Genomic DNA, 209,899 nt, shown 5'->3' with positions numbered 1-209,899 from the left:
ATATATATATATATATATATATATATATATATATATATATATATATATATATATAAATAGTGTCCACAAGTGGAGGTCATGGGTTAAAATCTTTATCATTTTTCTTGATTTACCTTCAAAATTGTATTTTAAATGTTGTTATTAGTAAAAATCATCCTTACTATTCTATAGTTTAATCATTTTTGTGCTCAATAGTATTATTGATGAATGTGAAATGGACAAACTATAAGATCATCTAGATGTAAATTTTTACGCGGGGAATAAAGTTTAGAAAACAAACATACGAAGGATTAGTTTAAAAATAATTAAATTGTAATTTTTATACTCATTTTATAGTTAGTTAATTTGTCAATTTAAAATGAATTTTTTATCAGTGATTTTAAAATACATTTTGATATACTTAAAGAATAAATTTTTATAATCAGGGTTCGTAATTTGAACTTAAAAATGTAAAAGAAAAAAGTTTTATCTTATACACTTGAAGATTTATTATTTATAAATAAAAATCAACCTAATTTCTTGTTGTGACAAGATTTACATATTTTTTTCTAATCATTTCAGAAGAATCGTTGAGAATTTTATGTATTTGGTAAATGCAAAGTTTGGAAATAAATAATATATTTAAAACACGCAGGATAGCTACAAAATTCCAAATAACAAAGCTTCTGATCTCAAGTATTACAAGCGTGCAAGTACTGGAAATATAAATTATGATTGAGCATGAGAGGCAGACAAATTGTTCTAATATTCTGTTCCTTGCTATCTCTCTCCTTCTAGAACACACAGCACAGCACTTTTAGAGAATCAAAGCTCTTATCCTGTCTGGGAAGAAGAAGAAAAAGAGAGGATGGGTTTTGAAAAAGAAAACTCTGTTCTTATCAAGGAGTGGTGGGTCTAGACTGGAATCGCATGATGGTCAAGATAAAAATTCAGGCTGGTGTCGCTGTGTTTATCATTCAACATGCCCAAGTCTTATCCCGAATCATACTCCATATATTCTTTTCTGGTCCAAAAATAGACGTTTCACCTAAGATAAGCAAGACCCATTAGCCCATAATCATGGATGTTTAATCCAGTTTAGGGTTTGATTAAAAAAAGAAGAAGAAAAAGCAAGGGTTATTTATTGTCATCATGGAGTCAACTTGAATCAATTACTTCTATTAAAATGTCACCAATCACATCTCTTAAGGAGATGAAGGTAAGTATAAAAAAATCTTTTTTTTAAAAAAAAAAACCTACCATGTGGTTTAAGTGAGGGTATTTTAAAAGCCTACCATATATAGATATCACATAGATTATCATTGATGCTGATTATAAAAACACCATCCATATACTATTATAAAAGCCCCTCTCTTGAAGGGCTATGATGATGACACTAATTTTATATTAAAAAAGAAATGAAAGTGTGCTTGTAAGTTTACAAAACACCTCTCTTCTTCTTAAAAGATGTCTTTTAAAGGAATAAAATTTACCATGTGATTCTGGTGGGATAATATCTTTTAGAGGATCCATCATGTATATATTACTAAAAACAATATTATTTCATTTTTTTAATTTCTTGATATTGATGTGGTTAGATTTGAGTTGAGTTTTGATGGGTCAACTATATAATTAAAAACCTAACCACAACAATTAAATTTCATGGAGTTAAATTTTTTTAATTTCACTTAAAACCTGTCTTGAATTAGTTTTGAATTATAAGTTTATCAAATCAACCATATGATAGATTTAAGGACTATGCCTTCGATCATGTAGTGTTTTATGCCAACAACAATGCATCTAAGATTGCATGTCTCTCAAGGTTTGTATGGTCGTTAACTTCAGGGCTCGTAGGATTAGTCGAGGTGCGCGTAAACTGTCTCGGACACTTATATTAATAAAAAAGAAAAAAGAAAAAAGAAAAAGAAAAAAAAGACTGCATGTTCCTCTCTAGACTGCAACTTCAAAGCTTATATTGCAGGTTTTTTCTACCTGATTCTTTCTTTTTTAAGACCTCGTGGAATCTGTCAATGGATCACGTGTTGTGTGGATAATGCTTCTCATGTTTTCTAGCTTCTAACAAAACATTTTCTTTCAAGGATAATAATGTTAAAGAAGAGGAGTCGTGCCCATTAAGCATTTGTTTAATTAGTGCATTAATTGTGCTTTAAAAGCAATAATATTTGGATTAGTTATAAGAAATAATTAGCTGTGTTCTTAAAATGCATTAAAAAAAAAGACACCACTCCTCGTTTACTTCTGTTTTCGATTTTATGACTAATAATATTTTTAATTTAGTTTTTAAATACTAATACAAAATATATTCTGAAATCTTACCTAATAGTTTAAATTTTTGGATTGAGATGATTTTTTAACATAGTATCAGAGCCTTGATAATCAAGCGATCATAAATTTAAATCTCACTATTCTTATTTATTTGATAAAAAATTAAGCACAAGGTAATGCGGATTTATACAAGTTTGAAGTCTAAAAAACTTTAATTGAGAGAGTATATTAAAAAATAATATAAATCTTATTCTAAGACCTTACTTAACCATCTAAATTTTTAAGTTAAATTTTAAAAATATAATTTATATTATTTTCTAATATATTGTATCTTTTAATTCGTAGTTTCACTGGAATCGGAATTGTTAGCACTGTGATCAACATTTAAGCTTTGGCAGAATAAAATCTCAACCAGTTCTGTGAGTATTCTGATCCATCTGCTGTGATATATCAACTTCTTGGGTTGCAAAAGCAATGTAATATTCTGTTTTACTTGTACTGTTTTCCATATTGTCAGGCTGTGGAAATTAATATCCAAAACTATTTTCATTTAGTTAGTGTCCCGTAAATTATTATGGGGTTTTTTTAGAAAGAATTTGTCTTTTCAAAAAAGAAAAGACAGGGGACATGTTCTTTCTATGTTCATTATCTTCGTCTCTTCTAATCTCGAGACAACAACCAAATGCCAACACTTGTACCAAAACCCTTCGGATAAAATGGAATTCGGTAGATACTACTGTATAGATTGGTGCACATAAGATTCGATAAGAACATCATGTCCCTCTGTGTTTTTTGAATTAGAATATGTTATCTGCTTTCCTTTGTTAGTTATAGTAATCAAGCTTTCTTATGTGTTCAATTCTTACAGTTTAGCTCTCAGCTCTCAAAAAGCAGAATAAAGGCTATAATGACACTCATAAAATTGAGAGAAGGGATAGAGAAGAGAAGCTCTTTGATGCTGTTGTGATGGCTATAGTGTCACAGACTGTTAAAGAGGAAAACATTCAGCAACAGATAGCAGACATGCTGGGCTTGATGATGATGGTCAAAAACGATTATGAAATAAAAAATACTTTATATTAAATAATAATGAAAAATTAAGTATGTATACAATTATCTAAGTTTGTAGTCCACAGAGATTTTGGACTGCTAATTAGATGGTACAGATATAAAATCTTGAGCATTTAATAGCATGATATAAGTATCAGCTTGCCGCTTCTGACCTCATATCATATAATATAATAAACGAACTACATCCTCACAAAATATTAATGAACTAGCTGGCTGATACCAAACGGATAAGCATCAGAAGGGTCAGGAGCATGGAACGCCCTTGCTGCTGTAAGTTTATTCAAAGCCTCTGTAGGATGGAAACCATCCCAGAATATGAACTCGTTTCTATTAGGACATGCAGTTGAGCTTGGACTACAGAGACCAACATTGTTAACTTGACAGCAGCTGGATTTGAAGACCTTGAAACCTGCGAGTCACACAGAGCACAGGAATCAATGGCTAACAGTAAGAAAAGCAACAAGATTGGAGATTCTCAACCACGTACCAAGCTTAGTAGGATCTCTTCCTAACGTTCCAGCTGAATTGATATAAATAACTTTCGAATCGGTTAATTCTTTATTGAGTTGATCAACAAGAGATTTTAGCCTGACATTAAAAAGCTGAACTGCACCAGTAATGCTCTCTGAACATGTACCATTCTTGCCAAATAAAACAATTGAATTTGGAGTGCAGCTGATTGCTCCTAAACCAAACAAGGCAATCTTTCTTGCTCCAGCATCGTGCAACGTCTAGAGAAACAGTAAAGATACGGGTGTCAAATTTGACGATGCATCAGAATGCTGTCAAAAAAGAAATAAATATAGAAAAGCTCACCCTGATTTGCTTAGAATATTGATCGATAAGAACACCTGCAAACTGAGCAGGAGTATACCGAGTACTCGTTGCGGAGCCAGGCAGAAAGTAGTCGTTTATATAATCATTGCTGCCCATTCCAACAGTATACAGGCATTGATTAAGGTGAGCTGCAGTTGAATCTTTTAGAGTTTTAGTCAATCTTGATATTGTAATCTGGTGGTTGTTTAATTGCTGATTGAAGCCAACATGAGTACCCTGCAAAGATAATGTATCATATGTTCATCGATTAGTACATATATATAACCCTTCTCCAATAAGAAAAAATGTTTATTACCAAATTACGTCCAGCCTCATCACGAATTCCTGAGGAGCCAGATGCATAATTCACTCCATTGATCATTTCTGATTCTGTAGCTGTGGCAAATGGTTGAATATAATCTTTCAAACCCAAAAGCTCGGCTGTACATTATTTACAGGAAAAAAACATAGAAAAATATTAGCGCCATATACCTATAAACCATATATATATATATATATATATATATATATATGCAAAATGGCAACAGAAACAGGCAAAGCATACTGATTATATCTGCTACGGTTTTTCCATTAGTGAACCTTCCTGTAGGGCCAGCAGGAAAATCAATCCCGTAAGGTGGATAATTGACTTTTGCACTTGTAGACAGTCCATTATTATTGCCACTATCAACCAAGGAATCGCCAAATATGAAATAACAAGGAACTGATGCAGCTACGAGGATATAAGGTTGCATGCTTGATGCTACAGTTAGTAAAATAAAGATCAAACATGATGGTTTTAGCAAAAGAGCAGGCGCCATTGATACAGAAAAGAAACAAAATCTCCAAAAAAGTTGACAGAGAAGGATGGTAATTATTTCTAGATGAGAAGAGAGGAAGGATTTACGGGTTATATAGAGAGAGCAGGAAGAATTAAATTAGGAAATAAGAAAAATCCAATAATTTAGTCTTTCTATTGTAATAGCAATGCATGTAATTCTGCGAATCTCTCTCCATAGATTGCTCCAGCTTATCTTTCGGGTTTTTCGTATTGTGTGGATGATGATGCTTCTCATGTTTTCTTCTAGCTTCTAACAAAACATTTTCTTTCTGAAAACTCAGATTAGGATAATAATGCTAAAGAAGAGGAGTTTTGCCCATTAAGCATTTGTTTAATTAGTGCCTTAACTGTGCTCCCTATTAAAAAAATAATTATACTCCAACGTCTTCGGAGCCAGATGTAATCACAAGGCCAGCAGCCCATAAGCCCATAATCTTACTCCAAAGTCTTCGGAGCCAGATGAAATCACAATGCCTGAAGCCCATAAGCCCATGATCTTACTCCAACGTCTTCGGAGCCAGATGTAATCATAAGCCCATAAGCCCATAATCATACTCCAAAGTCTTCGGAGCCAGATGTAATCATAAGCCCATACGCCCATAATCATACTCCAACGTCTTAGGAGCCAGATGTAATCATAAGCCCGTAATCATACTCCAACGTCTTCAGAGCCAGATGTAATCATCTCTCACAAAGCATCACAGCGATTTGGTACTACCTGCTGTCATAATATCACCCAATGGCCACACTTCTTTCACCACGTCGTTTCACCCCCTCCCTCCGTCACCTCACACCTTCAAGATCCAAAATTAGGGCTCGTGACCTCTCCTTCCCCTTCTGCGTCACAACTCGGTCACTGACCCAACTCGCGTCGAGCTCCATGAGTCAGTCCACCACAGATTTAGAACCCAATCCACAAAACGAAGAAAAGAAAGCAGGGAACTCAGATGAGGTGTTGGTGCAGTATGTGGTGTTAAGGAGAGACCTAATAGACACGTGGCCGATGGGGAGTGTGGTGACACAGGGATGCCATGCCTCGGTTTCCGCCATTTGGTCACACAAGGAGGATCCTCGTACTCTTCAGTATTGTAGCCCTGAAAATATCGATTCTATGCATAAGGTAATTTCTTTTTCAATTTTCCTTCATGGGTTTTTTTTTCCTTTTAGATTTTTCATAAATTTCTCAACTTGGAAAGGGTAGAAAAAGATGAATGCCATGAAGGGTTATTGGCGTATTATTCAGTCTTAGTAGATAAATTGGATATTTTGGTGACAACATTATCAAATTAGAGGAGATTTATGGCTTATGTAGTGGAAATACCCAGCAAGGAAGGTGGTCAAAATGTTCGGATTAAGATAAAATATAAGGTATAAAAGTTATTGAATCGTACACGAGTAGACACATGAAATAAATGATTTAGAATGCCTCCTCTTGCCATTGAGGCTGTTCGTGTAAAATTCTATGTTTTATTTATGAAGCATTATTCGAAGTGTTTTTGTTGATTCTTGTATTTAGCATTTGATATTGTTGTCTCATTTCCTCGTTTGCATCAACAAGGCCTATGTCTCAGGTTGGCTGCCTCCTAATAACTTGCATTGCATTTGAGTACGTGTTTTAGCTGGATATGTATGCCTTGATTTGTATTGCTGGAGATTGTATGATGCCAGTTTGCATTGTGCCTTGGATTTGTTCTCATTGAGAAATGGAGATGTTTAAAGGGTATCAATGAGAAATGGTGACATCAATAATTGATACATAAACCTCTCAACTTTGAAAGTTTATGAGGATTATCAGTTATGGACCTAGGATCTGCCTTGCTTTTTTTATGCCAGGTTACTCTGGAGGTGAAAGGAGAAACTCAAATCTTGAACTTGTCAGAGAAGCTCAAAGCTGGAGGTATTGCTCATAAACTCTGGATTGAACAGCCAGAAAACATTCCTACTTGTCTTGCCACGAAGCCTTATCCTAAATCTGTGGTAGCTTTGTTTTTTAAAAAGTTAAAACTTTGCAAGTGATGTATTTTGGATTTTACTGATTCATAAACAATTTTGCATTTTCTTTCCTGCTTGCTACCAATTATGAATTAGCTGCAAAAGCGTGAAGGGTCTATGATATATTATGTTTTAAGATTTGGGATGTGTTTCATGACTGGCTCGGATGAGTGATGGCTGGACTTGAAAATATGGCCGATGGTGTGGATTCCCATCCGACCTCCTGAAGCAGGTGTCTAGTTGTGATCTACACCATCGGACAGCGAGTCAAGTCCAACATCCGAGACAGTCCCGAAATAGGGGGTGATATGCGATTTTGCAAGGGAATGTCTGGTGGTGGAAGTCTCTACAGCATGCGGAGTTCCGGTTCAGGATCATCCACCAAAAAATCGTTACTTAAAGAAAATTTCAGTTACCCTGATTGTCATGCCACTTCATAAATCCCCTCTTCAGTTCGTCCTCATGTAAAAAATTTAAGTACAGAATTTAATTTTCTAACATTTCCATTAATTATTGGAAAAAGTTATATAATTACTTGTTTACTAAGTGACGGATAGGCACTATATTTTTTCGGTGGCGTAAGATACATATTTTGTCGGTAATTAATTTACTAACAAAATTTCCGATAGAAATGCTCTGTCGGTGAATCTTTTATCGGTAATTTTTTTATCCATTGGTAAATCTGCTATTAATAAAAAAAATATTATTATTGATGGATTTACTGATGAAACAGACATGTAAAAAAAAAAAAAAAATAACCATTTCATTCCGTCGGTATATCCCTTGAAAAATACTATCGGTAATTATTTAAAATATATTTTTTAAAAAAATTCATTTTATTAAATTATAAAATAATTAAATTAACATAAATCAAAACTCTATAATATATGCTCAAAATGCTTGGAAAAAAAAATGAACTCAAACAAATTTGCAACAAATAAATAAAATGAAAAAATAAATTCAACTAAAAAAATTCATATGAAAAAAATGAAATTGCAATTGCTAAAAATTTAAAAATCCTATAAATAAATCAACTAAAAATTGATCTTATATGAAAAAAAAATAATCTCATAACAACATTTATACAATTATTAAGAAAAAAACAATTAAAAATAAAATAAAAAACAAATATAATGAAAAAAATCATGAAAAAAAAAAAAAAAATATTATCTTAATGTAGTTGCAAGTGAAGCTAAGGAGAAAGAATGTTTTTGTAAAGCATATTAATTAAAAAAAAAGTAGGAGGATAAAAGAAGAAAGAAGAAGAAAACATACCCGAATATGGAGGAGAAGAGAAGGAGATGAGGATATATAGAAGAGAAGAGAAGAGAAAGAAATAGATATTGATGTTTTTTACATATAGTGAAGAAGAAGAAGAATAAGAAATGAGTCAGTCTCTTGTTAAATAAGATGATTCAGACTTTTTATTGGAGGGCATTAGTGATGGAATTACCGACGGATAATGAAATATTGATATTTTTTAATTATTTCATCAGTAATTCTGTTTGTAATATTTAATTTAAATTGTCAATTTCATAAAAAGTTTTCAGAAACTGCCACCAATCACCAATAATTTTTCAATCCGTCAATGATTCCGTCGATAATATTTAAATAAAAATTTTAAATTAATTGAATTCTTTCAGAAAACCATCAAATAACACCGACGACTTTTCAATTTGTCGGTGATTTTGTCCGTAAAGAACAATAATTAACAGTGCAATTCGAAAGTGAATAATTCTAGAGCTCTCTGGAAAATACTAACGGAAAATTCCATTGGTGATTCATTTTGTAATTGACATGATAAACAGTGTTCACAGTTTACCAACGAATTTATTGACGAAATAAATTCTATCGGTAATTCCGTTGATAAAAATAACACATCATCATTTTTTTTTGCTTTGTTTTAAAATTTTTTTTCATTGTAATTCCCTCGGTATGTACCGAGAAAATATTTCCGTCGGTGAAATCCCTCAAAAATTTACCGACAGAAATATTCCCTTGATATTTCCGTTTATATTTATTGATTTTCTGGTAGTAAGAGAACGTTGTTGAAATTTTATTTTTTAAAAAATTTATTTATTTATTTTTGTATTGTTTTGATACGTTGATGTGAAAAATAATTTTTTTAAAATAAAAAAATTATTTTGATATATTTTCAAATAAAAAACACTTTGAAAAACAACTATTACTATACTTTCCAACACCCTCTCAAAATAAAATAAAAGCAGCCCTTGTGATGAAGCTCCAATGCTTGCAATGGAGCTCATGGTATACAAAGGAGTGCTTTTTATGATATGATATTCAAGGACAAGAACCCATTTTCGATCTTGAGCTATGGACAATGAAGAATGAGAGTTGGACAAAGCTATTCATATATCGATCCCTTCCCAGAACTGGGATTTACCCTTGGGAATTTAACCAAACGCAATTTTGCATATCAAAAGCCAATTTCCCTTTCTTTCTTTCTTTTTTTTACTTTAACAAGTATTTGTTTTCTTATGAAGGCTACATGCTCATAATTCTGTTATATATTTAATTAAATTGTGGTAATAATATGAAGGATATTCTTTTTTTTTTTTGTCAAATACAAACTTTATAATAGCATAATAATATTACGTTCAACCTATATCGATTTGTATCATATTGAGATACCTTAATTTGATAGGTAGGTGAATGAGTTTATTTTAAAATAATTTTCCTTTTTTAATTTGACACGGAGAATATTTATTTTCCTCAATTCTCAGTAAATAAAAAGAGAAAGAAAAAACCCTAAAAACAGCCTTAACACAAAATAGCAGCTGCATAGTTTCCTTCTTCAAGAGACCCTTCTCTCTTTCTTTAATCAGTTTTCCAAAACATAAAGAGAAATCAGGAGTTAGGCTACACCAGCAAGCATGGCTGCCGGATCCTGTCTACCTGAAGATATGATTAGAGAAACTCTGTTAAGATTGCCAGTGCAATCCTTGCTTCGATTCCAGGTTGTATGTAAACGCTGGCTGGCTCTGATTACAAGCTCCGACTTTATTCTCACACACTGCAAACACCGTCCAAAACACTCAATCATGCTTACAAACACTTGGTTTGGAGAAAATTATGGCATATCAGTGCTTCAAGCTGATGCAAAAGGTAAACCTGAGCATCGAAACCTACCATCGTCGCTGATGAATAATGTTGTCAAGTGTCGCAGCATTGGTTCTAGTAATGGTTTATTATGTGTTTATGTCAAAAACACACATAATGTTGATTATTTTTTATGGAATCCAGCAACAAGAAAACATCGGCTTCTGCTCTTTCCCCCAACACTAGGTCATTACACTCCTCGTACTTTTGGGTTTGGTTTTGTTCCTGAAACAAGTGATTACAAATTGCTTATAGTTGATGATGCATCGTTCGAGGGTAATCTCAATCTCAAAGCTTTGGTTTACACATTGAGCACAGATTCTTGGAAAGAAGTCGAGGGAGTTACTGCCAGCCGAAGTTATCTCAGTCCTAAGATTTCTGTGGTGGTTCAGGGAATGTGGTATGATTTGATTTACCGAGAGGAGGAGAACATTGTTCAAGGCACATTAAGGGAACCTCGGAAGGTACCATCTATTATCAAATTCAATATGGCTAATGATGTCTTCTCAAAGATTGAAGATGGTCTACCTTATGATAATGCTTGTGGCAGAAACATGAACCTTATGGAGTACAAAGAATTACTTGCTATGGGCATTTACAGGGATGAAGAAACAACTTTCGAGCTAGAGATATGGACATTGATGAAGAATGAGTACTGCTGGACAAAACTATTCGTGTGTAGACCTTTGCCCAAAATTATGACTATGATACCTCTGGGGTTTCGGAATGATAAAGAAATCATATTAAGTGATTATTCTACCGAATTATTTTATGACATTTTGCAATTGTACGATCCCTCGACCCAAGAATCAAGTGTGGTTTCGACATATGAAGATTTTATATACTTCGACGCTCATAATTACGTGGAAAGCCTAGTTTCAGTGGATGCCTGGTCATCAAGTTGTGTGCAGATGTTTTCTTAACATGGAAAGGACCAAGCCATCGATCAGCAGGGGGCAACAGAAAGCGGAAGAGAACAGGTTGGAATTGATGCATTCAAGTAGGTTATAACAATTAAGAGGTTTATGTGCTTTTGATTAATTAAATGGTACGGAATGATTCTCTTGTTTGAAATTTTTGTTATTTAACAATTAGCTTCTGATGACTATATCAATCCAAAATCTTAATAAAGATTTAGATGAAAGAACGTGTGTTTTTTTTTTTTTTGCTTTCATAATTCTGTACAGAACATACAGCAATACATGCAGGTTTATTAGGACTAATTTAAGGTCTAGATCCTTAACTTTTAGCTAACATAATATTCATACTAATTACAAAGTCAACACCAGTAATTAAGGAGATTGTTTTCTATTTGTAGAATTCTTGTCAACACCAGAAATTACAGAGATTGTTTCCTATTTGTAGGATTCTGGTCAACACCAGTATTCCAAGAATCCAGGGATTATGTTTTCCAACCTTCAAACTATTAAAAAATACTTCAAAACTTTGATTATCCTATTCATAAACTCAAAAGCGTGAGTTAAGAGGTAATTCTAATGACTTTGTTAATAATTCATGAATTTGATTCAATCCAGTCAAAACAAGTTCAAAACTTGAAGAAAAAAGGTTGTTCGAGATTTAGTAAGAAAGAGATGGATTGTTTTGTTGTATATGGAGTTCTGAACACGAGACAGCTTCACAATAAGAATTCGAAGAGAGCACTGTGACTAAATCTCCACGTTGATTCAGAGAGAGATAACAAGAACAATTAACGTCTGATTTTATTATGAAGAGGACATGCACAAGGGGTGGAGAAACATATTAAAAGGTTAATGAGCGGAGTCAAATGCCTATATTACTGACAGCATGCATGATAGATCGTGTTCTTCTCGATCCAGACGCATTAGGACTTTGTCAATTACTTGATTACATGTTGTCATCCCTCCCACCATGGCACCTATAAATTGTTTCGCAACCTCTACGGTACCCATTTGCAGGTGCCTTCACACATGGATGTCTTGGGCCACACAAGGGTTCGTGATCACCTTTAACGACAGTTCCATAATTAACAGATCTAGTCGCCTCTGCATTTCCTGCAAAAAGAGAGCATACCATCAGCAAGCAAAGCCCCAAAGCCATCAACTTGTTTGAGGGAGACATTGTTAACAAGGGCAATGGTCTTGTATGCTAATGTGTTGAAGGAAGGAAGGAAGGGAGGGATGGAACCAGAGAGCCGAGGAGGCTATTAATTTGAATGCTAGTTGAAACCCTTGGGATTTATACATGCATGGATTTGCCTATTATAAGGCATATTAGCTGGCCTTTACAAATCATCCTGTTACCTCCATCCTACGCTGTGGATGATAAAAATACTTGTGGTCTGCGTCATTTGGCAAGGGAATTATCAAGAAAACAAGTGAAGAAATTATGAGGGAAAGAGAGGGAGAGGACGTCTACATGCAAGAGGGGAGGAGTTAAAAATCTCATCCAATTTAGAATTGAAATCTAAATTTCCTCCTGGGAAGGAGCCTTAAACGTAATTGTGAAAATCAATTTAAGTTCGATTAGGAATTGTGCACCAATTTTGAAATTTAAAAAATAGGGTTCTTGAGTAAAATTTGGGAGAATTGTAGAAATTGTTGAAATTGAGTTAATTGAAGTAACAAGTTAACTTAAATATGAAATCATGTAAAAATATCAAAGAAAAATCAATGGCCAAAAGAACAAGAGTGGCTAGCCATTTCGGGGATGAATGTGAGGAAAAGAAATTTTGATTTGCTTCATGAAATCTTTGTAATATGTTGTTATAATGTGAACAACGATTAAATGAGATAAATAATTGCATGAGAAAGAGAAGGAAACCCTTGATTTCCTTAGGCCAAGTTTCGGCCAAGTATAAATTGAGGAGGGGGAGGGGGAGTTTTGAGATTTCATTTGTTAATAATAAATGAATTATAAGTGTAGGAAGTTTACTAATAGGAAAAGTATGATAACTTTGTAAAAATTTGGGAGGAAAAAAAAAGAAATGTGTAGTGATTCCCAAAGGCATAAATCTAGAAGCATTAAAAGGAGATTAGATGAAGAATTGTAAAGAATTATGATAGTATATAGCATTGAATATATATATATATGGTTTGATTGTTTTTATGCTAATATTGCTTTTATTTTAAATATTTTCAAATATTATGTTGTTGCAGTCCATCATATTCATTATATGAGTAATATTCTAGATTCTTTATCTTTTGTGTTATTTAGAACTAAATAAATGTTGATGTATTTTGTATATCAAAAAACTATTACGACTTGAATTATAGTAGCATCTTTTAAATGGAATGTTTGAACATAAAACTATAGTATCATGTACTTGATCTTCATGTATGTTTATTTCTTTTATTTAAGTACTAAATCATGTCTGTCTTTAAAACATAGATGTTTGAGAAATTATGGCTCTACCAGTGAATATTGAAAAAGATTGAAATTTAAGACGATGGAGTTGTGAATTGTGATTAAATAATGATTAATAGAAATATGCATGTTGTTTTTCGATAATTTAGGATCTCCCAATAGTGGCTGTCTACTAATAACTCGACCCTTCAACTCATCAAAGTCAATATTTAAACCTGGCTTGCTCTATGATTCTGAGAGCTCCGTAGCTAGATCTATATGGCAATATTGGAGAAATAAGGCCATGCATTGTTTTTTTAGAGTGGAGGACGTTAATGCAACATCGTGGTTGCGATTTCTAGGAAGTAATCAAACCTAGTGTTGTGTAGCATATCGATCTAGTGATGACCCTCTAAGAGCTGTAGCTAGTAGATGTGAGCAAATTCAACGTTTACGGGCTTTGCCTCTTATTTCTCCTCATGGCTATGCTAATTTCTCTGCTCACTTGAAGAGAAAAGGTTGTTCGAGATTTTAGTAAGAAAGAGATGGATTGTTTTGCTGTTCATGGAGTTCTTAACACGAGACAGCTTCACAATAAGAATTCAAAGAGAGCACTGTGACTGAATCTCCATGTTGATTCAGAGAGAGATAACAAGAACAATTAACGTCCGATTTTATTATGAAGAGGACATACACATGGGGTGGAGTCTGGAGATACATATTAAAAGGTTAATGAGCGGAGTCAAAAGCATATATTACTGACAGCATGCATGATAGATCATGTTCTTCTCGATCCAGACGCATTAGGACTTTGTCAATTACTTGATTATATGTTGTCATCCCTCCCACCACGGCACTTATTAATTGTTTCGCAACCTCTATGGTACCCATTCGAGGGTGCCTTCACACATGGATGTCTTGGGCCACACAGGGGTTCGTGATCACCTTTAACGATAGCTCCATAATTAACAGATCTAGTCGCCTCTGCATTTCCTGCAAACAGAGTGCATACCATCAGCAAGCAAAGCCCCAAAGCCATCAACTTGTTTGAGGGAGACATTGTTAACAAGGGCAATGGTCTTGTAGGCAAATGCTGAAGGAAGGAAGGAAGGAAGGGATGGAAGCAGAGAGCTGAGGAGGTTATTAATTTGAAAGCTAGTTGAAACCCATGGGATTTATACATGCATGGATTTCCTATAATAAGGCATATTAGTTGGCCTTTACAACTTATCCTGTTACCTCTATCCTACGCTGTGGATGATAAAAATACTTGTGCTCTGCGTCATTCCAAACTGCTATGGAGCTGGTCTAGTTTTCTGTTAACAAAAAACTGTGTAATTATCGGCTGGATAAGACACCGAGAAGCAAACATTTGGATGAGACATCCCTGAATTGTTAGAGGATGAATGCAGATGCTATTTCTGGCAATTAAGGTCAGCTTGAGGCTCAAGGGCTAATTAACTTCTGGAAGATGCAGAAGAGAAGGAAGGAAGTTAAGTATGAAAGAAACAAGAAGATTCAAACGATGATGAGGCGAGGATATAGACAACTGGCACATAATATTTGGCCAGGTATTACTTTCCAAGAGGCCCTGAGTTTTTGAAAATCTTGCTGTTGAGTTTTTTTTTTTTTGGGTACTAAATAGACTCTAAGATCTAATAAAGAAACTTGACACACCAAATGCTTGACAAGAAACCATATTCAGAACTCGAAGTATCCACACCACACTATATCAAGCACACCGTAGCTGCAGAATGAACAAGGCAGATAGCATTCTGCAGCGTTTCCATTTCTGGTGTCACATTCTCATCATGTCACCCTGATAATCTGAACTAAAATCCACAGGTCTCTTGCAGCCACTATTTCCATTTTTCTTCAACTCCATCAAGCGGAAAAATTGCTTTGAAATTCTAGAATTGGGAATCCTGCAGACAGAATTGCTTGACAAGTGAAAGGAAGGGAGAAGCTTCTTTTTATTTGGATATTTGAGTGTTATCGATTGGTAGGAAAACTGTTTCAAGATAACTGAAAAGGTACGAAAGATGGATATGACTGCTCCTGAATCTTGCTCTGCTTTGTTGCCTTGTATGCTCTTACTGCTTCAGCACAGGATGGGCAACAGTCATCAACAGATATATGTGTGTCAGTGTGTGTCTATATATATATATATATATGGATGCAAGAGAATAGTAGCAGAGCATCCTGAGCTTTCAATTTGAAGACCTTAAGGTGTGCTAAGAGTCTTGGGCAAATCACTAATAACTGACACAATGAAACCTGGCAAATACAATAGAAAAAATCATGTGTACCGAAAGAAATTATCTGGCCAAGAACATGAACATTTTTTGGGATTTTTAACATCGTTTCTGGTTGACACGAAAGATAGAACATTAGTTCACAATACCAATAGCTTGATTGCCATAGAAAATGAGGAACATGTCAATAGTTAGCGGGTTCATGAAGATTCTCTGAGAAAAAGATTCGAAAGATCATATAAAAATGAAATCGTCAAATGCTGTCAATAATCTAATAAGACAGTGCATTCCAAAAGCTCGGATCTTTGAACTTTTGATAATCTAAGCAAATATCGAAGAGCTGCATTGTTAAGACTCAGATATATATTCCAGCATGTCTTATATTTCATCAGGTTGCTTTGTAGTGAGAATTCATTTACTGTGCTGTATATCAGACCACCATCATCGGTGATTTGATTGATTCCCTGAAATTCCCATGTGGATGCATGGAAGAGATGGGGAGAGAGCAGGGAGGAAATTACTTGATTTTCTACACGGGAAGTTTCCAGATATTGGCAACCATGAGCATCCCTCTTTTCCTGTTGCTTTCTCTTGCGGCCATTTGCTCAGCAACCAAACTGCAAGTAGAAAATCTGAAATTCCTAAACTTGATTTATGCTGCAATGTCACTGCAGCAAAGATGGTTATTATTATTTTAATTTTTTAAAATTTTAAATTTATTAAATTTCATCTTTATTATTTTAATTATTATTTATTTTATTTAAAATAATTAATAAAATTATATGTTTTTTTCAATTTCATTCTCATTCAATTTTTTTAATTTGTAAGATTTGTTTTTTATTATTTTAATAAACTTAAAAAAAATAAAACATTAATAAATTATTTTCCAACTTATTATCCATGACATAACCAAACTCTAAAAAGTATTTTTCATTACACTACCGAATATCAAAAAATAATTTATTTTTAAAAAAAAAATTACTTTCCAGTAAACAAACAAATTAAACTATAATTTTTTTAAAACCATTGAAATGATGTTTCAGGTTTTTTTAAAAAACAAAAATGAAAATGATGTTTTGGTAAAACAAAATGGGCATTATTTCTTGAAATATAATTTGCATGCACACATTCAAAAGACGAATAACAATTCCTGCTACCAGGGCGGCCATTGGGATAAGGTGATGGACATAATAAATCTCTTTAGATTTCTCAAATAATAATAGCAAAACAAAAAAAAAATCTCCCCGGAATGGGCATTATGTACCCTCTCATCACATAGTTCCACCAAATCGATGATTACATTACCAATTTCTTGAAGGAAGAAAAAAATACATAACCAAAACAAAAAAGTTGACCAGTATTTGAGTGTTGCTGCTCCTCTACAACTCAAATATAAAATGCGCCAAGTGAAATATGGCTTTTTTTAAAAAAAATGGCTACAGGTCTGAACAGAAACAGAGTGCCCGTGCTCTGCATCAACTGCCTCCCTTCTGCTTGAGAGTGATCTTATCCCCTAAGCTGAGGGCTATTCCCTGGGTCTTGCTCCTTATACGGATGTACCCACTAAGCTTCCCATCCAATTGCTTCTCGATGCTCACGTTAACAAGAGCGTCCTCACCAAAAACACTCTTGGCGTACAAATTTGCAGCCAGGAAACCGCAGTCACCATCCAGTGCGGACCTGAAATTCAACCACCCAAAAGAGCACTTCGTCAAATACCAGCGGAAGGACATCAGATCGGTCAAAGAGTCTGTTATCTATATACGGAGCACATAGACCGAAATAACTTACGGTGCGGTGAGACACTTCATATTGGTTGACTTGATGATGTGGTCCAGAAAATCCTTCTCGCTTTGGATTATTGTGTTCACAGCGACCTGGAACAAGTTATAAGCAAAAACATGATTAGAAATTATTATACATCAAGCACTGGTCCTAATGGATGTAGAAGAAAAGATTGCAGAGATCAATGTCAGAATAAGAAGACAATTTAACGGCAGAGTACAAGGAGGAAATGGAGATCAAATCAAGAAACAACCAGTATAAAGACAAGCACATAACCAGAATTCAGGCAAATAACAATATCAAAGACAACATCAAATAAAAGGATACTCCCACCAACAGAAATTGCATAAGAGGATCGTTTAGATTGAAGCAAGCCAAGAAACAATTTTCTCGACTGAAAAACAGAGGAAAAAAAAAGAGGAAAATCATACACCAAAATAGCTAAGCCTCTGCATTGCTGCAAATAACAATGACGGCTTCACATCAAGCCACAGTTCAAGTGGCATTCACTATATAAACTGAATGATACAGTTCAGAAATTGAAATTTTCACCCCAGTCACGTCCCAGTAACTAAAACTAGGCTTATATCCTTGCACAATGATGCCAGTGAAATTTGAAAAGTCTTGTATCATTGCAGGTGGCATGTAACACAAATCAGTGTAATAAATATGTAAAAGAGAATGCCAGGGGTACCTTGTTTTCCCATTCAAACTCCGCCCACATTGACCTGAAAGCTGCATCCGTGCAAACCGCAGGAGAGATGTAATCCATGATATCAATATGGATGTCATTAAGTACAACAACTGTACGCTCAAGTACGTTGGAGGCCTCATACACAATATTGCCAAAAATCACTCCTGTCTCTGTTGAGGACACCTTGATGTTGGCCTTTATCTGCCTACTAGACTCGGGAGCTAGGGTGTAGTTCTGGGGCCGCTCCACCAGTTTCAGATCACCCATTGTGGCAAGTTCCAAGCACAAATTCTGGAGAGTTTCTGTTGTCCTGTTGATCACTGTGACATCAAGCACAATGTCATAGTGATGAACTGTCACATAAGCTTCAGCATAAACAGGGTCACTAAATCCTGTGAGCTGAAGGATGCGATTAAGCTTATTTGCATCATCCCCATCATTGATGAACTCCCCAGTTGCTCGCTTCAAATCATCTTGAACTTCATCTTCCAACTCCAGCTGACTCATACCCTGAAATTTTGATGATATCACAAACACTTAATGTGAATATTTTACTACAGAACTGAAACTGCTTTGATATCAATTAACAGCATCTGATATCAAGCAATGTTTAGACAATCAACTAATGAACTTAAGAGACCTGATCATTGAAACATGAGGAGAATATCAACTTGACATGGAAAACATCATAGCAGGGAATATTCACCAGCATCAAATCTTTACTGGAAAAAAATAAATTGTAAAGCCTAAAACTGAATCAATCTAAAACCAAATGACCCTTTCAGATTATATCAAGCAGATCCAACTCTCAAGGAATGAAACGAGTAAACAAGTAACTTTTAAAACGACAGTTCACAAAATCAGAAAAGTTATGTAAGATATGCAGATGCTGAGTTACCGGGCGCGGGGGGGATGCAGCATAGCTCAAAAACAAATATTAAAGTCATCTTTTCATAAGCAACTATCAGTGAATGTATCAATGATAGTGACAAATACTAATAACCAAAATTAGCAGTGGGTCCTAGCAAACTCCTAGTCAAAAACTAAATTTCAAATCTTTCTTACCTTTCTGCTCTTCAAATGGTAGAAATCAATGAGGTCATCTGGCTGTGCATAAGAAACCTGAGCCTTTGCCTTTAGTTCCTCAGTTTCCCTCAACTGTTTCTCTGAAAGCATTTTGACAAAACTCTGACGGCAAGACTGCAGCCATATCTTCCTGACCTCGTCACCTGTACTGCATAGTAATCTTATGCAAAGGACAATCCTATCATAAGAGTCACAGTCAATTGGGTGTGACAGGACTGGTGATTGCCCAAGTTGTATCATAGAGACCATGATCAACAATGCCTGTGTGGATACTTTGTTTACTTCAACCCTAGAAGGCTGCACCTCTTCCAATCTCAGAACAAGCTTTGTCAAAGTGCATGCCACAACTGCTCCGAGGAAAAAATCACCAGTCAGAAGAAGGGATCTCAAGTTCCCAGCAGCCAATGAACCCTGAACAATGCTTGGAGGCGAAAAGGCAGTTTCAGAAGCAGCACTCTGTGTTGCATAAGTCCCATCAGAAAGAATGGCAGGTCTTCTAGAAGAAACGGTAACAGAACTTGGTTGTTGAGAGTTCTTAGAAGCATCAGTGGGTGCTTCCCCTTCTTCTGAAACTGAATAAAATGGTAGCTCTCCCAGGCATTGCTTGATGGTTGCAATACCACTTTCAACTTCAGAAAGGGACAGGCAATACTCGCCAATAATCCAGAGAGCACAGCAGCAAACCCTTGCAGCTCGTATCTGGTAGAAAGTGTCCAACAGTCTTGTTATAATTGAAACCCTCAGTTTCGGATTGGTCTCAATTATCTCCCGGACAAATATTGCCACATCAATAGCTGAAGCAACATTATTGTCACCCAGGAAATCCATCAACAGGTGAACCACTGTGCTTGCCACCTCTGGGAACTTGATGGCACAAGAATGGATGGCTTGGATGAGCATCTGCCTGTACTCGCCATTCTTCTCAAGCTCTCCATTTTGAGTCTTCATAACTTCCTTCTTCAACATGAGAACAACCTCGTTGATGTTCCTCGGGGTGATCAACTCAAGGACAATATCTAGAGTCTTTCTCTGAATGTCAAGATTTGGGCTGGATAGTACCCTAAGCACATCCATTATTCTGTCAACCATGATCTCTCTATGAGAAGACTTGAGCTCATTCAGACGATCAAGAACAATAAGCTTCACGTTGTTGTCACTCTGAGAGAGAAGAAGCTGGCAATAGGTGTTAGCAGCAGCTCTAATAGCAGTAGGTGCAGATGACAGAGAAACAAGTGTCCCAGCACACTCGTAAATAACTGCATTAGAAGGGGCATTCAGCAATGAAATAATGATCTTAATGTATTTTCCCTTCTCTCCCCGATTTGTTCTGCACACCTTCCGAATCAACTCCAGGACAACCATCTGCAGCAGTTCACCCCATTCAGAGACCTTATCAACATTGGTCAAGAGGTAATTAATGGCCCGATCTTGATCACAAGTAAATAGCATGAGAAAAGCATTCCTCTTTGCTGATTGATCCTGCTCTGTTGACAGAACCTTCTCAATCATTTCAGGAGCATCAACCAAAAGCTGCTCACCCTGAGGAAGCTTATAAATGGACATCACAGCTAAGATAGCATTCCTCCTAATGAACGGATGCCGGTGTTCAAGATTCTGGAGGACTGAGGGGATAAGCGGTTCAATTATTTCTGTCTCATTCAATCGACAGAGAAACCTCAGTGTCACTCCTCGAATGTATTCATTGGGGTGCTGCAGATTGTTCCTCAGGTTTTGGCAAATGAGAATCATCTCTGGTAACACCCTACCCTTCTGGTCCTTCTTGTCAATAATCTCCAGATACAAAAGCAAAAGTTTCTGGACCGTGTGGTCTTCTGATGGCAGGACATATCTGACTATGGTGATAAAAAGCTGTGGTAAGGTTTCCCCATTCAATAGAAGACTAATTGCCTTCTTCATGGCATCAATCTTTGCTGACGCATCACTGCCTTCAAGTGCTTCTTTGATCTCCGTAGCTATAGCTGGGGTTCCTTTATCAAAATGCACAAGAAGAGTGCAAGACTTCTCCATCTCTTTTTTTATTTCCTGGTAATACACCAAAATCATTTTAATTGAATTCAATATAAGATAAACAGGCAAGAAAAAGAAAAGGAAAAAAAGAGAGAGAATACCGACTGTTAAAAACAAAACGGTGCACAGACAGTGAAAAATAAAATGTAAGGAGCTTCACTGTTCCCTGTGACTGGCTTTGTCTATTTAGAAAAATGCAACATACCATAAAAATCATGATACATGCATTTAGTTTCTCTATTTCATATTCTTAAGCCAACAGACCACCAATTTTTAACAACATCCTACCATTTCCACCTACTCTATAGATCATGACCAATACTTTCTGATAGCAATAACACACTGACCAAATTTTTCTACCTACATCACAGATCCCACAATAATTTATAGTTTTCATTAACACGGTAATTTCAATCAGCAGGAAACCTAATTTGTAATTAGCAGGAAAATCAAATCATAACTAAACATTAAAATTTAACAACATTCTCATTGTAACTTCTTCGAATCTCAAACACTACACAATGAGATCACTAATTGAACAAAACAAAAGTTCTAAGACAGAATTCTTAATTGCTCCCTACTATTTTCACTAGTGGTCCCAAATCACCAAATTTACCTCCATTATAGATCTGGCACGATTAACACGAAATTGTAACTAAATCTCTGATTAGCATAAAAATCATTTTGTTCAACTAACTAACTACATTACTCAAAAATCAAAATTAGATCTAATAATTAATTAAAAAAACACATTGCAGATCTGCTTAGTCTGAATTCAGATCAGAAACCTATATGCAAAGCCATAATCAGACGATACGTCGTCGTGTTCTATTGTGAGCCAATGAATAATCTATTCAGATCAGAAACCTAAATGCAAAGTCAGAATCAGACGATGCATCGTTGCATTCAATAGTCTATTCAGATCAGGAAAAAAAATAGAAACCTAAAGATGAGCCAATTCGAGGAGGCATAAACGATAGTAGTAATCATTAAAAACGGCAATCTGTTTGGGCTCTGACAATTTCATTTTCTCGATAGAGGATTAGAGAGTAAGAGAGAACGAACCGTGTGACGATGAGATCCAACGAAGTGAGAGATTTGCGTGAAATTGAAACAGCAAACTGAGTCGAAACTAGCTAGAAGGGGAGAGAGATCATTTGAAACTGAGTCGGATCAGATCCAGCCCATGTGTTCTTTATTCATAATAAGCCAAGGAAGGGAAGTGCAGGACTTGGAGTGTAATTTTTTAAGTTTGTTATGGTTTTCTTGGTAACTGCGTCTGTGTTTTTTTTTTCTTTTATATTATGTATATTAATTATAATTATTTGTGAAAAATTTGTTAATCCTTAGGTTTAAATTCATTTAATCAATTTTATACTTGTTTTTGATAAATAAATGGAATAAAAGAGGGCTTGGTAAGGTAAGAAGATCTAGTTAGCAAAGGAAGGTATTTTAAGAAAAAAAATTATTAAATTGAGAATAGTTGGTGTTATTTTATAAATTATCTGATTATTTTTACAATTTATTATATAGTTTTAATAAATTATAGAGACTAAGTTATAATTAATTTTATCATTTAATGATTTTATATAGTAATATGTATGTACAATTTTTTCATTGGATTGGTTAGACATAACTTGAAAAATAATGAATTTAAATGAATTATCCATTATTAAATTAAAAATTACTTGAATATTAATAAATTGCTAAATTAAATCATTAAAGTTTATAATTATTTTTTAGCATGATTTAAATTAATAGCATTAGCTTGGTAATGAATTTTGATAAGATGTCGCTCGTAGTTACTTTTTAAATTAATAGCATTATGATTTAAATAATATATTTTTTATTTATTAAAAAAATACTTTTAAACATTAAAATAATCTAAACATATAAAAAAAAATTATTAATTTAAAATTAAAAAAATACAAAAACATGCATCTCATTACAACGGTGAGAGGATCCTCACACCTCAAATTAGGAAGACTTAAAACAACGGATTTCGATTTCCTTGTTCTACAAATTGATTGAATATTTTTCAAGGTCTAATCCAGTATGTTATCAAGCTCTGATAAGAACCTCAAAATCATGGCTACAAAATCTTTTCTTGAACAAAACTATGGCTGCATGTATCAATTATCAGAGAAATCGTGTCTCAGCTGCCAAGCTTTTAATCACAGAACAAAAAATATTGAAAAAACTTTCAAGTATTATGTACATCATAATAAGAACAAAAGGTAGCTGCTACATCTGGGTCTATGTTTGATCAAGAAGATCATTATTTGGGTAATTACAAGCTCTTAAGTTTTACTACTGGACAGCTAATTTTCTAGCACACAGAGAGCAATAATATCTCTTCTTGGTCTTGAAATATAGAGGCAAGAAGCAAAACCTCCACTGGGTCTCTACATCCATGGCTTGAACCATCCCTCCACAGTATGGACATGCCCCGGGTGCTGGTTGCCTTGCTACCACCCTCTCATCCTCATCACACACAAATACCAAGCACATCTTTCCCTTTCTTGATTCGAACTTCCTTCTTAATTTCCTCTTCTTGATCGATGATTCCTGTCAGAGTACTGTGGATTTTCTTGACAGGGGTTAGGGTATTTTATAGAGACAACTTGGAGCAAGATGCTTGAGATGTCTGGAAAGATGTAGAAAGCATAACAGGAAGGGAAGGGAAGGGGAAGGAGGAGGAGGAGAGAAGTTTTGTGCTAACCGTGTGAGTCTAGAAGATTCTGACCGACTCAGTTGATTTCCTGTTTATTTCTTAAGATAAGAATCTTTATGTCATGTCGCGTAAACTCGTTCAATAATTCATTAGAACAGTAAAACGCGTTTTGCAGGATATTTTTTAAAATATATTTTATTTAAAAATATATATTAAAATAATATTTCTTTTATTTTTTAAAATTAAATTTTGATAGTTAAAATTATCTAAAAATATAAAAATACTAATTTATAATAAAAAAAATAAAAAATTTTAATTTTTTTAAAAAATACTTATACATGCAATAATAGATTGACTTGACTTGTATTGATATAGGTAATATTTGAGATTATAATATATGATATTTTTTAAATATTTTTAGTTGGTAAAATAATATTTTTATTATTTTTAATATTATTACATTAAAAAAATATTAAAAAAAAAAACGATTTTTTCATTGACTCAACTTTGAGTTTACCTATTAAGACATGTCTTATAAAATGTTTTTTTACGGTAGCTTATTGGGCTATTTTTAAAGTCCAGTGATTTTCTATCAATTTGTAGCTCCATTTAGACTGAGATTTCTTTTATTAAAATAAATATATAAAAAGAAGAACGTTATATTTCAACATCAGAATTAGGAACCGGCCTCAAATATATAACCTCGATCAGATATAGCCTTCCAATGAATATTATGCTTCTGCTTATAAGCTCTGGGAATTTGCATTATATTTCTTTTTTTTTTATTTTAGCGGTGTTCCTAGCTTGAAGGTTTTTTGACTGCCAAGACAAGGAGGATAGGGTTTGTGTGTTGAAAACATAACGTTTTCATTTGTTTCTTTGTTTTTTAAGAAAAATGAAAATAAAAGTTATTTAATTATAATACTTGGTGTTCTCGTCTGCAGGTTACACTAATACCTGAAAGTATTACAATCTTCAGAAATGTTGCAAAGTTAAATTTAATTTTTCAATAAAATTCGAAATAGTGATGATTGCTATTCTTGAAGCCTCTTCCTTTTCCTTTCTGCAAAAGCATACCTTAGACTTTGATGGAATGGTTCTGCTAGACGATCTGGAATATAATATCTGGTATAAAAGCCAATTCAGAATTTATAGAATAACCTGTCACAGGAATAATCTAAAGTTTATTCTAAAAAGTCCAGTAAAATATTGGAGTTCGAAAAAAGAAAAAAGAAAAAGAAAAAGAGCATATTATGATGTTCTAACTTTATCGTGATTTGAAGTGGTTACCTTCTCGAGATAAAAAAATAGGAAGATATTAGAGATGGAGAGGACATGTTCCCTGTCTTTTTTGTTTTGAAATGACAGAAAATTTTATTTTATTTATTTTATGTTTTTCTCTCTATTCTTTTTCAATGAAACTCGTTTATATCCTTTATGTAAATGTCTTTTCTGCTATGAAACACTAACCAAATGCAACATAAAATGAGTCCAAAGTTGGAATCGGTTCTTCTCGTCCTCCTCGTCTTGTGCCTGTTCTTTGATACGGACAAATCCCTCCTTGAAAACTTTAAGTTCGAAGATGTTGCTGGGATATGGAGGAGGCTACGCCTCAAAGTTCTCTAGACTGGATTCTCTTGGACTATGGTTATTTCTGTAACATGCTGCAGTTCATCTTTTGCTGGCCCTTATGAACACCTGGGCTTTGGTTATTTCTGTGAGTAATGAAGATGCTTTTTCAGAAGTAACACGCTGATGTTCATTTTTGGACACCAGAGGAAACATTTTCATTGATGAAAAAGGAAGGACAAACCTGCTTAACCAAATAAGTAAAATTGACAGCAGAAACGCACTGGAAATTGCATGACTGTATAATACAAATTGAATGTCCTAATTTCCACAGCCTCAGTACCAAGGAGCAGCTGATGGATCCCTACAATGTTGTTCGAAATTTCAGTAGAAGCGCAGCATAACTCTATAATCTGGAACTCTAGCGTGTTTTGAGGCTAAACTACACCAGACAGGCTTCTTTCTTGTCAACAATGCAACAGCCAGCTAAGTTATTAAAAGAGGGCTCAACTTCAGCAGCCAGGGTATGTCATTAAAAATCATTTCCCTTCTGGTTTCCTGTCAGAAATCTTTGATGGTCATATTTTAGAATGCAATGCAGATGTAGCAAGAACTTTCAAACTCTGTCACAAAACCGAAATCTGAACAGAAGATCTGTTCTAGACAGGGGTTAGTGAAGATGTTTAAAATTTATGTATAATTTGATGTTTAGTACCACAAGAATTGAAACTGATGAGATGTAGCCTTCCAGAGAAATTATGTTTTGGTTCACTGGCTCTCCTAAATCGTCTAATCGTAGCCTGTTGTGCAGGGATAACGAAGCTTTCTAATGCAGATCTCTTGAATTTTGCATTTGGTAGTGGTCAAGATGCATGTTGTCTTTGATTTCAGTTCAGTTCCTAAGTTGAAGAGATTTGTCATTGGCGCAAGAGAAAGACAGCTGCACTATGTTTTCACTCGGTTGTCAAGACATGTTCCCAGGATGAGGAGTTTGACTGTCAAGACCAGGTATGCAACAACTAGTTCAATGGCAGTTAAAGGTTCTTCAGAATAGAGTGCATGAATGATCAGGAGATTCCAGGCTCATCGCCTCCTGTGTTGGGATACAGAAAATTGAGCTGTTTCAGATTAATTCTGTATAACACATCTAATCAGAGCTAATCCAGTCAATTTGTCCCCTGGCAAAGGACTTGAGATCTGCACAGCAGGTCTTGAGTTCGAGTCAGGACGTGCACTTCTTGTAAGAGTCTGGGACAGCTGGGGTTTTATTTGTTTATCTAGGCCCACAAAATACGCTTTCCGGAGTTTCCTCGAATCCAAAAAAAAAAAAAAAAGTGTAATGTAAAACTAGGTTAAGAACAAACTAATTAATACCGCCCATGAGAATCACGTAACAATACTGTATAAAAAAAGATTTCAACAAGAAAAATCTTTTAGATTTTGAACAAAGTCTCCCTTTTCTAGCATGTTTTGTCGCGTTTATCCATGTAATCAATCGCCCTTCACGGCAGAGAAAACGTAAAAAAAATAATGATAATGTTTTATAGCTTTGGGACTATAATAGCAATTAATTTTTAAAATATTTTTTTTTATTTTTAAAAATTTATTTTTGATATTTTAGTATATAAAAGCATAAAAATAATAATTTAAAGCAGATAAAAAATAATATTTATTTCGAAAAAGCCTCTCAAGTACATATCTTCATGCTTTTGAACGCATGGTTTTCTCTTTTCAACCATATCTGAACGCTTTTACACAACTTTTTCCATCTGTTCTTGAGTCTCTGGGTCAGCATTCCATTCCCAGGAAAAGCATGCGAGGCTCCACTTTGAAGATAGCATCAAAGTGTGGGGCAAAGCTGCTCTGGCAACGTCCATGAATGTCTTTTCGGAGAAGAATAGGTTCCCTCTTCTTGCACACACGTGTCGATCAATCCAAAGAAGCTGCTAAAAGCATAAAAAGACCACTCTGGTTCCTTCCACACCCTCGCAAGTCCACATCGTACGGCAACACGATATTATTTTAGAAATTGTTTTATAATGCTTTTTTTTTTATTAAAATAATATTTTTAATCCTAACCCATCAAAACAATTTAAAAATATAAAAACATATTCTTTTACTCTTGCTAATAATTCTTTTTATGAAGCATAGTATGATACAAAATCAACGATATTTCTCATGGCTAGTTAACATCTCTATCTCTATCAACAGTCAAATCAAAAAAATATGGGATGGTTTTCGGCGCCGTGTGAAGGAGATTTACCTCAGCAGAAGCATTACTGTCTGGAGATGAATGCCCAAGCTTCACCTAATATATAATATATGATCAAGTGTTATTATTATATTAATAATGTCCTTGTTAATTCGATGTTTTGATTGCTTTAGTTAATTATGCATGACGCAAATGCATGATTAAAGCAATGTATTTTCTTTTTCAACTATAGTTTAAATATACACTCCTAGTCATTCTTAGTACATGTATTTAATTTTAAAATTATGTATCCAATAATTTTTTTAATTAATTAATATTTAAATATTTTTTTTTAAAAAAAAACATTTTTATAATGTGTATGAGTGTATACTCGCGCTCTCCTATGATGGTAGGATGGACACCTTAATGTTCATTTATATTTGGGAATAATTTTAAAAATTCTTGCAGAATTATCAATTATTTTAAATATATTAATTGTTGTTTCGGACCTCTGATTCAATAATTAACAAGAAATAATTGAGTTATAATGCAGGTCAAATAATTACAAGATCCTATTGTTCTGTAAGATTATTCAATAATTAAAAGAAGAATTTGAGAAATTTTGTTTAGAGAAAATGGCACTCTAATCTAGATCTTTCTACTAATAAAAGAAAAGGGGAATTACAACTTCTACATCTCAAGTTAATCCAATAATACATTAATATTTGTAATTAATTAGCATGATCAATATGCTATAGAAAAGTGAAATTAAATTTCAACGAAGTTGTTGAACCTAACTTTAACTGTAGCAATAGTCATAAAATCTAATATGTAGATTATCCCAAGACAACTTTAAAGAAAATATCTTTTTAAAAAGTAGTAAATTGAAAATTAGATTTAGACTAAGTTTGGCTAGATTTGAATCAATTTTTCACTTGGTCAGCAGAGGGTTTTTTTTAAACCCAAATTGATTTAGGTTCTAAATAAACTTGTCAAGTTGGTTTGAGTTTTACAATTATATTTATAGCTGGAGTTATGAATTGGACAAATTAACTAGGATTAATTAAAATAATGTTATTTCAATCTAAAAAAAAAAAAGAGTTAAAACAACATCATTTTTTTATAAAAAAAATTTCAAACTAGGATTTGATTAAATTACAGGTTGATCCGCTAAGTCATTTAAGTTTAATCGAGTCAACAATAATCTAATTTTTTTAAACCTAAACTAGGCCAGTTTCGAGTCTACCGGCAATTCGGACTAGATTTAGATGATGTTTAAGAGTATAATAACAATTATTTTTTAAAGTGTTTTTTCATCTAGAAATGAATAAATTAATGTTTTTTTATTATTTAAAAATTATTTTTAACATTATTTTATTAAAATAATCTAAAAATTTAAAATTATATAAAACATGATTTGCATCTTGTTTCCAAACTGTGCTATCACATTATTTGTATCATTTTTGTTTTGGAGAGATGGTTGCATCATTTTTGCTTTGGCTTGAAGAAAGAAGATGAGCTGTTGTCTACAAGTCATACCTAACAAATCAAGCAACAATGAATGTGTGGATGGTCTACGTAGCCCGCTTCACAAATCATTATCCAACTTCTGATAGAGACGTACTTCAATTTTGAAATGTTCATCACAGTTTCGACTCTGATCATTTCAGCCAGAAAAATAAAATAAAATAAAATCACACCCAATATTGTTTCAATTATTCTAATAGAATAGAATCCAATGCCCTCGTTCGTTGATTATAATTCAAACCAAACGTTGAGGGAAAAAGGAGGAAAAGGACCGGTGGGTGGCCTCTTTTATGACAAAAAAGCAGGTACCTTGCATAATAATTGTTCGTTAAAAACTTCAAGAAAAATCTATGAAATTGTATCAAACCAAATTCTCTTCACACTTAAAATGGGAACAAATTAACTTCATAGAAGGTGGAGAGAAAAAACGTCTGCTGCCTTTGGAACAGGGCACAATGAGAATTTTCATACTACTTAGAGTAAGATTTTTTTAGTGAAAAAAAAAAAAAAAAAACTTCAAAGGGTTGAAGGCAACGTGTAGAGAATATTATTAAGAAAAATTTAATGTAATACAGAGAAAGGATGCGCTTGAGATTTAGTGTGTTTTTTTTTTTCAGTCCAAACAAAACATTTAGTTCAAACAAAAACTGGTAAAAAAAATAAAATCATTCTTTGTTATTGTTAGATAATAATATAAATTATTTCTTAAAACCTCACCTAACAGCTTAAGTTATTGAATTGAGATGGTTCTCTGATATGGTATCAGAGCCTTGATAATCAAGCGGTCACGAGTTCGAATCTCAACATCCTTATTTATTTGATAAAAATTAAGCACAAGATAATATGGGTCTATGCAAGTTTCAAACCCAAAAGACTTTTACTTGAGGGGATGTGTTAAAGAATAATATAAATAATTGTGGTTGTGATTATAGAGAATATTATTAAAAAAATATTATTGTAATACAGGGAACAAATGTTGCGCTCAAGATTTAATCTGGATTGATATTTAAGTTAATTAAATAATAATTTTTTATTGTTAAAAAATAATTAAAATTTTCTATCAAATTTTATATTCAAAATTAGATTAATCTCAAATAAATTTACTTGATACATGAAACAAGATTAGTTTAGTAATTACTTATTGATTACATAAATCTTTTTGGAGTACTTTCCTTGTCACCTACTACCGATTAGAATGTCTATACATGAAAGAGAGAGGGAAGAGGAAACCTCAAATTATCACGTAACCTTTTACCCGATCCTCAATTTTGTTCCAAGACCAAAAGTTTAGTGGTTAGGTCTCTATCGTCTTAAATTATTATTATTTTTTTAATTGAGTCCTACCATGCTTATCCATACTAATACTAGTATATATTTTTCTTCCCTTTTCTCCAATTTTCTTCAAGAAAAAAGTCATTCTGTTACATAAATAATTATAAAAAACAAGGGCTAAGAAAACTTTTTATAATATTCAAACTGTAATTAGTGCTATTTTATAAATTAATGTTTAAGGTATTAATTAATATTTGTTGACATCGGCTATAACTTGAATACCATAAAATTTATCGGGAATAGGAATCCAGACAAGAAATGTTTGAAACATCAGTGACCCAATCGATGAAATAACTTGTTTTGGGCTGAAACTTGAGAAATGATAATATATTAGGGACAAAATTTGAGATTTTCTCAAAATAAAGATAGAGAAATCCAAGTGGGTAGTCACATATCATATCAAGCAAATAAATGAGATCTCATCCAAAACAGCGCCATGAGAGCTGGGCCACCCACACTAATTATTAAAGCTAAAAAAAAAAAACCAACCCCACTCTCGGTGGTTGCATCTCATAGTTGGCCAGAGGAAACCAAACCATTAATCCCACAAAAACCTTCTCCTGTCCAAATTTCCCATCTCCCTAACCTCGCTAGCTAGAAAGCTATCTAGCCATGCTTAGCCACAGCAGCAAGATTATCAAAAGAATTAGACTTCCTCCCCCCACCGGGAAGGCTTCCAATTACATCACCGCCACATGATTTCAGTGAATTCTTGGGATTTCTTCAGGTTTTATGGTAAAGTGATTTCATGATTTGCAGGAATTATGGTACGTCACTGGATAGCTTCTGTTTTGTAAGTTACTACAAATTCCTTCCCCTTATTCCGGTTTCTAGAAAAACAAAAACACCGTCCTAAAAATAACATTAAACTACTCAAGAATTATTCACTTTTTTGACAAGCCAACTATCTTGCCCTGTAAAGTACCCATCTTACCTTGTCATCATACACCACCTCCCCTTTTCCCATCCCTTCTTCTTCAATCTCTCCTATGCTATAAATTTGGTGGCACCCCATTCCGTTCCGGTGCCAAGAAATGGCAGATTTGAGTGAAAATCAAGAAAAAACCGAAGAGAAACACGTTGAGCCTCTGATTCCAGGGTTGCCCGATGAGGTAGCAGAGTTATGTCTTCTCTACCTTCCATATCCTTACCAAGCTTTGGTACGTTCAGTCTCTTCATCATGGAACAGGGCAATAACAGACCCTGCTTTTCTTGTCTCCAAGAAATCTCTGTCCCTCTCCTTGCCGCATGTCTTCGTGCTGGCATTTCATAAATCAACGGCCAGGATCCAGTGGCAGGCTTTGGACCCTCGATCTGGCCGTTGGTTTGTCCTACCCCCCATGCCTTGCCCGAAGACTGTTTGCCCACCAGCGTTTGCATGCACCTCATTGCCACGTCAAGGGAAACTATTGGTTTTGGGTGGGATGCGGTCGGATACAGAGACTTCAATGGACAGCACCTTTATCTACCGTTCATCTACGAATCAATGGTCCATAGGGTCCCCGATGTTGACCCCGCGATCGTTCTTCGCCACCGGGAATGTTAAGGGCAAGATCATAGCCGTTGGTGGTAGTGCGTCCGGGATAAGCGACTCAATCACAGCCGTTGAGTGTTACAACTCAGAGAATGGGAAGTGGGGCCCAGCTGCTAAAATGCGCATGGGGCTAGCTAGGTACGATTCAGCTGTGGTAGGCAACAGAATGTACGTGACGGAAGGGTGGACGTGGCCCTTCATGTTCTCACCAAGAGCAGGGATCTACGACGCCGACAAGGACACGTGGCAAGAGATGAGTAATGGGATGAGGGAGGGGTGGACGGGACTGAGCGTGGTGCTCGGCGATAGGTTGTTTGTGATATCAGAGCACGGTGACTGCCCGATGAAGGTGTACGTCCCTGATCTCGACACGTGGCAGTACGTGGGCGGGGACAGGTTCCCCAGAGAGGCAATGCAGAGGCCCTTCGCCGTGAACGGAGTGGAAGGGAAAGTGTATGTGGTGTCCTGTGGGCTGAACGTGGCAGTAGGAAGTGTGTACGAGGCAGACAAAGGAGAGTTTTGTGTGAAATGGCAAGTCTTGGTCGCCCCAAGAGCTTTTCATGACTTTGCTCCTTCGAATTGTCAGGTGCTTTATGCCTAAAATCTTTGATTATTAGGATTTAATTGTTAGCTAGTGATCTATTATTGTATGGCCAAGGTGGAGATCTCTTGTTCATGTGGTTAAGTTTTGTTTTGTTAGGCAATTTTATATGCCACTATACTAGTAGTTTGGTAGTGCTTTTTGGGAGTTGTTTCTTCTCGCTAATATAAAATTTAGGCATGTTCCCCTGTATTTGATCATTGATTGCATACATTTCTTGAGGTGTTTTGAAATTGCTATTTTTAACCATATAAAAAACATCATATCATAACGATTTAAAAATATAAAAATATTAAATTTCTAGCAAATATAGATTTAACTGGATTCCAAACAGTATATTAGTCTTTTTGAGTATTTTGAAATGAAAAATATAGTTTTAACTGGATTCTCAAACATAATGGTTTTATCTTTCCTTTGGCATGGATGTTAATGGTGAGCATTTTTTATTCGATTTGAATTTTACTTGAAAAAATAACCAACTTGAATTTCTATTTTTCTTAGATTTAAAACTGAAATCAAACAATATTTTTAATTTGGTTTGATATGGATATTTAAGGCTCAAAACTAGAAAAAATCGATAAATGAAGGTTCTTCTATATAAATAATAATAAAAAAAGACAAAGGGGTTCAGCCATGAGGATAGCTTTACCGGCCTTTATTTCTCTTCCAAATAATATAGCAAAACAAATAATTTTTTTTTTTTAAAAAAACAATGGTCACTCAACTATTCAAGTTTTTATGATGAAGAATGGTAACTCATGCCACTTGAGCACTCCCTGCATAAACTTGAGACCCAGAGAATGAGAGATTGAGAGAACTAGAAAGCTTTTCAATTATTCTAAGACTCTATCTATTTAAACTTATCCTGTATGTTTTAATTCAATATGTATATTATTTTATATTAAATAATAAATATTACTCGGATAATGATATGGAATATGGGTACAATACAAGAAATAACTTGGTAAGAATATGGTCCGTGAGTCACCATTACCATCCACACATAAATATATACTCAAATATTGCTTGATGACATCTTAAACTACTCATGAAAAGCATGTGTGAATTCCACCTTTACGTGAAATAGAAGCATAATTTCATTTATGTATTGAGTAATTGCACCTTATAAATGGATAGTCATAATTTATTGAGTTATTGGGCTGCTTCGTTGAGAAAATAGAATAACAAAGACTATATTAAAAATAACTACAATTTAATCTTTAAATAATATTTTTATCTGGTCGCAATTTAAGTTAAAATAATATCTCGATTAATTAATAAAATTTTCGAGACATTTTAAGCAGAAAGGGTCAAAAGAATTAACCATGTCTCACAATGCTACTTGTATTTTATGAATTATGAAAACGGCCCCTGATAAACCAATAATATTTTATTAATTAATACTGGTGATTTTGACTTCCAACGAGCTGTCTGTTGGTAATCACAAGCATATGCATGGTTGTTAGACTGTTTTAATAAAAGAAAAAACTCGAATTAACCCCTAAAGTATTGCCGAATTCTTAATTTTATCACAAAGAAAGATATTCTTCTCAATTGGATCCCTAGTTATTCAAATGTTGTTTAACTAGGTTCTTGTGTCCATGCCTGTCTGCATGTTTCATTTACATTTATTCAAAATGGTATAATTTTATTTCATAAAATATGTACATTAAATGAAAAATACAATCACACAAGGAAAAATAGGACCCAAAAAACATTAGGGACCTAATTTATAAACTCCTTTTGGGACTAAATTGACGACTGTCTTAAAGATTAGGGACAAAACTCAGGGTTCCCCTTTAATTAACTAGCTGCTGAACAGAATGCTTCAGTTCTGATGAAGTGAAATGCTTGCCTTCTGACAGAGGAAATTATGTCCAAACTTATCTGATTCAGAAGGGCTTTTGGCCTATGACATTGCCATGAGGATCGTAGTTACATGTGATGAATGTATCTCCACTTCTGCAAGCAACTCTTGCACAACCAACCTTCAAGCTTTGCCTCCAAACTATCTGGGTGTAATGGAGGCAATCCTTGTTGTGAGCACATCTATTTGTCTTGTAGGTGTAGTCACCTTTCTCTTCAGCCCAAGTAGCAACAGCATCCCCAGGTTTCCAGTCCTTGCCACTGCCCCAAAACAAATTCTCGCCGTAATCGCTATTCGAATGAATCAACGCACAATCTTCTCGTCGCCGATGAGCCCAGGATGAAGCAAAATTTGCAAGCTTCTTGCTCCATCTAAGAGGAGGGAGTCCTAGCTTTGCTCTCTCAAGGTTGTGGGGTACTAAATATTGTTTCACTATGTTACGAGGCGTTGTGGTTAATAAACGTCTTGAAAGAAGTTTAGGGGAGTTTTCATGAGTTGAGTCTGACACAGAGAGCAAAGGGAAAGAACAGAAGAAGAGGAGGAAGGTTCCTAATGCCCTACATGAAAACAAGGCTCTAACTTCCATTTGGTAGAGTTTAGAGGTTGAGTGTGAGGAAATTCTATTGGTGATTTGTAGCTGATGTATGACATCTGTATATATATGTGTGTGTGTGAGAGAGAGAGTGTGTGATTTTGTGCACAAACAAGTTGCAATTTCCATGTTGAAAAAGAATCATTTCATGTGCGCAGGCTGATTTGAAGGAGATTTGAGGTGGAAAACACGTTAGACAATGTGAAGCATATGGTCTCTACAGTTGATCTTTAACTAACAAAACTGCCTCCAATCATTGACCAACCTCAAGTGTTCTTGTTTTATTTGCCATTTTCAGAATCAAGATAGACTCATGGAGAATAAGCTTTAGATTGTGCCTGTGACAGGTTAATCATACTAAATCCTGAAGTGGTTTTTATTCCATAAAATTTCATGTCAGGTCATCTTGCAAAACCATTCCATCATCGTCAGCTCCATCGTCAACAGGGAGAAGGATTAGCTCATTAAATATCTCGATTCGCGGTGTTGAGTCAGCAACTGCATAATAAACAGGAACTTGTTTTCTGAAATTGAATGCGATAAGAATTAGTGCCCAAATGATTATCTATTCAACTTCTGCTCTTTGTTGGAATGACGATTTATGAATTCTATATCCTATGACCAAATCACATGAGTCCATGTGAAATTATGAATCCCAACTTGGCAATTAAGAATCGCAGCCAGGACTGAAACAACCATAGATTCCCAGCGACATGGTACAGCCTAGCCTAGTCACAGTTAACCCAGAATAGAGTCGTGGAATAGTCTCAAACAGCCCTCTCAATTTAAACGGATAAGTTATTAAGTGAGATTTTAAAATATAATTAATATTATACTCAATTAAAAGTTCTTATATACTACTCCAACAGACTTGTCTATTTACTCTATACAATGACTTTCACAAGTTTCACAAAAATCAGAATTTACAGCATCCTGAAGCATGTTGAACCAATCAAATTTGAGGGCTTTCAGGTAACAGCAGACATCCTTTCATCTGTCACAAAAACGATGATCTTCACTGTGATGCTGCAGCAGGTATATGTCAATGGTCCTTTATCCCTGTTCTTAAGATGGCAAGAACATAACTCAAACTTGAAATATGGTCTCTTGTCTGGTCACTGTTGTTCTTTCTTTCTTTCTTTTGGTAAATGGCCATCCTAGTTAAGGTTCCAAACATGTTTGTGCTGGTGATATCAACTTCCGGTGCAGCCTGGTAGCTTCTCATCCTCTTTGTTGAAGAGGTGTCGGATTTTTAATGACAAATTATTCTTCTGTATCCCTTTTCTATCCACCATTTCCACAGTTTGAATATTATTTCACACTGCTGCTACCACCACAGCTTCACTTTCTAAAATCATATCATAATTATCATATCCGCCCCAACTCAGCGAGTTAAACTGAAAAATTCGGAGGAATTTGTTTCGAGTTGGGTTTTGTGACGTGGCACAAAAAATTAAAGATAAATAAAGTTAAGAATAAGAAGAAAATGAGTTAGAGAAGAGAAAAAAAGGAGTTAGAAAGACAGGAAGATTGGAGATTGAAAAAAGCAAAAGTCTCAAACTTTTATCCAATCACCATAATCTTTCTAATATTTTAAAAAATAACATAGATTTTATCTTAAATCTAACTATAACAAACACAATTATGTTTATAACACATTAAATAGAATATTAAACACTAACTCAAGCTCAACTAATAAATCCAAATAAAATTTGAACAGTTGATGATTAGATATGTAAATCTTTAGTGTTCCGTCAATTTAATTTAAATAAAAAAAAAATCAGGTTAAACTCGTGTAAACACTAAAAAAATATCAATCAAATAATAAAAAATGTTATACAAATAACAGTTTATTACAGAAAATAAATTTATAACAAAATTATTTCCATGATTTTTTTTCATAATTATTTTTCCAAATAAATCTATTTTCTTGCAAATAATTGCAGCCTTAACAGATAGTAATAAAAAATACATTATTAAAAAATACAATAAAGGAAATAAGCATACTAATTTTACCAAAATATTTTCCCATCGGTGCAGCATGCTATTCAACTGATGAAACTCTTTAAAATTCTGACTTTGGAAAGAATTTTCATTAAAATTATTTGGGAAAAAAAAAAAACAAATGAAACCTTAAATTAATTTTAACTAATCAAGTACAATTAACCTTCCCTAAGAAAATCACAAGCCCAGGCCCACAACCAGTCAAATGGGTAGGGTCATCTAACGGGTCTCTAGCACACTGCAAGTCGTTTTCGCTTTTCTGCCATCCATTTCTCAATCCAAAAACCCTCTGATTTTCGAAAAACCCTCAATCGAGTTTGATAATGGCTTTTAGAGGGAAGGAAATGATGAAGAAAATAATGTCAAAAATAGGAGGAGAGAAGAACTTGGCTCCTGGCGTTAAACAAGCTCTCAAAAAAGCAATTCCTAATAGCAAAGTTGTCATGAATCGAGCCAAACGTGGCCTTTTTGCTGGTCGTCATATCCAGTTCGGTAATCAAATTAGTGAAGATGGAGGTAACAAGTAAGCTCCTCTTCACTCTCAATCTCTTCTAATGGCTAATGGGTTTCTGATTTCTTCTGGGTTTTGACTGATATTTGGTTCGATGCTTGTTTTTGTTGTTGATATGATGCTTTGGGCTGAGGAATGTTGTGGGGTTGTTGGTAGTGTGTTGTTCTGTGTGTAACGAGGAAAAAGGTGTGAGTTTGTTTTGGAAAATGGGCATTGATTTTAGACTGATAGTTTTTGAACTGTGGATTTTGTTGCTGTTGTGGTAAATTTAGATTTGTAGAAATAATCTGGTTGTTGATGTGTAATTGTTGATGATGGAAGCTAAATTGCTGCATTTATGAGTCAAGAAGCTAATATGGCGACTCAGATGTTGATTGGAAATGTTAATGTATCATTGCCAGAGAAGGGGAAGAACTTCTGTGATTGAATAGTTTTAAGTAGTTTACTTGTAGGTAAGGAGTGTTTTACCATTAAGGTGTTGATTTCGTTTATCTTGATTCGTTATTGATTTTTGAATGTGCCGACTTTGTATATTTTTTAGATTCAGTGAGGAGCTTCTGTTCCCAAAGAAGTAGTCTTTTGGGTAATTTGATACTGGTCAGAACTTGCTCAGTTGTGAGTAATGTTTTTATGTCGTCTGATTAGTGTGAATGTGTCTGATGAGGATTGTGCCTGTTTGATTGTTGTACCTTTTTATTTTTTCTGCTGCATGAAAGACTTGTAGCTTTCCTGTTTTTGGTGTAATGAATGTGTATTATGTGCTATATATTGGGAAGGAAGAGTGATTTATTCTGTTGAAGTGCTTGTGTGTTGGTGATTATAGGAGTAGGAGAAGTTGGAAGCCAAATGTTCAGGATAAGAGACTGTTTAGTTACATCCTAGACCGCCATGTTCGAGTCAAAGTCACAACTCATGCTATCCGTTGCATAGACAAGGCAGGAGGGATTGATGAGTACCTGCTCAAGACTCCTTATCACAAAATGGACACAGAAATGGGCATCTTGTGGAAAGCCAAGATTGAGAAGCTATATGAAGAGCTTGGGAACATGGAGGTGGTTTTCTTTACACCTGAAGCTGAAGCCGAGTTGGATCAGGACTTCAAAGATATGAGGCTAGAGCAGCGGGAGGCTCGCAAGCAATTAAGAAGGCAGATATATGGTTGGTCAGACAAACGGAAGCAGATTGAAGAACAACAGAAAGAAGATCTGGACAAACAGAAGCAGATTGAAGAACAACAGGAAGATCTGAACCCTAACAGTTGGGGAGGAAATTCACATGATATTTTCAACAGTCGGGGATCTAGTTATTATTAATCTGGGTTGCTGTTCACATTTTTTGTTAGCTACTTTTGTTCCTTTATTATGTTATATTGTTAGACTCAATTGGTTGCTGGCCTAAAGGCCAAAAAACTTTTGTATGCTTTAGTCTGATAACAGAAGAAATTTCTCTGCAATTTATTTGGTTATATACACAACTTGGCATCAAATAAACATTTCATTTTCCTGTCTACAATGGCCAATGAGGTCCTGTAATCTGGTCGAGAGCTGTCATCTAGTTGAAGGTTATGAACATGATTAAGGTTTTAACAGGCAGTCAAAGCTCTAGATTGGAGGGCTTGAAGGAGGGGGACAATTTGTGTGTGAAATTGGGAAAGTCCCTGAGACCATGTCAAATTTCTTTCCATTTCCTACAGCAAACAAGAGGAAGGATGTTTGCAGTCAACTACTCTTATGTTATACTATCAAATTCTGTTAGGTGATGATGATGGAAGTATAATTGAACATGCTTCTCATTCTCTTCAATGTATTAGTTCTGTTTTTTCCTTCGTATTTCCTTTTAGCTTGCGACCCAAAAAGGTCAGCTTCCTCTCCTTGAACAGGTCTCCTATATTCTATATAGAGAAATCATTACACTACTAATGTACTGGGTAACCTTTCCTTTTAAAGGTTTAAACTGAGCTAGACTTTATAGTAAGATGCTCCAGCACTTTACATGTTATTTCTAGCTTGTTTAGAATTTTGATAGGTTTTTTATTTAAAAATATATTTAAATAATTTTAAAAAAATTATTTTTTTGATATCAACATAAAAAAATTTAATTTAAAGCAAATAAAAATAAAAATAATTAAAATTTTTAAAATGCAAAAATAAACAAGACTTTTCAAGTTTACTAAAACTCATTGATTTTTAAATTTTTTTAGAGTCTGTTTAGTATTGTAGTAGTAACTGTTTTTTAAAGTGTTTTTTATTTTATTTAGAATTGCATTGAAATAATTTTTTTTAAAAATTTATTTTTGATATCAGAATATTAAAACGATTTAGAAATATAAAATAATTAATTTGAAACAAATAAAAAAATATTTAATTTTTTTTAAAAAATATTTTTAAAACACAAAAACAAATAAACTCTGATTTTTTTTTTATATCTTCATTGTACTAATATCGATCCCTTACTTTCAAAATCGTTCTTTTAGTCCTTATTTATCTAAAATTCAGGTTATTCTTAAATCAAATTACATCCTATTATATCACAACACATATACGATATGTTACAGTGAAAATGTTATCTGATATTGATATAGTGAAATGCAATTTGTTGCTTTAAGAATAACCCGAGCTTCTGATAGGATAAAATCTAAACAAAAAAATATCCTGAAAGTAGAGGGTTGATAGTAGTACAAATAAAAATAGATGGGATAAATTAGTATAAAATTAAAAGTAAAAGGACTAATATAAACTCTTAACACATAACTTAGTCAGCAAGAATAAGATAACAGATGCTATCAACGAAAAGTAACTGACCGTTAGGCACGCGGTTGCAGCCCATCTTAACAGCACTGCCACAGTCCAAAATGACAATCCAATGAGAAAAAGAACATGACCAGGTCAAACGGCGCAAATAGTACATCTGTGATTTATCAAAATCTAAGCGCACTGTCACCCAAGTCATCAAATCGACATCTGTACACCTTAAACAAAAGCCTTGATAATATCTGACGTCCACGCTTCCTTGTAAGAACAGAGAATCTTACTTCACAATCTTCTTCTCCCTCCTATAAATGTTCTCTCACCTCTCGAATTCTCAGCAGCAAGAAAACAGAACTCAAAATGGGGAAGCAGAAGTGGTCAGTTCTAGGCCCTTTGAAGAGGGCTGTCAAGAAAATAAACTTTCTACTTAACTACAGAAAATGGAGATTGGCTTCATCAATTCTTTGGAATGCTTCTTCTTCTTCTTCCTCTGGAACGATGAGAAGGTTGAGCTTTAATGATCGAATTGGCTTACATGGGGTAATTGAAGATGTTCAATCGGATCATCAAAGCAAGCCGGTTCGAGCTCTTGAAAGGGCAAGAAGTCATGGGTCATCATCAGATGACGATGTTGACAAGAGGGCTGAGATTTTTATTACTAATTTTCGACGGCAGCTGTTGATGGAAAGGCAGGTTTCTTTGCAGCTGAGGTACTATAGAGGGAATAGTTTTGGAAGGGATTATTGAATAGAATAGAATAGAATAGAATGTGATCACTGAATGTCAATAAATTAAAAAAAAATAAAATTGTGATAATAAGGTTATTTCTAGCTTCCATTTGTTGGGAAAACTTGAATTGAAATTTTTTTCAATGATATAAAATTCAAGTGTTTGTATTGTTTGTTTGTTTGTTTTATCATTACAATTTATATTGCATGTTGAAGTAAAATATTGCAGTTTTATTCAGGGAAATATTAACCAGATTTACAGTCCATGGCAAGCCTCAAATGCCGGCCCCCAGTGCTTTCACCTTGTTCTTTCTCTCCCCAGGCAGAAATGAAACATAATCTGGATTATAAATTATTCAGACTAAACTACGTCTAAAATTAGAGAGAAACAAATATCTGAAGAAATTTCTGGTGAGACTACAAGAAAAGGAAAATAACTGGCAACTACATTCATCATACGATGAGTCTTATAAACTATTCTAGTCTAGTGAAATTCATGATAGTCTAGTGAAATTCATGAACACTATGTTAGAGAATAATATAAATTATATCTTGAAATATCATTTAATAGTTTAAGTTATTGATTGAGATGATTCTTTGACATGATATCAAAACTTTGATGACTAAGCGATCACGAGTTTAAATCTCATCATTCCTTATTTATTTAATAAAAATTAAATACCTTTCCAAAGGATTTTCATTTAAAAAAAATATATTAGAGAATAATATAAATTATATTCTGAAATCTCGCCTAACAGTTTAAGTTATTAGTTAAGATGATTCTTTGACACACCATAGCCATCATACAATGAGTTGCGTGAGCCTTTATGGCCCAGGTGACGTTTCTGCACATCCATAGACATCAACATGCTGCATTATTCTGAGGTTCATCAATACAGAACTGTCAGTATTTGTCTTCAATTGATCTAATAGACTTCTCGGAATAGACAATGGAGTGCATATAAATGAAGGAATTATGCTATCGTCTCCACGAGAAGTTTCAGCTGGGAATGTTCATCCCTTTTCCTTGTCCCCGGCTAAGATGACACTGATTAAAGAAAAACAATAACATATCATTTGGAATTTTGTTAACAACACATCAACATGTCACGAGATTCTATGTATAATTTAGCAACACACATTAAGGTTCTTGCACTTTGATGTTGTTGAGATTCAGACAGAAGGAACAGAGAAGAATCAGCAACAGCATTCATCACAAAATGAGCTGCCAAACTAATTCTAGCCTGGGTGGCATCCCAATACCATGAACTTCATCAGTTTGCTTGGTAGTGAAACTCATCAATTGTAGACTATATCAGACCTTCATCTTCAAGTGATCTAATAGATTCCCTGGAGGACACAAAAAAAAGTCAAGAAAAGGAATTGCTTTACTTGATACTGTAGGGTGAGGAAGACGAGATATAGAGAGATTACTTGATCTTCTACATGGTAAGTTTCAGCTGTTGGCAAAGTTCATCCATCTGCATCCCCTTTTCCTGTCCACTGCGGTAAAGAACCAGTTCTCAAAATTCATAAAGATATCACCAACAAATTGGTTAAGAATGGCTGGACAAGATGAAAAGAAAATCACTAGACTATTAATTAAACTCAAGTTCGATAAAAGTAGCAGATTAAAATTTAATAGCGGACAGAATAGTGTTTGCAAAACATGGATAGTCTACAGTTGGGGTAACAGAGAGCGAAAACCGTACACAACTTGCTATGTTAAATCAAAAACAAACTGTCGAAGTTCAGTGAGAAGGCATTGATTTTTTTGGAATAAGTCGATATATTGAAAGGGCTAACCAGAAGGTAGCCAGTGAGAAGGCATTGATTGACAACATGAAATTAACTCAATCACAAAGTACTAGGGTAGCAGTTCTACTCAATGCTGCTTCCTAAGAAATTAAAGTTAAGGCAACAATAGACAACATGAAATTTCGAGGAGAAAGAAGCTGCATGGAGTAAAGATTTTAGTTGTTCAACTCACGTGCTTGAAGACTGTTGCAGACAGTCAAGGACCACTTGATCAAAATCCTTAGGTCCGTCAACATTAAATTGCTTGGACATGTGGGGAAAAGAAACTATAATGTTATGACAAACGCATATAGCAATAAGGACTTTGAATAAAATTTTACTTGAAGCAGACCCATACGAGGTTTGACGTGGATGTCTGATGTCCATTTGATCCACTCCACAGAGGAGTGTTCATTGATGATTCTACCATCTGAGGCTGAGTTGAAGTGCTACCGTGCAGCTCCAGTTGAAACAAAGTCGCAGAGTCAGCCAACAGCAAACACAATACCTGCAATTATAGTGCATACTTCATCTGCTCTAAGATCAATACCTGCAATTTCAATGCATTTCTAAGATAAAAAATACTTTAAACTGCATCTCTGAAAAAATCTACTTACGTTTCACTCTAATTTATTGGCTAAAATTAGCTTCTAATATTTCATATCTCCTAATTTCCTCTTAGACAAAATATGTTATGATTTTAACCCTTGATATTTCAAACACTTCTCGAATTGGATCGATCCCCGTATCAATGTCCATTAATTTGTCTCATTTAATTTTCATATTAAGGAAAGGCAATGTTAGAAGGGCATATACTTGACAAAAAACTTGATAAACATGGATAGATGATAGTTTCGTTTAATTAATTAGTATCACATTATTGATGAAATATTTTTGTTTTGGAATGAAAATAACATACTAGGGACCAATTTTAGGTTTCCGAAAAATCTATCTCAAAATCTACCTTCTCTTTCAACTCAAAATCCCATCTCCTGCTCTCCATTCTCACTCCAAGTAAGCAACTCCCGATCATCTCCGCTTCGTGCTGCTGCTTCTTCTTCCACTGTCGTCGACACCACTACTAACGCCCCCGTATCATCGACAAACAGCAACGTAAACAACTAACAAAGCAGCAAATCAAGCAGCAGCAGCATGAGAAGCGCCATGGACAACTTGACATTGAACGCGGCGTAAATGTTTTGATAGGTTGCTTTCAATGTTATAGAAGAGGAGTTGAGGCAATCACTTGAAGCTGTATTCAGTAAAATCTGGTCTCAGACAATAGCAGCTGCGAGTTTGGGATAAGTTTACCGAGCTACCTTGAGGGCAGCTGGGGAGGATGCTGCGATTAAGGTTGTGTGTGGTTCATCTACTAGCACATTTCACTTGTGTATTTATTGCAAACAATGATATAAAGTCGTTTATTTTCTGGTGCAAAGACCTGAAATAGAGCCTATAATTATCTATCGGGATCTCTTTCTCTTCAGAACTCTTGTCTCATTCCAAAATGGAATTAGTTTACAGAAATTGGGATGCTTCTGAGTTGATGGTAGATGGATTTGGTGAGAAGCTTCTGGAGGAGCTTGATTACACCTTGCTTCTTATCTTTCAAAACACTCTTCTGCTTTGCATAACAGTCTTGTTGCATGCTCTTAGAGATAGACAAGAAGGTATCTTGGTCTATGTCGTCTGCCGGCCTGTCAGCTGAGTGATATCCATGTCCATGCCAACCAAATCGATAGAATTTGCCCCAGAAATACTTGTTTCTGACAGATTACGTTTTATATGTGTACTGATTTTTTTAACGGTGAAAGAAATAATGTACAGAGATAAATATGTTTGAGAAATAATTTTGTAATAAATTTTTATTTTTTCAAAATAGAAAGAACAAGGGATATGTCTTCTTTATCTCAGTTATCTTCATCTTTTTTATCTCAAGATATATTCTATTGAATTGGCTGGGAAGGGGATGCCTCACAAAGCATATTTATACAGATTAGTCTAGTAGATAGAATGCAAAACTGTAATATGGTTAATTTGATCTGCACAGTGTGCCTTCATTTTGTTACCTTTCCTGATAATTTGTGCTCAATATTTCAGCGAATTAAGCAGATATTGATCGATGCTGCTGTACATGCTGTGAACGAGGACTGTTCTGAGATGGCAAATGACTTCACCAGACTTGGATTCCTAGCTAGTGGCACTGATGTTGCTCCTATCATTCCAGCTTTGGAAGCTACTTGGCAGAATTCATTTGGGAACTAACTTTCTGGTTTTAATTTCAGAACTGTTACAGGTAAATTGTATGCCCCACAATCCATGTTCCTTGTTTTTCTCTAGTTCAATTTCTTGAATATTTAAGCACATTGCTTAATCTAAAACTTATTCGTTTTGTTTTCATTTGCATGGTTTAATTTGCAATGCCAACCTTGCTGTCAGCAAGGTCAGGGTCACTTAGTTGACAGCATTGTCATTGTGGGTTTGTGGGGCAGATGTAGGGGAAACAATTTATATAGCAGGTTTGATTTTATTTGTCAATTCCTAGGTTCACTGGTTTGTTGCAAATGATTGTCTTATTGTATTCTTGAATATTTGGCTATGTCCAAGTTGCATCAACTATATAGTTTCTCATAATACAATCCCTCTTGAGGATCTACTTCTCTGTGTTAGGATCCGTTTAACGATGGTGTTTTCCGGTGGTAACCGCTCGAAAAACCTCATTGTTCTTGCATATAGTGGGTTTGATTTTATTTGTTAATTCCTAGGTTCACTGGTGTATTATAGAAGATTTTCTCATTGTGTTCTTGAATATTTGGCCATGTCCAAGTTGCATCAACTATATACTTTCTCAGAATACAATCCCTCTTGAGGATCTGCTTCTCTGTGTTAGGATCCGTTTAACGATGGTGTTTTCCGGTGATAACCGCTCGAAAACTTCATTGTTCTTGCATATAGTGGGTTTGATTTTATTTGTTAATTCCTAGGTTCACTGGTGTGTTGTAGAAGATTTTCTCATTGTGTTCTTGAATATTTGGCCATGTCCAAGTTGCATCAACTATATACTTTCTTAGAATACAATCCCTCTTGAGGATCTGCTTCTCTGTGTTAGGATCTGTTTAACGATGGTGTTTTCCGGTGATAACCGCTCGAAAACTTCATTGTTCTTGCATATAGTGGGTTTGATTTTATTTGTTAATTCCTAGGTTCACTGGTGTGTTGTAGAAGATTTTCTCATTGTGTTCTTGAATATTTGGCCATGTCCAAGTTGCATCAACTATATACTTTCTCAGAATACAATTCCTCGTCAAGGATCTGCTTTACCGTGTCAGGTTCCGTTTAACGATGGTGTTTTCCAGTGGTAACCGCTCGAAAACTTCATTGTTCTTGCATATAGTGGATTTGATTTTATTTGTTAATTCCTAGGTTCATTGATGTGTTGCAGAAGATTTTCTCATTGTATTCTTAAATATTTGGCCATGTCCAAGTTGTATCAACTATATAATTTCTCATAATACAATTCCTCGTCAAGGATCTACTTTACTGTGTCAGGTTCCGTTTAATGATGGTGTTTTCCGGTGGTAACCACCCAAAAACCTCATTGTTCTTGCATAGGAAAATATAGCCGAGATGAGCAGCAACCCTGCCTTGCAAGTAAAAGAAATGTCTGTATCTTTATAATTTATGTGTGAGAAGAACTCAAACATTTCTTCAATTTTCGAAAGCAGTAATACATGGAAAATAATTTATGTTAGCTCTTTCTTCCTTTGATTTGCTAGGGGAAAAAAATAAGAACTCAATGAGGTTTTTGTATTGAATTTGGATTTTATTTTTTTCAGTAAATAGAACTTGGATATTCAATAAGGATTTTTTAATTTTCCATCATATTATATATATCATAAAATGTTTATGTTACCTATTTTATTAGAAAAATTAAAGGATTAAAAAAAAATTAAAAATACAAAATGAATGTTTATTTTAAGTAGTTTTGATATTATAGAGTAATTATGTATAAAAGTGTTTTTTATTTAAAAATATAATAAAATTAATTTTTTTTTATTTTTAATATTTTAAAAATACCAAAAAAAAATAAATATTATCTTACTTTGTGAGTTTTGATATTTAAAAAAAAAATCACAATTTTTTTATTAAATAATTTTTTTATATCAGTTTTATTTTTAAATTTTTAAGTAAGAATTTTTTTATATTTTTAATAAATTATATATTTAAAAAAAAAATTATAATTTTTTTTTTATGTTTTTTATTAAATAATCCTAACATAAATTATAATTGAAAAAAATAAAATAGTTTGAAAATAAAATTAATTTAAATGTAAAATTAGTTCCTTCTTAACAGTGTGGGGCCTGCTTGCTTTACCCTGCGATTTAACACTAGTGACAGTCCAGTGACCCTAAAAAATCTCCCACTGCAATTCTCTTTATCCCAAAATCCTAGGTGACCTCATTACTTTTCTTCTTTAGATCGAAATCAAAGCTCGCTTGGAATACTGAGTTAAAATTACTATCCTTACCATTAAAACCACTTCAAGGTAATTTTAATTAAATTTCTTAAAATGCCTCGTAAGGTGAATTACGGAGTAGATTGTGACGATGGAGATTATGATGATTACGACGATGATTATGATGCAGAAGATGATGGTTAGTAGAAATAATTACTTCTTATATACATATAATGCTACAAATTTGCTTTATTTGATGTGGTAATTACTTATTAATTGCGTACCAGTGGAAGCAGCTGAGCCTAAGCACGAAACGGCCAAGTACAATGATAAGGTTAGACTATGGCGTTGCGCAATTTGCAATTATGATAATGATGAGAGCATGACTGCTTGTGATATTTGCGAGGTTATTCGGAATCCTGTCCCTGGCAGTATCAAGAGAGCTGGAGGAGGAGGTATGGAGAAGTTTCTGCTTTCAATTTGAACAACTTAGCAACTGTATGTATGCTTGATCGTTTTTCTTCTTTGTAGTTAGGAAAATATTTTGTTCTTTTCTTATTATGTTTTGCTTCTTCAACAACTTGGTTGTGAATTATGTAGTGTTATTTTTTTAGCTCATTGTGTTTTGTCTTCGTTTACTTCCTGGATGATGGAAGCCACTAACATAGGAGGCATCATTTTGGTGGTGGCGCTGCTTTGGTTTGATATGACAATGCAGACAGCTTGTATCTTTGTTGTTTGTTATTGAGGTTTCATTTCAAGTTGGTTCTCCTTTTATAGAATAGATTTCTATGATGCAGCGGGTAGTATGTGCAAAGAGTCTGGAGCATCCATGATGAACAAGTCTCTTTTCTGTATTATTGCCACATTGGACTCCACAGATGGCTGTAGTAGGTCAACAGTGGAATGATGATTTTGTGACAGAAGAGGGCAATAACTTCCACAAGTGTGAAAGTTTCCAAGGAAACTCTGATGATATTAGTTCCTGTTTTGATGTGGGTCTGAGCATGTTCTAGAACAGGATGAATTGATGAAAAACAGTAGATATTAGAGACCCATTTTCTTTAATTTGAGAATCCTTTGGATGAAGCTGGTGTATATATTCTCCAGCTGACGGCTGTTTTTTGGAGTCATTTTGCAATCTTGCTTCTTAAAACTGTCGTTAGATCTGTGGCTTCTATGTATGTACTAACATTACATATATTACTTATACAGCTCCTTTTAAGCTTAATATTCCATCTCCAGATGATTTGGTTTCTGATGGATTACATCCCTCCCATATTGGTTCTAAAGGTATCCTTTTATAGCTTCAAATTTGAGAGGTCACTTTGTGTACGGTGCCAAAAACTTTATTTGCTTGATTTTTATGACAGTTAACCTTAGGAGGATTGAGAAAAGTATCAGCTTGTTTGTATAGCGGCCATTGATTCATACAATGGTATAAGCGTCTCCAAATTCTCCCTTCCAGGAATCTAGTTTGGAGTACAGCAGTTGAGTACTGGTATTCATTCGAAGTATCCTACCCCATAAGGCTGTGCTCCACAGGAAATAACTTGCACTATTATAGCTCAACTGTCTATTGTAATCTGCTCCTATCAGGATGATATAGTCTGCCATGTAAACTTAATCAAGTGGAGGTTGAGTCTGGATAAAAAAATATTGTGCCGCAAGTTACAAAATTAAGGCTTTAAGTTTGTTATATAATGGAACAATGTCCTGCTACAACATGAAATGATAGAATACGCTACCTGCCTTTTAATTGCTCACAGTGTACAACTTAGTGACATTGTATTCACTTATGTTGGTTTGCATCCACAAACAAGCTATATTTTTCTTAAATGCATGTCTGTGTTATATATTTATACAAATCATATTATCCATTGTTAGCTGAAACAGCAACGTAGTTAAAATAGCTTAATTTCAAGAGTTCTCTCAGTTCCTTTTTGAATATAATTTTGCTTCATCTTGTTTCTGTACTGCCTTTTCTTGCAGCCGAACTTTTCAACTCCAGATATCCAAACGTAACTGCTGGCGTTACTGAGATTGTTAAAAGTTCAGATAAATCATCTGCATCGATGCCAAAAGGCAAACAAGGACAACAAATTTCTGATGGCTCTTCTGCTTCTATTTCAAAAGGCAGGCCTGGAGTGGATGATGGCAATCAAAAGAAGAATGGTATAGTTGGCACTCAATCAAGTGATGAAACTTCAGATAGCACTTCATCAGCGCCAAAAGGCAAAGATAAACGGGTTGATTATAGCAGTTCTTCAACAAAAAGGGGCGAGTCTCTTGGTCTTACAGGTAATTTGAATGAAATGTCCCTGTCTGATAAATCTGGAAAGTCGTATAAGGCTAGTGCTAAGAGGCACAAGTCATCTGCACAGTATCAACCAGATAAATGGATGCTCCCCGGCAAATCAGAAAATGCATTGACACAACTGAATCTTGCAATTGTAAGTGGGACCTTGGATTTTAGTCATATACTCTAGGAATTGGATGCTAATATCTTCAATAAGGATATGTTAATAATTGTTTTATTGATAAACTAACTATAAACGATTATAGGTTGGCCATGTTGATTCTGGGAAATCAACACTCTCAGGTAGACTACTACATCTTTTGGGACGCATAACCCAAAAGGAAATGCTCAAATATGAAAAGGAGGCCAAGTTACAGGTGATGTCAATAAGGTTTTGCTTGTTTGGATGCATTTGCTGTTTAAGAAAACAACAATACTTGATTTTGGTTTTTTAATAATTCAAACAGGGCAAGGGGTCATTTGCTTATGCTTGGGCATTGGATGAGAGTCCTGAGGAGAGGGAAAGGGGAATAACTATGACAGTCGCTGTTGCTTATTTTGATTCCAAAAAATATCATGTTGTTGTGATTGATTCCCCAGGCCATAAAGACTTTGTCCCAAACATGATATCTGGGTCAACACAAGCTGATGCTGCCATCCTTGTAATAGATGCCTCTGTTGGGGGTTTTGAAGCTGGGATGGACAACAAGGGGCAAACTAGGGAACATGCACTTCTTATTAGAAGTTTTGGTGTTGACCAGATTATAGTCGCAGTCAACAAAATGGACTCAGTGGAGTACTCCAAGGATCGATTTGATTTGATTAGAACACAACTTGGAACATTCCTTCGTTCTTGTGGATTCAAGGATTCCTTGGTGTTATGGATTCCATTGAGCGCAGTGGAAAATCAAAATTTAGTTGCAGCTCCTTCTGATATTCGTTTGTCATCATGGTGAGTTCACTTTCAATTTTTTTTTCAAGAAATATTTTCCATTTCAGGAGCTATAAAAGAGGTCTCAGTGGAATCTTATAATTATCTCTAGGGAGTTGAAAATCAAGCAAAGTAACTGAATTGCAGGTACCGTGGACCTTATCTGTTGGATGCAATTGATTCTCTTCAGCCACCAACAAGAGATTTCTCAAAACCTCTTCTCATGCCCATATGTGATGTAGTGATATCATCTTCACAAGGGCAGGTGTCAGCCTGTGGTAAATTGGAGGCTGGTGCTCTTCGAAGTGGATTGAAGGTACTGCATTAAGGTTGCCTCTTGCTATTGTAAAACTAACTTTAGATTTTCTGAAAAACAAGTGATATGGCTCATCATTGAGAAATCCATTGGATGGATGATTTGCATTTTCTCAAATGCAACCCATCTTATCAGTGCTTCTTAGCATGAGCTGGTGAATTTTCCTTGCATGGATCTTAGGCTTCATTAATGCACTAATAAATATTCATTTATAGAAGCAAAATGTTATGGTGGTCTTCACTTGAATGTTTCTGACCTCTCTCCATTTCCCTGGAAGGACTTGATTAAGGTTGAAGATATTTGTAGATATGCTACAAATTTTCTCCTTGAGAGTTGAGAGTGGTCATGCTTGTACTAAGATAGAATTCTTCGTTAGTGTGTGTACACGTGTGTTTGTATATGTTCAGCTTTGCATAATAAGGGATGAATTTCTTGAGACATTCATGTGCCAATCATAGGCTGCCTTCAGGTAATTAATGACCCAGAATTTGACCAACTTTGCACATTGACTGTTCTTACCCATGTGTTTTTGAGTGCCGCTGTAACTTGCCAGTGATTCTTTGTCTCTTCAACTGCTCCTGGACAAGAGTAGTGCACTGGTGTGATAATAGAGTTTTTGGGTTATTGAAAGTAAATTATAAAGTGCATATATTGATTGTGCTTTAAATTTATACTGTTGTTTGAATTTGTGCTGCTGATAATACCTATCCGGTTGAGGTAAGGAAATGTATATTTTGTTGCAGCCAATATCACTCTGTGCTCTTACTATAACCATGTATGTAATTCGTGGAATGTAGGTTTTAGTTATGCCATCAGGAGATGTGGGGACAGTTCGCTCCCTAGAAAGAGACTCTAAGCCTTGTGATGTCGCCAGAGCAGGAGATAACGTGACTGTCAGTCTCCTAGGCATTGATGGAAGTAATGTGATGACTGGAGGTGTTCTATGTCATCCAGACTTTCCTGTTGCAGTAGCGCGACATTTTGAGCTGAAGGTGCTCGTGTTAGATTTGGAAATTCCACTTGTGATTGGTTCTCAAGTAAGCTCCCCTCTACAAATTTCATTTTGTTCCATATTGTTCTCTATTAGTTTGCAGTTGGATTCTGATCATTCGAGTCGAATTTGCAGTTGGAATTCCACGGACACCACGCAAAGGAGGCTGCAAGAGTTGTTAAAATAATATCAGTGCTTGATCCAAAGACGGGCAAGGTGACAAAGAAGGCGCCTCGCCGTCTTATCTCAAAGCAGAGTGCAGTGATTGAGGTGAATTAAAACGAATGATCATTTCTTCCATCAACATTTACACTGAAACAGCAGTGAACTCGATCTCACATTTCTTTGCCCTCTCTCTCACTTCAGGTGTTTTTGGACGGACCGGTTTGCATGGAAGAGTTCACAAATTGCAGAGCTCTTGGAAGAGTGTTTCTGAGAACATCAGGGAAAACCATTGCCCTAGGAATCATAACCCGGATAATAGAGGATCAGGAATAGTTAACATGAGAGGTAGATGCCTCAGCATTTGAGATGTAAACGGGTCCCATCGCTACAATTTGCCAAATTTATGTTGTTAACAACAGAGAGGAGGGGCATATCCTTTCTGAGTTTTGATGGACCATTTTGCATGGGTTGCATCAATTTACACATCAGTAAAATCGGCAGTCCCCTATGTTGTCATGTAATTTTTTTTTAATTCTTTCACTATGCGTCTTTCATCCATAGTTGTGACGTAGCCGATCCGAGTTGAAGGGGAAAAAAAAGCTGTTCCAGTTAAAATTTAGGCTGATCTGTTTATATGTTCATGCTCGGAACTTTTATATGTTCATGCTCGGAACTTTTAGTTGATTTTTTTTTTATGTCAAAATAATATTATTTTAATTTTTTTATATAAAAAAATTAGATTCTTCTTCCCTTATAACTTAAGATGTTGTCTTGGTTTTCTAGCGGGTTTTATAATTATGCTATCATCAATATAGATTAAAATTAATCACCTTCTCTGTTTTTTATTTTTATTTTTATTTAAGTTGTTATTAAATCTGGTCATAGTTATAATTATAGATTGTATGAGTTAATATAAGTTGACTGAGATTAATCTAAAAACTTTTAATAACTAATTGTAATTTTTTTATTTTCTTCAAACAAAAACAAACAAGTTATCATTTATTTTGTGATTTTGCAAACAGAATTAAAAGAAAAAAAAATGATGTCAAAACGATGTTTAAGTAGATAAACAATTCACGCTCATTTCTTTCCCACAATTACCTCTTTCTCATTGCAAAGTATTAAATAATAACTTGTCATTAAGGAAATCTCATGACAATTAAGAATGTGTTTACGGATGATTTTGCTTCTAAGATGAAAGAATAAAAAGATGATGCATTACTTATGCAAGAGTAAGGTCACTGCATGGAAAAGGGTAATTACGTAAATGGATTTTCTTGACCTTCTAAGCAATTTCTTTTTAGTTTAAAAACAGAAAGACTGGAAATAAAAAATAAAAAAGGCAAGTACATGAATTGAAAAAAAAATTAAAAAAAAGGGCTTTCCCCTTCATTCACACGGAGAGGCAGACACAAGTGAAGAAAGAAGAGGAGAGAGGACCTACGTGCTTCGAAAACTGACTTCTCTAATCTCTTTGGTCTTTCTCGCATCTGGGTTTTTCATTTCAGTCCCAAAGTTTCTGTCTTTAAGGTCTGAATACTTCAAATTTTCTTGTTCTTTTTGATCACTTATTTTCCTGTCTTTTTCTTTTTTTGGGTTTTAGTGGTTTTAAGTTTTGGTTGAACAGCTGGGTTTTTTATATATTTTAAAGGGGGGTGGGGGTGGGGGTGGGGGGGGGGGGTGCATGGTTCTGGATTTTGTGGTTTTTTTTTCCTTTTCTTTTGCTTTATTATTGATGATTTTGATGAATATTAGTTGAATGTTTTTTTGTTATTATTTTTCTGTTGACCCTTGATTTTGAATTGATTAATTTGCTTCTCTATTTGTTAATATTCATTTTTTGTTGAGCAAAATTAGGGTGAATGATCTGATTGATTTTGGGGGTTTTGATTGCTAGTTGAATAGTAAGGATTGTTTGATTGATTGATCAGCTTTGATGGTTATTTAAGTTAGATTCTAGTACATGCTCTTGCTACTAAGTATTAATTGTTTGATTCAATGGAATTTTCCTAGAGAGTTTTGAGACATTTACAGCGAATGAAGATTCCGATCGTTTCTCATGTGTGATAGATAGATCAATTTGTTTTAATGATAACAATAGAGGTGTATTCACCCGTGTGGTTTCTTGAATTTTAGTTTCTTGTCTAAAGGGTATACTGCAGGATGGAATTAAGTTGACTTGGTTCAATTGGTACTTATAAAATATTTAGAAAATATAAGGCTGAAGTGGGAATCTGTTGCTGGAAATGGAAGGGTAAGTGATGGAGGTGACAACTCATTTGCCTAATTTGCATACAATAATATTGTCATCAAAGGTTCAAAGCAACTTGTGACTTTCAGGTTTTCCTTGATATGTCTCTGCTTAACTCCATCGACTGTTTATTCTTCAATGTGCAGCTTTCTGCATTTTCATGCTGTACTAGATTAGGGTTTTTCCATCTGTTTTTTTTTCTGTTGGAGCTTAGCTAGCCCTATACTTGGTAGTTGCTATATTCTCCTTTTTTCAGTTTGTTTGCTGTCTATGTTTCTGAGTTTTCTTAATGTCCTTGTAGATTTTCGTTTGGAGGTGTTGATCATGGCCTTTAAGCCTTATTTTCAAAGAGGTCACCGTGCCAATAGTATCAACATCGAAGATATTCAGTTGAATACAAATTGGGAAGATGTGATTTGTCCAATATGCTTGGATTTCCCCCACAATTGTGTTCTCCTCCAATGCTCATCTTATCATAAAGGGTGCCGACCATTTGTGTGTGATACTGACCACTTGCATTCAAATTGTTTGGATCGTTTTAAAAATGCCAGTGGTATGCCATCCCTTTCAACATCTGATTCAACTCCTTTGACAAATACTCAGCCAACAGTAGCGGATAACAATTGCAAACTAGCTTGTCCGTTGTGTAGAGGTGAAGTTACGGGGTGGGTTGTTGTTGATAGGGCTCGTTTAGATTTGGATGAGAAAAAGCGATGTTGTGCAGAAGAACAATGTACATTCACAGGAACATATTTTGAACTACATGAACATGCTCAAGTAGAACACCCACATGCTCGCCCATCAAAAATTGACCCTGCTCGGCAGCTTGATTGGGAAAATTTTCAGCAGTCATCTGAGATAATAGATGTTTTGAGCACCATACATTCAGAAGTGCCACGTGGAGTTGTTCTAGGAGACTATGTGATTGAGTATGGGGATGATGATACTGGAGATGAGTTTGAGGACTTCCCTAGGGTCAAGGGCAACTGGTGGACTTCTTGTATCTTGTATAAGGTTTTTGATAACTTCAGAAACTCGAGAAATAGAAGAAGGGCAAGAGTAGTTGATACAAGGAGAGGAAGTCGCCGCTCAAGTTATGATACTTCGAATTCTGATGAGGGCTCTGTGGCATCTGTCGACTTTGCAGAATACAGATTAGATGAGACTGATGATGAGTTTGCAAGTTCAAGCGTCCCCGCTAGGGGTAGTTCTGGTCATCGCAGGTCAATAAAGCTACCTTTTCTCTTACATTTTGGCACCTTTTTTATGTTTGATTGAACTTGGAGTAAAAGTTTTTTCTTTATAATTATCTGCACTGTTTTCTTGGTGGGCATTGGGCACCAAAAATTTTCGCATAGTTGTTACCATACAGGGACTGGCATACAAATGCACAAGCAACAGATAAGTGGAAATTCTGGTTACCTTTGATTTTTCAGGATGTGCATTTACTGATCTGCATGCACATCTGACGGTCACCGAGTACAAATAATTTGAGAGCAGAATAAATGCACTCTTCAACCATTTTTGATACATTAATCCACCTTTTTTTTAATATGATAGAACTGGTTTCTGCTGTCATGGGTAGTTCTCTTCCTGTGTGCACCAGAAGATTTTGAACAAGGTTATGATAGGTTTGAGGTGTATCTGTGTTAGATGCCATGCATGTAAAACTAGCTTATATAAATTGGGCTGTTAGAAATTGCAGGTTCTGTTAACTTTACATCCTTCCCATAATTTATGCTTGCTGTTCCTATATCTCACAGATTTCGAAGACACCACTCCCGCTTCTTTGACAGTTAGGTATGGACTTGCTCATGGATCAAGCTTTGACAATCAAGTAGGTTTATTTTGCTGTAGAAAGGTCCAGCTTTTCCAATTTAATAGTGCACAATTATATTTATAGTGTTATATCCCCGGTCTCATCTCATTGGTATATTTAGTAATATGCTTACTAGTTCCCTTGTATTGTGGGTAGCAGTGGCCTTAGTGCAAGTGAAGCAAAGGATCGAAAGCAAAATGCTAGTGATTCTGCAGATAATTTTGGTTTCATCCGAAGCTCATCTTGTTGTATATGTAATTAGATTTGCTCGATGGACATGAATTTTTGTATTTGCCATTTCCAGGTATGGTGACTCCATTTTTTCTTTTTAATTTGAGATTGATTATTAATTTGCTTTAATAGGACTTTGGGTGTCTTAACTGTATATTATTTTCTGATATTGCTACCTTACAAACGCTTTGATCGTCTCAACTTCTGACCAACATAAATACGAAGCATATTTTCTGGCAGTTTATCTTGGCTGTATTTATTAGAGATCCATTAGTTATCTGTGCATCTCAAATGCATTTATGTTATTAGTTATATGCATGGAATTGTGTGCTGGTTACATGGATATTTTTATTTTGTTGGTTTGATGGTGAGTTTATGTGTCAACTAAACTAAAAGCTCGTTTGACATTGCTGTTTGTATCAAATAGCATCATTTTTTTATTTATTATGTTTTTCATACAAAAAGCAGTTTGAAACGCCACTGAAACGGGCACACTACAGATCATCTACAAGCAATCTTAACAGTGCTCTCTTCACATCAGCTTTAGGGTACTCTGGTACTGGAATTATCTCGGGTTCTGGCTTGGCTCAATGTTCGAACTTAGAAAGTTAAAGGATCAGACCTTCTTGACCACTGTCTGTCCTTTGGTTAAATAAATGAGTTCATATATCAGAATCTAACTCGATTCAGATGGATTTGGATATTTAACCTTTCTCAATGAGTAATTGATGATTCAACTAATAGATTATTGTTAAACCTGATCTAGTTATATACACCTGAAATATATGTATTATTTTTATATTTTATGTTAAATAATAAGTAAATAATGGATGTCTAAAATCCAATACATATGACAAGATATCTAAATTCCTCACCTAATATAAATATAATAAAATCTCAATCCATAAATGATCATTGCCATCCTTACTTTGCAAGCTCTAAAACGATGCTCAATTCCTCCAGCTTTCATGTCAAATGCAGCTTGTATTGTGAACTGGAGAACTATCCACGTAGCTAACACTAAAACCAGTGGGTAGCAAATTCCCAACATTTGCTACAACAAGAAGAAGATGAGGACATGCCATGAACTAATACAGGACGTTCTTGGGCAGGTTCCAAATAACGTTATTCTTCATGCTAATCTTGGTGCGCATGGTCTCAGCTGATCGATTCACTTGCTTCATGACTTTCATCCTCACCATTTGCTCTCTTGACTGCACAGTTGCCAGCCCCATGCTCCGGTACCTGAAAATCGGATCAAAAGTCAGACAAAATACCACCGCTTCTCAATTTATTTGATTCCTAGAATTACTTGGGTAAAAGGGGAAGAGAGCAATTTCATTTCATTCCAAACTGTCTCCTCTTATTATCTCAAATCATATTTTCTGAAAAACATGGATTGAAAGAATACCTAGAGGCAAGTGCAGCAGTTATGACCATATCATTTGCCGGTGATGGACGTGGCTTCTGGCGGTAGTACCGCAAATATTCTCGAGAACCAAGAGTTTTGGATGATACTTTATTAGCAGATCTTGTGGTTATAATCAGCTCTGAATCACCACTACCAAGTGCTGCGATGTTGGCAGTGTCGCCCAAAGCAACAAGTTGTTTACCATCCTCATCCACGTAGCTGCAACCAGGGAAACAAAATCAAAGGGGCGAATTGAACGGATAAACAATATGGAACATAATTAAAGATGGCAAATCCAAAGAAAAATAGCTAGAAGTCAAGTATTGAAGGAGGTAACTCTCCTGTGATTGGAGCATCATAAAAGAAGAGATTTCATAAGAAATTAGCTGGCATTCAATAATGAGCATTTTACAAACCTGCTACTATAGTCATAGAAGTCTTCTAATTCAGCTTCCTCATCCTCATCGCCGTCACCGTAATGTACTTTGCAGTGACTTTTAGCTTCCATATGCTTCCTAACAGCTTCCAAGCTGTTGAAAGATTGACGCTTGTCATTGCAGTACATACACATGAAATCCCTCTTCACCTGGAGAGGAAAAAAGAGCATAAAAGTAAATACAGACTTCAAGTATAAAATAATATAAAAATACATTACACAAATAGAGAACATGGTACGTAATCCAGTACCTTGAGGCCAATATAAGTAAGAAGACCCTTTGGATCCTTCAAATACTCGATATCAGGAATAAAGAACCCATGCTGCTTATGCATGTGAGCCATGCAACTTTCTATGTTATCATGCTCTTGATCGCACATGAAGCAACAGGATGGATCCAGCAACTCATCATCTTCTTCATCCTCAACTATATAAACAAGAGAGGCCATCTCATTTACATTCAAACCAGTCAAAGACTTAGTGGCCCCAGCAACCAGCTCTTCATCTGAACCAACTTCTTCCCACTCATCCTCACTCTCTTCACTTTCTCCAGCATCTGCCACCCATTGCACTGCACGCTTATTCACCTCACGACGACGAAGCTGTTTAATCACAGTATTCTCCTCTTCTTGGTTTGTTCCTTGAGAAGCTTGCAGTATATGGCTCCTTGATTTAAGGTGCTGATCATGAGCTTTGGAACTTTGATATCCCTTGTTGCATAGAACACAACTATAAAGCAAAGGGATTTCATTCTTCTCTTTCTCTTTAGCAATTGCAAACTGTCTAGCCACAAACAATGCTTCAGTCACTCCCGGAACACCAGCAACCTGAATTTTAACAACAGACCCAGAAACATTAAAAAGTTAAGAACTTGTCGTGAATTATTGAGGCTAAACAACACAATTTTGGCTCATATTGATATGCTGAGCACTTGCAGAACACCAACAAACTCAATTTCAACAAAATTCCAAAAAATAGTAAAACGTTAAGACCCTGTAATGAATTTTTAAAACCAAACCATATCATTAATCCTGTTACTGATATCATCAAAGAACAATAGCTAAAATCCGTAATTTGATATCCAACTGCGTAATAAATGTTGATTCTTTTGCCAGAGCAATTTATAGCGGCTTTCATATGTATTGTTATTCCTAAAACAAAGCCCACTTTCTACACTTCCAAATTATTTCTTAATATCAAAACTTGGCTAGTTTAATCTCAATTAACCCACAAAATCATGCCACTATAGAGCTTAAAGTCATCATCATTGTCAATGGTAATAATGAACACAAAACCAAATCATTCACTCAATTACAATTAACTGAAAAAACACAACACAGCAATTGTCATTACAGAGAACCTCAAATTCTCCAACTTTAAAAACATTGTCTCCTAAAAAAAAAAAAAAACAGTGATGCAATACTCTCCAACTAGCCTCTAAACCAAGCAAAGAAAACAACAAAAAGAACATACCTTGCGTTTAAGATTGTAACGGTGCCATTCAGACTTGTAATGGAGTTTTTGTTCAGCGTCATCATTGAATTCCTTATTACAAGCGTTACAAGTTAGCCCTGGCATTTTCCTTCCTGTTTTCTACGATATATCTGGTTCGATTCTTTGTTTCGCTCTCGTTTTTTATAATAGAAAGTTTGAGTCAGCGAGGCGGTGGGGTTCTTGCACGACACGGGTCGTTAATTGCGTAAGCGCCTGCGTCTTTGGAAGGTTATTGGAATTTCATATGGGTCGGCGACCCAACCCGTTTAGTTGCATGGTTTCTTGACCATGTGCTTCCGACATATTTATTTATTTATTTATTATACTCTATACTATCGCATGGTGAATGTCTTGATTTTACCTTTGGAGGCCAGACTTGGGTTTAGGGGTGGAAGGTTTTTTTAATGGGAATTATTAATAATTGCATTAAAGAAGAGTGTAAATTGGCATTCTTATATTTTTGTCTACAACATAATTACTAAATGACCATTAGAAGAAGAAAAAATATTCTTAAAAAAATAAAAAATCTTAAAACTAAAAAGGAATAGTTCATGTATACTATTGAAAAAAAATTATAAGTTCTCATTATACAAACTATGCAAAACCTTGTTCTTTTAAATGATAGACTCATAGTTCATTAATATTTACACATAAATATACCTATGGTGTTTTTAAATTTTAAAAAATTAATTCAGTAATAAAAAAATTATTTTATTTTTTTAATTTTTCAAGTTCAAACCCGTCTAAATCAATGATAAGTACTCTTTATATAAAATCACAAAAAATTCATTTTCTAATTTTATTTACTTGGCACAATTATTTATTAAACTTACAAAATCACTACTTATAATCTAAAAGAATACAAAAAAAAGATAAAGAAAAATTCATTTTCCAATCAATTATAGAATTTTTATTATATTTATGTTTTCTTAAAAATACCATTTAGATTTCGTTAAAAAAAAAAAAAAAAACCCTTAACCAATCCACTTCTTACACTTGTAATTAATTCCCTCCCCTCTTCTCTCCCTTCCTCTCCTTTCTCTCTTTTACGAGAGATCCATCCCGAGTAGCATCTCCCTCCCTCTCTCCCTGTCTCAGTTTTTTTTTTTTTTCATTTTCAAATACCGAGTCACGATGTCCGCCGTTTCCCGGCCTCCGAACCGACTCACTGAGTTCAAATCGGGCGGAAAAATTGTTCGACCCAGGCGAGCCACTACTCCTCGTCCCACTCCATACGACCGCCCAACCCCTCGCCTTTCCCCTAATTCCACCCCTCAAAACCCTAATTGGCTTTCTCGTCTCATTTTTTCTCCTTCTCGCTTGCTCGCCAACGGTGCCGGTAAAGTTTTCTCCTCCGTCTTCGGCTCCGAATCCTCCGATTCCTCCTCCGGCGACGAAGACGACGACGAAGACGAAGACAGCGATGCCGTTTCCACTTCTGGTATTGCAAATTTGATTCGATTTTCAATGAATTAGGTTAAAATTACTATTTTAAAATCATGAAAATTCTGGCTCGTGCTCTTTTTTTAGAGGGTGAAATGGAAGATACCATTGAAGATGGCGATGAAGGCAGTGCTTCTTCTCTAAGCGGTGAAAAGGTGGTTTTGAACCGCCGCCTTTTATCTTGAATGTGGGAATTTGGATACATTTTAGATTTTTATTATTTGATTCACGAGTGCTTTTTTATTTTAATATAAGTGCATTTTTTGGGGGCAATTTGAGTGCTTAATAATGGTCCCGTTAGGTTTTTATGGCATGATTGATTAAGATATGTTGATTGCTTGTGATTGCCGTTTGATTTTTTTTATTCTTTTTTGGTGGGGAAATTAGAAGAATCAAACAACTGAAATTGTTCATTACTCAAAAAAAGATCTCCCGGCTGTAGAGTGGAGGACTGGAACAATGCGTTTAATTGCACAGCTTCTAACGCAGGAAACGTTCACGAGGTAATTGGGAATTACTTGCTTTCTTTCTTTAGAAATTTATTTTGCATGCATATTTACGTTGTTTTGTGAGTTCTCGTTATCAGGAGGCGAAGCTAGGATTTGAGGTATCGGGATGCCAGTATAAAACACAGCAGGGTACATTGGTAAATAAAATAAACAAATGATAGTTATAGAACACTAATGTTTTTTTATCCAGGGGGAGGGGCAATGTATATTTTCTGGGAAAGAAAACTTAAATTCAAGGGTAGATTTAAAAAAAAAAAAAACTTTATGACTAAAGTGAATTTTGTCAAACTCTAGGGAGTCCCGTGGGCCCTCAGCTATGCTGTAGTTCTGCCTTGGTTGCTTGTCATTCAATGCACCGGAAACTTCGTAATTGTGTACTTTTATATAATCATTACTACTTTTGTTGTGTTTGTGTTAATTCCCTTTGGCTCTTAAACTATACTGTTAAAACACAGCAGGGTACATTAGTAAATAAAATAAACAAATGATAGTTATAGAACACTAATGTTTTTTTATCCAGGGGGAGGGGCAATGTATATTTTCTGGGAAAGAAAACTTAAATTCAAGGGTAGATTTTAAAAAAATAAAATTTTATGACTAAAGTGAATTTTGTCAAATTCTAGGGAGTCCCGTGGGCCCTCAGCTATGCTGTAGTTCTGCCTTGGTTGCTTGTCATTCAATGCATTGGAAACTTCGTAATTGTGTACTTTTATATAATCGTTACTACTTTTGTTGTGTTTGTGTTAATTCCCTTTGGCTCTTAAACTATACTGTTAACTTCAAGCTTTTAACATAACTAGTGAGCTACATGGTTCGAGTTCTAAATTCAAATCTAAAAATATATTGGTGATAACCTTGACTTCAAATTCTGAATTATTTGCTATTCACTATGACCAGGGAAGAATGCGACAGACTAACACATATAATTAAATCAAGAGTTGTAGATTCTCCCATCATTAGAGGCACAGAAGATGGGAGACTGGGTGAGGTTCTGGACAAGACAGCTGGCAATGGTATTGTTATTTTGGATTTTCCAATTTCAAAGAACTTAGAAATTCACATGCCAAGAGGTGTATCTCGCTGATTGTTTTAGTGATGATCCAGATGTTGACACACCTGATATCCGCAATACGGCTGTTAAAGAGGCTAAAAAATGGTTTGAGGGGAAGAAATTGGGGGCAAATTCAAAGCCAGTGGAGTGTGGAATCTGCACTCTCAACACTGCTCCACATGTTAGTAATCCTGGTATAAGGGATTTGTGAAAAATACAATATATTTTTTGGCTTGAGATTATAATGATTTAGCTTGTATATAATCCTATCTCACTATGGGTCAGGATGTTGTTGGATTGTTACATATGAGGGCAGGTCCTTTGTCTTTGTAAAATTCATTTTCTGTGAAATGTGTCCATTATTGCTCGATGAAATGTATAGGCTCCCAGAATACTTTGATTTGCTATTATCCATTAACCAATTATTGTCATAGTCATCGAACTTCCTATTATGAACCAGGTGCATTGATTTTTTTTAATCTTCTTGTTTGTAGATTCTGATTTCACCAGTCCAAGGAACTGAAAAAAACTGTGCAAATACCTTGATATACTTGTTTTATTCTGCAACTGCTGTGAACTAATTGGTGCACACCACCTTATGACTATCTATTTTTATTGAACAGGTTACTGAAGAAGAAGCAGGTTCACCAGTGGATTTGGCCAAATCTTACATGCAAGATCGCCCACTATGGGCTTCTCCTTCCACAAACCATATCCAGTTGCAATCCCCATCATCAATGGGAAAAGAGCTTTTTAAGGAAGCAACAGCATTTTCAGTTGGTAGCAAGTCACTGTCACCATCAAAGGTGCTGTTTGGAAGTCTCTTTCTCTCTTCTCCATTTACTTGGTATAGTTATAAGCCTTTTATTGCTTTTGTTATGGTGTGAGGGTCTTGGAGTTTAACAGTAAGATCTGATCTTTATGAACTTTCAAAGCATATTTTCTTACCAGTTAGACTTAGAAATGCAATTTAGTGATTCGGTCATGGTTTTATCAGACAATCATATTCTTTCCTGGTGATAAAATATACGCCCACTAGTAATTAAGGTAGGGATCAGGAAAGAAATGGGACTTTCTGGAGAATCAAGTAATTTTTACGGCTACAAGGTAAACCTGACCTTGACAAATGCTAGTTCTGTTTCAATTCAAACATATTGAATTTTTTTTTTTTTTTGAATTTATTGGAAAGAAATTGAGCAAGGAACTCATAAGGATTATTATTATATTTTAATTTGTGGATGTAGAAAGGAAAAAACTAGGGACAAAATTGAAGGCCGTTACTCAGTTATGACCCTATTGAGGCCATGATGGGGCACTGGAGGGAAGAATATAAAGATCCTACCCTCATGCATTCCAACTCGTTTACCTTCAGAACCATGTTATGGCCTCTGAGGGCAATGAGGAAGAAATAGGAAAAAAGTGTGGTTTTGTGCAATGGTTGCTTATTCTCAAGGTTATTGCTCTGTGCAGTTTAATTTATTGTGATATGATGTAACTTGAAAGCAGTTGAACTGGGATTCCCCTGTCACTGGTTCGTGGAATATTCAGGAAGAACTACGCAAAGTGAGATCCAGGGCAACTGAAGAGATGCTAAGGACTCGACCGTCTACCAAAATTGATTGGCCTGCATTAGCTTCAGCTTATAAAGGAGGTCCTAGTTTATTGTGTACTGGAGACGTTGGTGGTGCTAAAGATAAATTTTCCAACTTTACACAATTAGTAGATGTACCTTTGACATGGGGCAGTGCAGCAACTAATTCTGGCTTGACAGGTGTGTTTTAAACTTGTCGGAGGGAAACTATTTTAACTGTAGCTGTGATCAATAGTGCTATAACATGTGGATTTTTTGTGAAATAAAACTTTCTTGGCTAAAGTCTTTTTATCCAAGAATGGGGGGAAATGAAAACTCCTTTTCTGCATTTTCAGATTCTCAGATGGCACAAGATAAGTTGCAGAATGAAGCTTTTCCACCTAATGCAGCTACTTCTGTTCCTGAAAAAAGTCAGGTACTTTGGAAGTGGGATGGGGAATTCAGTAAAAAAATCTACTTGATCTTTTGTTATATCTATTGATTTTATTGTGATTTGCTTATAGGAATCACAAAAGTTGTTTTACAATTCCCTATAGCAAAAGCAATAGGATTATGGAATGCTTGCTTCTTCTACTTTTTTCTCTATCTGTTTGATATCCTTCCTGTTTAATTTATAAGAAAGTAAAATGAAATATCGATTACTAAAACTAAACCAATCTCATTTTTATGAATATGTTTTTGAAGGATCTGGGATCGACACCGAACATTGAGTGTAGGGCAGGTGCTTTTTCCATAACATATGAGAGTTTTTTCCCCTCCTTTTGCTCTCTAGAAATTACTCTTTCCTGACTAAGTGAAGCCATTTAATTTAGGCTTGCCTGATGGCTCTGAAGCGATATCAAGCCATGGACAGCAACAACAGCTTTCAGAAGAAGTGATAGTAAAACAAAGGTTAGCTTCCCCTTTTCCCAGATTTTCTGTATTTCTATGGGCTATGAAGAGGTCTATCGTCATTTCTCATGATTTCCACTTCTCTCTACATGTCACAGTGCTGATGCCTCCATTGCTGCTCCTGCTCCTGCTCCTGCTACTGCTCATAGCCTTAGAGACATCGAGGAGACTAGCCACCCTTCAAGCTTCACAGCAGAAACTGTTCAAGGCAAGAGTTTTAAATCTGGTAGCGTACTAGTAGAACCTTTTTACTGACAATGTGCAGCTTCATACTTGACAATGTACGGAGGATTTTAGTCTATCCGTTCCTTGATTGTCAGGTTAAAAGCTGCTTCTGTTTGATTTGATTGATTTAGAAATTGCACTACGTTTCTGATTTTTGAGTGATTAATGATGTATAATATGAGAGTTGTGCATCAATTCCGTTTTATCTATATCCACAAATCAGAATTTGGAGTGTTCTGGAAGCTGAATAAATACTAGGATTTCAGGATATACTGGAAGCTGAATAAATTTGGAAACATGGTCTTACATAATGTCCTGTTCAAAAGCTCTTTCTGTTAAACTATGTTCCTAACTTTCTATGGCGTGATTTGTTTTTGTGGTAGACTGTTGTCTGTCAATAAGTAGTACCTTTTCTCTAGCTGATCCTCTCTAGATGCAATCCCAGATTCAATGTTACTTGAAGTAAATTATATAGCATCCAAGGAAGTTTCTGGAAGAGATGATGCAGTTGCTACCAATGGCTGCCCTTCTTCAGCATACAGGTGAAAATCCTGGCGGGACTTTCTTTTCCACTGCTAATTGCTTGCTGTGATTTTTACTAAATTCATTTTCCTCTCTTTCAGTTTGCCTGCAGTACACTACGGAGAACAGAAGTCTATGCTGTCTGGCAAAGAACACAGTTTAGTTGGTCCAGATCATGACAAGGTGACAAGAACTGCTCCTGGAGAGGAAACCTGCGAGCTTCTGAGTGAGGCTTCCATGGAGGTGCCAAACGATAATGAAATTGTTGGTTTTGCTAATGACTCTGAAGACAGCTCCAGCATGTACCAGGGAGGGTTAGTACAGGCTGTGGCTCGACCAAATTCAAAACGCCGCTCAGTATCCAGGACAACTGGTGCCAAGCAGCAAGGAAGAAACGTTAGCGGCAGAGACAAAAGGAGAGGCAGAGGACGGGGTAAATAATGCTAAATCATGTCCTTGTACTCTAGGGTAAAATTAGCTGTAAACTAGACTAGAAAGGGAGAAGGATAGTGCCATGACAGGGAAACAATAAAGTTTAGCGAGGCTCATATAGCTCTCTTCGTTTAATGCTAACTACGCTGGTTTCCCCCCTTCAATCGGGTGTTCAGTAGCTGTTAAATTTAGTTGTTCATTTTCCAGACCAGACATTGATTCATGGTATCATGTCTGAAGATTTGCAAGGTGTAGTCAGGAATTGGTATTTATTTTGGTAGAAGATTTGCAAGCTGTAGCAAAGTTGATATGTTTTGGCCTCTTTGGCTGTTCCTTCTCTTTCTTGGGTCATCTTTGGCATCAGTTGAATTCACTTGATTTGCAAGTTTCTTAACTATTAATCAAAGGTTTGATGAAATCAACGTGTACATTTTCAATTGTCGAAGAGTTTTTAACAAATTCCGGATTAAAAATAAGTGTATTTTATGATATTTCTACTATGTAAGATTTTATTATATTCATGCTATAATTAGTGGTATTTTATTATCAATTTACTTTGAAAAAATAGATATATAAAATAAAATAAAATAAATTCCTTACCTTATCATAAGTTATAATCTAGGATTTCTCTGGTATTTGTATCTGTTTCTTTTAGGATTATCTTCCTTCCTAATCACTAACACTAACCCTATGATTGTCTAGGCATCAATTATGAACTTTAGGATCCTATCTATGATAAAAAGAAAAAAGAAAAATAAAAAGAAGAAGTGAATACCAATGCTTTATGTCCATGATTGTAAACAAAATAAATGTACCTTAAATAAACTCAATTACCCAAATATATTTATTAAATCTAGCATGAATTGATCTAAAACTTGATGTATAAAGATCTAATTAAACTATATTTGAAATTAAACCAATTAAATAGTTCATCTAATAAATTATTTCAATACTTAGTAGTGGATCAACTCTTTTATATATATACTAGCTATGATACCCGCACGATGTTGCGGGTGTTAAAATTTGTAATATTTTTTTTTTGCACATGTTATATAGGAATAGGTAGCATATTCATAAAATTAGTTGCAAAAGTTACGTGGAGATAGTTAAATTGAAGTGTAACAAAAGCATCCAGAGGTAAATACTTTATGCTTTATACATATAGATAGAGAATTGGACACCAATGAGCAGCAAGTTGTATTAACAACGCAGATGATGACGATGTCCAATCAGGTTGCGATATTGGATAAGAAAGCATTGATTAACTGAACGTTAATCGTTTTCCTATTGCAAAAAATAAGTGTTATTGTAAGTTATAAATTATGCAAAGCAATAAATATTAAATGTTTTTAAAGATAAGTCAGAAATGAGAAATAAAGATGTAATTGTTGCTGAGCATGTGAGTTCATAAAGAAAGCAAAGTAATTAGAAGTAGATGCTTACCTTTTCAGGTGATGAAATGGAGAGGTGCTGCTTCTTTGAAAGTTATGGTGCAGGATTGTCATCATCTTTGTAGAGATGTTCCTTTGATGAGTCTGCAGAATCTTTCAAGGGTCTTGGCTGGGGAAGTTGGGTGCTGAATCATATATTGAAAGGAAGTGCGTAAGGAATGGCAAGTGTAAACAATTTATTGAGGTTTCTTTATTGTTGCTGCTAGCAATCTTGCCATAGCTTTTTTTCCAATTATAAATTCATGAAACCTAAATCTCATATCAAGAGGGAAAATAAAGAACTTTCCTAGCGTGCAAGTAGGTTCTAAATTCATTAAAAGGTAATGAATGCAGTGGTTAAGCAATAATATCATTAATTAAAAATATGCAGTGCTAGCAAGAATCAAGTTGAATGTTGTCAAAGGAAGTGAGTTTTGGCAAAAGTTGTAAAACAATATCTAGCACATGTATGGCATGATCATAATATGAATCATCAAGCAATGAAAATAAAAAAGTTGTTTGACCATGCATTCTATTAATTTTTCACTGTCTAACAATAAAACCACAAAACACAATTCAAATACAAATCATTTGATATTCAATCAATATCCAAAAACATATTGCCACCAAAGTAAAAGCAAAGACATTAAGAAACATAGTTGACTTAATAGATAAATTATTCTTAAATAGAATGCATATAGAATTGTCAATAAAGCAAGTCTATAGAATATTTTCTTGTAATATCAGAAATGAGATTGCAACATGGAAACAAATATAATTGCAATCATGGTTATCAAGTAAGATAAATGGAAATTTCTTAGAAAGGCTTTAAATAAATTGTTAGGACTTGAAAGATTTTGAGTAAGAGAAACTGCTAGCACAGTTCTAAACCAACAGAAGCAGTGGATAAATTATGCCAGAAAAAATAAATGGTGCAGCACAAACTTGAGAAGCCATAATCCATCAAAGTGATATGTATTAAAGATAAAAATTCTAGGCACGTTAGTTGCCAAGCCAATAGTTAAGCTTAGAGAATCTAAGTTAACTTCAACCAATTAAAGCTAGGTAGAATATGTTGTAAAAAGTCAGAGGCTGAAATTATTGTTATTATTATGAGAACGAAAGGCTGAAATCGACGGAGGAGTTACCGAGATAAAACGACGGCGTGGAGGCTGTTGAGGATCCAGAGAGCTCTGATGCTGCAACTGCTAGGCATGACTTCGTTGTCACTTGGTAAAAGGAAATAACGAAAAAACCATTTGCTTCTAGAGCGAAGCTCACAGAGAAGAGGAGAGATGCATGTGCACGTGTCTTCTGGAGATATTTTGTTAAGCTGTGAAATGATGCCGCTGCCTGAAATCTAATCTCGTTCTTTGATCATTCTCTTCGACTTAGAGTGTGTATAGTATGGTTGAGATTTTTTATAAAATATATTTTAATGAAAAAATGTATTAAAATAATATTTTTAATATTAATATATTAAAATAATTTAAGATGCAATGAAAAAAAGACAACCTCGAAAAATATGTGAAGAATCCAATAAAACCAGGAAGAAGAACAAAAAACACTAACTTTAAAAACACTGAATGAAAAGAAAATCAAAGAGCAATGAAATAAACAGGCAATTTCGATCAATAAATAACTGAATGAACAACCCATGCACATAAAAAAAAAAAAAAAAACACAACATTAAAAAGAGCTGTTGGAAAAAAAAGAAAAAAAGACAAAGAGCAATGAAATAACCTGGAAATTCTGATAGGAGTCAAACAAAAAGCTACTTAAACCAAGTGTTCTCTTGAATGGAATGGAAGAAGCAAACCCTCCAAAGCAACTGGAAAGAGACCATCATCCTGTGAGCTATAATAAAATAAGATTAAGAAGCCATAAAAACCATAATAATTAAAAGAGAAATAATGAACACACACTAATTAGAGAAATTGCTGGAAAACAAAACCAGAACTAAAGGCAACGAAGAGCGCAAGAAAAAGGAAAGACTGTAGAAAATTGTCAAAGGATTTAAGGCATCGTCATGGTCTCACCTCTGCAACTAAAATTCTTCCCCACGAAAAAAAGACTGAATTGCAAAAAGTAAAGAAAAACACAGTGTAAATTTTCAAAGCATTTAATACAGAAACATGATGATGTCGCTTTTGTAAGTTAAATATTCTTCAATCTATAGTGCTTTTAATAATATAATAATAACCAACAAAGATACAAAATCATCTGAAAGCAACGAAGAGTGCAAGAAAAACAAAAAAGGTTGTGGATAAGCATGTTGTCAAAAAGACATAACCATGATTAAGCATGCAAGGAAATAGAAATGGATAAAGTAAATAAGAGAGAGGCACAAAAAAAACCTGAGAAAATACTGATGAGAAATAAAAGCAATGATGAGAATAACACAACACAGCAGTCATAATTATTTGAGTAACAAAAGGTTTGTTAGTAATAACAAAAAATATCATAATTCTGGATAATTAATTCCCCTTAATTCTCTCCGTGTAAGTTGCACTGTCTTTTTTTGTTCGATTCCTCTCTCCCGATTTAAAGCTTCGACAGACAGAAGATAAGAAAACCCGTAGCATAAAAAAAAAAAAATAATAAAAACCCAAACCCAACAACTCCAACAGAGGAGCTTTGGCGTTTGTCCCTCTCTCTCTCTCTGAATTTCCGTAGAGCATAACGGAGCTGACCAGATCTCATTTCATCAGGCTAGAATTCAATTCTCTTCTTCTTTTCTCCACCTCATCGGACCAGATCTCATCTTATTTGTGAGCTTATAACCGGTGTATGATTCATTGTTTTTTTTTTTTTTGCTTTTATGATCTGCAGATTCTAACATTTTTACAATTTGAAGGATACACTCTTATGAGGAACTCAACTGATCTCTTCCGAAGTTTTGGATTTGATACACAGCCAGTACTCATCGGTCTGATCATATTTCAGGTATTGTTGATATGAAAAGAATTGTTGTGTTAAGGAAAAGAAATGCTTATGGGATTTTTAGTGTGTGTTGGGGGGGTTGGGTTTATATGACACAAAAGTTGGTAGTGGTTGGGTTTATCTGACTTGGTTGCTTTTTTGCAGCATACTGTAATACCTCTCCAACACCTTGTAAGCTTTGGTCTTAATCTGGTGAGCCGATCTTTTGAATTTCAGGTAACCTCTCACACCCTCTCTCCTTGTTTCTGTGTGTCTGAAAGTCCTTGATCTCTCTTACTGTAATTGTTTGATTAGGCGGATGTTTTTGCTAAAAAGCTTGGTTATGGCTCTGCTCTTCGGGGTGGTCTTGTGAAACTACAGGTGATCTATCGAACTTTTAACCTTTTCCCTCTAACAGACTATCAGTAGTGGAGATGGAGTCTTGTATATTTCTTGCATTCAGATTTTTGTGGGATCTAAGTTCTACAAACGCAAAGATACTTGGAGACAACAAGATGAGCAGAGTTAAAAAATATGAACAAACAAAAACTCAACTTCAAGCAGGCTTCTTGCATCGGCAGAGCTTATGAAAATCGACTTGGAGACTAATTAGTGGAATTAAATTATCTCAGATTGAGCCGAATTGCAAAAGGGAGAAATGGAGCACCAAATATATGCAACCAATTGTTAATAAGTATTAGAAATTGATAATTAACCAAATGGCTATTTCCTTTGGCAAAGCAGATTGCAAGAAACAGGTAATTAATTACTCGTGTATTTTGCAGGGTTTTATTTTTATTTTTTTTACAGTATTCATGCATGATTTGCGTGGAAAAGCAAGAAGAGAAGAAGCTACTTGGCCTGGGGGAGGTGCTTGCTGCTGTTGCTGGTCTATATTGAGGATGGTGGTCCACGGTGGGGCTGCTGGTGATCCACTGCAGCTACTGGAGAAGGCAGAAAAACAATGATGGATGTTGATTGCTAGTGTGGCTTTTGGCTGGGGAACAGGAGAGGTGACAATGTGTTCAAATATTATAAGAGAGGTGGGAGCTGAGAGATGCATGATTTGCGTGGAAAAGCAAGAAGAGAAGAGGCTACCTGGCCTGGGGGAGGTGCTTGCTGCTGTTGCTGGTCTGTCGTGAGGATGGTGGTGCACGGTGGAGCTACTGGTGATCCACTGCAGCCACTTGAGAAGGCAAAAAAACAACGGTGGATGTTGATTGCTAGTGTGGCTTTTGGCTGGGGAAGAGGAGAGGTGACAATATGTTCAAATATTATAAGAGAGGTGGGAGCTGAGAGAATTAGCTCGCTAAAAACACCACTTTAAAATAGCACCATGCCATACCGTGCAATAAAACAATTTGAACTGTTTGCCAAGCACACTAACCAGAACATAAATGCCAACCAAAACTGAACAGGAAACAATGAAAACGAAAAGGCAAGCATGTATGTATAATGATGCCAACGCCACATTCATTTAATGCACCACCAAGAAGATTGGCCAGCTTGACTTTATCTAAATGAAACCTGAAAGCATTTAATGCAGCATTAAAAAGACTGGCTGACTTGACATTCTCTAAATGCAACCTGAAGACGTGCAACGTGTAAGTTTATTGTCTCTTTGCACGGGCTTTTAATTATTCTAAAGGTGATAAGATGTCAGACAATTCAATATTTCCTTGAACCTTATAAACTTCACAGAAGAAAAAGAAGACTCGATTACAGGAAAAAACAAAAAACGACAGCCTGATTTTTCAAAGCATTTAAGACACTGATATCATGATGTCGTTTTTTTCAAACTTGTGCAGTGATAATATATTTTGTGGGAAAGCGAGCAAGACATTCAACTACAATGCTGAGATGATATATGTTTTGATAGGGAAAACCGTGGGGAAAGCTACAGTGCTTTCCCCACGCGTTTTAGAGTTCTTTAATATATATATATATATATATATATATATATATATATATATATATATATATATATAAAAGTTAAAGGAGGGTGACAGGTCATGAAACTGGAAGAAAAAGTAATTCTCGCTCTCCTTAAAAAACTTAAAATTTTAAAATAAAAACTAATAAAATTTAAGTTTTTACCCTCAAAAGTTCTTTCTTCTTTTTTTTTACCTCGACCTTCTCTAAAAATTTTTTTCTCAATTTTAGAGAAAAAAAAAAGTTATTAAAAACATATTTGGGAGTGTGGTTACTGTTGTTTTTTAAAATGTTTTTCACTCATAAAAACATGCTAATAATATATTTTTTAAAAATTATTTTTAAAATTAGTATATCAAAATAATTTAAAAATATCAAAAATATATTAATTTAAAACAAAAAAAAAATTAAAATTTTTAAAAATACCGAATGCCAAACGCCCTCCTAGTACGGTAACAAACCCAACTTACATAAACCTTCAACCCGACCGGTCTACCGCTGACTAGTACTATCGACGCTCGATGCCATCTCTTACATAAACTCTCCTCCCTCTAAAAAGAAAAAATCCTCAAAATAGCAGAAAAGACACCACCATGGATCCCTACCCTTCTTCTTCGTCCTCGATAGCCCAAAAAACCTGGGAGCTCGAGAACAACATTAAAGCTATCGACACACCAACCCCAACAACAGCTACAGACACTTCTTTTTTATCGGACGCGATTTTTCACTACGATGATGCAGCACAAGCGAAGTTCCAGCAAGAAAAACCGTGGTCGAACGATCCGAATTATTTTAGACGAGTGAGGATCTCTGCTCTTGCTTTGTTAAAGATGGTTGTCCATGCTCGATCAGGCGGGACTATTGAAGTTATGGGGCTAATGCAAGGGAAAACTGATGGGGATTCAATTATTGTTATGGATGCTTTTGCTCTTCCCGTAGAAGGGACGGAGACGAGGGTTAATGCTCAGGCTGATGCTTATGAGTATATGGTCGATTATTCTCAGACTAATAAACAGGTTTGCTTGCTAGCTTATTGCTTTTGATTTTATTCTTGGGTTTTCAATTTATAGATCATTGCTTCTTCTTTTTTGGGAGGGGGTATTTTGGATTATAAGGGTTTTGAATTTTAATTTTTTTTGGGTGATTAGGGTTTTTGGGTTTGTATTGTTGTGGTGGTTATGTGTGCAGAGAGTGGTGCATTGTTGGAAATTTTTTATTTGGCAGGAGGAGTGGAACCTTGAATTTATAATTTGAGTTAGGAAAGTGAGTGTCTTGAACCCTGATTTGGAGCTTAATTGAATTGAGGATCAGTCTCAGAATATAAAATTATTACCTGTTGTGTTATTAGAGGATTTTTTAGGGTATTGGCGTTTGTATTGCTGTGGTTTTTAAGAGCAGAGAATGGTTACAATGGTGAAATTTTGTGATTTTGAGGAAAATATAGAAACTAGGTTTTAGAGTGTTTGTGGAATTGCTAATTTGATTTCATGAAGTAGTCTAAAACCCTAATTGGACCTTTAGTGAACTAAGTCTTGGTTTAAAAATAGCTGCATCCCTAACGTGGTTGTAAGATATGGGCATGGTTTGATTTAATGAAGTTGTGTGTATATTTTACATGATTCTTTTGGCTGATTAGGGTTTAGGGCTTTACTGGTTATGTGTAGAGAATGGCTGCTTTGTCAAATTTTTATATGTTTGGAAAAGGAAAATTCTAGATTTATACCTGTGAAGTGTGTGTGGAATCCCTAATGAAAAACCATAACTTGAAGCTAAATCCTGTGAAGGCTTGGTTCAAAATAGTTGGTAGCCCAAATTTAATTGTTAGCCAAATGCGCGTGTGCACACATTGCGGCTTTATGTCTGAAACCTTGATATCTGATAGTTGATGAGTTGATTTTCAGGGAAATTCATGTAGTCTTAGTAGCTTGGCTTTTCTGTATCTTTTAGATTCAAGGGAACACTAAACATGGATAGATTTGCTGTTATGCTTTAGTCACCACTAGCTGAATCTAAAATGTTAATCTTATTACATGTTATTACTTGAAAGCGTAGGAATTAATTATTGAACAGTGGTGCACAAGGTTCCACATTTTGTATTGGCATTTAAATGGACTCCTTTTAATAGTTTTTAAAGTTGCATAGAAGCATTATTTTTAATCTGCCTTTTTTGTAATCCATTTATTTCCATTGCTTCCAATCTACTTGGGCCTTTTTTTGACAAAAAAGTGGTGTTTATGCAGGCTGGACGTTTGGAGAATGTTGTTGGGTGGTATCACTCACATCCTGGCTATGGATGCTGGCTTTCAGGTATTGATGTTTCAACCCAAATGCTTAACCAGCAATTTCAGGAGCCGTTTTTGGCAGTTGTTATTGATCCAACAAGGACTGTCTCAGCGGGGAAAGTTGAGATTGGGGCATTCAGGACATATCCAGAAGGATACAAGCCTCCAGATGATCCTGTTTCTGAATACCAAACTATTCCTCTTAATAAGATTGAGGACTTTGGAGTTCATTGCAAACAGGTTGTTATATTCGCCTTGACTGCTTGGCCTTATGGTTTCATATTATTCCATTGTTGGCTAATGCTACATTGTTTTGCAGTATTATGCTTTGGATATAACTTATTTCAAGTCTTCTCTTGATTGCCACCTCTTGGATCTTTTGTGGAACAAATACTGGGTGAATACACTTTCATCTTCACCTCTCTTGGGCAATGGAGACTATGTTGCGGGGCAAATTTCTGATCTAGGTAATTTCGAAGTTTTTGGTTTATATTTATTTTGCACAATTTTCTTCTACTTCATGTCATGACTAGAGAAAAGTATAGCTGTAAATAGTTGAAAGACCAGGCACTCAAAGTCCACGAGTATCAGTAGCTTATATGTGAGATGAAAAGACTGGATATTCTAATTGCCTATCAAGATGAAATAATCATCGATTTGCCATGCAGCTGAGAAGCTGGAGCATGCAGAGAATCAATTGTCACATTCTCGATTGGGACCCTTAATGGCTCCTCAAAGAAAGAAAGATGTGAGTATACTTTTCATTGATATCGTTATATCTATGTTAATTCAGAAGTATGATTGTTAACTCTGCTGATGTAGGCTCTTTAATCTAATTGCACCAAAAAAAATCACGTCTTTATGTGAAACATAAATTGTTTCCAAGTGACTATTATGCATTATATTTGGTATTTCTTTTTTTTTTATATGGCATGCAAAACTAAATAGTGCTTTTCTGATGGGACGTCTCTAAAGATTATTGACCCTTATCTCAACAAGAGGAACAGTACATAAGGCTTGCTCTGTGTGTGTTCTGCTGAATGTTTTGTCTTTTGCATAGATAATTATTTGTGAGAAGTGACATACTATGTGCCCAAAAATGTATATTTGATGCATTCAACCGAGAGGTCGCTTCAGTTTTCTTGCATTGATCAGTAGAAACTGATGCAAACAGTGTTGGCAAAAATATCCATTGAACTGTAAGAGCCTCTAAACGTGTCACCATCATTGCAACATGTAGATGTTTTGTACCTGCATTAAACTGTACGCATGTGGGTATACAACTATGCACTGCATTTACCTTAAGACGTGCTACCGCACATTGCTTTGGTCATGAAACTTTTTTATTTTCTTTTCTGCTCAGCGAAAACGCTTAACCCTCAATAAGAGGACATTGGCCTGCATAAGTTATGTTTAATGTTAACATGTCATGTATGTGAAAAAAAACAAATAAAATTCCATATATAGTAACATTATGGAAATTTCTTTGGCAAAGATTCCATCCACCTCTTTCTCTTGTTGGAATTACTTGTTGGGGAAAAGGCAGGGCACAGAAGACTCTTTGTTTTATATGAATTACAACTTGAAGATAAATTATTACTTAGATTTGCCATCTTCAATTATCATCTTAGGATCCATGTTCTTAATGGGTGCTAGCTGTGTCCCATGCATCCTTACATTTTCTTCTTCGTAATTCTAAATTTCTTTTGTTCTATTCAGTTACTTTTGCATCTTAAACATCTGTTCTTTTTATCATTTATGGTCCTGTCTCTCCCCGGTTTCGACTTTATTTTGGATTTTTATAATTTTCTTAATTGCAGGAAGAATCTCAACTTGCAAAAATTACTCGTGATAGTGCTAAGATAACTGTGGAGCAGGTCCATGGTCTCATGTCACAGGTAACTGGCCGGTCCAATTTTTAGATGCCTGCCTAACTTTGAACAGTTTTATTATTTAGGCTAATCTTATTTTTCTTTCTTTCCTTTTTATGCCTAGGTTATCAAGGACATCCTTTTCAACTCTGTTCGTCAATCAAATAGATCTCGTGCAGAGACATCCGGCCCTGAGCCAATGGTTGAAACATGATTGATGTTAATTCTTTGAAGAATGGTTGCTTGGGATTACTATCTCTTTTGAACATTTATTAAATTGGGTTTGCATTAACCATTTGGATTCCTGTTCTGGCTTGGTCCCTGCTATGTAGCTCAAGAAAAAAAAAATCATCGCCCTTCATTTATTGGATCACTATCTTGCCTGCTGAGTCAGCTACAGCGGCATATGGCCAGTAGGGGAGAAAAGGAACACAAAAAGATAACCAGTACTGCACATCTGCTGTTCATAGCATATGAGACTGTATATGCAGTGCTGCAACACTTACACCACCAGAAAATGGGGAAATTAAATGTGGAAAAGGACATCCATCTGTCATGGATTTTCAAGAAGAGTTGAAGAAATGGATGGTAGAAAAAGTGAAGGAAAAAGATTTTAGTGAATCATATGGAAGAATAGTGACAGCATCCGAGTCCAATTAGTAGACTCTGAGAACAAAAATGGAGAACCTTTTGTTTTGCTATACAAGTGCTATTCACATGCAGAGCTCGCAAGCAAGCTCTTTGTTAATTTTCTAATTGTATTCATTTGGCCTTTGGGTGCTATAGTGTAAGGAAGACCCTATCTTTATAGGGTCTGTCCACTCCTTGCCACCATCACCATCACCATCACCATCCACTAGAGAAGGAAATGGCCGATAGCAAAAAGCCATACCAAATCTTCGACTTTAAATCTCTAGTACGTCTTCCATGGACACTATTAGAAATCATACCTTCCATGACTTCCCTCCCTCCCCCTCTCTCTCTCTCTCTCTCTCTCTCTCTCTCTCTCTCTCTCTCACACGCACGCGCAGGGAGACAGACACAGCCCTTTGTTTTTTAGCTCAGATTCTTGTAAGATAATGAAAAGAGATCTCTAATTTCACAAGGACTGATCCTCGACAAGGATTTTGGTTCTTGGGGGTGTTTAATACATGTGGATATGAAGCATTAATGCTCGTGACAATGTCACATGGAAGCAGCTCTACACCACAACTAGCTAGCCCCTCCCTTTGCATGTCATTTTGCTCGTCACTTCTCTGCTCGTGATGGACGCAATTTAATTTGTAGCTTTGAATCCATGGAGGAAGGGAGACAAACATGTGATGGCATGCATCTATAGAGTCTTGTAGCTCTACCTGGCATGCTCTGAGTGGTGGTTAACATTTAGAACAAGATTTATTATGTATTAATTTTTTTTTTAAATCTATTTAGTTTTTGTCTCATGAACATTCACGTGTCTTCTCCAATCAATTCTATAGAGAAAAAGGCTTCTCATTAACCTTTGATTGTCATGCTTGGTCCTTTCCCGTGAGCAATCAAGGGATCCTTTCACGGTTTCAGAAATACTTTAGCTAATCATTTATATCTTGAAGATCATCCATGTCGATTCATAATCTATTGCAAGAAATGGAAAATCTCCACAGCTAATTAATACTCGTAATATCACACCCCTAGTTAAATAGTTTAGTTGGAGGGTTTTTTTCTTACATATATATAATAAAATTGAATACAAAACCTTCAAGAGAGAAAAAAAAAAGTTTAACCACATTTGTTTAAACTGTGAGAACTAGGTTTTAACAAGTAAATATAAAGTTTTAATCAGATTAATTTTTTTTTTTAATAAATTTGAACCGATTCAAGTTTTGATCAACTAGATCTCGAGTTGGCCTACCATACCAAATTTAATAATATTAGTTTAAACTTTTACTATATCTACTTTGTTAAAGAATAATATAAATTATATATTGAAACTTTACCTAATAGTTTAAACTATTAGATTAAGATGGTTATTTGACATGGTATCAGAGCCTTGATAATTAAACGGTTATGAGTTTGAATTTCACCATCTCTATTTATTTAATAAAAATTAAGCAAAAGGTAATGTAAACTTGTGCAAGTTTCAAGGTCAAAAAACTTTCACCTGAATGGATATGTTAGAGAATAATATAAATTATATATTAGAACATTATCTAACAATTTAAATTATTAAATTGAAATAGTTCTTTGACATACTTAATGAAGAAGATATGTATTAAAGCTATCTTTAGAAAATTAAAAAGTCATATGGGAATTAGTTTTAATAAAAAGAGAGAAGCATTGCAAGGTCGAATATGAGGGTAGTGGGACTCTGTATTGGATATCTGGTCCAGTATCCGACTCCTTTTTCTTGCCCTAATCTTGATGTCTTGTCTTAATACAGAGGTACATGCATGGTCCCAACTCCCACCAACCTGCTACCATGAAGAAATATGACAATCAACAAAGGATTAGGCATTAGCTCAGATCCAACCCTAATTGTGTCTCCTCTTTATATTTTATTTTATTTTATTGTGAAGGAGATTTTAGTCCCTTCGAGTTAGGGTGGGGGGAGATAGGTATATGTGCTCTAGCCACTTTCCAAAGTGGGTGTCTGCTATCCCTTGCATCAACTCCATATCCTGCTGGAGCTTGGAATCTAAGTAGGGCCATGCCCAAGAGGAGAAAAAAGTAGATAAATCACTCTATTATTCTGACTTTTCTTTGGAAAAAGCCACTCAGCACTGCGGTTGCGCCTGCGTTTTAGCAACAAAAACATCAAAAAAGAAGTTTCTGTTATGGTGCAACCTGCGGTGTGCCTCGCGGTGTGCCTTGAAATCCAGGGTAAGTCAATGACTGCATGCAAAAAGAGTCGACCTCTCTAGTCTTAGGAAAATGATAAAAACTACGTGAGGCAGCTCTCAAGAATCTCTCTGATGAGGTGTACATACTTGAAAGAAGAACAATACGCATCTTTCATACTTTCCTCACCACCTCCATTAATCTCTGTCTGCTCACTTTAAGCTTCCATATCAACCCGTGTCCATCTCTCATTTGTTCAAATGGTCAAAAGGCTCTTTTCAAAACCCTAAAAGTAGAAGGGTGGACCCTAACGGAGAACCAAAATCATGGACCATAACCTTCTCCTGCGTACATTAATGAAAACAGTCCTCGCCATTTAGGATGGTTCTGATTGCTGATGGGGGAATATAACCCATTTGTAATGCTCTGTGAGCTTGCTGTTGTGTAAAAATGATTCTCTCCTTCTCTTTCTTTCTTTCAACATTGCCCACTACTTGCTTGTCTCCTACATGAGATGATAATTTCATAGAAAATTCACATGGAAAACAAACTCCAAGATCCAAACAAGCATCGCAAGACTATAAACAAATTAAGCTGGGTTTTTTTTTTCTTCTTAAAATAGCATGGGAAGTATATAAAATCTTTTGCAAATTAGCATATATATTAATAAAGAAGAATAATTGGGATTGATTTATCATATTTTTATTAGCTAATTAGCTACTCCCAACAGCTAAGTCTTTTAGGTTCCCATGGGGAATACTTTCAGATGCTGCATGGATTTATTATCAAATCATGATTTAGGTCTTGTCATCCTCCACTTGCAAGAAGCACAATCTATGAAAATCTTGTTGGTGCCTTACTTTTTAAGAGGATTATTTTATTCTTGCTTGATCTAATTTTTTTTTAATGTTTTTGTATTTAATATAAATTAAAATTAAGTTTTAAAAATTAAAAAAATATTTTAATATATTAAAAAAAAAACATCTTGGAATTTTCAACCAGCAGTTCAACCTCTACCTAGAATTTTAAATTTTATTATTTAAAAAACAATAAAAAAATTGACATGAGAAGGTATCAATTCTCCAACCGACCATTTCTAGAGGGTCAAGCGAAAGAGACATGTTAGTCAAATCTACAGAGCTCCACTTTCAAAAGATAAAATATGCTGCTAATATTCTTAATAATAACAATTAATTTGGTAATATTTGTCAAACTTTTTAAGCCAAAATAAAACAAGGAAGTACCTCTTGTACGGCTCCTTTTGACTGTGCACTCAATTATCAAGTGGCATTTCCGTGATCGTGACTGGGCCTAACCCTAACCATAACCCTAACCTAACCTAACATATATATATATATATATATATATATATGCCTTGCAATGACCGCAACAATCTAGCCTAAAATCCAGAGTCATCGAAGCTTGGAAAGGCTTGTAAAGTTGAAGATAATTGAGAACAACATGTGGTGATTGATTGGTTGATTGATACCTGCGCTTACGAGGCATGCATCGGATACTCTTATTTTATAGATTAATATTCATCCAAAAAAGCTAGATAAGTTCTTATGCTCTAAGACAAAGGATAAAATTTTAAATTTATTTCAAAAAAAAAAAATAGTTTGATTATTATAAATTTCAAATATATTGAAATTTACATTAATTTTAGAATGCATAAAATTAATCAAGATATACATAAGTTAATCTAAATATAATGTTAATAAAAAAATATTAGGGAGAGATGAATGTTGCAATAATTACATAATTTAACTCTCATAATTTTCAGCTAATCATCATTAATATTAACCACTCGTGAATTGATGATTATTTTTTTTAATTTTTTTTTTTTATTTTGAGTAAAACCACAAGAAGTAAACTCGCTCAAAAACTCACGAGAAATTGAAGTTCGAGAGACCAGACAAAACACGGAGAAGAAAGAAGGGCGGGGGGGCATGCATTTTCAAAGTTAAAAGTCGAATCCCTGTCACGTGTGAAATGGAATCAAATGGCATGAATTTTCAAAGTTAAATTTATTTTCCATAAATTTACAGTGAGGTATAAGCCAAAGTGGCCCCCACCATCTTTTTGAAGCACAATTTCAATTTGGATCCGTATTCAAGGCCGTCCGTTAGGCCATTCTCTGGCATCCTGATCTAGACATTCAGGGATCTGATCGGAAAGATGAGTCAGCTCTTTGGGAATCACTTGGTTTCCCATTTCCGGGTTCGGGTCCCACCCACCCACGTGGTGCTTTCCATTGAAATCTCTCGGGTCGTTTTAAAAACTTGTTTGAATTATTATTTTTAAAATTTTAAATTATTTTTTTAATTTTTTTAAATTGTTTTAATATAATGATATTAAAACAATCAAAAATATATATTTTTAAAAATTTATACAGGATTGGGGTCAGATTACATAAGGTCTTTGAAATTTGAAAAGTACCCAGAAACCTTCGATCCAAGGAAACAAACGTACGGTAATGACAAAACATTGTACTTGAATCAAATCAAAACCACACAAAATCCTTAAAAAAAAAAAAAAAACTTATCTCTAAAATCATCCAATAACAACGCAAGGTGTTGGAAACTTATGGTGGTTATGGGGACAGAAGAAGACAACCAACCTATGAAGTAAATTTGGGTCCTCAAGGAAACAGAGGTTCCCTACCTCGAGCCACCATAGTTTGAAACGTAATCATCTCAAAGACGACCAATGGGAAAAGAAGAGATTGCGCACTGATTTACTGCTAGGAATTTTGAGGCTTGTTTTATTTGTTTCAGTCCACGTGCGCGGTACCGACGATTGAATTACACGCTCCTCTTATGGCAAGTTAAGAGACGACGGTGTTTTAGGATAATAATTGTAGGGATCAGCGGAAAAAATTGAAAAACTAATTAAATTAAAAATATTAAAAATAAATAAATAAATAAACTGATTAAATAGATTAAATTTTTAAAAAAAATCGACCAATTCGATTCCGTTTTATTCGCTTGAAAACCAAAAAAACCGAACCGAACCAAACCTAAATAAAAAAAAAAATGAACCAAACCGAAAAACTAAAAAAATCAAGTTAAACTGATTTGAATCAATTTTTTTTCTAAGCAATTGATTTGGTTTCGATTTTTTTTTTTAAATTCAATTTTGTTGCTTTAAAAAAAAAAACCAAACAGGACAAAAATATTCACTCCTAAATAATGTGTTTGAAAAGGAGATAGCTTTAGGTTTTTTTTTAGACCAATACCTTAGCTTTTTTTTAGCTTTTGAATGTTTGTTTTATATTTAAAGAATGTTGTACTTTAAAAAAAAAAATACTACACCTTCAAACCAAACACACTAGAGTTCTTTTGTCACTCTAGTGCCAAGGAGTAATTAATTTAATAATTTTTTTTGTTTGACATGGTGAGTGAGAAAAAAGTAATTGGAAAAAATGGAAACATTAGGCTAAATTTTTATATTTTATTGCTAGCAAAATCACTTAGATATACAAACATTGAAGGGGGGGTTTTTATCCTTGAAAAAGCTAATTAGTTTTGAGATACAAGACAATTGAATACCTTAAGAATAACAAGGATTTCAATATCTATACTGTACAAACAAATTTTATTTATTAAAAATACACTAAAATTAATTAATAAAATTATAGCAATAAATTTAGATATAAAATATTAGATGAAAACTCTTCGTATCTCTTTCACGTGCACAAATTCTATTAACATTTTAAATTTAGATTATGAGATCTTAGTAGATTTTATTATAATATTTTCTTTGAATATAAATTTACAAGCTTGAAAGCTTTTAATTTGACTTGTGAAGAAAAAGATTTTGAGACGGATTCCAAATATTTCTGATTTCTATGGATTCTTTGACTATTTAAGTATTTATAGCCATACCAACTATTTTTTTTCTCTCTCAAATATCATTCATTTAAAGGGTATTTAAAGAAAAATGATAAAATAAAAAATTTAGAATATTAAAGTAAAACCACAAAATTAGTTGAAGTAGACTTCTAATTTATACTAGGCTCCAATCCAACATAATAAATCATAAACTATTTTAATTTTAAATTCAGCTCGAAAAGTCTTGAGAATTTGTTTTTGCAATGGAGGCTGATGCCCTCCCCAACCTCTTGGAGGATTCACCATTGTTAATGAAGTAAATGAATAGTTATTTTTCTTAACAATATTAATAATTAATCTAATTTGAATTTATTAATTAACTTGATAATTATCTCGAATTGATCAAATCTTACTTATTTATATTTAATAATATTATTTTAAAACTTGATCTATAAATCAACTAAAAACAAGATTTAATTTTTTCAAGATTAAAATATTATTGTTTTGAGAAATTTCTTTTTAAAAAATCAACATGTTAAAGATTGAGTTCAATAGAAACTCTTAACAAGATCGTTTTTTTTTAAATCTAAACTGATCCAAATCCGGGTTGGTTAAGTTGCTGGTTGATTAGCATGACCGGTACCAGTTTCGCGAGAGAGAGAGAGAGAGAGAGATTCTCTCAAATCTAACAACCACTCGTCATAAAAACCCGCGCGTGGCATCTCTATTTAGACAAAACCAACAAACCCCCTGCCACGTAGGCCGCACCCTCCATTCTCGGTATAAATTCCAACTCGTCCACCTCTACTACTCCTCGCCTTCTTCATCATTTCTTCTTCTTCAAAAAAAAAAAAGTAGAAAACACTCAGTTCTTTCGCTACTGTCATTTTCGATAGCAAATAATATTATTACGAGTCTGTAACTGTCTCTTGAATTTTTTTTTATTAATATATATTTTTGGAAATTAAGGCGAGGAGGAGGAATGTCTAGTAAGGGCGGGATCAGCCTAGAAGAGATAAAAAATGAGTCTGTTGATCTGGTATTTCCTTTTCTCTTTTTCATTTGCATGTGTGTTCGGTTACTGAGAAAGCGATGGAAAATGTAATGATACTGTTTACCTTCTGTGTTCCTCTTCCTTTCATCTCTACATGTGCATGTGTTTGGTTTCCGAGAAAATGAAAGAATTTCAACTATGTTTGTTTGTTCATGGTGATTTCTTTTCTAGATTATTTTTAACAATATAGAATCAGTTCATTTCCTCAGTTCATACTTAAATAATGCTTCTTTTTTCTTAAAATTTTAATTTATTTTACACAAATTAATCTTAATCTCCAGCTTCGAAGATTTTTAAATTTATAATAAGTATTTTCAAGGAGAATGAAAAAATTAATTTTTTCGGTCCCTTTAAGTAAAACAAAAGATCTAATCAAATCGGAGGCGTCACTTATTTTGCATGTCATCACGGCGATTATTTTGGCGCATATATATATATATATATATATATATATATATATATATATATATATATTGTTAGAGTCACTATTATTAAAAATCTGATCTTACATTTCCCAAAAAAACGAGGAGAGTTGACTCTCGTAGAAACAATATTTTATAATTTTTTTTGGTTAAATGGTGTCAACTCATGTTAAAGTACTTAAGGTATGTTTACTATTATGGTATAAATTTTTTTTTTTTTTTAATATTTTTTGGAAATATTTTTTTTATTTTTTTTTATTTTTATATAGCATATCATAAATATCTTGGCGCGTGTGGTGTAATGATTACCCTTAGTGTTACTAAACCTGTCTGCTCTATAGTCAAACACATAATTTATGTGTTTTTTGGTATGATCATCCTGTGTTATTGTTATACACGCGCGCGCCCACACACACATGTTGAACGTTTGTTTCCTTATATTTTGGCAATTGAAATATGATGTTATCTCCATTTTTTTTTTTTGCATCATTTGAGCAGTCGTGAATTTGTATCTTTTGGTACTCTACAGCTGTTCTACATTTTGGTGTTTGCACAGCAAGTTGGTTGATAAATGAGTTTTTTAATGCTGGAGACTTTGGAGACAAAATGAATGTCGTTTGGTGTGTTGGATTGATTGCCCAGTATTAGCTCATGCTCACATCTGAGGAACCTAGAGGAGTGCTTAGCTCAACCTGATACATAGTGATTTGGCTGTTAGCTTTTGAAAAATGAAGGGCTTCTTCCCATTTTGATTTTTTAACTCTAGAAATTGCTGTGCATGATGTAGCTGGACAGAGCTTAATACTAATTGTCAATACAAGTTTCCATATTCAAAAGATATTGGATTGCTTAATAGAAAGAAAAAAAAAAGTTTTAATTCTATTGATGGCATTAAAAAATAAACAATAGTTGCAGACTTTTGCTATGAAATGTTATATGTACTCTTGTCAGTTAGATTTTTGGATGGAATAATGTACGAAGGAGTGATGATATTGTAGTAAAATACTGTAGAAAGGTACATGGTGTCTCATTATGCAAAGATTTTCTTGGTTAATTTTAGTTAATGTTAATATTTTGCTCGCAGGAGAGGATTCCTATCGAGGAAGTGTTTGAGCAGCTCAAATGTTCAAGGGAAGGTCTTACTTCAGACGAAGGAGCCAACAGGCTTCAAGTTTTTGGACCAAACAAACTAGAAGAGAAAAAGGTTAATTTTTGTAATCTTCAATTCATTAGTGAATCAAAAAATGGAAGAAAAATGTATTGATAGTAGTCTGATTCAGTTCTATGGAGTTCGTGTTAAATTTGAGCTTTCATGGTTTAAAAACAGGAGAGCAAGATTCTCAAGTTTCTGGGATTTATGTGGAATCCGTTGTCATGGGTCATGGAAGCTGCTGCGTTGATGGCCATAGTCTTGGCAAATGGTGATGGAAGACCTCCAGATTGGCAGGACTTTGTCGGGATCGTTGTCTTGCTGGTTATTAACTCCACTATTAGTTTCATCGAGGAAAACAATGCTGGTAATGCGGCGGCAGCCCTCATGGCTGGTCTTGCTCCTAAAACAAAGGTGATAACTGCACTTCACTGGCTCTGCTTGCATGCTTTAGCTTTTACCTACTACTAGTTATTTTATTTGATTTTTATGTCTGAAAATAATTCAGGTTCTGAGAGATGGCCGATGGAGCGAGCAAGACGCTGCAATCTTGGTTCCAGGAGACATTATCAGCATTAAATTGGGAGACATAGTTCCTGCAGATGCCCGTCTTCTTGAGGGTGATCCTTTGAAGATTGATCAATCTGCCCTTACAGGGGAGTCACTTCCTGTCACCAAGAACCCCTCTGATGAAGTGTTTTCTGGCTCAACATGTAAACAAGGTGAAATTGAAGCAGTTGTGATTGCCACCGGTGTGCACACCTTCTTCGGAAAGGCTGCCCATCTCGTGGACAGCACCAATCAAGTTGGACATTTCCAGAAAGTTCTTACTGCCATTGGTAATTTCTGTATTTGCTCAATCGCTATTGGAATAATCATTGAGATTGTAGTCATGTACCCAATACAAAAGCGCAAGTACAGAGATGGAATTGACAACTTGCTGGTTCTCTTGATTGGAGGAATTCCTATTGCTATGCCAACTGTTTTATCTGTCACCATGGCTATTGGTTCCCATAGACTTTCTCAACAGGGTGCCATTACCAAGAGAATGACTGCCATCGAGGAAATGGCAGGAATGGATGTTCTCTGCAGTGACAAGACTGGGACTCTCACTCTGAACAAGCTTTCTGTTGACAGGAGCTTGATTGAAGTGTTTGCAAAGGGTGTGGAGAAGGAGCATGTTATGCTTCTTGCAGCGAGAGCTTCCAGGACGGAAAATCAGGATGCCATTGATGCTGCAATTGTTGGGATGCTTGCTGACCCAAAGGAGGTATATCTGCTTTAATGCAGTTTTCTCCGAGATCTCTGAATCTGAGGTTGCGCAAAAAATCAGAACTTAAAGTAATAGTCCTTTTCATTATTGTTTGGCAGGCACGAGCTGGGATCAGAGAAGTTCATTTCCTTCCTTTCAACCCTGTGGACAAGAGGACTGCTCTGACTTACATTGATAGTAATGGAAACTGGCACCGGGCTAGCAAGGGTGCCCCTGAGCAGGTATGATGCTTTTACCTTTACCAACTCGGTGATCAGCACTCAAAGTAATAACTAGTAACTCATTCCCTATTTGTACTTCTATGCAGATCTTAACTCTATGCAATTGCAAGGAAGATGTTAAGAGGAAGGTTCATTCTGTGATTGACAAGTTTGCTGAACGTGGACTTCGATCTTTAGCTGTTGCAAAACAGGTCTGCAGTTTAGTGTTTATCTACATCTTGTCACCATGCTACTCAAACAAGCCTGATCTTATTGTTTCGTTCCTTCAATGAAATGGATGCAGGAAGTACCTGAGAAATCAAAAGATGCTCCAGGGGCACCATGGCAGCTTGCTGGTTTGCTGCCCTTGTTCGATCCTCCCAGGCACGACAGTGCTGAAACCATTAGAAGAGCTCTCCACCTTGGTGTTAATGTTAAGATGATTACTGGTAAGTCTTGTTTCATTCTCATTTTGAAATTTGTTCTTATGCCATTGCTTAGGCTTTGTTCGCTGTTTCCTCAATGTCCAGGGGATCAGCTCGCAATTGCTAAGGAAACTGGCAGGAGGCTTGGAATGGGAACAAACATGTACCCCTCTTCTTCATTGCTCGGCCAAGATAAGGATGCTGCCATTGCAGCCCTCCCTGTGGATGAGTTGATTGAAAAGGCTGATGGATTTGCTGGAGTTTTTCCAGGTGAAGTCAGCTGCCTAACACTGATGCTTTTTTTTTTTTTCCTTTTCTTTTTCCAAAATGCACTTGCACTCGTTTTCTTTTCCATATCATGGTAATTTGCATATTTTTATTTTGTTAATTTTTCCAAATGATAAAAGTCACCGTCGCAATTAATTTTGTCAGCATGTACAAGATTGTGATCTTTCTTCAGCCCCCTTGTCCCCTCACTGTTTGAGCATGATTTTTATTGACATCCATTATTTTCTTACATGATTATCTTTCAAATTTTTATTACTTTTTATCATGTTTCCTAGTCTTGACTTAACACCTTTTTATTCATTTTTACAGAACATAAATATGAAATTGTTAAGAGGCTACAGGAGAGGAAGCACATATGTGGAATGACTGGAGATGGTGTTAATGACGCCCCTGCCCTGAAGAAAGCAGATATTGGAATTGCTGTTGCTGATGCTACTGATGCTGCCAGAGGCGCTTCCGACATTGTCCTCACTGAACCAGGACTTAGTGTTATTATAAGTGCAGTGCTGACCAGCAGGGCTATATTCCAAAGGATGAAGAACTACACTGTTGGTTACATCTTCTGCTTGTTTTATTGCTGTGTTCACTGTTGTTGAATTTGCAAGTGTCTAACTCACTCTGGTCTGACCGTTCTCTTTTGCAGATATATGCAGTTTCAATTACCATTCGTATTGTGGTAAGTACCAACATGTCCATGAATGTATCTTTCCATCACTAATCTGCTCGAGACATCTGTTTTGATCATGTCCTTCTCTCTTTTCTTTCCATGGCAGTTTGGCTTCATGTTTATTGCCCTGATATGGAAATTTGACTTCGCTCCATTCATGGTTTTGATCATTGCCATCCTAAATGACGGTGAGATCTCTAGCAAACCTCCTCGTAAATTTACATCATTCTCTTTTCACAAATTACCACGAACTGAATTAGCATTATCAAACCTCCAGGAACAATCATGACAATATCAAAGGATCGAGTGAAGCCATCTCCACTGCCAGACAGTTGGAAACTTAAAGAGATATTTAGCACTGGTGTTGTGCTTGGAGGTTACCTGGCCCTAATGACAGTATTATTCTTCTGGATTATGAAAGACACAGACTTCTTCTCAGTAAGAATACCATACAATATCATTGTCAGTTTGTGTTTCCCTTTATTCAGATTTTATATATTTATATGATTTTCGTAACACAGGATAAGTTTGGCGTAAGATCACTGAGAGATAGCAAATATGAAATGATGGCGGCCTTGTACTTGCAAGTGAGTATTGTGAGCCAGGCCCTCATTTTCGTCACACGATCCCGCAGCTGGTCTTTCGTTGAACGTCCTGGACTTCTTCTTGTCAGTGCGTTTGTAGTCGCTCAGCTGGTAAGGATTCATCCTATCCGCCAATCGCTACTTAAAACAACGCTCCCTACCATGCTCTTGATTATTAGTGAAACCTAATACATTGCCACTCTATGGATGACAGATTGCGACATTGATAGCAGTCTACGCAAACTGGGGTTTTGCACACATCAAGGGGTGCGGCTGGGGATGGGCTGGAGTAATCTGGCTATTTAGCTTGGTGACATATCTGCCCCTTGATCTTCTCAAATTTGCAATCCGCTATATCTTGAGTGGGAAGGCTTGGGATAATTTCTTGGAGAACAAGGTATATATATTATTTCATAAACAAAATCCCGAGTCCGAGTCTGATTTTCGGCTCATTTTCTTTGCTCATTTGCTACCTTCTTTGTAACAGACTGCCTTTACTACAAAGAAAGACTACGGGAAAGAAGAGAGAGAAGCTCAGTGGGCCACAGCTCAGAGGACCCTCCATGGCCTCCAACCCGCTCAGACCAACACTATCTTTTCCGACAAGAGTAGTTACAGGGAGCTTTCCGAGATCGCAGAGCAAGCCAAGCGTAGGGCTGAGATGGCAAGGTAAGCAAGCCATGTTCCACAAAGAATCAGGGAGCTAAAAAGCTGTGACCTTTTGCGCACTCATAAATAATGTTTCTTCGCAGGCTGAGGGAGCTGAACACCCTCAAGGGGCATGTGGAATCAGTGGTGAAGCTGAAGGGACTAGACATCGATACAATTCAACAACATTACACACTTTGAGGAGTTTACAAGTCTCGAAGAGAACAAACTCCTCGGAGAAAAGCCGGAAGCAGCTATACGACGACGAAGAAGGCCTCCAGAGAAAATCTTTTTAATCAGACTAGAATGGCATTCCTCTTGCTATAACTTAGGTACTCTTTTGTTGCTTGCTATCTACCATTCAAGCCCAGAGGACATGGTTTCTCCTTTAGGAGCTAAGTATAATCAGCCGTCCATTTCCTCCTCTGTACCAATTTTCTATCACGTTTAATTTTACATGCCCTGCATCAATTTACGTTGCTAATAGAGTTATGCAATCCGAGGCTACTTTTTAAAGTGATACCTCAGAGCTTTCTCTCTCTTTAGACCATCTAACTGTTGCTATTAGCTATGGATGGAATCACTTGTTCCATAAACTAAGTTTCCAAGCTTGGCTTCTAGTGAGAAACTGAGGCAATAAGAATACGAGAGAAGCTTCTGCATCACTCATAAGCTTCTACGTTGGGCTGATGTTTATAGCAAAGATATTAAACCCGGCTTGGTCCATGATTCAATATAAGGCTCGGGTAATAAATTAAGCAACTTAAAATAGTTGTTTTGAAAGAATAAAATAAAAATTCAAGCCGGGTTTTGATCAAGTTTACTGGTTGACTTATAAAGTCTAATTGAGTTAATTTTCATCTGGTTTAATTTGAAACTTGGTCCAATCTAGGTCTAAGATCACGGGTTGGAAAGCAGCATTCTATAAGCAATTGAGATCTCACAAAACAGATCTCCAGTGAGTTCTATAAACAATTCTAGCTCTTCCTTAGCTTTCAACAAGGGCCAAGAGCTAGCAACTTAGCAACTCGAGAAGATGGAAATGTTTTATGCACTTGCTAGCAACGTGAAGCTGCTGCTGCCGCCTCACCACAGTTACAAACAAATAAAATAAAAACTAGTTGAAAAAAAACTAGTTGAAAATTAATAGGATATTGGTCAAGGAAGGAGCTTCACGACTTTCGTTAATGGTGGACACGTCACCCATGTCACGAGTCATTAATCGAACCATGAGAGTTCTTTTTGATGGGCTGGTAACTCGAAATCAACTGAACTCTTTCTCGGAGTCGATTTTTGATGGACTTGCAAGAACAAATTGATGTGTATTTGTTTCTGACTTGAAATCCAGATGCCTCATGAATATATTTGCGGAAAAACGTAGTCAATGCATCGAAACAAATCCATTTTAAAACAATAGACATTTAATTAAATTATTTTCAACGGAATTTAATAAATCTTTAAGTATAATAGGCCTTCAGTCTATAATGGTTTTTTTTTTAGTTTGAATCAATTTGATTCTGGTCATTTTTTTGGATTCTAATATTTGAAACCAAATCCGAATCAATTTTTTTTTTATCAAATTTTCTGACTGAAATGATCTATTAAACCCAGAAAACCATTCAGTTTGGTTAATTTTAGGTCCAGATAATTCGGTTAATTTGTTCGCCCCTAAGATCATATTTTATATTCTTGTAAATACTTATGACAATCTTTTCTTCCTGAAAGGGGGGGCGGGGGGTTCATATTTCACATTGAGTACTAATCATCTCAAGAAACAGTTTAAGAGTTGCTCCGGCACCATTATGATACGGTTGTACAGATCAGAAGTTTTCTGCCAAAAAACTGAAGCACTAACTCGGATTCCTGTCCTCGAAAATTTCTTGAGTGACTTGTCGCAGCTTCAATACGATCTCTGCATATGCTGCAATGGATAATAAGCAAGAACAAATCAGAACAAACAGAAAACCGACAGGAGACACCGACAAAATGAAACGCAGTGAGGGTGTTTGGGAGTGTGGTAACGGTTGCTTTTCAAATAGCTTTTCGTGCCGAAAAGCATGCCAATAATGTTTTTTTATTTTTTAAAAATTATTTTTGATATCAGCACATCAAAACGATCTAAAAAGTACAAACCGCACTCAATTTTAGCAAAAAAAAAAAATTTGAATTTTTCCCAAAAGCAGGTTGCACCTCAATGCCAAACGGGCAAATGTCAACACAGGAAATGCACGAGTTCTTTGAAGGCAACACGATAAAGTACGGAACAGCAACGCAGGAAATGCACAAGGGTTCTTTGAAGGCAACATGAACCTAAAACAATCAAAAACCTGATGGCAGAAAATGCGTCAAAGAGACCCAAGATTATATCGGTGGAAAATAGATTAGGTAAGAATATAAACCAGCACCAGCTAGACTACAATGTATTCCCCATATACCTAGTTTATATTCAAACAGCATAGATCATCCCATCTCTGACTTATGAAAGCTGAAAGCAGGAAGTCCAGGGAAGTTCTTAAAACGAATCACCATTAAACAAACACACATTTGATGGCAAACAATGTCTCAAAGAGCCAACAGCCAGAGGAAATAAATTAGGTAAGCATTTAAACTGGCATCAGTCTGACAGAATATCCAGTTTTAGCAAGAAACAGCATTTATCACAATCTCATTCCCCATAAGCTAGCAGGGATGATATTGTCAACTGAAAAACTAATATTCAGGAAAAAAATATGTCAACTATCAAGACAAGCAAGTTGAGCTCATTCACAAAATCATGCAATTAACCGGTCAAAACAAAGAAAGAAAACATACAGTAGAGAAAGCATGAAACATGTATTTGCTTCTGTTTATGGATGTTCTTGGTCAATTCAGAAGACTAAGAGGATAAAAGATGACAGAAAAAATAAGCACAAGTCTTGAGTTTCAACTTGAAAATAGAAAGCTCAACATTTTAGGGTAAAAATCACCTTCTGGCAAGCTCATACTTTTCAAGGCATCCTCTGCATAAGATAGGCGACTTGGACTCGGGTGAGCTCCCATTACTTCACTTTTCTTAAACTGATCAATTGGCCATGCAATGACTCTGACCCGAGTTGGAAGTACAGAGACAAGGTCTGCATATCTAAGACTGACAATTACCTTGCTGCAACAATAAAACGCATAGTAAAACATCAGACTATGCAGATGCATATCCAATATGTGTAGTACAGGATTCATCCTTGATGCTATAGAAACTGAAAAAACCAATCATGCAATGATTATGCTACAGTTCCCTTTTAGTAACAAAGGGATTGCAAAATATCTCCAAGGTTAGTGAAGTTAAAGTTCACCACACGAGAGAAAGAGTCGATGAACCTTGGGTAAGCTACAGTATAATGTAGATTAATTTGGTAAAAAGAAAGATGAGGAATGCGACAATCTCAAGAAATTATGTAAACAAACCACCATAGACAAAGTACAAAAAGCATTCTATAGCATGCAGCAGTAAAAAAGTACTCACCAAGTAAAATCATCAAGTACAAATTCTATTATGTGGTAGGGTAGGCTATGATACAGCTCTCCTATTTGATTTCCATACAACTCCTTAATAAGTCGAACCTGCACCACAATAGGAAAGAAAGTGAGTTAGAGTAATTAGATCATCTTGTTCGATCAAAAGTATGTATGATATAAAGATTAGCTGCAACTTGTCAATGTGATACACTTGATAAATTGAAGAACCAGGAGAAGAACACATTACATCAAGAAACAAAAATTTACCAGGAACTATATGTTTGTTCAAGAGAGAAAAAAAGGAATGTATATGCTATGTTGTCATCTCAGATAAAAAACTAGAGACCAAATCCCACCAACAGGGTGTGGAAGGGGACAGTTGAAAAAATAGTACGCCCACTTGTTGTGGAGATTGAGTAATTAAGAGGGCAAAGACCAAGAAAATAATATCTCCACATGAGTGTTGTAAGATGTTCAATCTGTTATTTCACCCTTAATACCTGACAAACATCTGCAAACACCCACACATACACACACAATAGGTAGAAAATTACTCACAAACATCCAGCACAAATAAATTCCTAACAAAGAAGATGGAGATAGATCTAAGAGCAAAACTGGAAATAAGAAGCTGCATGTAATGACTGAAAAATATCAGCCTTTGATAATAAGATTTCATCTAATAAAAGAGTCCAACGGGGTTACACTTTAGATACAAGCTTAAGCATGAAAATTGCTTCATAGGGAACTCCAGCAAATAAGATCTTGTGTGGTCCCCCTTTATCTTAACTATAACAAAGTTCATAAATTTCTCCTAAAGTATTCACCAGAATAGTTGAGTCAATGATAGTTCCCCCAGAAACCAGGCAAAAAGGGTGACACTGACTTAAGCTGATCTGTGCAAATTGAACATTGAAAATTCACTAGATGCAGTAGGACAATCGCTTGTAGGTAAACAAGGATTAGTGTCTCAGCGAAGCTAGCTCAAACAGAAACACATAAATACTACGATCATGTAAACTGGACTATACCTGTTCCTTTCTATCCACATAAGCTTGCAGAAGTTCTCCAATGTAATCTATAAATCTCTGAAAGCAAGAGAAGAGAAGCAATGTTAATGGGTAATATCCAAGGAATATCAAACCCAAAAAGATGTCTCTGGCAACTAACCTTACCATCGCATTAGATGAAAGAAGATCATTTTCTGCTTCACGTAGCGGCAGGAAGAAAGGGATTGTGTGTTCAAGGACAGTCATCTTTTCAAGAAATGACTTGCTCTCAAGCACCAAATGATACAGCTCACAAGGGTCTCCTGGAAGAAAGAAGGGAAAAGGAAGAAACAAATGAACCAGCTTTTAAGTTGCATCAACTGACATGCAATCTCCTCCGAGAGAATTGAACAGTCCAAGAAGATCACAGTAATTTTTCAATATAAAAATAAAACAACCACCAACCTCACAAGTGCAGTCATGGAAAACCATGAGCAGTGGAGCAATTGTTGTTGGATGCAAAATGAGATGATAACATAACTAGAGTGATCATATTAGAATAAAGTACAAGAAAATTTGCACCAGACCTGCAAAAGTTGTCTCATATTGAATGCCAATTCTTGCCCCCTCCAGACAACAAATAACCTGTTTGTATTAAGAAAAAAACTAATGATTGATAAATGACTGACCAATGCAATAAATTTCATCAAAACCTACACCCGAAGCACATTCCATGCATCGTATCCTTGTTAGTAGAAAATGTTACCTTATTCCCAACTCTGTATGTAATTTTTTCCTCAACATGATGATTTGGTATCATATCCGTCTCTGCTAGCATTGCCTTTCTATCAACCTCCATGTGAACCTGATGAAAAGGGCATACTTAAAACATTAACAATTTGATCACGCCCATCTGCAAACATATAACTGTACAATGATACAAACCACACAAACAAATCCATCGAGATGGAGTACTAATAAACAAGTATTCCTCACGGAATTATCCATTATATAGAGCATAAAGACCCAAGCTTTAAGATGTAAATTGTTCTAGCCATCTATTTTAACAATGACTTGTGCTCAGAACCACAGAATTCGACCACCTCCAACAAAGTACTGAAAATACAGTGTTTACCCTCTCTCTTATCGTAGCTAACAGTCCGTCATTCCATTCTTCACCATCTAAATAAACCTCTGCAATAATTCAAAAGAAAAGCACATTTTTTTCCAATCAAATCACTCACAAATAAACTGTTAATCACTGCATTATCTCAAAAAGAAAATACCTTCCGTTTGAGATGCTCTTGCAGCTTCAAATTCTTTCTGTAACCGCTCGAATATCATCTTATCAGAATCCCTGTCAAAAACCAACAACAACAAAAACAACCTTAATCCTCAAAACCCAGCAACATTTCCATTAATCAAACAACCATCAACACAATTCTCACCTAGACAGCCTCTCCGCCAATGCCGTATGTCTCTTAATTACATTCGAAACTAATTAATAAAAAAAAGGACACAACTTTCAGTTTCTTACAAAACAACCTTAATTTAATTAAAAAAAAAATCATTTTTCTTACATCTAGCACGTGCAGTTTCTAACCGGTCATTATCATCATCTTCGTGCATAAAGTTCTGTTTTTTACACACAAAAAATTAAGATTACAATCACAAAAAAAAAAAGCATAAAAATTGAAAAAAGGTGAGCTTTGAATGATAATTAATAAGAAATTACCACTTCTCCCATTGATGGTGTAAAAGGGTTCTTCTTATGCCTCTTTTTTAGGGTTTCTTCTTCAAAATCGCTGACCTCCATCTGATTTGATTTTTTCTGAGAGAGAGAGAAGAGTCACAAATTTTAAAATTTAGGGTTCTAATATCCGGGCACCAATCGAATTGCAGAGCCCGACCCGCACCCGTTTTTTTTTTTTTTTTTTTTTTGAGAAGATAACACTTCTCATGGACTCGTTATGATTTTCTTGTGGTAAAGTGCATTCGAGTTCTTATATGTTTTCTATATTTTCACTTAGATCCTTTTTAGAGATATTTTATAAATTAACCATGGGGGCTGCTTGTTTTATTTTCCTTTTGTTCAAGAAATATTTCATTATAGTTTTTTTTTTTTAATGAAATAGTGATTATAGAATAATTTACATGAACCTATTTGTTGATCTAGTTTATTATAATTAAATTTAATCATCTCTTAATTAACATTCTATGTAAATAAAATGATAAATTTATAAATATTAGAGTTATGAAATTATATATATATATATATATATATATATATATATATAGGATTTTGAATTAAATTTGACAAAATCAATAAATTTTTCATTATTTATTAAATATATATTTTGAATAATTGATATAAAACAGTAACTTTCTACAAATTTTTTTTATTGATTTGACTTGGATTATATTCATCGAATATATTATTTACATGTATCTTTGTTGGATAAAACTTTAATCAATATGTATTTTTATACACAAGGTTGCATAACAAGATCTCCCTTTGTCTCAACAAACAAGAATCCAATTTTGTAGATTGAAAAATATTTTCAAAGATCAAGACAGTGAGTTATACTTTAAATTCCAATTTTTTCCTTTTATTCTCTGGAATAAAATTGCTAAAATTATGGACTGAATCAGAATAGCAGGAAAACATAGTAACCAAAATGCAATATGCCAAACTTACTCATTTTTTAAAATTTTACTAATTGGACTAAGTAGTTCCACATGTCAAAATATAACTCAACAAGCCACGCCACATCCGGGGCCCGCATTCAGGACCATAACAGTAGATCTTTGGATTAAGGACTAAGAATCACATCTGGTCCCTGTACATTTACATTTATTCAAATCAAGTCTGAACCTCTCGTTTCATGCTAATAATATTCTTAATATAAAACACGAGAGAATCTATGAATAATTAATTTCCCATATGGATTATTTTTTTCATTATATAATCTCTCAAATAGCCCTTAATTAGAAAGGAAGGAGAGTTTTGGACTTAATTAAGAGTACAGGGATTGAAGAGACTAAAAAGAAACAGTTTAGGAACTATAAGTGAGTTTTAACTGCCATCTTTGCGCTCTCTATTTAATTTTCCCTGCAAACCCAAGTATTCATCCAGTTTCAGTTTCGCAAAAGAAAATCACAGAGATAGAGAGGGAGGGAGGGAAAGGGACAGAAAACATGGGGTGGATAGCAGAGAACGTAGAGTCAATCACATCCATGAAGATCAGAGACACTCTCTCTCAATTGATCACTCTTGGTCCTTTTCTTTTTCCTACTCTTTAAAAATATTTATTTATTTCACTAGCTACTGATATTTCTCCTTTCTTTTTATTGATTTCTTGATTTTTTTTTTGTTTTGCAGGGATGATAGTGTCGATGGCTTTAATAATATGGAAAGCCTTGATGTGTTTAACTGGTAGCGAATCTCCTGTTGTTGTTGTTCTTTCTGGTAGCATGGAACCTGCTTTCAAACGAGTTAAGAATCCCATGTTTTTTTTTTTGGTTCGCATACGATATGCATATGGGCAACATGTGGTTTTTCTTACGTTTTCCTGTCTTGGCTTGCAGGGAGACATTTTGTTCTTGCATATGAGCGAGGCCCCATTTCGAGCGGGAGAGATTGTTGTGTATAATGTAGAAGTATGTTCTTTCTTTAATTTATTTGTTTTTCTTTTGATTGATTTGGTGATTATTGAGTTTCTTTGCTCTTATCTTTGATTTTGTTTTGTTATGAGTTGATGATTTTAGTGTTTAGTTTTAGCACATCTTTCGGTTGAATGCTCATGGAAAATGACGGATAAACTATAGGGTGCTATTGCTTCCTAGTTCCCAGTCATAAGAATGCGGGGCCCACTGTTCCTCCATGTGGGACCCGCTTTAATTTGTAACGAGGAGCAGTGCTGGTGGAGTGCTGGATAGTTCTTCAAAAGGAACAATGAGGGTGATTTGGTGAATATTGTTTCAACACACTTTAGTAGTCTAAAGCCCTGCTGTAGGAACTTTAGTGGGCATTTGATTTAGAAAGAAGTGTGTGAGTTGATTCTTTAATAAGGTGATTTAGCTTTTTATTTACCTTAAAGTAGAGAAGTAATTCTTTATGAATTAGATTGTGATATGCTTATTAATAAAGGTGGACATTGTCCGTGACAAAGTTCTCTTTTGCTTTGATTATATCCCAAATTTTATCCCTTCTTCATTCCAGTGTGCTTGTATTGAACATCATGGTCTCTTTTCTACTTCTGTGAACTGATATATCTTCAATGCATTGTTCAGGGAGAGCCAATTCCAATTGTCCATCGAGTAGTTGAGGTAACCATATATGCAAGATCTCAGTTGTATTGTTATCTTATTATGCTTGCTAGTGTTTCTTGTTTATTGTAGAATATGATAGGCATTTCGCACAGGTTTGTTGAAAGCGTTATAGACTGGGATTATGCTGACTATTTAGTTCCAAATTGAGAATGTCAATTAGTGACCACAAAGAGAGGAAACTACCATCATGAAATACGAGCTTTCATCCATTCACTCTTGTTTATTTTAATGTCAGTTATAATATATTTAATGTTTCTCACCAGGAAGCATGCCAATTGAGCGATAGAGTAAAGTTCCGCAGCTCATCTTGATATCACTATCATTTCTTCTGGAATTTCTATTTGTATCTGCTAGTTCCATATCCACCCACCCACAGAGTGAGTTTGGTCAATCGAATAAGATTACGAAAGCTAACCTTTCAGTTGGTTTCATCACAGCATGCATCTTATCTATAGCAGAATGAAAAAAAAGTACTCATTGTTTTGATCAAGAAATAGGAGGTTGTATTCCACAAAATTGTGACATGCTAGATTTAATTCCTCCAGTCGCTCTAGTTTCTTATTTCTGAAGTTGCTACAACTTTTCTTAGCTGAGAATTTCTGTAACTGCTGATTTGCTTTCCTTTGTGGGGGAGAGGAAGGCTGATCAGCAAGCAGTGGCAAAAGTCTTGCATGATGCTATTTGATTTTCTTTCCTTTGCGTAATGTACATTTGATTGTGCTATGGCAGGTTCATGAACAGGAAAATACTGGAAAGGTTGATATCCTTACTAAAGGTAACACAATCTGTGACTCAAGTTGTTAAATTTCTTTGAGTTCATATCTGCTTATCTTAATTAATCCTCTTCTACACTCAAGAATAAACTTGTTTTTATACATGCGCCACGTTCCTTCTCAGTTGAGTTCTAAATACAAGGATCAATTAAAGTGAGGGTAATTAATAGACAACCTTTCAGCATATTAAGTCATAGCATAAGGGATACAAGTGAAATGGTCTAAAAAAATGTTTGAAAACTTCTGCCTATAGTTCTTCTTTCAATAACCAGGAGACTAATACTCAATTTGTGATTGGATAATTTTATCAGGAGATGCTAATGATGTGGATGACAGGGGTTTGTATGCTTATGGTCAGTATTGGTTGAAGCCACAACAAATTATGGGGAGAGCTGTTGGGTAAGTCAGTTATGCATCTACTTACATATATTTTGTTTCCAGCATGAAATTGTAATTTATGCGGGAGACCACGATCAACTTGAAAGGTGCAAAAAAGTGGCATTCGAAATTGGTGCTTGCATATACTGTCATCTGCTGATTTTATCTAATACTTGTTTGATCGAATAGCGTACATCTTGGGTTAGCTGATGATATACTATTATTTAGCAGTGTGGTTGTGGTTATTTATCAAATAACTTTTCGTATCAAAATGCATGTCAATGATTTTTTTTATTTTTTAAAAATTATTTTTGACATCAGCACATCAAAATAATTTGAAAACACTAAAAACATATTAATTTGAAGTTAATAAAAAAATTTAAATTTTTTCAAAAGTGCTTTTGAAACGCAGAAACAAACAGGCTAGCCAATGAATGATTTACCAACTCATATTGGCATAAGAAACACAAACATTCTGTCTTTTAGTTTTCTTCTTAACATTCTGAAATATAAATCCTCCTGATTTATATGAAACTGAATTATATATCCTCTTCCGCAGGTTCATGCCTTACGCTGGTTGGGTTACAATCATGATGACTGAGAAACCTATTATCAAGGTGGTGTCTAGGGTTTGCACTAACACAGATGTTTCCTTTTTGAGTAAAAAATGCCAGAGGACCTCATTTCCCTAGCTCATGACAAGCAATTGAAAAATGAAATTCTCCACGGAAATTATAAATCAATCAACTTGAAAAATTAAGTTTTTGCATTCTATGCTTTTACGAGTTGAGTTTTTTTCTGGAGGCACTCATTTCCCTAGTTTTGTATATAATGTTTAACTTGGTGTTGGTTTTTCTTGCAGTACGTGCTTATAGGCGCCCTAGGTCTGCTGGTTATAACCTCCAAGGATTAAGTAATCAAGTTTTCAAGACATGACTGATACCATTTATATTCTCTCTCTTTGAAACAGAAGCAATGAAATTAGCAGTGCTCAATACCAACAGAATTTTGTAAGATCCGAGGACCGGATATCCTGTTCTGTAAACTTCAGATTAAGCAGGTGAAACATATTTATTGTGTCACTCTGAAAACTATTGCGCGTTGCTTTGAAAGCATTACTTCATTCAGGAGCTGTGCTGTTTTCAGAACAATTTTTATCATGATTTAAACACATATAATGCTGTTAGGAACATCATTCCACAGTCAAATGTTTTACGTCACAAGATTGAATACCTTTTCTTATGAAAAGTCACTGTCGTTAGTGCTATCTTGTGTTTCATATGAGGTTCACTCTTCCATAGGTGGAAACTGTTTGAGCAGGAGCCATGTTACTGTCTAGCTGATGAAGTTACTGTCAGATAACAACTGTCCGCAAACCCTCGCCCCCACATAGTTAACCATATTAGAAACTTGGAAAAACCGTGCATCAATATTTCCTTCCATGGATGAAGGTGAGACTGTTGTGAGTTCGCTCCTGTTCAAATTCAAAGAAAGGGTTCCGAAGTGCTTTGATTTCAACAAGCACTCCACGACATCTATGATCTAATTTACTGAAAGTTTTTCATTTCCAAAACCACTTTCCGAAGAATTCAACCATTAGATTTGTGAAAAGCATTAGCTTACACATGCACGCACGAACTAGATGATTATTCACGCAACGTTGCAAGTCGCAACTCTGATCAATTTATTTTCAACGTAGGAAAAATTAATAAGGTGTTGATTAATATGTTTGTTATTAGAAAAAAAAAATGTGATTGATATAATGTGATTTGGTTATCTTGATAGATAAAAAAAATAACTGGATAAAGAATAAAAATATATTTTGAAAAAAAAATAGATAATATTTTTTTAAAAAATAAAAATAAAAAAATTTAAATTAACTCGAATCAATTTTAGTTAACTTGTCAAATTAAAGCCATTATGCAAGTTATGAGACTTTTATAATTTTATAAAAAGCAAATAAAAAAATGACTTAAGTCAACATGATTAATCTACAAAACTTGTAACACGAGGCTATAAGATTAAAATAATTTAATAGAAAATAAATTATTAAACCCAATATTTAGTAAATCCAATAGTTGAAAGATGAAATTTAAAAAATTAAAAAGAGTTCCTCATAAATTTGGAGGGCTAAAGTGAAAAATATCTTATTTTTTTAGAAATAAAATAAAAAAAAGGCCATGACATTCAATATTATTATTATAGTAAAAAGTCAAGGAGTTTTAGTACATGTTAACTAGATTATAGACCTTGTGCTGTACCCTGCGGGTGGAACCAAATCTCTCTCTTTTTTTTAACATAAAAATATTTAGGCATTATTAATGTTTTTCTAGGTGAAAAAAAAAGAATTAAACTATGTGTAAATTGATTTCAATTCGATTAATCGTATTAGAGTCTAAAAGACAATGTGAATGAAATTAAAAATATATTTTAAATTAAAAGAAATATTTAAAGATGAGTTTGTTTTAATAAACATTAAAACAATAATATATTAAATCAATTTGGATAAATTAAGGTTAACTTATCAATCAACATATGAAGTCAAAATCATAATGACCTTTATAAAAATTCAAGTAAAAATTAATTTAAAAAAATTAATCAAATAAGAGTAAAAAAATAGTTTAGCCACTGCATTATAATTTCAACTCGTGATCATATAAGAGTAAAGGACATTTAACATCTTATTAATAAGGAAATTTATGACACTCTACTGAGCGAGATGAATACAAAATGAGAGAAATAAGAAGGGATTAATAAAAATAAGTTTTAATAGATGAAAAAATTCTTATTATTTTTTTTGGCGGGATCTCTCGTATCTTTCATGGGAAGTAGCATAAAATTCTCAATGAATACTTAACAGAAAATTAATTTATAATAAGAATGATATAAGGATTTTTTTTTTTAAATAAAAAAAAATGGAATAATTGTTTCACCTTATGCAAGGCTTCTTTTCTCCTATGCAAGTGGCTTTCAGGGTAGGTCACGAGAGCTTCTTTTCTCCTATGTTTAGTGTGTTTCAAAGGTAGTTAGTAGTTACTAGGTAAGATTTTGCACAAATGTTAAGTCTTAAAAGAGGATAAAACACCTCCATATTTGTATTAAATAGTTTATCCTAAAAGCTCAATTGACTCCAAATAGTAGGTCATCCATTTTGAGCTCCAAGATGGCAAATATTCCTCGAGTGGGAGGTGGAGCCACTTACCCTAGCCTAGCCAAAAACTATGTGATGAATCTTCTCATTTTCCTAATAATACTTGCCGGCCAAAATAACTCATAGGTAGAAAATCTTCAAATACAACATAATTATGTGTTTCTATACTTTAGTTGTTATAAAATCTAATTTTGGTTATAGGGGTCACCACTTTATGAATTTCGAAGACTTTTGTGTTTAGTTTTATAACCAATTTAATTGTTCAAAATTAATATTTTTTTAATTAAAAAATATGGAGTATTTTTGAAAAATTGGTTGAGATAAAGTGGGTTTTAATCTCAAACTCAAATCAAAATAAGACAATTAATTTATCTTTAAATTTAATTGAGTAAAAAATTAATCTTATTATATAAAAAATAATTTAATTATATCGATATTAAATTTAATTTGATCTGATCTGTTAATCTATTAATTCCACTATTTTAAATTTTAAGCTAAACAAAAAGTAATTTAATTTAATTAATCTGACATATTTAATTAAAATTTAGTTTGATTTAAAAAAATTTTAAAATAATAATGTTTTAATTTTATTATTTAAAATTAAAATATATAAAATCAGGTTTAATAATTATGTTAATGGCATGTGAAAGTAGAAAGGATAAATGATAGTTGAATTTAAATTCACAAAATAAATTAAAAAGGATCAAAATTTAAAAAAAAAAATGAATTAAACACGTTTGTACTTAAAAAAAACACAAGGCGAGACCAAGCAAGAAAGAAGCAAACGAAGAGAGAGAAAGAAACACAGAGAGAAACCAAGAAAATAAAACACAAAAACAAAGAGAGAGAGAGAGAGAGAGAGAGGAAAAGAAACTATTTATTACACTAAATTAGCAGCAAAAAGGAGCGATCAAGCTAGCTAACACTCTCAAAGCCAAGAAAACCTCTCTTTCTTTGGCCCTCTTTTCAAATCAACAACACAGAAAAAACTACATTGAAAACCCAAGAAAACAAGCCAAGAATCAAGCTCTCACTCTCCAATTTTGGTGAAGTTTAATCAAAGGTTAGTTTTTTTAAATATTTACTCAATTAATCTTTAAAACCCATTAACTTTACACTCTTAAAGTTTGCCTTTTGCACTTCATTGTTGTTTTGGTGTCAATTTTTTTAACGGGCTCTGTTTAGTTTCTTTTACTGATCTCTGTTTATTAAGTTAAATTAGTCAAAATTTGAACTTGTTAGCTTGTGAATTGTGTGAAATAATGTGAAAACTGAAATGGGTTTTTGTTATTTTGAATGGTGCAGTGGTGAAAGAAGAGAAAGGATTTTGTTGTGCATATAAAGTTTGGTGATTTGAAGTTAGGGTTTTGATTTATTGTGTGTTTGAATGAATTGGTTTTGGTTCTGGGTGATTTGGATTGAGTATTTTTTAGTGAGTTTGATCTCTTAGGGTTTTGGATTTTGTAAAGATGAGATTTGGGTTTGCATTGTATGGGTTGTTGGCAGGCGACTTTTGGGTTGTCTGGAAACCGAAATAGCTGTTTCCCAGGTTGAGAATCTTGGGTTTTTGTGATTTTGGTGAATGGTGGTGTTTGGGACTGTTTGTGCTAGAGATAAGCAGAGGTTGACTGTTGATTTGCGTTTAATTTGATATGTGGGTGTGTGAATTTTGTTATCGGGGAGGTGAAAATAACGGTAATTGAGTGTGTGATTGGGGGTTTTGGGGTTTTGTGGTTCTGTTTTTGGATGGTGTATGAATCTTTTTCATGAGAAATGCTACCTCATCAGAGCTCCAGAGTTGATTTGGTTGAATTGAGAACTCAGATAGTGAAGAAGATTGGAGTTGAGAGGTCAAAGAAGTATTTTTACTATCTGAATCGATTTTTGAGTCAGAAGCTGAGTAAGAGTGAGTTTGATAAGTCATGTTTTCGCTTGCTCGGAAGGGAGAATCTGCCGCTGCACAATAATCTTATACGCTCAATATTGAAGAATGCCTGTCAGGCGAAGACGCCACCACCAATTTATGAGGCGGGTCCCACAAAATCTCTGCTTCAAGCTCCAAACAGTTCTCCAGTTAGAGAAGATGGGCATGAACAAAGTGGGTCCCTTATTCCAAATCAAAACACACCCATTTGGTCTAATGGGGTTTTACCAGTGTCTCCAAGAAAGATTAGATCAGTGATACGTGATCGGAAGCAGAGAGATAGACCCAGCCCCCTTGGGCCCAATGGGAAAGTCGAATGTATCTCACATCAATCAATTGGTACAGAAGATAGTGGAAGTAAGTTTGTTGTGGAGAATGGGGAATCAGCTCCTTGTGATTATCAGAGACCAGTGCAGCATCTTCAAACAGTTGCTGAGCAATCTGAGAATGAAAGGGAGGGGTCAGCTCAACGGCCAATTGAAGGATCAAGGATACAGAGCAAAGACCAGACAGCTTTTGTGGAAGATGGAGAAGAGATGGAGCAAGCAAACCGCTTGAACTTTTCTAGAACTCCCCTACTTGCACCATTAGGGATTCCATTTTGTTCAGCTAGTGCGGGCGGGGCCCGCAAAACTATGCCAGTTGCAAGTAGTGGTGATTTTGTTCGCTATTATGACAGTGGTGAATTGTCTGATTCAGAGATGCTGAGGAAACGCATGGAACAGATTGCAGCTGCACAAGGCCTTGGAGGGGTTACTATGGAATGTGCAAACAGGTTGAATAATATGTTAGATTTGTACTTGAAGAGGTTGATCAAGTCATGTGTTGAGTTAGTAGGAGCACGGTCTCTGCATGATCCAAGAAAGCACCCTGTTCACAAGCAGCAGGCACAGAAGGTTATCAATCGCATGTGGGCGAGTAATCACATGCATATGCAGAGTAGCAGTGGTCCTGTAGAGGGTACGCAGGAACAGAGACAGCATAGTTCAATATCCATGCTTGATTTCAAAGTTGCCATGGAGCTAAATCCACAGCAACTTGGTGAAGATTGGCCATTGCTGCTGGAGAAAATATGCATGCATTCGTTCGAGGATTGAATCATACCTGTGAAGATTTGTTATCCCAAAGCTATAATTGGGTCAGGCTGTCCTGGTTCCAAGGCATTGACAATTGTTTAAATTGGAAGTTGTTGATGCACCCAGTTCTGTTTCCTGTTGCCAGGATGAACCAGATGTCTCCCCTTCTGTTGAAGCTCGGCCCCTGAAAGATGGAAATTGTGGGTTGAGCATCCAGATGTCTGAACTCTCCTGCTGCAGATCCTGTATGAATCAGGAAATTATTTTGCAGCAACCAAGCCAGGGCAAGTTTCAAAAAGAATGCCCTCAGTTGGTTGCACTGTTGTACGATAAGCATCGGTGTTGGCTGTCTGCTGCCATCGCTACAGATCTGAAGCTCTTCTGTATAATTTACAGCCAACAAAGAGGAAGTCTTAGACAGTTTTGCAGGATACTCTTGTGTAGCTTGTTGAAAGGTAAACCACTGGTGTAAAGAGCTGTAGTGTTGCTCTTTGTATTTTAAAATCTGAGAATTGATTGGAATTCCAATATTAATAACAAATTGATATCCTTCTACCTGTCTTTGATGCTATGTTTCAATTTTCAAGTGACTGGGCCCGGAAAACATCCCTGCTGAAGCCTTATTCTGCTGCTCGTGTTTCGCTTCAAGATTGTGGGTTTTCCATGCCTACCTTAGCATAAATGTGTTTGTACATGTGAATCGCAGAATCTGGCAAATCTTACATGGGTTTCTGGCACAACTTAGTTATATTCAAATCATGGGGAGTGATAAGCGAAGAATGTAATCTATACACTTCAGAGTTCTGATGGGAAAAGGGAAAAATCTGGGATAGAAACCAGGGATTTTCTTATTGTAGTGATACATAATTGGCCTCATGCAAAGTTTGGAAACAAAGTACTTGGCTGATAATAAACAAGAAATAATGTCTTTCTGCTTATTATCCTATTCCTGGAAAGAACTCTATTCATAGCAGTACTGTTTTATTCCATTCGATCGAAACTTTGCTATCCAGTATGCAAATGAGCTTTAAAGGATCAGCAGCAGGTAAAAATTGCAAGAGATATCTGAACACCCATACAAGACTCGCCACCAAGCTAAAATTCCAGCACAGGTCAAGCCATCCTGATTCACCCTTTTCTATCCTTGAGTACTCTTTGTGCATAATACAGAGACTCTCACTGTCAGTAAAATTGTTTTGCAATGTTCTGTGAAAGGCAGGCCTTGAATTTGCAAAATGTTTTTCATATTTCCCTCAAGCTCTTCTAAAGGTGGTGCACTGTTTGCTGGAATGCTGTTTGTAGCTTGTTCCGTAGATGAAATATATATTTTCTTAGAGCTTCGGTTTTTCACTGACCAGATTTGAGAACTGTTTTTATCCCAATCTTGTTTGAGCCAGTGACTGAGTTTTCTATAATCATATTGACTTCTGAAGAACCATAGACTTTTAAAAAGCTGGTTGCTCTTGTTAAGCAAGAAAAGCTCTGCAATCAATTTTGTTCTGTTGATCAGTTACCATTTGCCTGTAGCTTATTATTTTTGTTTCCCTTGTTATTATTTCATGGATATCAAGTTGCTTTCAAAACCTGATTGCGCCACTGAATTTATAAGGGAAATATCCAGCAAATCGTAATCCTCTTTCATTTTTATTTCAAATTCTCTCCATTGAAGGATCTCTTCGTTTCTTAAAACATTGCAAATCCATACTTCTGTCTTTCTTGGCCCTAAAAGCACTGTTTTCACCGTGCACCCTTCATTCATGAAGATCAAGTTCATCGGGTGGGATCTTCTAGTTCATCAGACTGATTCTCTATCATCTTCTTTCATCTCTCTTTGAGCCTTGCAATTTGCATTTCCAGGAAGTTGTTTGTGCCCCGTTAATCAACATGCTATCTCTTCTACTCTTATCAGGTGCTGGCGTTAAAGGAAACTTGCCATGCATTTGCAGTGGTTTGCACTATGAGTTGCTTTACTTGAATACACACAAGATGTTCGCATGTACCTGTACCATGAAAGACAAAGGGAGAGGGAGTTTAACAGATATTGATTTAGAACTGCAGTCAGGGCTCCTTTAAGGAATTTAAACGCTTTATGTGCCTCTGCATTCCAGTGAAACCCTTCCTTTTGAACAGGTCAGTAAGTGGCTCTTGCCATAATTACATATGAACCATCTATAATAACCTTTCATCCCCACGAATCCCTTCACATGCTTCATTGATTTTAAGTTAGACCAGTTCTGCATCGCCTCTACTCTCCAAGGGTCGGTTGTCATCCCCTTTGTCACAAGGACAATTTTCGCTCAAAATTCCAGCCCCTACATGGCAGTTTAGTCTCTTTAGACTAAGCTTTTCCTTACATTTTCACTCATGTTTGCTTACAATTATATATTTCACTCACCAAAAAAGGTTTCTACGTGTTAACTTGTCGTAAGCAAGCAGAATGAACACAAACAATAAAACAAAATAGGACACATCATATAGAAGAAAATTCTAAACCTCTATTATTACCTCAACAAAGGAAATACACAATATACTTACGTGTATTATGCATAAAACTTGCATGTTACATAGCAAAGGCTTTCAAGCCTATTTATAGACAATATTATGAAAGTTACAAAGCAAAGTTGTCATCCTTATTTTTCATGATACTTTGGGACAATCTTTCCCCTATTTTTCCTATGAATTTAGTAGCCTCAATCCAGCAACTACTAGATAATTTCTCCTCCATGTTCTCCATGAATTTAGTGGCCTCAATCTAATAACTGTTGGATAGTCTCTCCCATGTTCCCATAAATCTAGTGACTATGTAGAGCATTCCTAACCATGCCCAACGTTTGACTGCCCATCACCCACAATCAGAATAGTCCTCCCACCAATTAGCCATGTTTGAAAACCACCAAAACTTCTCACAACTCTGCTTTCACTTTCTCCCACATGCCCTTATTATCAGTTCTATTGTGTTTAATGCCAACCTAGATGGTCAATTATCAAAGACCCATGTTCATGCCAAGCCAATAACCCATGGTTCGTATGAACAATTGTATGTTGCCTGCCAGATTTGTTATTGTTCGTGTGGTTCGACAATATCTTTCATTGCCAAATTCTAGATAATGTGCATCTGTTGGCGCACCCTCGCACCCGTACCTCTAACAAACTGCCCCCCACTAGAAGAGTACAATTTTCTCATCAGAATAAAGATGAGGTATTCTTGCACTTTGTTTTTGAATTGTCACAAATCTATTTTTTTTTCCCCACAAAACCTCCAAGTTTTTCTTTAATTTTACTAAAAACTCAGTTTGTTAATTCTTTTTATGTTGGTCGAGTTGATGATTGTCACACCCGACATCGTGGCGGCCTTAAAAATTAATTCTCGAATTATAGAAAAAGAACAAATTTCAGGCATCGTGTTCTTTTAGGGGAAAAGGTCTTTGTTTAAGGAGTCGCCACCTAGTATTATGGTCACTAGGAACCCTAACTGGTCAACAAAGATTCTATGATCCGAGACTGGTTACGTAAAAGGGAAGATATTATCACCCCTTAAACGTCCTACCTAAAGTAGACTGCATTGCTGGTCTTTGTTATTAATTGCTAACATCTTTATTGGTTTGTACTATGATTTCTTGTGTACAATATTCCTGACTCTGGCGCCAGTGAATATTCAAATACGGATATTTCCAACTCTGGCGTTGGTAAATATTACATAGGTGTCAAAATAAGTGAATTCATATCATCATTTTATTATATTCCTGATTCTGGCGTCAGTGAATAAACAAGTAGAAATCAATTTATTTCTTTATCAAATTATTTTTTTATGTGAAACAAAATAAAATAAAATAAATTTATCCTAGTATTTTTTTTTATTCCCGACTCTGGCGTCGGTGAATATACTAAATAAATTTATCCTATTTTATTTTTATGTGTTTTTTTTGTCAATGAATAATAAAAAATTTCATTTATGTATATATATTTTTTACACAATTTTTATTATATATTTTTATTATTTTATATTTTTTTACCTTTTTTTTTTTTTGGGCTGGGCTGGGCTAAATCCAGCCCAGCAAGTATATATATTTTTTTGGGCTGGGCTCAGCTCAGCCCCACAAGGGCTGGGCTGAACCCAGCCCGTCCGGCACAAGATGCACGCGTGAAAACAGATCACGCGTGCATCAACAGTGCGAAGGTAATTAAATTACCTTTGCACTGTTCAAACAATTATTTGAACACGAAGAGCAGAGAAAAAATGAAAAAGGAAACGAACCTGTTTCTGGAGATTGAAGAAGATTGCAACGCTGGTCGGGCTGCTTTGAGTTGACTGCTTTCGGTTTCTGGCGATGCTGAAGCAGGTTGAAGCGACGGTGTGGCTCGACTGCTCTATCAACGATCTACGGTTCGGTGATCAATTGGGTTTCTGTAGGGGTGAAAACAGTTCGGATGAAAACTGATTTCTAGAAGAGATGAAATCTGGTTGGTGATACTGTTCTTCCTCTGTTTCTTTCTTTGTGTTTTGTTTGCTCTGTTTTTTTTTGATTAATTGCTCTATTTTTGGGTTCGGTTTCCTGTTCTTATCTCTGTTTTTCTGGGTAAATTCCCGGGGGGTTTGGCTCTGTCAATTGTTGGGTATTTATAGGGATCAATTTTCCTACCCCTCAGCCTCACGTCTCTCCTTTTGATAAGCATGACTGAGGGAGACGGTTCCTGCTAGGACTCCGAATTCAAAGTGCAATCTTTATCTCGTCGGGTTGTAATTATCATGAAGATAATTCTTGCTTTTTGTATTTTGAATGGGTTAGGATACTGGTGTTTCACGCTTTTGTTTCCTTCTTTGCAGGCGGAAGTTCGGTGTTTTGGAGACGAAGATGACGGACAACACCTGATTGAAACGGTGCTGTTTTGGGCTGAGAATGGTTATTTCCAATCTAGTCCTTGAAGTTTCTAAATCCTTGCATTCGAACCCCTGGTCTTTTAATTTTCAAGATTTACCCTCCTTAAAATAAATTTAACAATAATTGGGTCAAAATTTGGTTACAACAGTTGCCCCTCTTTTACAATGCTTACGGTGCAAATGCATTAGAAAATTTATTTTCTTTTGCCTTGGTATAGTAAGTTTTTGTAAAGAAGAATAATTGTGAAAACCCTTCTCCCCTTTTTATTGATTTTTTTTCTTTTATTTTTGTTTTTGTTTTTTTGTTTTTGTTGTTTTTTTTTTTTTTTTTTGTGATGGTATATTGTAATGAGTTACCGGCCCAGATGGTCACATTGTAATGGGTTACCTGCCCAGTATAGGATGGTATATTGTAATGGGTTACCGACCCAAATGGTCACATTGTAATGGGTTACCTGCCCAATATAGGATGATATATTGTAATGGGTTACCGACCCAAATGGTCACATTGTAATGGGTTACCTGCCCAGTTGGTAAATTGTAATGGGTTACCAGCCCAGGTGGTCACATTGTAATGGGTTACCTGACCAGTTGGTAAATTGTAATGGGTTACCAGCCCAGATGGTCACATTGTAATGGGTCACCTGCCCAGTTGGTAAATTGTAATGGGTTACCAGCCCAGGTGGTCACATTGTAATGGGTCACCTGCCCAGTTGGTAAATTGTAATGGGTTACCAGCCCAGGTGGTCACATTGTAATGGGTTACCTGCCCAGTTGGTATATTGTAATGGGTTACCTGCCCAGTTGGTCACATTGTAATGGGTTACCTGCCCAGTTGGTAAATTGTAATGGGTTACCAGCCCAGATGGTCACATTGTAATGGGTTACCTGCCCGATGGAAAAAATACAAGTTTTTTTTTTTTTTTTTTTTTTTTATATATATAAGACGAGGGCTCGAAGGCGCGCTCGAATGGAGATAAGACAAGGGCTCGAAGGCGCGCTCAAATGGAGGTAGGATAGAAAATGCACTACCTTTGATGGTCGAGGGCTCAAAGGCGTGCTCGAAAATAAATAAGACGAGGGCTCGAAGGCGCGCTTAAATGTAAGACGAGGGCTCGAAGGCGCGCTCGAATGGAGGTAGGATAAAAAAATGCACTACCTTTGATGGTCGAGGACTTGAAGGCACGCTCGAAAAGAACTCAGACGAGGGCTCGAAGGCGCGCTCGAATGGAGGTAGGATAGGAAATGCACTACCTATGATGGTCGTGGGCTCGAAGGCGCGCTCGAATGGAGGTAGGATAGGAAATGCACTACCTATGATGGTCGAGGGCTCGAAGGCGCGCTCGAAAAGAAATAAGACGAGGGCTCGAAGGCGCGCTCGAATGGAGGTAGGATAGAAAATGCACTACCTTTGATGGTCGAGGGCTCGAAGACGTGCTCGAAAAGAACTCAGACGAGGGCTCGAAGGCACGCTCGAATTGAGGTAGGATAGGAAATGCACTACCTATGATGGTTGAGGCTGAAAAGTGGTGAAAAAATACAGAGATTTTTCTGGTGGCCTAATTCTCATGGGCGGCCTGCCCAGGTTGAAAAATTCTCAAAAAATAAAAAATTTCAACAGCAATTTTGATCTTTGGCCATTTCAAGTTGGCCTTCCACTTGATGGATTTCGTTGGAATTTTCTCATATGAAATTTGCAAAACTCATTGTCCAATGTCTCAAAGTTAAATGATATGCATGCATCTTTACCTGATTTGAAATATAGGCCCCCATTTCTTCATAGTCTTCTTGTTGATTGATTGGTGAGATCTTGCTAACTGATTTGAGTCATCTTTGTAGTTTAGCTTTCTAGCCCACTCGAGTTGGCCCATGTAAGTCTATTTCCAAATTTGTTTGCACAACTCAGCATTTATGGTGCCCATCGTGACCCACTTGCTTGCTAGAGATTTTCTGATTCGTCAGATAATTTGAGAGGATTATTCATTACCCCTCGTCTCACTGCTAAAAAAAAAAAATTTGGTATCACTTGCTGAAAGGATTGAGCTGTCTTTTGTAAACCAAAATGCCCCCTTGTCTGGTTGAAGGAAATTACCATCTCCTTTTCTAGAATCTTTCCTTTTAAACACAATGTTGCCCCCTTGTATTGGTTATTGCCCCTAAGTGTGCTTCTGTCAGCGACTCAGATAAATAAATGTTTTAAAAGGTCATTCTCTCATTTCTCTTCTTTTCAGTTTGGTGGAGGAATATGGGTCTAGAATGAATCTTGAAATCTTGATCTTGCATTTTGAAAACAAAAATTATTTCGATGTGAGTCAAATAACGATTTGCTTTTGAAATCTTGCAACTCCTTGGTTACTTTCTTTCTGGGAAAAGAGATTATTTGCTCTTGTGTTTGGTATCGAGGTCTTCGGTGAAAATATATCATGAGATGACCCTTTTGTTTCGAAGTGAAGGACTCGAGAAAAAGCTCGAGGTTTGGTAAGAGAAAAACTTGTCTCTTTTTGAACATTTATTTTTATCAGCATGAATAATAATGAGTAGTTTATTCTTGATGTCATGAATCTTATGAAAAAGTATTCTTTGCATTTTGAGAGCATTGTTTATTGTTCTAGATTGCTTGCTTGCTTGATTAGAAAGGACTTCTCCAGGTACGTAACGTAGGCTTTGGTTTTTGGCTATGAAAGAAAAGGATTTATAAGGCTCAAAGAGTGTTTCAGGGTTTCAAAGACTGAAGATCATGATCAATAGTTTGACTTTTGACGTCACTCATATTTTCCTTTGCTGCTCTTCTTTGATTTGCCCCCCCTTTTTTCTTTTTCATTGCTTTGCTAGAGCATACTCATTTTATCTTGGTTATCACTTTTTCTTGTGATCTGGGCATGCCCCCTAGTATTGGAGTTTCTTGGGCTCTTTTGCCTTTTGGCTTTCTCACGGCTTTATCCTCCTTCTTGATCGTCGAAATTTCACTTGCCCCTTGCTTTGCTAGAGCATACTCATTTTATCTTGGTTATCACTTTTTCTTGTGATTTGGGCATGCCCCCTAGTATTGGAGTTTCTTGGGCTCTTTTGCTTTTTGCCTCTCTCGCGGCTTTATCCTCTTTCTTGATCATTGAAATTTCACTTGCCCCCAGTGTAGGGTGTGATCTTAGTCGGGATTTTTCTTATGAAATTATTCAGGCTCAAAAAGGGTTTGCAAGGGATGTACTTATTTTTAGAATGTGAAAGGAATAACAAAGATGGCCTTTCCTCATTTCAAGCGCAAGTGGCTATGATCAATAAACTTTGACCTCGTATAATGTGATGGTTTATTCTTTGCAAAGATGTCTTTCATGAGTTATGAGCAACCAGTTCACTACATACCATTATTCATACATTTAAAAACACAGTATTCAAGAGTCATGGGGTAAGGGTATTTTTTCTTTTCCTTTTTTAGTTTGGTCACCTCTATGAAGGAGTTGTTTGATTCACTTGTCATTCTGCAAGTAGAATGTCAAAAATATCATTTTTTTTTTTTTTAATAAACATCAAACCATTTTCGAAATCAAAATACCAGATCAATTTTTTTCAAAATTCCATCAGTGAAACTGATTTTAGTAAAAGTAATGAATGGAATCTATGAGATTATGCGAGGCTTCAAGGGTGTATTTATTGATTCTTTGAAATCAATAACATTTATGAGAGAGAGAAAAGATATGCAAAGTGAATTTCTTGGCCAAACTTTTATTGATTTGATGAGAACTTATACAGTCATCAATGACTCAACAATCATGGATAATATTTCTTTACAGAATCAGAATTCACTGGCCTACTCAAATCTTCTCCATCCATTCCTGTTAATATCAATGCTCCTACGGAAAATGCCTTCTTTACTACATAAGGACCTTCATAATTGGGTGCCCATTTGCTGTGGTTCTCACTAGGTAGTAATAAGATTTTTCTCAATACAAGATCTCCTTCTTTAAACTCTCTTGATCGAACTTTTCTGTCATATGCTCTTGCTATCCTGTTTTGATACAGTTGGTGGTGACAAATCGCCGCTAATCTCTTCTCACTCATCATATTTAACTGTTCATATCGTATCTCAGCCCATTTAGCCTCTTCTAGCTCAGACTCCATTAGGACCCTTAGAGAAGGAATCTCTACTTCCAAGGGCATCACTGCCTCCATTCCGTAAACTAGTGAATAAGGTGTAGCCCCAGTTGACGTCCTTATTGCTGTTCGATATGCATGTAGAGCATAAGGCAGCCATTCCTGCCAATCTTTGTAAGTAACCACCATTTTCTGGACAATCTTCTTTATGTTCTTGTTAGCAGCTTCAACAGCACCATTCATCTTTGGTCTGTAAGGTGATGAATTGGAATGCTTGATTTTCCATTTCGTGCATAATTCCACAATCATCTTCCCATTGAAGTTCTTGGCGTTATCGGTTACTATCCTTTCTGGCAGACCATACCTACAAATCAGGTCTCTCTCAATGAATCGCTTGACCACCTTCTGAGTCACATTAGCATATGAGCAGGCCTCTACCCACTTTGTAAAGTAATCAATTGCAACCAAGATAAACCGATGCCCATTACTAGCTTTTGGATTAATAGGCCCAATCACATCTATTCCCCACATCGCGAATGGCCAAGGTGACACCATATTGAATAAGGGCAATGGGGGTGCATTGATTTTGTCGCTATACACCTGACATTTATGACATTTTCGGACAAATTCTATACAATCCTTCTCTATGGTCAACCAAAAATACCCAGCTCTTTGCATTTGTCTCGCCATCATGTGTCCATTTGCATGGGTGGTGCAAATTCCTCCATACACTTCATACAAGGCTTTATTGGCTTTTGATCTGTCTAGACATCTTAGTAGAGTCCCATCAAATGACCTTTTGTATAAGATTTCTCCATCTATAAAGTATTCCATTGCCATTCTTCTCAGAGTCTTCTTATCTGTTTTTGAAGCTTCAAAAGGATATTCCCGATATTGGATGAATCTTTTTATATCTGCATACCAAGGACTTCCATCCACTTCTTCTTCTACTAAACAACAATGAGCAGGAGAACTTCTGATATCAATGCCTATAGGATGTACTCTGATACCGCAATCAATTGTGGCCATGGAGGCTAAGGTTGCTAAAGCATCTGCAAACTGATTCTTATCCCTTCCTAAATGATTGAACTCTATCTCTTCAAAGTCTTTAGCCAATTTGGAGAGATATTCTTGATATGGTTTCAATTTCTCATCTTTTGTCTGCCATTCCCCCTTTATCTGGCAGATTATCAACATAGAGTCTCCATATACCTCTAATTTCCTTATCTTTAACTCTAATGCAGCTTCCAATCCATGAATACAAGCCTCATATTCAGCTGTGTTGTTTGTGCAATTGAACTGCAACTTAATGGATATAGGATATTGTTTTCCTTCTGGAGAAATTATTACAGCACCAGCTCCATTACCAGATATATTCACCGCACCATCAAAGTACATGGTCCACCAATCACCTTCTATTACCAGCACATCTTCATCAGGGAAGTCAAAATTTAATGGCTCATAGTCTTCAATAGCATTATCAGCTAAATGATCTGCGATTGCACTTCCTTTCACAGATTTTCTTGTCTTGTAAATGATATCATATTCAGCCAACAACACTTGCCATCTGGCGAGCCTATTTGACATGTATGGTTTTTCAAAGATATATTTGATAGGATCTACCTTTGAAATTAACCAAGTGGTATAGTATAGCATATACTGTCGGAGCCTTTTCGCACTCCAAACCAAACCACAACACAACTTCTCAATCATGCTATAACGAGATTCACACTCAGTGAATTTCTTACTCAGGTAGTAGATGGCTTGCTCCTTTCTCCCAGACTCATCATGTTGGCCAAGCACACAGCCCATTGCTGATTCAGTCACTGTTAAATACAAAATGAGAGGCTTTCCCGGCATCGGTGGCACCAATAGAGGTGGTTTCTGCAAATATTGTTTAATCTTATCAAAGGCTTCTTGACAGTCCTCATCCCATACTCCGGGGTTTCTCTTTCGAAGTAATCGAAAGATTGGTTCACAAGTGACTGTAAGCTGTGAAATAAATCGAGCAATGTAATTTAAACGTCCTAAAAATCCTCGAACCTCTTTCTCAGTTTTAGGAGCTGACATAGCTTGTATGGCCTTCACTTTATCAGGATCTACTTCTATGCCATTATTGCTCACCATAAATCCCAATAACTTCCCAGACTTCACCCCAAATGTGCATTTTGCAGGGTTTAGCTTTAATTGATATTTTCTCAGCCTTTCAAATAACTTCTTCAGAGCTGGGATATGGTTTTCCTCATCCTTAGACTTAGCAATCATATCATCCACATAGACCTCAATTTCTTTATGCATCATATCATGAAATAGTGTCACCATTGCTCTTTGATAAGTTGCCCCAGCATTTTTCAGTCCAAATGGCATAACTTTATAGCAATATGTTCCCCACGGGGTAACAAATGTTGTTTTTTTCTTGTCTTGCTCGGCCATTTTAATCTGATTATACCCAGAGAAACCATCCATAAAAGAGTAAGTATAACTCTTAGCAGCATTATCTACTAATACATCTATGTGGGGTAAAGGAAAATTATCCTTCGGGCTTGCCTTATTCAAATCTCGGAAATCCACACATACCCTGATTTTGTTGTCTTTCTTGGGTACTACTACGATATTGGACACCCATTGAGAATAATCAACTACTTCCAAGAATCCAGCATCCCACTGTTTTGTTATCTCTTCTTTCACTTTGATTAGTATATCCGGCCTTGTCCTCCTCAACTTTTGCTTAACCGGCTTACAACCTTCTATCAAAGGTAGTTTATGTACCACAATATCAGTATCCAGACCAGGCATATCAGCGTATGACCAGGCAAAAACATCAATGTATTCTTGTAAAAGAGCAATCAATTCACTTCTAACGTCAGCAGAGATTAGCTTCCCTATTTTCAACTCTCTTTTATTATGTAATGTGCCCACATTTATCAGTTCTAGTTCTTCTTTTGCAGGTTTCCATGTGCGATCAGATTGTTCCGTTAACTTTGCGAATTCATGAATATCCTCCTCACCAAATTCTTCCTCATCCATGGCAATTATAGTTTCATCAAAGTTAGGCCAATTATCCACAGTGCAATCAGTTGTGGGGGTGTACAATGATCCGCTTTCAGATTCCCTGAAAGCGGAAAGTGTTTTGGTTATGAGTGTATAGTTCTGGGAAAGTAAATAAATGAACAGAGGGAAAAAAAACACGATTGAAAGAAAATATGCATGATCTCATTGAAACTTAAAGGATAGAAAGGCTCAACCACAAAACCTTATTGCCGATCTCTTGAGCCATGATGATTTGGCAAGGCACAATTATTCAAACAATACAAAAAATGAAAAACAACGAATAAGCAATCAAAACATTACTTTTTGAAAACAATCGGGACTTTTTGAATTTCCCAATTTGCTAAATCTTCTCCCTCGGCCAATTTCCTCACGAATTCTGATGAGTCATCTTCCAAGACACCAATAGTCAGCTGGGGAAACTGTTCATGAGCATTATCCTCTTCCTTTAAATCTTGTTCACCGACGTATTCAAGATAATTAATAGTAGCATCATTGAATTCTTTTCTTAGTTCCCCCTCATAATCCTCTGTTTTTATCACATATGCAGATCTTGGGAATGTTACATGGATTGGTGGGATCTCTATTCGGTCTTCATCTGGTTCTCTTCTCTCAATCCGGGCTATTCTCTTTTCTCTTCTAATTTCAGCTGCTCTTTTGAAATCTGCTTTTCCAGGCTTAAACCCTAAGCCAAACCTTTGATCTGCGCACTTCATTTTTATCACATTAATCCTCTCAGGCATTCCGGTAGTATGGTCATATTGAAATGGCAATCCACGCTTTAAGAAGTATTTAGCAGCCATTTTTGCTGCTTCGGAAATTTCTGGCTTTCGCCGCACCGTATTTTCTGGTACCCATTCAGCATTTACAACTTCAAATGCATGCAGATTTTCATCCTTACTTTCTTCAGTTTCTATGTAAGGGATCGAGACATTTTTTATCATTGATAAAGTTTCCTCAGCTCTCACAGTCACCAAATTCCCATTGATGATAAACTTGACCCGTTGATGTAAAGAAGATGCGACAGCTCGGGCTGCATGGATCCAAGGTCTCCCCAGTAAAATGCTATATGAAGGATGAATGTCTATTACTTGTAATGTGACTTGAAATGGTTGTGGGCCAATGATTAGTTCAACATCAATACTCCCAATGATTGGTCTAGATGACCCATCATATGCCCTGGCAGTCATGGTACTTGGCTTCATATGAGAAGCATCAACTAGCATTTTATCGAGTACATGTTTTGGCAATACATTAAGAGCATAACCATTATCTATAAGCACCTTAGCAATCACACAATCTTTGCATTTTACCGTGATATGCAATGGTTTATTATGACCGGTTCCTTCATGATCCAGCTCATCATCGGTAAAATAAAGGTAATTGGTGGCTTGAATCCGACCCACCAAATGTCCTATGGAATCTTGTGTGATATCCTGAGGAACATATGCTTCATTAAGAACCTTCTGAAGGGAGTTCCTATGCAATTCTGAACTTAATATTAATGACAACAAAGAAATCCTAGCGGGTGTTTTCTTTAGCTGATCAACCACACTATATTCGCTGTGCTTCATCAATTTCAGAAATTCATTAGCCTCTTCATCACTTACTGGTTTATTAACCTCATCTGTCCTTGTCAATTCCGCCGTATCCTTTCCTTTGGCTTTTCTATGGTTTTCCAACTCTTCAGGAGTAAAACATCTCCCACTCCGAGTGAGTCCTCCTACTTCCGCATGGAAAACAGGGGCAGGCTTTGTGCTGTGAAAGGAATAACCATAATTATAGGGTTGGGCATTATAGCTTCCGCTAACAATGTTTGTAGGCTTTGTTAGGATCATTTTTGGCGGACCCCTTTCAGTTGGTATGTATCTACAAACTTCTACTTTTTTGTTACAACCAGTCATTGTTCCTACTAACTCATCTTCTTTGGGTTTCATCAATCTTAACATTCCCAACGCCATCATATTTTCTACCTCCAAATGAAACTCCTCGCACGAGTCAATATCATGCCCAAACTGCTGATGATATTCACAATATTCATTCGCATTCCCTACAGATTGTATTTTGATTGGTGTCTTTAGATAATCTGTTTGCCTTAACATCCCATACAATCTATCCATAGTCACCCTTAAAGGTGTTGTACCTCCCTTTCCTATCTCCAAGCTATTAACTCCCCCACCTCCAGAAGCGTGATTTGGTAGAGGGTTAAAATTCACATTTGGAGACTCATCAAAAGAAATCCACCCAGCTTTGATGAGTTGAAGGATTTTTCTTTTGAATGCAACACATCCATCAATATGATGACCAACAGCACCAGCATGGTATTCACATTTTTGATCGGGTTTATACCAAAAGGGAAATGGTGGTTGTAAAGGTTCTAAGGGAACAGGTGCTACCTGACCAATACTAAGCAATCTTTGGTGCATTTCAGTAAGAGACATGGGTAATGGTGGAAGTTGCACTTGATCTATTGGAAAATTTCTTCTCGGGCGGTAGGCATTATCGGTTTGGTTGTTTATTGGGTTATTTTGGGTGTTTGTAGGTGAGGAGAATTTTATATTGGATATAGAGGGGGTAGGTGTAATACTTTTGGAGCTATAATTATCTTGGTAAGTGTTCTTCCCTCTACTTTCCCTTTCAACATTGTGAACTTCCGCTTCTTTTCTTTTTCCAATAAAACCTCTTTTTTCAGTAGGATCCACGATCCTACCCGTCCGAACAGCTTGTTCGATCCTTTCAGCTATAACAACCAAATCAGAGAAATTTTGTGCAGCACTACCTACCAAGTATTCAAAGTACGGGGCTTTGAAAGTGTTGGAAAATAAACCAGTCATCTCCCTTTCCGACAATGGAGGATTTACTTGCGCGGCTGATTCACGCCACCTTTGGGCATATTCTCTTACAGACTCCTTATTGCCTTTTTCCATGGCTTGCAGACTTGATCTATCTGGGGCAATGTCCATGTTGAACTTATACTGTCTAATAAAAGCTTCAGCTAAATCCTTCCATCCTTTAATCTTGGTATTATCCAAACGCATATACCAAGCAAGAGCAGCATCACTTAAACTATCTTGAAAGAAATGGATCAATAACTTCTCATCATGGACTACTTCAGCCATCTTATTACAGTATGCTTTAAGATGGGTGATTGGGCATTGAGTTCCAGTATATTTAACAAATTCTGGAACTCTGAATTTTCTGGGAATAACCACATTAGGCACTAAACACATTTCAGCAACCTTTACCGGATCATACAAACCCTTCCCCTCTATTGCCTTCATTCTTTCTTCTAAAGCAGCTAGTTTTTCCTGACCATTTTCCTCTATGATATTGTTCCTTTGAGGTTCTTCTTCTATCAACACAGTATGGGGGACTCTCATTGGATGTGCTGATTGAGTATGTGCGAAAGGAGCAGTATGTTGAGGCTCAAATGGTGGAACAACAGGAGGCGGAGGTGTAAATGTTTGTTGAGAGGATGTCCCTTCTCCAACTCTAGGCCTCAAAGCCTGTTCAAGCAAGCTGGTAAGCCTTGCTACATCCTCTTTCAGGCTTTCCAGCTCTCTTTGGTGTTGAACCAGCTCTCTTTGGTGTTGAATTTCTAGTTGATTTCTCTCCTCATTTTCCATTTTCTTTCGTGAACGAGTATTATGAATACGTTTAAGTTGGGGACCTATATTTCACCTGTTTTTTTTTATTGAAATCGAGAATAGATATAATATAAAAAAGAAAGAATAAACAGTGCGAGCAGGGCTATAGCTTTAGCTACATAGATTGTAGCCTAGGCATCCACCTACATACAATAAAAGAATACAAGAAAACCTATAACCCTACTATTAGTCCAAGCAAAAACAAACCCACACTAAATCAGAAATTAAGCAGACCATGCCGAAATGCATTCATGATTCTTGTATAGATCGGCACCAGTATACCAAAAGGAAGAGTTGAGATTCCTGATCCATCCTGCAGCAAAGTAAAACAAAAGCCATAGGATATCTTCCCATATTGGCTTTTGATCCTCAAATATCAAGTTGTTCCTAGCATTCCATATAGTCCAGACAATGTTAAACATAAAGCCCCCCCAAACAGTTCTTTCAAACTTACAGTGATTGCCCTGCAAAAGACCCAGCCATTGACATTGAAGGTCGTCAAGGCCATAAGGCATTACCCAACTCAAACCTCTCCAATCTACAATTTTGTTCCATAGTTTCCAAACCACTTGGCAATGCAAGAGGATGTGGGATACAGATTCTGAATGTTGCTCACAAAAAGGACACTTGTCCTCCTGAGGGCTTAGAACATGCTTCTTCACCAGGAACGCTCTTGTGCAAAGGCCTTCATTTAAGGCTAGCCATAAAGTCATTTCTGTTTTTGGAGGGCAAATGGATTTCCATACATTTGTGACATAAGTAGGAGAACCAGCATACCTGATTCTTTCAAGGGCAAGCATACAAGAATTAACAGTATAATCTCCGTCTTTCCCCCATTCCCAAATCAACCTGTCTTCTTTCAATCGATGAATAGCTGCAAGATTAAGATCAGACATTAAGCTTTGAACCATCAGGGTCTCACTAGCTTTGAGGGGCCTTCTCCATTTCAGATTCCAATACCAAGTATCCTCTAACCAGTATCCCATCTGACTAACAAACCCTGATTTGGAGGAGGATAGGTGGAAGAGGGTCGGGTAAGAATTAGCTAAGCAAAAGCCAGTCAACCAAGTATCTAACCAAAATTTAACATGATTACCATTACCCATTTTAAGAGTACAAGCAGCTCGAATAAGAGAGCTATCAAGATCCAAGCTAGTAATAGTAGAGCTGATTCCTCGCCAAATCCCTGAAAGTTTTTTCTTGAACGTGGGCATCCCATTTATAAACTGAGGTCTGTATTTTGCTTTAATAAAATCTGCCCAACTAGCTTTATCATTACTTCCTAATTTCCAAATCCACTTGAAGAGGAGAGCTTTGTTCTTTGCTGAAATATTCCCAACGCCTAGACCACCCATTTTCTTTTCTTTTGTCACTGTATCCCAAGCAAGCCGATGAATTTTCCTGTTATCAACACTCCCACCCACAAAAACCGAGCCTGCATGGATGTGATCTTGCGTGCCACTGTCTTTGGAATGCAGAAAATAGACATGTAATAGAGAGGAATGGCAGAGATTACACTTTTAATCAAAATTGTTCTCCCCGCCAGGGATAATAACCGCCCCTTCCAAGAGTTGAGTCGTCCTCTAATTTGAGAGAGAACAGGTTTCCATGTGGAAATCCTTTTGGGATTAGCACCTAGAGGAAGCCCCAAGTATTTGATAGGGAGAGTATCACATCTACACTTGAGAACACCAGAAATCCCTTCAGCATATATCTCATCCACCCCCACCCCACCAAACTACTCTTATGGAAGTTAACAGTAAGCCCTGAGCATAAGCTAAACCAACGTAACATTCTCTTGGTATTTAGCAAACATTGAAGATCATTTGGAAGGAAGAGAAGAGTGTCATCTGCAAATTGCAGATGATGAATATATGTTGTTCCTGCAGATTCCACACCATACAAAGCACCTATTTTTAGGCTCCTGCTGATGAGAACTGATATGCCTTCAGCTGCCAAACAAAAGAGAAAAGGGGAGAGGGGATCCCCCTGCCGCAGACCACAAGATGCTGTAAACTCAGAAGAAGGGGAACCATTGATTAAAACAGATAGTCTTGCAGACGAGACACAAGCCATAATCCATTTCCTCCAACGAGCACCAAAATTCATGTAACCCATAACATCATTAAGATAGGACCAAGACACAGTATCAAAAGCTTTTCTGAAATCAAGTTTGAGAAGGAACCCTTGACAGCTTCGAGATTTCATGGAATCCAGCATTTCATTAGCAATAAGGACTGAGTCCAGAATATTTCTGCCAGCAATGAAAGCTGACTGGGAGGGACTAACCACACTCTGCATAACTGCTTTTAGTCTAGTGGCGAGAATCTTAGCAATAATTTTATATAGCCCATTTAATAAACTAATAGGTCTATAGTCATTAAAAGAGGAGCTGCCGGTAACTTTTGGAATTAAAGCAATATAAGCAGTGTTAATACCTTTAGGAAGGTAGCCTCTCCTGAAGAATTCAAGAACCATTGTAAACAAGTCATGTTGCATTAGCTCCCAGAATTTCTTTATAAAATTGAAGTTGAACCCATCAGGACCTGGGGCTTTAGAGCCTTCACTACTGAATATGGCCAGCTGCACCTCTTCTATAGTAACCTCACTTTCAAGCCAGGCGGCTTGGTTTTCAGTGAGCTTCATAAAGTCTGCACTGCCCACCGTGGGTCTTGTAATCAAAGATTCAGAGTAGATGTTTGAGAAATATGCTTTGGCTCCTTCTTTGATTTCATTTGGACCGGAGAGAATCTTCCCGTTGTATGTGAGCTGACGAATATAGTTTTTGCAACCCCTAACTTTTGCTGAAATGTGAAAGAACCGAGTGTTTCTGTCCCCCAGCTTGAACCAAGACTGTCTTGCCTTTTGTCTCCATATGGATTCAACATATCTACAGAGTTTCCATTGCATTCCTTTTAGCTCATATAGCCTGTGTCGATCTGAGTCAGAAATCTTGCCACTTTCAGCCTTTTGTCTCCATATGGATTCAACATATCTATATTTCACCTGTTATATGCAGAATATGACAATCTATAAGCAAATGTATGTGATGCATGAATGTGAATGCCACATATTGGATATAGATTCGCCTTTTGTTGGTGACATATGGCCGTCATTCTTTGGATATATGGGTTGAGCTTGAACTTGATATCATTGTTGCGATGCCGAGAAGAAATCTGCTTAGCTTTTTGACATTTGGGCTTTCAGCTATATACACATATCTTTGCATTGAAAAATGTGGGTCTCAGCCCTCTTATTACTTATTCAGAAACTTATAGTGAAAAATTAATCTAATCTATTACAGGAGAAAAAACACTGCCTCTAGTAGCTATTGCTTTCAAAAAAAGATCGGTGTTATCCATGCTTCTTCGATATTTCATTATATCTCCTCCCACTTGACGAGCTTCCACTCGTAATAAATGGGCTTCTGCAGCTGCTCGATTAATCTGATCTTGTAGTTCCCTTATCCTCTTAGTATGAATTAAGTTGTTTCTAGACAAAAAGTTATTGGCGTCATCCAATGTTTGATTATGTTGCTTTATCATTTTTTGGTTTCCCATAAGTTGTACGGTCTTTAATTTTTCTTTGTCCAACTTAGATCTCAACGCTTCTGCTTCAGCCTTATGACTATTCAACTCTGCTTTCTGCTCTTCGTGCATTTTAGTTAAAGTCTCTGCTCTTCCCAATTGGTCTTTCAACTTAACAATGTCTGCCCGACGCATTTTCAATATAGCTTGTGTCTTGATGGTTGACTCTTCCCAATGCTTAGCTTTTTCCATGTAATATGTCATGTCCTGATTAATTGTCTTTTGTGTTTCCAAGTCAGTCTTTGCCTTTATCAAGTCTTGACCACCAGAGTCCCTTTCTTCTTCAGCTATTTTCCTTAAACCCTTTTCTTTGGCTAGCTGCCGCTCTAAAGACACTCTATGTTCCTCATTTGCTTTAAGCTCAACTTGTAACGCTTTTACTTGTTTTCTTAATTCTTCTTCACAGTTTACTCTTTTTCTTCGAATGCCCACAGACTCAGAAACTTCTGCCATATAAGAGACTCCTCCATTACGCCATTCAGAATACTTTTCACTAACTGTAGGATTCCTTAATCCAGTCTCCTTTTTCACAAGTACCAAAGACTTCCAATCCTGTTTAATGCTCTCCAACATCTCCATGGTAGCTCCTTTGTACACTCTAGTAAATTGAGATAAACCAATCGTTCTTGGGATGCTTTGTATGCCCCCAAACTGTCTTGTAACTAAAGTAGGCGCATAGCTAATATATCCAGTCACTCCAATCAAAGGTACCCAAGTCTTCTTCCCGCAACTCATTAAGTACGTTACATTTCTCATCCAAGGAGCTCTCCAATTAACCTTGCTTCGTGGAATTCCTTGTAATTTTACCCCCCAGTCATCTTCAGAAAAAATTTTCCATTCACTTGATACCAATAACTCTAGTGGCCTTTGATCAAACCACCAAAAATTCCGGAATATTGGTGTCTCGGATTCTATATGACTTACCATCCAAATGAACAATAATGGCACACAACATCTCATAGAACCTTTTCCAGTCTTTTTGCAATGATTGAGGGACAAAAAAGTTTCAGCCAAAATAGCAGCAGAAGGATTAATTTTAGTCTTCTCATACTCAACAAACAAATTGGCTGCCTCTAAACTAATAATTCCAGCAGATGAAGGGCACAAAATCAACCCAAATATTCCCAAAGCCAATATTCTGTATACTTCTACTTTAGCATATGGATTAGACTTTTTAGCAATCAACAACTCTTCTAGCCGTTTCCATCTCAAACCCCCGGAATTATTTTTTTCTCTATACAAACCCATTTGCTGGATTCCTAATAGCTTAGCAAGCTCCTCTACAGTATCCTCAGTCTTTTGATGAAAGTAAACCTTATGTATATCCTCAGGAAATTCTGTCAAAACACCATATTCTTCAATGGTAGGAACCATATCGACATCCCCAAATGTAAAACATCGATAATCAGGATCCCAGAAATGAATCAGAGCTCTTATGGCCAATGGCAGTACCGGCACATTTAAAAGATGCAAAACTCTCCCATATATCTTAGTAAATTCTGCCTCATCATCCAAGTATTTGGTGAGTGGAATCAAACGAATGGCATCATTTATTACACATCTCACCTCTTTTAGCAGCGGTATCCCACTGTCATCCAGTCTAGGGCAGTCTCCCTCAGTCATATGCAATGATTCAGATTCAAGTCCATACTCAATAGTGTTGACTTCTCGATTAACAGCCATTATGTCACCCGAAATAAAAATCCTGTTATGAAATAATACATGTTAAGCTTTACTTTAGTGAAACTTACATAGGGAACAACCTAAAGGGTAAGTTCTAGTCATTACATGCTTAAGGTAGGTTGCTATCTAGTCTTTGAAAGGTCTTTCGCATGCTCAGTGATCTTCCTCGAAAGGTTGATGTGAGGCTTACAAGTAGCGTGAAGATAGAGGCCCTGAATAATATCAGTTTAGGCATACCAACCACTATCGAGTAAACAATCAGGCGAAAGTTGGATGGTTTCACGAGTCTTACCCAGGCCAAAGCCATTGGGGTACCGCTACTCTCCCACTTAACATAAAGTTTGTATAACATATATTTATTATGAAATGCGTGGTGTGTTAAGGCACAAATCTATATTCAATGTATATGATGACATGAATACATATAGATGCTAAGGCGAAAAAAAAAATAAAAAAAAATAAAAAAAATAAAAAACAAACACAACAAACATTTATAGCAATTTTAACAAATAAAGACAAAGCTTAGTCTTAGGTCCCCAGTGGAGTCGCCATTCTGTCGCACCCGACATCGTGGCGGCCTTAAAAATTAATTCTCGAATTATGGAAAAAGAACAAATTTCAGGCATCGTGTTCTTTTAGGGGAAAAGGTCTTTGTTTAAGGAGTCACCACCTAGTATTATGGTCACTAGGAACCCTAACTGGTCAACAGAGATTCTATGATCCGAGACTGGTTACGTAAAAGGGAAGATATTATCACCCCTTAAACGTCCTACCTAAAGTAGACTGCATTGCTGGTCTTTGTTATTAATTGCTAACATCTTTATTGGTTTGTACTATGATTTCTTGTGTACAATATTCCTGACTCTGGCGCCAGTGAATATTCAAATACGGATATTTCCAACTCTGGCGTTGGTAAATATTACATAGGTGTCAAAATAAGTGAATTCATATCATCATTTTATTATATTCCTGACTCTGGCGTCAGTGAATAAACAAGTAGAAATCAATTTATTTCTTTATCAAATTATTTTTTATGTGAAACAAAATAAAATAAAATAAATTTATCCTAGTATTTTTTTTTTATTCCCGACTCTAGCGTCGGTGAATATACTAAATAAATTTATCCTATTTTATTTTATGTGTTTTTTTTTGTCAATGAATAATAAAAAATTTCATTTATGTATATATTTTTTTTACACAATTTTTATTATATATTTTTATTATTTTATATTTTTTTACCTTTTTTTTTTGGGCTGGGCTGGGCTAAATCCAGCCCAGCAAGTATATATATTTTTGGGCTGGGCTCAGCTCAGCCCCACAAGGGCTGGGCTGAACCCAGCCCGTCCGGCACAAGATGCACGCGTGAAAACAGATCACGCGTGCATCAACAGTGCGAAGGTAATTAAATTACCTTCGCACTGTTCAAACAATTATTTGAACACGAAGAGCAGAGAAAAAATGAAAAAGGAAACGAACCTGTTTCTGGAGATTGAAGAAGATTGCAACGCTGGTCGGGCTGCTTTGAGTCGACTGCTTTCGGTTTCTGGCGATGCTGAAGCAGGTTGAAGCGACGGTGTGGCTCGACTGCTCTATCAACGATCTACGGTTCGGTGATCAATTGGGTTTCTGTAGGGGTGAAAACAGTTCGGATGAAAACTGATTTCTAGAAGAGATGAAATCTGGTTGGTGATACTGTTCTTCCTCTGTTTCTTTCTTTATGTTTTGTTTGCTCTGTTTTTTTTTGATTAATTGCTCTGTTTTTGGGTTCGGTTTCCTGTTCTTATCTCTGTTTTTCTGGGTAAATTCCCGGGGGGTTTGGCTCTGTCAATTGTTAGGTATTTATAGGGATCAATTTTCCTACCCCTCAGCCTCACGTCTCTCCTTTTGATAAGCATGACTGAGGGAGACGGTTCCTGCTAGGACTTCGAATTCAAAGTGCAATCTTTATCTCGTCGGGTTGTAATTATCATGAAGATAATTCTTGCTTTTTGTATTTTGAATGGGTTAGGATACTGGTGTTTCACGCTTTTGTTTCCTTCTTTGCAGGCGGACGTTCGGTGTTTTGGAGACGAAGATGACGGACAGCACCTGATTGAAACGGTGCTGTTTTGGGCTGAGAATGGTTATTTCCAATCTAGTCCTTGAAGTTTCTAAATCCTTGCATTCGTACCCCTGGTCTTTTAATTTTCAAGATTTACCCTCCTTAAAATAAATTTAACAATAATTGGGTCAAAATTTGGTTACAACAATGATGAATCTTAACAATATCATTATCGGACTGTTTGTAAATCATTGCTAGAGTTCTTTATAACTTATTTTATTATGGATCATTTTTTATCTTTATTAAAAGTCTTAAATAACTTATATGAAAATTTACAATAGTTGCTCTAGCAGCTTTAATCTATAGGTAACAATCCCTGTTTTTGCATCATTTTGAAAGGTCCATCAGATTTCGGCATCAGCCCTCAATACTTTGACTTCCTTATAAATTTCTTTCAAATCTATAGACTTAATTTGAGTGACACCTTATCGCTCTCATTTAATTCCAGTAGTCTTTGTTTCTGGTCAACATAATTCATTATCCTTTTTTCTTGCCTTTCATAAGCTATCATTAGCTTGTTTAAACAATTCTTGTTTTTCCATAGCAAACCTATATGTAGCTGGACTCTTCTCATCATATATTTGCATAAAAATCTCTACAGGAGTTTGGGTTGTGTTCCCAAAATCAACTCAAACAGACTATTTTTTTTTTTATTAAGGATTTTTGGATATTGTAGCAAAATTGAACACTGTCAAATAATTCCAACCAAATTTGTTGCATTGTTGTCATATAATGCTCAAATATTTCTTAAATAAAACATTTTCCTTTTCTATCTCTCCATCGGTTTGTGAATGATTGATAGTGAAATACTTTAATCGTCCCCATCATGTTGAATAACATTGTCTCAAACCTACCTATAAATCACATATTGTGATCACTAACAATATCAGAAGGCACTCCAGCATACTTCACCATTTTTTGATAAGAACAACCCAGCAACAACCTCAATTAGACACACTATCAGGGGGCATCCATAAACACTGCATACTTGGTGAATCTATCTATGATAACCATGATGGTGTTCATGCCATTAACTTTTAGAAATCTCACAATGAAGTTCATCGAAATTGACACCCAAGGCTTCCTTGGTACAGGTAGTGGTTGTAGCAATCCAGCTTCTTTCTATTGTAATACCTTGTCCTGTTGACATACAAAACACGTCTTGCCATAAAGCTTAACATCCTCGTGAATTTTTTGCCAATAATAAGTTTGAGATATTATAGCCTGCATTATTTCCCTTCCTGGATGTCTAGCCCACTACGAATCATGTATCTCCTATATAATGTACTTTTGCAATTTCCTACTTGGCATACAAAAATAACCCTTTTTTTTTTTTTGTAGAGGAGATCATTTTCAACTAATATCTTTAGACTGTCCCTTCTTAAATAGGGTAAGCTAGCTTCTTGTATGTTATGTCATCTTTAGTAGCTTGATAAAATTGTACCACCATGTCTGTCTGGTACAATTTTAAGAGTATCTGTAACATTATTATATTGTTATAGCTTATATTCCCTCACAAACTCATATTCGACTAAGAACTCTTGCCACCAAGCATGTTGTTACAACAATTTCTTCTGAGTTTTAAACAAAGTAATAGCCACATTATTGGTCTTCGTAATGAACCTTAGCCCTAACAAGTATACTCTTTACATACCAAAGCAATGCACCATTGTGTCATTTTTATCTTATGTGTTGAACATTTTTGTAAGGCATCATTTAGTTTCCAACTCTCGAATGCAACCAGGTGTCCATCTTACACCAACATTCCTATAATAACCTTATCCAAAGCATCGAAGTGCATTTTAAATGTCCTCTCAAAATCAAGTAGTCCCAAAACTAGAGCAAAGTCACTGTTGTCTTTTACTTCTCAAAAACTTATTAGCATTCAACTAACCATTCCCACTTCTAGTTCTTCTTAAAAAAAAATCTAAAAAAGGGTTGTTTTCTTACTATAACCTTTAATAAACCATCTATAATTATTTTGTTAGTCATAAAAAATGAACGCAACTCCATAACATCTTTTTGGTGTTGGCTACTTAACAATGACTTGAACTTTCTTAAGTCATATTCTTACTTGACCCTCCCCAACTAAATATCATCGGAACATAATTTTAGATCTTGCAAACTCGCATTTCTCTCTTTTTGCATACAAATAATGTTCTCTTAATCTACTTAGAACTTTTAAAAGATGAATTGCATGATCTCTTTAACATCATCTAAGTCGGCTACAACAAAATTGGCCAAATAATCATACAATACATCATTCATAATATTACAAAAAGTTGTTAAAGCATTCATTAAACTAAATGGTATAAACAAAAATTCACATGCACCATTCCTTGTTACACACTTAATCTCACACTCATCTTTTTCATCAATTATGACTTGCCAATATCCAGAACACAAGTCTAGCTCATAAAGACGGAAGCTCTATATAATTTGTCCATCAAATCTTAAATCAAAGCAACTAGATACTTGTTTTTTATTGTCACTTTGTTAAATGCCATATAGTCCACGTATATACAAAGGCTATCATCTACCTTTTTTATATATATAACAAAACTAGGGCATCATATAGAGCTTTAAAAGGACAAACAAACCCATCATCAATCAAATCTCCCAATTATTTCCTTAATTCTGCCAATTTAATAGGCGACATTCAGTAAGAGGTTGAGATTATAACTTTGATCCTTGCACCAACTCAATTTGATGGTCAATAACTCTTCTAGATTATAGTTTTTTCAGTAACTTAAGGAGGCATTACATCTATAAACTATTTTAACGTACGTGCAATGGCATTCAGAACTTCATCATACTTGTCCACTTTCTCATCAAGCATTTCCACAAGAAACACTTCTCTTTTTTCACAAAGCTTTATCAATTATGATAGCCTAAAATAAACTCTTCTTTCTTTATTGCCACTTGCCATCAAAACTTTACAATACTGAATAAAACATAGACAATTCTCGTCAACAATCATAATGCCATCAAGATATGGCATAAGACCGACCTTGACCTTTCTTAAGAAATCCATGCTAAGAATTACATCAAAATCATCTAAACTTACAACTAAGATATCATGCTTCCTTTTCCAACGATCTATGACAATTAACACACTATAAGCCATACCAATTATCTTCTGTGCTTTGCCATTCACTTCCTTTATAGTGGTGTGACTACTATTTATTATAACCTAATTTTGATCCATTTGCTTTTTAATTTAATTTCAAAGGGGTTAAAATTTGAAATTAAAAGATTAGGGGCTTGATTGCAAAATTTGGAAACTTCAAGGACTAAATTAAGAAATGGTCATTTTGAATCCAAAACAGCACCGTTTCAAACATGCACAGTTCTTCTTCCTCTGATGCTGCAAATCCGCCTGTAAAAAAGGAAAGAAATTATGGAATGTCAGCATCCCAGCCAGGCTGATCTAGAGAAGAGTTGTGCGTGGAGGGAGAACGAGAGATGTTCCTTATAAACACAGAGCTCTCTAGAGGAACAAAAAAAGGAAGAGAACATGGGAAAGAAAAAAAGAGTATCCAGTGGAAGGAAAAGAAAGATAAACCAAAAACCCAAAAACAAAGGGTGATCTAGAATTCAAAGGAAAAAAAAAAAGCAGAGAGAGAACGAGAGTGAGAAAACCATAAACAGAGGGAGACTAAAAAGAAGGAAGAAAGAAATATGAAGGAATGGTATAAACAGAGAGAGGGAAGCCCTAATCGGCCAAGGGACCGTTACCTCGCGTCTTCATCTCTAGCAATACACCCAAGTAAGACTTCATTTTCCTTTCTTATTTTTCATTTTCAAACTTCTTAAAACAGTGCACGCATGAGTTAGTTCACGCGTGCATGTTGCCCAGCCAGGCCACTAGCTTGGGCTAATGGTCAAGCTAGGCCGGCTGAGTCCAGATGACTAGGCTAGATCCAGCCCAAAAAACATTAGAGAGTAAGAGTGGGCCTCAAGCTCATCCAGCCCAAACTTTTTGTTTTTTTACTAAGGATGTGTTTGGCAAAACACACCTTTATACATTGTGCATGTATTTTATCCCCTTCTATTTTGATACTTGACCAAACAAGCCTTGTTTTGATAATAGAAAATTATGAAAATAATTAGGGATCTTCATTGATTTATTTGTGGGTCTTTCACACTTTGTTTTATTTTCTTTGTGTTTTGTATTTTTTTCTATTATGTGCTTAATTTGTGGACCATTACGGTTATATGTAAATTTGATATGAATATTTTTTTTTATTTCCATCTAAAAAGGGAAAATAATAATAATGGATAAACAAAAAGAAAATGACTCAAAAAAATTCTTCTTGAAAATTCAATTTTTTATGAAATTATTCACTGATGCCAAAGTTAGAAATATCGTAATTTTTTAAGTTTGTGCAATATTTACCAACACTAGAGTTGGAAATATTCATATGAACTATTTACTGATGCCAGAGTCAGGAACATGATAGGAAGAATATAAAAAGAATAAAAAAAGGTGAGCATATTCTTAGCAATTTTAGACAAAACTAGCAATGCAGCCTGCTTTAGGTAGGATGCTTAAGAGGTGATAACATCTTCCCTTTCCCGTAACCAGTCTTGTACCATTAGAATATCTGTTGACCAGTTAAAGTTCATAGTGACCATAATAATAGGTGACGACTCCTTGAACTAGACATTTCCCCCCTAGAGAACAAGATGTTAGATACATGTTCTTTTTCCAATGTAGATTATTATTAATGGGTCACCGCGATGTCCGAGTGTAACACTACTCTATTGTAAACCCAAGTTTTCCACTAATCTATTAGACATAAAAATATGTGTTGCACCTGAATCTAGCATCACATTGACATCCATGTTATTTACTTTAAGTTTCACATCAAACCATTCAAAGCACCTAACTTTCCTTGTTGTAATGCATTAATATGTGTCAAATCATTCTCAACAAGCCTGGATTCTACAACCGAATTACCCTAACGATCCACTAAACAATTCAATACATGCATTGAATTTACACATGTGACCACGTCTTCATCTTCACTACCTTATTTAACTAGAATGACATTGAGCTTCTTTTTTTAGACACTCTTTCACAAAGTGTGTTCCATTATGAATGAAACAAGCAAAGTTCAATTTAGCATTTTTACCTTGTCCACCTGATGACTTAACCTTTCCCTTATCAGAAATGAACATTGATGCAACACCCCTACCAAACTTTTTATTTTTCTTGTTTTCCTTTTTGTCCATAATCTTAAATTTGAAGAAGGTTGACATATAGCCCTTTCTAATGACAACTTAGAAATCAACCAAACTATTAGCAATCGCAATAGCAAAAGATAAATATTGTACCCTTTATCATCTTAGTTCAGCTTGTGCTTAAAGTTAGAGACCTAACATGAAGTTGGAGAGCTTATCTTTTTCAAACATATTCTTGATGTTGAGAATCAAAGAAATAAAGCTTTTAACATACTCCTGAACTTACTTATCATGCCTAAGCTTCTTCAATTCCTCCCTCACAATCCATGATGTATTGCTTGGCAGAAATTGCTCTTTCAGTTTTTGTTTGAAATGATCTCAAATCTTAATCTTAGAATATTCAGCATTCAAGTCCTCTTTTAGTTTTTGTTTGAAATGATCTCAAATCTTAATCTTAGAATATTCAGCATTCAAGTCCTCTTTTATCCTCTCTCTCCACCACAACTTAACACCACCTATGAGATACGTTATTGTGGTATCAACTTGGTCAACTACCCAAATCTTAGCCACACTGAAGTATTGCTCCATATCCCATATAAAATTTTCAAGTTCTTTATAACTTTTCTACTCATCAAAAGGCTTCGATTTGGGTAGTTTAGGCCTAGAATGACTTGACCTATCATGAGTGTTTGTTATTGCCATCTTTAAGATGGAAATTGATTCCTCAATGACCTCCAATCTATGACTTGTCTTGGATACCAAGTTGATGTACAAACTCTCAACCCTTCTAACATTTTCAATGGCTTCCCTTAGTCTATCAAGAATATAATAATCTTCATCCTATTTGATCAATCAATCAGACCTTCAATCCAAATAAGTTTTTTTTCTAAATTGCTTTCATATTCGCTGGCATAACCAATCAGGCTACAAAGCTTCAAAAACAACCACACTTAGATACCAATTTTCAGAGGGATAAAATTTTCACTTAAAATCCAACCCACATACAGTAGTCTAGTCCTATTAAACTAAGCCTTTACTCACCTTTTTGCTAGTGTTTGCCTACAACTACGTGTTTTGCTCACCCGAGAAGGTTCATACACATTAACTTGTCATCATCAAACAGAATTAACACAAGCAATAAAATAGAACAATGCATAACATATACAAGAAAATTCTTAACCTTTATTATTACTTTAACAAAGAAAATACACAACACACTTATATGTGCTATGCAAAAACATGTATGCTACATAGCAAAGGCTTTCAAGCCTATGTATAGATAGTATTATGAGAGTTACAAAGCAAAGCCATCATCTTAATTTTTCAGAATATAATAGGGCAATTTCTCCCCATATTCCTTATGAACTTAATGGTCTCAATCCAACAACTGTTGGACAGTCTCTTTTATGTTTTCATGAACCTTGTAACTATGTAGAGCATTCCCAGCCATGCCCTATGTTTGACAAACCATCACCCACGATCAGGACAGTCCTCCCCCCGACTAGCCATGTCTAAAAAACATCAAAACTTCCCACAACTCTGCTACCACCTTTTCCTACAAGATGAATGTCTAATGACAAGCTTTTATTGTTGGTTATGATGTATTTTATGACAGCCTAGATGGTTGAACCATTGCACGTTGTCAGCCAAATTTGCTGCTATCTGCATAGGCTGACAATGTTTTTTGCTATCGAACCATAGATAGTATGCATTTGTTGGCACATCCTTATACCTAGACCTCTAACACCCTCCTTGCTGATATAGTGTCCTAGGTATTCAATCTTGTCTAAACAAAAAGGAAAACTTACTTTCTTTGCCAAACAGCACATGATTCCTCAAATTTATAGTCATTCTATATATGATGTACCCAATTCTCCTCAAGAGAACAATTATAAACGAGAGTATCGTCAAAAAACACAGGAACAAACTCACTCAAGCAAGGCTTAAAGATGGTGTTCATGAGGTTTTGAAAAGTAGAGGGTGCATTGGTCGATCCGAATGGCATGACTTACTCGTAATGCCTTTCATGTGTTTTGAAAGTCATTTTAGGAACATCAGTAGAATGCATCCTAATTTGATCGTACCTCAACCTCTAATCCATCTTAGAAAATATAACCGACCAATTATCTTTTTTTGCTTAACAAGCACAACAGGAGAAGAAAAAAGACTAGTGTTGTGTTGAATTATACCTGAACTTAGCAGTTCCTTCTCCATCTTTTCGATGAAAACCCTTTGTATATTGGAATATTGGTATAGCCATAAATTAATCGGATAGGTACTCTCCTTCAGCACTATTTGATGATCATGGGACCTGTGTGGGCGAAGTGATTTGGGTTCTGTGAAGACATCACCACATTCTGTTAATAGATGCTGCAACGGGGATTGAGCTGACTTATGGTGCTCTTCAGTTTCACTGTCACATATAGCTCTGGTTCGTGCACTACATGCTCAATGTGGAGACTACAAATCTGTGCCTCTTGAATTTCTTTATACTTAAGTAACAATTTCTCCATTTAGAGGCCCTCAATCAGCTGGAGTTACACACTTGAGTATAAGGGTTTTCTCTTTAGCCTTCCCATTAACCCTCATGGTCTGATATCCATTTGAACAAGTGATTGCATTCAATGTAATTAATGTAGGTATCAAGGAGTTCTGGTTCTCCCACATCATATTCCTCCCCCTTCTTAATTATGCCATCGTCTTCTTATGATTCGCCCCCATTTCTATTAAGAACAGCTGCTTTTTCTTACTCTTATGATTCTGACTATAAGCTTCATCACACCAATAGCATAACTCCTCATCTCTCCTAGCATCCCTTCTTTCAAGCTCTGACTGGATAAGTTTTTGCGGTGCAAAATTAGTTTTGTGTAGTGTTCACAGGTTGGGTTGTTTGGTGTGGTTTCATTGTATGGGGTTGTGTGGATTTAGGTAAGAGAAACGAGGATGGTTGGGTGGCTTGGTTTTGGGGTGGAAGTGTGCTTACGACATTGGCTAGAGTATTTCATATCTGCTTGGCTAATGGCTTCGTCAAGTGGCTTCGGTTGGCCTTTTCTACTGCAATTTGAAACTCTGTAATAACCCTCCTATGAAGAATATAAAGCAGATTCTTCACTTGTTTAGTCCTCATGTCATCAAAAATGGCCAAGCACCATAGAATTGGCTCCTAGCATACCCAGATGGGTATACATTATGTCCTGCCACATTTGCTCGATAGAGGGCTCCCTGCATTTGAGCTAATCCATGCCCGACCCCAAAGACATGGTTTTGTCCTCGGCCAAGGTTACCACTAATGCCCCCATGATGCCTCTGTGAAGCAGTGTGAGTCGGTGGTATGATATGAGGAGACCCGATATGTGGACCTGACCTAGTTCGCCACACATATTTCTCATCACAGAAGCACTAGTGGCAATGCTAGTAATAATAATGTGTGGCACGGATGGGTTAGTTGCACTTGGATCTGCCCTTAGACTCACTCTGTCCCAACATTCCACCTCCAGCTGAAACGTGACCGATTCCAGGATTTATCGTTGTGTCAGCATCCTGGGAAACTACGTCTTTATGTAGTCCTGAGGTAACATGACTGCCTTAATATCTGCTCTCATCGTTGATACTTCAGCCATAGTTTGAGCAGTCGCGGCCTTTGTTTAACTCACGGCCTGTTGCATCTGTTCTTGCTGGTTCTTCTGAGTACCAAACTTGGCATCAAACTGGTCAAATCTGGTGTTGATATCCAAAAGTAGTAGTGGCTTGATCATGTTCATCTCGTTTGGGTTCTTGTATTTTTTTTTTCTCGAGTTTGATATGAACATCTGAGAAGGCTACACTTGCTGATCGCCAGTCAAAGTCTGAAACTGGTTGGTGACCTAGATGGATATAGAAAAGAACCTCAATACCAACACACCATAAGGAAAGAGTGGCCTTTTCTAAACTCCATTAAATAATGAGCAAATGAGCTCGTGCTCCTTCAATTGTTGTTGTACCTGTTTTTCCAAGGAGATGAGACAAGGGGTATCAAGACAATCAGATTCACTTGGTAGAAGGTCAAGCAGCTGAAAAATTATTGCACAAGTTTGGATCACCATGAGTCGTTAATCACAAAATGACAGATCCCACAATTTACGTGAACAGGGACGTGCAATAATTTCTCAGGTAATCCTTGTGTTAAAAAGATTCTTTCTTGAACCTGCCATCCCTGTGTTTATCCTGTCGTGCCATTTTTTTAGTCTCCATGGCCCCTTACTAGCCTAAGACCTTGTCCCATAGACAAATGCTTTTGGAACCCTTTTTCTTTCCCTGGACCTACACCTCCCTGATACAGGGGTATCATACTCTCTTTTCGAGATTTTATTACTAATTTCGGATGCCTTTGTTGCAACCAGCATTCAATCATGATTACCAATAGTTATAAGCTTGGTTTATGCCAGCTGAGATGAGATTCATCACCTATTCACCTTAGCTGTAAACATGGCGTCGTGGACCGAATCTGAAAAGCGAAGGATCCTTTTTTTCCTTGGAGGGGTTAGGGTGACCTCTCTAAGTTGCTTTGGTAAAAGGGTCATCACCCCGAACAAGGCACACCAATGCAGAAAGTAAACTGCAAGTACCTTAAAATTCGTCTTTCAAGGAACACGTGTATCACATAGAAGGGGCACAATTGTGCCAAAAGGCCAGAAACAATAAGTAATTTTCATTCATTCTTTTTCTATGGGTAGACAATCGAGTGATGACTGTAGAGGCCAACAGAGCCTGGACTTATTAGTCTGTTGAAAGAGAATTGATTTGTACATAAAAGAAACATATAAAAAAAAAAGGAAAGAAAAAAAGATGAAGGTGACAGACTTATTTTGTACAAAATGAAAAGCCAGTCGCCTGCATCCAGTTTATTAATTGTTTACGAGGATGGTGGCGACGGAGCCACTGATGCCTTGCAAATAGGGCACCAATTTTTCAGACTTAGCCATCGATGTATGCAGGACATGTGATATCCATGCTCACATTGTAACCTTCCCACTTCATCTCCAACAACAAACTCTTCCTGAAATAGTAATCAGGTAGCATGAGAAACAGGGTGATGTATTAGAGAGAGAGAGAGAGAGAGAGCAGAATAAATTCGTTCCTCCCATACTCATTTTCTTTAGAGTAACTTGTACCCTAAAGTCTAACTAATGAAACTACCTTTTCTTTTGGCTTCTCACTAACTTGATTTTCGGATTATCTTATAATTATTGTTCCTCTTATTTTCTTGAAAATGGGTAAGCTCAGACTTGTTTGACTATAACTTGATCAAACCTCCAGGCTCATTGAGGTGAGAAACCAAAATGGCCAGGCTTAGCACAATCGCTTCTACATCTAGGTCAAGTCACCATGCTAATGCTTTGAATTCAATCAAAATGTGTAAAAAAAAATAATTCCAAATAAATGAAAGGCATATCTACAAAAACTGAAAAAAGAAAAGAACAAGAAAGGGGGGGGGGGGAATCAAAGACTATAGGAAAAGTTATGAACAGAAAAAGACCTGACAGATGCTGCACTTGATGTCATCCTTATCACCTTCAAGGTTTGCAGTCGCATCCTCCATAGGAGTGGAATGATAAATGCTAGTCTTGAGGCATTCTGACAAGGCTTCCTCTGTTAGTGCTGTGCTCACAGTACCCATTCTCTCTTCAAGAGCTAATAGTTCCTGTCGGAATAGCAAAAATGTGAGGTTGAAGATGACATAACTTGTTCAGGAGACATTCAACTCTTTGTTGATGAAGCACAGCAGTTTGAAAAACCAAACCAACAAGAAACACAAGAGCACATAAAGCAAGAAAGGAGGGAAAAGTATAAGGACATAATCGGAGAAAGATATACTGCATGAGTTATTATAACACCCTCACAAACCTCATATGACATATTGTCGATATCCAGTCTCATGTCTCTATGTTGATCATGGAAGTTTAGTCCATTAAGGACCAAACTGGTCTCCAAAACAAGCAATTGCTGCAAGACAGCATAGAAGAGTCAGGCACGTATATGTAACCATATGAAATCAAAATGGCAAAACTTTAACAACCTCATATGTTAGTTCTTCATCTTGTTCAATCCTCTCGAGTGCCAATAATACCTGTACAAAATTATTTAAACATTGTGTTCAACTAATGATATGATCAGGCACAAAAGTATAGCGAAACAAAATATGGAATAAATACCTCAGCAATCCCAACCATATTGTAGCGCTGGAAGCTCTCACGATTCATCAAAGATTGGGCATTGCTAACTTCTGGACTGGATGGCCTAATACCCCGTAAACTCCCATTGCTACTGCCAGGTCGACTATAAGAACTTGGGCGGCCTAAAGAGGCTTCCATGGAGAAGTGGTGTGATGAACTCGGAGCATTCAAATCTAGGGACATGTCAGGTTGAGATGTTAGTGGGATCTCATTTGCTGATAAATTGTTTCCACTTCCTTGGTTAGCAACCCTTGCCCTCGTGTAGCCACTGAGTGGTCTTCGAGACCTAATTGATGCAGCACTGCTATCCCTATTCAAAGTTCCAGTTCTAGCTCGCCTTGAATCAGAAATGGAGATGCTGGAATTTGAACTAGAACTCTGCCCTTCTAATGATGACCCAATCATCCTTTTCCCCCTGGCAAATGAACTACTTTCTCCATCACAAATTCTCTTGTTGAACGTGTCTTTCCGTCTACTTAGATTTAAATCTGATGATGAAGAACCTGAAGAGGAAGAATCAGATACTGTATTGCATCTAAGATTTCTGTGACCAAACCTGCTGGCATTCAGACGAGTTCCCTGAATGGTGCTTTTGGATGCCAAAGAAACAGGGGACCCCACTACAGTCTCGGGGTTTACCAGTCCTGATTTCTGATGAAAATTCCAATGAGATCTTGTACTTTTTGATATACCGGAGCTTCCAGCTTCCATTGAGGTAATATCACTAGAACCAGCTCCATCGGTTTCAGGGCGAAGGTCTAACTTAATCCTTCCAGAAGGTGGTGTGACTTCATCCTGACCACTCCCAGTTTCTGAGGATTCTGATTCTTGCTGAGAAGAAAACTTTTTACGAGGTTCCTGCAAGGAATTTCTAGGTTTGCTGATGGCAGATAAAGCCTTATTAGATGAGCTTCCATTTGTTTCCTTGCCACTCGAGGAAGATGAAATTAATGGCCTTGGCCTTGAAGATTTGGCTTTTTCTGAACTTATTTGAGTACCTTTACCAGAGTTCAGTCTGCCACTGCATCCAATTCGGCTGCAAAACTGAGCTTTTTGATCTCTATTGTTAGCAGTATCTCTCAAAACATGGGGAGATCCCTTTCTAGAGACAATGAACCGTTCACCAGCTCTCTTACCAGAATAGTCATCCATGAATGGTATAACTCCCCTTAAATCTGCAACAACAACAAATTAAATCTATTGTTAAGACCATTAAACCTCTTAAAAAGCTGCATCATATGAAATGGAAAAAGCTAGCCGCATGGCAAACATCTTATAAAAAAGAAGAATGTACCACTACATTATCCACGCTATACACTATTAGAAAATGCAAGGCATAACTAGGAACTATGAATGATTCAATAGGCAACTTAAAGAAAAAGGAAACCTGCTGCCAAAATCTAACTCAAGAATAAATTACATTCTCAATCATCATTGATGGAAAAAATAAACACTTACAATAAGATCAATCATGCATTAGATTACAAAACCATATAAGGTGTTTATGTCAAAGTAACTATGAACATTATTGGAGACACATACGATGCATCTAAAAAACTATTACATAATAAATCCCTGGTCCATCCATTCATTATAAGACAATGCAAAGTGCAATCCAAGAATCTCCATTTTTATTGCCATTTACCAAACCATACAACTACAGCCAAGTGCCAAACGAAGAATTCAGAGTAATTGCCAATCAAGATTTCTTCAGATTACAATGGCTCCAAAAGAGGTGTTAATTCCAGTCGCAACTATCTGCAAATTTGCTCAAAAATTATTATTGAGAATGCTCATAGGTTTGTCTTTGAAGAACCCTAAATAACCATTCAACAATGCATTAATAGGTAGCATGTGTGTCACAGAAATTGATTACCATCACGCACAAATCCCATAAAAACAAAATTAAGATCCACACGTTCAGTATTGCCACAGGAACAGAGTATGTTTAGAGTTTGATCTAACATTCTAACCTCAAGTTTAAGCAACAGCAGATAAACAGATCGTAATATCTTCAAACAACATTCTAATTCCAACCATCAAATTACTCCACTCCTTTGCCTCACTGGTAAATAATTTATTTATTTTCAAATATACATCCTTTCCCTCTTCTGCTCATAAATACAGTAAATAAATATAGCAAAAAAGAAAAAGAATTCAAAACCCAATTACAAGAAACTTAAACACCTGAAAAAACAAAACAGACATAAGGTAATAAAAGAAACCATGTTCCTTAAATTAAGAACCTACCAAGAACCAATCACATAAACCTACAAAAACAAACAAAAAAAAATCACATAGTGAAAAGACAAGAGCCTTAGTTTCCATTTGACAACTATATCAATCCTGATCACTCGAAGACAGGAAAACAAGAAAAACCAAACATGCAAAGAAAGATAAAGAGAACAACCAGATGGCAAGACTTCCACAATTCAGTTCCAAAAAAAGGGGGTCTCTTCAGTGTTTTTAGAAACCAAAGCTCTCTTTTTTATCTGAATTTTTCTCCACTCAATCTGTCCCTTATTTTCCAAAAATAACCTGAGCTTTTCTCCGTGATTCCAGGATTCCATCAAATGAAAAAAAAAAAAAAAAAAAACCAAAGAAATTCAACCAGCCTTCACACTTACAAAGACAGAAAATTCAGAAAAAAAAAAAAACAAAAATATAACCAATCAAAAAAAAAAACCCACAAACCACATAGCAAAACACAAAAAACTAGAGCAAAGCCAACTCTTCTTGTTCAATTTTGAATAAAAACCAAGAAAAAGATGAAAACCCGTGTGCTCTGGTCTACCTTTTCTTCTTCTTTTCCTTCTGTGTTTGTTCGATAAAGAGGGAGAGGCTTAAAGAGAGAAAAGGAGGCGTTTTTCAGAGAGAGAAAGTTAGTAGAGAGAGAAGTGGGAAAAAACTTGTGTTTGTATTGTTTTTATAAATGAAGAAGAAGAAGAAGGAAGGCAGGCAGGATCGAAGATCCAAAGATTAATTAATCTATTTTTTTTTTTCTTACAATTTACCTTTAATTTGTTACTTTCCTTTTGTTTTTAACGGCAAGATTAAGATTTGTTTCTATCCTAATTAAAAGATAAATAAGTGATATGAAGAGCTAATAAATTAAATTTAAATTAAGATTTATTTCTATCCTAATTAAAAGATAAATTAGTGATAAGATAATAATATTGATAATGGTTAAATTAAACCCATTTTAAAAATCATGTTAATTTCAAGTATTTAGATTCAATTTTTTCTCTATGAAATATAAATATTGATTAAATATCAATTTACATGATAAAACAAATTATTAAAGTTATGTTTAGTTAGGCTTTTAGTGAAAACTCTTATGATGCTAGTGATATATATTAGTTATTTATTTATATTCATTTTAAATAAAGATATTAATATAAAAATAAGATATAATATAATCATTTAATTAATAAGAATATTTCTATTTAAATTATTATTTTTTCAATCCCATCTTGTTTTTTAATGTATCTAGAAAATATTTAATAGATGATATTAATTGCTCTCGAGCATCAAAGAAATATTAAAAAATAATAATATATTTGATTAAAAAATTAAATAAATTTATTTATAAAAACTTTTGAAATGAATTTTTTATACTTTCAAAATTTTATTTGAAAGTGTATTCTTGATATATTTCTCATTATTTTATATGAAAATTTGACCTAAGATGAACATAGATCTTTCTTGACCATGTAATATTTTCTTGACGTGATGAGTATTTTATATGATAGTATGTAATCCATGTGTTGTGTTGATTATTGTACCCGTTGTGAATGTTCTTGCCCTTGATGTGTTTATTTATTATTTATTAATTGATTGACCGATACGATGGGCTATAGAGGAGTTAGTGCCGTCCCAGTAAGTAAATGAAAGAAAAACGTGAGCTAAGCGAGTGAGGTTTTTTTGGCCGTTGGATTAAGTACGTGTGGAAGTCAAAGATCTACGGCTATTGCCTTTACATCACTTACTTTATTTATGCTCTTTTTTCCTGGACGGGAAAAGGAGGCCCCACGCCACCTCTCCTTGAGCCGGCTAGCCTCTTATTTTTACAAAATCATTTATTAAAAAAAATAAAATTATCCTATTTCTTGGATTATGAAAACAAATATTATCATTCTCGAATTTTTTTAATTAAAAAACAGAAAGTATTCAATAACCTTTACATGTACAGTAAAGTATTTAATAACAGATATTTTTATGGCTCGATTTCCTTTTACACGTACAGTAAAGTATTCAATTATTTTATGTGGTGAGCTGCTCAAACTTCCAAACCCTTAGATTTGGAAAAGTGTCTCTTGAGAGCATTAAAATGAAAAGCCAAATACTAAAAAATATTATTTTAGCTTTTTTATATTTATTTTGCACATTTAAAAAAAAGAATTAAACAAAATGTTACAATGTATTTTTTCTTCCACAAATGCTATTTCTATATATCTCTCAAAAAAGTCAAAATTAACAAAGTGAGGCCACTAAAAAAAATAAACCAATTAAATATAACCATGTAAAAAAATATATATATTAAACTTATTAAGAAATAATAAAACACTAGCTTTTCCACTATAATATAATTAGTTCTTCAAATGATTTTTTTTTATTGGAATAGATATAGTAAAAAAAAAACTATTTGCCTTCTTTGTTTTTTATAACCTATAATCATAGATATTAAATGAAATAATTACATTTACGGGTTAATTTAAAAAAGTATGATTTAGAATAAATATTATTTTCAATAAAAAATATATATTAATTCAATTAAATTTGATTTACTGATAATTTAATTGACTTGATTAAATTTTATATAATTATTAATATTAAATATATTTTTAAATATAAAATAATATTATTTTAATAACAAATAATTAATCTAGTAATTTATGAATTAATCAATAATTTAATGACCGAAGTTTTTTTTAATCAAACTCAAGTTAAAAACTTTAAAAAACTAAATAAGCTTTTAAATTGTGCAATTTTATAGCTTTAGATTGTAAGATTTTTCATTTGTATTTGCCTATCATGTTTTCAAATTTTATTTTGCTTCCAATCGGATAAACAAAAAGCTTTTCTTTGAATTTGTACAGGGCAGACTAGTTTTTAGGATCATGACTAGTGTAATCCTTTAGAGATCAATACGGTCATTTTTATAACATATCTTTCTAAAAAAGTTTATATTTAATGATGTTACATACATAATATCTTTATATATTAAAAACCTACTATTTCAACCATTTAATATAGATTGTCCAATAATAAAAACTTGAGATTAAAAGATTTGTTTTTCCTGTGATTACTAATATGATAACCACTAAAAACTTATATGGTCATTAACTTCAGGACATGTGGAATTAGTCGAGGTATGCACAGTTGGTTTGTACACCCATATTACTAAAAAAAAAACTACTATTTAATTGGATTTTTTTTTTGTAGTTTTTTTCGGCTAAAACTTCATTATATATATATTTTTTGAATGTCAAGACTTTTTATTTGTATATATTTTTCATTATATTACTTGTCATGATTATATTCAAAGGAAATTATAGTTGTAAAAGTAGAAAAATGTTACTCATCATATTTATATATATATATATTTTTTTAAATTAATGATGATTACATAACGAGACACCTTAAACCTTTTATAAGAATTATAATAATTATAAAAAAGAAATAAAAAATTGTATCCCAATAAATCTTCAATATTTTTTTAAAAAATCAAAAAATATTTCCAGCTAAAAAAAATAAAAACAAGTGAGTAAAATCACATAATAAGCCTTTCTTTAATTGTTTTTAAGAAATAAAAGGTAAATAAAAAAAACTTTTAAATGTATTGTTTGAATATCACAAGAACATATAATAAAACACAAGCTTAATTAAAAGAAAAACATAGAATATAAATTTATTACATAATCCAACAAAAATACCACAAAAATTAATGATCATTTATCTTCTTGTGTACTCTATATAGGAAAGGACGGCATTAATTATTATACTTTTTAAGAGACGACAAATCATAGTGGTTTCTCGGAATAAAGGGTCAAAAACTCTCATTGTTGATGGGCCGGTGGTGGTGCTGTTGAAAGGCATTACTGAATTAATTATGTTGATAAAAGTCACTTATTATGCTAATATATATTTTGGTCATCCCAATAATTAAAAAAAGAATAAAGAAAAATTATTGTTCTGGCCATCACTTTATCATATAGTTGAGCAAAGGTTCCAAACCCCACAATATACAAAGTAGGTGCTCGTGGGGCTTTGATTCTCATCTTTTGAAAATTTTCATCTTAGTTTTATATATAAAATATAGTTTTAACCCAAAACATAATTATTAAACGTTGTTCCATTCTGTACTTATCCACACTGGACATAAAAAAAATTATTTAGAAATTCATCTAGCGTACGTGACTCCATATAATCATATTATTAAGTTTTTTTAAAAAAATTAAAATAATATTATTATAAATAACCTAAATTAATTTTGACTAATCCAGTCAACTTCTAACTCGAACAGAAGGGGAGAAAAATCAATATTAATATTAGTTGTGATATTATTAAGCTAGCTAGTAATAATTATAATTATAATTATAAAATGTTGAAAATATACCAAACAGGAAAGAAAGGATGTCAACAAAAAAACAGTATGAACACATGGATTACACTACCACTTGTAACTCAAGGAAGAGCCAATTTTGCCACTAACCAAGACCCATGACATAATTATCCTCCCCCATCTTCTTGTTTGCTAGTTAAATTAAGATAAGCATAAGAAGATTTGCAAAAATAAAAAAAAATAAAAATAAAAATAAATTAATAAAACATAATAAATTAATTCTCCACCACCCATCATCAATTTACAAATCATCTCCAATTATTAATAGAGAAAAGAAAGACATGACCTGCATTAATAAATTAGTCTAAGAAAAGATAATGCACAAATTGGCTTAAGCCACCATCTATGACAGGTCACTTTTGATGATGATGTGGACAAAAAGCCGCCAGGAAGTTGCCTAAAGCCCCAAGTTCCTCCACAACAACTGCAAAAGTGGGGTTTCATGGTGCTTCGCCAGTACCAGTATTTGGCTGGCTAATCCAATATTATCTATTTATTTATGCGGTGCGGTATGATTCTAACCATAAATTTACAAATATTTAAATTATAACTTTAAAAAATATATTTTAATTAGTAAAATTTTAAATATATTCTTAAAAAATCATCTATTTAAATCTCATAAAATTTAAGGTTACTAAAACTTATTAGTTGAGATGCATACAAACTGATCTGGACACCCACTTAATAATAAAAAAAAAATCTAAATTTTATTTATTTTTTTTTTTAAATTGCAAAAACCAAAACAGCAACGAAAACACAAACTAAGTTTAAGTTTGGTGTTCCGAAGTGGAAAAGGAGGAGGGTGACCTGTTCAACAAAACCAAACCCTTTTGTTTTTGTTTCAAAACATGTCTTAAATTGCTGTATCTCTTTGTTATGGTCCTTTCGGTAGTTAGAAAACAAAGAAAAAGAGGGATAAAAAAAAAAAGGACAAGCTGACAAATTTGAAGCAATAAATTAATTACCAAGAAGAGGGAGTTTTCTATAGTCCAATTGTCAATTGCTTATTGGCTATCACAGCTATAGGAAGGATGTTTGCCCTCTATTGAAAAAAAAGGGACTAACCTGAAAAGTACCCTCTTGCCTAAGCTCTTCCTCAATTTAGATATTTTCTTATCAACTTTGGTCCCTCAAGTTTTAATAGTTTAAGAATTTCCATCCATATGAGTCGTTTGATCGTGAATTCATCTCGATTAATTGTAGTTGATTTTCTTTTATAAAAAAAAAAAGATATAAAGGGATCCAATTGAGAACAGATTCAAATTATTTCCAGGCAAAATTGATACCATGGAAAGATTTCGATCATATCTCACGGACATCGATGACCCAGAACCAGGAGTTGCCAAACGCAACTAGACAAACAAGCAGTTGTTTTTCCTTCTTGGTTGTGTTTTAAGGGAAAAAAACATTTGACCATCCTTAGTTTCATATTTTTTTTCCCTCAAAGCCTACAAATTAAGTCTGAAAAAAGCACATACAGCCAATTGTATGAGTAGGTGGATTTCTCCATCAACCTGAGAAGGAAACGAGGGAGATGGAGAAGAAAAGTGAAGCTCCATTTTGCATATGTGTGGACATCCATGGCCAGGCTCCAATCTGAGTGAGATCACTCTCTTCCACAATAACAAGATTTGTGCTGTTATTCACCGGAGTCTTTATCAAATATCATTAGAGACCTGTTTGTGGGCTAAGCAGCCATCACAGACCACCTTGTTATGGAACTAGTTTATGAAAATTCATCATTTGTTCGGAGACCACCTTGCTAACTTCAATGAGAATCCTTTTCAATTGAAGAAAAAAAAAATCTAAGAATCTTAACCTTTTCCTTTTCTTTTCTATTGAAAATCCCTTAACCAAAAGAAAGGACAATGAGTTCTTGATAGAGAAAGCATGAGTGATTTGATCTCTTTGATTTGTAAATGATTTTTTTAAAAATTAATCAACCCAAGTCTCCTTCTTGTTCCTATTTAATCAATAAATTAATTGTCAGATGAATTAGATCGGTTGTATCGGGGTGTTCTCTATGTTTATCTTTTTATATATTTGAAGTACATTTATCAATTCTTAAATAAAATCTTGAGAATTAAGTTTCTTTCCCATCATATTTAGATAAAAAAAAAATCAATATTTAAACTAATTTATTTATAATTTTTCTAGTAACCTTGCATTCTTATCAAAGATATATAACTATTTAATCAAACCCATTAAATATATTACTTCTGCATTTTAAAGTATTTTTAAAATTGTTTTTTAATTGAAAAAAAATATAAAATTAATATTTTTTAGATGTTGTTAATTAAATAATTTTAATATATTAATATAAAAAATAACTAAAAAATATTATTTATATAGTTGACCATGTGAGCCAGCAAAGAGAGTTTAAGACGTGATGTGGTTACCATTAATGTGACATGGCCACAATTTGTAATCCTCTAGACGTAATCTAATCTTAGATGATGTCTTCTATCATACAACTTAATTATATATAATTGTTTTGATAACTACCATACCTTATAATGAAACTACCTACACTTGATAATTCTTCCTTTAATTAAAGGCTCAATTAATTACAACAAAAAACGTTGTTATGTGTACGTGAGTACCAAGAAAGAGAATTAAGTTGCAAAGCATTGAAAAGGTCAACATTCCCTCCTCCACATGTGGAGGTTGCTTGATATCGATGATCTATCATTATTTGATTTCATGGCCTCCCATTATCTCCACAACCAAAGCCACCACCGTTTCTCCTCTTGTTTTGCGCAATTCACTCTCCTTTATCAAATCCCAATAACCATATTTCCTCTCCTTTCTTCATATACTCATTTCTTTTGCTTTCTCATGGCATAGCAACTCAACAACATTACTCTTCCTAGCCCCATTTCCTTGCCTTGATCAAGGTACGAAACATGTATTTCAAGCCATCTCTCGCTCTCTTTTTGCTTGTAATGTCAATCTATATTGTATTTCTATTGTTTTTTTTATTAGTTTGTAGTTTGTTTGTCTTCCAAGAAACCAAACAAAGAAAATCTTCTTTTCGTTTCTAGCTAGCATGATCGATTTTCTATATGGTCTTAAACAAAGTGTTTGCTAAAAATAAATAAATTCATGTCACCAATTCCTCTCCTTTGTTCCATATATAATAAGAAATCTTGAAGAATAATTAAGAATCATTTTAGCTTCAGATTTTTTTTTTCCTTTCATTTGAATGTACCCACTTGCCCTAGACATGAATGAAACCTTGCCCTAGATGACAAAAATCATGTCACCAATTCCTCTCTTCTTGTCCATAAACGATGAATTTTGCAAGCTTGCTAATCTTTAATTTCCTGAGAAATAAGATTCATTGTGAATACGAATCATTTCCCTTTGTTTGAATGTAACCGGTCTTTGCCTATAGAACATAAATTAAACCTTGGTCAACGACATGAGCAATGGCAAAGAGAATGGCGCAATAAAAGAGTTTTAAGATACTAGTTTATGCTAATATATAAATGAAGGTTTGCAAATTGCATCATTTCGGTTCCATTAAACATTCTGATTTTTTGAGCATATGATTGGACAAATATTATAGAAATTTTGCTTGTTTATTGGACATAAAATCATAGATAGAAAAAAACTTCGCAAACCCAAATGTAGAAACAAGACAAGGAGTATTAATCTATTCTGACAATAGAAATCAGCAATTCATTACAGATTGTGGGTTCTTGTGATAATGCAGGATCTTTTAGAAGTTTTTGAGCACAAAAACTTGAAAATATATGGCAACAAGTGCAACCAATAGCACGTTGAAGAAGGAGAAGAAGGCCACACCCTCTTCACACCCTCACACGAGTACTCGCAAGCAAGGAGTTTCAAGACCAGCCAGCCCTTCATCAGGCTCCACGAACAAGGATAATTCCAGCACCCCATCAGGAAAACCTATCCCAAACTACCTCAAGCCTACGTTTAGCTCAAGACCTGAGCCCTTAAAACAAGTTAAGAAAACTGGCCATGAAGACACCACGCAAAAGCCTGCTCTTCTTAGAAGAAGATCCTTTGATAGGCCTCCATCTCTTCATCACCATGTACAAAAACTAGACCCCTCATCAGATCCTAAAGAGAGACTGGGTCGGGACAGAATAATAGGCACTGCCCGATCTTCATCTTTTTCATCAAAAAATGTTACTTCACCAAAACCTGTTGTGGACAGGAATGCCCCAACACCCAAGCCAGGAAAATCTCATCAGCCACTGACTACAAGGACAATAGGGAGGAGTATTAGTCTCTCTAACAAGAAAGTGACCAATGCTCCTGTTTTGCCGAAGGGGCCAGTTGGTCAGGATGGAACTCTCAATTTGGATCTTGAAACCATGCTAGAAAGCAATGAAGAGTCTTTCTTGGCTCATGAAACTGAAGAGATACTGAATGATGTGAGCGAGGAACAAGTTCCTTCTGATTCACCAGAGGCTGAAAATGAGGAAGTGCATATTGATGCTGAAGAAACTGAAGTTAACAATGGTGAAGATGAGAAGCTCATCAAGGGTTCTAACATTCCCACAGTCGCTGGAGGAGAAATTAAAGTCTCCGCATTAGCAAAACCGGTTGAAGAAACAGAAACTGAGTTGCATCAAGAAAACGAAGACCAACTTGAAGGAGAGGAGAATAATGGCAAATTAGAAGAAAGCATCAACGCTAATGCTAACCCTGAAGAGGGTATCGCAGATGAGGCTAGAGTTGAGGCTGTTGATAAAGAAAGAGTGGAAGAGAACATTGTGAACGACAATGCAGTTTCTGATGAAGAACTTGTGGGTGAGGAAAAGAAGCATGAAGACACGAACCAAGGTAATGAAGGAAGTGAGGAACTTAAGCCCCATGAGGGACAAGATCAAGTAGTGAAAAGTGCTCATCATGAAGAAGAAAAAACACCAGATGCAGCTGATTCGCAAAAGAAGCAAGTTGTACAAGGAAACAAGAAGGAATCTCATGCTGCATACAATGATGTGATCGAAGAGACTAAGAATAAGCTACTTGAGGAGAGAAAGAACAAGGTGAAGGCACTGGTTGGGGCTTTTGAGACAGTCATAGACTATGAATCTGGTTCTAAATAAACCTAACTGATGACAACATCCAGACAATTCTCCATTGAATTGGAGTAGCTGAAGCTTATTTAATTTCAAGGTTGCTGAAGTGTGGATATTGTTGTCTTTAGAAAAACATTGCTGTTAATGTTCTAGAATACATGACTCCTGTTTGTTTTCTCTTTTCCTTTTCATGATACATAGCCAAGAACATGTACTTAATCTGTGAATTTTTTGTATGAAAACGTTGTTATAGACTGGTACATATGTCTTGCTGCTGATAATTCCTGACAACTAATTACATTTGAACTGGATTTTCCCTGACGATATTTACAAATATTTCTGTATTGAATTCATCATACGACAACTAATGACTTTATAAGAACAGAATTCTGGCCCCCACAAATTGTTGTATCAATTCTGTCCTCAAAGTTTCAGAAATACCCAGTCAAGCCAATCCATTCAGATTTGGTCATATATCCATCCAAATTGTACTTTGTTTTTGCAATGAGCAAATCATTTGTAGGGAACTTAAGATTTTCAATTAAGGAGTTGTAATAGAGAAACCAAAATTGTTTGGGGATAGAATTGAAACAAAAATTTCTTTGGGGGGAAAAAATGATACTAGCCTAAAGAATATTTTCTTAAAATCATATTAATAATATATTTAACTGCAAAGAAACCTGCCTTTCCATCAACCGTTGCCATCCAAAATTAGCAAATAAAATCTCTGCCCTCTTATCAATATCTTCATCAGAACCATAACTTCTGAGTTCTGAACCTTTCAGGTTTCAACACCTAGACTTGTTTGGATTATCGATTCAAATATTGAAAATTTTAATTTGGACCATTAAAGCTCAACCTTCTTCTCCTCCTAGAGGAAGAAGAAGCATGAATAAGAATTGAAACCAAACGCCACTTTCTCAAGTTGAAGCATGTAGAAAGTTTATTTTCTTGATTGCTTATCCTAAAAGGGCCCAATCTTGACCAATTCTGTATCCCCTCTGTATGATTTCATATTTTTGTTAAAATGTAAACAAACAAAGATAGTTTGATGCAATGTACAGTGAAAGATGGAAAACGAGGATTTTTTAAAATTACAATTCTAAATATTCTAAAGTTTTCCTACTATTACAACCGGATGAGACAGCATTCACGAAGCTTTCTTTCTATTCTGATATATTTTCGTTACTGTCTAATATTTTTCTGTGTAGTTCTGTTCATCTTGACCATTTCTCCTAAACCGTTTTGGTAACGCTATCTTATTGAACTTTGAGAATCGGTTCTTGATCGCAGTGAATAGGAAAAAGGGATCAGATCACACATTGATGAACTTTTCCTGCAACCGAAACTTCCAGAGGAGTGGATAAATGACATTGATGGAAACAATATAAGAAAGATCACCAGCACAATAATATAAAATTCTGCCAAAAAAGGTCACCACATAAAATTCTTTTCGATTTGTCTGTCTCTTTACAACTCAAATAAATAAAAAAAATCAACCCAAACAAGATAAGAAATTAAGAGTCGTCATAATTAGAAATAATAAAATAAAATAAAATAACTAATAAACTAGGAAATATAAAAATAAAAAGAAATAACAAAATTGGCATGGATAGCACTTTTAGGGTCTAATTTGAAGGCCTTCCAAGTGTTGACAAATTTTATTCAGCCAACCCTCCTGTAAAGTTGGGCTTTTCAAATCTTCTAGCCAAATTTAAGTATGAGTTAATGGTCACATTAAAAGTTATAATTTTTTTTTATCAAGTTGATCGGTTTGCGCAATTTATATCTTTTTATGAGTTTAGTCTTATCTCACTGATTTATAAATATCTCTACAAAACTATCTATGTAGCCCAGTTATGGCAGATCCATGACTGACTCATCATAACAATAAGTAGTGTCCTTCCCTCCCATATCCACCGCAATGGGAAGCAATTACATCTATAGAAACAAAAAATTCTACAAATCTGAATTTTTCATGTGTCATTTTTATTTTAGTTTCACATGAAATAATAAAATAAAATAAAAAATAAATAACATGAAAAATAAATGAGATTTAATATGTTTCTGGGCTAATGAAAGGTTGACACACGTGATATGAGATATTTAAAATGTCTTATCATAAATACAAGATCCTATAAATAAATATCAACTAATAAAATAATACCATGCGGTATTGAAAAAAGAACATGAGAGCCCCCACAAACCTCTATAAATAAAGGGTCGTACCCTTATTGTTACTTATTTTTGGATTCTCATAAAAAAAAACAAAAAAAAAACAAAAAATATATTCAATAGAAAATAAAAAAATAATAGCAATGAAAAGAGGATGCTAGAGCGCCCAAAAAATAGCAAAAAATTGGTTAAGGAAGTTCAAAAATATAAAGATTAAAATTTGATGGTATATTTTTTTTTACTAATGAAGGCCCTATTGACAAAGAAAATTTAATTTGAGAAATAAAAGTTCAAAATTAGATATTTAAGGACTCAAATAAATTTTATTGAAGGTTTAATTAAATTTATGGAGGGTTTGATTGCAAAAACAAATATTTTTAAGTCAATTTGAGCTTTAATTAGAAGAAATTATAGTTCATGGGTCAAATTATAATTTTTAAGAGTTGATTTGGTCAAATTAGGGGCTTAATTACATAAATATTGAAGTGTGATGGGCAATTAGGGATTTCATTGAAGAAATCCAAAATCAAGGACCAAACTAAAAAATACGAGTAAATAAAGGGACTAAAATTGACCAAATGAGGGGTCAAATTAAAGGAATTAGAAGTTTGTTGATCAATTGAGGGTCAAAATGCATAATTTCATAACCAAGGACCAAAGTGAAAAAGACGACCAACTTTAGGGATGACATTTGAATTTGGTAGGGATACAATTAAATTGATTCTTAAAATTATAATTATAATTGAAGACTTGATTGAACAAATAAAAAATTAAAGACTAATTTGGAATCAACACATTTGGACTTATTTTTCTTTTAAATGAAACGACATAATTTGTTCAAAACGACATCGTTTCATGCACTGATCACATCAGAAAAAGAAGAGAAGCACGAAATGGTGCCATTTTGAACAACACCGTGTTTCTTTTTCTTCCTCTAGACGCGCACATGCAGGGGAAAAAGATGAATTTTCCCTTGCAAATGCCCCCCCTCTCTTCCTCTCATTTAACCCACACCCTCTCATGGCCTACCACCATAATGAAAAAAAGAAAGAAAAAGGAGAGCCATGCCTTGCGAGCAGTTGCATAGAGGTCACCCCAGCCACCTTTCCCTATCCTTATGACTGGATAGGGGTAAGGAAGCTCCGACTCCCCCTGCGCCATGACTGGATAGGGGTAGGGTAACTCCCACTCCCCTTGCCCCTATAAATACCCCCTCATCAGGCGATGAAAGGGGGCAAAAAAAGATAAAGAAGATTAGAGGGACAAGAAAAAAAGAGAGAATGAAAAACATAGGACAACAAAAAAGAGAGAGAACTAGGGAGAGGAAGAAAAACAGAGAGAAAATAAAGGGAAAATAGAGAGAGAGAAAAGAAGAAAAAAAAAGAAAAAAAAAAGAGTAAAACATAAAGAAGAAAAGTAGAGGAAGGAAAGGAAAGAGAAGAAAAAACACAGAGGAGGAGGGCATGAAAAATACAGAAAAGGAAGAACATAAGCAAAAACAAAAAGGAAGGAAAGAAAAAGAACAAACTTGTGCCTTTACACAGAAAGGAAAAACGATAGTAGCCGTCATTTTTTTTTCTCCACCGCAAACCACTGCCATTCTCCCTCTTCTTTGCCACCAGTAGCACCATGAGTAACCGCAGGTCTGCTTCTCCCTTTCCTTATCTTTCTTCTTCCTTTTTCTTTATATCGCCATTGTTCCTGCAAGTGAGTAGTTAAGAGTGAATTATAATTCACTCACCACTATTCATTGGGTCGGACTAGTGTTATCCCAAACCAAAATGGTTGGGCCGGGTATGGCTTAGTCCAAAAAAAGAAATGAAAAAAAAATATATTTGGGTCGACACTAACCCAACACCCTTTTGGGCTGATGTTAGCCTAACACCTTTGGGCTGACCTCAACCCAATTTCTTCTAGCCGATCTATTATTATAATATAATAATATATATTAAACAAAAAAACAACAACCAAAAAATTCCAAAAAAATTTTAAAAATCATTTTTAAAAAATTATGATTTTCTCATAGAATTTTCTACCAATTTTGATTAATATTGGATTGTATTTTTATACTGTAAAGATAAAAATCTTGTATTAAAATATCTATTTTTCTCTTAAATGTATAAAAAAAATCTAAACAAAAAATATTTCTTTTTCATGCATACGATGAAGTCTCTTAAAGCTTATAAGAAATTTCCATTAACAAAAAATTTTAAAAAAGGGTATTGGCATGCATTTTTTTCTTAAATAATCAATTTATTAAAGTCATGAAAACTAATCAATATTTAAAAAAAATGCAAAAAAATTATTTTTATTTTTTTAATATCTTGGATTATGAAACTTATATGTAAGACATATTCCTGATATTAAAAAGGTAGTTTCTTTCTTTGTTGATATTAGAATGGTTAGGATTTACCTGATAAGACAAGAATCCCCTTATCGATGAGGACTTTTCTAAAACCATAGGCCAACAATTAAAAAATATGACAATACCTTAGTTTTGTTGCCTACCTGTATGGATATGAATCCCACCACATGCCATGCACAAATGTGTCATTGATCAGTAGAAGCTGGACTAAATGGAATCCTGACAGTACTACCCAATCAACAAAAAGCTTCAAGTCAAGAAATTCACCAACCCCCAGATCAACTTCTGATCTAACATAAAACATTGGTAATGCAATACTAGCACCCTTCCAAGGCATTTCCTATTAAGACAAAATTGATGAATTATGATCACAATTAAAAAGTACCTTGCAACACAACATATGTTGACCTATAAGTGAATCTTTGTAGCTTACTCGCATCATGCCATCTGAGAGGAAAATATATCTTGGCGGAACTTTAGAAAAGTCAATAGAAAGGTCACGATGTGCACCAGTTCCAAAGAAAAGTTTCCTCCCTTTTTGTATTTGTAGTATTTATACGTAAACAACCATTAAGAAAGACAGACAGAGGCACGCTCATGAGGGGGGTGTAGAATCAAGGTCTGTTTTATGAATCGTAAAAGCTTGCTCTTATTCATTGAATACAGAGATTATATATACAATAGAGACAATGCTGCAGAGTTTCAATCAAATACAACTACTAGAGCTCTATACTATAACAACCTTATCACTTGTATAAGTCCTATTCTTCAGGTGATTAGTTAGTGTTTGTTTCAGACTTTGACACTTACTTACATGCCCCCTCAAGATGGACGGGGTCAATGAGTCCAATCTTGTCTTTAAGAATCCAGAATTGTGAGCGGGGAAGGGACTTCATCAGTGCATCAGCTAGCTGGTCATTTGAAGATACATGAGATACTCGTAGAGTACCGGATTGAACCTTTTGTCGAATGAAGTGAAAATCAATAGCAATGTGTTTGATTATTGAGTGAAACACAGGATTAGAACTCAGCTGGGTGGCACCAATGTTGTCATAATAAATGACTGGAGTGTGACTCACTGGAAAGTGTAGTTCGGAAAGTAAAGAGGAGATCCAACTAATTTCAGCTGTTGTGTCTGCAACTGCTCTATATTCAGCTTCAGTGGATGAGCGTGTCGTGGTGTGCTGCTTTTTGGAGGACCAGGAGATGGGATTCTGACCTAGATAGATTACATAGGCACTGGTGGAGGATAAATCTTCCTTGTTTCCCCCCCGGTCTGCATCAGAAAAGGCATGGACTGAACAAGGAGAATGATGATGAAGAAGCAGACAATGGTGGACAATGCCAAGTAAATAACAAAGAAGAAAATTTATTTCAACTGTTTTGATACCATGTAGAATCAAGGTCTGTTTTATGAACCGTAAAAGCTTGCTCTTGTTCATTGAATATAGAGGTTATATATACAACAGAGACAATGCTGCAGAGTTTCAATCAAATACAACTACTAGAGTTCTATACTATAACAACCTTACCACTTGTATAAGTCCTATTCTTCAGGTGATTAGTTAGTGTTTGTTTCAGACTTTGACACTTGCTTACAGGGGGGAAGAGTATGTAAGAATAACCAAATAATTCATGAAACATCTAACTGTTTGAGGGAAATACTTCAAAAGGATATTTTATTGGAAAATCACCCTTCTGCATCAAAGCATCTGCTTGCCAAACTGAGTCACCAGCATAGTTAAGTTTAAGTCCATCCTGAACTTTCCATTGCCCTAACTTTACAGTGTTGCCAATTACGTAAGATATATTTGAGGCTGCTAATACCTTTCTTTTACGCAACCAGTCTATGTGCCCGATTTCTGATACTAGTCAGGGTTCCTAGTGACCAAAATATTAGGTAGCGACTCTCATTCTCTCTTTCCACTAAAAATACAAGAAATCCTTGTTTACCCCATTTCCTGACTAGATAGAAATCCAAGAGTGGACATATCGCCGTGATGTTGCACACGTGCTACAGAATGACGACTCCAGTGGAAACCTTGTGGACTAAGCTTTGCTTTTGTCTGATTATCGTGTTTTATTGTTTGGTTTGTATGTTATTTTTAATATTGCATTTCCTTATTTTCTTATACACTTTAAATTATGTACATATTTGTTCGTGTATTATACAGAATTGTCTTATGCATCGCATGTTTTAATTTTTTAAAGCACACACAAGCTTCTAAGCCAGGTGAGAGATTACCGATCTGTCCTATGACTATGAGTTATGGTTCAGATGTGTGAAACACTCAACTTATATCTAAGTGCATGCTTGATAATGGTGGGCGTGCGTACCTTAACTATTTCTCGCAACGCTTCCATATTATTTTTAAAAAGATTGTCACTGGACAGATATGAGATCCTTTTGAGACTAGGTAAAAAACCTACCCATGCTCACTTAATGAATAAAATATGTCATTAGGTTGTATGTGCTCCCTTTATTTTGCATTAAAGCAATCTCTTTTTAAAGTATCTTGAATTCAAGACTTCTGGGTAACATGCTAGTCGTTACTCAGAAAATTTTTGTTGTAGAGTTTGAGCAAGAATCAAAATTCTTATTTTCTCATACAAAAGTTACGACTATATGTACCGTATTACTTCCCTAATACTTTTTTAACAAATGTTATTTTCCTGAAACTTTTACAAAACTTTGGCTGAATTCTAAAATACCCATTAATTATTTCATCACAAAGAAATCCCTTCTACTAGGCTGCAGCCAATTTATACAGGGTTTAGGATGCAGTCATGCAATAATATATTATATTCTTTATTTCTTATTTGATCCGTGCCACGGAACGGATCATATGGATGGTGAGAAAATCCACAGTGATCGAAACTAGATAGTCCGAGGCTGAAACAAAGTTTTTCTTTTTTAGTGTCCCTGTTGCTTTGTGTGTACCACAACATGCACTTTTTCCCCCAGTTCCCCAAACAAGATAGTGTTAATGAACTAAAGGATCAACTGTCTGCAACAATCTTGCTTTTTTCTTTGCAAGGTATGGCATGAGAAGAAGTAGAAATTATTACCCTCAAAGCACTCAATTTGGCTTCTTTTCCTTGGATAGGTATCTATCTCTTTCAAATACCGTTCTGCTCCTCAGTAGTCGAGGCTGCATTCCTGAAGGCTACCTCATGTTTTAAACTACTGATTTTTAGCTAGTGGATGAACTTTGATGGCAGCCAAAAGTTCCTGTTGAGTACATCAAGTAATCTAAAATTCAATTTTCAAAATTCTTATTTTTAAGGAAAAATTTAACCTTCTATTCACATGTTCTTAATTTTCTATGGGGCATCATCAAGCCATTTATATGGTCATTTGCAGATTAGTTTTTTCCTTCTGCGTCGCCAAGAAACCTCATTAAATATTTATATTTTATCCATTAATTTTTTTTATATTTATATGAATATTAATCATTCCAAAATTATTTATTATTCAATATAAAATAAAATTATATATATATATATTTATATATATATATATATATATTAAGTATTCAAATATTTATTAAATAATAAAATTATAAAGTTTTATATATGTGTTATATTTATATTAAGATATATATATACTTACATGTGTGCGTGTGTGTGTCAAATTAGATTTGAATAAATTCTTAAATTAACTCTATCCATTACAGATTAAATTAACTGTAAAAAAGCACACCTATTTAGGTGGAGTTGCATTGGGTATCTGCTAAGTTCATATTAAATTGTTATTCCTTAATGACAACGAGTTTGACAATAATAGCGTGTGGCTTCTTAGATGGTGTCTTGTCCCTATCAGCTAAGCTGTCCCGCCACCCTCCCGCACATCATCCCAGCAAAAGGCCACCATTTAATGCTCTAACGATCATCCTGCAGTTTCCTCCACAACTCAAGCCTGCTCAATGTTGCCAGATCTTGAGGAGATTCATGCGTAATTGGCAATCCATGCTCCAGTTTGGTTTCCGACAACCAGACAGGCCCACCACTTCAATTTTGTACTATATTATATGAACATTAATTAGGGCGCATCACCCCATGACTTGTACATCCAAAACAAAACTTTAGCAGCAGAATATCAGCTAGGGTTTAGGCATCATCAGCACAAAATAAACTGTCATAAGTCACTGGTACTTCCAGCCAAGATTGTCAAAAATACTTTTTTAACACGACACGGAACATCGTAAAATCATAAAATTAAAAGTAAATTTTTTTAACTAAAAATCGTAAAATTGCAAGTAAAATATTTTAACTGAAATCACAAAATAAACATCCAAACATCTTAAAATACATAATTCAAATACAATAAAAATAAACAATACAAATATCCAAATATCTTAAAATACATAATTCAAATAAAAGTAAAATAAACAATACAAATATCCAAACATCTTAAAATACAAATACCCTATGGTATAAAATGTTCAAGCAAAAACTATTCTTAAACTGGTGAAACTAGTGATAAATTTTAGGTAAACATCAACTAAACGTTGACAGATATTCATAATACAGCCAGGATTTCAACATACTTGGTCACAATACAGGAGTAGAAAATTCACCATCTCTTCCAACTATTGCCAACCATCTTTTATTGAAAGCATATAGTGGCAAAGAACAACACAAAATAAACTCCTGACCTCATATGTTAAAAATTTAAATTCTCAAAAGATGTTTCATAAATATGACACTTAACATGACAGAAGATTCACAATTTGTATTAAGCATAATTTGAATCAGCACTGTATTTTATTCTATATTAAGCGTAAATGCATATATTGAATAAAAAAACAGAGGTTGTACAAGTCCTCCCTCTTTTCCATTTCCAGCTTTGATGTTTTTTAACTTGATCGAAGCATAGTAAAAAGAATTAATTAAGAAAAAAGAACTGAAATAAAATAAAATAAAATTATAACTTAATATAATTTTTCTAAATGCTAATAAAAAAATAGAAGCAAAAAAAAATTAAAGGGAAAAAAACAGAAACAAAACAAGGAAAAATGATGTAAAATATTAAGGCTTCACAGTCCAGAACTCCGCCTGGTGTGCCACAATTTCTCCCTATAGGAGATCTAATTCAATGCAAGCTTTCTTTAGATCACACCATTTCTACACACCTTTTCTTTCAAGTTTTAAACTGTGGTTTAGTTGGCTGAAAAGTAGCCAAAATAATACCTTTTTATAATTAATTCTAAGAGTGCAATATGAAAAGCACAAAATGACGTCACAACTCTTCACTTTATTTCTTCTCTCTCCCTCCTTCCATCACGTGATGTGATCAGGCAGCAGAAGACTTCACTTTATTGCATTGCTGAGTCTTTTAAAAATACGCATTTGTTAAAAGTTTTGCTTAAATCGTGAAAACGTTCCGTTTTTAACGTTTTTTTACGAGTTGACCTGTTTTTTAGTGAGTTTGACCGGGTTTGATCGATTTTACTGGTTTTCGAGTTTTAACCCTGATTTTACACGTTTTATGTATTTTAACTCGTAAAATCGTCTGATTTTACGAATTAAAACGCATTTTTAACAACCATGCTTCCAACTTTAATGAGAAGATGAGGACCGGTCTTTAGAAAGAGGTTCAAATACAGAGGCATAAACCAAGATATGATGAATAATTAGTATATATAGAGAGAGGAATATGTAGAATTGGTTGTATCAATTCTAATATATTTTTTTATTAATGTGAATGTCTGGATCAATTTACATGTATTTTAATAAATTAAACATCTAGCAGTTTCTTCACTTTTAATTAGTTGTCACTAGAATGGAAGTGTGAAAAAAATGCAATAATTATCTGCTCTTGAAGTATTATATGTTCCATATTAGATACAATTGAAAGAGAGAATATTTTATAATGGGTAACTTTTAGCCAAATAAGAGCATATTACATGCTAGATTGTGATTCAGTTATGCAAAGCAAGGAGCTAGCATATCTAACTCCTAAAGGGAAAGAAAACTTTTAGCCTGCTCAATTGTTAATCTCCAAGATCAATGTTGCGTATAATCACGATCCTCCATATTTCAAATCATAATTACTCATTCCTCATGAGCAAAATATCATTATGGAAAAATCTTTTTTTTAGTTAGCAATGCTTAATAAAAAATTATTTCTTCCCAAATATAATAGATTCAAGAAATATTAGAGTTTTTCTACAATTGTCACACTCGAACATCGCGGCGATTGATTAAAAATTAATCTTTCAATAGAAAAAGAATGAATTTCTAGCATCCTATTTTTTTATGGGGAATGGTTTTGTTTGAGGAGTTGGCACCTAGTATTATGGTCACTAGAAACCCTAACTGGTAAACAGAGATTCTATAGTCCAAGACTGGTTACGCGAAAGGGAAGATGCTATCACCCTTTTAGTGTCCTACCTGAGGTAGGCTGCATTGCTGATTTTGTCTAAAATTGCTAAAAGTTTGTTTATGTTATGTTCTTATGGTCATCCTGTAATATTCTCAATTCTGGCACTAGTGAATATCACCTATAAATATTTCCAACTTTGGCGTTCGTAAATATTATGCAATCCACAAAATACAGTATAATTCCTGACTCTAGCGCTAGTGAATAAACCTGTAAAAATCTAGATAATAGAGAAAAAAAATTATTATGTTTTCATTTTATTTTGGATGGGTCTGCAGGCTGGGTAGACCCAACCTCCCCGGTCTGGTCATTGGCTTAAGCCAGTGACCCGGTCGAGTAGCAGGCACACACGCCTATTACATAAACAAGTGAACTATAATTCACTTTCTACTGTAGCGTAATTCACAACTATTGTAGCATGAATTATAATGCAGGAGGGGGGGAGGCAAAGAACTTACCTAATGCTGGCCATGGAGACGCTGATGAAGGAAGACAAGTGCTCACAGTTTCATGGTGGAGAAGAAACTTCTTATGACTGAGGAGCTGGTGGACGCTGGCCTTAAGAGCGCAATGAGGAGATAAAGGGTTGCTTATTGGAGTTTGTAGTTTGCTAGAGTTGTTGGAGCTCTTGTGTTGCTGTTAACTTGAGCTCGTTCACGACTGCTGGAGTGAAATAGAGTTTCTAAACGTTGCTTCGATGGAGGCTGGGACAATCCATGGCTGCCATGCTGGAGCCTCACGGTTCTTGTGTGTGAAGAAGCTGCACCGCAGGAGGAAGGAAAAAAAATAAAAAACTACACTACAAGACTTTTGCTACTGCAGCTGAGTTTTGAGGAAGACTCTTCTTTATTTTACAATTGTCTGTGGCTGGAACCATTATGTCTTCGGGTGCTACTTCTCCATTGCTCATGGTAGTCAACTGGGGAAGAAAGAGAATTGTTGATGGGGGAAGAAGACCATGTGTGGCCAGTTTGAAGGATTGATGGGTGGAGGCTTGTGTTTGTGGTGAGGAGGCTAAGATGAAGGGTGATGGTTAAAGGGGAGAGTGAGAACGGGGAAGAGAGGTTGAAGGTCGGTGACTAGGAGGGAGAAATACTTTTTATTTTTATTTTTATTTTTTTTATAAGGAGTTGCAGCTCCTTGGGGTTGAGATTGGAGAATGTAAAATCAATCTGATAGGGAAGAGACTAAGACCGTGAAAGAAGAGAGGAAAAAAACTGAGGGGAGGGAGCAACGACAGCTAGTCTAGGGTTTGGCCGCACCTCACCTTTTTATATTTTTATTGTGAATTCTTTTTTTTCACCTACTCTTTTGTAATCCCTCTTTTTTACATGCACTGAGATCTATATTTATAATGCAAGAGTCTCATCGTGTGTGGAAAATAAAGTTTCAATCAAACTCATTCTCTTCTTTGAATTTTCAATTTCATTAAAATCAAATTTGAAAGCGGATAACTATTATTATTTTGAAGACAAGGATTATCTTGAAGACAGAGATTATCTTGAAGATAAGGATAGAATGACAAAAGCACATAGTAGTCCATAGTTTTTATGCAAGTTGACAAATCACATTTTTCATCGAAATAAATCTCTGATCTTTTAATTTTACATTTTAAACCCTGTAAAATTAAATTAAAAAAAGTCAATGGGCCAAAATTAGGTTACAACAACCATGGAGCCATACATATAAATATTTGGTTTCTACTCCTACTATATGTTGTTTAGAGTAATGTTTTATACCATGAAACACGAATAAATAATAAGAGATAATGGTAGAAAATTTATGGCTTTTATTTATTTGTCAGTTATTTATGATAAGAAATTATTGGTCTGCAGCATTAGATGATCCAAGTGGTATAACAAAATCTAGCTTAAAGAGTTAATATGATGATTTGTTGATCTAAAATTTAGTCCAACTAGATCAATGAAAAAAATAAATTTTTTTTATCAAAACAATATATTTTCAAACTTTGATAAAAAAAACATTATTCCGTCAGTTTTTTTTTTAGAAAATCAAAATTTAAGTCAGTCTACTCCACTTATTATTACGTCTTGTAATTATGTTTCTTAGCTAGAAATGATGTTATCTTCAATGAGGATTCTTCGTTAGAGTTAAGATATAAAAACTGCTTGGAGGCCCATCCTCTCTATTAATTATATAATTAAGGTTGTTCATAATATTAACAGTGTATAACCTCCTACACATGATTTGAGCCATAAGCTATATAAGGTAAATATAATCTCCTATATTTGTATCCTATAATCTTGCAATGTACTTCCTATAATATACCCCCTCAAGGTGAAGGTAGAGCTCCCACACGAAGCTTGGACAAAAATGAACAAATACAACAGAAGAGAAAGATTTGGTAAGAACATCAACAAGCTAATCCTTAGAAGAAATGAAGCAAACTTGAATCTCGTGCTTGGAAACTCTATCATGAAAAAAGTAATAATTAACCTTGTATGTTTAGTGCGAGCATGAAAAATAAGATTGACTGATAGTTGAGTAGCACCCAACTTATCACACCATAGCATAGTCGTAGAAACAATGAGTAACAATCTTGTTTTTCACGATTGTTTCTACTACCAAAGCTTGTAAGATTTATAAGATTTCAGCAGTACCATCAATTAAGACTTTGTATTTGCCTTCAATCAAAAAAATGAGCAACAATCCTTTGTTTCCTTGATTTCCAAGAGATATGAGTAGTACCAAGAAACATAAAATATTTACATGTAGATTTTTTATCATCAACACTACTAGCTCAATCAACATTAATGAAACCAAGAAAATATAAAGATAAAATACGAGTGATGTGTCGGTCATAGGAAACCATGGCCTTTAAATAGTACAGAATACACTTGACTGCGGTCCAATGAGCTTTAGTGAGGGCACATATAAATTGACATTATTCACAACATAGCACAAATCAGGCCTTGTAAAGGTAAGTTACTGAAAAGCATCAATAATTTATCTATAACGTGTAGAGTTAAAGTATAAATCACTATATATCATGGCCAACTTAAAAGAAGAGAGATATTTGAATATCAACAGGCTTACAAGAAGACATACATGTTTTATGAAGAATATCAAGAGCATATTTATGTTGGGTGAGTATAACTCCCACACATGTGGGTTTAACCTCAATACCTAAGAAATAATGGATGTATATGAGGTCCCGAAGCTTGAACTCTAAGCTCGGTAACAAAATCAATTTGGCGATTAAAGTTGAGTTACTTTTTGTAAGCAAAATATCATTAACATACACAAGCAGATATATAACATCACTAGCCACAAAAAGGATAAATAAGGATGTATTAACCTTAGAGGCATAAAATCTAATGAATAGTAGATAGTCACTCAAATGATTATACCAAGCCTGAGGGATTTCTTTTAAACCATATAACGAGTTATGCAGACAAGACATATGAGACGATAGAGTAGGATGAGTAATGCCAAGTGGTCGCTTAATATAAACCTCTTCTTAAAATATCACATTTAAGAAGGCATTATAAACATCCAGTTGATTGATCTTCGAAACCCAAAACACAGTAATAATAAGTTCCAATTGAACCGTAGTTGGTTTAACTATAAGACTAAATGTTTTTGAATAATCAATACCCTTATGTTGAGTAAAATTTCTAACAACTAAACGAGCTCTGTAGCACTCAACATTACCTTCATCTCACCTTTTAATTTTATATGCCCAATGACTACCAAAAACATTCTTGAAGGGTAAGGAGGAACTAGAGACCACGTACAATTGGAATAAAGAACCTAAATTTCATCTTGCATTGAGTGGGGCCAAACAACATATCTATTGGCTTCTTGAAAAGTGAGGGGCTCATGGTCAGGGATAAAAAACATCTATGAAGGAAATGAGGTAACAAGATATGTTATCTTATACTATATCGGGCGAAGAACCATGTTGTGTTGTCGTGATACCTGAGTATGACAAGGGCTATTAGATACGGAAACTAGTGGAAGCAATAATATAGAAATATCGACCACCAAGTTCAATCTAGGTGGTGACATAACAATAGTTGACTTCAGTGACTGGTCTTAAACTGGAACAAATCGTGGACTGCCTAAAACAATAGGAGAAGCATTTCCACTAGAGGAAACCAAAACTATACCTGGACAATTATCAGCTGAGGAGGTGACAAGTGGAGCTTAGACATTAGGATTATAACATATTGAATGTGGTGTATGAGAGCTAGAAAGTGGGGATGTGGATAAGGACATGGTAGATTGAAAATTGGAAGGTCTAATGATGTCAAAAGTAGCAAGAAAGTATTGGTTAATGGTAAAGATGATGATTGTATTTGTTTAGAAGTCTCAAAAGAAAAAATATTTTCAAGAAATTTAACATGTCGAGCAATGTAAAGTTGTTTAGATAACAGATCAAGACATCAATAACCTAAGTGAAAAGAGTTGTAACCAAGGAGTAGAACAAAAAGTTAACTCATAGGCATTGTAGGGCCAAAGGAAGGTAAAGCATTAACACCTAAATATATGAAAGAAATTATAATCTAGAACATATTGAAAAAGCATTCAAAAGGTAATTATCCATTTAGTATAGGAGTGGGCATGTAATTAACTAAATAGGAAAATATTTCAAATGCAGAGCCTCAGAATTTTAATTGCACTGTACACTGATTAAAGAGTGTGGGACCAATTTCAACAATATACCTATATTGACTTTTAACTGTACCATTTTGTTCATGAATATGTGGACAAATCAATCAATGGTGAATGCCAATTTTTTTTAAAATAAGTATTTAAATTCCTATACTCACCTCCTTAATCAATTTGGATGAATTTAATTTTTGTTGAAAATTAATGTTTAACATTAGCTTGAAAGTGTTGAAAAAAAAATTTAAAAACATCATATTTGACAACCAAAGGAAAGAACCAAATGTATTTAGTATGAACATCCATAATAAATAAATAAAAAAAGTAATGAAAACCATCAAAAGAAAACACCTAGGAGGGTCCCTTAACATATCTAAATATTAATTCAAATAGAGTAGAGGTTTTTTGACCTATAGATTCTAATAACAAACATAAAGATTTTCCCAAAGCAAAAGAAAAAAATTTATGATTCACATAACATAAAGAAACATAAAGCATTTTACCACTAAGTTAGAAATCAAAAGATTTGAAAAAAGAAAATTGATAAAAAGAAAAGAAGGTTTAGGTAACTAATCCAAATATCACCTCACTTGAAACTCATCCTAGATATAAATATAAATAGTTTTAACAAGTGAAAATAACTCAAATAAATAAGTTTTTAAGACAATAGCCCTTTTATAATAGAATTTTAGTTTTTTCTTTATAACATGATAAAACATATTAAAGCATTATGGCCATCAGATATAAATCAACGTCAACTTAAAAGACACGTTAACAACTGAATAAGTAGGAAAGATGTTGAAAGTGATGTAAATACATAAAGAACACATCTTTTGGGTTTATTTTGGCTATTTTTTCAGTTTTTTTCAAAAACAATTCAAAAATATAGTAAAAAATTGGATAGCAAAAAATATATAATTAAAGAAATATGGTATGTTGCAACCCCCCTAATATATATATATATATATATATATATATATATATATATATATATATATATATATTGTATTTCACACTTCTCAAATTTGGCATAATTTGGAATTCATAAAAGATAATTTTTATAGGAATTTTAATAGATTACATAAACATTATAGGAAAAAACTATTGTTCTGCTATATAAGAAAGGAGGTCTGCAAAGAAGGAGGTGCACTGACAGCAACTTGTGTATGGCCGACCTGTGGGGGTAGCAACACTAATTTGGTGCGGGGAAGAGTCAGTTGCTATAGAGTCCATCAAAGAGATGAAAAAGGAATTTTAATGTGTTAGAACTCTGATACCAAGTTGAAGAGAAATAAGAAATTTAACCTATTAGTTAGTTAATCTTTTCTATTTATATATGTAGGGCAATATACAATAGTTAATATAGAAATTACAACACTAGATTAAGCCTATTAATATTTTCAAGATATATACATCCTATAATATTTATCAAAAAATTAATTCAACTCAAAAAATTAAATAATAAATAAAACTCGAAACAATATTTTTATATTATACTTTATCCAATTTTTCAAGCCCGTTCTTTGACATAAAAAAGAATACAAAGTCGAATCCTCCTTGCAACGATTCTTTGGCATTATACCATCTAGAGTTCCTAGCAATCCAAGAATAGTAAGTATACACAAAACATCCATACCAAGAAAATCTAAGCTAAGTGGAAATGAAAGTATTCTTTTATAATTAAGTGGGTTAATTTAGCCTACATCAGCTCCATGTCGCAGCTACCAATTTGTGTAATGATTTTACTTTTTAACATAATCTTCTGCCAAATAACTTTAATAAATGAACATTAGTAAAGCATGTGATCTCTATAATATTTTTTAATATAATACTTTAGTTATATATATTTATATTTATTTACATTGTCTTCAAGCGTTAATTCATCAATCTCTGCACTACTTTTTTTAATCCATTATTCTGATACTATACTTCAACTTTAAAGTTATATTATTCTTTTTCAAATTGAAAAAAAAAATCTTATCAGACGTGAAAGTAACATTAATTGTAATGAATAACATATATATTATTGTTTAATTTTATTTATTTTATATTTGGCTTTTTTCATCAAATGGTCCACCCTGGTGACTTTTTTCATCATATGGTCCACCTTTGATGTCTTCCACTACAGTGGTACCAAAATTAATTCCGTCGAATTATGCATGATTTTTATTATATCTTACGCTTTTGGTGAGTTTATAATGTCGAGAAATTAGCGAGTATTCAAAAGAAGAAACAATTTTTATTTCTTTTTTGCGCCTTAATTGTTATTTAATAGAAAAAACATAGAGTTCCTAATTAAAAAAAAAAAATCAGGAACGGGGGCGGCGAACTTATTGTTTCCTAGACATATTTTATTTTGAATGTGAATGATGAATTTATCATCTTGTCCTTAAAAAAATGCTTTAGGCAAATAATTGAAGGTAGAGTTGTTTTTGCAATGGGGCATTTGGATATTTTTAAATTGATCGAGGATATGATGATTATTTACTTTTTAAATTCCACAATAAATTATCATAAATATCTTTAAAATTAATATGTTGTTTGGTATAATTGAATAATAGATTTATATTTTTAATTTATAAAAAGTACATTAAAATAACTAATTTATCCTTATATACAAAAGTTCTCTAAAAAAAGTGTTTTGGTCTTATCATTTTTATTTATACGGCCAAAATACCTCCTTGCCTTTGGGGTTTAATGTTTTAGACCTTGGATCCGGGAACATTTTTGTTATTGCACTATTAGTTTTTTTGTTTTTTTGTTTTTGGATAAAATGAAGGTTAATTTTGTCTCTTAATAAATTAAAGATATTTTTAAAAAAAATTGTTGGTCACGTGTCAGCCACTATCATCTTTAGACAAAGCATGCAGCTAATTCCGACAATCAAAAATTCCATTCCGAGAGATCTTTAGATTTATTTTGGTGTCATCTCTATGTAAAGGTGGCACGTATAGAAAAAGGAGCTCTGGTTTTGCTTCATTTGTCATTTCGTTTTTCTTTCCCCCCCCCCCCCCCCTCTCTCTCAATTTTTGCATCTTGTCCTGCAAGTTTTGAAATCAACCTCTTAATTTCTCTTTATTTTTTATTTACTACCTAATCTTTTGGTTGATATTTATTTTATTTAAAATAACTTATGAAATTCAAAAAGTTTTTTTGATTTCATCCTCATTTTATTTTTTTTAATTTGTCAAATTTGATTCGTATTTTTTTAATTTTTTATTTATGTCATTTGAGATAGTTTTTATAATTTGATTCTTTTGGCAATTTCATCCACGATCATTTTCTTTTCTATCACATTTTATCCCTGTTCTTTTAATTGTTGTGTTTTTTGCTTTGCTAAATTTTTTAGTTTCATATTTTTCTTACACAATTTTATTTTTTAATATTTAGTTGATTTGGATATGAGCTTCTTGGTTAAGCTCATTTTGAAATTTCATGGTTTGAAGTTTGGAAAATTAACCAAGTTTAAGGACCTTCGCTTGTGGTTTCTTTGTTTTTTTTTTTTTATCATTCTTAATTATAAGTTAATTTTTTTTTTTAATTTTATCCTTCAAAATTTATTTTATTAGAGATTGGGCTCTATTTGTTTTTATATGTTTTCTACAACCTTTGTTTTATCCCTTTTATTATTATTATTTGGTTAAGTTATCTAAGATCATGTTTATTTTTTGTTCTTTGTTAAATATATTTTCTCAAAATAAAATTATTTTCTTGAATTAAATAGAATTAATTGATTGAATATAAACGGATACTCATTTCATTGTATTTTTTCGGTTTACTTTTCCAGGACATTGTTATAGCGAACCATGTGACTATTTTTTATATCATCTTGCATCCTTTGGCATTGGAGTTTGAACTATCTCATCAAAGGTTTTTTTATTAAGAGTAATGTTCATGGTGGAGTGATGATGAGTTTCCAATAATTTTTTTTTTTATAAGCATAATATTGATGACGCATTTTTTATAGTTAATTATTGGCAAGTGTTTTTTTATAGTTTGTTTGGTATTATTGCTTTTGATTTAAACCAAATTATTGAATTAACTGATTTTATTGGATATAATCATGTTAATAACCTTTGGTTTGTACTTATTTTTTAAAAAACACTATTATCACTAAACCATTTCTTTTTTATGTTAGAAAAAAATTATATCAACCTTCGGAGTGGTGCGGATTCTCAATCTAATGTGTAACTAAACTATGACTAGTTGGTAACATGGACCGTATGGTACATGTATATGCTGCAACCAACTTGTTTTCTTCCTTTGTTTGGTAAAGTGGTGTTTATTTATTTATTTTTGTATTATTATATAAAAATGTTGAAAAATTCTTTTAAATATTAGTGTAATATTTTTTTCAAGTGAAAAATACTTTAAAAAATAAGTTGAACCGCAAAAATAAACACCTTTAGCATCTTAACTAGAGATGATCATTTTCAGTTTTTATTAAAAAATAATCAAACCGGTTTTTTTTAAAAACTAAAATCGGTTCAAGCCAACCAATTTTTTCGGTCTGACTCGGTTTTTTTTCAGTTTGGCTCAGTTTTTTTCGGTTTAGGTTCGGCTTTTTTTTTTTTTTTCAGTTTCAGGCTTATAAAACTGAAACGGAACCGGACCGGTTAGTTTTTTAAAATTCTAATCGATTTTTTTCACGGTTTGGCTTTTTCAGTTTTTTTCCTGTTTTCTCGGTTGAATCGGTTTTTTATTTTTTTTGCCCACCCCTAATCTTAACAATGCACCTCTCTAGATTATTGGTTTATTTCTAATTTTTTACACAACCTCCTTTATTGCTATCATCTAAAGTTGTGTGACTTTCATAGTTTTATATTAGTTCAAATTTGCCCCTCATAATTCTTGAAACTTGTTTGTAGGTCTTAAATGAGTTTAGAGGAATGATGGCGTATGAAACTATGGTTTAAATGAACGATTTTTTTTTTTCAATACAATTTTTTTTATCTAACACTTTTATTTAAATAAAATAATATTACTTATTAGATCAGTAATGTAATTCTGCATATTTATACCTAATAATGAAACCTAGATCCCCTTGATTGTTGATAATATATGTCAATAAATTTTTTAGTGTTCATCCTATAATTACAAGAGGTAAACATAAAAGGAACAATAATAAAAGAAAAAAAATAAAAAAAAATATTCCATATAAATGAAGAATATTGTAGTTAATTTTTTCTTTTTTAAAAAAATAATAAATTTTCAAATAAGAATACTTTAAAATATCTTACACCGTAAAACCGATCTAGCCTTTCATCTGAAATCCCAAATTGACAAGTTATTTGAAACTTTGAAATATTTGGCGCTCCAAAATCAACGACATTTGATGTCTCGTAGATCTTGACTTAGAACATGTTTGATTGAGTGTATGTGGTTGTAAATTTGGATTTGATTTCTTTGTCCCTATCACAGCTGTAGACCGGCTGCTTCCTATCCCTTCAGCACTTCATGCATCATAAGGATCGATTGTTACCGTTCTTCAAAGTTTGTGTCTTCTCCGATCCCTGTCTCTCTTCATTTTTATCTCTATTTATATCAATTAATTAATCCTCAAATTATAAATTTTAAGTTTTAAATCTATTCATACGGTCTTGAATAAATTTATAATAACAAGAGCTTCTGTTTTCTTTCTCAATGAGTTAATTAGGCTTTTGTAGTGCATGCAGTAAATTAAGACTCTGAACACCATTGTTATATTGTCATCTTCTGTTTGTTTTTCTTCCTTCTAATTCGAGGGCTTAATTAGCCCTCTCCGTCAATTCATGCCAAACAAATTAATCTAGACTAACATGTTCAAGCTATATTCGATGAACCAGAAATTAACCTTTTAAGGATACAAAAGTATATGTTTTATAATGCTGCAGTGAAAAGTACATTTATTTGATTAAAAAACAATCATCATTTTTGAATTTTTTCAGTTTTTTTTTTTAATATTAGCAATATATCAAATGTGTGTGTGTGTGTGTGTGTGTGTGTGTATTCAATGGAAAGCTGGTTAATGATATATTTTGCTCCTTTATATGTATCTTATTTCTTTACCTTGACAGAATTAGTGCTAATTTTGGAAAATGCATTAATGGTTGTATATAATATCATCATTTATATTTGCCAAATTAGTGGGTTAATGCATGTACTTGATTTCCTTTTAATAAATATAATAATCGAGGTTATCTTGTTAATCACTAGAAAATACATATACTGAGCATATAGCCTAGCAAACTACGAGGGGTGTTTTTAAAATTTAAATCCCCAGCAACCTAAAATTAGAATTTGAAATAAAAAAATTCCTTTACCCTGTCGCATACTTGAATCCCAACAGCCTACCTGCTTGCATCAAAGAATAGATCACGTATGTCAAGTGATAAAAGAGCATCAAATTCTTTGACATGATGATTTATAAAATTGTTTACAGATTGTTCAAAAACAGAATAATACTTTAATTTTCTTGAACTTTCTATTTAATTATTATATTTCTCAATCTAAAAAACTGAAAAAATAGTTTTTATTCTACAAATTTATATCGAGTTTGGAAAACTAATTATTTTAGAGGTTCTAATACAAGTTTTTCATTGTTTTTTAAAATGAAAAAAAAAAAAAGAATTTTTTTCTTATTTATACAAACACTTTTTTAGCAATGCAATATTCACATCTTTTTGGGCAATGTTTTAGCATCCAAACTTGTCTCTCTTTCCCTCTCTCTCTCGTTTTCTCTGTGTCGTTGTCACTCTCTCCTCAACCATCCCTTGCCATGCCTGAGAGAATTGTTTTGCTAGCTTTGCCTAATCGGGATACAAAGCTTGTATCACAGGGCTTCAATTTGGTTTGGCCTGCAATCCATCTTTCTTTTAATGATTATCTTCCGAATCCTGTTGTCATACATTTCTCCTAAATTTAGCTCTTGAAAAATTATATTAATGTAGTTTCTGACAGGAAAGTACTTATATGGAATTTTTCAGATATAACTTGATTATTGTCTCGGAATTAAAAAATAAAATAAAAATAATATATATATATATATATTTATATTTAACTGAAAAAATAAAAATAAAAATATAAAATAATAGAAATATATGCATTTAGCTTGCTATATCTCACTATTACTCGTTCAAATATTGCCCATGCTGTTTATGTTGTTAGTTAATTTATTACTTCTTTTGCTATTGTTTATTGACAACTGTTCTTATATTTTATGATATCTTTGGGGTATAGTCTTTCAAAACCTCCTACTTTCATCTATTTTTTTTTTGGAACTACGTGCATACTTTGATGCTAATTATGACAATAATTCAACATATTACAAATCAATTATTGATTTTTATATCTTTTTAGGTGATTCAGTCGTCTCTTTAATTAATGAAGTCCTTGAGTAGGAGTATTGTCTTTTTAAGGTACATTAAAAATATAATATATATATATATATATAACTGAAAAAATAAAAATAAAAATAAAAATATAAAATAATAGAGATACATGCATTTAGCTTGCTATATCTCACTATTACTCGTTCAAATATTGCCCATGTTGTTTATGTTGTTAGTTAATTTATTACTTCTTTTACTATTGTTTATTGAACAATTATTCGTTATATTTTATGATATTTTGGGGTACAGTCTTTTAGAACCTCCTACTTTCATCTACCTTTTTTTTGGAACTACATGCATACTTTGATGCTAATTATGATAATAATTCAACATATTACAAATCACTTATTGATTTTTATATCTTTTAGGTGATTCGGTCGTCTCTTTAATTAATGAAGTCCTTGAGTAGGAGGAATGTCTTTTTAAGGTACATTAAAAATAATATATATATATATATATATATAACTGAAAAAAATAAAAATAAAAATAAAAATATAAAATAATAGAGATATATGCATTTAGCTTGTTATATCTCACTATTACTCGTTGCCCATGCTGTTTATGTTGTTAGTTAATTTATTACTTCTTCTACTACTGTTTATTGGACAATTGTTCGTTATATTTTATGATATATTTGGGGTATAATTTTTCAAAACCTTCTACTTTCATCTACCTTTTTTTTGGAACTACGTGCATACTTTGATGCTAATTATGACAATAATTCAACATATTACAAATCAGTTATTGATTTTTATATCTTTTTAGGTGATTCAGTCGTCTCTTTAATTAATGAAGTCCTTGAGTAGGAGGAATATCTTTTTAAGGTACATTAAAAATAATATATTATATATAATATATATAACTGAAAAAATAAAAATAAAAATATAAAAATAATAGAGATATATGCATTTAGCTTGTTATATCTCACTATTATTCGTTGCCCATGCTGTTTTATGTTGTTAGTTAATTTATTACTTCTTCTACTACTGTTTATTGGACAACTATTTTTTATATTTTATGATATCTTTGGAGTACAGTTTTTCAGAACCTCCTACTTTTATCTACTTTTTTTTTTGGAATTATATGCATACTTTGATGCTAATTATAACAATAATTCAACATATTACAAATCAATTATTGATTTTTATATTTTTTAGGTGATTCAATCATCTCTTTAATTAATGAAGTCCTTGAATAAGAGGATTGTCTTTTTAAGGTACATTAAAAGAAGTAACACAAAGCATGGTTAATGTCTTTCAAGACTAATTAATTAGCCAGTCAAGATCAGAGTGAGACAAGGCATGCATTATAGAGGAAGTATTCCTGTTCTGAAGAAAGAATGGCCCCAAAGCACATAAAGCATATATAGTTCTGACCTTCCATGGTTTTCAGAGGCCAGTACTTTAATTATTTTTTCTGCACATGGCTTCACAGCCATAGGAATAAATGGTGGGGATAAATATAGGAGTTTTTAACATATTAGCACAATAATATATTATATATATATATATATATATATATAATTGTCTAAAATAATTGAAATATTGGTCTGCCCTTGGTGCTTCAATGAATTAATTTCATTGGCTTATAAAAGAATAAAATAAAATAAAGTATTTTTTTAGTCACCTTGAAGTAAACCAAGCATAGCAATAATGATTAATATTTCTTGCGAAGGGACCCCATGCGTGACTGACGTGTTATGCTTTCTAGCACATAAGTTGAGAAGTATTATTTCAATTGTATAAGTATGGAATATATATTAAAGAACTCTAAAACGCGTGGGGAAAGTACTGTAGCTTTTCCCACGGTTTTCCCTGCCAAGGCATAAATTGTCGCTGCAGAGGTTTGAAAAAACGTTAGATCATAATACCAGTGTCTTAAATGCATTGAAAAATTAGACTGTCATTTTCCCCCCTGTAACTGGGTCTTCTGAATTATCTGACATCTGATCACCTTTAGAATAATTAACTTACGTCTTCAGGTTTCACTTGGACAATGTCAAATCAGCCGGTGTTTTTTTAATGGTGCATTAAATGCTTGCAGGCTTCTTTTAGAATAAAGTCAAGCTGTCTGATCTTCTTTGATGGTGCATTAAATGGATGTGGCGTTGGCATCATTATACACATATTCTTGCCTCCGTTTTCATTATTTCCTGTTCAGTTTTCATTGGCATTTCTATTCTGGTTAGTCTGCTTTCTAATTGTTTAATTGCATGGGATGATGCTCTTTTTGAAATAGTGTTTCTGGCGAGCCAGTTCTCTCAGCTCCTGCCTCTCTATTAATATTTGAAGGTATGTTTTCCTGCAACTTTTGTTTGTTCCCTGCAACTTTTGTTTGTTCTGTATGCGGGTGGCCATGATTTGTTATGCTTTCCTTTGCAGTTCGTTGTTCCCTTTATCATATCGTCTTTCAGGAGAGTTTGGGCTTCAAGGTTAGAATATTTTCCTTAGTTGTTTTTAAGATTGTGTTGTGGAAAGTGACTATACTCATCTTGCTGTCTGCATATTGTGCATGGCCTGTGCTCTGTCATATTATGAAAAGGAGTGTTTTTTTTTCATTGGCCATCAAGTGTCTTTACGTTTGTGTCTCATTTTGCAGTCGTTGCCATGTTGCTCAAAAGAGTGGCTTCTCTCTTTTCTCTTTTCTTTCTGCTTTGTGTGATTCTGCATACTATCTTCGTTTTCATCAAGTCCTAACGCATATGATTGATATTCTGCACCACATTCTAGGTTCTGTGTGTTTCTTTGTCTGACAGCTGTGCATGATAATTAGTTTTACAAAAAATAGCATCGCGGCCAATTGTATTTCTACATACCAAATCTTATGCTTTTGCCAAGTTTGTGAACTTCTTTGTGTTGTTTTTTTATAAAGTTTGTAGAGATGTTTTTTCATTGCATGCCGCAGTATAAAGATGGCATATCGTCTTTGTAATTATATATGTTGTGTAATGAATAAGGTAGCTGTTATGGTATACAAATATTGCTTAGAAAATATTGGTCGTTGGGCGCTGGAACTAGACCATTACAGTATGTTGGTCATTTCGTTTTTTGTTTTTAAGTACGTAAGACCCAATGAAGATGCAAGCAATGCATCTCAGGCTCTCGCTTTCAGAGAAGATGTGCGAGGAGTTTAATTACGAAGCTATGCTGATATCTATCTAAGTGCTCATGTTCAAAGGAAAGCGCGGACCTGGGACCTGTACTTTGTAAAGGATGGAATGGAGCCAAGGGAAGAAAATGAACAAGAAGCGCGCTTCAAGGTCACTCTAGGGAGGGTTGTTTTAAGTAGCGATTGGCGGATAAGATGAATCCTTACCAGCTAAGCGATTACAAACGCACTGACAAGAAGAAGTCCAGGACGTTCAACGAAAAGACCAGCTGCGGGATCGTCTGACGAAAATGAGGGCCTGGCTCACAATACTCACTTGCAAGTGCAAGGCCGCCATCATTTCATATTTGCTATCTCTCAGTGATCTTGCACAAAACTTATCCTGTCTTACGAAAATCATATAAATATATAAAATCTAAATAAAGGGAAACACAAGCTGAGAAGAAGTCTGTGTCTTTCATAATCCAGAAGAACAATACTGTCATCAGGGCCAAGTAACCTCCAAGCACAACACCAGTGCTAAATATCTCTTTAAGTTTCCAGTGCAGTGGGAGGATCCCCTATAATTAGTATGCTGCCCGCACCTGTAGGAAGAGGAACGAGAGTGGAAGAGTAGGAATCCGTAAACTGATGCTTGAAATATTGTTATTAGAGAGGTGCTGATCATGTGAGCTGCATGCCATTTGATGGTGGACATGTGGAGGACAATGACAAAGAAGCCGTAGAGAGAAGGGAATAGGCGGAGAGAAAGGGTGAGGAATATGCAACTTCAATCACTGGACAAGGTTTGTGATTCTTGATGAGACTCATTTAAGAAAACTGATGATTTGCTGTGATGAGAAGTTGGACTTCCAAGATTGAAAACAACTTCTTCTTTTTTTTAGATTGTGGCTGATTTGTTGAAAGGAAAATGGGATGGCAAGTATATATATGCGAGGGCTGGAAACTGCTGCAACAAGAAAGTGACCGAAGAATGCCAACTTGCCTGGAAAATCAGCATTTTTGCCCACAAAAGCACGATGTGGATTGCTGGCTTTTTAACATTTTTCTTGGTAGGCACTAGGCACTAGCGATCCATCTTGCGAGATTGATGCCAGTGGTAGACTGTTGCCACAAGAAAGTGACCGAAGAATGCCAACTTGCAGAGGAAAATCAGCATTTTTGCCCACAGAAAGCACGGCATGGATTGCTGGCTTTTTAACATTTTTCTTGGTAGGGGCTACGCACTAGCGATCCATCTTGCTTTTATGATTCAAAAAGGCTCGAAAGGAAACTGGAGTCTGCCTTTTAAAAGAGCTTAATTAATTCTTTTTAGTTGGTAGCTTGAATATTAATTTGGTGTTCCTAGAAAGTGGATAGATAGCACGCCATCTAACGTGGAAAAAATAAAAGATTGAGGACTGCGGTTTGACGGTCTTGATGTTGTAAATGGTAAACGGTGTCGGGTGGGATATGTGTACCTGAAAATATCACGGGGGCAAATGGTCAATGAGAACATGCACATGGGGATCTTGCCTTGAATGAAGCAAAAGCTTCGATATATAATGGATGACTCCGTGTTTCATGGACCCCTCACCAAGCTTGGATGAATCGGGCATATTAAATAAACAGGTATTACTTTTGAGGTCTTAAAGTAATGGATGAATCGAGCTTTTGATTGAAGCTTGGATTATATTATATTATATTCATTAAGACCTTTTGTTTTTTTAGGTGCAGGAACGTTTTTTGATGAATTGACAAATTAATAATGATAATTATGTATTAAAATATCACAAACAGGTATTAAAAGAGCTTAATTAATTCTTTTTTAGGTGGTAGCTTGAATATTAATTTGGTGTTCCTAGAAAGTGGATAGATATCACGCCATCTAACGTGGAAAAAAATACGATAAGACAAGTGTATTTTTTTTCGATCTCATTTTTTATAAATCTTGGGCTGAACAATCCTTTGTGACAAATCAAGCCATGAAAGCTGTATATGAATTAACTTTGTGGCGTAGCCTGTACACGATAAACAGGATAACATAATTTATTGATACCGTATGAAATTAAACTTTGTCTCTGGTGAGGTTGTAAGGTTGTGTATGATGGTTTTTTAAGAGTATTTGAGAATATATTAAAAATATTAATTTAATATTTTTTTCAAGTAAAAAACAAATATTGTAAAAAGTAAATTCGTCCACGTAAACAAACACCCACGAAGTTTGTAATTTTTGTTAGTGTTTGATATAAAAATAATAAATATAAAAAGACTTAAACCTTTTTAAATCAGATGGACACTCGAGAAACATATTATTTTTGTTTTTTGTTTTTGTTTGGAGAGATTGATCAAAAGCTAATTTAAAAAATATTTTTACTTTTGGATCAAAATTCATGCCCTATCAACTATATAATATGCTTATTTTTCCATAAATGTTATTCATTTTTTGTCCTGCTATGCTTCTCAGATCACTCTGATATAATATCGTTTTACATCTGATATGAAAAGAGAAATTCAAGGTGTTTGTTGGTTTGTACAAATAGACACTTTTTCTTCATGGCTGCTATACATATGTTGATGGTGTGGGTGACATTTCATGAAATAACATAGGATTTTATACTTTTATGATGAGGTTAGATTAATTTTTATTATTCGTTTGGGCATGAGCTTGCAATAGATTTCACATGCCTAATGTTCATATGTAGAAAGCAGGTCACGAGTCCTTAGTGTTTTTAGCAATGTTTGCATGAGTCAAGCTATGGGTTATAGGACAATTTCGAAAATTAAATTTTTAAAAAAACATTGCAGGACACATGACAGTCTCATTAAACAAATTACAAAGATTGTTCTTGCTTTTTTTCTTTTTTTTTCTTTGGTGTTTTTTTTTAAGCGCTTGCTGTGATTGTGATCTTAATTTCTTTTACCTAAACATGCTGCCTCATCTTTTATTTTTATTTTTGTTTATTTTTTCATGCCTCATTCTCTAGGTCTTATCCCGCGTGTCTTTTCGTTTTTATTCTTGCACATATTCATCAAAATTTAACTTTGTCTTTCAGATCTTTTAAAACGGCCACTTTTATTTATCGTTGGTGTTTTCTCAGGTTTGTTTTGTGCCTTTCTGTTATTTACTTTATGCATTTCTATTTCCTTGCATGCGTAATCATGGTTATGGTATTTATGTGTTTAGCAACATATAATATCTTTTTTTTAATTGCTTGATCTTTTATTGTTATATCTTCATCCTCTCCTGAACCAAGGAGTTTTGTTTTTAGCTAAGCATGCCCTGTCATCATGTCTCATGATATATCAAAGATTTTAGTCTAATGTAATTCCTTCACCTTACAAGCGAATTAATCTTTGGCCAGCACTTAATTTCATTACGTTTTGTTTTTGAATTACTTATTATCCCTATGTTTGCATGGTTTCTTTAGAAACCACATGTCATTAAGATTTTCTCTATCCTTGTGTTTTCCTTCACTTGGCCATGATCATGTACTAATCATGGTTTTTTTTGTGTTTTCCTTTCATTTAACTTCGTTTTTAATTTCCATGGTTTCTTTATAGCAATAACATGACAAGTCCTGACGGACATGTTCAATCGGATGGATATATGCCATCTTCTCAATCCTCACAATTTGTTTTGAATGACTATGAAACCCCCGTTCATAGAATCTTGCTATCCGATAACCCAAGCTCTTCAAATACACCATCTGCTCCACAACATACTCAAGGAGTTGGCACTTTGGTCTGTTCACGCCAGCACATAGATATACAAACCACCTTCTCCTTATCAAGCAACATAGTGCAAACTGGAACTAATCAAATTAGTGCTGCAAGGCAATCCAATCCTCCACAATCTATCGCCCTTGCTTCATTTCACTGTAGTGATGTAGTTTCAAGTCATGAATCTGAAGGATTCTCTGAGCAAACCGTTAATCATCAATCTACTATAAGTCAAGCATCATACCAGAAAAAAAAAAGACGTATGTAATCCAATCATGTACCTTTTGTAGCCATTTTTCCTTTATTTGTAATTACCTCTTTCATATCATTCCTCCAAGTATCTTACCTTTATTTTTTACAGGTTATTTAATTGAATACATTGATTTTGGCGATAAAACATACAAGTGTAAGCATTGCAACGCTCTTTTTTGGTTGCAAGAACGATTGGCCCGTTCATCTAAAACAAACCCATGCTTTACACTTTGTTGTAATAATGGAAAGGTGGTGCTTCCTGCTCCACAAGAAACACCTAGCTATCTTGATAACCTTCTTAACCCAAACAATGGTTCATCATCCAAAAAATTTCGGCGTGAAATTCGTGCTTATAACTCAATGTTCGCTTTCACATCCATGGGGGCTGTGGTAGATAATTCTGTTAATTCTCGACCTGGATCTTATGTTTTTAAGGTCAATGGATATTGCCACCATGTTATGGGTTCTCTTCTTCCCATGGATAATAAAGGCCCCAAGTTTGCGCAACTTTATATTTTTGATACAGATAATGAGGTTTCTAACCGGCTGCAACCATTCTGCAATGAAAATTTTCAATCAAGCTTGGATAGTGACATTGTTGTTGGTCTAATCAATATGCTTGATTCATCTAATCAATTGGTTCGTTTGTTCCGTCATGCTCGACAAAGACTTGGGGATGTCGAGGTTCCAGAACTCAAACTTCGGTTAATTGGTAAAAGAGATGATGACTCAAGGCAATACGACGATCCTTCTTTAAATGACATTGGTGGTTTGGTTGTTGGGGACATTGGTCATTGTCGATCTGATCGAGACATAATTATTGAAAGTTTATCTGGAACACTTCAGAGGATCTCAAAGCTTCATCCAAAATTTATGTCCTTCATTACCCACTTCTTTTTCCATATGGTGAGGATGGTTTCCACACTGATATTCCATTAGCTCATCAAGAGCAGCAACCACCTAAAAAAAGACAAAAGGTTTCAATGAGAGCCTATTATGCTTATCTCATTCATGAAAGAGAAAAAACAAGAAAGCACTCTCATAAAAGGCGGACGATTGTACCAACAATTTTTGGTTGATGCATTTGTTAATGTTGAAGAGGAACGTTTAGATTTTATACGTGCAAACCAAGAAAATCTTAGAAGTGAGCATTACAAAGGAATACATGATGCTATTGCCAGAGGTGATACTGATGGATCAACTACAGGGAAAATTATACTTCCATCGTCTTTAACAGGAAGCCCTCGGTATATGGTTAATAATTACCAAGATGCTATGGCTATATGTAGATGTTATGGGAATCCTGATCTTTTTATCACATTTACCTGCAATGTTAATTGGCCTGAAATTCGCCGAGAAATTAAAAAAACAAAGGGCTATCAACCTGAGGACAAACCTGACATCATAGCAAGGGTATTTCATTCCAAACTAATTGATATGATGTCATTCATCAAGTCCGGAAAACCTTTTGGGCGGACAATTGCTGGTATTTCTTTTTTATTTCTTAAATTTCAAGTTTTTATTTTTATCCTTCTACAAACATCTGTTTTGACTTCTTTACTTGCATTCTCTTTTTAGATGTTTGCGCTGTGGAGTTTCAAAAAAGAGGTTTGCCGCATACTCATTTGTTAGTTTGGCTAGCTCCAGAATTCAAATTCCGTTCGCCTGAGGATGTTGACTCTATTATTTCAGCTGAAATACCTGACAAGCATCAAGATCCTATTTGCTTTGAGATAGTTTCAAAATTTATGATGCATGGTCCATGTGGTGCTGCAAATCCAAAGGCTCAATGTATGGAAAAGAATAAATGTTCCAAACAATTTCCAAAAAAAAACAAAGATGCAACCATCTTTGGTGAGAATGGCTTTGTTTACTATAAACGACGCATGCAGCCTATGGGTCACATTGTTAAAAATGGCATTTCCCTGTCAAATTGTCATGTTGTCCCATACAACAAAGAACTTTTGCTTCGATACAATGCACACATTAATGTTGAAATTTGTTGTCATTCTCAACACCTTTTTCTTTATCTTTTTGTAGCTATGCTCAAATGGCTGTTGACTTACACCAGTTGCCTCCATCATCAGGAGCTGTCCTCTCATTGGAAACTCAGATAAATGAAAATAGAAGAACAATAAGAGAGATCCTCTGTATGGACCCATACGAACACAAGGTATCTATTATGTTATTCTTTAAATGTTACTTATTGCAATTCATGTCGTGATGCCCAATCCCAGCAATTGTCTAATAGAGATAGATCATCAAATATAGTGTCTAGGATCAAGAATCATGGCATAGAAGTTCAAGGCCTATAATTTTATATCTGATGGCTGGTTCCAGACCCCTATAATATTATGATTACACTGTTGTTGGCAATCGCCAACACTGCATAGCCTTCATTTTTATGAAAAAAAAATGTATGACTTTGTGCTTTAATTGACACCTGCAGAATGAAAGATTTACATGTAAAGCTTTCATAGTTGATTATGATCTCTTCAAGGGATGGTGGTGTCAAAGCTGTCCAGATTGCAACAAGCCACTCTCTGGACTCCCTAATAATTTGCGATGCATGGAGCATGACTATCCATCCTCTGCACCGATCCCATGGTTCAACTAATATGCATACCAAAACATCCTTAAATTTTCAGCTGAAACATATATTAACACATGCTTTTATTTCATTCTTAACTGGAGCTCTTTTTCATATCTTTTAGGTTCAGACTTAACTGCATCGTCAGCGATGGTCAAGATGTCACGAATTTTCTTCTCTCTGGCAAGACAGCTGAGTATTTTTTCAATGCTTCAGCTCATCATTTGGTGTTCGACAAACAATTCACTGACCCATTTACTGTTCCACCTCAAATGATTGAGAAATTAAACAAGACAAAAATATTTCAGCTTCGATTTGGAGCATACAAATCTGTTCTCGGCAGATGTGAGATATATGTTTTGCAACATCTTTGATGAAATACCAACTGAAGCATCTGTTAGCCCACCTAGCCCCATTAAAAACATTGACACGCCAGCCTCAATAACCTCTGCTGCTGGAAGTTCAAGGACTTTCACCCCTCCAACACCAAACGTTGCAGATCCCTTGGATGTAGATCAATCTCAGATTCAGACTCCAGCTTCACAGCATGACACCTCTCCACAAAAAGACACGTTCTATGACAGCTGCCATCGCCAGTCAAAAAGAGCACTAACCTTCAATGATGCTGAGCCACACGACAGGTTTGCTTTGCCTCCCCACACATAACAAATAATTTCAGTGCAAACATGACACACCAGCGGAGGCCACTATCTCATTTCTTTGATATGCATTCCTTTAGTAATTATTCCTTGCCTGATCAACAACTTTATAAATAGTCTTCCCTTTCATTCTTAATATCTTATTTGGCATGCAAATATCATCCCGTGGAATCTTTTTTCAGCTATATCATTATTTTTATTCTTATTTTTTGATTTCAAGATATTAACTTCCAAGACACCACTATCTCATATTTGTTCTACATTCATCCTATGAAAGTTATTACTTAATTGTTCTACTAATAAATAAATTGTTTTGTCTTTCATTCACATTGTTTACATTTCCCATTCCTTAAGTACTTCCTTTCAACATATGATTCAGCACCCAGCTTCCCCACCCAAAACCCTTCAACGAAGACTCATCAAAGGAGCATCTCTACAAAGATGATGACAATCCTGCACCTCAACTTTCAAAGAAGCAGCGCCTCTCCGTTTCATCACCTGAAAAAGTAAGCATCTACTTCTAATTAGTTTCCCTTCTTTATGAACTCACATGCTCAACAATAATTACATCTTCATTTCTCATTACTGATTTATCTTTAAAAAAAATTTAATATTTGTTGCTGTATAAAATTTATAACTTACAGTTACACTGATTTTTTCCAATAGGAAGCCAATTAACATTGGGTTAGTCAATGCTTGCTTTTCCAACATCACAACCTGATTGGGCGTCTTCACCATCTGCGTTGTTGATACAGCTTGCTGCTCATTCACGTCCAATTCTCTACCTATATGTATAAAGCATAAAATATTTACCTCTCACTGCTTTTGTTATGCTTGAACTAACTTTTGCAACTAACTTTGTTAACTATCTGAACTTGACTTTTGCAACTAACTTTGTGAATATACTATCTATTCCCATATAACATGTGCAAAAAAAAATATTACAGATTTTGACACCCGCGGCATCGCGCGGGTATCAAGACTAGTATATATATATTGCCCGTGACCTACCAGTGAACTGCTTTTCAGAAAGAAATTATGATTTAATGTTATTTGAACTTGCTGCTTCAGTTCTTTGATCCCTTATTCCATGTTTAGCACAAAGTAAAAACTACAAGGATTTACTATATTAAAATAAAATGTAATCAATTTCAATTTATGGTTCTTTATACCCAGCAAAATAAATGAAATAAATTTTCGAACAGCAGTGGTGTGAAAATCGCCCTCTACTAGATGGTTGATTATTAGGTAGCTTCCTGTCTTAGGATATGAGTCTTGATGTCGGCATTGAGACTGTATATAAAACTTTACATATAATGATAAAAATAATATATAATTTAAATTTAAAATGGATAAATTATAAATTCACCTTATATATAAATACCTAATTTTCTTAATTTATTTTTAAGATAAAATATTTACTACTCTTGTCTACATTTAATGTTAATCAATAATTTCTTATGCATTCTTTATGTTTGAAATTTTGTTTTGAAATATATGAAAGAATTTAATTATTCCAAATAATTAATCTACACAATCAAGGGTTGATGAAGTGTTACTAATATTATAATAGAATGTTTGGTTTGGAGATGATTTTTTTTTTTTTTTGTGAAGTCCACACAAAAAGCATATATTTTTAGCTTTTAAATGTTTAATTTGTGCTTTAAAAAAAGTTATATCTTTGAAAAAAAAAAACCACCACATTTTCAAGAATCTAATCAATATTCATAAATTACACATCATTCATTCATGGCAGACCGGATCCAAAATTTTCAATCATGGATTGTCCTAATAAATAAATAACACCCATCAGCTCAATTATTATTATTATTTTTTACAAATTAAATAGTGTGAAATTGCAAGTTGGTTTCAACTTTTAGCCAGATACTTAATTGTCGAGATTTTTTTTTTCTTGATGATGAAAGCATATTTAATATTAATATTTTGGAAAATCACAATGGTAGGATTTTTTTTTTTTAGTGGAAGGGGTAAAGGTCGAAAGGGACTTTGCATTTGTGATCAGCTTTTTTTTTTTTTTTATTTATTTATATATATATATATATATATATATATATTTGTTTTTTTTTTGCTTAAAATATATCTATATCTACCATTTTTATGTTGAATTAAAGCCGAGTAATTAAGAATATTTCAGTACTAACCCTATGGTGGTCCAATTCAAATTGCTAGCTAGAAACTTCTCAGATACGAGGATCCCATTACTGCATTGATGAAGTTATTCGAAATAAAATATGAAATACTATTATATGACTACAACTAGGATTCTGTTTCCAATGGGATGACAAGAATGTTAGTTATGATCCATATACCTATAGAGACTCGTCAATAAAATATTGTTTATGATGACGATGTACATTAAGTGAAATTTAATATGTTTTGGTATGAGTTGAAAAAAATTAATTAATGAATCTTAGAATTAATACTTATAAAAAGTTATTTTTAAAATATATTTAATTAAGTCAAAAATTTATCTTTAAAATTATTTAAAAAAAATTATTAGTTTCAATTAATGATGCAAAAATATTTTGAATGAGTTTTTTTTGTGTGTGTTAATAGTAGGAAATTCCTCAAGATTCAAATGGAAAGGGCATTGATAATGTGGCTTCTCTTGTGTTAATGTAACTCCTCTAATAGTATATTTTATCAACAACTTATAATAACAATTTCAGCAGTGACATTATATATCATAATCACCCCCAATAAGATTTCAAATTAAATTAAATGTGATTTTATATAAAAATATTACATGTTATATATATTAAGGATTTCAAATGCATGATATAGGTAAAAAAAAAAAAAAAAAAAAAAACCGGAATACAAAGCTCACTACTAGAAAATTGTTTAAAAACAACAAAATTACCCATAGATAGTTTTTTATCAATAATTTCCGATGATTATAGCAACGGAATATTTAGGTTAGAAATTACTGATTATAATAATGACAGAATCATTTTCGTTGATAAATACTTACAAAATAAAACAATTAAAAAATAAAAAGATTTTATATCAGTGACTCCATCAACAAAAGTACATGTCATCAATTATTGATAGAATTATTGACAATATATTTTCTCTAAATATTCCCTACAATAAGTAAACAAACCTACTTATTTATATTTTAAGTTAATTCGTTTTTGTTTTTTAGTATTTGCAGTATAATTTGCTTGTATATTGTAGTGTTTTGCAACCTTTTCATAGAGAATTAAAATTTGATTTCTATTTTAGGGTTTGTTTTTATTTGAGAAAATTTAAAGCATGTTTTTAATTTGATGTAATTGATTTTGATTTTATAAATTATGTGTGTTATAATGAAAGCAATTATGAGTTATTTATGGGTAACAATCATATTTTGTCAATTTTACTTTTAAGTTGGAAATCGGAGTAATTGCTTCTTTTTTTTTTGGAATTGATAACAATTAAATGGTATTAATTTAGTTTGAATAAGTTTGAATTGAAAAAATGATAAATTATTAGTTGGGTTATCAATTATTTGTCATTAACTGGATTTATTTAGTTGATATTTTTATGCATCATTACATTTTCTTAACAAAAAATAATAATTGGTTATTAGATTGTGAATTAATTTTAATTACCAAAGTTAAATTTTGAACTTATTGTTATATTATTAATAAATGTTGTCATCATTAATCTATATATGTTTTCTAAGTAATGAATAATCATTCGTAGATGTATTTAGATTCACCTGAAGGGTGATATAGGGAAGATTATTATGGAAAGGTTAAGGGTTTTATTAATTTTATACTTTTCAATCCAAAGAATATTAATGGAGGCAAGACTAATTAGATGTCCATTTGTGAAGTGTAGAAACAAAAAGTTCATCTAACTAGATGTTGTAATGATGCATCTCCTAAAAAAAATTCGTTGAGAAATACTTGTGTTGGTTTGCACATAGAGAACCTTGTGTTCGTTACGAAACCATATTAGAAAGGGTTGTTGGCTCAACATCTACTTCTAGCAACATACATGAAGTTATTGATGATAATAGTAATCATTATATAAGTATGGTGATGGATGCAATGAAAATAAATTATGGTTATTTAGGCGAAGTTCATGTGTAAAAGAATAATCAAATATAGATGTATCTATGTTTGTTTTTTTAATCTTTTAAGAGATTTTGATGAACCATTATGAGATGGGTGCACTAATCATAGTAAATTACCAGTCATTGCATGAGTGTTTACCATAAAGTTAGATTATGATATGAGTAAAGCTGGTTATGATAGCATAATTGAATGAGCAAAAAGCATTTTGTCATAAGGAAATAGGTTGAAAGAGAACATTTATGTTGCAAGATTCATGATGAAACCTCTTGGTTTAGAATATCAAAAAATTGTTATATGCCTAAATTTTTTAATGTTGTACTATGGTGAAGATGTAAATTTAATTGATTGTAAAACTTGTAGGTACGCTTAATATAAATCCAATATTGTAAGAGAATGATACTTGTGGCATACAAAAAACTAATATACTTTCCAATTACTCCTAGGCTGTAAATGTAATTTATGTCTTCGAAGACAACCAAGCACATGACATGGCATCATTCTCATGATATGGAGGATGGAGTAATGATATTTCCTTTTAATGGTATATCTTTTTAAGGTAATTTTGTTGTATTCTATTCTTGTTAGTCGATCATACTAACAGTTTACAACTTATCTCTAGGTATGTGTATGAGGTTGAAATTTATGTTCTTATCTACAGTGATACTTATATTCTAGGTAGGAATATAGATGTTTGTCTTCAACCATTGATTTATGAGTTGAAGCAGTTATGGTCATCCGAGGATTTGACATATGATGTCTTGAATAAACATAATTGTTAAATGAAGATAGCTATAGTGTGGACTATAAATATTTTTCCTGTGTATGGGATAGTTTTAGGATGGAGAATATATGGAAAATTAGTTTGTTCATATTGTATAGAAAACAACAAGATCTTCACCTTAATGATTAGTAGTAAAGCTTCTATTTTTTATTGCCATTGTAGATTCTTATCAAGTCACCATCAATACAAAAAAAAAAAAACATAAAAGACTTTTTGAAAGGTAAAGTTGAAATGGATGTAGCACTACCAGTACTGAATTGTATGATGTAGTATCGTAATATGAGAACATTGTATTTGATTTTCAATTTGGTAAGCAAAACTTTCTTGGTTTTGTGTAACCCACAGTTGAGTAAAACAAAGGATAACATAAAAGCTGAATGAATGTAGTTTTATTTTGTGACCATGATAATTTCAATGAATGGTTGTTGTAATTTAAGGTGATTTCGGTGAGAGATGAGGGTTGTTAGATAAGGGAGGAGGTAATGGCAATGTTGATACTGGTATGGGTTCCTAGTTGTTTCAGTGAAAGTTGTTGAATCAAGGGTTCGAGAAGTTTTTATTGTATAGTTATTTTCTTCTTAGAGGTTTTGTAATTTTTTAGCTGTTTTTATTTTATTTCTCATGATTTTAATTTGTCGGTTTTGCTAGATATATAATGTGTTTTCTCAATTGGATTAAAATCCCTTTTGGTAGATTTTAGTTTGTTGTAATACAAAACCACATATTAAACTGTAAAGTAGGAAACTTTAAAACAAAAATAAATTTGCAATTTTTAAGGGAGTAGTAGTTTGAGTTCCAACTTGTAATCCTGTAGGATTGTTAACTAAATATGATTTTTATTTTGCAATGATGTTGTCATGTGTTATCTTGTCATATTGCCCAATGTGTTTTTCATGTGGATTCTCTTTATGTTGATTTTTCCCCCTTGCTTTTTATTCATAATACTTGCTTTGAATACCCTCTATTGTTCATTAAATCTTGATTCCTCTCTTAGTACACTTTCTTTTCTTTTCTTTTTTAATTTCGTGAGTACCTATGCAGTTACTATAGAAATGTTTGGTTCTTCCCTCTTGGTTTTATCAATCTCCTTTATTCTTTATTTGATTTCTCACCATTGTTTTAAAACTGGTTTGTTGAAAATAAGAATTGAATGTAAAATAGTTGATTTTCTTTACAATGACAACCTTTTATAATAACTTCTATATTGTCCGATATCAATTAAAAGGCCAAATAGGGTTCCTTTCCTTTCTAACTTATAGCATATATTCTCAATTGACATTACTATTACCAATAACATGAATTATATTTAGAATATGTTTGCAATGATGTGGCACCAATTTGCAATGACTTGTTTAGCTATATTTTTCACAATATATTAGGTTAGGTCCCATATATTGAAGGTACTGCTGAGATTTTATTTATAAATAGATAGATGCACTAAAACTAAAAACATAAACCATTGATTGGTAATTTAAATGAATATTCTTAGTTATTTAGTTATATTTTTTAGATGCTAAGAAAAGGTATATATAGGGTCAAAACGAAGTATTCATGTATCGTCAAGCAATAGTTTTCCTAAAGGTATATATAGCATCTAACGACACTACCTCATCGACTACCAGTCACATATCTAGGGTCCCATCTGTTAGGGATCCATATTCCAATAAGTTAATTATGAAATGAAAGTCAAATTTAAATATGTAAGAAAATCTAATTTTGTTTAAACTATCATATTAAATTAATGTTAACATGTTATATAGCTTGGAGTTAATTATTTTATTTTCAATTCACAAATACAGAAGATGCATGAACAATAACATCAACGATGAAAATGTCGCTGAAAGTGCCTATTTTTTAATGAAGTCGGCCTAAGTATCATCTAGAATAAAGGCCTATGATTGATGCTTAGTGGGGGGAGTTCAAGGTTAGTACATAATCAATACTTTTAGTGGATAAAAGATTTTTAAAAAATTTATGAACTAATTATTTTACAGAAAAAATAATTTCGAGGAAAAAAATTGGTGGGGTGAGGTAAACTCAAAGGTAGCAAGGCAAGTCTCAGAAAATCATAAGGCAACTAGGTAAGTTTTAATGTGTGATGTTTGTAAAATTTTAAACTTTTATTTTGTTATATTTTTTAGTTTAACAAATTTTTGAACCAGGTTACTCTATTTCTAGTATAAATCACACACATATGCTAAGAGAAAAGTCAACTTAGATGACTTTGAGGAGTGGAAGAATTATAGATCTTCCCACATCACTAAGAGCAACTGGGAGAGGTATTTAGAGTTTTATATGTTGAAGGGTTTTAAAAGGCGTTCATGGAGTGGATCCTCAAACATAAATAAAAGAGACTTACAGTTCTATTAGCAAGTATATAGGTGATCATTTCCTTTTACAAACCATGTAAAACACCTGGTAAGAGAGCCTGTTTTAATTTCAAGTATTTTTTAAAATCATACCTATAATTTATGTTCAACTAATAATCAATAAATTTATTTTGCAAACTAAACAACTTGGGTGTGAGCCTCCTAAAATAAAATTGTATATGAAAACATATATACACAAAAAGGATAGACGAAAAGGGGTGCAACAGTTTGTTGATAGCAGAGCTAAGATGTTTATTAAAAGTAGATTTTGAAACCTTTTTATATTGTTTGGACTAATTTTTTTTCATCCATATCTCAAAGTTTTTTTTTTTTTTTTTTTTAAGTCTAGGAATAATATAACATTATTATGCATGCAAAACATGGAGTGGGCCCTTCAACTCATCCAAAATACTATCCAGATTTATGTTTGGAGGCTAGAACAATTGGTGGACTTGATAGGAATCAAGTTTGCAATATCTCTATGATTGTAGCCCGAGATGTGAGATCAAGTTGTAGTGTCTCAATTATAAGCACCCCACCATCCAACCAGAGTTAACCATCATCATCTGTTGAGAAGTTAGTTGAACAACGAGTCAGTGCTCTAAAAGCTGAAATAGAGGCAAAGTATGAAGCATAACAAAAAAAAAAAAGTTGGAGGAGATCATGGAAAAGTATGAAGTATACTTTTCCGGTCATTATCCTCCCCATACGAATTTTCATGAGATTTTCCTCTCCCTCCACCTTCACCTACAAATGAGCTTGTAATAGATATGTATATACATTTGTAATTGATTTTTACATTATAAAAAATATATTCCTCGGTTTAATTGATTTTTAAAGACATTTGTAATTGTTTTTCACATTATATAAAATTTGTTCTTTAATTTAAATTAGTTGTTTGATGTTGTTTAATGCCATTATGAAATTGTTTTATAGCATTTTTATAAAATAAAATTGTCTAAATATCAATAGAAATCATGTTGATAATTGATCATTCTCTTCATCGGGGAATTACGAAGAGTTATTTTCAATCTACACCGACAAAATATATCGTCAGTGAAACCATTAGTTACATATAATATTTTTGACATAATTATCCTTCTAAATTTCATTGGTAATATTTACTAATGAATTTTGCAACAGATATGGTCTTTTTTTTTAAGTTTCAACTACATTAATTTATTGCTATATTCGTTGGTATAAAAATCACTAATAAAATTACTAAAAAATATAACATCAACAACAAGATGCTTCCTAATGATTTTTGCATCAGTAAATCTTTCAATAATTACCGACATAATAATATTTTATAGGTGTTTTGAATGTTTCGGTTGTGGCTCAAAATTCATTGAAGAAATTGGATTTGACCCTCGACAAGATATCACTTGGTGCAAATTCAAACAGCCGTCTATGGTGCAGGCATAATTTTTCTTACTTCCAATTTATGATTGTATCTCATGGAAAAAGCTCAGCCTGGATGGCCAATTATTTGACAAAACTGATTGGATTTCTACGGGAGAAGAAAGGGACTTAAAAAAACTATTGAGAAACTTAACATTTTTTGAGTGGAAATGAAATCATTTTAACACTATTTATTTAATTTTAATATTTGAAAAGCTTTGAAAAAATATAAATGAATTCTACAATTAATTAAATTTTTATGGATATGCAAGTTATACTAAAGAGTATATGATTTGTTTCAGAATTGAAAATATTAAAAATTAATTAATCTCCCTCTATCTCACACATATGCTTGGAATAAATCTTTCAGCATGACGACAAGTTGGATAAATGATATATTTTCCCAAATTCAAGTTAAATGAATTCTACAATTTTAAAATTTATTTTACACAACAAAAAAAAAATCAATTATCAAATCAATTCAATCTACTTTCTAACATATATTGGTTCCAAAAAGTTGGCTGGTTCAAATTGCTCGAGGGTTCTCAACATATTAATTCCCAATGTAGCTAGGCTTTCAAACATGCTTCCTACAATGTTGCTATGTTATGTAATAATGCCATGGAAGATCGTGATCACACAGACAGACAAACATAAAAGTTGTTTGTTTGACTTTTTCTACAAAATATTTGGCAGAATTTGTAGAACTATGCAATATCATCAGTTTCTGTACCCAGCTAGCTGGGATGGGTTTTGATTGGCAATCCTGTAGCGCTTTCTGTAAAAAAGTGGTTTCTTTGGATTTTCATCTGATGAGGAGTTTATAGGAATAATAGAGTTCATAACAGCAGCAAAGCCTCCATCATTGACTCAGTTCGTGAGCTCAAGTTTCATAAGAAGATCACTTCTTGATGATGTTATTCAGAATTCCAAGTATTTAATTTTGATGCATCTCAAAGGTGGAACTCTGCTGGCAATTTCTCTTGAAAAAAATAAATAAAAATCCCCAAAGGGCAACATTGAAGCCCAAAACCTAGCTAGGTCCTCATTAGGTTACATAAACAAGAAGGGAGAGGAAGGATTGAGAGAGAGATCAAAGAGAGAGAAAGCAAGGTATTGAGCGATGACTGGTCTTCTTGTTTTTGTCCGTAATTAACGAACTTTCAATTCCTTGAGCATGTCAGCACTGTTAGTTCTTATATTTTGTGCTGACAGTAAACTTAGCCAACCAACTTTCAAGTTTCTAGAACTCTGATGCCCAAATGTTAGTTCCAGAGAAGAAAACAAATAGAAGGGCAGTTGAATTTTTAATTTTAATATTTAGCTTTTTATCGACATTTTATTATACTTTTATATTTTTTCTCGTTTTTTTTTTAATTCAGTGGATTTCATTAATTAAACACACAAAGAGCACACGAGTGGTTAAGCTAGCACCCAGGGCTTAAAAAGAAAACAATTCAAATTGGAGAAAATAATTAAATAAATAAGAGGGCATGCAACGTGAAATAAACCCAAATTGACACAACACAAATAGCCGTCCAAGATCTTAAAAAAAAATACTCCAACTTGTTTTCTTTTGCTTAAAATTATTATATATTACCAAAAGCTTAAATTTGTTAAATGATCATGCTCAGGAATAATTTTCTATGAATCATTTACTTTTTAAAATTCATATTAATTCACACTATAGATATTTTATTATACGAACTCCAATATTACCATATTAAAATTTTTTATTCATTCAAAAGCAAAATTAAATAGTTAATGTTATAATTCAAGAATGTTTTTATATTAACTCTGTATTACAATGATAACAGCAAGAATCATTTATATTTCATAAATGTTTTAGCTAGCCTTCTAGTTATAAGTTCTAAAATTATACTAGAAAATAATATAAATTACATCTTGATATCTCACTCAACAGTTTAATTTATTAGATTAAAATGTTTTTTGACATGTAATGTGAGCCTATATAAATTTAGAAGGTGTGTTAAAGAATAATATATATAAATTATATTTTAAGACATCACCTAACAATTTAAGTAATTAATTTAAGATTTTGTTTTGACAAATATAATTTCTCTAATTCTATTAATCTTTCAAAATAAAATTTCCCAGTAATATTGAATATTGAGGTGGTGAGAGCTTGGAAAGACAAAAAAGCGTTAGGAAATCTGAGAGCAACCATTTAATTTTCATAAATGTATGGGGTCCGGTCGCATAGTGATGAATGGTGAAGTGGTCCTATTTATAGCTTGCACGTTCAACTCTATCTTTTGTATGTATTATTGGTTCAATTCATTACAAATACAGTGATCTCACGCTGTTTGACAACGAATCTATGCATACCATCAATAATAAAAGCCAAGAGAAAGCAGCACCGCAACCAGAGGACAGAGAGGAGGCAGTGAGAGCAGGAAGCGAGGGAGAAATGGGAAGAAAGCCAGGGTGTTCAAAGGATGGTCTCAACAAAGGAGCATGGACACCTCTTGAAGATAAAATGCTTATGGATTATTTAAAGATCCATGGTGAAGGAAAATGGAGCAATATTGTCAGAGTAACAGGTAATTAACAAATGATGCTCTCATATATATACTCTATACATGCTGTGCATGAGTAATAGAATGTTATATGGATGGAAGAATTGGGCTGTATCTGATGCATGCATTCGTATTGTAGGACTCAAGAGATGTGGAAAGAGCTGCAGGCTTCGTTGGATGAATTATCTGAGACCTAATATAAAGAGAGGCAACTTCTCTGATGACGAAGAAGACCTCATTATCAGGCTGCACAAGCTCTTGGGCAACAGGTGCTGTGTACATGCATTATTACTTCTTCCAAATGTTTTGTTATTTATGGATATGAATGGGTGATACTTAGTGAACTCCTCCCTCTCTTTTCTCGCCAGATGGTCTCTGATAGCAGGAAGACTTCCTGGACGAACAGATAATGAGATAAAGAATTATTGGCACACCACTATTGCTAAGAAGGCACAACAGAGGCAACTCCGGGGCCAGCCGAGAGTCGGTAGGAAACAAATAGCATCGGGATCTCAAAATGGGGCGGCGTCAGATTTAAAGAATCAGAGCACCATTGAATCACAGTGCACCACCGGGATGGTTGCTGCCACCACTACATTACAGGAAAACACAGCTCAAGATCATCAAGATAGTATTGCAATGCCAAAATCCACCAACAGCGACTTGCAACATGATATGCCTAAGACATATGAAAATGAATCATCAAGCAAGGGGTCTCAAAATGGGGCAGCATCAAATTTCAAGAATCAGAGCACCATCGAATCACAGTGCACTACCGGGGTGGTTGCCGCCACCCCTACATTACAGGAAAACACAGCTCAAGAACATCAATATAGTACTATTGCAATGGCACAATCCACCAGCAGCAACTTGCAATATTATATTCCTAAGACAAATGAAAATGAATCATCAAGCAAGGGGTTGGCATCTGGGGAGGATTATAATTCATCCAACATTATGATGGATTACGATTACATGGAGGACTTCAGCAAGATTCTTGATTCAGACTTCACAAGGTTAAGTGACATCCATGATATTATTAGCACTGACCATCGTTCCAATAACACCATTGAGGTAAACGGCGATCATCCTGGTGTCTCTACTAACGGATGCAAATCGAGAGAAACAGCAGAGTTTCCTGGGAAATTGTTGGACTCAGATCATTGGTCTAGCAATAAATGTATTCTAGCTGACCAAGGTTTTGATTTCATGTCATTGCTTTCATTTCTTGATTCAACCGATGACGAATGGACAGCAGATGCTTGAGGTACTAAAGTACTTTAGGTTGTTTTTATATCCTCGTTTTTCAAGAAATCTTTAGTCCGAATCTCAGCCTTGTAACGCTAAAATAAATAAAACAAAGAAAAGCGTCCTGCGGTACTGTGCATCGATGGGGTACAAGATGCTGTAGCTGAATGAATGATTGAACTCTTTAGTTAGTTGCAGCTTCTATCTAGCTAACACTTGTAGTTTTTTTTATACGTAGTTACTGGTTATTTTTTAAAATAATTTATATTTATAAATATATTAAAATAAATTTATTAATGAATTTTAACAAATTTTCGTACTGGTCGCACTCCAAAACTGTGCTAGATTTGAAAGGTTACGTCTTACACGTAGCTCCTGTCACACTGTCCTCTTCTTTTTCTTGTTTTGAGCAATAAAAATAAAGTTTGAATCTTAATCATCCATCCACCTTGCATCCTTCAATTTTTCAGAGTAATTGGTTTCAATTCATGATATTTATCTTTATTTATTTTGATTTACGTACGTTTGTCATTTCTCTCCTGAGATATCATATCAGAATGTGGTTTGTGGAAACAGTAACCACTCAATTAATATCTGTAAATAATTAATTGTTGTATTTGGTTCCATTAAAAGGACGGTCACATCGCCAAAACTAAGAAAAACGAGAGTAATTAATTAGAGAAAAAGAGAAGAATATTCTTCCACTCATAGAAAAATCAAAATAATATAAGTGAGCCCCGTTAAAGAATATCGATTTCGAAGGGCCTCATAAAACTTTTAAGTTTGGAGTTCTATAGGTTATTTGGTATAGCATCAAAATGGCTTCAAAATAGTTCTTGATATCATATGAAGAGGGTATTTGAAAATGTGGTAGCGGTTGCTTTTCAAATAGTTTTTCATGCCGAAAAGCATGCCAATAATATTTTTTCATTTTTTAAAAATCATTTTTAATATCAGCACATCAAAACGATCCAGAAAGTACAAATCGAACTCAATTTTAGTAAAAAAAAAAAAATGAATTTTTGTAAAAAGCTGTTTGGACTGCAGTGCCAAACAGCCTCGAAAGCCTCTTGAAGCACTATCAAGAGTTAGAATCTATTGTCTGTTATTTTTTTATAATTAAATTAAAAATTAGCACAGGAAATTAATGATTTCATGTAAGTTAAAAATTAAGTCTAATAACTTATTCTTCTTTTCTTCAATGTAGTCATTTTATAATCATGAAATCAATACAGGGGCAATTTTGTATTTTAAAAAAAATAATATCTTAGAAATAAATGCATAGTAAATTTACTCAGTTATCTCTAGAATCATAAATTTTTAAACTTGGGTTAAATGGTTTATTTGTCTTTATATATATATATATATATTTTGTAATTATGAGGTTAAGATAGGGATAATTTTTCATTTTAAAATAATCGATTTGTTTTTGACAGAAAAATTGTTAGTGCGCTTAAAACCCCTCATCATGATTTTTTTATTTTATTGGATTAGAGCCGGTTCAATATATTTTTAACTTTGTACTTGACCCAATTCAGTTGGAACAATGAAGAATATCTTCACTATTCACGTGAATAGTAACAGCATGCTACATTATTCACTTATTAGAGTAGTCATACTCCAATATTCACATGAACAGTAAAGCATGGTTACAATGTTTGATGATTTCTCCGCACAAAAAGCACTAAAATTGTGTTTTTGGTAAACCTACATCACAGTTATAAATTATAATGGGTCCTACCGGCAATAAAATTGTATTTTTTGCTTAACCAAATAACAAATAGTTGTCGGCCATTAAAGCAGTGCGTGCAGCTATGTTAGTAGATGGAAATTATACAATCACGACAGGTATCAAAAACTCAAATAAGTGTTTTGAAAAAAAAAAAAAAAGGAATTATGAAAGAAGAAAAAGAAAAATAAACTAATTAATACCTAGTAAAAAAATTAATGTGTCCGTGCAAAGAAGACGGACATAAGAAATTTAGAAGCACCCATTTCTTAGCAGGCCAGTAATAAAAAGCTCCATTGTAGCATGGAGAGAGACGCATCAAATGAAATATATAAGATGTTGAAGTCTAATTATTCAGACCCAGACTTATGGTTTCCTTTGCTTCTCCATCATCCTTTTTTATCATCATCTCAAGTTATGATTTATAGAATCAATATGTCATTCGATCAAGACCTAATTTGATATTTTCTTTTCTTTTTCAATATAGTATTATTTTTTATTTTTTAATATAAAAATATTGATTTAATTCATTTGTATTAACTTGTTCAACTCATAATTCAGAGTATTATCGTTAAAATCACAAATTAAATCATAAAATCATATAATTTTATGGTTAATAGGTATTTTAACGTGTAAACAAGGATTAAAAACTTAAAAATTAATAAAATCAAACTTAACTCATGTAAAATTAATAAACTCATCAAAATCATGTAAAATCATAATCTTACACCTGAGTTTTCGAGTTTATAAGTAATTCTAAATTAACTCTCTTTTCTCGACAATTGTAATAATTTACGCCTGCGCAGTGCAAGACCAGCAGCCCCATATATTTCTCCCGGATCTCTTTCTGGTGACGAAGCACGCTTTTGTGCTGATTGCTTTAGAAGTAATTAATAATTTATGATTTCTCCTTCTGACAATGTTCCTGTTGCCTTCTCTGGCGGCCCTTCCTCCCGGTTTTCCTTTTTCCTTTCCCTGTAAATTAATGCATGCAAGGGTGTGTTTTTGTTTTTTGTTTTCTTTTAACTAAATTGTCCAAGCTATTGTAGCCTAATAGGTAGCAGTTCATCTACATGTTTGGCGGCGTTTCATGTTATAAAAAACATCGTTTTTACGCAGACACACATGATTGAAGTTTTTATCGTGTTCCAGCAATCTAGCCACTAACTTGTTCTCTGTAAAAAATTTGAAAGGTGGTCACATGTTGCACTTGTCCTTCTTTCTTCTTTTTATTGATTTAGGCAATCAAAATAAAATGGAATCTTAATCCCACCTCTTTCTTATTGTCTTCTCTCTTTTGAAACATCATTGCGACACCTATTATTGCAAGTATAATTTAGCAGTGATATTTTTACGACTTCATTAAAAAAAAAAAAAAAAAATCAAGCACTCTTCAATTACAAGGATTGCTTAATAATGATGGGGATAATTACAAAAAAAAATGTTTTCACTTCTCTAACTGTAATATTGTCATTATAATGTAAAATTAAAAACTCAAGAATAAAAAAAAATTAAAAAAAAATATATTTTTATTAAGGATTTCTCTTTAAACTCTTTTAGTCTCTTTTTATGTTTATTCAAAATGTTGAATTACAAACCTTTTATAGACATAAAATCTAAATAATTAATGAATTAAATTAATATAAAAATAAATCTTAATTTGAACATGAATTGTATTCTACTAACTGAATCAATTAACTGTTTTTAAACCATTCGATCGTTTTTAAATTAGTGGATTCGATTTTAATTTATTCTAACTAATTGACTAGTTTTCAATTGGTAAATTGATTATTTTTTTTTATTTTTTTAAAACTGAAATCTGATTTAGTTTCAATGCTAGCTATTTGATATCTTCAGTTATAAAAAATATGGTGTTCAAAGTTACATGAGATTCGAGAGTTGAGAGTTAATTGTTTTCTCTCCGTGAGATCAAGTTTTTAATATAAGAATGTTTTCGCCTTCGTTTTATTACGCAAAAAAAACTAATTGACAGCAACAGTGAAGAGGAAAACTGGATTGGCTATTTACGAGCTTTGTCCACACGCCCACCGTGAACTGCCCTGAAAATTTAGAAAAAGTTAGGTGTTCGACTGTCGAGATCAGAGAGAATATTGTGTACAGTAAGAGAACCGGTGACTTGAGAGAAAAAGGACGTCGTTTAATATTTATTTTTATAAGTAATTTAATTATCTTATTGAATTTAAAATTTTTTTTTGTTGATCAAGATATAAAATATGATTTTTATAAGTTATAAAAAAATAAAAACATAATCAAATCTTAAAAAAAAAGAATTATAATTATTTCATAATAATATGATCATGAGGAGAAATGTAGAAAAACCAAACACAAAGCAAGGAGGGAGCACAAGTGAGCCACCTAAAAAATCATACAAAACAAAACGAGAGTGTCCTAGGGAAAACATAAGCAATGGCCTAGAATTTTTATTTTATTTTTTATCATAGTGTTAAAAATTAAAAAAAAAAATTATTAATTTTAATATATTTTCAAGCTAAAAATATTTTAAAAACAATATACTTTTTTTTTATTTTATAAAACAAGAGTAAATGAATATAATTTAATAAATGGCACACATAAATCAAGAAAGTGTTCGATATTATTAAAATCATTGAATAAATACGATTTAATTAATGAATCACACTTGAATTGCATGTTTTAAATATGCGGTGAAAGGGATGCGTGCTTGATCTGCACGTGTAAGGAGTTAAATTAATTGTTGTATTTTAGAAGTAGGTAGATCATATTTTTCAAACCAGCTTCACACACTAAACCTAATTAAAATATTTAAGTATCTGATTTTTTTTTTTTTAAAAAAGGTTTTCTTCTCTGCCCATTCAATAACCAATCCTAGAATTAATATTTAAGAAAAAATATTTTCTTTAATATAACTAGTTTAGATGTGGGAAATTTTTTGTAAGATAATTTTTTTAAAAAATAATTAATTTCAGTTAACATACAAATTAAATATAAACTTCATGAAAGCTTGTAAGAGATGAAAATTCTATAAAAATATATACATCATTGGAAGAAATAAATTTTTTTATAAATTTCTTAGCTTCGTTATATTTATGAATGTGGTCTCAACATTGAAAAGATAGCTTAATAATAACAGGGATATGGGTTGGGATTAAGCTACAAGATCGAATTTTTTTTTTTTTTTTTATTTGATTGTTTTACATTATGGGATCTTTTGCTCATTAAATGTAGATCAAAGTTTGGACCTGTAGCTGGGTTCTAAGTATTAATCTGGGCTAGGTTGATTCTACAGTATATGATCCTTCCTTTGCATTGTAAGGGACATGAGCCCCGTTTGGGCTAAGCCCACTCAGTTCATTTGCTGAGTTGAGGACTTTTGTTTAAGATATAGCAGCCAACCTTTCTTCACCTAGCTAGTTGGTCTACCAAATATTTCACCACAAGCCCAACTCCAGTTGCTCGAGTTAGGGTTCATGGTCATGGTTTAGACTTGTCTAGTTATGTTTATGCAATGAGAAGAAAAGAAAAAATAAAATAAAAAGACCAAGATTTCAGCAAATGTTGGGGTGTTTTCTGTAACATAATACATTTTTTCATTTCTAGTTTTCTTCTCTTTTTAGTTTTCAACGAGAAATTAGAAAATGTATTCATTTGTTGAAAACAAAGACGAATTTGTTTAACAAATAAAAAAAATAAAAAACCATTATAATAATCATCTTAATATCTTAAATCTACAATAATTTAATTATTCATTCAATATGGAAAATTTATATTATCAACTTAAAAAATGTTTGTATTTGATTTATAATAAAAATAAATAAATTTATGACACTAACCAAATATATAAAAAATAAAAAAATGATTTTAACTTTTTTACATTGCTAAAAAGTATTTGTATATAATAGAAAAAAAAGTATTATCATTGTCTTTTTTTCATTTTTTTTTAAAAGGTAAAAAACCTGTAAAATAAAACTACGAAGAACTTTTAAAATATATTTTTCAAACTCGTACAAAATGAAGAAACTACTTTTTCATTTTTATGAACAGAGAAATATATATTGTATTTGAACATAAAACTTTAATTTTCCTCTTTATTAACTCAAAATTCTTAAAATATTATAATATTACTTTGTATCTCAACGTACGGCTTCTACATGTCTCCCTTCAAATCTGAAGATTATACCTTTTTATAGGTCCATAAACAGCGATCAATATGTGTATTCTCTTCGTAACTATCTCTTTCTTTGTGTTTTGGGACTAATAATTGCTTGAAATCATATACCACTAGCTAGAGGTGATCATTTCCGGTTCGATTCAGCTTTTACCTAAAAAAACAACCAAACTGAAAAAAAAAAAAAAAAAACAAAGAGACCCGAAACCGAACCGGACCCGGCCCAAACCGGTCGGTTCCGGTTCGGTTCCGGTTTGGTTTTTTAGCCAAAAAACCGGATAAACCTATATGCATTTTTTGAGCTTTTTTTGGACCTTTAATAGGCTTTTTAATGGGCAACTACTGAATGCTTGCAAATACCTAATCTGCAAAAGAGGCAAGTTCGCTCCCGTATTTGTTGCAGTAAATTCCAGAAGTGGGATTGGCTGTGAAAATAATCCAAAGAAAATGATTCAAATGAGCGTTCTTTTAACCTTGCTGAATAATTCTTGAAGTAATTAGCTTTTACTGCATATCCTGCACCAGCAGCTAGTGCTACGGCCACTACCTATAAATCCATATCCAGCCTTTCTCTTGACAAAGAAATTAATCAACAATAGACTCCAAGAATGATAATCAAGTTAGGATCTAAAATTAAAGCCACTAAATAACAAATAGGCAGGGTTTATGAGAGAGCAAAAACCTAATGGAAGAAGAAACTGAACATACTTGGTTGAAAAACACAAGATCAAGGCATCAACACGGAGGAAAACAAAGATAAGCATTTTGATAAAGAGAGAGTCGTTCAATATTGCAACTTTGGCCGCGGAAGAATGCAAACAAGATTTTGCCCCGTGAAAAAGCCTTGAAAAGCACTTTTTGGGGCCATTTACTCGGTGTCGGTGAGTAGTGAGAGTGAGAGTCTGAGAGTTGAGAGGAGAGAATCGAGAGATTGAAAATTGAAATTGAAATTGAAATTTTACTGTTTAGGGTTAGCGGAGAGAAGAGATTAGAGAGGGGCGCGGCGTGCAACAACGTTTTCTATTTATATTAGGGAGTACGGACCCCTTTTTTTTAACCGATCCGGTCTGGTCCAGTTAATCCGGTTTTTGCATTGCAAAACCGAAAACCGAACCGAACCGGGGTTTTTTTCTATATAATCTAATCGGTTTACTCGGTTTTATTATTCTGTTCGGTTTTTTCGGTTAATTTTTTGTCGGTTTTATCGGTTTACTCGGTTTTTTGGTTTTTTTAAACACCCCTACCACTAGCAATGAAATTTAAGAAAACTTTAAGAAATAGAGACAAGGCATGCAATTGATCATATCTATTATTAGAAAATAATATAAATTATATATTATAATATTAAGTTGAGTTGGTTTTTTTACATATATTTTGGTCAATTCTTCTTCTTCTTTTTTTGGTAACCTGGGGTGTCCGGGCCAGCTTTTGCGTATCACAACTAATCTCTGGACTCACTAAATATCCCACAAGTCCAGTGAGCATGTAAGGCACCGCGGGGATGACAGACGTACATAAGTGGGGCTTGAACCCTGGTGTGGAGGAAAAGAATAAGTCCCTTCAACTACTAGGTCACAACCCCCATATGTATATTTTGGTCAATTCTTGCTTTGATTTGTAGACATCAATCTTGGGTGTAAATGGAACTAAGCTATGGCTAGTGTGGTCACAAGGCTAAGAACCCGTTGGGGGGGAATTTTCCTTTCTGAAAAATACATGAAGCTGATCAGCTCTTTTGAGTGATGTGCCACGTGCATAGCCACACTCTTGACCCCACACGTGGTTTGGACACGTGGCATCAACCCTGTGGTTTGCGATGCACTGTTGTGATCTGCTTCACGTGAAGCCCCATCAGCCTATTCCCACTTCTTTGGGGGTGGCCGGGGGGACCTGCGCCTAATTAATTCTTCCTCTTAGCTAAACCATCAAAGCAATAAGAGAGACCATTGTCCCCGTTTCTCTCTCTACACATGATTGATTGCATGATTCATTCTCTTTTCTTCATTCTTAAGAGAAATGATTTCATGTATAGAAACAATGGCAGATGCAGTCAATAGTCTTCCTCCTCCTCCTCTTATTATTATTATTATTATTATTATTACAAGGCAGATGCTAATTAGAACAGTCACGCGATTGAACATCATGAAGCCCTTCTAGTTCTCTTGTTAAGAATTTAATTTTCTTCTCTTAATTAGTATTTGATGCATGTTTTTGAAGACATATTCTCTTATCATCTTTCCATTCTTAATTTATTTTTCACTGATTTGCAGGAATGCTTAAGCCGTAACTATTGTTTTTTTTTTCTTCTTAATTTTATGTTGGCATGATTCCTCGAGTACATGGGATCATGCCAAAACCTTTTAGACAAAGGCAGCATCAATCGATCCCCCTTCTCCTGTAGTTTAGCCACTAACCAATACAAATATGTCACACCATCGATCAAACTCGTATTGCCACTGTCTCTTGTATAGAAACAGCCACCAATTCGATTAATTGGGCTGACATATCTCAAGATATTGGAACAAGTTCTTCTATTCCCCAATGAAAAAGAAGAATTATCAAACTATATATAGATGATAAATTTCTGTGCACGAAAAGAAAAGGAAGCCAACTCATGAACTTAGTTATTAGAGAACACAACATTACAAATCTACAATAGAAAACCTTAACATGAGGTTTCAAGCTTGTTTTAGTACATACCAAACGAAGGAACGACCTGAACCTAGTTCCAATTATTATTCCTACACACTGGGAAATTAAAAAAAAAAAAAAAGCACACCGAATTTCGAAAACAAACAATGTCCTAGCTAGGGGAAATAAACTGGCAAAGCACACTCACTCTATGATAAGTACGACTGCATGAGGAAAGGCCTAGCTAGAGAAACATAATAGAGAGCTTACATATCTCTAACATGGAAAATGTTAGGGTTCTTAATGACAATATCGTACATGTAGACAGAGTTGAACTTGGAGAAGTCCCTAGGAAGAGAGATCAGGTCAATGGAAGATTGCTTGTGGAACTGGAAGAGGTCAGGGTCGCCTCCATAGTACCTCTCCCATCCTAACTCATTCAAGATTTGTTCAAGGGAAGAGTATGAGGATACCACTTGGCCTGATGGCAAGTGCACCAATACCTTTCTCCTAGAGCCACCTCCACTCCCTCCACTAGAATCCGCTGCAGGGTTCTCCACCAGGCGAATTACACCATTGTTTTTGAAAAACCAAACTCCTGACATTTTCTTTTGAAAAACTAGTCTTTTGATGAAGTGCTTGGCTGTGTTAGGGTTTTAGCTAAGAAGAGAGCAGTAGCTTGAGGGTTGGTGAGTAAAGGAGGGGAGAGGAGGGGGGTATTTATTTGTGTCGGGGGGCAGAAAAAACAAGAGGAAAATACTCTAGGAGTGGGGTTTAATTATGATGGGCATGTTAATTTGGCTTTGGTATAGAATCTAGATATAGTGGGTCCTATGGCATTAAATATATTAGGGTACAACGATGCTCCTAGGGTGTCATTTCTGGGCACAGTGCCATCCTCCCGCGGGGCTGGCTGTGGAGAATCCATATAGGTTGTGGAAGCTATAGTTTGCTTTAGAATAGAGAATCTCCTAGGGTGTCATGAGGACTCCTTTGTAAAAACTATATAGTTCTTTCCAAAGTCAATCAACAAAAGATGTTTGCACCCATTTAAATCACGAGATGTCCACGTGAAGAGAGTGTGTGAGGTTGGGAGATATTGAGGCACGTAAAATTTCTGCGTTTGCTGGGTTAAGTGGCTTTTGGGAGCTTTCTTTTTGGTGATTACTACTCATCATTGGAGAAAGATGGAAACCTTAAAGGTGTTTTTAGAGCTTTTGACGTCAATTCACCATTTGTCATTAGTTCTGGAATTCCTAGAAACAAATTGTGGCTATAGCCAGCCAGCCAGGGTCTATCGGCCATAATATCAGAAATTAAAAGAAATTGAATTCAATTATATAAAATTCATGGACATTCACATTGTAGAACTTGATTGGCTAGCTTGAATTTCTTGACGCGTCAACGTCAAAATGAATGTTTAGCCAAGTTCCTTGTACTTTAATTATCCATACAGTTTATCAAAAACTAATTAATGAGTCTCTTAATAGCAATATATATATATATATATATATATATATATATATATATATATATATATAATTTGTGCATGTTGATCATATCCCTAATATAATTGTTTTTTTTCCCTCCAAAAAGCTCATCTTTCTTAATATAGATCTTCCCATCATATGTAGTTCTCTTTAATTTCTTGTGACTATTTTTTTAAAATATAAATAAAAAGGAATATAAAATTAAGAAAATTGGGTTATATATAATTGGATTTAAATATATAGTTTTTTTTTTTTCAAATTAATAGGTAAACTTGACCAACTTGACCCTTCATATTTCTCCTAACATTATAATTACTTATAATTACTTAGAATAGTTTAAATCTCTTAAACAGATGTGGAATTTTTTTTGAAAAAACAAATGATTTAATTAAATTAAGACTTGATGCTCTTAGAAAATATATTCATGTTGTATTATTGGATACATTTTTGCTTTAGGATAGAGTCGTAGTGTTGAATGAGCTTGATTGCATCGAAAATAGGCTATATATCTACAGTACTATATATATTACTTTTTGAAGCATGGATAGAGATTTAATTAATTATGTTGGCATGATGGTAAAACCCATATCCAAATATGAGGCAGAACTTCATGTAATCATCAATAAAATTAGACTATTATATATAAAAAAAAAAATCCATAACCAAATCACACATACAATTAGTCGAGTTGATGTGGCCAGGTTCTGTCAAAAAATCATCTCAACCCAATAGCTTAAACTTTTAGGTGAGGTTCCAAAATATGATTTATATTATTCTCTAACACACCCCCTCAAATGAAAGCCCTTTGGACTTGAAACTTGTACAAGCTCACATTACCTTGTGCTTGATTTTTATCAAATAAATGGAGATGGTGAGATTCGAACTTGTGACAATTTGGTCATAAGGCTCTAATACCAAGTCAAAGAACCATCTCAACCCAATAGTTTAAACTTTTAAATAAAATTTTAAAATATAATTTATATTATTTTCTAATAGATTAGCACATGTATTTGTCACGAGAAGCACAAAAGTTTCTTATGACAAGCTAGTGATAATCACCTGTGCTTTTATTCTACTCGATCGCTACCTTCATATTTTGTCCATTGACATGATTGGACTATATATTGAAAAGACGATTCCTAGGATAATGTTCCGGTATCTAAATGCTTTTAGCTAGGTTTATTTAATGATTTTGTTTGTCGATTGTTGCATATAACTAGTTCTGTCATAGAGTTTTCTCCAGCGTTTTTGCAACATCATAGTCAATTCATCGTCCCTAAAGTGATACGTCCTCGAAAGGACCACCATGCACAGTATAGATATATAGCTAGGCTTTCTAAAACATTAGCATATAATGCATGTTATTTTTTATCTCTGCTCACAAAAACTTGCATGCTACAATGTATACATTTGCAATGTTGCCCACATGAGGATCACATGGGCTCGAATGGTCCATGAATGCGACTCCTTACCCCCGGAGTCTTGTCAAAATCTCATCCTTGAAAATGTTGGGTATTTATCGATGGTCTTGTCAGAAATGTCTGTCGAAATGGATACATTTGTAATGGTAAGCACATTCACTTTCTTATCTTGTTACCCTTTTCATGGATGTGTTTTACAAATGTTAGATTTACATATATGTGCCTCTTTATCAGTTTATTCTGGAATATTTATTTCATATGAATTGATTGTTATGTCCCAAGGCAATACAGCAATATATCTCAAGAGCTATTAAATTAGATTTTAAAATAATTTTATATTACTCTATCACACATT

At 34.3% G+C, this 209,899-nt stretch overlaps 22 protein-coding genes and 3 long non-coding RNA genes across 33 annotated transcripts; 16 read left to right on the top strand and 9 right to left on the bottom strand.

Annotated features, from left to right (window-relative positions):
* Positions 1-3,420: 3,420 nt before the first annotated feature.
* LOC118059421 (GDSL esterase/lipase At1g29670) lies at positions 3,421-5,195 on the bottom strand. The gene is made up of 5 exons (XM_035072279.2): positions 4,718-5,195; positions 4,469-4,593; positions 4,153-4,389; positions 3,824-4,067; positions 3,421-3,745 (listed from the first exon to the last, which is right to left on the bottom strand). Exons 1-5 carry the CDS (start codon positions 4,971-4,973, stop codon positions 3,534-3,536), a joined length of 1,074 nt encoding a protein of 357 aa, XP_034928170.1. The 5' UTR covers positions 4,974-5,195; the 3' UTR covers positions 3,421-3,533.
* A 505-nt stretch (positions 5,196-5,700) lies between these two features.
* On the top strand, positions 5,701-7,057 carry LOC118059420 (uncharacterized). Its single transcript, XM_035072278.2, has 2 exons — positions 5,701-6,113; positions 6,827-7,057. Exons 1-2 carry the CDS (start codon positions 5,733-5,735, stop codon positions 7,007-7,009), a joined length of 564 nt encoding a protein of 187 aa, XP_034928169.1. The 5' UTR covers positions 5,701-5,732; the 3' UTR covers positions 7,010-7,057.
* A 2,586-nt stretch (positions 7,058-9,643) lies between these two features.
* LOC118059419 (putative F-box protein At3g20705) lies at positions 9,644-11,148 on the top strand. Its single transcript, XM_035072277.2, has one exon. It carries the CDS (start codon positions 9,880-9,882, stop codon positions 11,026-11,028), a length of 1,149 nt encoding a protein of 382 aa, XP_034928168.1. The 5' UTR covers positions 9,644-9,879; the 3' UTR covers positions 11,029-11,148.
* A 5,718-nt stretch (positions 11,149-16,866) lies between these two features.
* LOC118059418 (coatomer subunit beta-1) lies at positions 16,867-22,559 on the bottom strand. Its single transcript, XM_035072275.2, has 5 exons — positions 22,343-22,559; positions 19,229-21,292; positions 18,164-18,673; positions 17,476-17,561; positions 16,867-17,364 (listed from the first exon to the last, which is right to left on the bottom strand). Exons 2-5 carry the CDS (start codon positions 21,275-21,277, stop codon positions 17,160-17,162), a joined length of 2,850 nt encoding a protein of 949 aa, XP_034928166.1. The 5' UTR covers positions 21,278-21,292; positions 22,343-22,559; the 3' UTR covers positions 16,867-17,159.
* A 909-nt stretch (positions 22,560-23,468) lies between these two features.
* LOC118059417 (uncharacterized) lies at positions 23,469-24,035 on the bottom strand. Its single transcript, XM_035072274.2, has one exon. It carries the CDS (start codon positions 23,786-23,788, stop codon positions 23,588-23,590), a length of 201 nt encoding a protein of 66 aa, XP_034928165.1. The 5' UTR covers positions 23,789-24,035; the 3' UTR covers positions 23,469-23,587.
* Positions 24,036-31,015: 6,980 nt separating this feature from the next.
* LOC118059416 (F-box protein AFR) lies at positions 31,016-32,897 on the top strand. Its single transcript, XM_035072273.2, has one exon. It carries the CDS (start codon positions 31,605-31,607, stop codon positions 32,703-32,705), a length of 1,101 nt encoding a protein of 366 aa, XP_034928164.1. The 5' UTR covers positions 31,016-31,604; the 3' UTR covers positions 32,706-32,897.
* Positions 32,898-34,597: 1,700 nt separating this feature from the next.
* Positions 34,598-35,158, bottom strand: LOC118059414 (pathogenesis-related protein PRB1-3). Its single transcript, XM_035072272.2, has one exon. The coding sequence runs from the start codon at positions 35,156-35,158 to the stop codon at positions 34,598-34,600; it is 561 nt and encodes a 186-aa protein (XP_034928163.1).
* A 2,245-nt stretch (positions 35,159-37,403) lies between these two features.
* Positions 37,404-39,169, top strand: LOC118059413 (uncharacterized). The gene is made up of 2 exons (XM_035072271.2): positions 37,404-37,691; positions 38,503-39,169. The coding sequence occupies exons 1-2, from the start codon at positions 37,492-37,494 to the stop codon at positions 38,990-38,992; spliced, it is 690 nt and encodes a 229-aa protein (XP_034928162.1). The 5' UTR covers positions 37,404-37,491; the 3' UTR covers positions 38,993-39,169.
* An 8,189-nt stretch (positions 39,170-47,358) lies between these two features.
* Positions 47,359-52,641, top strand: LOC118059412 (uncharacterized). Of its 3 annotated transcripts, none has more exons than XM_035072268.2 (10): positions 47,359-47,606; positions 47,695-47,862; positions 48,623-48,700; positions 49,400-49,860; positions 49,973-50,083; positions 50,174-50,658; positions 50,785-50,953; positions 51,751-51,990; positions 52,080-52,214; positions 52,311-52,641. In XM_035072268.2, exons 1-10 carry the CDS (start codon positions 47,522-47,524, stop codon positions 52,440-52,442), a joined length of 2,064 nt encoding a protein of 687 aa, XP_034928159.1. In that variant the 5' UTR covers positions 47,359-47,521; the 3' UTR covers positions 52,443-52,641. The 3 variants fall into 3 exon arrangements, with proteins under 3 accessions (XP_034928159.1, XP_034928160.1, XP_073262198.1); XM_073406097.1 differs by lacking the exons at positions 47,359-47,606; positions 47,695-47,862 and adding an exon at positions 47,892-47,905 and having other exon boundaries at positions 49,400-49,428; positions 49,548-49,860; XM_035072269.2 differs by lacking the exon at positions 48,623-48,700 and having other exon boundaries at positions 47,360-47,606.
* A 794-nt stretch (positions 52,642-53,435) lies between these two features.
* LOC118059411 (uncharacterized) lies at positions 53,436-56,539 on the top strand. Of its 2 annotated transcripts, none has more exons than XM_035072267.2 (4): positions 53,436-53,639; positions 54,662-55,583; positions 56,124-56,160; positions 56,339-56,539. In XM_035072267.2, exons 2-3 carry the CDS (start codon positions 54,685-54,687, stop codon positions 56,158-56,160), a joined length of 936 nt encoding a protein of 311 aa, XP_034928158.1. In that variant the 5' UTR covers positions 53,436-53,639; positions 54,662-54,684; the 3' UTR covers positions 56,339-56,539. The 2 variants fall into 2 exon arrangements, with proteins under 2 accessions (XP_034928158.1, XP_034928157.1); XM_035072266.2 differs by having other exon boundaries at positions 53,437-53,639; positions 56,124-56,197.
* A 653-nt stretch (positions 56,540-57,192) lies between these two features.
* LOC118059410 (cytoplasmic 60S subunit biogenesis factor REI1 homolog 1) lies at positions 57,193-60,051 on the bottom strand. The gene is made up of 5 exons (XM_035072263.2): positions 59,731-60,051; positions 58,509-59,084; positions 58,238-58,407; positions 57,822-58,040; positions 57,193-57,655 (listed from the first exon to the last, which is right to left on the bottom strand). Exons 1-5 carry the CDS (start codon positions 59,833-59,835, stop codon positions 57,499-57,501), a joined length of 1,227 nt encoding a protein of 408 aa, XP_034928154.1. The 5' UTR covers positions 59,836-60,051; the 3' UTR covers positions 57,193-57,498.
* A 735-nt stretch (positions 60,052-60,786) lies between these two features.
* Positions 60,787-66,735, top strand: LOC118059408 (uncharacterized). Of its 4 annotated transcripts, none has more exons than XM_035072258.2 (13): positions 60,787-61,192; positions 61,282-61,349; positions 61,582-61,697; positions 62,601-62,716; positions 62,797-62,948; positions 63,378-63,560; positions 64,261-64,525; positions 64,681-64,760; positions 65,030-65,066; positions 65,158-65,236; positions 65,335-65,462; positions 65,907-66,003; positions 66,085-66,735. In XM_035072258.2, exons 1-13 carry the CDS (start codon positions 60,886-60,888, stop codon positions 66,422-66,424), a joined length of 1,968 nt encoding a protein of 655 aa, XP_034928149.1. In that variant the 5' UTR covers positions 60,787-60,885; the 3' UTR covers positions 66,425-66,735. The 4 variants fall into 4 exon arrangements, with proteins under 4 accessions (XP_034928149.1, XP_034928151.1, XP_034928152.1 ...); XM_035072260.2 differs by having other exon boundaries at positions 60,788-61,192; positions 65,335-65,444; XM_035072261.2 differs by having other exon boundaries at positions 60,790-61,192; positions 62,808-62,935.
* A 3,910-nt stretch (positions 66,736-70,645) lies between these two features.
* Positions 70,646-71,650, top strand: LOC118059407 (CAAX prenyl protease 1 homolog). The gene is made up of 5 exons (XM_035072257.2): positions 70,646-70,791; positions 70,933-71,004; positions 71,083-71,148; positions 71,400-71,525; positions 71,605-71,650. The coding sequence occupies exons 1-4, from the start codon at positions 70,714-70,716 to the stop codon at positions 71,466-71,468; spliced, it is 285 nt and encodes a 94-aa protein (XP_034928148.1). The 5' UTR covers positions 70,646-70,713; the 3' UTR covers positions 71,469-71,525; positions 71,605-71,650.
* Positions 71,651-73,184: 1,534 nt separating this feature from the next.
* Positions 73,185-77,600, top strand: LOC118059406 (COP9 signalosome complex subunit 5a). The gene is made up of 6 exons (XM_035072256.2): positions 73,185-73,715; positions 74,940-75,221; positions 75,301-75,448; positions 75,650-75,729; positions 76,802-76,879; positions 76,977-77,600. Exons 1-6 carry the CDS (start codon positions 73,293-73,295, stop codon positions 77,064-77,066), a joined length of 1,101 nt encoding a protein of 366 aa, XP_034928147.1. The 5' UTR covers positions 73,185-73,292; the 3' UTR covers positions 77,067-77,600.
* A 6,735-nt stretch (positions 77,601-84,335) lies between these two features.
* Positions 84,336-90,735, top strand: LOC118059399 (plasma membrane ATPase 4). Its single transcript, XM_035072248.2, has 16 exons — positions 84,336-84,541; positions 86,063-86,182; positions 86,306-86,542; positions 86,637-87,398; positions 87,500-87,622; positions 87,709-87,813; positions 87,906-88,050; positions 88,132-88,296; positions 88,624-88,862; positions 88,958-88,990; positions 89,088-89,169; positions 89,259-89,419; positions 89,503-89,676; positions 89,780-89,962; positions 90,053-90,234; positions 90,318-90,735. Exons 1-16 carry the CDS (start codon positions 84,485-84,487, stop codon positions 90,412-90,414), a joined length of 2,865 nt encoding a protein of 954 aa, XP_034928139.1. The 5' UTR covers positions 84,336-84,484; the 3' UTR covers positions 90,415-90,735.
* A 1,188-nt stretch (positions 90,736-91,923) lies between these two features.
* Positions 91,924-96,632, bottom strand: LOC118059404 (uncharacterized). Its single transcript, XM_035072254.2, has 12 exons — positions 96,430-96,632; positions 96,275-96,329; positions 96,143-96,191; positions 95,981-96,051; positions 95,830-95,888; positions 95,461-95,559; positions 95,282-95,339; positions 94,881-95,017; positions 94,737-94,793; positions 93,713-93,810; positions 93,180-93,355; positions 91,924-92,134 (listed from the first exon to the last, which is right to left on the bottom strand). Exons 1-12 carry the CDS (start codon positions 96,508-96,510, stop codon positions 92,064-92,066), a joined length of 1,011 nt encoding a protein of 336 aa, XP_034928145.1. The 5' UTR covers positions 96,511-96,632; the 3' UTR covers positions 91,924-92,063.
* Positions 96,633-97,831: 1,199 nt separating this feature from the next.
* LOC118059405 (uncharacterized) lies at positions 97,832-101,841 on the top strand. 2 transcript variants are annotated; one of them, XR_004689305.2, is made up of 9 exons: positions 97,832-97,971; positions 98,077-98,189; positions 98,283-98,354; positions 98,988-99,023; positions 99,756-99,801; positions 100,111-100,198; positions 100,737-100,794; positions 101,040-101,237; positions 101,479-101,841. XR_004689305.2 is itself a non-coding variant. In XM_035072255.2 (8 exons), the coding sequence occupies exons 1-8, from the start codon at positions 97,893-97,895 to the stop codon at positions 101,088-101,090; spliced, it is 543 nt and encodes a 180-aa protein (XP_034928146.1). In that variant the 5' UTR covers positions 97,832-97,892; the 3' UTR covers positions 101,091-101,400. The 2 variants fall into 2 exon arrangements, 1 of the variants encoding a protein (XP_034928146.1); XM_035072255.2 differs by lacking the exon at positions 101,479-101,841 and having other exon boundaries at positions 101,040-101,400.
* A 2,246-nt stretch (positions 101,842-104,087) lies between these two features.
* LOC118059403 (uncharacterized) lies at positions 104,088-106,885 on the top strand. The gene is made up of 2 exons (XM_035072253.2): positions 104,088-104,391; positions 104,634-106,885. Exon 2 carries the CDS (start codon positions 105,102-105,104, stop codon positions 106,347-106,349), a length of 1,248 nt encoding a protein of 415 aa, XP_034928144.1. The 5' UTR covers positions 104,088-104,391; positions 104,634-105,101; the 3' UTR covers positions 106,350-106,885.
* Positions 106,886-108,084: 1,199 nt separating this feature from the next.
* LOC118059401 (uncharacterized) lies at positions 108,085-143,715 on the bottom strand. 2 transcript variants are annotated; one of them, XM_073406138.1, is made up of 6 exons: positions 143,556-143,715; positions 140,741-141,936; positions 140,605-140,655; positions 140,433-140,531; positions 140,065-140,229; positions 108,085-108,328 (listed from the first exon to the last, which is right to left on the bottom strand). In XM_073406138.1, the coding sequence occupies exons 2-6, from the start codon at positions 141,911-141,913 to the stop codon at positions 108,296-108,298; spliced, it is 1,521 nt and encodes a 506-aa protein (XP_073262239.1). In that variant the 5' UTR covers positions 141,914-141,936; positions 143,556-143,715; the 3' UTR covers positions 108,085-108,295. The 2 variants fall into 2 exon arrangements, with proteins under 2 accessions (XP_073262239.1, XP_034928140.1); XM_035072249.2 differs by lacking the exon at positions 108,085-108,328 and adding an exon at positions 139,222-139,584.
* A 6,328-nt stretch (positions 143,716-150,043) lies between these two features.
* LOC118059402 (uncharacterized) lies at positions 150,044-152,755 on the top strand. The gene is made up of 2 exons (XM_035072252.2): positions 150,044-150,283; positions 151,105-152,755. Exon 2 carries the CDS (start codon positions 151,145-151,147, stop codon positions 152,471-152,473), a length of 1,329 nt encoding a protein of 442 aa, XP_034928143.1. The 5' UTR covers positions 150,044-150,283; positions 151,105-151,144; the 3' UTR covers positions 152,474-152,755.
* A 31,726-nt stretch (positions 152,756-184,481) lies between these two features.
* On the top strand, positions 184,482-185,360 carry LOC140954947 (uncharacterized). Its single transcript, XR_012168633.1, has 3 exons — positions 184,482-184,608; positions 184,885-185,042; positions 185,150-185,360. It is a non-coding gene; the product is annotated as an uncharacterized lncRNA (long non-coding RNA).
* A 54-nt stretch (positions 185,361-185,414) lies between these two features.
* LOC118059487 (uncharacterized) lies at positions 185,415-186,462 on the top strand. Its single transcript, XR_004689317.2, has 3 exons — positions 185,415-185,666; positions 186,064-186,190; positions 186,351-186,462. It is a non-coding gene; the product is annotated as an uncharacterized lncRNA (long non-coding RNA).
* On the bottom strand, positions 185,956-186,466 carry LOC140954932 (uncharacterized). The gene is made up of 2 exons (XR_012168585.1): positions 186,327-186,466; positions 185,956-186,182 (listed from the first exon to the last, which is right to left on the bottom strand). It is a non-coding gene; the product is annotated as an uncharacterized lncRNA (long non-coding RNA).
* Positions 186,467-196,622: 10,156 nt separating this feature from the next.
* Positions 196,623-198,251, top strand: LOC118059511 (uncharacterized). The gene is made up of 3 exons (XM_035072399.2): positions 196,623-196,884; positions 197,000-197,129; positions 197,229-198,251. The coding sequence occupies exons 1-3, from the start codon at positions 196,662-196,664 to the stop codon at positions 198,124-198,126; spliced, it is 1,251 nt and encodes a 416-aa protein (XP_034928290.1). The 5' UTR covers positions 196,623-196,661; the 3' UTR covers positions 198,127-198,251.
* An 8,353-nt stretch (positions 198,252-206,604) lies between these two features.
* LOC118059486 (flowering-promoting factor 1) lies at positions 206,605-207,334 on the bottom strand. Its single transcript, XM_035072379.1, has one exon. The coding sequence runs from the start codon at positions 207,236-207,238 to the stop codon at positions 206,900-206,902; it is 339 nt and encodes a 112-aa protein (XP_034928270.1). The 5' UTR covers positions 207,239-207,334; the 3' UTR covers positions 206,605-206,899.
* Positions 207,335-209,899: the final 2,565 nt, after the last annotated feature.

The sequence above is a fragment of the Populus alba genome, chromosome 18 (genome assembly GCF_005239225.2).
Source record: "Populus alba chromosome 18, ASM523922v2, whole genome shotgun sequence".
Lineage (NCBI taxonomy): Eukaryota > Viridiplantae > Streptophyta > Magnoliopsida > Malpighiales > Salicaceae > Populus > Populus alba.
This window is presented reverse-complemented; position numbering and strand designations above follow the sequence as displayed.

Excerpts from the sequence above, each read along its gene's own strand:
- LOC118059404 (XM_035072254.2), bottom strand. The coding sequence starts at position 96,510 with ATGGAGGTCAGCGATTTTGAAGAAGAAACCCTAAAAAAGAGGCATAAG. Across the intron at positions 95,889-95,980 it reads AAGAGCATCTCAAACGGAAG|AGGTTTATTTAGATGGTGAA; the intron begins GTATTTTCTTTT and ends GAATTATTGCAG. Across the intron at positions 95,560-95,829 it reads TAGCTACGATAAGAGAGAGG|GTTCACATGGAGGTTGATAG; the intron begins GTAAACACTGTA and ends CCTTTTCATCAG.
- LOC118059416 (XM_035072273.2), top strand. The coding sequence starts at position 31,605 with ATGGCAGATTTGAGTGAAAATCAAGAAAAAACCGAAGAGAAACACGTT.
- LOC118059421 (XM_035072279.2), bottom strand. The coding sequence starts at position 4,973 with ATGGCGCCTGCTCTTTTGCTAAAACCATCATGTTTGATCTTTATTTTA. Across the intron at positions 4,594-4,717 it reads AACCGTAGCAGATATAATCA|CCGAGCTTTTGGGTTTGAAA; the intron begins GTATGCTTTGCC and ends AATAATGTACAG. Across the intron at positions 4,068-4,152 it reads AATATTCTAAGCAAATCAGG|ACGTTGCACGATGCTGGAGC; the intron begins GTGAGCTTTTCT and ends CTGTTTCTCTAG.
- LOC118059413 (XM_035072271.2), top strand. The coding sequence starts at position 37,492 with ATGGCTTTTAGAGGGAAGGAAATGATGAAGAAAATAATGTCAAAAATA. Across the intron at positions 37,692-38,502 it reads AGTGAAGATGGAGGTAACAA|GAGTAGGAGAAGTTGGAAGC; the intron begins GTAAGCTCCTCT and ends TGGTGATTATAG.
- LOC118059399 (XM_035072248.2), top strand. The coding sequence starts at position 84,485 with ATGTCTAGTAAGGGCGGGATCAGCCTAGAAGAGATAAAAAATGAGTCT. Across the intron at positions 88,297-88,623 it reads ATTTGCTGGAGTTTTTCCAG|AACATAAATATGAAATTGTT; the intron begins GTGAAGTCAGCT and ends TCATTTTTACAG. Across the intron at positions 89,420-89,502 it reads AAGACACAGACTTCTTCTCA|GATAAGTTTGGCGTAAGATC; the intron begins GTAAGAATACCA and ends TTCGTAACACAG.
- LOC118059408 (XM_035072258.2), top strand. The coding sequence starts at position 60,886 with ATGTCCGCCGTTTCCCGGCCTCCGAACCGACTCACTGAGTTCAAATCG. Across the intron at positions 61,350-61,581 it reads CTTCTCTAAGCGGTGAAAAG|AAGAATCAAACAACTGAAAT; the intron begins GTGGTTTTGAAC and ends TGGGGAAATTAG. Across the intron at positions 63,561-64,260 it reads AGTCACTGTCACCATCAAAG|TTGAACTGGGATTCCCCTGT; the intron begins GTGCTGTTTGGA and ends ACTTGAAAGCAG.
- LOC118059418 (XM_035072275.2), bottom strand. The coding sequence starts at position 21,277 with ATGGAGAAGTCTTGCACTCTTCTTGTGCATTTTGATAAAGGAACCCCA. Across the intron at positions 18,674-19,228 it reads ACCATTTGAAGAGCAGAAAG|GGTATGAGTCAGCTGGAGTT; the intron begins GTAAGAAAGATT and ends TCAAAATTTCAG. Across the intron at positions 17,365-17,475 it reads ATGAAGTGTCTCACCGCACC|GTCCGCACTGGATGGTGACT; the intron begins GTAAGTTATTTC and ends GTTGAATTTCAG.
- LOC118059414 (XM_035072272.2), bottom strand. The coding sequence starts at position 35,158 with ATGGAAGTTAGAGCCTTGTTTTCATGTAGGGCATTAGGAACCTTCCTC.
- LOC118059411 (XM_035072267.2), top strand. The coding sequence starts at position 54,685 with ATGGCCTTTAAGCCTTATTTTCAAAGAGGTCACCGTGCCAATAGTATC. Across the intron at positions 55,584-56,123 it reads GGTAGTTCTGGTCATCGCAG|ATTTCGAAGACACCACTCCC; the intron begins GTCAATAAAGCT and ends TATATCTCACAG.
- LOC118059419 (XM_035072277.2), top strand. The coding sequence starts at position 9,880 with ATGGCTGCCGGATCCTGTCTACCTGAAGATATGATTAGAGAAACTCTG.
- LOC118059406 (XM_035072256.2), top strand. The coding sequence starts at position 73,293 with ATGGATCCCTACCCTTCTTCTTCGTCCTCGATAGCCCAAAAAACCTGG. Across the intron at positions 75,730-76,801 it reads CTCCTCAAAGAAAGAAAGAT|GAAGAATCTCAACTTGCAAA; the intron begins GTGAGTATACTT and ends TCTTAATTGCAG. Across the intron at positions 76,880-76,976 it reads TCCATGGTCTCATGTCACAG|GTTATCAAGGACATCCTTTT; the intron begins GTAACTGGCCGG and ends TTTTATGCCTAG.
- LOC118059410 (XM_035072263.2), bottom strand. The coding sequence starts at position 59,835 with ATGCCAGGGCTAACTTGTAACGCTTGTAATAAGGAATTCAATGATGAC. Across the intron at positions 59,085-59,730 it reads GTTACAATCTTAAACGCAAG|GTTGCTGGTGTTCCGGGAGT; the intron begins GTATGTTCTTTT and ends GTTAAAATTCAG. Across the intron at positions 57,656-57,821 it reads ACTGCTGCACTTGCCTCTAG|GTACCGGAGCATGGGGCTGG; the intron begins GTATTCTTTCAA and ends TCCGATTTTCAG.
- LOC118059407 (XM_035072257.2), top strand. The coding sequence starts at position 70,714 with ATGAGGAACTCAACTGATCTCTTCCGAAGTTTTGGATTTGATACACAG. Across the intron at positions 70,792-70,932 it reads TCGGTCTGATCATATTTCAG|CATACTGTAATACCTCTCCA; the intron begins GTATTGTTGATA and ends GCTTTTTTGCAG. Across the intron at positions 71,149-71,399 it reads GTGGTCTTGTGAAACTACAG|ATTGAGCCGAATTGCAAAAG; the intron begins GTGATCTATCGA and ends AAATTATCTCAG.
- LOC118059420 (XM_035072278.2), top strand. The coding sequence starts at position 5,733 with ATGGCCACACTTCTTTCACCACGTCGTTTCACCCCCTCCCTCCGTCAC. Across the intron at positions 6,114-6,826 it reads ATATCGATTCTATGCATAAG|GTTACTCTGGAGGTGAAAGG; the intron begins GTAATTTCTTTT and ends TTTTTATGCCAG.
- LOC118059486 (XM_035072379.1), bottom strand. The coding sequence starts at position 207,238 with ATGTCAGGAGTTTGGTTTTTCAAAAACAATGGTGTAATTCGCCTGGTG.
- LOC118059417 (XM_035072274.2), bottom strand. The coding sequence starts at position 23,788 with ATGTGCTTGGTATTTGTGTGTGATGAGGATGAGAGGGTGGTAGCAAGG.
- LOC118059401 (XM_035072249.2), bottom strand. The coding sequence starts at position 141,913 with ATGGATGACTATTCTGGTAAGAGAGCTGGTGAACGGTTCATTGTCTCT. Across the intron at positions 140,656-140,740 it reads ATATGGTTGGGATTGCTGAG|GTATTATTGGCACTCGAGAG; the intron begins GTATTTATTCCA and ends AATTTTGTACAG. Across the intron at positions 139,585-140,064 it reads TCAAGTGCAGCATCTGTCAG|GAAGAGTTTGTTGTTGGAGA; the intron begins GTCTTTTTCTGT and ends TTACTATTTCAG.
- LOC118059412 (XM_035072268.2), top strand. The coding sequence starts at position 47,522 with ATGCCTCGTAAGGTGAATTACGGAGTAGATTGTGACGATGGAGATTAT. Across the intron at positions 47,607-47,694 it reads TTATGATGCAGAAGATGATG|TGGAAGCAGCTGAGCCTAAG; the intron begins GTTAGTAGAAAT and ends ATTGCGTACCAG. Across the intron at positions 51,991-52,079 it reads CACTTGTGATTGGTTCTCAA|TTGGAATTCCACGGACACCA; the intron begins GTAAGCTCCCCT and ends TCGAATTTGCAG.
- LOC118059402 (XM_035072252.2), top strand. The coding sequence starts at position 151,145 with ATGGCAACAAGTGCAACCAATAGCACGTTGAAGAAGGAGAAGAAGGCC.
- LOC118059511 (XM_035072399.2), top strand. The coding sequence starts at position 196,662 with ATGCATACCATCAATAATAAAAGCCAAGAGAAAGCAGCACCGCAACCA. Across the intron at positions 196,885-196,999 it reads CAATATTGTCAGAGTAACAG|GACTCAAGAGATGTGGAAAG; the intron begins GTAATTAACAAA and ends TTCGTATTGTAG. Across the intron at positions 197,130-197,228 it reads CACAAGCTCTTGGGCAACAG|ATGGTCTCTGATAGCAGGAA; the intron begins GTGCTGTGTACA and ends TTTTCTCGCCAG.
- LOC118059403 (XM_035072253.2), top strand. The coding sequence starts at position 105,102 with ATGCTACCTCATCAGAGCTCCAGAGTTGATTTGGTTGAATTGAGAACT.
- LOC118059405 (XM_035072255.2), top strand. The coding sequence starts at position 97,893 with ATGGGGTGGATAGCAGAGAACGTAGAGTCAATCACATCCATGAAGATC. Across the intron at positions 98,190-98,282 it reads TGGAACCTGCTTTCAAACGA|GGAGACATTTTGTTCTTGCA; the intron begins GTTAAGAATCCC and ends CTTGGCTTGCAG. Across the intron at positions 98,355-98,987 it reads TTGTTGTGTATAATGTAGAA|GGAGAGCCAATTCCAATTGT; the intron begins GTATGTTCTTTC and ends TGCATTGTTCAG.